General features: G+C 42.4%; 6 protein-coding genes across 13 annotated transcripts; 2 read left to right on the forward strand and 4 right to left on the reverse strand.

Moving 5' to 3' along the window:
• Positions 1–1,794: 1,794 nt before the first annotated feature.
• LOC149301697 (sodium/potassium-transporting ATPase subunit beta-1-interacting protein 1) lies at positions 1,795–69,770 on the reverse strand. 5 transcript variants are annotated; one of them, XM_089483847.1, is made up of 7 exons: positions 69,555–69,770; positions 32,655–32,792; positions 25,740–25,820; positions 17,555–17,752; positions 14,223–14,283; positions 9,166–9,247; positions 1,795–6,527 (listed from the first exon to the last, which is right to left on the reverse strand). In XM_089483847.1, exons 1-7 carry the CDS (start codon positions 69,606–69,608, stop codon positions 6,470–6,472), a joined length of 672 nt encoding a protein of 223 aa, XP_089339973.1. In that variant the 5' UTR covers positions 69,609–69,770; the 3' UTR covers positions 1,795–6,469. The 5 variants fall into 5 exon arrangements, 4 of the variants coding, with proteins under 4 accessions (XP_089339973.1, XP_089339976.1, XP_089339974.1 ...); XM_089483849.1 differs by having other exon boundaries at positions 6,463–6,551; XM_089483850.1 differs by lacking the exon at positions 32,655–32,792.
• A 22,900-nt stretch (positions 69,771–92,670) lies between these two features.
• On the reverse strand, positions 92,671–113,665 carry LOC149301698 (U5 small nuclear ribonucleoprotein 40 kDa protein-like). Its single transcript, XM_089482766.1, has 10 exons — positions 113,389–113,665; positions 110,576–110,705; positions 108,942–109,035; positions 108,026–108,191; positions 105,739–105,861; positions 102,258–102,378; positions 98,176–98,258; positions 97,480–97,541; positions 94,868–94,971; positions 92,671–93,086 (listed from the first exon to the last, which is right to left on the reverse strand). The coding sequence occupies exons 1-10, from the start codon at positions 113,545–113,547 to the stop codon at positions 93,037–93,039; spliced, it is 1,092 nt and encodes a 363-aa protein (XP_089338892.1). The 5' UTR covers positions 113,548–113,665; the 3' UTR covers positions 92,671–93,036.
• Positions 113,666–113,910: 245 nt separating this feature from the next.
• On the forward strand, positions 113,911–135,333 carry LOC149301699 (zinc finger CCHC domain-containing protein 17-like). Of its 3 annotated transcripts, none has more exons than XM_089482770.1 (8): positions 113,911–113,992; positions 122,869–123,004; positions 123,728–123,785; positions 125,861–125,961; positions 127,832–127,923; positions 129,072–129,172; positions 131,128–131,261; positions 133,615–135,333. In XM_089482770.1, the coding sequence occupies exons 2-8, from the start codon at positions 122,957–122,959 to the stop codon at positions 133,798–133,800; spliced, it is 720 nt and encodes a 239-aa protein (XP_089338896.1). In that variant the 5' UTR covers positions 113,911–113,992; positions 122,869–122,956; the 3' UTR covers positions 133,801–135,333. The 3 variants fall into 3 exon arrangements, with proteins under 3 accessions (XP_089338896.1, XP_089338894.1, XP_089338895.1); XM_089482768.1 differs by lacking the exon at positions 113,911–113,992 and adding an exon at positions 113,999–114,119; XM_089482769.1 differs by lacking the exon at positions 113,911–113,992 and adding an exon at positions 114,131–114,251.
• Positions 135,334–137,912: 2,579 nt separating this feature from the next.
• LOC149301700 (fatty acid-binding protein, heart-like) lies at positions 137,913–155,134 on the reverse strand. The gene is made up of 4 exons (XM_089482861.1): positions 155,010–155,134; positions 147,266–147,438; positions 141,399–141,500; positions 137,913–138,191 (listed from the first exon to the last, which is right to left on the reverse strand). Exons 1-4 carry the CDS (start codon positions 155,080–155,082, stop codon positions 138,138–138,140), a joined length of 402 nt encoding a protein of 133 aa, XP_089338987.1. The 5' UTR covers positions 155,083–155,134; the 3' UTR covers positions 137,913–138,137.
• Positions 155,135–174,166: 19,032 nt separating this feature from the next.
• On the reverse strand, positions 174,167–189,593 carry LOC149301701 (cAMP-dependent protein kinase inhibitor beta-like). Of its 2 annotated transcripts, none has more exons than XM_089483485.1 (3): positions 189,381–189,593; positions 179,349–179,500; positions 174,167–175,344 (listed from the first exon to the last, which is right to left on the reverse strand). In XM_089483485.1, exons 2-3 carry the CDS (start codon positions 179,491–179,493, stop codon positions 175,262–175,264), a joined length of 228 nt encoding a protein of 75 aa, XP_089339611.1. In that variant the 5' UTR covers positions 179,494–179,500; positions 189,381–189,593; the 3' UTR covers positions 174,167–175,261. The 2 variants fall into 2 exon arrangements, with proteins under 2 accessions (XP_089339611.1, XP_089339610.1); XM_089483484.1 differs by having other exon boundaries at positions 179,349–179,554.
• Positions 189,594–212,732: 23,139 nt separating this feature from the next.
• On the forward strand, positions 212,733–247,191 carry SERINC2 (serine incorporator 2). Its single transcript, XM_089483303.1, has 10 exons — positions 212,733–212,789; positions 229,357–229,518; positions 232,670–232,857; positions 236,331–236,410; positions 236,991–237,128; positions 238,504–238,673; positions 239,344–239,434; positions 242,877–243,027; positions 244,789–245,001; positions 246,214–247,191. Exons 1-10 carry the CDS (start codon positions 212,751–212,753, stop codon positions 246,350–246,352), a joined length of 1,371 nt encoding a protein of 456 aa, XP_089339429.1. The 5' UTR covers positions 212,733–212,750; the 3' UTR covers positions 246,353–247,191.
• Positions 247,192–288,358: the final 41,167 nt, after the last annotated feature.

Raw genomic sequence — 288,358 nt, forward strand, 5'->3', positions numbered from 1 at the left:
AATTCTGGAGGTTACAGTTCAGTTTCCCTACTCCAAGCTCTTTTTCTCAGCTACTTCAGTCTTCAAAAGCAGATTGAATTCTGTGGGCATTCTCTAAATAGCAAAGTAAGTTTTTAAAAAAATGCTGCCAAAACCCCCCAACAATAACTGAAGCAACCTAGAGTTAATGCGAAGGAGCTTAATACATTTAAATCATAATGTACTTTCAAGTGGAAATAAAATGTGAGATGGGGAGTGATTGTAAAACAATTTTTTTCTGACTTGAATTGGCTTGAAAAAATGATATTAAGACTGCAACATTTAATTGCCAAATTATTTGGTTAAAAATCTTTGCACAAATAGATGTCCTTGATTGATTTGGCCATGGATTTTAAAGGGGTAAAAAATTACACAAAGACTTACAAAAACAGCAGAATGAAGGGGGCACATCAAAAGAGGTGTTCTGCTCTTTCCCACTTAGCTGGGCAAGTCTAAGGGGTTGAATGTATGGGCAGGAAAGCACAGGCCTGGTTGTGCCATGGATCCAGTACTACTGTGTTCCCCTTATCTCTACCCAACAATGCTGCTAGTGAGGAGAACCCTGTTGCCAAGTCTGATGTGGAAATGGGGTGCCTGGCTGCACCCACCTGGCCAGGTGCCCCATTTCTGCATCAGAAGTATGAAGAAGGCCTACTCACTAGTGGCATCGACTGACAGAAGTAAGGGATGTGCGGGGCTGCCTGATCTAACTGGATTTGCTGCAGAGTTTCCACAAAACTCTGCAGCAAATGGGGATCAATTTGACTTGTGTTAAGGCCCTTTTGTCAAAGGATCAGGATGGATCCATCAGATCCACATCCGGTCTGCCAAGATCCAGCCCAAACCCATGGCTTTTTGGCCTGCGTCATGCAAGCAGGATGATGCAAAGCCAGGGGGAACAATGGGCTTTTTGGTCTATGTGGACAGCTCCTTAGATGATACGTATTGCAAAGTACAAAATCCTTGAAAAACAGCAATCCTTTTCATGGATTCCTCACATGAAGGGATCCTGATATGAGTTCTGAGAAGCAGAGCACACTCTTGGCCAGATTTTGGAGAAGATATTCTTTGGACTATAACTCCCAGAACCCCCAAGCACCATGGCTGCATTTTTTTGAAGTTGTAGACCAAAAAATAACTTCTCAAACTCTTCTTCCACTGGCTAGACACCCAGCAACAGATACACTCCTGGCTTCTCCTTGAGATTTCCAGATGACTGAGTGCCTTTCTAGAAAGAAAGCCTGAAGTACAAACAGCTGCTCTCTCACAAGTTTCTACACAAGTAGGACAACCAATTGTGCACATTTCCCAGTCCCATGGAAGTCTGTATGTGAGTAGGGCCAGCCTCTCCACACATCTGGGGATGGGGGCATAGACCAGAGTTATACCAAGACACTTTGATGGATGAGGCAAAGAATAAGATCGCACCCACTCACACTCCATATGGAACTGAACCGGTCACTTAATCTTCCTTCAACACCAATGATGGGATAGAATCTTTCAGTGCACTAAAAGGCAGCAGACACAGGCCTAGTACACACTGCCAGGAAGCAACATCCTGGCGCTGATAGTAGGGCTCGGGAGTGTGCCCCAACCATGTGCTCCCAAGTCCTACTACGTGCAGGCGGCGCCATTACTGTGCGGCACCGCCCATATGGGGGCCATGTCTATGACGTGTGGGCATCTGAGCACCCACACATCTTTTAGAGCAAGCAGCCCTTACAATGCCACAAAAAAGAAGCCATTCTAGGTGAATTCTTTTTTGCCGCGCAGCTATGCTGCAGAGTTTGGCTGCTGCGACAATGCTGCACAGCAAAGAAGGCCAGCGTTTCCCTGCCGGTCTGTACCGGGCCTTACTTAAGGTTTGTGGGGGAGGTCAAATGGTACACTGCTTTCTCTTGTAACATCTTGCTGCTTCCTCACAGCATCTGCTGCCTGTAGCAACCACTTTACTCTCCCTAATGGTAGTACTTTTCCTGCACTTTTCCTTTACAGATAATCCTGGTAGTATGGACATGTATGTATCAGACCAGAAATGTGGTTTCTCCCTGTTCCCAGTAGATTATCCCTTCACAAAAGTAACATAAGGTTTAAAAAAAATGTTTTGTGCTTCTGAACCATTTTTACTCTAATGCAAAATGAATAAATACATGTTTGTTGACTAGAAACTGGTAGACTTAATCATCTGGGGTTGCAAACCCCAGAGAATACTTACCAGAGAATAACGTCTCCTGAAATCAGTAGGACTTATTTCTGTGCAAACCAATATAAGATTGTGTTATAAATTCTTTAATCCTCATGCATCAGGAGGAGACATTTCAGTCCCCCAGAGTTGTACCTTGTTGCAGAATCCACAGAACAAGACTTTCAGTGCAGGCGTTCTGTGGCATTCTATTACCTGAACTTCAGTAAATAAAACTCCCCATATTTCTGCTTTTTATATATAGTTCTAAAAAACAAAAATGTTTCAACAAACCTACAGAATTCACTTCGGAGTATGGGAAATTAAAAATGCACATTTCAAATGGGTCATACATTAGTGATTATGACATTATGGACTTTCAGATATTGCTGGGCTACAGTTCCCACTATCCCCCATCACTGACTCTGTTGACTGTAGATGATTGGAACTGCAGTCACACAACAACTAGTGGGTTCCTTGCTCATGTGGTAGACAATTGATTCAATGCTATTTAATATTTGATACAAAATGTAGGCCTGTGACTCTAACACTGTCACCTTTTTTTCTTTCTCCCGTAAGACATTTTGCCTGATGAAGAAGCCAGTGGAGCTTCAGAAGCTTGTATGATGTGTTTTGTATAGTTTGGTTGGCCAATAAAGGTATCCTCCTCTGTGGATTTTACATTTTGTTTTATTTTGGTGTATGGCCAACACAGCTACCCTGCATGCTATTTAAGGTTTCACTGGAAGATGAACTTCCACAGGTTCAATACCATAATATATGGAATATCAAGGCTAAAACCCCAGCATATTCAAAATATTAAGGAAGCTGATTTTCTAAACATGTCCAGATAGCATTTTCTCTCCACAGAAAAACTATTGCTTAGAAAGTCAGAAGAAGCAATACAAGATCTGCAAGGATAAGTCATCTGAGATACAGAGACATAGCTTGAGAAAGCTGGGTTTCCATGATGGTCAGTGGAGAGTAAGGGTAAGTAATCTTTTCCAGCCTGAGGGCCAAATTCAGTTTCAGAGACGTTTTCGGAGTCACATTTCAGTGGTGGGTTGTGCCAAAGGCAAAAACATTGGTAACAAAAATGCCAGCTTATTTTGCCTGAAGTAACATGTTGAGAGAGGTATTTCAACCTTTCATAATGAGTTGCAGGGGGCATGTAAAATATAAGAAACCTTGAAATGTTAGCAGCCATTTGGGGAAGCCAGAGGGCCTAACTGGAATCCCAAGGGGGAACAATGCTGTAGACCAAGATGAAATATACAAATCCCAGGACCGCTTCTAGGTTTTGACGACAAGCTAAGTATCTTGCACATTGTCTGATCACAGGCTCCACAGATTCCTTCAATTGGAAGAGGGAAAATTTAACAGAAACAAACTTTTCTAGCTTATACTCTCTTTAACTGTGGCTGGGTAGATTTTAACTGGTTACAAATAAAACATGATCAAGCAGGATGGAGTTGTTGTAGGCAGTTGGATAACTTCTAGTTCTGGGCTGAGGTTCAAATGCTAGGAAGTTGGAAGGATAATTTTGGATATTTGCAGCAAGATTTGATTGTCTTCAATGCTGCCTGATTGGACATTAATGTCATATATTGCTGGGGAAATTTTAAACTCAATTGCAACTTTAAAAACTGATCAGCTGGAACCCTGTTAGCATCATATGTGCACTTTACACATGTGTATGCCATTTTTTAAAATAAGGTGCATGAATCTATTCTCTTGCCTCTTGTGCCCTGTCCAAAACCATCACCCACAGCCTTGTAGGGCTACTGCTACAAGGAAAGAGGGAGGGATGGAGGCAGTGGGGCTCTGCGAATGGCCTCTGCAAGAGGGGAGCAGAGAAACACAAATATTTTCATTACCCTGACTCTGTTTCTCTCTCACACACACATTAATCAAAGCCATTAGAACTGCCTAGTCACCTCGCCTGCTCCTCAACAATACTCCCCTCCACCAGGATTTAATGGCCAGAGCAGTAGCCCCATGGCTCTTGGCCAATACTATGGATAGGGTGGACAGGCACAGACCTACATGCACAAAGTGCTTATGATCTGCACCTGCTCTTCTTGCAGTGGTGGTGGTGATTCTTCTTCCATCATCATCATCATCATCATCATCATCATCATCATCATCATCATCATGTTGGTGGTGATGATACAATGAACGAACATCAGATATGTACATACAGAAATTTAAAACACAAAAGGTAGGTAGACCATCAGAAAGGCAGGGACAGAGTTTGGAAAAATTACTTTTTTGACTACACTTCCTAAAATCCCCAGATGACTGAATCAGTAGTGGATTCACATGCCTGTATAGCTCTCAGTCTTTTGCATAGCGAAGTTGGAAGGGAGTTTGGCTCACTTTGCGAGTATGTGTCCATGTGTGAGAGGGATTTAACTACCTGTGGCGGCAGTACTATGTTTGCATGCAGTCTTTCAAGAACATGGGAGTGTGGAAGACTAACTGAGACTGCTGACCTCATAGCAAGAAATTTCTACAAATACAGTGGTCCCTTAGTATCTACTAGGGTTTGTTTCCAGGCCCCCCCATGAATATCAAACTATGTGGATGCTCAAGTTCTATTATATATAGCAGCATATTAAAATGTTGTCCTTTATATAAAATGGCAAAATTAAGGATTGCTTTTTGGATTTTTGGGGCAGGGGGATGGAATATTTTTAAGTCATGAATGGTTTAATCTGTGGATGCAGGATCAGTGGATATGGAGAGCCAACTATGTGGATATGTTTGCTGATGTCACTGATCCTAAAGCGCTGTGCCCAGGAGACAGAACTCTCATTGCTAGTCTCTTCTTGAGGATATATTGCTATTAAGAAAATAAGCTTGATGAGATACGCAGTTGCCCTCCTAAGGCTTCTATCCTCCAAACATGTTGTGTACAACTGCCATAATCCCCAGTCAACATAGCCAATTGCCATGCTAGCTAGTGATGAGTCAAGTGGCAATCCAACATAGTTGGACAGTTCCATGTGGAGTAAAGTTGTACTTTGCTAAGTGTAGAATCAAGTTTGTCTTTAGTTTGGAATAGCATGAATTGTCTCATGACAAGTTGATAAAACTGCAATATATCCCCAAGAAGAGACTAGCAATGAGATGATCTATTATAGTAAGGGAGCCCCAAATTGAAAATTCTCCAGTCCAAACAATTTTGTAGCAGCCTAAAATGGGAAGTTAGAAAGAGTGACATTCTGAAGCTATGGGGAGATACCCATTTACAAAAGGAAATTCAAGGGGAATGCAGCACTTAGTAAACTGATATTCAGACCCTTTTAAAGAGACATTTTTCACAGTATTGAAAATACTTTTCATCATTGTACAAGAAGCATCAAGTCACATTATCAGCCTGCAATTAGGCTTTTTTTGAGATGAAAAAAGATGCATTGAAATCCATACACTTCTCAGAATAATACACAAATGTTCAATTCTTTCTTGTTTAACAAACTTTTTTTCTGTTCATTTTCAACTGATATTTAAAACAAGGTCATAGTACATTTCTTTTCCTGCTGAAGCCTGCATATTGGCAGTGAGTGGGGACACCTCTTTGCTCTCTTTCTGATTTTGACACGCTCTCCTTCTCTCCTTCCCTCCCTGACCAGTGAACCACAAAGGAAGGAATGTGTTACTGGTCATTTTCAGGGAGATTTCAAAATCAGATACAAGGCTGTATATGGCAGATCCCTGATATAAATCACCAAACAAACTGGAAAAGATTGAGTGGAAAGCAAAGGAAGAAGAAACAGGTTTTTAAGACGAAACCGAATCTCCCTTTTGCCAGTATCACACACTTTTTATTGCAGGGTATTGCAATGTATGGGTTGCTACATTGCAATGTCATTTGCTCAGAAACAAATGAGACAGTAGGCAGTGATCTGGAACAAGCGAGGACAAAAACAGAAATTGGTCTTCCTCAGAAAGTGCTTCTCTTTGTCTCTCTGAAACAGTATTTGCCCCAGCTTGAGGTTCATTATAATGGCAGCACTACAAACACTGGCCAGCAGGTGGAGTGTTGCATTTCATTTGGTTCCTCAGTCTTGGAACAGCAACAGTTTGATCTCTTTGTGCATGTAGAAAAAACACCCTTGGCACTGCATGAAAACTCTTTGTGGCCATCCAAAGGAAGGGATTAAAAGCAGGGAGAAGAGAAGAAGATGGAGTCATGTGTTGTCTGTAGGCCACACCAAATATCCAGCAAAGGTGTCTTGCCGTTTTTATTTTTTGCCTTTTCATGGCTTATAAAATTCGGCATCGCTGACTTGCAGTTTTGCGAATTCCCCCAAGGTCATGTTCACTGTAAGGAAACAGTTATCCAGAGCTAAAAAACAAACAGACAAAACACCCCAGAAGCATAAGATTTAGTCAAATGTTGATAGCAAAGCACAAGGCATTTCAGAGATGCTGGCCAAGATCTTGCATCCAATATGTAGCTATGATGCCATTTCTAGGGTCTGTCTCCTGATCTGACACCCCCAAACCTACTTTAAAATCCAGGCAGCTGTGGAGGAGTGAAGTTCTGCACTGCTAGCAAGCAGGGAGCTGAAGAATGATGCACCCCACCCCTTCATGCCAATAAGCGGCTTAGCAATGAGGAGTTGAGACAAGATCTCGCCGGGAGTATCTACTCACTAGTGGGAGGGTGCTAGGTGCATCATCCTTCACAGTCCTGCTCTCTAGCTATCTTGATCCTGCTGCAGAACTCCGCCCCTCAGGACAGTCGCCTTGATTTGAACTCGGGTTTGTGGTGCATTTGTGGTCATGGTAATGGTGAAACAGCCATAAATATGAAACAAAACAGTTATGTGGTTATAAGCCTAACTTATTACATTATATTGTGACATTTCCCTGGATGCCAAGATGACAAAACTGAGGCTGTTGTATTTTGGCCACATCATGAGCAGGCATGACTCACTCAGAAAGATATTGATGCTTGGAAAGGTGGAGGGCAGTAGAAAGAGAGACAGACCACATGCCAAATGGATTGACTCAATCAGGGAGGTCATGGGCCAGAACCTACAGGAACTGGGCAAAGCAGTGGAAGACAAGTCGTTTTGGAGAGGGCTCATCCACAGGGTCACTCTGAGCCAGGGCTGACTTGAGGGCAGTTAACAAGAATAACAAAGGACACTGTAACTGCCTAACAGGATACCAGCCAATGTTTGTGGAATGTATTTGATTCAGAATGAATGAAAAACTAAACCAAATATATCCCTACTTGGTTATTGTTCCAATTTTAATTGTTCTAAAACAAATAAAGCAGTGAGATTATTCTATTTTCACTTTATTTATTAGTTACATTTATATTCCACCTTTCCTCCAAAGAGCTCAAGGCAGTTATCCCTAGCTATCGTCTCCTGAAAGGCAGAACAAGTTGAACAAGAGTAGCTGGTTCAGTGTCAACCAGTGAGTTTCATGGTGCAGTGGGGACTAGAACTTTGGATCTCCAAAGTCCTAATCCAACACTCTAATGACTAGAATTCAAAGACAAAGTTACATTAGTCTGGAATATCAATATGCAAAGGAATCTTGTAGCACTTTTGAAACCAACTGAGCAAAAAAAATTGTAGCACAAGTTTTCCTACTTCCTCGGATGCATGTGTTGCCCAGGGAGAATCTTCATAACCAGACTGTATGAATAGCCATAGAAATGCAAGACTTGTGGGTATGGTGATGAAGTGACAAATTCAATTTTAACTATGGCTGTTGAGGGTCAAATGCAGGAGGAAAGATGTAGCCTAAGATTGATTGGGTTGATGAACCTATGAATGGTGGAGGGAGTTTTGGAGTGTGGTGTAAACAGGCTGGAAATAAGAAAGAATATATGATAAATTGGCCAAGAGCATCCTTAAGAGGATGGGGTATTAATCAGTGTTATGAGGAATGACTTAGGGAGCTGGGGATGTTTAGCCTGGAGAAGAGAAGGTTAAGAGGTGATATGATAGCACTGTTTAAATATTTGAAGGGATGCGATATTGAGGTGGGAGCAAGCTTCTTTTCTGTTGCTCCAGAGAACAGGACCTGGAACAATGGATGCAAGCTACAGGAAAAGAGATTCCACCTCAACATTAGGAAGAACTTCCTGAGAGTAAGGGCTGTTCAACAGAGGAACAAACTCCTTCCTCGGAGTGTAGTGGAGTCTCCTTCCTTAGAGGTCTTTAAACAGAGGCTGGATGGCCATCTGGTGGGGATGCTTTGATTGAGAGTTCCTGCATAGCAGGGGGTTGGACTGGTTTGCTCTTGTGGTCTCTTCCAACTCTACGATTCTACGATTCTATAACATATGCAGTGTGGATTTTGTGGACATATTCCAGTTCAGCTGCTGAACTAGAATATATTCACAAACTCCAATCCATCAGCAGTAGGTTGAACAGAGACATGATATACAGTACTGGCCCCATTCTGTCACCAGCCCATCCACTGCTGGCTCTCCACCCATGTGAAAGAAGGACCCTTCACCTGATCCAGTGTTGGCAGCACTTATGTCCTCATCTGCTGGTGATGGTGAAGCAGGTGGGAGAGAGAAAACATCAAACCCAAAAGCGAAATTTGGACAAGATGAAATGGCAAATCATTCTCTAAGAGCCTCTCTTCACTGGGCAGCATCTTTTTTGATCTAATTTAGGCTAGATTATACATTTTATCCTGATATCTCAATATGTGTATGGATCATAAGAGCATGCTTTTCTGTCCTTCAATCCAGTGTGTCCTTCTCGTTTGTCCAAATCACTGGGCACCTATGCTTTGGTGGAATAGTCAAGGGAAGTATTGTGTGCCTATGTTCAGGTTGCACAACCATCATCTCACGTAAAACAAACCAACAAACAAACACAGAAAAAGTATGCATGTGTCCTGCTCAAATCTTCACCTATACAGGGACAGGTAAACAAAGGCAAGATAGGTAAACATTATTTCATCGTATAAGAAATACTCACGTATACAAAGGCTGTAGCTGCAAGTGTGATATCTTTTGCGGTGCCTGGTAACCATAGGAATCAAATCCTCCAATGAAATCAACTGTGGAGTGGAAAGAAAAGAGGTGAGAACTTAGGGGAACATACAAATGTGCAGGTCTAGAGGTTTCTTACCCCTGACATAGGCTGCATCTGCACTAAAAAAAATAATCCAGGTTAATACCACTTCAACTACCATGGCTCATTGCTATGGAATTCTTTGAAACTGTAGTTTTGTGAGACATTTAGCCTTCTCTGGGGCCACAACAAACTACAATTCCCATCCACAGCATTAAGCTATGACAACTAACGACGTGTCAACCTGGATTATTTCTGCACTGAAGATGCAACCAGAGACAAGATTTCATAGTATAATATACCTTATATAAGCCCTACATCCCATCTGGGATAAAGCTATGCTAGCAATTTTGTGTTTAGTGGTCCTCCTATGGCCAGAAACATACAGAGCAAGGAGGAATTCAGCAGGGGAACATTTCCAAACATGCAGATATATCAAGGCATCAATAAATAAGGAACCCAACTTAGTTCAGTGTAAACATGCAGAGGACTGCGCTGTTGCAAACAACAACACCCCATTCCCCCAAATAAACACTGGGAAATTAATACTGACTCAGCTGGGGAGGGGGGGATTTAATACACAGAAGCCATTCAGGATCCTCTTATCAATAAGAATGTGTATAATTAAAGACTAACCATATAGAAGATAATCATGGCAGCAGTGCTACTCAAAATGGTGGTCCCTGGACTAACCCTGGTCTCTGTGTCCTTGACTGCCTACCCATGGCAGGTTTCCAGGAGACACAAAAGTAACTGTAGTCAATGGGCATCAATATGGTGCCAGTCTCTGGTACAGTGAGGGGGGAACTGCCAATCCCCCACACTATAGCCTGAGAAGCATTTTGCTCCAATATATAGAATACCAACCAAAATGTACAATCAGTCTGATATGCAATCCCCAGTATATGAGGTGTTCAAATGTGCCTTTAACATCACTTTGCCACAACTGAGATCCAGTCTCATCTGTTTATCTGAGAGTCTTAATAGATTTGGAAACTATACAAATGTAAAAAAATAAATAAAACCCACAGCTCCTCCTTTATACTATTAGTAAAGACAAACACATCTGGAGGATCCAGTTTTGCTTCAATTCCAAGCTCAGGGAGTTGAGATATGATGAGGAATCTAATGTTCCACATTGTGTTTTTTCTTGTATATGTAATGTTTGTTAATAAAGCTCATTTGTATCAGATAACACAGTTTAGAAACCATCAGGAGCAAAGAACACCATGCTAGAAGATTCCCAAACACATAAATACCTTATTAAAACAGATAAGCAGCAACCATCCTGTTTCACACAATGGTTTTAATTTTCCACAACATTTATAGCAGAACCTATAGATTGGCAGAGGATTTCTTTGGACAAATGTATTCAGATTCACTATGCAAATATTTATTTAATTTTCTTCATCACTAACCACCATGTAAGCCATCTTTAAATTCCTGGGGAAAATAAAAGTAATAACTTCTGCAGCTGAGCATGACTATTTTTGTTTTTTTAAAATCTGTCTTTGCCTGAGCTTGGAAACTTTATTATACAGGACTATAACTTCCATAGTTTCCCAGGAAGTATGGCCCCTTGCCATGCTGGTTGGAGGAATGTGCCAGTTGCAGTCCAAAAAGGTTCTTTTTCCAAGCTCTGCTGTAAACATCCTTGGTAGCCAGCCACAGGAGCTAAGATGAGGTTGATAAATATAAATAATATATTGCTGTTCCAACTGTACCACCCCAAAGCAGGAAGGTTTATAGGCTATCTTGGTTCATTTTAGGTTTGTTAGCTGCTTTTGAGTTGATCTCAACTCATGACAACCCTGTGAATGAGACATCTACAAGCCCCTTTATCCTCTATCTTCCTGCTCAGGTCCCTGCAGGCTCAGGCCCATGGTTTCCCTGACCAAGTCTATCTATCTGGCATGTGGCCTTCCTCTCTTTCTACTGCCCTCCACCTTCCCCAGCATCATGGCCTTTTCTAATAAGCCTTGATTTCTCATGATGTGACCAAAGTATAACACCCTCAATTTAGTCATCTTGGCTGCCAGGGAGAGTTCTGGCTTGATCTGTTCAAGGACCCATTTGCTTGTCTTTTTAGCTGCCCATGGTATCCTCAGCACTCTTCTCCAGCACCACATCTCAACTGAATTAATTTTCTTCTTATCTGCTTTCCTTGCTGTCCAACTCTCACAGCCGTACAGGGTAATAGGGAATGCAATGGTCTGAACGGTTCTAACTTTAGTCTTCAGCTATAATCTTTACACTTGAGGATTTTGTCTAATTCTTTCATAGCTGCCCTTCCCATTCCTAATCTTCTTCTGATTCCTTGAAATCTCTGTTTTGATCAATGTTTAATCCAAGGTATGGGAAATCTTTAATTAATTTGATTTCTTCATTATCTAGGTTGAATTTATGTAAATCCTCTGTGGTCACTATTTTTGTTTTAAGTTTAACATAAAGCCTGCCTTTGCACCATCTTCTTTGACTTTCTTTAGTGACTGTTCCAAGTCATTGTTCTGTCATGTTTTCTGCTAGTAGTATGGTGTTGTCAGCATATCTTAGGTTGTTGATATTCCTTCCTCTTATTTTCACTCCTTCTTCTGTGTTCAAGCCTGCTCTTCATATGATATTTTTGCATACATGCTGAACATATAGGGTGAAAGATTGTGGCCTTGCCCGACACCTTTGCCAATCGAGAACCATTCTGTTTCTCTGTATTCTGTTCTTACAGTAGCGTCTTGTCCTGAGTACAGATTCCTCATCAGGACTATCAGATGCAGTGGCACTCCCATTTCCTTAAGAACATTCAATAGCTTTGTGTGATCTATGCAATCAAAGGTCTTGTTATAGTCTATAAAATCACATGCTAATTTTCTTCAGGATTTCTTTGGCTCATTCTGTTATCCATCATATGTTTGCAATGTGGTCTCTAGTGCCTCTTCCTTTTCTGAACCTCACTTGGACATCTAGCAATTCTCTCTCCATATATGATTAGAGTCTATGCTGCAGAATTTTGAGCATAATTTTGCTTGCATGGGAAATGAATGCTATGGTCAGATGGTTCTTCATTCCATGTGTAATTCATTTTTCCCATTTTTTTATTTAGCTCTTCTGTGTATTGCTTTCATTGTCTTTTTATTTCATCTTGATCATTTAGTATGTCCCTTTTCTGATCGTAGATCATCCCCATCCTTTGTTTGAATTTCTCTTTGAGTTCATGGATCTTGTGAAAGAGATCTCTCATTCTTCCTTTTTGTTGTTGTTTTCTATTTCTCTGCATAATTTATTGTAGTAATTCTTTAACCTTGTTCATTAGTCACTGAACAGTTGTGTTCAAGGTTCTGGTTCTGTTCCTATCTCCCTTTTCTTTTACTTCTTGTCCCTCCTTTACTGCTTGAAGAACTTCTTCTGTAATTCATTGTTTCTTCTCTTTCTTTTTGTCCATAGGCAGTGTATTTCTGGATTTGTCCATAGCTCTTCTGTTCCTGGTTGATTATGCTTAATAAAGCAAGTCTGTTTCTCATGTTGTCTGTACAGTCTGTTGAGATGTTGTTCAGGTCTATTTTGACATGACTATTTTTTCTTTCTTCTTCTACTTTCTTCTAATCTTTGATATGTTTAGCTCATGATCTGTGTCACATTCAGCATCTGGTCTAGTTTTGGCCACGAGAAAGGAATTCCTCCATCTTCTGCTTTCAAATATGTAGTTTGATTTTTGTATTGCCCATATGTACAGTCTCCTCCTTGGCTGTATGAAGAATGTATAGATTGCTGGCCTCACAAAATTCTATCAGTTGCTCTTCTGCTTCACTTCTTAGAATCACAGAGTTGGAAGAGACCACAATGGCTATCCAGTCCAATCCCATTCTGCCATGCAGGAACTCCCAATCAAAGCATCCCCATCGACAGATGGCCATCCAGCCTCTGTTTAAAGGCCTCCAAGGAGGGAGACTTCACCATTCTCTGAGGAAGTGTTTCTAGTCCAAATCATCCTACAGTTTTTGAGTCTTCTTTGCTTCCTACTTTAGCATTCCAGTCACCTATTATTATCAAGCAATCCTGTATCAGTGTGCTGTCAATTTCTTCTTGGATTGCATCATAGAACCTCTCAATTTCTTCTTCTGCATCTGTGATTGCCTGTGCATATACTTGAATGATAGCAATCTTTATTAGTTTCCCCTGAAGTCTTATTGACATGATTCGATCTGATCTTGTATTTTATTCTTTGACTGCTTTTGCTACATCTCTCCTGATTATGAAAGCCACCCAACATTTCATCATTTCTTTTCATTTGCTGAGTGGACACACTGTGTAGTAATCAAAATGACCCATTCCTGTCAATTTTAGCTCACTTATCCCAATTTTGCTATGTTTACACATTCGATTACCTTTTTTTTACTATGCCTAGTTCATGCTTCTCACATTCCATGTTCCTACAATAGCTGTAGTGTTGCTTCTGTTCTTTACTTTGTTGGTGTGTCTGCTGATGGGATTCCTGCCATTTTGTGTTCCTCTGTGTCTTCGTTTAGTTCTCTCTCTGTGATTATCCCTTGTGCTTCTTTTTTTGCTTTCTGTTTGTGTCCCGGTCCTCCCGTTTGTTCTATTCTCATCTGATGGTGTTCATGGTGAGAGGTTTCTACAAGGAGGTTCACCACTGCCTTCCTCTGTGCAGTACTAACACATTAGGTACCTCCAGATCATTTCAGATACAACCCCATCAGCCCTGACTAATATGGACAATGTTCAGAAGTGGGGACTGAATGGGGGCTGTAAGCCAAATATGTATGGAGAAATCGATTTAGTAAGATCTATTTTAAAAATATAACTGCACATACTCCTTCTACTTTATATGACCCTATGAAAACCTAGCAGAGTCTAATTCACATAAATCAAAACTCAGTATCCAATAATTTCTGTCCCTTTGCCAACAGTGCTACTTGTTCAGTGTGATTGAAAGCCACAGTACTTACAGCTGTCTTCTTCTTCCATGAACACCTTGCTGACATAGCAGGCATAAACAAATCCGAAGAGCTTCAAAACATAAATAAATTTTAAAAGAGGGGAAGAAAAGCCAATTAATTGAAAGCATGGAAATGGAACAGCTTTGATGAATATCAGAAATTGTCATGAGGACACTGAACAGCTTAGTCAGATGAAGAAAATATCATGCAAAGCATCTTGGTCCATTTAGGGGAAAAATCATCCAGGATAAACGGAAGGATGATAACTTTATTGGGTCTGGCTTAAAAGCCACAAAGAAATGAGTAGGTTTTTTCAGTTCATCAAAACTCATAATGAGCTGGATGCTAAAAACAAACAACAAAGGGAAGCAGACAAAGAAAAGAATGCTGAGAAACATTTTGTAGCTCAGACCTTAATCCTTTATTGCTTACATGGGAATTAGATCCACTGAATTCAGTGGGACTTACCTCTCCAGTAGATATACAAGGGGCTTTCTTGTCAGTCTTACCCTATGGCATCTCTTATGTATGATCAATCAAATATATTTATGTATTACATTCCTGCCCACTAAGAGCTTCTCAGCATGGTATAATATTTATTTATTAATTATATTTCTTATTTATTTATTTAATGTTTAGAAGCATTTTTACTAAAAAAAAATTGCCATGATAGCAAGAGAAGCGAATAAAATTAAACTAAAGCATTCTTTACAAATAGGTTGGTATCAGCCTTACAAACCAAACATCTGATGAAATAATACCACTCTCTGTGAAAATTAAAGAGTGACGGCACTAATTTGCCTTCCTTGCAGGGAAGTTCCACAATGAAGGTGATGCTACAGAAAGGTCCCTGTTAGTAAATCACCAACTTAAGAATTTCTTGGGGCTGGGACATTGAACAGACTTCAAAGTACAGGCAGGTTGACAAGGTAAGTCCCTTCCTCTTTTGGGCTTCTTTTTCTTTAACATCCAGCAAGACAGGAATTTTGCTGAACTTGAAAGGTTGCCCATTTCTTTATGTCTTCTGAACTGGTCCTAATAAAGGCATTATCCTGCTATTCTCCTTTCTTTGGGGATGAACAAAATGTCCTTCTGTGTCCAGGCCTATTCTGGGGGTCTATTAAAGAATCAAAATGATATTACTTATGTAAACCAAATTTATCATACAAACCATGTAACACCACCACCTTTTAACACAAATTATTCTGAAAACCAGGACAGGTATGGGGCAAAGATGCTGTGCAGACCATTGGCCTGAATCCAATGTGGGCCCTAACTAGAGCATGTTCCCTATTTACTAATCCCATTGGATTTAAGCCACTAGAACCTATCCAGTCCCATATCGCCTGAGACTGGGCATTCTTTGCAGACTTCCAGTCTCATGAATAAAACAATATTCATGCAAAAACAAGTACATCCTATTTCTTTTAAAACATAAACATTTGAATTTTCAAAATTAACAAATGCTGTTTTATTTTAATTTGGAAGAACTGTCTTGGACTTACTCATGATGATGATTTGATTGGAAAAGCTTCCTATACAGCAGCCTTCCCCAAACCCTCAAAATAACTACAGCTCCCAGGCAGTGGTCATGCTGGCTGGGGAGGTTCTGAGAGTATGCAGATTTCAATTTGGGACACATCATAACTATAGGAGTTGATTATTGCTGCCAGAAGACATAGTGATAGTTGCCAATTTGTATGGCTTTAAACGTTTATAATAGGATTTTATAATATTATACAAAATCATGGTTAAGGCTATGAGCCACTACTGGTCATGATGGATATATATTGCCCAGAGTATAAGAAACTGTATGACTCTCAGTATCAGTTACTGAGAAACATAAAGTAGGAAAGGGTGAGTGCTTTTACCTTCGTTCTGTTTAGTTTGTTGGCTTCCATAAACAAATGGTTGGCTATCTGGAGGTCTAAAAGTTAGACTAGATATGCTTTTGGTCTATTCTAGCATGGCTCTTGTTATGTTCTTATGTCCTCAAAAGCCTAAATCCAATCATAGAATCATAGAATTGGAAGAAACCACAAGGGCCATTCAGTCTAACCCCTTGCCATGCACTGAATTGGTTTCTTGTTTGTTTCTTCAAAATCAATTATTTTGCATTCATGATATTCAGATTTAGTCTCTTAGGCCTGCTCTTTTCTAGAGCTTGTTTGTAAATTCCCCCCATCATTTTGTGCCTCTTCCTTCTCAGTGACTTTCTTTCTTTCTTTTCCTAATGTGGTATTTTTTAAAAATGGAGGATTAAGGGTGATGCAATGTGTTCCATCGATGGCAAATAGCACACACAGGATTGACAATAGTGGAGCACTGCAAATGTAGTTGGTCAGCTTGTATTGCCACAACATATATATCATCCATCTATCTATCTAAGAACCTGGAAACTTTATTTTGGACTACAGCTCCCATAAACCCCTGGTAGTACCACTGGATTGTGAAATTACAGCTCCCAGAACTTCCACTGGCTATTCTTCCTGAGGATTCTGGAAGTTGTAATCTGAAAAGTAACTTTTGTAATCTCTGATCTCTCTCTCTCTCTCACTTTCTCTTTCTGGTGTAATGATCTTAGCAGAGGTTATAATATTTGCTGCCCCTTTCCTGGTTTTCCTGTGCCTGCTGAATTGAGCTGCAGTCCTCACAGTGGCTGATGAGAAGGGAAGAGATGGGTTTTGCCAGCAATATTATATTGTTGTGCGTTGTCCTTGTTGTAACACAAGGTATTTTGAGATGGCCTAATTTTGAATATGAACCTGCCCTAACATACTCACTGCAAAGAGTGTACCGAGATGATAATATGCAGTGACAAGTAGTGGTAAATGTAAGTTCAGTTTCCTGTACAATTTTTTTTAGTTGCAAAAGGAAAAAACAAACCCTCACAATATTTTAAAATACTCCTTTATATAAGAGCTTGGCAAACTTACTTTTGGCCATTTAAACCCAAATTTAGTGCCTGTAGGCCTGTTGAAATTGAAATGACTTAAGTGGTGACTAACAGGCCCCATTTATTTCAATGTATTTGCTCCAACTGGGATGAAAATTTAATTAATATTTGGACTGCCATTCCCAGAATCCTCCAGGCAACATGTGGAACCTGGGGGGGGGAGGGGTTAGACCCCAAAATGTAATTTTTCAAAACTACTTCATATATAAACCCAGTTCTCTTTACATCAAGGTAATCAAAAGCAAACCCATGTTGTAAAATTGGATGTTCATGGGTAGGAATTTTGCTACAAGAGTGGGCAGAATCACCTTCAGTATCTCAGCTGTTTTTTAAAGGATCAGTGTGGAGGAAGATTCAGCTGGAGACGGCTGCTGGTACCACCTACCGCAAGGAATATCTGCATTGCACTGCTCACCACCTCAATATACTGATAATCCAGCAAGCACCCAGTGACAGTGATGACATGATGGTCTTCAAGAGCCAGATGGGAGTTGATCACCGGAGTCACCAGGCAACCAGGACCATTCTCCATCCACCATGAACGATGCAGTGATGTGTTAAAAGTCATGATGAAGTCCCGGTCCTAGAGGAAATGGGACACAGCAAAGCAAACTCAGACTCGGATACTTGAATTTCTGCACAGAAAGTGTGGAGAACCTCTTGTAGTTTGATCTATCTGCACTTCTGGGGGGAAATGGAAGTTCCCCAACCCTGCTTATGCCTCCCTCTTGTGCAGGTGGGATATTATTTTGGCAGCACATGGATCAGAAAAAAGTATTCACTATTAGTGTACACCAGGTTTTCTCAATCTGGGTTCCTGAGAACCCTAGAGTTTTGTGAGGGGCTGTGAGTGGGAAAAAAGCCAGAACATTTGTTCAACTGTAGATATAATAATGATAATGCATGAGTTTCCTGAGACCTGAAAATTATTTCAACATTTCCTCCAGGCTAAAAAGGATATGGCTTCCACTTTAGAACAGGGGAGAGAATCATGAAGTTTTCTAGATTATGTTTGACTTAAATGCTCAATGAAAGAATGAAAAGAGACAAAAGTCCCATGTATTGTGTGATGGTCCAAAAACTTTTGTTTCTTAAAAACCCCAATACATTTCAACCTTATCACCAATTCACTTTCTTCAAAGCCTATACAGTTCTCAGAAATTTCCAGAGTTGCAATCTGTATTTTCTACTGAAGTACAGTGGGACCTTGTTATTCACAGGGCTCCATTCTGGACACACACCACTCCGGTGGATACCAAAAACCGCGGGACCTCAAGTCCCACTGTCCCCAATTGCAATGCGTGCACACAGCCACAGTGCCATGAGAGAAAGTCCCTGTTGTTCCTAATGGTGGTGCGTGCATGCAGCCACACCATTAGAAACAATGGGACTTTAGGTAAGCCCCTGTTGCCCCAAAACAACAGAGGCTTATCTGAAGTCCCATTGTCTTTAGTGGTGGTGCAGCCATGTGTATACGCCACCACTGATGACAATGGGGGCTTGCTGCCCTCAAATGCTTAAATCTGCAGATAGCAAGCCTGCAGATAACAAGGGCCCACCATACAGACTGCAACACCAGAAACCATCACACAGCACAAGGGACTTTGTCTCCTTTAGTTTTTCCATGGTGAATTTGTGTTTTCTAGTTTTTTGTTCTGTTCCTATCCGTTATACTGGACTTCAGCTCTCAGCATAGCCAATGGTGGAAAGTGATGGAAGTTGTAGCCATCCTTGCTTTAGAATAAGATGTATTATCAAAATTTACACTTTCTGCACATATTGTTCATATCCATCCAATAAAGTTAGTGCCAAAGTCCCTCTTCTCCAAAATATTTGTCATAAACAACCAATTTATATTGTCATATACAGTGGACCCTTGTTATACGCTGGGGTTTGGTTCCCAGATCCCCCGTGTATAACAAAATCTGTGTATGCTCAAGTCCCATTAAATATAATGACATAGCAAAATGGTGTCCTTTATAAAAAATGGAAAATCAAGGTAAATTTATACTTTTTTGGAACATTTTCAAACCGTGTATGCTTGAATCCGTGTATAAAAAATCTGTGTATAAGAAGGGCCGACTGTACTTACTCTATGTCCAAAACAAATCAAAGCTGTTTGTTTCTCATTGTTTATCTAAACATTTTAAGATAAGATACAGACCTTATATTGTCTCTCAACTACCTCTGATTTATGTTCATTTATGTAATCTTGTAGTATAACCTTCAGTCTCTCTATCAAATTTGATATTAAAAATATAATAATTATTTAACACAAAGATGAGCCTACAATTTTTGAGATCTAAAAAAATCACAGTCTTCCTTTGGTATGAAAGATATATCCGCATTTCTCCAAGATTCTGGAATTTTCCCAGAACTTAATATAGAATTCATTGCTGTAGAGGCAAACATATCTTATCTCCTAAACATTTATTATACAAAGACAGAAAACTGTCTGGTGTCAGGGTATTTTTCATTTTGCCTTTTTGTTAAATAGCCTCTATTCCCAGATTCTGCATCCAGAGATTTAACTGTCCACCGCTTGAAAATGTTTTTTTAAAAATAACCCAGAAGCAAACCTTGATTTTTGCCCTTTTGTATAAGGGTCACTACTTTACTATGACTTTGTATATAATGGGACAAGCATCCATAGATTTTAATATCCAAACCCCAGCAGATAGTAAGAGCCCAATTTACTTTCCAAGAGACACCAAAGTTTTAATGATCACAGCCTCTTCCTAGCCATCTTTTTAGGAGGATGGGGTTCTTCTTTTTCAAGGCTCCACATCAATGTCAGCTTCTTTATCCTCTTCTCCTGAAGATTCTGCATTGTGATCAGACCTTTTCTCTTCTTGTTTTTCTTATTTTTGGACTGTAATTTCTTGTCAAGATTGAATCTTGGACAAAGGTATATTTGTTTCTTGCCAACTATCTGGAATCTTCCCAGTTTGTAACATTGAATGTGTAGTTTGTTGGACTGGTATCAAGAGTTCTTCTTCAAAACACTTGTAGTACTGTCTAATAAATAACAATCCATCTAGCCCTGGCGTCTTCCCTAAGGTTGTCTTAACTGCCTCACAGATTTCACTCACTGTAGCAGTGCCTTTGTAGATTTTCTCTGTTCTTATGTTATTTTAAGCAGCTATTCTTTCTTCTTGTGCTCATCCAATTTTTTTTCTTGAGACTTCTTGCTATTTATACAAAGAAGAATAAAAACTATACAATGTTTTCTGTATTCTCTGGTTGTCTGTGAGCATAGTATCACCCTCTCATATCTTTAAAAATTCTTGAAAAATATCTGTCGTTATGAAAATCATAGAATCATAGAGTTGGAAGAGACTGCAAGGGCCATCCAGAGAAGTAAGTATAATCCTTCATATCTTCATTTCATATCTCCAACAGTCCATTAATTCCATTAAATCAAAACACACCTTTGGCAATTTACTTTGGATACTTTAAATCTTTTTATCCAAAGTACAGTCTCCTTCATGGGAGACCACCCCATTCCTCTCACCCAGCAGGAACAAGTTGTTATATAATAGATCCAACCATTTATTCCTATGTTCTGTGGACAAAACCGTTCTGTCTTCACATGAAGCATAAACCCCAACCACCAGTGTTTTAACCCCTTGTAAATTAATCTGTACCCCCCACATGCAGACCTTTCTCATCTGCCAGTACTAGTTGTGAGCCAAGAACTGAACTGTATACAAAACTATCCCTTCTTTTCTTCTTCTGATGTGCAGTCATCAAGTCTTGTCCTAATTTCTTATGTCACAAATGCTTAATGTTCTTTTTTTCTAATATCCGCCACTAGTAAACAAATTATATCCAAGTTTAGTTTTCTTAAATAGTGAATAAAAATCCAGTTCTATGAAGCATTAGGTCTATTTATCTTCCAGGAGATCCCTGGCTGGTTCTGATCAGATAAGACTCCAGTGGCCTCAGCTAATGTCATCAGATCCTCTTCACAACCCAGTTTGTGTTGCTGATTTGATCCCTGGTCATCTTTAATGAAGGAGTCTCCTCCCTTGCTCCTTTCCTTGACTCTGCTCTTAGTCGTCTCCTCTTCTTTCTTTTAATCTTCTTGTTCTGTGTCCAGATCTTTTCCATATCTTCTCTTTCCTTGGCCATATCCAATGAGTTGATTTTAAATCGTTGATCTTTGTAAATAAAACCCTTACTCTTCAGTTTATCCACTAAAAACAAAAAGTTATAATCCTTTCTCTTTCGCAAAATTCTCAGTGGAATTCCTTTAAAGACTGTTGTCTCTTTTCCATACACCTTCAATCTTCTCTTGTAGTCTTCCTAAGGAAGTGGACAATCAGATTTCTTGTCACTGTCAGTTTTGAATGTATTTGATAAATTCTCCAGAGGATCTTAAGGCCCAGGCATTTCATACAGCTGGAGATATGGTCTAACAAACAGCCTGGACCTGAGTCATATAGGGTTTTATAGGGCTTTGCCATTTTTGAATAGCACCAATGCTTCACTGAATTTTACTTTCAAATTCTCTTGGGGATCTTCTGGATTTGATCTAAATCCCAGACACTGTTCTTCATCTCCATCAGAGCCAAATTATCCTGTTGTTGTTCTTTCTCTTTATCCATCAGCTTTTAATTCCAGTTTTTCAATTTTATCACTTATAATCTTGTGTTAATTTTCCAAACTGATTCCTTGATCTCCTTCACTTCTCTTATTTCTTGGTGTGGCTCTTTTTCAGCTTTTCTCTTGTTTCTCAAATTATTTCATATCCTTCCATATTTGATTAAATTCATCAATCATTTTATCACTTGCTGTAGTAGTTACTTTATCAGCTGAAGTATCTACTGATGATCTTCTCATTTCAGTGGCTTTCTTTGCTTCTGTAGCTCTTGTTCTAGTGGTCATTTTTCTAACCAAAATCTTTTTATGTCCTATGGTTCATCTTTCCAGTGAGTGGCAGCATTTCCCAAAAATAATGTTAGCCATTATTATAGTTATGGCCATTAGGTGGTAACACTCAACCAGTTCAAGAACACATTCATCTTTGTTTCTTCAACAGTTACCGGTAGTTCTGGCTTATTTAATTTGCTCATGTTTTAAATAGAAATAAAAATAGCAATAGCATTTACATTTCTATACCGCTTAATAGTGAACTCAGCACTCTCTAAGCAGTTTACAATCTATAAACCAACTGCCCCCAACAAGCTGGTATTCATTTTACCAACCTACAAAAGGATGGAAGGCTAGGTCAGCCTTGGAGCTCTGGGTTTGAACTTGCAACAGTACTGGTATTTAATCACTCTGCACTACCAGGCTCCACCATTTCTCATAGTAAGTAAATTCTTTTTCATTTGTTTACATGAGTACAGTGGGCCCTTGTTATACGCTGGGGTTTGGTTCCAAGATCCCCCGTGGATAACAAAATCCGTGGATGCTCAAGTCCCATTAAATACAATGGCATAGCAAAATGGTGTCACTTATATAAAATGGCAAAATAAAGGTTTGTTATTTGGAATTTACACTTTTTCTGAATATTTTCAAGCCGTGGATGCTTGAATCCGTGGATATAAAAGTTCAAGAGATTATAAATAAAGGTTAATAATAATAATAATAATAATAATAATAATAAGTCAACATGGTTTTAAGAGTCCATTTAATAGCAGCTTGACTTTGGTAGCTGAGCATGCTGCTTCCTTAACGCACCCCACTCCATCCGTGGCAATTGCCGCTGAAAATTTACCCACTGAAAGAAGAGCTGAATTTGGGGTTATGATTGATCTCATGATTCTTCCCCAATCCAGAGGAATTTGCCACTGCTGGGGTGTTCCCCCGACCCATGTTCATTATCCGAAGCAGTCCCCCCACCAGCAATCCCAGTCTACTCTTTCCATTGTCAATCTTAATCCTGGTGCCAAGTGACAAAAATGAAAATGTATTTTGTTATCCTTCATTAATTAATCATTCATCCTTAGTCTGTGAAGTCCTTGTGTGACATAGAAACAGATATCATTCTCCATCCATATTATTAGGAGGAGAATATACAAACAATGGACTGTGGCCATTTGCATATAACCTCTTTCCCTCCAGAATATCATGACCTTTCTGTGGCAACTCATTCTCTCTCTGCCAGATTACCACTTTAGTTACAGCTGCTACCATTTCTGTTATTAGTCCCCACAATCACCACCAATTTACACCTGTCTATGGTGCTGCCTAGGAAGCACACAGCAGTGTTGTCACTCATGAGATGGAGAAGTAGTACATCTTTATGTGGTCGAAGGCCTTCACAGTCGGCATCCATAGTTTTTTGTGGATTTTTTGGGCTATGTGGCCGTGTTCTGGAAATGTTTATTCCTGATGTTTTACCTGTATCTATGGCTGGCATCTTCAGAGAATGGTGGCATGGAAGTGTGTGGGGTATACATACTGTGATGGTCAATATACCTTCACTTTGGGTAGTTGTTTGTCTTCACTCCTATGGGTTTTTCAGGATCTGCCAGCTCTTCCGATGTCTGAGCTAGAGTAACCATTAACCTTTACAGCCCAGTCTAGGTGTTTCAACTCATTTTCATTTTTACCATACATCAAAGGAGTCACAGACAGAATAAGCAAACTTGCAGGGAGATGTAACCTCTCTATTGAGGATCACTAATTAAATAGACACAAAGTCTTCTTGCATATCCCTCCCACCCTGAGGCCTGGCTATTCGGCAACAGGTCAACACAGACTAACATGTAAATCACTTCCTCTCAGCCAAGGGTCACACAGTATATATACCCTACACACCTCTGTGCCACCATTCTCTGAAGATGCCAGCCACAGAGGCAGGTGAAACATCAGGAATAAACTTTTTCAGAACACATCCAATAGCCTCACAACTCCCACAAAAAACCTAAGTACATCTTTAGCTCACAAGTTCACTGGATGAAGATGCAGGAAATCAGAGACCAGCAGAAACTGTAGCAGCTGCTCTTGGCTCAGCAGGTGATAAAATACCACATAGGTACTAGATGCAATTGTGTCTTGCTGTAATAGGTGGCAACTCTTCTTAAGAATGCAATGAAACTGTGAGTGTGAATTCCCCTCTTTGGATGAGGAAATTTATAGGGCACACTGTTGAATAGTATCATGAAATATTACTGACAAGTGGTTTATATAAAGTGCAAGCAGCCCTGATAGGAAATAAAGTGAGATTGGAAAGTGCTTGGTTACTAGTGTGTATGTATGTAAGAATTTTGTTAGGTGTTTGTGATGTGATTCCCTTAAAGCTTTTTTGGATCCTCCATCTTTTGCTAATTGTTCTCCAGACTCGCTATGTGACATGGAACAATGTTACCAAGTTACCTCCAGTTTACATAGAGGCCTCTCCTTGCTCTAAAACAACTATTTGGGGGAAGGTGTGTGAGGAAGAACATGGCAAAATTGCTCCATGGCCACAGAGAGAGGGCAAAGGCAGGAAATAAAAAGTGGATTGGGGACACAAGACAGGGGAATGTTAACAGGAAAAATTGATAAATAATAGGGCTATAATATTCAACAGATTAATTGGTTAGAATGGAGGAGAGGGAGAGCAAGAGCTAAGGTGCAGATGGCAGATTCTTAATATATATATTATCAATACAAGAACTAATTTAAAAGCTGCAGGTGACAAACACCATCTTTAAAGTACCATTAAACATTTAACTGGATGGCAGTTCCTGAATAAAGCCAAGATACAGCTAAGGGCTTGACAGATGGCCCCAAAGGGGTGGCCTCCAGTCACCCCTTTCCTAGCTGGATTGGGGCTGCAGCAACCTCACGCTGCGGCCTTTCAAGGGTGCCACAGCCGCAGTGGTGTGGCTATATGGCGCTCATTCAGTGCTGCATCATCTGGACGCAGTGCTGGAGGCCAACCATGACACAGCGCACAGTCTGAAGCAGCGCGCAGCATCAGGGCAGAGTCAGGCATGTGTCAGGAGGATGCTATGCCCCAACTCTACACTCAGGCTGGCCTTTCAGGCCAGTCTGTAAAGAGCCTAACTTTTCTTTTCTTTTCATCACACCAGTACACCTTCCAGATCCAGCCATCCTTTTTTCAGAACTGAGCAATTCACAAAACAAAAACTGAAAGTCAACAATATGATATATTTCTCCCTTCTTGGTTTATGGGCATTATATTTCAAATAGTGATTTCACCATTCCTGCGAAGGTGTGCATATCTCATTAAAGTGAAGGGAAGGGAAAATTCACTTTTAGGTTTGCGGAAAAGCACAAGATTTGAAAAGATACAGGAACAGAAACCCCTATATATTACAGGACATTATTTCATACCACCTATGTATCACCCTCTCTATCAGTCTGTTGTTAATTTTATTTGGTAACATGAACACAGGAATGGAGTGGGAGGAACAGAACAAGAGGGGAAAATGCAAAATGTTTCCAAAATGCTGTAACATCTTTATGAGACACAGTCACCTCCTGAACTGTCATCTCTATTTAACGTGACTGATCACAGCAGAAAGATGATGGATGGAAAGCCTTGGATTGTCAGGTGGATCACTGGTCTGAGAAGGGCATGCACTCAAAATGATTATGGAGGTAATTACCTGTGAAAGGTGTCCTACTTCCAGGTAAAAACAGATGATGAATGAATTCCATCCAACCCAAAGCATGAGCCACACTGCATACTGGAGAGGAAGAGAGCAAGAGAGAAAAAGGAAAGGATGAGAGTTAAAAATGTATCACAAAGAAGCCAGTTAAAGCCAGGAGAGTTCCGATTCTCAGAAACTTGCTGTCCCTCCCTCCACACACATATCATTATGTGTTTAAAAAGAAAACCCATCAACAAAAACACCCCTTTCACCACTTATCCAGCTAGTAAAATCTGTGGTCTGCACATGGAAGGACAGAGGTGGCAACAGGATTGAGACTGCCAATTGTCATTATTGTGTACCTTCAAATCATTTTTGGTGCATGGGGACCCTAAGGCAAACCTATCACCGGTTTTTCTTGGCAAGAATTGTTCAAAGCGGGTTTGCCAGTCCCTTGAGGGCAGGGAAATATCTAATTAACAAATTGTAAGCCTTGGCTGAAGAGCAGGATATAAATAAATAAGTATTATTATTATTATTATTATTATTATTATTATTATTATTATTATTCTGAGTGTGTGACTTGTCCAAGATCACCCAGTGAGTTTCTGTAGTCAGCAGAATTCATTTATTTAAACCATTTCCAAAGGGATGACTGTGCTAGTTTGTTGCAGGGAGAAAAAGAAAGCAATCTGTAATGTATTTTGTTGTTGTTAACTGCCATGATGTTGACTTCAAAGTCTGATAGCCTCCTGAATGAGAGACCTCATGTCACCTGAACATCAACAATCCTGCTCAAGTCTTGCAGACTCAGAGCCATGGCTTCCTTGATTGAGTTCAGGGGCATCACTTGGGGGAGCGTGAGGAGGCTGCACCAGGTGGTACTCCAAGGTGTCCCCAAACACCTGTCTTTCGATGAAGAGATGGCATGAATGGGGCAAGGCTCAGTGGTTGGGGAAAGGAGGGGTTTTTTAAAGGTTTTTTTAAAATTAATTTTTTTTAAAAAGCCATTTTTCATTTATAAAATTATTCTTTAAAAAATTTCTTTAAAAACATCATACCAGATTTTAAGTTCAATCACAGGAAACTATGTACATGTAAATACATTTATGCTGTGTGTATGATATTATAATTTAAAGGCATAATTTTACTTTTGCTAGTTGTTTATGTCACAATGATTGCCATTACATTACAGTGATATACAGCAGTTACAATTTACTAAGGATTCTGTGTGGTGTGTTATGGGAGGAGATCAATGGGAAGGGTGACACCATGAGTTAATGCACTGGGTGATGTTGTGTCTATCAGTCTGAAATGTGGTTTCCTCTTTTCCGAGTCTTCTATCTTAGCAAGCATTATTGTGTTTTCTAGGTAGTCATGTCATCTCGTGATATGACCAAAATGTGACAGTTTCAGTTTAGTCATCTTGGCTTCTAGGAAGGTTCTATTTGTTCATATTTTACTTTTGCTTCTCATCTATCCGTAACGGCTTGAAGAGTTTAATCTGTTATCCATTGATAACAGAATGTTATCCATTCTCTTTCTTTTTGGCTGCAAATAGTGCCTTTGTATTGGCTCCCTGGCAATATCCCTGGCTTTAATCCTGCGTTCTTCTCAGGCTATACAAATAGTACAAATCTATTTTTCACATTATCTTTAAATACTATGGGGATATTCTTCAGGTTGTAATTCAGTATGATAGTTGATTTTGTGTTCTTCTTCAGCTTTACTGCAATGTCTGATGTTCATGGTTTGTGCCACAATCTGCTCTCGGTCTTGTTTTTGCAGAGAATGGAGCTTCTCCATCTTAAGGTTCCATTTATGTAGTTGATTTCTATATTAGTCATCCTGTGATATCTGTGTATACAGTTGCTTCTTGGGTTGCTTGTAGGATGTGTTTATGGTGAACTGTTGGCCTTGCAAATTTCAGTCAGTTTGTCTCCTGATTCATTTCTTGGTCCTAATTTTCCTACAATCTTTGGTTCTGCTCTGTTTTTTCTACTTTTGCTTTCTAGCAATCCATGATTCAGGAGCTAGCATGGTGTTGTGGTTTGAGTGTTGGACTATGACTCTGGAGACCAGGGTTTGATTCCTGTTTGGTCATAAAACCCACTGGGTGACTTTGGGCAAGTCAGCACTCTCTCAGCCTCAGAGGAAAGCAACGGTGAACCTCTTCTGAACAATTCTTGCCAAGAAAACCCCATAATAGGTCTGTCTTAGGGTTTCCATATGTTGGAAACAATTTGAAGGCACACAACAACAACAACCACAACAACAGCAACAACATACGATTAACAAGAAATCCTGTTTTGGTATGTAATTAAATTCCTCCTGGACTCCAGCACATATATGTTCAATTTCCTTTTCTTCTTCTGACTCTGCAATTGGATTGTAAACGTGGCTTAAGGTTATACTGAAGGAGTTCTCCTGAAGTGTTATCAACATGATTCTGTCAGATTTTGTGGTATATCTTTTGATATAATGCTTTTGTTACATCTCTCCTCACCATAAATGCCACCCCATTTTTTCTTAGATTTCCATTTTCTGATAATTATCTGACTCAAAATGTGCCATTCCTGTCCACTCCAGCTCATTCACCTCAAGTATTGCAATGCTTATATATCTATATTTCTAGCTTCCCTTGATTTATGCTTCTCACATTCCATTTTCCTATAGTATGTGTTGTGCAACTCCGGACTTTCCTTTTGCCTCTGAGCATACAGCTGAATCTCCTTTCAGCTTGAGTCCAGTTGTGACATTAGCCACAGTGCTACTCATAGTTGTCCTCTGCTGTACCACAGTAGCTTGTTAAGTACTATCTAGTCTGGGAATCCTATCTTCTGACACTTTCTCTTCTTTGATGGTCCCTTTTTTCCATACTGATAGGCATTCAGACAGCTGAACTTATTTTACAGGGATTTACACACACATGCATATAGAGAATGCTGGAGAGAGTGAGGTGAATGAGGTGAAGTGGCCACGAAATACCAAGAGTTTGTGTAAATTTTTAAAAAGACATTTGAGTTAATATACACTATATGGGTAGGATCTAGATTAAATTAGTTTTATACAAGTCCTGTATATGGGGAAATCTATCTTAACGAGAATATGTGCAAATCTACAGCGCTATATAAATAAATGATGTTGATGATGATGATGATAATAATAATAGGTTTTATTTATATACCGCCCAATCACTGGGAATCCGAGAGGTTTGATGATGATGAAAGGGATCTAGGACTCCTAGCAGACCACAAATTGAACATGATTCAACAGTGTGATGTGGCAGCTAAAATGACCAATGCTATTATAGGCTGCATCAATAGAAATATAGTGCCCAGATCAAGGGGAGTAATATGACACTGTATTCAGCTTTGGTCAGGCCTCACCTGGAACATTGTGTCTAGTTCTGGGCATCATAATTCAAAAAGGACATTGGGAAACTGGAGCGTGTCCAGAGGAGGGCAACTAAAATGGTGAAAGGTCTGGAAACCTTGCCCTATGAGGAACGACTCAGGGAGCTGGGGATGTTTAGCCTGGAGAAGAGAAGGTTAAGAGGTGATATGATGGCCCTGTTTAAATATTTGAAAGGATGTCATATTGAGGAGGGAGCAAGCTTGTTTTCTGCTGCTCCAGAGAACAGGACCCGGAACAATGGATGCAAGCTACAGGAAAAGAGATTCCAGCTCAACATTAATCATAGAATCATAGAGTTGGAAGAGACCACAAGGGCCATCCATTCCAACCACATTGTGCCATGCAGGAGATTTAAATCAAAGCATCCCCAACAGATGGCCATCCAGCCTCTGTCTGAAGACTTCCAAGGAAGGAGACTCCACTACAATCTCCAAGGAAGGAGTTTGTTCCACTGCCAAACAGCCCTCACTGTCAGGAAGTTCCTCCTAATGTTTAGGTTGAATCTCTTTTCCTGGAGCTTGCATCCATTGAGCTTATGTAGATGACCTTGTTTTGACAATAACCGACCCGATTGAGAGTAATGAGAGATTAAAACATTAAAAAAAAAATTGGGAAAGTAGCAGGGTACCAGTTTAATAAAGAAAAAACAACCATGTTGACTATGAATCTGGCCAAACAGGAAGTAGAAATTTTGAAAGAAAAAACAGGATTTCAAGTTGAAAAATCAGTTAAATATTTGGGCGTTACTATCTCAACAAAAAATAAAGACCTTTTTAGTAATAACTATGAAAAAAACTGAAAGCATATCAAAAAAGATTTGTATAGATGGAAAAGTTTAAATACATATTTCATGGATGGGTAAGATAGCTACAATAAAGATATTGGTTTTACCAAAGATAATATTTTTCCCCAAAAAATCTCGCCATTATCACCAATGATCAACCTTTTAGAAATTGGGGATAAGATTTATCAAAATTCATATGGAATAATAAAAAACCCAGAATTAAAATGAAAGTCCTATAAGATTCAGTGAAGAGAGGAAGTGTAGCATTGCCCAGTTTAAAGTGGCATTATTACACATACTGGTTAACTGGTTGGATAAGGTTGGATAAAAAAAGAACATTAAATTTGGAAAGAGCAGATTTAAAATTTGGACTACATGGATACCTGTTTTATGAAAAAGTCAAACTTGATGGTAACTTTAATAATCACTTTATTAGAAAATCCCTTATAAGAGTTTGGATAAAATACAAAACAAAATGGTGTTCAAACACCCCACTTTGGGTTTCTATGAATGAAGCTATGTTCACAAGAGAAGTACTAAGAGCAGATGGTTGAGTGACATATGCAGCCATAACAAAATTATATCAAGGTAAGAGAATAATGAAATCACAAGAGGAATTATTAAAGGAAGGATACTCTTGCAATTGATTTGCCTATAGACAATTAAAAGAGAGATTTGGTATGGATAACAAAATTAATGGAATTGGACCAGCAGAATTAGGATTGGAAAATACTATGTAAGATCCCAGGAAACAAATATCAAACTTATATAAATTATTAATAAAATTTGAGTTAGAAGAGGAGACAGTTAAAGAGTTTATGGTAAAGTGGGCTAAAGATTTAAATGGACTTATTCATAGAATCATAGAATCGTAGAGTTGGAAGAGACCACTAGGGCCATCCAGTCCAACCCCCTGCCATGCAAGAAATCCAAATCAAAGCATCCCTGACAGATGGCCATCCAGCCTCTGTTTAAAGACCTCCAAGGAAGGAGACTCTATCACCTTCTGAGGAAGTGCATTCCACTGTCGAACAGCCCTTACTGTCAGGAAGTTCCTCCTAATGTTGAGGTGGAATCTGTTTTCCTGTAGCTTGCATCCATTGTTCCGGGTCCTGTTCTCTGGAGCAGCAGAAAACAAGCTTGCTCCCTCCTCAATATGACATCCTTTCAAATATTTAAACAGGGCTATCATATCACAGCTTAACCTTCTTTTCTCCAGGCTAAACATCCCCAGCTCCCTAAGTCGTTCCTCATATTCAATTGGAGATTTTGGGGAAAAAGAATAAACGTAACATTAAATGTGGATTTGAAAGAAAATCTATACAAATCCCTATACAGGTGATATTTAACACCTTGTAAGTTATCGAAAATGTTTAAGAATAACAAAAACACATGTTGGAAATGTCAAAAAGAAGTTGAGACTTATCTGCATTGTTGGTGGAATTGTCAAAAAGCTAAAAACATTTGGGAAAATATTCATAATGAGATGGGAAAAAAACATTCAAATTTATGGAACAAATGGGCCCCAAGATGTATCTCTTGAATATAACTGATAATTTAAAAATGGAAAACACAAAAGAGAAATTATTATTTCACACAATTGTGGCGGTGAGGATTATATTGGCGAAACACTGGAAGACAGAAGAAATCCCCACATCGGAGGAGTGGAGATGGAAAGTAATGGACCTGTGTGAAATGGATAAGCTACTTCTTTACTGAAAAAAGCTCAGTAAATGATTTCTATAAAGAATGGGATTTATGGAAAGAATGTATTCAAACAGAGAAAAAAGGAGAAATACACATTGCTTTACATGAGGAATAAAAGAAAGATAAAAAACAATCTTTTGAACAGCACTAATTGCAGAACTGTTGGTCTAAAATGACGACACAAACATTTATAATTAATTGTTTGAATCATATGCTCTTCCTTTCTGATATAAATAAGAGTTAGAGGATTTCAATTAATATTTTGGGGGAGAGCTTAGTTATCTTTGGAAGTATAAAGTTGTTATAGATATTGTATTGACATAACTCAGTTAATAATTCTCTTCACAGAATAATGCTGATTTATTATTTTGTCGTTTTTGTTCTAACAAATAAAAATGCAAAAATAAAATTTAAATTTTTTTACATTGACAGACCCATTGACTCCATGTAATATCATTGTAATCAATGGGTCAGTGTAATTCAGTTAGACTATGAATACAAGTCTGTCTATAGATTTGCCAACGGAAGATGTTACTTTGTGCACCTAAGTATTTCTTGTGAGAGAGCAATTGAACAGGGACCATCAATCAATCAGCCACTTTTGTTATATCCCACCTGTTTCCCAAGTCTACAAGTCTATGCAAGATTTTAAAAAACCCACATACCTAAAATCCCATGTAGCCAAATACATACAAATATTAAGACTGAAATAGTATTAAACTGTCTATACTGTTATAGCGCTTGTGTAATATTTCTGCTTTCTTTACTATTGGCATGTTTGCCTGAGGATTCTGTAAGCTGCAATCCAACTTGGATTGGTAGTTCCAACTGGTAGTACCAACCAGAGTACAGCTGTCGAATCAGCTGCTCAACTGTTAATTTCCAGGCTCTGCTTTTAAAAAACAAACCAACGAGTCAGTTCCCAATGATAAAACACAGCCCATGGTTTTCTGTTCCAGAAGAAACACATAAAGCACAGAGTATCTAGGGTATGGGGATGTCTCTGTCATCTTGGTACCTACCAGTATGAGGTATTTGGATCTGTACTGAATGGTGCCAAAGATGCCCAGGATAACAGCCATAATATGTAAAAAATTAGCCAGGATAGGAGCCCACTGATAAGCTAGAAAGTCAAAGATTTGCCTCTCCAGGGCTGCTATCTGAAAGAAAACAGAAATGGGACAGAGCAGAGAATTACTCATGCAGCAGCATCTCACAGAACATATATAAGAGGGGGGGTAAAGAAAGAAATAGCAAAGTATACCACAAAATTAATGAGAAATCCCACAGACTATTAGTTACAACAGACAAGATGTTGATATGATTCATTGGCCAGTATTAAATAAATTAATCATGGTGCAAGAGGATTAATTAGAAATCTTCATAAGCCAAAGATGAAGATGGAGAGGAGATATGAATAGAAGAAGCTAACCAAGTCTAAAGATATAAAAGGATGAAGGCAACACTCAAAATTTTGAGTGGAAGGCAAAAAGAACTAGCTTCATGTGATGCCCAAGCGATTGGTTTTACAGTGGGGGAACTGCAGCCCTCCAGATCTTATTCCACAGTAAGACCTACAAATCCTCAGACTTGGCTATACTTGAGAGTTAGGGCTGCTGGGACTTGCAGTCAAACAGTGTCTGGAGGTTGCAGTCCACAATATCTATTTTGTTCCCACTTTTTAAGAGGGCGACAGGGAGATTATGGCGGGATACAAACCGCCGCTTTGTGGCGGTCTGCCGCCGCCGCCGCCGGTTAGTCCGCGGGGGAGCCGGAGCCTCCACACGGCGCGGCTCCCGTGCAGACTGAAAAAGAAGCTCCAAAATGGAGCTTCTTTTAGAGTCGCGTTTGTGCCGTAGCGAGGCGCCAGGGGCGCACTTGCTACGTCACAAAGGACGCGACACGTCTGGACGCTATGCGTCCAGTACATAAAGATGGCGGCGCCCATGTGGAAGGAGCGCCACCATCTTGTACGTATAGGATACGTACTAGGGTTAGGGGGGTGCGGAAGCACCGCCCCTTCCTAACCCTAGTACGTATCCTATACGTACTATATGGCGGTTTGTATCCCGCCTATGATTTGGCCAACTCCAGGAGGGATATGACTGGAGAATTTTGAAGTTCATTAAGGGCCTACCTACCATTGTCAGGTTTAAATGGGAAAGGGAGTGTAAGTTAACATCAAACATCCACTACAATAATATGACCCAAATCTCACACATAAAACAGCAGAATCAAGAGAGATAACATTAATGCAACTACCTTCAAAATACACATTAAAATTTAATCTAAAATATTTTATTTTTTTAAAAAATGTCTGTACAAATTATTTTTTTAAAAAAACTCTGGGGCCAAAAAGGACACAATGTTGTACCTGACACACTCCCTTAGGAGGGCATTCTGAAGGCGGGTGCCTCTGAAGGAAAGTCACTCGCTATTGTTGACAATAGTTGCATTTCTCTTATGGAGGGAAAATGGATAATCTGAACACATGGGCAGGTTCATACAAGATTCTTTTTTCAGGAGCTTGCTAATATCATCACTGCACATTCACTGCCTTTGTCCTCTGTGGCCAATACATCAGAGCCTGGACATTTACATTTTAAGAATTCGTGGTTATACAGTCGGCCCTTCTTATACACGGATTTTTTATACACAGATTCAAGCATACACGGTTTGAAAATGTTCCAAAAATTATCAATTTACCTTGATTTCCCATTTTTTATAAGGGACACCATTTTGCTATGTCATTATATTTAATGGGACTTGAGCATACACAGATTTTGTTATACACGGGGGATCTTGGAACCAAACCCCAGTGTATAACAAGGGTCCACTGTATACCTCATTCTGGTCTTAAATACTAACTCATTTAGTATTAAATACTAACTCCATCCACCATCATCCAGAGAGGGAGAAAGGCAAGCCAACCAGCCTGGAGGGAGTGAAATGGCAGGCCCAACACCATTGGGTCTATCCTTAAGAAACAGAGCCCTCTCTCCAGTCCATCTGCCTTGGTCCAGGCCTCAGAGGGAGAGAAGAACTGATGGACCTGGTCCCCTTCTTCCCCACCACCACTCCCTTCTCCTTTTGTGTCGTGTCTTCTTAGACTGTAAGCCTGAGGGCAGGGAACCGTCTAATTAAAAGATTGTATGTACAGTGCTGTGTAAATTTACAGCGCTATATAAATAAAGCTTAATAATAATAATAATAATAATAATAATAATAACTCATTACTATTACAATTCATATTTTAAAATAATTTTCTTTTAAATTCTTTTTTTAAAATAATTCATTAGATTACTGCTTCTATTGCTCTATGTTTTTCAGTTACTTCTTGTTGTTGTGTGCCTTCAAGTCATTTCTATATCACCGGGTTTCCCCAGCAAGTTTATTCAGAGGAGGTTTACCATTGTCATCGTCTGAGTCTGAGAGAGTATGACTTGCCCAAAGTTACCCAGTGGGTTTCCATGGCCAACTGGGGATTTGAACCCTGGTTTCCAGAGTCACAGTCCCAATATTCAAATCACTACACCAGGCTACTATTGGTTTCTTTTCTTTTCTGAAAATAAAATCTAAAAATATCAGAGATTGGAACCAATGGGTTGACATGATCTATGCTTATGGTAGTTTAAAAGAGAGAAAGAGTTGAAACCAAAATGCAAAGTATGTTTCCCCATAATAAAATTCAATGTGATTTTGACAGTATTGTATTTTCCCAGGAAAAATATGCATTTTCATTTGCTACACTGTTCTACCCCTTCACCCCAAGCCCTGTTATCTTTGCTGGAGCTTTTCACTGCGTGGTGAATTGTGGTAGCAGCAAATGGTCTAAGCATGAGGGGTAGCAAGGAACAGGATGGAGGAAGAGAGAAGTAGGAAAAGGACACCTGTGATGTGCCATCTCATTGCGCAAGATGCATGTAGGAAAGGAAATGGAGGAAAGCAAGAGTGGACACACACACAGAAAAAACGAGAGTGGAGAAAGAAGGACACAAAGAAAGAAGGGCACAGAAGAGAGAAAAGTCAAAGCAGAATGGCTGGATGGAAAGACATACAGAAAAGCAAGAGAGAGGGAATTTAAGGAGGAAGAGTGAAGAGACATGAGAAAGAGGCCAGAGGATATTGGAAAGGAATGATGTTAAGTTAATAGGGAAAGTACATAACCGAAAGCTATCTTTGATTGGAGGGAGGGGAAGGGTTTTTAAATGTAGTTTGTGTTAGTAATTGTATGTATAATTGTAGTATATATGTGACTGTTAGTTTGATATGGTTTTTGTTTATTTATGTTTTGTTATGTTTGTTTTTAACCAATAAACTTTAAATTTAAATTTAAAAAATTTAAAAAAAGAAAGAGGCCAGAGGATATTGGAAAGGAATGATGATAAATAATAATAATCTTTTATTTATATCCCACCTACCCCGATTAGGACCGATAAATGATAAATGAGTATATGCCTGGTACTGTATATAATAAATAAAGGTATATTACCCCCTCTGGGAGAAAGGCAGCATATAAATAAATAAAATATGTCAACAGAACAATTAATGAAGGCAAAGGACAACTCAAAAGTGGTAAGAGAAAGAAAGAGACCAGCAAAGGAGAAAAAGGTGAGAAAAAGGAGTTTATGGGTTTAAAGATGGCTTGATTCCTTCCCATAAGTGTTTCTGACTTATGCTGACCTTAAAGTGAACCTATCATAGGGTTTTCTTGGCACAATTTATTCAAAGGCGTTTGCCTCTGCCATTACCTTCCTCTGAGGCTTAGGAAGTATAACTTACCCACGGTCACCCATTGGGTTTTGATGACTGAGTGGGGATTTGAGTCCTGGTCTCCAAAGTCATTTCCTGTGTTCAAACTGCTATACCACACTGTAATACTGTGTATTCATTATGGTAAAGGGTAGGTTTCATGTGGATTACCATGTTGTACAATGAGAAGACTACAACATTCTCTGCCCAACTGTGTTCCCAACAAAAAATATGCTCCATGCTGCAATTACCATTAGGAAACCAATGCTTGGCACCAATGAGAGCAAAGCATTTCACTTCACTACCTGACATATGGTAGTTCCAATGGAAACTTGCAAGACTCTCTCTGCACAGGCCAAATACATCAGATGACACATGGCCCAAAGGCCAGTTCTGGTGTGAGCAGACTGGATGATGGCTGTTCCACTCAGCACCGGAAATGGGCTTTACCCCTTTTATTCTGGGTTTTGTAAAGTTCCTGTTTGCCCCTGGTTTTCATAGAATATCCAGAGCCCTTCATTCTGAAGTTGTCTTGGCTGTTTAAAACACTTCCCCCTGAGCTGCTCAGCAGGTCTGCTGCTGCTGCCAGTCATTCACTCTGAGATCTGAACAAGGCTCTTGGCCATGTTTTAAACAGGATTTAGAACAGGATACAGGGTTGAGACTGCCATGGTTGCCTTAGGCAACGATCTCCGTCTGGGCACTGATGGGGGAAATGTGGCCCTGTTGGTGCTCTTGGACCTCTCAGTGTCCTTTGATACCATTGACCATGGTATCCTTCTGGAACGCCTGAGGGAACTGGGAATCAGGGGCACTGCTCTGCAATGGTTCCGGTCCTATCTCTCAGGCAAGTTCCAGATGGTGATGCTGGGAGACAGTTTCTCTTCTAAAAGAGAGTTAAAATCTGGTGTCCCCAGGGTGCCATCCTGCCTCCCATGCTTTTCAACATTTAAATTAAGCCGCTGGGTGAGATCATCCGGAGACATGGAGTGGGGTGTTATCAGTATGCTGATGACACCCAGATATGTTTCTCCATGTCTCCGACTGCTGCAGTGATTAAGGATGGCATCTTTCCTCTGAATGACTGTCTTAGGATGATAAGGGAAAACAGACTCAAGCTGAATCCAGATAAGACGGAGGTACTTGCTATAGGGACCCCTAATCTGGAAATGGAGATATGTGTGAGATGGGGTCACACTTCCCCTGAAGGACTGTGTTCACAGCTTGGGGTGCTCCTGGACTCGTCTCTCCAGTTGAGAGCTCAGATAGATGCAACAGTCAGGAGTGCCTGTAATCAGCTTTGGCTGATACGCCAACTGTGACACTTCCTGGAGCCGGGTGACCTAGAGACAGCCGTACATGCGCTGGTAACCTCTCGACTTGACTTTTGCAATGTGCTCTACATGGGGCTACCCTTGTGCCAACTTTGGAAACTTCAATTGGTCCAAAATATGGCAGCCAGATTGGCTGCAATATACCTAGAGCCTCAAATCTACCTTTAATTTTAATTTTAATTTTAATTATAATGTTGTTCAATCTCTATTTTATTGCTCTTTGACTATTATTTTATGATTGGGGGAGGGTTGGGACATGGGATTGTTTCTAATTGTGAATTTTTATTCTTATATTTTATTGTTATATTTTGTGTTGTAATCTGCCTTGATTCCCTCAGGAAAATATGGAATATAAATAATAATAATAATAATAATAATAATAATAATAATAATTATTATTATTATGTGACCATCACTGGACCATCACCTCATTCTGACCTCAGAGCAAAGTGACCTGCAGCAGCAGTGGATGTGCCAGGTAGTTCTGCAAAGCCCAGCTTCAGAATGGATGGCTTTGCAATAGAGGAGAACCAGGGCAGCTCCAGGGAGAGGATAATCTGGGCTGCCTCACTCCAGTTCAGATAGGGTCCTAATATGATATGTTCAAAAAATATCAGATATAGTTGCTAACCAAGTAAAGTAATAGTTGTTGTTGTTGTTGTTGTTGTGTGCCTTCAAGTCATTTCCATCTTATGGTAACCCTAAGGTGAAGCTATCACAGGATTTTCCTGGCAAGATTAGTTCAGAGGATGCATACCATTGCCTTTCCCTGAGAGCATGTGAATTGCCCAAGTGGGTTTCATGGCTGAGCTGGGAACTGAACACTGGAATCCAGATCATGGTCCAACAATCAAACCACTAAACCACACTGGACAACGTTAACCTATTTTCAAATTAATATCTAGCTGGCTAAGATGTTGGCAAGCTTTTCTAAGTCAAAGTAAACAGTCTGTTTGAAACAGAATCCTATCTGCATGAGAAGCCTATGGTCACCATATGAGCTTTATGGCTTAAAATGGGGCGGGATTTCAGATGGGATACAAATACAACCAGTCAATCGGAGAGCAAGTCAAGCTTGCACTCTCCTGAGAAGCCAGAATGACTAAACTGAGTCTTATAATTTGGGCATCCTGTGTGATAATATGACTCATTGGAAAAGATGATAATGACTTGTAAAATGGGAGGCAGTAGGAAAAGAGAAATACCCAACTTAGAGGCTGTGCAGACTGCCCCTAATGGGCCTGTAGCCTCCTCCAGCTGTGCTGGATCGGGGCCACGACAACTGCATGCCACAGGCCCGATCTGGTCCTTCCAGAGCGCAAAAAGGAGCCACAAAAAGCGGCTCCTTTTTGGGCCCTCGAAGGAGTGTGATAGGTGCGGTACCGTGGATTTAAGGTGCTCCTTTGGTACTGTGTTATGTAAACGCAGCGCCAGAGGAACGCCATGATGCCGCACATCATGTGGAGCGGCATGCAGTGTCACACTGTCATGGGGGCGGAGTTGGGGTGTGTGTCATATGGATGCCATGCCCCAATTCCGCCCCCAGGCCAGCCTTAATGTCCAGTCTGCACAGCCTCTTAGCAAAGAAACTCAATCAAGGAACCCACAGTCCTAAGCACGTAAGACCTGAGCAAGGATGTTGATGACATGGTGTCTTGGAGATCTTTTATTCATAGGGTAGCCATAAGTGGACTTGACAGCAAACCAACAAAAACAAATTCAATAAATCAAATAATAATAAATATGGTGCAAACTGCATCCAGCACCAGCCAAAGACATGGTGCCTGAAGCAGGACAGTAAATTGCACCCAATCCAGCTGCACAGTACCCAAAGCCAACCACATTATTTTTGTACATGAGCCAGAAAAAACCACAAGGACATCTACTCAACCATGGCAGTAAGAGTACAGTTAGTTAACAATGGAAATAATCATAAATTTGCTGTCTTGACATTCTGAATATGCTGCCTGAGGCAGACCATTTACTCCAGATAGTAGAAGAGATTAGGGGTCTGACCTATTCTATGACATTTTCATATGGAATAAACATAGCCTTTTGTTTTTTGGCCTGCAGAAAAGAAACACCCCAAAGAGGAACAAAAACAGAAACTAATGATAATTTATCAATAGAGCTACAAACTCTTCAGAAATGCTTAGCAACTGAAGTGAATATTGGCGACACCTACTCTTGTTTTCAAATAAAGAAAAGAAATGATATAGTCCTTGTACATAATAGCAAATGGACCTGGTTTTCTGGTTCCAGAGGCCATTGTGATGGGACAGAGCAGCAAAGAGAAATATAACAAAATATGAGGCACTGTGTAAATTAAAAGAAATCTAAACAAAGCAGGATGTAAAAATGCATAGAAATGCAGCAAACAGCAAGGGATTAAATGAGACATGCAATAGTTTTAACAGCAGAAATCAATGCCTGAGGGCAAGAAACAAGAACTGCTGAAGACAATGTTATCAATGTATAAAAAGAAAAATGATATGAAACGGTGAATCAGAGTGCTGGCATCTTTGGTGCTCATGATCAAACTAAATATTGGCCTGATACAGGTGGCGCGGAAGCGCCGTCCTTGGGCCAAAACTAAGGTTGGGGAGTGCGCAGCAACCACACGCTCCCCAGCCCTAGTCCGAATAGACGGTGCCATTTTGAAGGTGCGCCATCCATACACCATGCTCGACGATGGTGCCACGCACATGCTGCCTCTACATGGACCACGCATCCATGACACCACCGCAATGCTGCAGGCGCTTGGGGGGCCCTTTCAGCATCGTGGGAAGAAGCTCCTCCTCTTCCCCACCTCCGTATGCCCTGAAAAATGGTTTCGCTTGCCATCTCTGGCATGTGTGCCATAGGTTTGCCACCACGGCCCTAGAAATCTATCTCTTTAAGAAAGCATCTGGAAGCATATTAAAATGACTGGATTTTTGTGGGTGTTTATTTTGTGTATATTCTTTGGTATTGTTGATATGTGTTTTAACCTGTTTCTCATAAAAACAGCTACTAAAAACCACCCTGCTTCTATTTTATTTTGTAATGGAATACATTAAAAGTTGATACCACATAAAGAGAGAGCCACTGTGTTGAAGTGGTTTGAGCACTACACTTGGAAAGATCAGGGTTCAACTCTCGCTTGACCATGGCCTCAGCCTCAGAGGAAGCAAACTGCAAACCTCCTCTGAACAAATATTGCCAAGAAAACCCCATGACAGGTTCATCTTGGGTCTCCATAAGTCTGAAACAACAGCCATATAAAGAAGGGAAAACAGGATATAACTTTTAATTACCAGTAATAACAGAAATAGAAATTGTTTTGGGGGGGGGGATTCACAATCCAACCTAAAGAGCAACTCCTTCAAATTTGGTGCTCTCCAGACTTGTCATTTCACATCATCATCAGGGACCATATTCATTGAGGTCATGGGGATGGTAACCCAACCCATCTGAATGGGGCATGGTTGCAGAAGTTCTCAGAATGGCAACAATACCCCTTTGTGGGGGCAGAGATAAGTCAGCCTGTTTCTAAACCAAGAAGCACCAGTGCTAGAGGTTGTAAGACACCAGTGCTCTGGGGATCAGAAGAATCTTCTGGTATAAGGTGTCTTGCCTGTATACTTGTTATTACAGCAGCAAATCACTCTTGATGGGAAGTCACAAGCTGATTGCTTAATTTGTTGTAAATGATGATCTCTGTATTTCCTGATTCTCACTTTCTTTAGTAACTGTATTTAAGCTGCTAATAATTAGGCATCATTTAAATCTGAGGTGAAGATTTTCAAGCATGAATACTAATGCATTCTTCTAGAAGATTTTTCTTTTTTGAATCTGGATTATTCTCTATGGCAGCATCAAGTTGTGTCGCACGCTTGGTTTACCTGGCCCGATATAATCTATTTTTGTGATAGGTAAATTATACAGTGCATGCGCAGTTTTATTCTGAAAACAGAACACCACCAGCACTCCACTGTCTGAGATGGGATGGGATGGGGGGGAGTCTACATTGCAGAGGACACCTAATGAAGTCTATATGCAATGCCTTTTCCTTTTCCTTTATTTATGGCAATCATGAGCAATCTAGTGCCCACTATACATGTTTATTACAGCTCCCATAATCCCTGACATTGACCAATGCTGCGGCTGACAGTTGTTTTTCATTCCAAGAGCCTTTGGGAGAGTTCCTTGTACAACTTGAAACCATCTTAGCACCAGAGAGAAGTTCTTCAGGGGAGGGGATATCCCTTCAACTGCAGTGTGGGTACCTGAACAGGCACTAGATGATGATGTCCTGGGTACCAATTACTACAGAATCAGAGTTGGAACAGGTGCAAGTGTCATCTAATCCAACACCCTGCTATGCAAGAATACACAACTAAAGTGTGCCTAAAATACAGCTATCAACCTTTGTTTAAAGACCTCCAAAATAGGAAGATTCACCACCACCCAAAGAAGTCTATTTCACTGTGAAACAGCTTTTACAATAGAGGAGTTTTTCTTAATGTTTAGGTGGCATCTCTTTTCTTGTAACTTGAATCCATTGTAGACCCGTGCCCCTAAAGTCACCACATTTTTCTTCATCTTCTGTATGATTTCTATTTTCTTTGCCTGATGAAGAAGCCAGTGGAGCTTCAAAATGTTACATTATGTCTTTTGTGCATTTTGGTTGTTCCAATAAAGGTATCACTGTTTTGCGGATTTTGGATGTTAATTGTATTTTGCTGTATAACCCTGAATATGTTTTGAATCCATTGGAGCAGAAGAAAAAAACTTGTTCCATCTTCTACATTACATCTCTCCAATTATTTAAATATGGCTACCTCTTACCACCTCTCAGTCCTCTCTTCTCCAAGCTAAACATATCCCGCTCCCTAAGCTGTTCCTCGGAGGACTTGATTTCCAGACATTTTATCACCTTGGCAGGCTGCCCTCCTCTGAACACATTCCAGCTTGGCAGTATTCTTCCCGAATTGTAGAGCCCAGGTACTGGTAAGTTACCACAACAGAATACAGTGGCACTAATACCTCCCTTGATGGGGATGCTATAATCCTTTTGATGCAGCCCATTGGATTTTTGGCTGCTGCATCACACTGTTGACTCCTGTTTAGTATGTGGTCTACTAAGACTCCTAGATTCTTTTCAAATATATTTGTACATTTCTGTTTTTGTACATATAATCGTGCCTTTTATTTGTAAATTTCATATTTCCTGCCTAAATGTTGTACCTTACAATGCATTTCTTCCTCTTTGAAATTTGTTTTGTTAGATTTGGCCCAGCCCCCTAAAGTCCTACAGTCATTTTGAATTCTGATCCTGCCCTCTGGAGTATTAGCTACTATTACTAATTAGAGGCCACATGCAAATTCTGTAAGTATGGCCTTTATTTCATCTTTTAAGTCATTTATAAAGACATTAAACAACATCAGGCCCAGGGCAGAAATTCTAGTCACTAGCTACTTCTCGCCAGGATGAACCATTGATGGACACTTTGGGTTCAGTCTACCAACCGGTTACAAATCCATCTAACAGCACTGTGTAGCCTGTGTGTTACCAGCAAGACTGTCATGGGGAACTGACACCAAGATGTAACCCAACTATAGCATTCTCCCGATCTACCAACCTTGTAATTCTATTTAAAAATTTATGACAACATTCCTTTCTAAGTGCTCACAGATTAGCCGTTTAATGATCTGTTCTAGATCCTTTTGTACAATTATATATACACAAGCACATATGACACACTGGCCTACAAAGAAGACACTTGAGTTGTCTAATGGGGTCCTACTGCCACCTTTGGTGGCCCTACCCTAAAATGTATAGCTTCTGGACAGAAGTATTTTAGAATGTACAGAATCATGAGAATAGAAAACAATTAAGATGTCACACAAGTTTGGTCTTCTAGCTAACATACAAGCACCAATAAACACGTGTTGCATAAAACTTTGATCAATTTGTAGCACAATTGGAAAACACACTAAATTAGAAAACTCCTGGATCACTTTCACTGTCTACATGGCAGTTAACAATTTATAGTCAGAAAAATTCACCTCCCAAGTGAAAAAAAATACTTAAACATCACCAAGTTTTTATTCAATTTTCTCTTTCAAATAACAACAGTCAATTCTTTAACCTTTTCAATCCCCAAGTTAAGGTCTGGAAGGATTTACAGTATAGTTAAATATTTACATTACACTGATTTGATCTCAAGATGTTGGTTCTTTAATTACTTTTTAACTACAGTACATCTCAGAAGTCCTCAACTGTAAATGAAATTAAAAATAAATAAAAGGGAAGAAAATCAACTAACTTGAAATGTTGGGCTGGGGAAGAGTTCCATGGATAATGTGGACTGCCAAAAAGAGAAACAAATGGGTCTGGGACAAATTAGGCCTGAACTATCCTTAGAAGACAAGATGATTAAAGTGAAATTGTTGTACTTTGGCTGTATCATGAGAACACAAGACTCACTAGGAAAGACAATAATGCTTGGTAATGCGGAGGGCAATAAGAAGAGAGGAAGACAGCAATCTAGATGGATAGTATTCAATCAGGGAAGGCATGGCAATGTGTCTGCAAGACATGTGTAACGCAGTTGATGAAAGGGTGACTTAGAATCATATAATCATAGAGGTGGAAGCGACCTCAAGGGCCAACCAGTCCAACCCCATTCTGCCATGCAGGAAGACACAATCAAAGCACCCCCATTGACAGATGGCCATCCAGCCTCTGTTTAAAAACTTCCAAAGAAGGAGACTCCACCATTCTCTGAGGGACTTGGAAGTCTCTCATTCATAGATTGAAGCCAACCCACCATGGGTTCAAGTCAACTCAATAGCAGTTAACAAAAAAAAGTATCTAAAGACAGAGGCCACAGTATACAGTGGACCCTTGTTATACGCTGGGGTTTGGTTCCAAGATCCCCCATCCGTGTATAACAAAATCTGGGTATGCTTACGTCCCATTAAATATAATGACATAGCAAAATGATGCCCCTTATAAAAATGGAAAATCAAGGTTTGATATTTGAAATTTATACTTTTTTTGAACATTTTCAAACCATGTATGCTTGAATCCATGTATAAAAAATCCATGTATAAGAAGGGCCAACTGTATATCATGTATGAGTAACTTGTGTTCGTCTGAATGTTGTTGGACTGAAATGTCCCCATCTGTCACCATCAGCTTTGCTGGTTACAGTCAGAATCTTGAGCAAGACATATTCCCACCTTTTGGCCTGCTCACTCCACACAGGTGGTTTTCAGCCCACATGCCTATTATTTGTTCAGCTCTTTAAATGAAATATATTTAATTTGTGTTAGTTTAAATTATTCAGGTAGGACTTGGAACAGAGAAATTCTCATGACTAAGCTCTGCCTTCAACTGAGATATTGTTGCTCTAGGAAACAAAAACCATGGCATCAGTAGTGAAACTCTCTGAGTCAGCAAAGCACTCGGTACGTACCTCTTGCCCATACGAAAATGTTTGTGCGGCTCTTCTCATTTGAGATCAGCTTTTCCATGGCTCATTGGGCTGTGTCTCAAGCATGCATTAGTTAATGGAACATGTTTATCCCAGTTTACAAGTACTGAAAGCTTCTCTTGAAGGCTAGGGGAAAGGGGGAAGCTATTACTCCTATGCTGGGTATTCGTGCTATTTATTTACTCCCTGACTTCCTTACATACGGTACTAGATTTGCTTTCCTCCTGGAAAATGGGACTCAAGTGGATAACAATATTAAAATCAAATAAATCAAAGGTAATAAGAACATAAAAGATTAATTAAAACATAACACTGATTTTAAAAATATCAATAAAAGAAGAAGGCAAAACAGCAATATCATGCATCCCTTTCAATTAAAAGCCCCTCCTGCAGAAAGTCAACTTGATTGCCAAGGGCAATTTTGAATTATTTATTCATCTATTCACGCATATCTGCTTCTGAAATATAAAAAACACATTAAAATGCAGCTAATATCACAATGAAAGCAGTTTAAATAATTAAATAAGGGCCGAAACAGACAGGCAGTAAGCACCAGCTTCCTGGTGGCATGGGGGGCGTGGGGTTCAGATGGCACACGTCCCCATGCCACCGGGAAGCCACATGGTTGACCACACATGCCCCGGCATCACAGCGTTCCAGCGGCGCAGCATTTACATGCACCACAGGAACGCCAAAAAGCCACAGCAAGTGTGCAAAAGACACTGCAAGAAGGAGCAGCAATTTGCCACTTCTTTTTTGCAGCAGCAAAACATCAGAGTGGATCTGCAGCATGCAATTGCCACAGCACCCACCCGGTTCTTTCAGGAGTGGCATCATGCAGCCCCTTTGATTTAGATATAGAATAGAAAGTCTGCTTTTTTTCAGGGCTGGGGAGTAGTGGTGACTTTAGAGTTACTCCTGGTCCTACTCTGGAGTAAGATATTTTTCTTAATGTTACTTCTACTCCTATAAAAACCTCTCATTCATTTACTCCTTACTCCTACCCCTACTCCCCAGCCCTGAGGAAAAGCTCCAGTTGCTTTGCAAGGCTGCCGTGTGCGCGCGCGCGCACGCGCGCACATGTGTGTTAGAGGCTGTGCAGACCGGCAATTTGGGCCAGGTTGGGGGCAGAGCCGGGGCGGAGCATCTGCACAATGGTGCAGATCCCACGTGCCACACCGCACGGTACGCAGCATCACGGTGCTCCTCTGGTGTTCATCCGCATAGTTCCCAGAAATGGCGTCCAATGGCGCCCTCTGGAACCCAATGGGAATGTGATGGGAACGCTCGGTGGCGGCGTTCCCTGTGCAGTAAACTAGTGTTCTGGGCCCCATCGGGTTCCCATCACGCTCCGTGCGTGGCCCCGTTCGTGCACATTAGAACGCATCGGGGGACGTTTTATCCCCAGTGCGGTAAACTTCATAGGCTTGCAGGAGAAGGTCTGCCAGAGGACACTATATTTATACCATGCACAGTATAAATACAGTGGGCCCTTGGTATCCACTGGGGTTTGGTTCCAGGACTCCCATGCATACCAAAATCCGTGGATGCACAAGTCCCATTAAATATAATTACATAGTAAAACGGTGTCCCTTACCGAAAATGGCAAAATCAAGGTTTGCTTTTTGTAACTGATCTATTTTTTTAAATATTTTCAAGCTGTGGATGTTGAATCCACTAATAAAAAATCTGTAGATATGGAAGGCTGACTGTGTTGACATATTTCTCTCTTCCCTGACCTCTGTTTTCTGACCCCATTAGATCACAGCAACTAATCCTTATAATGGAAAAAAACACTGGAACAAGTCAACCTGAAGGCTTCCAAATCAAGAAAGAAATGCCCTGCACTTGGAAAGTGAATGTGCCAGGAAGGCTAGACTTTTCTCCTGGATACCAATTTTCTATATGCAACAGAAATGTGTTATTGTACACTGTCACATATTATGTTATTGTTGCTATAAATTCCAAATATTACTCATTTTATTTTACTTTCATTTTATTGGAAGCTGCTTTGGGTAGCTTGTATCAAGTACTAACTGTGTAAATAAATAGTTGTCTCAATGAATAGGCAGAAATCACATCTTCCATTCTGTGTTCTTCCTGGACAGATAACCATCAGAAGTGGCCTAATCACAACATCACCCAAATATGGCACCAGACTTCCTGGCATCTCCTGGTTCCAGCACGCACTGTGTCAAAATTACTGTCCTACAGCCAAAGCTATCCTATCCGCCAACCATTACTTTCCCCTTACCCAGCAAAGAAATCCCCCAGCCTTCTTCTTCAAATGTGGTTTGTCAGCTCCAAACATGATTTCCATGGCAACAATGCAAATGTAGAAGCATTCCATAATCATTTGGGAGAGGGGTTGAGCAGCATAAACAGAGGCTGCCGTAGATTACATGCCTATTACGAACAGTTGCGGCTCCTGAGCACTGGTAATTATACTTAATTGTGCATTTAATTGTGTAATTGAAAACTCAAATTTAGAATTCAGGCTGCCTATCTTCCCCATCCCCCTTACATCCACAATCTATAGGGAAAAGCAACTTCAAACCAACCTCTTCACCTACAGCCCCACTGTCTTGCAGTGGACACCACAGGTTTTTGGAAACACTGCAAATGAGAGGCTCCCTTCAGCCAGCCTAGCAACTCAGCAGTCCTGAGAAATAAAAGTGTTTGTAATCCTTTCAGCTGCTGAAATCAGAACGCAGTTTACACTTTCATGAATTGCTAGGTGACAGGTGGAATAGTTATCCAAATGTCATGTGCTGCATGTGCGTCAGGAAATCAGGGCCACCAAAATGGTGAAGGGTCTGGAAGCCATGCTTTATGAGAAAAAACTTAGGGAGCTGGGTATGTTTAGCCTACGGAAGAGACAGTAAAGAGATGATATGATAGCCCTGTGTCATATTGAGGATCCAGCAAGCTTGTTTTCTGCTGCTCCAGAGACTAGGACATGGAAGAATGGATGCAAGGCACAGGAAAAGAGATTCCACCTCAACATTAGGAGGAAGTTCCTGACCCTGGAACACACTCTCTTGAAGAATGGTGGAGTCTCCTTTGGAGGTCTTTTAAACAGAGGCTGGATGGCCATCTGTCAGGTATGCTTTGATTGTGATTTCCTGCATGGCAGGGGTTGGACTGGATGGCCCTTGGGGTCTCTTCCAATTCTATGATTCTATGAAATCAGGAATAGTCAAGTAAGCATGGTGAGCAGTGTAAGAACATCTAGAAGGAACTTTGAACAAAGGTGAATGTCGCATGGAAAGATATGAAGGAGAAGTTGGGAACATATTGCTGTCCAAATGTTATACACTACAATGTTATAGTTGGTCATCACTGGTGGGGCTGATGGCAGCTGTAAGTCGAAATAATTGGTGTGCTTAAGGCACCACACTCCTGACATAAAGGGTAGTCCTCTGGGGAAACTGTGGCCCTCTAAATGTTTTAGTAGTTACTGACATAGCCTGTGATTATTGGCAAAGCAAGCTGGAGTTGCTGGAATTTGGGAATCTTATAGCTTTACAAGGTACATGCTCACCGTCCCACCATCTTCTATTGCAGCGGTGGACAGCAAATAGGTCAAAGACAATACATACTCCCCATCCATCCAAGATGAATAATCATTGTTCCTGGAAGCTTATGAGAATGTCACTTGTCCTCTAAAGCAAGGCACAGGGCCTTGCTTAATTGGGCCGGGGGAGAACGCAGTTTCTAGGATTAAATTTTTTGTAATTTCTGGGTTTGAAAATAAAAATAATATACCAGGTTTGGAGGAGATGAGTCCTGGTGGGTCCCCAGGCCAACTAAAGTTATTCCATTTCAGTGTGGAATGGTCTCAGGCAGAGGGTTTCCAGAACTAACAAGGACAGAAGACCTTGCACATCTATTCTGTCTTTTTCTCCTTAACAGGTTTTTTTCTGGAAAGAAAAATGATGGATGAAGAAACAGCAAAGCATGGGAGGATTAAAGGCTAAGAACAATCTCATGAGATTCTACGAATAAGGCAAAATGATTCCATTGATAATAAGTCTCACTTGGAAGCACTCATAGCCTAGGTGCTGCAACTGAATACATATTCTTCCCACTTGCCCCTGACAACCCTCTTCCTCTGTTGTCTTCATTGTGTCACATGTCTGACTATAAAAACTTTAGGGAAGAGTCTTGCACTTTGTACCTGCACATTCTAAAGTACTATGAATATTTAAGCTGGTGGTAATAGTAACTACACAGTTACTACACAGTATTCTACTCAGTGTTCTACTCACAATGTTCTACTCAGGGAATGAGAATATACGAAGGAACGGGGTGGCACTAATACTAAGGAGAGATGTGAAGGGGATATCAACAACAACAACTAGTAAAAATTGTAGGAAATGCAATACTATCACTGCTGCTCTATCTAAGACATATTTAACTCTTCAGTTAAATATGTCTAAGAGAAAGTAGCAGTGACAGAGTTAATGAAAACTTCAGTGCTATAAAATTTCCTCATGTCTTATCTACCTATCCTAACCTTTCCAAACTGATATTCTTAGAGATCACTCTGGCTCTTCTATCTACCTCCTTTTGCTCTTTCACTGCTCCAAAAGTAAAACTAACTTACTGTTCTAGCTTAGCTCAGCCTAGCATCCCTGGAGAGCTTTCCTATGTGTAATGAAGGGACAAAGCACACCAGCAAAAAAAGCTGGCTTCGAGGTAGCATGGGGGCTACTATCCCCAAGCTGGCATCATGCTGCCCCACTGACCACACAGCAAGGGGTGCCACAACATTTCTGTGGCGTGGTGTTTACATGCACTACAGAAATGCAGAAAAACTGCCACTTTTTTCTGCCCCAAAAGGAGCGGCATTTTGCCACTTCTTTTTGGGATAGAAAAACACCAGATTGGAGTGTGGCATGCAGTTGCTGTGGCCCCGATCCAGCACTCAAAGGGGCGACATTCAGGCACCCCTTTACAGCTGTTTTGGCCTGAAGTTCTATAACAAAAGTTTAGTTTATCTCCTATGGCCCGTGGTGTCAATGATACATTCAATCAACAGGAGCTAGTGATTTGACAAACCCATGATTTTCTTCTCGTTCATTGAGAACTTGATGAGAATTTTTAAAGAAAATATTCGTTTCCCAAGTCCCGCTTTCAAAAGGTGATTTTGTCTCTCTCTTTCAGCAGCTAGAGAAATATTTTTCAGATTTCCCGAATGACAATAAAAGACAAGTCGAACATTTACGCTAATTACTTTGCATTTCAAACTCAATTACCATGTCAAGAGGAAGTTTGGCAGATGTTTAAAGAACATTCTTCTGCTTAAAAAACCTGAAGGCAGACACACAAAAGGGAAAAAAACCCAGTCTCAACAAATAAACTTTGATTGAAGCCCCAACAAGAAATGGTAGAGTTGGGGGGATCCTCAAGGACCATCCAGTCCAACCCCCTTCTGCTATGAAATAATACATAGGAATACATGGGATCCTAGAAGACACGTAGTCTGACCCCTGTTCAACATCAGGATGGCACTGGAAGATGGGACAAACCGAGGGTTTTCTTGGCATAAAGAGGAGTTTTGCCATGGGCTGCCCCTGAAGCTCAGACAGTGTGACCCCCACAGATGAGAAGTGGAGGGGTGCGGTGCCAAATGCCAATGCTCTTCTGCCAAGCAGGAATTCTCAAGAAGGGGTGGAGTGGGGTGCAATGGCAGGAATCCTGCCATGGATAAAACCTAGCATTCAAAGGGATTCCCAGGGGTCATCTAATCCCCCTTCTACCATGAAGGAATACCTAGGAGTTGCAGTTGAAGCTGAGAGCATGTGACTCGCCCAAGGTCACCCAGTGAATTTCTATGGTGAAGTGGGAGGCTTCATGTTAAACAGTCCAAGACAAAACTGAAAGTGAAAGGGAGAAGTACTCTGGAAGCTCAGGACACTACAGCTGCGGCAGACGAAAAAGAACTGGGGCCTAGACACACTATGTAGGGAGGCTGAGAGAGGTAGGGCTACTGCCAAAAAGCATCAATCATACTGTTTTGGGAGTTCCTATCAGTACTGCACAGCGCACTACATACCACATGTGTGAGACTACAAAGAAGAATGGAGATTGCAAAGCTGTGAGACCGGGAAGAGGGAATTTATAAAATAAAGAGTGAGGGTTTCCTTTATTGTTGTTGTTGTTATCATTGTTATTATACTGCACACATGCACTCTCTATAAAAAGAAAAGTATTGTTCTATATTTATGCAAGCAACTTCCATGATTTAATGGTATCTGCCCTACTGTACTATTTTAGTCTCTCTCCCAGTTTTATCAGGACTTACTATATTTTCAGCCCCCAAAATGCTTTGTGACCTATAGACCTGCAAAGACTTGTACCAAGAATATTATATATTCCCTGCCATTTTAGAGATATTAAATAAAAGCTTTTTGGAACCATTAAGTATGCAATCCACATCCCACTGAAATATACAATAAGCCACCATTCTCTTTTACTTATCCAATATGACAATTATTTAAAAAATGATTCAAAATAACACTGCATTAAAAATGTAATCTTTATCCCTTGCTGAGATTCTCCCCACCATCAAACCATGCTTAGCATTAATGGACTGCACTTACAGAAACAGACAAAGGGAGTGTCATAGGTTTTCCTCTGTCCTAAGCCCCTGGGCAACGAAGAGAGGGCTAGCCTCATAGTATCTCCTTGCCCCACATGCTCCCCAGGGCCGCCTTCTCCCCCCTTTTCAGTGGAAGGCAAGCATATGAGTAACCTACAGTAAAAGCACTTTCCCTTTCCCTCCCACTAGAGAAGAAAGGAACCTTTGTGCGCTGAGTAACCAAAATCACCCTGACACTTAACACAGAATTTATGATAATTTTATTTTATCTAAACAAGATTAAGTCAGGTTTCTGGGTATCATATCATGGAGCATCCTTAGAAAGTAGAAAAGTTACAGAAACAGTTACAATTCCAAAGACACCTTGGAACCCAAAGCTAGCCTGGAAAACATGCACCCCTTAAAGAAAAACTTCCCTTGCACTTAACAGAAAAGTACACCTTCTGTTCTCAGGTTTTTCTGTGGCCAAGGAAGCAAGGTGCTGACCTGTTTGAGATCAGCCTTTACCAGCTTCCTCCTGCCTATGAGGAGCATCCTCAACAGGAGAGCTTGAAAGAACAGACCAAGAGCACCCTGTGAACAAATTCAGTAAAACCTATACTCCTGACCTCGGAAGGTTCCAGATGTTTTAGCACCTTTCTGCCCACACGAAGTTTGATTGGCAAAGGATATTTCCTCTGATCCTATGCCATCCTAAGTGGTAAATTAACCCCTTGTAGCTTGTTGCCTCTGGATGTAATTCATAGCCACTAGATAATGTATGAGTGCATTATCACAGCAGGGAAGGGTGATTAAATGTACAGAGTTGGACAAATTAGTGGAAAAGGGTTAGCACTTTACATTATTTGTTAAACTATACAAATCTAATTCAGTTGCATTTACAATGAAAGGGGCACTTTTAAACAATTAAGGAAATTTTGAATTGCCATTTAATTTTTTGTTACATTTTTATTCTAAAATTTTTAAGATAATAAAAGTGAAAAACCCATCCGTATCTTATTCTTCCTTTCTATCTCTGCTGTTTGAGTTTAGAAATGAAGTATGGAAATCCCATTTCTCCTTCACCCCACTTGAGATATGAAGACCTGAGTGGAAATTGAAAAATTTGGGGACAAAGATTTTTCCCCTCTATTATCCCCCCCAAGCTTTTTTCTGAAAAATTGGGGGGGGGGGAAGATTATGAATATTCTCTTTAAGAATGATGAATCAACTATTTAAGGATTTTAAGATCATATTAGGCTTGTTATTTTCTGTGGTTGAAAATTGGATTACATTGGAAAAAGAAAGGTTGTCACAAATCAATTTGAGATTTGGCTGGCACACATTTCTCTAGCAAGACAAAGTGAAAGTAGATACTGAGTTCAATCATCCTAGAGTTGGAAGAGACCACAAGGGCCATCCAGTCCAGGCCCATTCTGCCATGGGTCAACTGCTGGCGCTCATCAATAAACAACAAAAGGGCACCTGCAGATAGAAGATTTTTAAATCCTAAAGCAGCGTGCACAAATCCACTGAATCCTGGAATTAGTGGATGCTAAAGTTTCTAAACAAAGATTAAATATTTGTGGAGATAATGGGTATCCCTGCCTTGTTTCTCACTTCAGTGGGGAAGATGAACCTGCTCCTTCTCTAGCGCTGCATATATATTTTTATCCATTTCAGAAACATTTTAAGAAACCCAAAATTAACCAGTTCAATGGCCAGCGTAAATATTTTTAAATGTGACAACTGTTACACACTTTTATGTCAGCAATGGAAAACCTCTGACCCTCCAAATATTTTGGACTGAAATTCCCAAAGTCCCCTATTACTGGGTGGCAGGTAAAAACATTTGGAGGGACAAAGGTTGCCTACCAAGTGTTTTTGTCATAAACACTCACAGCCACTGTTAAACTGTAACATGCTGATTTTAGCATCCCTGAAAAGGATAATTACAAATTTGATTTTAGATTTGACAGGTCTTAAATCCATTCCAGCTTCAAGTTTCACTTCAATTGTATTAATCCATTCTACTCCTAAATGTGGAAATTTGCATGTGGGATTATTTTTCACCACACATTGTTGCTTAGGTATTCATCTGCCAAGCTGGCATTTCTTGAGGCAAATAACAGAAAAGAAGCTAGCTGCAAACTATGCATTTCCAAAGAGGCTCTGGTGAAAATGTATTTCATTTTTCATCCAGATTTTTCAGACTAGTTCCTATGCCAAGCACAGGAGCCTCATCATCTTTGGGAATCGGCAAACCCACACTCAGTCCACAAGCCACCACTGCTATATGGTTTCCCATATTATTCTCTCAACATCCACAGAAGAAGCCTAAACTGAGAAATATTAACTGTTTAAGGTTCACAGAGAGCTTCACGACGGAGTGTAGATGTGACCGTATTTACATTTTTAATGGTTAATTTTATTGTGTCATGACAAGTGCTAAGCGACATGTTTCTGTAATTAGCTCAAATACCAAGTCTGTTGATTAAAGCATAATTCTAATTTTAAAATGTCAAACAAGAACAAAAATGTTGTTCTAATAAACCTAAAACTTTACAAGTACTTGAACATTATTTAATAACAAGTGAGAGTTGCATCCAAATATGATAGTTTAAAGAGATTCACTTCAGGACTTGAGGCGACAACACCCTTCTCCAGGGTACTCCATTTCATTCCTAGTAACCACTGCCCCAAGTCAGCCAGTATTTCTCTTCCTATGGCCTGTTACAGACAGCCAAAATAAAGCTGCTTCGAGTCACAGTGGAGGTATGGTGTTTCAATGATGCATGCGTCCTAAGAGTCCAGAAGTTGCACCAAAGCCACGCTCCAGACTGGAGCATGGCTTTGGTGTGGCTTCTGGACTCTTAGGACGCATGCATCATTGAAACACCATACCTCCATTGTGACTCGAAGCAGCTTTATTTTGGCTGTCTGTAACAGGCCTATATGAGTCAATCAGTGTTCTGTATCCATTGAGTATGCCTAGTCCTCACTGGGCTGTTAGCTTTAAGAGCAAGTTAAACATTTTTCATGTTCAACAAAACTTCAACACTGTCCTCTTGTATGCGAGTGGTGCTGTTTGGGAAACACACAGACCATCAGCATTCAGAGAACTGATACTGCTCAGAGTAGATATGGACTGAGATCACACATCCAGGCATGCAGAGTATAATGCTCGGCACATGCACCTCCACACCTAGCCACATCTGAAACATACACAGCTGTCAAGCTCTGGCTGCCTCTGTTGCAACAATTTTCTGGTTAACTGCATGCCTGTAACAGTGAAATTTTATTGGTGCAGGTCCATTGAGTCTTCAGGAATGGCCTCATTCCTCTTGCCTAGCAGGTCGTCTTCCCCAGACAGTAAATGGCTGCTTGCTTGAGCCCCCAGGACTGACAGCTACTGGGGAATATTTTTTGAGATGCCGAGAAGGAGTTGGTGAACAGCTCCTTTCACAATATCCAAAAAGAAATGTACAGTGCATGCACACAACCCCAAATTATATGCATGTACATTCCAGCTGGTATGATATCCAACTGAATCATTTTTAACTAGTCAATTAGCCAACTCTAGCATCATCCTCCAGAATGATGCCAATATCATGGTTTGAATCCACATATCAGTGCCTACAGTCAGCATATAGCTAGCATTTAAAGTATAGGCCCATTTCTTTAGAGAAGAAACATCACTCAATAAAAACCAAATACTGAAATGTATTAAAGTTCCCATAACCAGTTTACCCCTAGCCACAACAGTAGCCCAAAGAAGAACTGTAATAATAATAATAATAATAATAATAATAGGATTTATTTATATGCTGCCCAATCACTGGGAATCCAGGCGGCTTACAACAGAGGGGATAATAGACGGTTCCCTGCCCTCAGGCTTACAATCTAAAAGACAGGACACAAAAGGAGAAGGGAATGGTGAGGGGAGGAGGGGATCAGGTCCAGCATTCTTGTCTCCCTCTAATGCCTGGACTAAGGCAGATGGACCTGAGGGAGGGCTCTTCTTCTTCAGGCTAGCCTTGATGGAGCCGGGCCTGCCTGAAGAACTGTAGCTTCTAGACAAGCATCAATAGGAGCCCAATGTAATGTATGTTTACAATAATCTAGCCTCAGTAATCTAGCCTCAGTCACATATCAACTTAACTGCTAGAAGCCACAGAGACAGAATAAACTTTTAGTCTTAATCAAAATTTGCCAACAAATATGGAAAGCAAAACAATGGCCCACAGATTGGAAACTATCAATATACATTCCTATCTCCAAATAGAGAGACACAAAAGAGTGCAGCAACTAGAGGACCATTGCATCAACTTTGCATGCAAGCAAAGTCATGATTTAAAATTCTGCAGCAGACTCTTACCTTATGGTGCAAGAAATTCCAGATATGCAAGTTGGGTCCAGGAGAGGAAGAGGCACTAGGGATCACACAGCAAACATACAATGGCTAATGGAATGCACTAGGGAATTCCAGAAAAAAATCAGCATATGCTAATAAACTATAGCAAAGCCTTTGACTGCATAGATCACGAAAAACTATGGAGTGATCTTAAAGAAATGGCTGTACTGTTACGTTTAAATATTCTGATTTGTAACCTGATGCTCAGGACAGGAAGCTACTGTCAGAGCACAATACAGAGAGATAGGATGGTTCTCAATCAGAAAGGAGAATCAGACAAGGTTATATTCCACTGCCCTATCTATTCGTAAAATCTATACGTAAAATATCATACGCAGAGCAGGTTTAGACATGGAAGAAGGAGGAGGAAGGAGCAGTAACAATCTAAGATATGAAGATGATAAAATTTGATTAGCAGAAAGTTTCAAAGACTGAAAACGAATACTAAAACAAGTCAGAGAAGAATGTGCCAATGTTGAACATTAAGAATACAAAAATAATGATCACAGAGTAATTAATGAAATTTGATGTAGACAACAAGGAAATTGAATTAGTTAAAAAAAATTTCCATATCTTGGCTCAAACATTGATCAGAATGGGGAATGCAGTCAAGAAATCAGAAGAAGAAGAATAGGATTGGGAAGGGCTGTTATGGAAGAACTAGACAAGATTTTAATGTGCAAAGATATCAAGCTGAATACCAAGGTTAAGATTGGCCAACCATCGTATTTCCTATCTCCACATATGGATGTGAGAGCTGGACAGCGAAGAAAACGGACAGAAATAAAATGAATTCATTTGAGATGTGGTGCTGCTGGAGAAGAGTGGAAGATAATAGAAAGAGAGGAAGACCACACACCAAATGGATAGACAGAATCGAGGAAAACACGGCCCTGAACCTGCAGGACTTGAGCGGAGCTCTTGAGGACCCAGGAGCTTGGAGGTACAGTATCTCATTCATGGGGTCACTATGAGTCAAAGTTGACTCAAAGATAGCTAACAACAAAACAGACTCAATGGGCCCAAACAGATAGGCCAAAATAAAGCTGCTTAGGGTCACTGGAGGTATGCTATTTAAATCATACATTTATTATTATTATTATTATTATTATTATTATTATTATTATTATCCTTTATTTATAAAGCGCTGTAAATTTACACAGCGCTGTACATACAATACATGCATCCTAAGGCCAGAAGCCATGCCAAAGCCATGCTCTAGTCCTAAGGCCTCTTAAGATAATAATAATAATAATAATAATAATAATAATAATAATAATAATAATAATTGTATTCTGCTTTTTCACAAGGAATCAAAGCAGATTCCAACAGTATAAATAAAACATCAAACAGTTTTTAAAAAACTCAAACCCCAACCCTCCCCCCCCCAGTGATAAAAACTGTAATTAACCTATAAAAAAATATTAAACATCAAAAACCATATGTCATTTAAACAGCATACCTCCAAAGTGACCAAAAGCAGCTTTATTTTGGCCTGTCTGTTCAGGCCCAATATTACAAAAAGAAGGATGACAGCTGCAAAGCCCTACCAAAACAAAAAGGCTCACATCCTTTTCAAAGGAAAGACCTGGGCAACTGTTACAACCTGGGCTTCTTAGGCTATGGATCCATAGAGTAGGAGGCATTGACAACATGAGATCTCAATGAGCCTGAAGGGCACCTATCACTGTGTATTGGGTAATGTTTCAAGGGTCTCACAGTGGAGTGCTGAGTGGACTGTCAACTACATCAACTATTTCAGAATGCATTTTATATTTAAATCATGTAAAAACAGTGACAACAAAACACACTGGGTATAAATATCCCCACAAAATCAACGATAAGAAAAGCAATATCAGCTGTGTTGTGCAAGAGAAGGAACCAGACCTTGAAGATGGAATGAATCATTTGGTGAGTCTGAGAAAAGAGCACAAAACAAAAATCAAGAGGCAGATCTAATTAATCAAGTCTGGCTAGTTCACTGGAAAGAGTGTGTTAAACTGCAAAACAGGCAGTTATGAAGGTTTTGTTTGTGCATCTTCAAATTTTCTACTTACATGACAATCCCAAGGTGAACCTATCATGGGTTTTCTTGGCTATATTTGTTTAGAAGGGGTTTGCCTTTGCCTTCCTCTGAGACTGAGGGGGAATACAGACGGGCGACTCCCTGGCACCCATTTTTGCTCTTCATCAGTGCCAACCCCACAGCAAGGCACCGATGCGTACCCCAAAAAGAAGCTGCCTAGAACGGCTTCTTTTTAGGAGCACCATAATGGCGCTCACATGCATTGATTCTGTCACTTCAGGTGAGCGTCATTTGGGTGCACAGACACCCACACGTCGTCACATGCCCCATGGCCATCTGTATCGGGCCTGAGAGAGTGGGATTTGTCCAAGATCACCCAGTGGGTTTCCATGGCTGAGTGGGGATTCAAACCCTGCTCTCCAGAGTCCTAGTCAAATGCTCAAACCACTAAACAATGCTGCTTCTGAGGAATTACAACTCACCCAGTCATGTAGTACTTGGAGATAATAGTCTTTAGAATATGAAGAGCAGGTGTAAAAAGGATTGCGGTGATTAAATTTGCTACTGCAGCCTATCCACTAGTTTCTGGCTAAATGCAGCTAAATGCAGCTCCAGGTTTTGAAGCATTGTACAACTGAACTTGCTCCCAGCTACTGGAAAGGGCCAGGTCTACCAGTAGGAAACCACATCAGCTGGCACATGCTGAGAGCTGGAAACAAACTGCTCAAGAGGAAAACTGTGTGCCACATGGCCTGCCATGTACTCCCAAAGCTACTCTGGAGCATTCGTGTGCACTATCCCATGGCTAGTATTGAAAAAATATTCAAAGGCCTGTCTGGCCAGCTCAGCATTGATACTTTGGGCTACTTCAGTGAATCAGCACTCCCCGTTCTTGTAGTTCCAGTAAGCACAAACAAACAAAAATGAAAAGTGTGAAGGCTTTTTATAGCACAAGTAATAATGTATTAAAATTCAACTCCTTCTGGAACATGGTGGCAATGCCTTGACTGCCAAATATTTCAGCAAACTTCAGCCAGTACATTCAGGGGTGCTGCACCAGAAGAAAGACTGAAGTGAGTTTTACTTTTCAAACTCTTCAAATGCTCCCCTGTGCAAAGCATATCAAACCATCAAAACACCTACAATAAAAAACAGATCCGTATTGTCTATTCTAGTCCCAACCTACTGCATTCCAGATACAGACTGTAATGTCCATAAGTCCCCATTATCTATGATGAGGACACATGAGAATGCAAAATATCTGTTCGACATCTGGTTGGGGAAAGCTGGTCTACTCCAGGTAGCATTGGCTATACCATGGAGGTCTGTCTGGCCACCTGCTGTTTTTAAATTAAGCTGCCAGAGAGGAAATCTCAAACTTTCATCTTCTGTATCTGTCATTGGCTATGAACCTGTCATAGCATAACAACCACAGTCAATTGTAGGCCTCTTAGGGGAGGATATTCAAAAACTATGGTGCCACACACTGAAAACATAAATAATGCATGTATACACAACTAGATGGAAGATCTTTGAATTGGTTAGATTCAACAATAATCTTTGTAAGGAGAAATAACACACTAAAATTAGGAATCACTCACAACCACACATTTATTATTGTTGTTGTTGTTGTTTATATAGCACAAACTTGACAGTTCTCTGCCTTCAGGCTTACTATCTGAAAGTCACACAAGGAAAACTATGGGATGGCAGCGGGAAGGCAGTAAGGCCAAGCATTTGAAAGAAAGAGGGGGTAGAAGCTGGAATGGTTGCTGAAACCACTTGAGTAGTAGACACTTGAGAGTAGGCTGTATAGGCTATACTGTATTTCAGGGGAAAGAACTGGCAAAACTACCCCTGCCAATTCCTTGCTTTAAAAACCCACATGAAATTCATCAGAACCCTGGTTCCCCAGAGATTGTCCACCAAAAGCCTTTACATCCATGTCCTAGTTAATAGCCAGAGGCCTGTACTTTTAGACTGAATTGAGCAGCAATGGTTCCAGGGCAAATGAAATGTTATCTATCCACCCTTAAGCTTTGGAGCCCTGCTACTTTCCTTAGAAATTAAGCCCTGTTCTCGGAACATATGCAGAATCCCTTTCCCACATTACAGTGTATAAAGAAAGAGATGGAGCTAAGAGGTTTTTTAGTAAGTGGTAATGTGCAAAAATTCTAAGACTATGCCTCTTATATTCTACCATTTGTATTTAATTTAATTAAAAATGCTTTGCTGGACACTGTGTGCTTTCTTTTTCCTTCTGAACACAGTTGTGAGGAAACTAGAAACTTTCCCTTCCAATTTCAACTAATTGTGATGGCTAGACCCAGAGTTCTGAGTTCCGAGGGGAAGGGAGACAATATTAAGGAAGGCGAAAGGGATGGCGAAAATAGTCAAACTGACATAGAGGAAACAAGGCAAACAGTGCAAGGACCCAGCAGTGGGAGGCAAAAAAACTTGCACAGGCAGCAAGTAAAAGGGAACCATGGTCTGCGATGTCTCTACACTAATGCACAGAGCATGGGAAATAAGCAAGATGAACTCGAACTCCTAGTACAACAAAGCAAATATGATATAATAGGCATCACTGAAACCTGGTGGGATGAGTCTCATGATTGGAATGTGGAAATAGAGGGGTATAACCTTATTAAGAGAAATAGGCCAAACAGGAAAGGAGGAGGAATAGCACTATATGTCAGAGATATTTACACCAGTGAAGAGATCCTGGACATCAATCATGGAAGCCAGGTGGAGAGCATCTGAATAAGAATCAAAGGGGAGGGAAACAACAAGGATGTTATGGTGGGAGTCTACTACAGACCCCCAAGTCAGACTGAGGAATTGGATGATATCTTTCTAGAACAGATGTCCACACAGTCAGAAAAGAGAGATGTAGTAGTGATGGGCGACTTCAACTATCCTGATATTTGCTGGAAGTCAAACTCAGCAAAATCCTCAAGGTCTAGCAAATTCCTCACTTGCCTCAAAGACAATTTCATGGTCCAAAAGGTGGAAGAGGCAACAAGGGGGTCAGCTATTTTAGATCTGATCCTAACCAACAAGGATGACTTAATGGGGTGCAAGTGGTGGGATCCTTAGGTGGAAGCGACCATGTTCTCCTGGAGTTTGTTATACAATGGAGAGGAGAAGCCAGGCAGAGTCAGACACGCATTCTAGACTTTAGGAGAGCGGATTTCAGTAAACTTAGAGAAGTATTGAGGGCGATTCCATGGTCAGAAATACTAAAAGATAAAGGAGTTCAGGACGGATGGGACTTTCTCAAAAGGGAGATACTGAAGGCACAATTTCAAACAGTTCCAGTGAGAAAGAAAAACGGGAGGTGTCTCAAGAAACCAGGATGGATGACTAAGGAACTTTCAACCGAACTAAGTTTGAAACGGAACATGTATAAGAAATGGAAAAAGGGGGAAATCATGAAAAAGGAATTCAAAGAAATAGCAGGCATGTGTAGGGGTAAAGTCAGAAAAGCTAAAGCGCAGAATGAACTCAGGCTTGCTAGAGAGGTTAAGAACAATAAAAAGGGTTTTTTTGGATATGTCCGCAGCAAGAGGAAGAAGAAGGAAACGGTAGGGCCACTGCGTGGAGAAGATGGCAAAATGCTAACAGGAGATAGAGAAAAGGCAGAATTACTCAACACCTTCTTTGCCTCAGTCTTCTCAGAAAAGGCAAAGGGTGCTCAACCTGAGGATAATGGAGCAGAGGACAGAATAGGGGAATTTCAGCACAGAATAAGTAAAGAGATAGTAGAGGAACACCTTGTTAATCTAAATGAATTTAAGTCTCCGGGACCAGATGAACTCCATCCAAGGGTATTAAAAGAACTGGCAAAAGTAATATCAGAGCCATTGGCAATCATATTTGAAAACTCCTGGAGAACAGGAGAGATCCCAGCAGACTGGAGAAGGGCAAACGTTGTCCCCATCTTCAAAAAGGGGAAAAAAGAGGATCCCAACAATTATCGTCCAGTTAGTCTGACATCAGTTCTAGGAAAGATTCTGGAGCAGATCATTAAACAGAGAGTCTGTGAACATCTAGAAGGCAATGCCATAATCACAAAAAGTCAACATGGGTTTCAGAGAAACAAGTCATGCCAGACAAATCTAATCTCTTTCTTTGACAAAATTACCAGCTTGGTAGATGAAGGGAATGCTGTGGATATAGTATATCTTGATTTCAGTAAGGCCTTTGACAAGGTTTCCCATGACATTCTTGCAAACAAGCTTGTAAAATGTGGGCTAGACAAAGGAACTGTTAAATGGATCTGTAATTGGTTGACCGGCCGAACCCAAAGGGTGCTCAACAATGGCTCCTTTTCATCCTGGAGAGAAGTGACCAGTGGGGTCCCACAGGGCTCTGTCCTGGGCCCAGTGCTGTTCAACATCTTTATCAATGACCTGGATGACAGAATTGGGAGCATACTTATCAAATTTGCAGATGACACCAAATTAGGGGGAATAGCTAATACCCCAGAGGACAGGATCAAGATTCAAAATGACCTGAATAGACTAGAAAGCTGGGCCAAAGCTAACAAAATGAAATTCAACACAGAGAAATGTAAGGTATTGCACTTAGGGCGGAAAAATAAAATGCACAGATATAGGATGGGTGACACCTGGCTGAATGAAACTACGTGTGAAAGGGATCTAGGAGTCCAAGTAGACCACAAGTTGAACATGAGTGAACAGTGTGATGCGGCAGCTAAAAAGGCCAATGCTATTTTAGGCTGCATCAATAGAAGTATAGTGTCTAGATCAAGAGAAGTAATAGTGCCACTGTATTCTGCTTTGGTCAGGCCCCACCTAGAATATTGTGTCCAGTTCTGGGCGCCACAATTCAAAAAGGACATTGAGAAACTGGAGCGTGTCCAAAGGAGGGCGACAAAAATGGTGAAGGGTCTGGAGACCATGCCCTATGAGGAACAATGGATGCAAGCTACAGGAAAAGAGATTCCACCTGAACATTAGGAGGAACTTCCTGACAGTAAGGGCTGTTCGAGAGTGGAATGCACTTCCTCGGAAGGTGATAGAGTCTCCTTCCTTGGAGGTCTTTAAACAGAGGCTGGATGGCCATCTGTCAGGGATGCTTTGATCTGGATTTCCTGCATGGCAGGGGGTTGGACTGGATGGCCCTAGTGGTCTCTTCCAACTCTACGATTCTATGATTCTATGATTCAGAGAAGTAGTGGCCAGCACTGTGTAAAGGTAAAGGTAGTCCCTTGACATGAATGTCTAGTTGTAACCGACTGAAGGAGGTGGTGCTCATCTCTGTTACTAAGCCAAAGAGTCAGCGTTGTCCGAGGACGGCTCTGGTGGTCATGTGGTCATCATGATTGCACTGAACACTGTTACCTTCCCACCAAAGTGGTACCTATTTATCTACTTGTATTTGCATGCTTTTGAACTGCTAGGTTGGCAGAAGCTGGGACTAATGACAGGAGCTCATCCCATCATGCAGCACTTGGTCTCGAATTGCCAACCTTCCAATCTTCTGCTTGTCAGAATTGGTGTCTTAGGCCTGGTACATACCTGCTTGAAGGTCCAGAGTGGCAGCAGCATTTTTTTCTCTGCAGGGAAGCCACAGCCGCCAAACTGCGCAGCTTCCCTGTGGAGGAAAAAGAACCTGCAAAAAGCGGGTTCTTTTTCTGCCACGCCAGTTACATCCGAGCACACCAATCGTGCACTTGTGACGTAACTGGTGCGATGCGACATGCAGACGTTATGTGTCTTGTTATGTCATAATGGCGGTGCCCGTTTACACAGGGCGCCGTCATTATGCCGCTGCCAGTACGTGTTAGGGTTAGGGATCATGCGGTTGCTGCGTGGTCTTGTAACCTTAGCACGGTGCGAGCACAGTGCTTTTGCGCTGTCTGTACAGCGCCTATACCACTAAGCCACCGCATCCCTTCAGCATTGTGTAGTTTTTAAAAAACAATTTTTAAAAAGCCAACTTTCTTTCAAAACAGTCTAAAACAATCCCAAAAGATAGCCTTACAACTGTGGTGCTATTGCAGAGAAAGCCCTGTCATTAGTGTAACAAACCAACCTAAAACCATGGTTAGTGCTCCTGACTTGTGTCATTAACCCACATCACCTGAATTCCCATGATCAGGCTTATCAGTAGCCATGGTTAGTGGAAAACAGATGCAGAATTTGTCCATTGTCCTTTGCAAGCCACACTGGAGAAAAAAGGTCTGAGAGTGCCGATACTGCTAAAGGATGGCTAAGTGGAAATATCTGTGCAAAGATCATGTGGTAAACCAGGGTTTACTGAACGTGGACAAAACTTCTGATGTTGAGGGCTGTAGAGACAATAAAAATAAAGAAGTTCCTATAGCATGTAGGCACATTAGAGGAGAAAGAATGGGATAAGCCATGATTTGTAATGTTGTGTTTGTTTTAGGGTTTTGAACTACCAGAATGTCCCAGTTTTTTCCCCCAAGCTCTGATAAATATGTCATTAATACTACAAATCTTATAATTAACAATACAAATATTGGAAGCAAACTATTCTAAATTAATTTGATCAGTAATCAAAACAAGGCTGGAGTTACAAGGCAAGCTGCTTTTGATCAGGAAAGATATTTGTATCAATATAGGGCGTGGTACAAACTGGCCCCAAAGGGTGGCCTGACGGTGCCTATTTTCCCGCTTGAGGGAAGCCTCAGCCACCAAATGGCATGGCTTCTTACCGGTGGAAAAGGAACCCGCAAAAAACGGGTTCTTTTTTGTTGCCGCGATGGCAGTGTAACAAGTGCGCCACTGGCGCACTCGTTACGTAAGTGCTGTGCGGTGCGGTGCTGACGCTGCCCGGCACTGACATAACAATGGTTGCATCCGTGTATACAGGGCACCACCATTATTACGCCCTCGTCACGTGTGAGGGTTGCGGGGTGTGTGGGCGCTCCACCCCCCGGGCAACCCTCACACGTGACGAAGACGTCACAAAGCCAGGTATGTACTGGACCTATGTCCGAACAGACAAGCCAAAATAAAGCTGCTTTGGGCAACTTTGGAGGCATGCTGTTTAAATGATGCATGCATCCTAAGAGGACTGGAGTGCAGCTTTGACGCAGCTTCTGGCCTCTTAAGATGTGTATGTCATTTGAACAGCATGCCTCCAAAGTTGCCCAAAGCAGCTTTATTTTGGCCTGTCTGTTCAGAGCCATAGACTGATGCAAAAGAAAGCCTAAAGTGACCCGAAGCAGCTTTGTTTTGGCATGTCTGTACAGGCCCTAAGTTTCCAAAGAGACACTTTATCAGAGCAGACATTTCTTAGTAGATTTTTGATAGTGGTTTGTTTTTGTTTTTAACAGTCCCTTACTAGTTTTCTGTACAGAGCACCTACATTATCTGACTGTCATTGATATTCAAATGTGCTATTCAAAATCACAGTCTCCCAACTGGCAGGTGTGTTTTAACCCTTAGCAATGGGAAGATGAGTTTCCCAAGTCATCCTCACTCACCACTTCTGAGCACACTGAGCTTTGTTTTGCCTAAATTAAAGTTCATATAAGCATGTTTATAAAAATGCCTTAGGCAAGGAAAACTTTTGAGGAGTCCACAGTAGCACCTGCAAGCATTTGGATTGCAGTCTGAAAAGGGAATAAGCCACTGTTATTATTGCTCATTATGTATGTAGTGCCATTGGTATGAACAACTGCTCTACAAAAACCACAGGTGCCCCTACTGCTTGAAGTTTACAGTCTCAAATTCAATTTCTATTATACACACTCTGCCTTATTTACATATTCCTATCAGAATATCCCAGGGGTTCCCAGCCAAATTTAGATTAGCATTTTATGCCCTGAGTTAAAAGCTTATTGTTTAAAGTTCAGTTTGGTCACCCGCAGTATTGTATGTAGTTCAGTTTGTGGTTCAGAAATTAGAAGTTAGAAATCTAGAACATAACAAGTCGAGTTTAAAAATGTTAAAGAGGAACAAACTAAAAAAAAATTAAGTATAAAGGTTAAAAAAACAAAATGGTAAGTAATATATTATTATGAATAGAAGTCACATTTGGTGGGGAGGGAGCTAAAGGAATAAATAAAAGAGAAATCCCAAAGAATTAAAGAAGAATGGTTATTGAAATATGAAGAGAAGTAACAGAGAACACAAAGCGGCAAGAATATATTTTCAGTCTAGATAGACTATAATAAAAATGTATAATATTATGTTATGTGTCAACTGTATTTCAATAGGGTCTTTGACTGAGAATGAATCCTTGTGCAATACTGTTTTGTTTGTTTTTAATGACTTTTTCTAATTAATATTATATTGAAAAAAAATTAGAAGTTAGATTTCTTTGTCTTCAAATGTGATATTGCTTTCGTAGGAGGTTCAAACATGAAACAATGTCTTAGAGATGTGGTGTCAATGCACTGTCCATGCCAGAATCTCTAGAGAGCCAGTGTGGTGTAGTGGTTTGAAAGTTGGACTCTGGAGTCCAAGATTCGAATCCTGACTTGGCCATGAAACCCACTGGGTAACCTTTGGTCACACACTCTCAGCCTCACAGGATAGCAATGGCAAACCCCTTCTGAAGAAGCTTGCCAAGAAACCCTTTGATAGGTTCGGTCTATGGTTGCCATAAGTTGGCAACGACTTCAAGGCACACAACAACAACAACCATCAGAATCTCTGCTTCTCTGCTTGAAACACTTCCGCAGCACATACATACACCTAACAATGTACTTCCAAAAGCTTCCCAAGAGAAGCCTTCTTTGTCAGAAACTCATTCTTCCTCTCCAGTTTCTGAAACACTTCATATGTCACTCTTGACCCAAGGGGATCTTCAGCCAGAAGAAGCAGTAAGAGACCAAGAGAAGGGAAAGTGTGGGTGCTTAAAGGGGAGAGGCTATAGTTGTTGCTGTGTGCTGTCAAGCCGTTTCCAGCTTATGGCAACCTAAGGCTCCTTGGGGCTACAGTAAGCTGACTGAAAACCGCAAGGAGTTACACAGACTAACATTATCACACAGGGGATGAGACATCATTGTCCCATCCCTGTCCCATGCTTATCCCATGCTTTTTGCGCGATCGTGGGAAGGACTTTCACACAAAATCGCTCTTACCAGGACATTGTCCCATCCAGAAAGCACAAATGAACTTGATCATGCAAATGGCCGTCTCACTCAATTGTGCTGATCCCAGGAATGTCCCTTGAATGAAGTGGAGTTGTCCCCTCATTTCCTCTAAGTTTGTATTACCAGTAGATCCCCGTAATACAATTCCACTTCATTCACAGGACATCCATGGGAGAGGCGCAGTGTCATGAGAAAGCAATCGCTCTTTTGGATGGGACAATGTGTGACAAAGATAACAAAGGTTCCAGAGCAGCTGGGGCTTTTCTTTGTACCTGCAAAAATTATAATCGGCTGAACCTGGGTCTCTTTTGTCACTGATCCAGAACCTAAAACGCTTGGGTTTTCCCTTCTCCACCATTGTCAACTTCAGTCACCATATCATAGAATCATAGAGCTGGAAGAGACCACAAGGGCCATCCAATCCAACCCCATTCTGCCATGCAGGAACTCTCAGTCATAGCATACCCAACACATGGCCATCCAGCCTCAGTTTAAAGATCTCCAAAGTAGGAGATTCAACTACGCTCCCCTGTCGAATAGCTCTTGCTGTCAAGAAGTTCCTCCTAATGTTTAGGTAGAATCTATTTTCCTGTAGCTTGCATCTATTGTTCTAAGTTCTAGTCTCTGGAGCGGCTGAAAACCAGCTTGCTACATTTTCAATGTGACACCAAATACTGAAAGAGGGTTATCATATCACACCTTGACTGTCTCTTTTCCAGGCTAACCAATTTTCCAGGCTAAACCATCACTTTTCCAGGCTAAACACCAACTTGGCGAGGAAGAAGTCAAGTCCCCTCTGGGGCAGAAGATGATGGAGAAGGGGAAACCCAAGAGTTTGGGTCTTTCTCCCAGTCCTCCTCTCCAAAGCGCTTTCAAGTTAGAGCCAGGATGTGAGTATGTGGCTGCATCCACATTGGAGAAATAACCCAGTTTGACCCCACTTGAAAGGCCATGGTTTCATGTGATGGCATTTGGAGGCACTCTGAACCCAGGTTGCCTTTGAGAGCCCTGCAGTCCAAATAGGTCAGCGGGAGAGAAGCCTGGTGTAGTGGTCTGAGCCTTGGATGGTGACCCTGGAGGCCATGGTTTGAATCCCTGTTCTGCCATGGAAACCCATTGGGTGACCTTAGGCAAGGTGCAGCCTCTCAGCCTCAGCAAAAGCCCAATGGAACAAACCTTGCCAGCCACCTCTTACTGCCGGACTCTTCAGCCAGTCTGACAGTAAGAGCTATTCCACAGGGACGCAGCTAGGATTTTAGGAAGGGGGGGGGGGGTCAGGGACGTAACCAAGGGGGGGGGATCTTGGGGTCCGGACCCCCCCCCTTCCATTAGAAAAATGAATGGTGTGTGCTGCTGCGCCGCCGGACGCAAGCCCCATTATAATGGTGGCCCTCAGTCTGGACCCCCCCCTTCCTAAAATCCTGGCTACGTCCCTGGGGGGGTCCAGACTAAGTGCCATCATTATAATGGGGCTTGAGTGCGGTGGCGCAGCAGCACACACCAGTCATTTTTCTAATGGAAGGGGGGGTCCGAACCCCAAGAACCCCCCCCCCTTGGCTACGTCCCTGTATTCCAGGGTAGAGTACACTCCCCAGAGAGTGGTGGAGTCTCCTTCTTTGGAGGTTTAGAGGCTGGATGGCCATCTGTCAATGGAGATGCTTTGATGGAGGAGGGTTCCTGCATGGCAGAAGGGGGTTGGACTGGATGGCTTTGGGGTGTCTTCTCTCTGTATATGACTATATGGGCTTTATTGCATGGTGCCACAACAAATGGCAAGGCCCAGAATTCCCTTATATGGTGCCCTGGCTATTCAACTTCATCCACACTGGAGACATAACCCGGTTTGGCACCCCTTTCGCTCTCCTGGGGCTCAAGGCTATGGAAATCTGGGAGTTGGAGTGTGTTGTGGGGGTCCAGAGCCCACAGCACACTCCAGCTCCCAGAATTCCATAGCCTTGAGCCCCAGGAGAGTGAAAGGGGTGCCAAACCGGGTTCTGTCTCCAGTGTGGATGCGGCCTCAGGGCGTGTGGGGTTGCAAAGAGGGCCATCACACACACACACACAGAAGCAGGGAGGGTGGAGGCCTGAGAAGAAGGCGAGGAAGACCCAGGGGAGGGAAAGCGAAGGAGGAGGAGGAGGAGGAGTGGCAGGGGAGCAGGCGTCCTCCTTTCCCCGGACGCGCCTCTGTGGGGAAAGGGAGAGAGGGGAGGCGGAGGGGCTGCTTACCAGCTGGAGGCAGGCGAATCCGACCAGGGTGCAGCGCCCGTTGCATCTGCCCATGGTGCCCTCGGGGCCCCTCCTGGCTTCTGCCTGGCCCTCTCTTGCCGCCGCCCGGAAAGGAGCAGGAGGAGGACCTCACTGGCGGGGCGCGGCAGGGATGGAGCCGGCCATCGGAACTAGACTCCAGGCTCCTCTCCTCCTCCTCCTCCTCCTCCTCTCCCGCTTTTCCCTTTCCTTCCTTTCTTTCTCTCCTCCAGTCCCTCCCTCCCTCCTTCCTTTTGTCTCCCTCTGGCCTCCGCAGGCAGCTCTGGAAAGCCTTGCCTGGCGGCCAAAAGCTGAGAGGCCCCTTCCCCAGAGGGACCCCCCCCCCCGGCTCCAGGGCAAAGGAAAGGAGGGAGGAGCGGAGGGGGCTGCCTCTCCTCCTCAGGGCCTCCTTCCTTCTCCCTCCGAAGAGGAGGGTCGCCCCTCAGTCAGGCCCTGGAGAAGGAGGAGTGGCCGAGGAGGGCAGCCCTGGCCCTGGCTCCAGAAAGAGAGAGGGAGGGAGGGAGGAAGGAGGGAAGGAAGGAAGGAGGGAGGGAGGGAGGAGGGAGGGAAGGAAGGAAGGAAGGAAGGAAGGAAGGAAGGAAGGAGAGAGGGAGGGAGGGAGGGAGGAGGGAAGGAGGGAGGGAGGGAGGGAGGAAGGAGGGAAGGAAGGAAGGAGGGAGGGAGGAAGGAAGGAAGGAAGGAAGGAAGGAGGGAGGGAGGAAGGAGGGAAGGAAGGAAGGAGGGAGGGAAGGAAGGAGGGAGGGAGGGAGGAAGGAAGGAAGGAAAGAAGGAAGGAAGGAGGGAGGGAAGGAAGGAAGGAGGGAGGGAGGAAGGAAGGAGGGAAGGAAGGAGGGAGGGAGGGAGGGAGGGAGGAAGGAAGGAGGGAGGGAGGAAGGAAGGAAGGAAAGAAGGAAGGAAGGAGGGAGGGAGGAAGGAGGGAAGGAAGGAAGGAGGGAGGGAGGGAAGGAAGGAAGGAAGGAAGGAAGGAAGGAAGGAAGGAGGGAGGGAGGGAAGGAAGGAGGGAGGGAGGGTGGGAAGGAAGGATGGAAGGAAGGACGGAGGGAAGGAAGGAAGGAAAGAAGGAAGGAAGGAAGGAAGGAGGGAGGGAAGGAAGGAAGGAGGGAGGGAAGGAAGGAAGGAGGGAGGGAAGGAGGGAGGGAAGGAAGGAGGGAAGGAAGGAAGGAGGGAGGGTGGGAAGGAAGGAGGGAGGGAAGGAAGGAAGGAGGGAGGGAAGGAAGGAGGGAGGGCAGGAAGGAGGGAGGGAAGGAAGGAAGGAGGGAAGGAAGGAGGGAGGGAGGGAGGGAAGGAAGGAAGGAGGGAAGGAAGGAGGGAGGGAAGGAGGGAGGGAGGGAAGGAAGGAAGGAGGGAAGGAGGGGAGCCGAAAGAGGAGTGACCCCCCCACTTCTCCTCAGAGACCTCCATTTGGGCAGAAAAGGCCCTCTTCCCTTGGAAGTGCCTCCAGGGAGAGGGGGAACAGGCAGCACACAGGACTGGGCCCCACTTCCTTGTTTTTAATTTCAAATTTCAATTTAAAAAAATTCAAATTTGAAATTTATGAAATTCTGGAAACCTTTTGGAAATTTCCCTCCACAGCCGGACATTGTCCCCGAACCTTCCCTGCCGTGTTTGTGTCACTGCATTTAGGCTGTGCGTCGTGTGACATTGAAGGTATCCTTTGAACTCTGCTAGTTGTTTGACGTCATGTCGGCGTGACGTTGCGGTAGACAGGAATTGCCACTTACGAGTAACGATACCACAGTAATAATAATATTTCTGTTTCTCCCACCTCTCCCTACAGATTGAGGAAGGCTACAGGAAAAGGTATAAAGATGCCTATCATAAACCACAATTGCACACTCGCCAATCCCCACCAACACCAAAGCAATCACAATGAAATACAAATTGCGTGGTTAAAATGAGTGTAATAATAGTCGTAAAAGAATTAAAAAGCAGGCAGACGGAGAAGAGGAACTATAAGCGGTTTAACAAAATGAAAACTATACCTTCCAAATACAATAGCATACGCATAATCTAAATGTATACACATAGACACAGTGAAGCTTTAGTTAAAAATGTGATGTCGGGTGTCACCCGGTGTGGTCCGCACCTCCAGCGCTTCCTCAGGGATGCCACTGCTCCATCTCCGCCTCACTTCCCTCCTTTGGTCCAGAATATGGAGCCCTTTCCGGACACAATGGCTGCCTCCACACTGGAGAAATAATGCGGTTCAAACCACTTTAATTATCCTGGCTCCATGCTATGGAATTCTGGGAATGGTAGTTGGTTGAGGCACCAGAGCGGAGCAAGGGAGAGCCTTCTCAGTGGCTACTCCTACTCACTGGAATCCACTTCCACAGCAGGCTAGTCTGGCCCCCCTCCCTGCAGCAACAGTTTTATTCAGGCAGGCCCACCACTATTCCTTATGGCCATCCACTCAGGTGTTTATCACACGGAGGTTTTTGCAGCTCAGATCCGGGGTGACTCCTGGTTCAGCTATGCGAATACACGTTATAACGTGAATGTTTTATCACACCTGGATGCCCTTCCGTTGCCCTTCCGAATCAAGGGAGAACCGAATCCAAGGCAAGTCACGTGATGCGGATTCATGCAAAGTGGAGTGAGTGCAGATTGTGTTACCACACCGGTGCATACCATATGGATTCAACAATTCGAATCGGGACCCTTGCACATGCTCACTGGGGGTCTCAACACATTGTGCCCTTGTACGTTTCTGGGGTGAAAAGGGGCACAAGTTCTTGTTCCCTGTTTTGCAAAATTGCGTGATTGTGTGAATATTTGCCTTGTGAATATTTCTGTGTCTTCTTCATCTCCCTTTTTTATTTTCCCATCCATTTCAGCAATTTCAACACACACATAGATAGATAGACATACATATCTGTATATTCACATACACACGTGTATGTGTTAATTGTTTTAATGTTTGAAATTGTATGTTTTATTTTTGTATTTTATTGTTACTGTTGGGCTGTAATCCCGCCTCGATCCACCTGGGAGAGGCAGGAATTATTATTATTATTATTATTATTATTATTATTATATTCCCAAAAAATGAGTTGCCCTGAAAGTTGCCCTGAAAGTGAAAGGACCACCGGAAGAAAATGGGGGGAAATTGCAGCACTGCATCATGGGAAATTTGCAACCCGGGGGGTTTGCAGTAGTGTCCCAGAGCAGAAGCAAAGTTGCATTCCACACCAGACCAATTTGGAGTGAAATCGAAGTGAGATTGGAAGCGAATTCTGTGAATTCACTTTTTCCAAATTCATCAAAATGAGGAGTCGCTTTGGATTCACTGCGAAAGCGCCACAGAAGGAGCTCCCATAGAAAGGAATCGTGTCTGATAACACATTCACCTTTTTGCGTGAATTCGCATTGTTGGATCTGAGCTGCAAAAAGCTGCAAAAACCTCCATGTGATAAACACTTCAGTTTATAGGTTTTGCTTCTGGACATCTGAAGTGCTTCTGCTGCTCTTTTCCTATTAAATATTTCTACAGGCCTTCTCCTTGTGAGCCCTCATTTGAATTTGGGATGGGGACACTTAATAGGAAAATTATTTGGGTATCTCTTAACAGAATAAAGGTAGGCAGATGTAAAATTTGACTTAGGTTTATCCATGAAAGTGCACTGAAAGAATGGATACTTGTGCCATAATATAGCCATTATGACCATTTTTATTACACAGGGAGCAAAGAATATTACATTTTTAAAATACGACACTGTAAATAGATGAAGACAAGTCACAAATGAAAAGAAACAAGTCTTTACCTCCACATGTGATGCTCTTGTTTAAATAGAAAGTGCATCCTGTAAATAGTGACCCCTTCATCCACTAAAATTTAGGAAAATAGATTGTATGAAATCAATCCAGGAGGAACATTGCTGAAGGGATGAGAGATGGTCAATTTGTTGCTAAATAAGAGTATACTGACTAACTATTCAAGATACAATTCTCCTTTATTCTTTAGTCAGTTCCTTAATATTATGTAATGAAATGACATTTAAAAAAAGAAGAGCCTTTTGGGGAACTAGAGTCTCCAAAGTATAGTCCAAATCTCATCCGATGTCTAAGCAATACTTTCTATTATTTTTATTGCAGCTGTTAAGAAATGGTAAGAAGCCATTTTCAAAGTTGAAAATGATAAAATTTATTTGGATTGTTACCACAAGTACATCTACTGGAGTAAAGGATTAATATAAATTGAAGAAGTAGTTGGAAATAAACATTTTGGCCACTGCACTTTTGAATAAATTGAAGGCATGTTGACGCATTGCATTAAAAAGATAGCAATGTAGCCTAACCTCTCCTCCAAAACACCTTTTGTAGAGCCACTGTCTCCTTGAGAGCTTGTTGAGGAAAGTATCTCCCACTGTAACTAAAGATTTAGCACCAAATGTGATTCCATATTTAGCCTTAAATTGCAATACATCTGAGAGTCTTCTCAGAATTAAAGATTTCTATGTAAAACATGGCTTATAGATCAAGAATGGGGGCATGTACTGTGTCATCAGGGAGAAAGGCTGTGTTTCCTTCTTACATATTGCTCTGGGAAAACTATTTCAAGGGAAACATAAACATGGTTTGTTTTTTACCTTCAGTTTCTATTCATGCAACAAGGTAGTTTCTTTATCTTATTGCTTCTTTATATATATATTATATATCTATCTCTGAATTTTCTTTGTGATTTTACTCACTTGTAACAAAAGGTCAGACTATATAAACATAATGAGAGGAAATGTGAACGATCAAACATCGGACAAGAGATTCAGTATAAATTGCACTGTGGAGCGGAGGAGAGAACAACTGAAAATTAATGGATGTGTGCAGTTAGGCTTGCCATATCCCGCCTGGGGGCGGGACTTTCACGGTTTGGGGTGGGTCCACACGGTCCCGCCCCGGTTTGGCCCCGCCCCCGGGACACCCCCCTCCCAGCGAGGGCCTGGAGGCTGGGGCTTGGGAGAAGCTCTCCACAGGCCCCTTTGGAGGCCTTGGAAGAGGCTCCGCAATCGCGGAGCAGTCCTCCAAGGCCTCTGGGGCTTGGGAGAAGCTCTCCCCAGGCCCCTTTGGAGGCCCTGGAAGCAGCTCCGTGATCGCGGAGCAGTCCTCCAAGGCCTCTGGGGCCTGGGAGAAGCTCTCCCCAGGCCCCTTTGGAGGCCCTGGAAGAGGCTCCGCGATCGCGGAGCAGTCCTCCAAGGCCTCTGGGGCTTGGGAGAAGCTCTCCCCAGGCCCCTTTGGAGGCCCTGGAAGCGGCTCCGCGGTCGGAGCTCTGGCTGTGGGGTCCTCCAAGGCCTCTGCGAGGCCGAGGAGGAGGCTGCTTGCCACCGTGGCGATGGTCGTGATGACAGGCGGCCCCCATGCTCCTTCCCGGCCTGGGAGCAGCCCGAGGCTTCCTCCCAAGCCGGGAAGGAGAAGGAGGACAAGGTTCAAAAATGTAGGACCTTTTTTTTTTAATTTCCTGGCCAGGAAATTAAAAAAAAAAAGGTCCTACATTTTTGGACCTTGTCCTACATTTGTCCCGGTTTGGAGGTCCTCAGCTATGGCAACCCTATGTGCAGTACTATATGTAAATGTTTAAAACTGCTTTCAATTTAAGAGTTTGTTTAGTTATCATAGGGCCCAAATAGACAGGCCAAAATAAAGCTGCTTTGGGTCACTTTGGATGTATGCTGTTTAAATGATGCATGCGTCCTAAGAGTCCAAAAGCTGCACCAAAGCTATGCTCCAGTCCTTTGGCGCAGCTTCTGGCCTCTTAAGACGCGCGTGTCATTTAAACAGCATACCTCCATAGTGACCTGAAGCAGCTTTATTTTGGCCTGTCTGTTCAGGCCCACAGTTCATTCACCACTGTTTTAATATTTCTATAAAGACATGGGAGTCCCACTTTATTGGATAGTTCAGATGAGAACTCTGTACTCAGGACAAGAGGCCACTGTTAGAACAGAATATGGAGGAACAAAATGGTTCCCAAATGGCAAAGAGGTCAGACAAGGCAGCATTTTATCACCCAACTATATAACTATCCCACAGAAAACATCATATGAAGAGCAAGGCTAGACTTGGAGAAGGAGTAAACATAGGAGGAAGGAACATCAACACTCTATTACTAACAAAAAAAGACTTGGAACAATGACTAAGGAAGTTCAAGGAAGAAAGTGCAAAGGCAGGCTTGCTACTGAACAAACATAATGACCCTGGAGGATAAACATGAATTCAACCTAGACAAAAAGGAAATCGAAATAGTTAAAAATTTCTCGTACTTTGGATCAAACATTGATCAGAATGGACACTGCAGCTAAGAAATAAGAAGACTAGGAATGGGAAGGGCAGTGATGAAAGAACTAGGCAAGATCTTAAAGGAGCAAAGATGTACAGCTGAGCACTAAAGTTAGAATCATTCAAGCCATGGAATTCCCCATCACTATGTACGAATGTGAGAGCTGGACAGTGAAAAAAGTGGATACAGTATAAAGTTGATAATCATTGGAGAAGTGGAGCTGGGTCAGAGTGCTGAGGATACTGTGAACAGCCAAAATGACAAATAAATGTAACCTTGAACAGATCAAGCCTGAAATGCAGATCAAGCGCTAGAAGCGAAGATTATAAAACTGAAGTTGTACTTTGGGCACATTATGAGAAGGCAGAACTCATTGGAAAAGACAATAAAGCTAGGAAAGGTGGAGGGTAGTAGGGAGGAAGACCACCTGCAAGATGGCTAGACTCAATTATGGAGGTCACAAGTATGAATCTATGGAATTTATCACATGGGAGGAATTTCTCTTAATTTCGAATGAAAAGAAAGTGGGGCCAGAACGCATTTACATGAATTCACTAGTTCAGGGAATTTTTGTGAATTCGAATTGCGTTCAAAGTGACTTCCCATTGCCCGAAAATAGCTTCCCATTGCCCGAAATTGCATGTGGTCACCTCTCACACAATAACGTGAAACCCCATGATTGCGTTCAGACTGACTTCCCATTGCCCGAAATTGTGTGTGGTACTCTATCATGCAATAACTTTAAACCCCATAATTGCATTCAGATTGCCATTGGATAATATGTACTTCCAATTTCCTTTGTCTGATAACGTCCTATAAGACCTAAGGAGAGGAATGAGTGGAAGAGAGGGGTTTTTTGAGATGTCTTATCAACAAGGTCACCATGCATGGAGGTTGGCTCTAGGGCAGTTAGCAACAACAACAAATGGACCTGAACTCAGTTTGGGGGAACAGAAGGGATAGTAAAACAAATATCTAATTCAACAACATTTTGATAATTCTGGAACATCTCAAAAGGTATAGTTTTTGTGCAAGCATTGCAACTTTCCAGCTACTTTCAAATGGCATTTTCATGTGCTACAATGGTAAGGTGTTCCAATTTTTTCCACACATGCACACACATTTCATAAATCTCCATATCCATTTTATCTGCAAGGTTATTTTTTTCATTCTCCTGTGAAATATTTAGGTTTACTAGTACTTGAAAACTGTTCTGCCTGAACTTCCTTTCTTCCACATCCCAACACCCAATGCCACATGGTCTCATGCCACATATAAAGTGCTAGCTGCCTACTATCTTCCTCACATCTCCCTTCCCAGCTTCCTTTTGACTCACAACACAAATTTAGTGCCATGTACTGCTGGGCTTGAGGGGTAGGTTTTTGAAGACACATTTGGTCATTGATGATCTGAAACATGAATTCCCAAATTTAGGAGATTTTAAGTCCATTTTATGTTCTTGTAAATGCTGAACAGGGCGCCAGCCTATGTTTTTAGTTACTTTTGAGAAATAGGTAAGTTACTTTGCAAGCTCTGATTCTACCTAACAGAAACAGAATAAAAGTTAAGTATCATAAAATATTGAAAAACCAAGTCTGTTGTCATTGAAAAAAATGGAAAGATGTGTATCTGAAAAAATTGCCACTCTTTTTTTGGAAAAATGACTAATTATGGCGCTCCATCTCCAAGGCTGTGTGTATCGTGTCCTCTGTGTGTATCCCTCTGCTGCTCTATTTGCTCGGCCTGCACTAGATTTTTTTTAAGGAGAAAATATTTACAATAGTCAAACATTTTTAAATATTTTAAAAATTACCAGGTGGAATGACTGATTTATTAGGAAACAGCACACTTTTGCTTCTTTGTTAGCTACCTTTTGGGCTAACACTTTCTTGAATCCCATAGAATATTGTGTCCAGTTCTGGGCACCACAATTCAAAAAGGACATTGAGCAACTGGAGCCATGTGTCCAAAGGAGGGCGACTAAAATGGTGAAAGGTCAGGAAACCGTGCCCTATGAGGAACGCCTTAGGGAGCTGGGTATGTTTAGCCTGGAGAAAAGAAGGTTAAGAGGTGATATGATAGCCCTGTTTAAATATTTGAAGGGATGTCATATTGAGGAGGGGGCAAGCTTGTTTTCTGCTGCTCCAGAGACTAGGACCTGGAGCAATGGATGCAAGCTGCAGGAAAAGAGATTCCACCTCAACAGTAGGAGGAATTTCCTGACAGTAAGGGCTGTTCGACAGTGGAACACACTTCCTAGGAGTGTAGTGGAGTCTCCCTCCTTGGAGGTCTTCAAATGGAGGCTGGATGGCCATCTGTAGGGGATGCTTTGATCTGGATTTCCTGCACGGCAGGGGGTTAGACTGGATGGCCCTTGCGGTCTCTTCCAACTCTATGATTCTATGATTCTATGCATGCTGGACTTAGGTATATAACTATGTAAGTGACCTCTGATGCTGGAAAAGGAGAAATATACCAACTTGAGGATTCTCAATTTTACCTATACTGTGCATTCCTACAACTGCATGTCCTAAAATGCCTCAAATAGCAAGCAACAAAGGGCCCTTTACTATCTCAAAGATTACTGAAGTAGAGGAAGTATGAGCCCAAGACCACATTGGGCCACAGGCCTTTCTTGTGGTCTCCAAACCCCTTCACCTTCTCCACCCCCACTCTCATCCCCAAATATTTAAAAAATATTGAAGGGTAGTGATGCCCTCCAGTGCCATAGTACACTACCTAGAATGCCTGAACCCTTTAAAGCAAACCCTCCCTGAACCCACAAACCTACCTCAAAAAATTCAAATTGGTTCTAAATTTGAGCCTGAAGTAGACTCCTAGCTACCTTCAGATTCATGCTTAACAGTCCTGTGGTCCTCTGCAAAAATTGGCCCTGCTGCCATTTCCATTCCAAACCTTGGACTCAACGTTGTAGGATGGAGACTAGCATGTATGTCAAATAGAAATAAAATAGAAAGTGGTAGTAATAGTAGTGGCAATACTAAGAAGTTAAGTCTTATGTTTGTATAAAATTATGATCATAAAACTCTGGCCCATGGAGGAATGCCTCATGCCAGCCAAAGACTGGGGCATCTCCATTTTCCCCTCTCTATCCCCCCCAATATGCATGCCCCTTATCTTTCACTTTAGGAAGGTCAATGTGTGGTATATTCTTTTTGGGTTTTTTGGGCTATGTGGCCATGTTCTAGCAGAGTTTCTGTCTGATGGTTTGCCAGCATCTATGGCTGGCATCTTCAGAGAATGTGTGGTATGTTGTGTGGTGAAACCCTCTCCAGATATCTCTAATCAGAAACAGCCGTGAAAAACTTCCCTCATTTTCCTTCTTTCTGGCAGAAATTGCCTTCTGGATGAAACATCACAGACCCAGATATCAACTGTAGGGTCATTAGCAATAACAGGAATAATTAAATAACTGCAAACTGATTCATAGATACACACTTCGTTATTTCTTACACACATGTTGGTATATACAAGCCACCAGCTATGCATTCATTCATTTGGTTTTGAGCCTACTCCTCTAGCAAAATCTGGCTCAAACCAGCTTACAGTATAAGTTAAAACAAAACGGCTAACAACAATGTGTAATACGGAAGTTTTTAAAGCCTTGAATCCTCAATCAAATAAAACTTTGACTCATTAATGTAAAACATTGATGTAAGAAGGTCCTGGCCTGTTATAGACTGCCAAAATAAAGCTGCTTCGGGTCTCTTTGGAGGTATGCTATTTAAATGATGCATGGGTCCTAAGAGTCCGGAGGTTGCACCAAAGCCACACTCCATTCCTAAGCACTGGAGTGCAGCTTTGGTGCAGCTTCTGGATTCTTAAGATGCATGCATCATTTAAACAGCATACCTCCAAAGAGACCCGAAGCAGCTTTATTTTGGCAATCTGTAACAGGCCATAGAGTCTCTAACTCACGCCCTTTTTTTCTGCACCTTTAAAGGCATGAGAGATTGAGATTGATTTCTCCTTTATCAATGAATTTCCCAGGCAGGTCATGCACTGGGGAATTCTGAGAAAAGTGGCTAAGTTCTTCTTTTCCACTGTTAAAATGTGTAAGACCATGCTATCTGCACTTGTGTAACGATTAGCTCTGCCTAATGGCTTTTAACATCCTGACTGTTTTTATAGATGCTGATTAATATTTTATATCTCATACTATGCATCATTTTGGTTCATGTGTTAATAACAAATGTGGTATTAAATTACACACACACGCATATCTGTATACATCAAGAACTCATACAAGTATTTATCTTTGTTATTATCATGCTGCTTTTAAACAATATATTTATAAAATGTATTACATGTTTTAAATGATATGTTTTATAGAGCTGTTTTAATATGTTTATATACTTAATGTGTTGCCTAACAACAACAACAACAATAGAATATTTATTTATAGCCCGCCCAGTCACAAGGAACCTGGGCAGGTTACAACAATAAAAATACATAGAAAATACAATACAGTTAAAAATTAGTCCCTTCCCAACCCCCCATCCCAATACTAATGATCTGTAGACTGTAATAAAAGGTTGTTGTTGATTAATAATTCATACAACACGTGTTACATAAGCAGCACCTCCATCTCCCATCCTTTTATCCCAGCCAAGGTAAAAGCTGAAGCCCTGTTTAAATAGGATGTTCTCTGCCTGCCAGTGAAAACAGTAGTGAGGGGAACAAGTGAACTTTAATAATAATAACAACAACAAAAACAACAACAACAATAATAACAATAATAAATTAATTAATTTATATCCTGCCTCTCTGTCAGAGACAACCGGGGTGGCTAACAAAATTAAAACTTTATACAAAATCCTTCTCTCAAGGAGATCAGTAACACATGAGCAACCACTGAGAAGGTTGTCTCTCCTATGCCCTCAGGAGATGATCCTGGGAAAGCGGTGGTGAAAGAGTTAAAATGGCTTAGACGCTGCAGTACTTTGGAGAGTTCACTCTAACAGCCTTATAGCACCCTCGGTATTTGGATCCACATTTAGTCTTGAAACAGACAGTCAAAAAGCACTGGCTTCAGGTTGCATGGGGGGGGGGGGTGGCATTTAGATACCTTTGGAGCAAGCTCCAAAGTAGCCAGAAGCTACGCCAAGCCTGCACCAACCCAGAAAAGCCGGGACAACTAAATCCGCTATGCTGGTGGCCAGATTTGGGAATACAGCAGCGGCCTACTCTGGAAGCAGGCCTGTGCAGTCGTCGCATTCCTGGCGTAATCCTTTTGGCCTGTCTGTTTCAGGCCTAAGTCTTCACTGAAAACCAGTCTGGAAAGTTAAACTCATGAGTAACATTGATTTCAATAAGACCTCAGTGTAACTAAGGCCTGGTACATACTAGTACTATGTACCGGCCTGGGGCCGAAATTAGGGCCTAGGAGAGTGGAGCGTCCGCATGCTCCTGAGCCCTCCCACACTGTTCAGGCGCCATCTTGGTGTGTACGCATTCAGACGGCACACACGCCAATGATGTGCCTTGTGTGCTGCGTCCAAACGGCATGGTGCACGAGGGGTGTCATCATGGCACCCATTCTGTAGTGCAAAAAGAAGCCTCTTTTTGGGGCTTCTTTTTCACTATGTGCAGGCCACGCCATGTGGTTGCCGTGGCCTGCTTCCGTGGCCCCTTTCTGTCTGTCTGTCGAGCCCCTAAGTCTGGATCTAAGCCACTGGCAATGTATTGTGTTTTATTTTCTATACTGCCATTCGCTGTCTTACGGATCCTGATAGATGGAGAAGTATGCAAATGTTTTCAACATACAAATAAAGGCTATTCATTGTTCATTTGTACAGTGCAGAGAGTAGAATGAGTGCAATTGTCTATGCACTGGGTTTGGTTTCAATGGGTGTGTATGTTTGCATGTGTGAGTAGCTTTGCATTTTTCATAAACTGCCAACCTGATTTCACGGGGGCTTAGAAGCATTCTCTCCCAAGAGTGTCCCCCAAGCATCCTGAAGCTTGGGATATGTTAATGTTTGTTTTGTATTTGCCCATTAGTCAATTTGGGGGCAATGACATCTGCACAGCTCTCCATCTGTCAAATGTTTTTAGTGTCAAGGTATCTGCTGTGTATCCCCCCACTTCCATCTCTTTCCCTAACACCAAGAATGGAGTACCTTTTCTGTTTGACATGGACTCAGTTTTGTGAACTGTTAGACAATAAAACCTGGCCTGATCAGCTTGTCTGCTCTGCATCTCCTTTGGGACTGATGTTGATAGACTGTCTGCAGTTTCTTCCTGGCTCTTCTGAGTATTCAGAGTGGAATTGTAGATACAATTGGCTGACAGAAACATTTGTGTCACAGGTTCTTTTTCTTCTTGTTCAAGAGACCATTTGGCCAGTTTAGAAGAAGCCAGATGTAGAGAACTTGGATACATTTAGAAGCTGGAATATATGTGTGTGAGAAGGGAATTCTCATCTGTCTAAAGTTTTAATCCTTCTTCATCCAGCCTCAGTGCTAGCAATTTTTAATGTGTTTTTGAATTTGTCATGGATCACTGAGGCACCATCAACAAGTCATCAGTATGAACTACACATAATGTTAAATGTGAGATCAATTTCAACCTGCCTGGATCCCCCCCTTTTAAAACAAATATTACCTATAAGGGATCTTAGATCATAGATGTGTTACTGTGCGGACTGCAACTTCCAGAATCTTTTAGTCATCCTAGCCAATGAATATCCTGGCTGGGAATTCCTGGCTGTGTAGTCCAAAATAGTGAAGGGGCTGTGCAAGAAGGAAGGCTAACCCCACACCACATGTATTGTGGTCTCAATGCTGACCTGCCCCCTTCCTATGCTTGTTATTTAGTAGCAACAAAATCCTAAAAGCATAATAAATTCAGTTCCATGTACAATATAATGTGTAGTTTAACCCAAAGGTGGGTGTTTCCCAACCACTGCTAAGAGCATTGTGGATGCAAGCTGGGCTATACTCCTTTCTGGGGATGTGTTTCTTCAGTTAAAATTGTAGAAAAGAGTATTAATTTAGAAAGAACCCCTAAAAAACCCATTTCCTCTTTGGAATAAAGCTGAGCTGGAAAGGGGTAGTAGAGTTGAGTGTCATCTGCATATTGATGGCACCGCACCCAAAACTATGGATGACCTCTCCCAGCGGTTTTATGTATATGTTGACTAGCATAGGGAGAAAACAGAACCCTGAGGAACCCCACAGGCCAATGGCTAGGGAGTTTAGCAGGAGTCCCCTAGCACAACCTTCTGGGTTTGCCCCTCCAGGAAGGAATGGAGCCACTGTAAAACAGTACCTCCAAGCCCTATTCCATAGAGGCGATCCAGAAGGATACTATAGTAAATGATATCGAAGGCAGCTGAGAGGTCCAGCAGAACTAACAGGGACACACTCTCCCTGCCCAGTTCCTGCATTGGTCATCCATCAAGGTGTTCAAGGCTGTCTCTGGAGATCATCACAGTGCCCTTTTCTGTCCTTCCCTCCTGACCTAGGTGTGGGATGAAAACCTTTAACCTTTAAGTTTGGAAGTCACCACTCGTTCTAATACTTTGCCCCAAAATGGTAGGTTGGACACTGGCCAATAATAATTATTATAGTGGGATTCAATGAAGCTTTTTTCAGCCAAGATCTCACAACTGCCTCTTTTGGGCACGTTGGGACTCTATCTTGTTGTCAGGAGGCACTGACTACCACCTTCACCCTCTCAGCCAGTACCCCTCTGGCCTGTTTAATAAGCCACGAAGGACAATGGTCTTGTTTGTGAAATGCTCACCTTTTTTACTCAACTTACCATCTTGAAGAATTCTTTTTCTATTTTATGAGTTCATCATAGCTTACTTTGCCATGGGACTGTGTTTGCCACTGCATGTGTGGATGTCATAGGAAGGACTTTGTCACTATGGAGTTAGAAAGATGCTAATCTGGCCACTATGTTGAGGTGCCCTGATATTGTTGGACTGTAACTCCTATTATCCTCAATCTGTTTCTATTCTGAGCTTCTGAGTTGAAGCTCAGTCCCCTCTGGGAAAGGCTGCCTTCCAGTTCCTTTATGTTTCGCATAAACAAATAATTGTGTCTAATCGTTTCTTCACTTACAAGGCCTTTTGGCTTGTGGGAGATACTACTGATTCAGCTGAACGGAACAAGGACCAAAGTGCAGCAGAAACTGTTTGGTCTTAGTTTTCCTGATGGATGGATAGATCCAGGGAACATCTTCCCTGGCAGCAGTTCATAGTAATGATTAAACACTGTCAGGTCAGAGCGACAACAGGCTTCTGCAGCTCCTTGCAGGATAGCTGGATTGAAGGAGTGAGCTGGGATGCTCCCTTTTTTTAATGGACAGAAATTCTTGTGCTGCTATATGACAACAAGCAGGAAGCTTAGGTCTGCAGTCTTTATCTCTTTGCCTCATTTGGGACATTTATTATTACCATACCTCCGTGTCAGGAAAAACCTGCAATTGCTGCACTGTTGAATTAGTTGGTGGGGAAGCTGGAAACGTTCCTTGGGACTACAACTATCAAAATGGCCAAAGAATGGTAGATTTTCCAAGTCTCTCCTTGCCACTGAACATGAACAAAGGCTTATAGAATGTGATGTTTAACAATGGAAGTGAAGATGGAAAAGGACCATAAGAAACAGTACCTCCAAGCCCTGACAGTAAGGGCTGTTCGACAGTGGAATGCACTCCCTCGGAGGGTGATAGAGTCTCCTTCCTTGGAAGTCTTTAAACGGAGGCTGGATGGCCATCTGTCAGGGATGCTTTAATGGATTTCCTGCATGGCAGGGGGTTGGACTGGATGGCCCTAGTGGTCTCTTCCAACTCTATGATTCTATGATTCTATGATTCTATGATTCTAAACCAAGTTGCAAAGTATTTCTGCTGAAGGAAAGCACTAGAGGAGCAACAACACGTTCATGCTCACTCTTTTATTTCTTCCTTTATTCTGTATTCCAAAAGTTCATAGACATAAGCCCTAATTGAGCCCCAGTGATGGCTCTAAAGCAGGTTGTGGAAAGCACATCACAACCCTATATGCAGAACCACATAGAAGCCAAACTACAGTGACATTTGACAGAGAGGAGGAGCTTTTATTAGAAGGCGCTTTCCTGATTTGTAGTCCTGGATTTCTTTTTCTGACCTGTTTTTCTTATTTTCTTTATAACATAAAACACACTCTTACAAGCCAGAAGAAATGATCTCACAGCATTTCAGCTCATTGTTTAAACATTATGCTTATTTAAACTTGATGTTTAAAGAAGCAGATGCTATGTGTATGTCTGTGTATACCTGTGTGTGTGTGTGTGTGTGTGTGTATCAGCTTCCGTACATGTATGTACATTGATACCTCCTGGTTATTTATTTCGTAACCTTTTATTTGGCATCTCTTATTTATTTGGTAACTTTGGCTTCTTTTGAACAAACACACAGAGCAATATATATCTGTGTCTATATCTATATCTATCAATATGCATGCCACCTGCTTATTTATTCGGTAACCCTAAATTTGGTGTGCATGTGTGTGTGTGTGTGTGTGTACACTCCCCCAAGATAATTATTTTCTTCAACCATAAGGAGAATTTGTGACACAAAAACACCATCTATGGCAGTAATTCACATGCTGTAGCAAGAGAATACTAGCAGTCTAAGGGAGACCTGAGAATGTGCCATGAACAATAAATCCTGAATGGTTCCCATGAGGCAAAAACTCCTCTCCATGGAGGAGGTTACACAGTTTATTTCATGGACACACAACCTTTGCCCATAACTTGTCTTCCCTCTATACAAAAGACAGATTGCTCCAAAAGGATGTGTTTTCATATACTGGTTGCCAGTATCTCTCTGAGCATAAGCCTACAACCAATAAGTTGGCTTCTGATTACTCTGTTTGTAGAACTGCCTTCTCCAATATTTAGGCACGCCAAGATATGTTGCAGCTTGAAGAAGAGAAGCATGTGAAGCCCCTAAATGCATCCCAGCCCAAGTGCATAGAACCTCAGACCAGTCAAATTATTTTGGGAGCTGAGGAAGAAAATTCTGAATAGTTAAAAGAGTTCCCATACCTAGGATCAAATATTGATCAGAATGGTGACTGCAGTCAAGAAATCAGAAAATGACTAGGAATGGGAAGGGCTGCCATAAAAGAACTAGACAAGATCATAACATGTAAAGGTAAGGAATGATGGTGGCACAGTGGTTAAATGCCAGTATTGCAGCCACAAGGTTATAAGTTTGATCCCAGGCAGGAGTCAGCCTTCCATCCTTTCATAGGTCAGTAAAATGAGTACACAGCTTGTGGAGGCAATTGGCTCCAGTAGCGAGGCAGAGAAACACATATCTTCCTTTTCACCCATGCATTTTATACCAGACTAGGAACAATCTGAAGCAGCTACTTCTATCTTGGCCAAAACAAATAGAGGACATAGAATCATAGAGTTGGAAAGGGCTCTAAATGGGCCACTGAGTCCAACCACCTGCTCAATGAAGAAACTCCAGTTAGAGAATCCTCAACAGGTAGCTATTTGGGGTCTTTTTAAAGCTGTCCAGACAGAGACCCAGCCATCTATGTAATTGGCTCTATTGCTGAACTGCTTCTACTGTCAAGATGTTCCTTCTTGAGATAGAGCACACTGAAGTGGTCACATGCACATCTCCATGTGGCTCTGGATCAACTGCCTGCATGTAAATAATAAATCTGTCATCTGTAACTCCATCCACTTTGGCTCTGGTTTCATCCACTTAGGTAAGGCAGACTAAGATAGGATTTGACTGGAGTAATGTGGACAAAGATAGGGAACTATTTTCCTACCCCTTATTTAGATGCACAGCATGTGCACAGTTGGCAGAATGGAACCACTTCTACAGAAGTCTAATCACTACAACGTGGAGGTAAAGGATTAACTTTTAAGAACATTCCTCTAGCAAATTACGTTCACACATTAGCCAAGGATTACCAAAAAGCACACATGGTTCAAAATCATCCTTCAAAATTGGCTGCTGTGGAACAGATTGGGGATTTCCAGCAGCATCGGTGGCATTCTCCCATATGATAACATACGTTTTCCACCATTCCATTCTGTTCCATTCCCGTTCCCCAAGTGCCATGTGATAAACCTCTGAATTTCTGCCCTTGGACTGATAAAGGTTCCCCATCCTTGGAAAGATACATAGTGAGGCGTCAGACAGAGTGCCTCAGAGAGAAAGGTGCTGAGGGGTGGTAGCAAGGTTCTGGGATAACAGAGCTGTGTGTGCCATGAAATCTGCTCTTGGGTATGTTAGAGAATGCTGTTCTATTGCCAGTGATGCAGTATAATTCAACTGCCAGGTTTTGTACATGGAGTGAGAGTGGGCACCATCTTGTTGTTCACCTCAGCAAGCAAGATGTCTTGGCCCAGCCCTGAATCCATGCTTTTTTGGAACCACACCTGGGGCTCAGTTACTCAGAGGCAGGTTCATTAGAGAAAGTGAAAAAGGCATGGCATGAGCAGGCCACTAAAGGGCATCATTTTTGTGAAGTAGTTAGCGGATAACAACAGGCTGCCTCTTCAAGAAGCATATGCTATATTCAACTCTGACTGTTTATGTACTTCCCAAGGCAGATTTAATTTATAGTGGAAAATCTCTTAAGCAAATGCCTCCTTTCAAAGAATAAAGCTGTTTAAGAAAACAATTTTCTCTGCCTCAGGATTATGCATTGAACACTTGCTGCTGTAATGCCCTGGAGATTCCCTGGCCTGACAGCCAAGACGTATCTCTGCTCCCAGGCTGCCTCTTCTCTTATTGTTCCTTTGCTCCCAGCCGGAAGAAGAGGCAGCTGCATTTCAAACAGGGGAGAGGATGCTCATTCTTTGGAAGAACTACTGGTCTCAGGAGGGTTTGATCAAATAGACATGCTGTTAAGAAATCCTTCAAGAATTGAAATGATAAGCCGTGACAGATCCCTTTAACCAGGTTGGTCCAAAAACTCCAGTCTCTAAGAATCCTGCCATTCTCTCTTCCCTTGTTTCCTCAATTCTTCTCCTTTCTGGATTGGTCTTCTGGGCATCCAAGTAACCTAGATTTGGACAAGTTTGTATGTTAGCTTTGTGTTCTTTATGGTAAGCCTAACCACCCTTGCTTCAGAATGAAAGAACACAGTCTGAGTCAGAGTTAACAAAATAACAAGTGGATTAATGTGATTTTTTGTAACCTGATGTGTAGCCTATACTCAGGACAAGAATACTGAATATGGAGAAACAGAATGGTTTCCAACTGGAAAAGGTGTCAGGCAAGACTGCATACTATTTATTCAACTTACATGTAGAAAATCTTGTACACAGTACAGGCCTGGACTTAGAGGCAGGAGGAGTGAAGCTCAGGGGAAGAAACATTAATAATCTTAGATATGCAGATAACACAATACTACTAGCAGATACCAACAAAGACCTGGAGCAACTATTGAAGAGGGTCAGGGAGAAAAGTGCCAAGGCAGATTTAATGTTGAACATTACGAAAACAAAAATATTGACCATGGAAGAACTACAAGAATTCCTCCAAGATAACAAGAAAACCGAAATAGTGAGAGTGACACATACCTAGGTTCAAAACATAGATCAGAATGGAGATTGCAGTCAGGAAATTAAAAGAAGACTAGGACTGGGAAGGACAGCTTGGACAAAATCCTAAAGTGCAAAGATATAATTCCTGAACACTAAAGTGAGGATTGTCCAAGCCATCGTATTCCTCATGCTGCACAAATGTGAAAGCTAGACAATGAATAAAGCTGAAAGAAAGAAAACCAACTCATTTGAAATGTGGTGCTGGAGAAGAGTGCTGAAGATACCATGAACAGCCAAGAAGACAAACAAATGGGTTTTAGAACAGATCAAGCCTGAACTCTCCCTGGAATCCTGGATGACTAAATTGAGGCTGTTGTACTTTGGCCACATCATGAGAAGGCATGAATCATTAGAAAATATAAGAATGCCAGGAAAGGTAGAAGGCAGTAGAAGGAGAGGGGGTCCACAGATGGTTGGACTCAGTCAGAGGGACCACGGGCCTGATCCTGCAGAACCTGAGCAGAGAGGATGAGGACAGGGAGTCTTGGAGAGGTCTCATCCATGAGGTTGCCCTGAGTCACGGTTGACTTGAAGGCAATTACCAGCAACACTTAACCTGTTAACCTGTGAAATAATAAATGCTTTATCAAGTTCCAGTACTTAGTCCCAACCATATAATGATATTCAACCTGAACGAACTCAGACCTTGTCCTTCAATCGATTCAGGCATCCATAACACACTCGATCCCCACTGACTTGCCCAAGTCTCTTATTCAACTTTCAACTGTTAACCCTGCCTCAGTTCCCTCAAACACACACTCTTACTTTTATTTTTTCAGTTCCTCTCCACAGTCTCTCTGACCCGAGGTTGGCTGCCTTGGAGCCAAGTCTGGCTAGCGTCTCCTTCACATAAGCTAAATTGTCTATTCCTGCTTTTATCTACTCTTCTTTCTACAGGAGCACCATCACTAGAGCACTTCATGACATAGACATGCTCTGGAAAGAAATGCAAAAGTGAAAAAAGGCCTCACATATTGGAAACTGAAATTTGCCACTGACTGGCAAATGTCCAATAGTTTATCATTAGAGCACATGCAATGAATGCATAAGATCCCAGATTCAATCTCTGGCAGAGATCTCTAGGTAAGAATGGGAAAGTTCCCTGACTAGAAGAACGGAGATCAAACGGAGATCAACTTGTCTCCTATTCTCCACTTTTAGGTCCTTGAAAGCATTTCCCTTCATGAGTGAGGGGATACCAGCACAGAACAACAGCCATAATAGTTGCACTTTTAAGAAAAGAGTAGACCCTTCTGGGATGGCAGTGGCAGTGTGGGTCACTGGAGGTGCATTTCTACTAGCCACTGGACTGCTGGCCCTTAAGCTATGCTGCTACTCTAGCTGGCATCTTCCAGCAGGGCTTGAAAACCATCCATGGAAAGCAAGGCAGTCAGAGATGAAAATACAGGAAAAGATGCGTTAATAATCGTTATTTATTTTAAAAATAACAAAGCATCACTACTTTTCAGACTCACAGAGGTGGAAAAGACCACACAGGCCACGCAGTCCAACCCCCCTGCCATGCAGGAACTCAAAAGCAAAGCACTTATAACATTGTGAGTTATTTTATACTTGTGAGCTGTGACCTCATTAGAGTGAAGAAAGAAAGATACCATTGTCAAGGGTTGCTGCTTCATGCTCTACTGTGGACATTGAAGCAGTGGCAAGGTGGATTGGAGAAGTGTGTGTAATGTTCCTTCAGCTACCAGCTTGTACCATAAAAGGACTGTAGTTCCCTATGCTCCACTGTTCCTCTCAAGGAAAAAATACAACAATAATTACAGATAGCCCCTAGGACAAAAAAGGGTCATCTCTCAAGTAAATAAGGATATCTGGTGTTTTTGCACTAGCCCGCCTTTAAACTCAGCACAACATGGTTTACAGCAGTGCCAATACACTCCAAGTATCATCTTTCTAGAGAGGTTCCTTATGCTGAAGCGGCCGCTCCTGCTGAGCAGTTAATTATTGCAGAGTCCCCGTCTGGGTGATTTAATTAATAAGATACACACTGTTCACATTTTATTGTTTGGTTCTTATGTTTATATATGAGGTAATTACTTGTAAAGGAAGCTGCTTTGCAAGGGCACCCTTGGAAATTAAGGCTCGTCTCAAGGGCTTCTTCCCAGTGGCAAGGCTAATAAAGCCTGAATGTGGCTGCAAGCACAGCTTGTATTTTACAGGAGAACATTATTTCTCCCTCTCAGTGTGCTTGAAAGGACAGTGAGGCTGAAGATTCCCAAGGATAAAAAATAGGCAGTGTGTGTGTGTATATATACATACATACATACATACATACATACATAAGCAGCCCTTCCATCTATGTAGCACAGGAGAGGGGTAATGTTTTCTTACACTGAGGGTTACATTCTAGTTACGAACAGTGATGGGGGTTACAAATCAGTGATGGGCCAGATCATTCCCTAGGTTTCTTTCCACCAGCCTTCTTCCCCTCCACCCACTTCTTTTCTCTCCTCCTTTCAACATTATTCCTCTCTCCCCCATTCCTCCCATCTCATTTGCACCATTCTCTCCTTCCCTTTCTGACACATTCTTTCTCCTCCCTCGCCTTGCTTTTTCCCAATGGGCTGTCAGGCACATATACTGTCCCAATTTGATTAATCCTCTATCATCCCACTTTTTCAGCAGCTTTTCAAGTATCCCAGTTTGTCCTCCCACTTCCTTGCTTCAAACTGAGTTCAAAATGCACAAGCAATCTGCATGAAGGCCTCAAACAGATGGCCCAAAATGGCCACAGTCGGGATGCTCCAGGGGCAAGGCATGCACATGCTGCACATTCTTGGATCACTTGGAGCTTGTGCCAGGGCTGCAGAAACCAGCTGTGAAAAGAGCGATTTCTTACAGTTCCTTTTTGTGGCCTGTCGAGAACCATGGCAGCAGGTTCCCTTGAGACTGTGGCATCTGGCTACTGTGGTCCTGCGATAGCTCTGGGGTGATCAGGGCGGGAGCAGCTTCTGGCCACTCCTACTGCCCCGTTTGCTTGAGCTCTAAGTTAACTCAGCAAGGGGTATGTTTGAAGAGGACAAAATCCTGCCCTTCCCAGGTGGGTCAATCAAAAGCAAACTGCTGCAGCCTATCCTAGTTTGTGTGTTCTTCCCCAGTAACAGCTTTTGCCATCTTGAATAAACTCTGATGCTGCTTGGGCACATGTGCCCCAGTTTTCGTCTTTCAAATGTTGGAGGGTAAGCATGGGACACAGGGAACTGAGAGAATTTACAAACAGCAGCTCCCACTAACGACACTACTTTTCTAGAGTGGTGGGACTGCATGCTCCTGTGAGGCAACAGGTTATGCTGCTGGCAGGGTTTCCCATGTCAGACAGGCTTTTGCTGAGGAACCAGACTAAATGTGCCAAACAGCTACTAGGCAGCAGCAGTAGTGGAGGTTGACACTCGCAGAGGATCACTCAGAGACAATGGCACGGGACAGACCATCCAAAAAGAACAGTCTCCCAGTGCCCAGCTTTGGTCCATGGGGAAGCTGCAGCCTCCAGACTGCGGGACTTCCTCGCGGACCAAAAAGAACCCACAAAAAGTGGGTTCTTCTTGCGGCGCCATTATGCTGCTGCAGTGCGCCAATTGTGCACTCGCAGCATCACAATGGCGCCACGACGTGCAGACGTTAGGTGTCTGTCACATAATGATGGTAGTGCCATCTGTACAGGGCGCCGCCATTTTGATGCCCTCGTCACGTGCGAGGGGCGAGAGGCATCTAGAAGCGCTGCCCCTCACACGTGATGAGGGTGCCCTACTGCGCCGGGCCAATGGCAGCAGCACTATAGAGAATGCTTGTTAGTACTGTGGAAGAGGCATTTTGAACATCGTTTACCACAAAAAACCTATGATGAGACAATCCAATTGTGAAACAAGACAGCATCATAAGATGAGGCTCCCAGGTCAGATGGCACTCAATAAACTTCTAGAGTACCTCAGAGAATGATTAGCACTGTGGCTAATGATGCAACTGGGCTTCCTTATAGAATCATAGAGTTGGAAGAGACCACAAGGGCTGTCCAGTCCAACCCCTTGCCATCAGGAACTCTCAGTCAAAGCATACCTCTTAGTTTTCACTATATTTTTCTCACCTTTATGTAACCTCACCCTTCATCTTCTATACTGATTCAGTTATACAATAGCCAAAAAACAAACAAACAAACAAACAAAAAACACATGCAGCAATAAATTCTGTTTGGACAAGGTATTTTATTTCTTTTAGTATAAAAGTGACAAAACAACTTCATGGAAAGCATACGATATTAAACAGCTTTTCCCCATTTTATAACTGTCAAAATATTTTAAATGAATCAATCTCCAATTTTTCAAATAAAACTAGAAACCTGTATATCCATCTCAAACCCTAAATGATTCTAGACTGCCAGTCCTTTTAATCTTCTGTATACATGGTCAAAAATTCAAGGAGGGTTTTTCTGAAACACAGATGTTTAATATTCATTCTTCATACAGAGATGGTGATGCCACAGTCCCACCTTCCATTTCTATGTACAGAGCAATTCAAATAGGTCAGACGCAATCTAGTTCTGGTCATCTTCTGCTCATTCTCACTGGATTTCCCCCATATAAAGCCTTTTGTCACTAGATGCAGAAAGTACTGATGGGAATAAAAGAAAATATTTTTGTAAGAAAAACTGAAGGATCTGTTTGATTCCTTCTGATCATGTTTCAAAAAAAATATATGTCATAATGCAACTGACTCTTACCAGCATGTCTCAGTTAACAGTTATCATTTCAACCAAAGTTCCTTACTGTTTCTCATAATAATGCCAATTACAGTATTTTAAATTATGTTACTAGCCAAGTATGTTACATCTGCAATGTAAAAATAATGCTGTTTGACGCCAATTTAGCTGTAGCTCCATCCTACGGAATCCTGAGATTTATAGTTTCAAAAGGTCATTATCCTTCTCTGCTGAAGAGTCCTGGTGCCTCACAAAATTATGAATTCCAGGACTCTGTAGGATGCAGCCATGGCAGTTAAAGTGGTGTAGAACTGCATTATTTTTACAGTGCAGATGCACCCTACATTTCTGTAGTTGGGTTAACATTATAGTAGAAACATAATTGCTGATACTGGACACTGGTTATTGGAGGATGCAGTCTTTAGTAAAGAATATTTTTAATCAAGGAAATAAAACCAACAAGGCAGTTCCTTCAATTCACAGAAGGTTGTTTCAAATCAATTTGAATCAATTTAAAAGCAGACAGTTCAGACTCTAAGAAGTCAATTGAGAATTTCCAAAGCAGGCTGCTGGCCGGAACGGATTTAATCCACTCTCAAAAGGTCCAGTTCTTGCCACCTTAGCATGGCCTTGAAGTGGCTTCCAACTGCTTTGGAGGCATGTGTCATCTAAACACCATGCCCCCAAAGTGGCCAGAAGCCGCTTTATTTGGCCCGTGTTTTTTGGACCTGAGACCCAGCCCTATAGACGGACACAGTACAGATCTGGCAAGTGTAAATTATTTGCATTACTTGTATTATTGAAATACACACATTCTCTTACAACAATTCAACTTTACAAAGTAGTTAAAAGTTTTCTAGAGAGGACAGTTAAAGCATACATAGGCCCGTTACACACGGGCACCCTAGGACGGACTCAGTTCGTGCTAGGGTTAGAAAGAGGCATCTCTTCCAGATGCCCCTAACCCTACTACGGACTGAGTCCGTAACAAATGGCATCCACACGTCGTGCCCTGGAAGTGACACCGTGAGTGCGCGACTAGCGCCTCGTGGTGTCTCTTCCAGAGCCTAGGAAGGAGCGCAATTTTCGCGCTCCTTCTTTGCACCGTCCGGGAACTGCGCCGTTTGGCTGCTGCGGTTCCCGGATGCTGCAGACCGCCGCTTCCCAGCGGTCTGTAACGGGCCTTGCAGTCCATTAATGCTGCTCTTCAGTAAGTTGTGTACTATTACTGCCAATACAACATTTTGCAACCAAAAGGAGCACATCTAAGAAGAGGAGTGTCTTTTAGAACTTGTTAAAAGATTCTATTAGAATATGGGTAGGCAAACATCCCAAGGCTAGAGCTTCCTCATACCTTCCTTTAAAATATATATGTATGTGTGTGTATATCTATATCTATGTCTATATATATGGGCTGAACCCACCCACTACCCACATGGTGCATAATCTTGTCAATTTTTGGCCTCTGGTCTATTGTAGGGTCACAAATAGCCTTTTTAAAAAGGAGGAAGTGAGAAGTCACTAATGGTTTGGAAAAAAGCCTCCTCCCAGCCTAACAAGTCAGAAAGGACAAAATCCCAGCCCTTGTACCTGGGGCCTGTACCCCTGGTTTAGAGTGACTTCAGAGCAGTCAAGATTCTATACTTAAAAAGCACTTTTGTGCTTCCTGACAACTGAAATATGAAGCACTTACCAACTGGTTCTTCTGGATGAAAAGCGACTTCGTTTATTGAACCAGCATGGCCTGGAAGCTTGTATAGGATTCTTCTGGAAGTGGTATCCCACACATAAACAAACCTGCATAGTTTAACAAGGGAAAAAAAAAGGGGGGGGGGAGGCATCCCCACAGTAAATATACATTTCCATCCTCTTATAAGCATACACAAAACCACTGATGATGTAGAACATTTTTATTTCCATTCGGAGAGTGTAGAAGGCATAGTTTAGTACCATACAATCCAAGAGAAAGAGGCAAATTTACACCACCCTTTAAGCACAATGACCAGTCTTACAAGATCATTTATGTTTTTTAGTATCTGTGGGGAGTCCTGGAACCAAACCCTGTGGATACCAAGGGCCCACTGTAATTATAACAGTTTTAGAGAGCTCAGTAATTTCTGCCATTGTTTATTCCTGGTTTTAGAGACAGCAAACTTACTTCAGCTCTGGCACTAAATATTTTTTTTTTGCATCAGCTTGTATTTTTTCCTGTAGCAGCTGGGCAACAATATAGGTATACTTCAGTTAACAAAGTAGATGTGTTCCTGGGGATTACTTCTTTAACAGATAATTTTATATCAGAGGCAGAAATCACATAGAAAGAATAGGCATTAGTGATTCCCAACACGTTTCAACAAAGGTAACTACATGCCTATGTGAAATGAAAACCAGCTCATAGGTAAACTGCAAACTATGTGTTGTTACTTACTTGCATAAGTAAACAAAATATTTTTAACATATTGATGACTTGAAAGCTTCTTACAAAATTCAACTAGAGACTTAAAAAAAATCACCAGCCTCCACTCTTCTTATGATTCACATTTTTGTAGCCAAACCTATGGAGGCATGCCTTTTTAAAGACATGTTGGGGATATTTGATGAGGTAGGCTAATCTGCTCTCCCCTTCTCTCTGTTTTGAGGTTCACACAGCTCAGTAAGGGATTCTGGAATTATTCAGTTTACCTTGTCTGTTGCAGGCAGGCACACAAGGCAACAACAGGGTCAGCTACAATAGAATCCTATTCTTTCCCAGATAAAGCTTTAATGTAGATACATTATTGCAACTCGATAAAAGCCTGTTTCACTAGCTCTCCTTCAATGCCAATGCTGCCAAAATCTGCCAGCTAAAGAGAGGCCCTAACCCCCAAGAATATCAAAGACTGTAGTAGCTGAATACAGTATACTAACTGGGAAAAGACAACCAGATAGTTAAGCAGTTGGTTAGGCCAGTGTTTCTCAAACAGTGGGCCAAGACCTTGAAGGAGGGCCCAAGAGTTGCTCAAGGAGGCACAAGACTTGGAGGCTCTGAGCCCTCCTCCTCCTCTTCGCAAACTTTGTTTTGTGTAAAATTTACACATGTGTTGAGTTAAATATTGAATGTACTTAAATAAAATTGTTCTAATTTGAACAATGGTATTTCCTTGTAATATGTTAAAATATAAATAGAGATGAATGTGAAAATGAAAATATGCACACTAAGTAAACAAAATATTTTAACTGATATATTACATTGAATGTGACCATCCACATGTAGATGTAAAGTGGGGTTCCAAGGGTAAAAACTTAGTGTACCACAGGGCTAGGCTGAGCTGAGCAAAGTACCCTAGTGTTAGTAGATGTTATTACATCCACAAAAGGACCAAAAGATAGAAACTGTGTAGATGTTAAGACTACAACAAAGATTAGTCCAAACATGATTCTTCCTTGTCACTTTGCAAAGGTAGATTTCTAAGGCGCATTACATACCTCCGGATTGTGGCGGTCTCCCGCCGCTTGCAGCGTCCGGGAGCCGCAGCGACCAAACCGCGCGGCTCCCAGACGCTCCGAGGAAGGAGCGTGAAAATCGCGCTCCTTCCTGGGCCCCGGAAAAGACGTCGCAAGACGCTAGTCGCACACTTGCGGCGTCACTTCCGGGGCACGACGTGCAGACGCACAGCGTCCGCTACGTCAAAATGGTGGCGACAGTGTGGAACGGCCGCCGCCATTTGTTACGGACTCTGTCTGTAATAGGAGTAGGGGTATCTAGAAGAGACGCCCCTTTTTCAAACTGGGACGTCCTGAGGACGTCCGAAATGGCGGTCTGTAACCCGCCTAAGTCAATTCTTTCCACCCTTTTCTTTTATTTCCTTTCTTACTGGCATTTTATTTCTTCTCTTACTGTCAGTCACCCTAACCAATGGAAATGATTCTGCAATTAATCTCTCTCTCTCCCAGTGATGTATTAGTCTCAGAAAAAGAATAATCCTTTTCCTAACTAAGAGCAATCCTTTTCTTAACTAGAATGCACTTCCAGCTTCCAAACAAGGAATATACAAATACTACTTCATTTCCATCCAAACAATTGGAGATAGCAGTAATTGCATCCAGTAACCTTCTGGGGTGCTATTGTAGATTTCTTCACTCAACTGAATTATCACTTACTTTCTGACAAGTTTTTAGCTGGTTACAAATGTCTTTCTGACATCTTTTTAGCCGGTTATAAATCAGCTTTTTGTTGCTAGATGTGATTAGTTAAAGGATTTAAAGTGAAGACAAAAAAAAAACAAACAAAAAAAACAACACAAACAACTTGAAATAGATTTCTACCTGTCTGCAGATCCTGCAGCGATTTTACTTCCATCTGGTGACCAGGAGCATCGTAGAAGATTCTAAAGAACAAGAAAAGAACATGCCAAATTCCAAGCACATTTTCATTGCTCTATTATTTGAAGTAAAAACCCACCTAGGCTTTAGATATTAACAAAACTGCAGTAAGAAAAGTTTAGTCTGCAGTTATGTAGTTTGTTTTATTACTTTTTACCTTAAGTGAAACAGATTGTGAAAGTTGATGGCCTGTTACAGACTGCCAAAATAAAGCTGCTTCGGGTCTCTTTGGAGGTATGCTATTTAAATGATGCATGGGTCCTAAGAGTCTGGAGGTCGTGCCAAAGCCACACTCCATTCCTAAGCACTGGAGTGCAGCTTTGGTGCAGCTTCCGGATTCTTAGGACCCATGCATCATTTAAACAGCATACCTCCAAAGAGACCTGAAGCAGCTTTGTTTTGGCAGTCTGTAACAGGCCAAAGATACTTAATTTACAGACAATTATTGCTGTACTCAGGTGAAAGGGGGGGATCTTGTGGCAGGAGCTCTAACTGGAATTTTACCCTACAGATTAATCTTAGTCACAACCCTTGTTAAAAGATTTGAGGTAATTTGAGATTTTAAAAGCCACTTACTTATGAGTTAACTTTCAGCTGCCAGCCATAAACCAGTAACATTTATGGTAGCCATGCACTCACCTTCTCAAAATTATGCACATTCCCTTGGAGTATTTTCACACATCTCTCTTTAGGGGCAAAGGGCCGAACATCCCATATGCGAACTAGAACAAAGGCCACATGAACAGTTAAAAGAGGAAAAAAAACCACTGTATGAATATTAGCACACAACACAGATTTCATTACCAGTCAGTGGCTAGAGTGTAAAGATAAAACAAGAAATGGTGACAACTCTCTTCAGTTCAGAAACAGAAGGTACAGTCAAACACTGGTAGCAGTGAAGCCTCCAAAAGATTCAATCAACTGGTATAGTTCAGTCGATCAAGGAACAAAGCCCTATGCAGACTTAACTATTTGAGGTTTTTTTTTTTTGGGGGGGGAGTTAAAGTTTCAAAATAACAGTATGAGGACTGGGGAGACACCTGAGGGCTAGATATAATGGGTTGAAGGAACTGTGTTGTGAAAGGACTAGTCTGAAAGGGCAGCAGAATTAGACAACTGAAGCAAGAAGTGGCTAACCAAACAGAACTGGGGGGGGGGGGGGGGCAGATCAGTATTCAAGTTAAAGGTGACAGAAGGAAAAATGAGCCTTACAGAAGGTGGCTGGGAGACCAAGATGGCTAAAAAAAGTCATTACTGAATTTATATCCTGCTAGGAATGCAGCCAGTTGTGGCTTCTACTATCATTTCAGCATTATGGCCCGGGGACAGCAAGAGACAAAACCCAGTATGTCTAAGTGCAGACACTAGATTTAGGTAGAATAAATACCAACAACTACCAAAAGTTAGTATGCTTGCTTACATGTTGTTTCTGTTCAAATCTAGGAATAAACGTATTTTGGTTCAGAATATTCATATCTATCCAGATGTTAAAAAATAAAATAAAATTTTAGCAATAAAACCTGAAAAAAGTTATTTCTGGAAGTAATAAAACACAGAGCTAGTGTGATGTAGCCATTTGAACGTTGGACTACAAAGCTGGAGACCAGGATTTGATTCCTGCTTGGCCATGAAACCCACTGGGTAACCTTGGGCAAGTCAACGCTCTCTCAGCCTTAGAGGACAGCAATGGCAAACCTCCTCTGAACAAATCTTGCCAAGAGAACCCTATGATAGGTTTGCCTTATAGTTGCCATAGGCTGGAATGACTTGAAGGCACATAACAACAACAAAATAAAGCATTAATGTAATAAAATTTATTCGGTCTTTGACCAGTATAAAACAAAACCACACAAAAACAGCGTATCAGTACAACAGTAACAGGTTAAAATATAAACTGATAATAGACTATACCTATACAATATCCAAACAGATCTTTCTAAAATAAAACATTAAGATTCATAGTGGTCCAAAATACACTGCAGAAAGAATTCAGTTTGAAACTTCGCTCTGTGCTAGAGAAACACACAACAGGAGGGTTCACAACAAACATAGATAGAAAAGCAGGGAGAAACTGACAATGCAATCAACTGTATTATAACAATGTCCCAAAGGAATGAAACCACAACTCTACCATATATGTAATGTTCATATAAAGGTCATATATTTATATGTAAATACCCACATTGCAGTAATACAATAAGACACAAAATACACACTATGAAGTGCTATAGAGAACTATTGATCCCAAACTATGTCCACTGTGCTTCCTCTGGTCCTAACAACCTCTATTCCAGTAAAATGATTTCCACAAGCCAAAGACAGAAAAATGTTCCAACAAAATTATTTCTACAAGTGGTAAATAGGTAGCAGATGAAAGTAGAATGTGCTTTCTCAGATCTTCACTACTATTTTTGTTCCTGAAATATTATTTCCAAAAGTTCATAGGCAATAGTCAACACATTAATGGTTGCAGCAATACAACAAACTTCCCAGAAGGCATCTGGCTCCATCCTGGCTCTGAGGGGAAGAGGAGGTAGGCCAATGCCATCAGTCCTATCCTTAAGAAACAGAGCCCTCTCTCCAGTCCATCTGCCTTGGTCCAGGCCTCAGAGGGAGAGAAGAACTGATGGACCTGGTCCCCTTCTTCCCCACCACCATTCCCTTCTCCTTTTGTGTCGTGTCTTCTTAGACTGTAAGCCTGAGGGCAGGGAACCGTCTAATTAAAAGATTGTATGTACAGTGCTGTGTAAATTTACAGCGCTATATAAATAAAGCTTAATAATAATAATAATAATAATAATAATAATAATAATAATATCAACAACAACAACCAGGTTGTGGAAACTGTAGGTAGTTGACTATTGTTTATGAACCTTTGGAAATAATACTGCAGTATGGGTACTTGAATATAAATATATTAAAATTGTATATATGGTAGAGTTGTGCTTTCATTATTTTGGGACATTGTTGTAATATAGTTCATTACACTGTCAGTTTTTCCCTGCTGTTCCTTCTGTGCTAGGGAATCCTGGGAATTGTAGTTTATTGTAGCACCAGAGCTCTCTGACAGACAAGGCTAAATGTCTCACAAAGCTACAGTTCCCAGAATTCTTTAGCACTGGGCCAAGACATTTAAAGCAATCTCAAACTGGATTATTTTTTACAGTATGCTTTGGACCTAAGATGACCTGGGGAAAAAGTCTAAATTATAGTATATCAAATGAGTTATATGCAAAGATTTCCTTCATCTGAGGAAATGCCATTAAAAACAGTTTGTTCACTACAAAATTACACAAAATTACTAGTGACTTATATGATAGAAAACACTTTTTCTAGCACGTATGGGAAACTCCTGAACATACTATGGATTTTCTGTCCAGGTTTTAAACTGAATAGTTAAGTAAAATAACAGGACAAACAGTAATTGCAAAAGAAGCTTCATTAATTTTAAATTATTTACTGAGGAAAATGAAGAACACATGTGTAATAAAGAATGATCTTTATGGGGGCCGCAGGAGATGAGACTGCAAGAAATTGGACAGATGCACAAAGACTTTAATTTCATAGTTATCTTAACACAGTATGGTCAGCTGCAGCTTCAAAAAACTGACCAGCAATTTTTGTCTTTTCAAGATCTGAATGGTAAAGAGCAGGGGTAGGCAACCTTTCTGAGCCGGGGGCCGGGTTGCTGTCCCTCAGACGACTGGGGGGCCGAAGCCGGGGGTTGGAGTTTCCACCCTCCGGGGGCGGGGTCGCGTGCCGGGGGTGGAGCTTCCACCCTCCAGGGGCAGAGCCACATGCCGGAGGCGGAGCTTCCACCCTCCGGGGGAAAGGCCTCCTCCTCTTTGCCGGCCCCTGACAGGGCCCCAGGCCCTGTCAGAGGCCGGGAAAGAGCAGGTGGGGGCCGCCAGCGCTGGAGGCCTCCCCCTCTTTGCTGGCCCCTGACGAGGCCCCAGGCCCCGTCAGAGGCCGGCAAAAAGGCCGGCGGGGGCTGCCAGCGCTGGAGGCCTCCCCCTCTTTGGAGGGCCCCAGCGACGGCAACTGGCCTCCCAGAGGCCCGCTGCCGCCACCGGGGCCCTCTTGGAGGGTGCCACCAACGGCAACTGGCCTCCCAGAGGCCCCCTGCCGCTGCCCTCTTGGAGGGCACCAGCAAAGACAACCAGCCTCCCAGAGGCCCGCTGCCGCCACCGGAGCCCTCTTGGAGGGCCCCAGCGAAGGCAACGGGCCTCCTAGAAGCCCGCTGCCGCCACCGGAGCCCTGTTCAAGGGCTCCGGCAGCCGCAGCAGGCCTCTCAGAGGCCGCTGCCAGTGGCGGCGAAGTCTCGCACGACCTTTCTTGTGGTCGCGCGAGACTTCGTCTCCCTCCACGGGGGAGGTTGCATGAGATTTCGCCGCCATTTTGAAAAACAAAATGGCAGCGGCGGCGGCAGGGGAAGGCAGAAAGGCCTCCGCGGGCCACATCCGGCCCGCGGGCCGGAGGTTGCCAACCCCTGGTAAAGAGGAAACTTTTTGGTATTGCAGATATTAATATATTGTAGCAACAAAGTAACTGAGACAGACATTGCATGGATGGATGTATAGACCCACAAATATATATTTAACAGTGAATTGATCTGATAATGTATTACTGTATTTGATATATTGTTATAATTATATTGTTAATGTTGGAAGAAGGAAATAATAACATTTAAAAGAAAAAGAAATATAGGAATAAGAAAACACCTGTATTGTCCATTGCATTGGAAAGCAAGTAAGAGCCCTCTGAACTGAGGCTGAGCCCTGTGACAGAATCCGCATGCCCTCGCATTGTATAGGTCAACTTGTTTTGACGAAGGTCCCATACCTTTAAACAGAGGTAAAAACACACTTGGTAAGACACACATTTATAGAGATTTATAACCTAAGACATATACAGGATCAGTGAAGCTTTTGTAAGAAGTTTAGACCAGTGTTATTTACACTATCTGATGTGGGGGACTGGCAGGGTTCCCCCTTTTCCATGTGCCAGGGACTGACACCAAATTTGCGTCCACTTACTATACTGTTTCTGTGTTCCCTAGAAACTTTCTACAGAACAGCATTGGTTCACAGACCATCTCTGAGAAATTGGCCTAAACTAAGAACTTCCACAGATTCAGAGTTGGAAGAGACCACAAGGGCCATCCAGTCTAACCCCCAGTAGCTGAGCTCCTCTATCTCCTGAAAGCAAGGGTGGGCAACCAATGGAGTTTAGGGGGCTGCATTAGTTTCCCCATGAGACCTTAGAGGGCTCCACCCTTCACAAAACTCTTCCTCCACATAAAAATATTTTCCTCCAAAATGCTTTCTTGGAGGTGGAAATGTTTTTGGCGTGTTTTAGGCCCTCTGGGCAAGTTTAACCTGGAAAAAAGGGCCTTTTTGTTTTGTTTAAAAAAAGCTCTCCTGGGCCCAAGAGGATCTGGTGAAAGCAAGAATGACAAAATGTCCCAACACCCAATAGAAATTTAGGGGTAAAATTTGAGGATTAAAAAAAAATCCACCCCCCCCTCCGTTTTTTGACATCTGGCAGCCACAAAAACGGCCTATAGGGCCACCTGCAGCACATGGGCTATAATTTGCTCAGTTGAGACAGTTTGCTCTTATTTCACTTGTCATCACTGAGCATTCAACAGTTTTATTCCGGATTCCACCCACACAGGCATAGTTTCCACAGCCAAACCAGGATCTTGTGGAAACCTTTAGGTTTCCAGTAGACTTTATGTAATTAGATACCAGAAATATTGTGCCTGCAAACCACTATCACATGCCCAGGATTATTTATTTATTTATTTATTTATTTATTGGGACATAGTTCTGACAGTACTGCACAGAAGTGGTGGGAAGAGATTACTGTTACCAAGACCTATTGCCTATGCTAGGTCTCAGAAAAAACTGAAGTCCCAGAGTCCCAAAATGAAGATCCCAAACAAGCTTTACTTGTGCCTCTTATTCTCATTTGTACTTGTACTTGAAATGTCTGTCCCCACAAATCCAATTTTTCCCCATCCCTTGTTCCTGGAAAGAAGAGAGTTGGCATTTACCACTTGTTCTAGAATACACACACACACACTTTGCTAGGCAGAACCAAGAAGCCATGACCATAGCCATTCCCCATTTTGTTCTCTCTTTTTGGGGTCAGCCTTGAGGCCACCAATAGCATTACCTTTCTGTGGCTGTGGGACTGTGTGCTCCTGTGAGACAAGAGACTACAATAATAGCAGCAGTGTTTCTGACAGGGTCTCACATGTTGGACAGGCTTCTGCTGATGAGCAAAATGTGACAAAAGCTACAGAACAGCAGCAGTAGCATGGGTGACACTGGTGGAGGATCTCTCAGAGACAACAAACAATAGCACCGTAGCTAACCCTTGTTAGTACTGCACAGGAGGAGGCATGGCAACCCCCTTTTAATTCCAGATCAGATGGCTTTCTATGGGCTACTGAGTTACAGCAGAGGACAAGTGTAAATAGAACTGTGGCTAATGATTCAACTGGACTCAATCTGAAAGATGTTCAATTGTTGATGTGCTCAGAGGTGGAAGTAAAGTTTGAAACTGCACAACACATAGGGACATGAGATAAGCCGAATCAAGGAAAGCTACATACAGTAAAACAAAAACTGCAATGAAATATTCATTGTAATATATAAACATGGCAACACATGGGCTGAACGAGTTGAAATGGATAGGAACAGAACCTTTTTAAGTCAGATAATTACAGAAAATTTTATTCATGAAATGCAAACCTAAGAAGAAATGGGGTAACATTAATAGTTAAAGGATATAAAGATTGTAGGAAAATTTGGTCTAGGATCAAGACATTAATTAATTAATTAATTATGAAGTGGGAGACCAACTGATGGGATTTTGCAATGCCAACTGTTTCTTCACTGCAAACACATTATTTAAGCAACTCAAGAAGTAACTATATACATGGACTGTATACATGCTGGCCAAAACACAAATCTAATAAACTACATAATTGGAAGCAGAACATGGAGAAGGTCCATTTTCTCTGCAAAATCAGAAAAGTAGACTGTGGCCTGAAACATATGGGCAACCGGGGGCATCTTCCAGCTGTTCCGAGGGCATAGCATTTAGATGACACACGGCCCCAGAGCACCTGGAAGCCACCCCAGGGTTGCACCAAGGGCTCCTAAAGCAACCCAAAACCTGCCCAAAAGGAGTGGATTTTTTCCACTTCTTTCCACGGTCCATTTGGGACAGTGATAAGAGGCACCTTCAGGGCCGTAGCATGTGTTTGCTATGGGCCTAGGGCGATTGGGCCAGGAGAGACTTCTTCCTGCCCATCTGTTTCACCCCTGTGGCACAAGCCATGAACAAAAATTAGATTAAACCCAAAAAAGGAAATTAAACAAACATATGCCAAAATACAACCTGAAGAACATCCTTGCAGAATTTAAAGACAATAATAATAATAATAGGTTTTATTTATATACCGCCCAATCACTGGGAATCCGAGCGGTTTGTAAAAATAATGTAAAAAACAAATTTGTACTATTAAGCCTAATGACTGGGAGCCAGAACAATACACATGCAAATCACTCCTGCCTTTCCAGATCACACAATATATATACCCAAGTCCTTACCAGGCAAGCATCTCTGAAAATGCCAGCCACAGATGCTGGTGAAATGTCAGGAGGAAACTCTTCTAGAACATGACCACATAGCCCAAAAAACCCACAAAAAACTATAGATGCCGGCCATAAAAGCCTTCGACTCCACATGCTGGAGAAGAATTCTGCAGATACTGTTGTCTGCTAAAAAGAAAAATGGATGGGTCCAAAAGCAAATGAGATCTGAATTCTCACTACACACCAAGATGACTCAACTGAGACTTTCATAATTTGGCCATACCATGAGAAGATATGACTCACTAAAAAGACAATGCTGCTTAGTAAGGTAGAAGGCAGTAGGAGAAGACTGCACTACAGATGGATAGACTCAATCAAGGAAGATACCCCTGAGTCTACAAAACCTGAACAGTGCTGTTGATGACAGGGTGACTTGTAAGTGTCTCATCCATAGGATCACCATAAATCGAAGTCAGCAGTTCGAAGCAGTTAAAAACAAACAACTATGCAATCTGAAAAGAGAGGAGAGGCAATTTGCAGGTTTTAAAGGATGCAAACTTTATGTGATTACTGAAACAACAAATCAGCTTACCTTGATATCATTGTCTATGCCTCCAGATATGATCTGATCACTTGTATCATTGAATGTCACTGCTAATACTTGATAGGTATTCTGAAATGTCTGAACAGCAGCCTTTTTTCTGATATCCCATAACTGGAAAGTGTCAAGAGAAGAGAGTTTTCAGGTTAGTTTTTACATCCTGTAAATATAACTCCAAAGAACTGTTGTAGAGTCATAGCAAGATGTTATTATCAATATTGTAGCCTCTTTCACATACTAACCATGAAAAAGGGATACAAGGAAGGAAAAACTGACTTGTAAAATTCAAATGGCTGGAAGTGAACTCAAAACAGCACAATGATACAATTGCTTTTTTCTGTTATTAGTACCTGAGGAAAGACCACTATTTGGTCAACCATCACAATAGCAAACATGCTGAGGCTTTTGTTTTTTTAATATATGCAATCTTTCTGACAGAGCTAAATTTTACAGTGATGTTTGTGCTGCTTGGTCAATGGTGTTACATTTTAGTCTTTTGTCTCCCTGGGTGTGTACATTTATCATTACTGTTCTAAAGGAAAGGGACAAGAAACAATGTCATTGGCCCTGCCTCTGATATTAACAAAGCTTCTTCACTCCTGCTACATAATGCCCACAAATTGAATGTGGATATCTGAGAAGCAGCATCCAGTACTTGAAGACATTCACAGAAGTTGGAATTCTGTGAAAATTTTGTAGGATTTTGTCTACATGCAATAAATGTTAAGTGAAGGGAGGAGGAGGGAGTGTTGGGTTGGACTGGATGGCTCTTGTGGTATCTTCCAACTGTAGTATTCTATGACCCTTTAAGATAAAATCAGCTGCACAGCCTCAGTGGCCTTTTCTGTGAGGAGTCTCTCTTTATGTGCTGAAAAAATGAAAATGATTTTTATTAATCCTAACCATGGTTTTGAAAAGATGCAAACAAGTCATCTTGTAGTTTTTTCTTCTTAAGGCTTCAGTGCTAGTAGTTTATAGTTCAGAACTTACAAAATAAAAATGTAAAGAATGTTGGAGGCAAACCAAACTAAAATGTAAATCTTTATATATCATTCTAGTTCTAAAGCCTGAAGCAACAGCTATATAGAGCTAGTGGCTACTAGCTCCCCTCCCAAGCATGTCAGTGACATAGAAGAATCCCTGGCTCCTTAGATCGTGTGCTTGGGGGAGCACATGGCTGAACATAGACAAAAGCCCCAGATGAGCCTTCATAAATACACAAAGAGTCAAGGATGATCTCCCCAAACACAGCTCACCTTCTGCTTTCACCTCAGATATATTTTATAATATTACTCTTATTATTAAGCTATTACAGTCCGCTTTTGCTTTATGTGGGGGATCCATTCCAGAACCCCCTGTATAAAGCAAGAAGCGCGTATGCTCAAGCCCCATCGGATAGAATGGGTCTTGGGCTCACCACGTGTGTGCACCGTGGGTGCGTGTGCCATTGTTTTTATTGCCGGGTGGCTTCAGCGTAAGCTGAAAGCCGCCTATAGTGAGCCTGTGTATGGCACGGGCTCACTGTATATTCCTCCTCTTCTCTCAATGGAGAGTATGAATGAAAACAAGGACAAAATAGGAATGACTGAGGAGGGCCACAAGACTATCCTCGCTGCAAAACTATGGATTTACCACTAGATCCCTGGACAGGGAGGGGATAAAGGGTACACTCCACCACATCCTCCTCCATTGCCACTCTCCTTCTCTGAAATGTATTTTGACTAAGAACTGGCAAACCTTGTGTTTATGTGTTTACTTGTGAGGGGCAGGTAGGCTTTCCTGAAGACAACTCAGTCATAAATGCTGTCAGCTATGCAAGCAGATAGCAAAACCTAGAAAAACACTACAAGTTTATCATCAAAAAACTAAATTAAATACCTATATCCAAAAAAATATACACTATAAATGAACTCTGCACTGTTATGGGGCCATACAAAGAAAAAAGTCAGTATCTGATTATGCAAAATGCATCATCAGTCTTGAACATTATTTTGCAAGAGATTTATTTGAATTAGTACAAACACCCCCAATGGACTGAGTCCCAAATATTTTAGTGAAAACACGTACACACGCACATACACACACAAAGACATTTGTTCCCAACCTGGGGAACCTTTTTGCCTCCTAAAGGGTCCTGTGGGGAGGTTAATAATATTCTTTTTAAAAAGGTTTTTAAAAATGAGAATGGAGAGGGGGAGGTAAGGCTCTCCAAACTGCAGTGATGGGCATGTGCAGCACTTGGACCCTGATACTTGCCCATCCTGATACCAACACTAACCTTTACTGTTCCATCATCACTGCCTGTACAAACCAACTGAGGTCCACGTCTTGCTGGGTAACAGGAGTTCACAAATGATGTGTGTCCTTTGAGTCTCTTCACTCTCTCTCCTGTTTCACTATCCCATACTGCTACCGTTTTATCCGTGGAGGCAGAGAACAGCATGCTAGAACAATAGACAATATTTATGAAACTTAGAAACAGAAAAACATTAGCTAGTTGAATAAAAGTCAGTTACTACAAAAGAACATTAACAATGATAGATACTAGCCATCAGAACTTTGGTCAAACCTAAAATGATGGAAAAGAAGACATAGTCTTGTTACCAGACTGAGGCGCCAATGCTTGGAGTTGCAGTCCAACAAGATATGAAAGGCCCTGAGACTTTGACTCCAATATGCAGCCCACTGAAAGTTTGCTTGCCTCCCAAAAGCAGGGGCAGGGACATGTCATCCAAGACCCTTTTTTTAAACACATGACTTGAAATAAACCCCTTTGCAAGTCCCTAGCTAATGTGTGAATAATTCTTAGGGGTAGTATTCTTTTTCTCACAAAAACACTCGAAATACTACTAAAATTGTTGTACTACTACTGGGATTTACTCAAAGATTTGTCTGGAAGAACACTGAAAAAGTAACAGTAAGCCACAGAAAGAATCATGCAGACACATTATGATCATAACCATACTTCCATATTCAGTTTTGTTCCTTACACATATAATCTTCCCAAAAAGGACAAGCTTTCAAAATGCATATTTTGACACATCAAACAGAATGGCAGGACACCAAGTCAAATAAGTGACAATAACAAAAACGTCAGCTCTGAGCTCTCAGCGACCACAGTACAGCCACTGCTGTTAGATAGAATACACAAAAGTCTTTTAAACAATGTAGTATTTATTTATAAAACTACCAACCTGCCATCAGTATTGTAATGTAGCTCCATAACTGCTCCACTATGCCCTTTCAGTGTGGCATAATTATCACAGTCACCATATACATTCCATAATACTGGAATCAAAGGAAGACAGGAGTAAATACTGGGGACACCATTGCATTTTCACTGACCATGTCCTTTCTAGAACCACTCAAATACACTTACTTGACCTCTCTCTACATCTCATTGTAACAGTGGGGGAAAAACATGACACATACACACAAAACTGTCAGGGAACAACACATAAAGGACACAAAATCACAAGTGGGGAAACCTATTCTAATTGCAATTGACTACAAACAAACCACTTAGATAAAACCTCACAGCAATATTCCACACAACATTATCTAGCCAACTACTTCAGTTCTTAAGCACCAATAACTTGAGGTTTTCCATAAGATTAACCCAGAGCTACCTTCTTAACCAGTTTATTTTACTCCCATCAGAAAAACAAGTAGTTCTTTTAATGTGTGGTCACAAATTTCTTAATTATATTTTTTATTTAAGTGGTTACTCTCGTTAGTCATTCACCCCACTGTGAACAGACAATAAACAAACCTATTTCTTCACGGTGTGCCAAAACTCACACTGAAGGACCTTGAGAGGACACTCCACTAGGCATTTGTAGTTTCTCCAGTACAATTCCATGGTCAGTGTTTAACAGATGTTGACCATGGAACTACACTGGAGGACCTAGCGATTCTAGAAAGGTGTTCTTTCAGGTTAAAAAAGTGGTTTTTTATTTGCTTTACCCCCCACTTTCATGGGGTCCTGTGCCTCTAACACCAGTCAATGTGGAGGGACCACTGTTTGTCCTTTCACCCTCAACCTTTAAAGCCCTAAATGGCTTGGGTCCAAGCTATCTCAGAGACCGCCTCTTCCCATACAATCCTCCCTGCGCTCTCCGGTCCTCTGGGAGGAACTTGTTGCAGCCTCAAAAATCGAGGCTTGTGGCAACCTCCCAGAGGGCATTTTCTGCTGTCGCCCCCAGGCTCTGGAACGACCTGCCGGACGAGATCCGTCAATTAACATCTTTGGACAGCTTCGAAAAGGCTGTCAAGACGGATCTCTTCAGGCAGGCCTTCCCAGACTGAAATATCCCAGCCTCAGGATCACCCCCCTCCTCAGTAATGTCTCCAAAGCCCCCTTTTTCTTTCTTTAGAACTGAAGTTGCAGTGGTTTATCGGTTGGTTTTATTTTGTTTAATTTATTGTTGGTTTAACTAGTTATTGTGGTTTTAAAATTAGATATGCAGTTTAATAACTTTTTAAGGGGGGAGGGAAATATATTGTCTTTATGCTGTATGTTATTTTAATGTTGTAAACCGCCCAGATTGGTTCGCCACAGGGCGGTATATAAATAAAATTTATTATTATTATATTATTATTATTATTAACCAGTATCTCCTTCTTGAGGTAACAATTATTTGGACATATATAAGCCCCATTAAAAATTAAGCTTAATTCTTCAAAAGGATGGTTTTAGTCATGTGTAAATGTATAAATACTTAATTAAAACTAACGTAACCGACTGGCTATAATTTCTTTAACCAGACGTTAATTCCAATTTCAAGAGGAACAGTATGTTTTTTATAAGTCAATAATGCAGACCTACATATCAACCTGTCAAATCCAGCTGATGCTAATGTAGCTCCATTAGGATGAAACTTGCAACAGTAAACTTCTCCTTCATGCCCTGAAAGCAGCATTATTGGTGCCTGGAGGGAAGAACATCTTGGAGGGCCCTAAAATATAAAAAGTATAACACACCCAAGATATGTCAAGAGTGAAAGTTTCTATATAGAGAAAAAACAGAAATGTCTTTGATTAAACAAGACCCCCCTCAATATGGGAAAACCCCGAGTGACAAAAAAACACATGTTTTGACCAGAGATGACACCTCTCTAGGAAGCTCTAGGTCCTCCAGCGAAACTCTACGGTCAACAACTGCCAGACATTGACCACAGAGTTGCGCTGGAGGAGCGTCAAAGGCCTAGCAGAGCGTCCTCTCTAGGAATACTCTCTAGGCCTTCCAGGGCAACCTTTCGTTAAAGTTGACCATAGAGTTGCGCCGGAGGAGCGTCAAAGGCCTAGCAGAGTGTCCTCTCTAGGAATACTCTCTAGGCCTTCCAGGGCAACCTTTAGTTAAAGTTGACCATAGAGTTGCACTGGAGGAGCTACAAAGGCCTAGCAGAGTGTCCTCTCTAGGAATACTCTCTAGGCCTTTCTGGGCAACCTTTAGTTAAAGCTGACCATAGAGTTGCGCTGGAGGAGCGACAAAGGCCTAGCAGAGCGTCCTCTCTAGGAATACTCTCTAGGCCTTTCTGGGCAACCTTTAGTTAAAGCTGACCATAGAGTTGCGCTGGAGGAGCGTCAAAGGCCTAGCAGAGCGTCCTCTCTAGGAATACTCTCTAGGCCTTTCTGGGCAACCTTTAGTTAAAGCTGACCATAGAGTTGCGCTGGAGGAGCGACAAAGGCCTAGCAGAGCGTCCTCTCTAGGAATACTCTCTAGGCCTTTCTGGACAACCTTTAGTTAAAGCTGACCATAGAGTTGCGCTGGAGGAGCGTCAAAGGCCTAGCAGAGCGTCCTCTCTAGGAATACTCTCTAGGCCTTTCATGGAAACTTTTAGTTAAAGCTGACCATAGAGTTGCGCTGGAGGAGCGTCAAAGGCCTAGCAGAGCGTCCTCTCTAGGAATACTCTCTAGGCCTTTCAGGGCAACCTTTAGTTAAAGCTGACCATAGAGTTGCGCTGGAGGAGCGTCAAAGGCCTAGCAGAGCGTCCTCTCTAGGAATACTCTCTAGGCCTTTCAGGGCAACCTTTAGTTAAAGCTGACCATAGAGTTGCGCTGGAGGAGCGTCAAAGGCCTAGCAGAGCGTCCTCTCTAGGAATACTCTCTAGGCCTTTCATGGAAACTTTTAGTTAAAGCTGACCATAGAGTTGCGCTGGAGGAGCGTCAAAGGCCTAGTAGAGTGTCCTCTCTAGGAATACTCTCTAGGCCTTCCAGGGCAACCTTTAGTTAAAGCTGACCATAGAGTTGCGCTGGAGGAGCGTCAAAGGCCTAGCAGAGTGTCCTCTCTAGGAATACTCTCTAGGCCTTTCTGGGCAACCTTTAGTTAAAGTTGACCATAGAGTTGCGCTGGAGGAGCGACAAAGGCCTAGCAGAGCGTCCTCTCTAGGCCTTTCTGGGCAACCTTTAGTTAAAGCTGACCATAGAGTTGCGCTGGAGGAGCGTCAAAGGCCTAGCAGAGTGTCCTCTCTAGGAATACTCTCTAGGCCTTCCAGGGCAACCTTTAGTTAAAGCTGACCATAGAGTTGCGCTGGAGGAGCGTCAAAGGCCTAGCAGAGCGTCCTCTCTAGGAATACTCTCTAGGCCTTTCAGGGCAACCTTTAGTTAAAGCTGACCATAGAGTTGCGCTGGAGGAGCGTCAAAGGCCTAGCAGAGCGTCCTCTCTAGGAATACTCTCTAGGCCTTCCAGGGCAACCTTTAGTTAAAGCTGACCATAGAGTTGCGCTGGAGGAGCGTCAAAGGCCTAGCAGAGTGTCCTCTCTAGGAATACTCTCTAGGCCTTCCAGGGCAACCTTTAGTTAAAGCTGACCATAGAGTTGCGCTGGAGGAGCGTCAAAGGCCTAGCAGAGTGTCCTCTCTAGGAATACTCTCTAGGCCTTCCAGGGCAACCTTTAGTTAAAGCTGACCATAGAGTTGCGCTGGAGGAGCGTCAAAGGCCTAGCAGAGTGTCCTCTCTAGGAATACTCTCTAGGCCTTCCAGGGCAACCTTTAGTTAAAGCTGACCATAGAGTTGCGCTGGAGGAGCGTCAAAGGCCTAGCAGAGTGTCCTCTCTAGGAATACTCTCTAGGCCTTCCAGGGCAACCTTTAGTTAAAGCTGACCATAGAGTTGTGCTGGAGGAGCAACAAAGGCCTAGCAGAGTGTCCTCTCTAGGAATACTCTCTAGGCCTTCCAGGGCAACCTTTAGTTAAAGCTGACCATAGAGTTGTGCTGGAGGAGCAACAAAGGCCTAGCAGAGTGTCCTCTCTAGGAATACTCTCTAGGCCTTTCTGGGCAACCTTTAAAGTTGACCATAGAGTTGCGCTGGAGGACCTACAGATTCCTAGAGAGAACTTACTGATCAAACCCGTGAATAATCAAAGCTGCAAATATGGAGGGAGGAGTGCATTTCCTTCTGCAGCAAAAACAAACATGTGTGTGTGTGTGTGTGTGTATGTATATATATATGGGAATTATGGTATCACTAAGGGTTCTGTAAGGCAGTGGCCCCCGAACTGTGCCCTTGAAGGGAGTTTTGACTCCATCTCCCAGAATGCCAGGCCGTTGGCCACCGCGGCTGAGGCTTCTGGGAAATGAAGTCCGAAATCTCTTAAAGACCACAGAGGAAGCCAAAGGGCTGCCACTGTCTGGGGACACTCACCGCTTGCAGCAAGGCGCCCGGAGGAGCAGGAGGCGGCGGCGGGCCAGCGCCAGGCCCGGGCCCCAAGAGGACCTCGTGGCGGGGCTTCTTGGCCCCGGCGGCGGCGGCGGCCACTAAGGCCATGTCTGCGGGGGCCTTCCGTTTCTGAGGGTCTATCATCCCTCCTCCGCTCGATCTCTCTCGCTCTAGGCCTCAGAAGGTCACACCGGAAGAACTAGGCTCTCTTCGTTTTGATTGGCTGAGCCTTGCAAAATAAGCCCCTCCCCCTCTCGACTGCGATTGGTCAGCCTCGACTACAGAAAGGAGCCCGCGACTGTACGTCACGCTTTTTGATATCTGATTGGCTGAGCCTTAGAAAAATAAGCCCCTCCCCTTCTAGACTACGATTGGTCAACCTCGGCCCTAGAAAGGAGCCGGCGAAGCTACGTCACGGCCTTTGAATATCGAGCGCTCCGATTGGTCCAGGCCTGCTCCGACCCCCTGTGTGTGCTGTTGCCTGGTTGGCTCAGAACAGCGGGCCTCGAACTGTGCCCTGTTGGACTTCAGCTCCCAGAAGCCTCAGCCACGGGAGGGGCCTGGACTTCCGGGAGTGCGCGCGAGGGAGGTGAGGGGTCTTGGCTGCTGGAGTCTTCACAGGGAAGCGACGCGGCGGCAACAGGCTTCGCAGGAAGCAGAAGTGTTAACTGTTGGTGCCTGAAGGGTTTACTGCCTTCTGCATATTGGCTCAGAAGGTACTGTTCAAACGCTCGGGACAAGGAACCCACCTTTTAGACCGGTTCCGTCTGTTTTCATCATCATCATCATCATCATCATCACATGCCTCCCTCCATATTTCCGGCTTTCATTACTCACGGATTTGATCAGTGTGTTCTCTCTAAGAATCTGTAGGTCCTCCAGCGCAACTCTATGGTCAGCTTTAACTAAAGGTTGCCCTGAAAGGCCTAGAGAGTATTCCTAGAGAGGACGCTCTGCTAGGCCTTTGACGCTCCTCCAGCGCAACTCTATGGTCAGCTTTAACTAAAGGTTGCCCTGAAAGGCCTAGAGAGTATTCCTAGAGAGGACACTCTGCTAGGCCTTTGACGCTCCTCCAGCGCAACTCTATGGTCAGCTTTAACTAAAGGTTGCCCAGAAAGGCCTAGAGAGTATTCCTAGAGAGGACACTCTGCTAGGCCTTTGACGCTCCTCCAGCGCAACTCTATGGTCAGCTTTAACTAAAGGTTGCCCAGAAAGGCCTAGAGAGTATTCCTAGAGAGGACACTCTGCTAGGCCTTTGACGCTCCTCCAGCGCAACTCTATGGTCAGCTTTAACTAAAGGTTGCCCAGAAAGGCCTAGAGAGTATTCCTAGAGAGGACACTCTGCAAGGCCTTTGACGCTCCTCCAGCGCAACTCTATGGTCAGCTTTAACTAAAGGTTGCCCAGAAAGGCCTAGAGAGTATTCCTAGAGAGGACACTCTGCTAGGCCTTTGACGCTCCTCCAGCGCAACTCTATGGTCAGCTTTAACTAAAGGTTGCCCTGGAAGGCCTAGAGAGTATTCCTAGACAGGACGCTCTGCTAGGCCTTTGACGCTCCTCCAGCGCAACTCTATGGTCAGCTTTAACTAAAGGTTGCCCAGAAAGGCCTAGAGAGTATTCCTAGAGAGGACGCTCTGCTAGGCCTTTGACGCTCCTCCAGCGCAACTCTATGGTCAGCTTTAACTAAAGGTTGCCCTGGAAGGCCTAGAGAGTATTCCTAGAGAGGACGCTCTGCTAGGCCTTTGACGCTCCTCCAGCGCAACTCTATGGTCAGCTTTAACGAAAGGTTGCCCTGGAAGGCCTAGAGAGTATTCCTAGAGAGGACGCTCTGCTAGGCCTTTGTTGCTCCTCCAGCACAACTCTATGGTCAGCTTTAACTAAACGTTGCCATGAAAGGCCTAGAGAGTATTCCTAGAGAGGACACTCTGCTAGGCCTTTGACGCTCCTCCGGCGCAACTCTATGGTCAGCTTTAACTAAAGGTTGCCCTGGAAGGCCTAGAGAGTATTCCTAGAGAGGACGCTCTGCTAGGCCTTTGACGCTCCTCCAGCGCAACTCTATGGTCAGCTTTAACGAAAGGTTGCCCTGGAAGGCCTAGAGAGTATTCCTAGAGAGGACGCTCTGCTAGGCCTTTGTTGCTCCTCCAGCACAACTCTATGGTCAGCTTTAACTAAACGTTGCCATGAAAGGCCTAGAGAGTATTCCTAGAGAGGACACTCTGCTAGGCCTTTGACGCTCCTCCGGCGCAACTCTATGGTCAGCTTTAACTAAAGGTTGCCCAGAAAGGCCTAGAGAGTATTCCTAGAGAGGACACTCTGCTAGGCCTTTGTCGCTCCTCCAGTGCAACTCTATGGTCAGCTTTAACTAAAGGTTGCCCAGAAAGGCCTAGAGAGTATTCCTAGAGAGGACACTCTGCTAGGCCTTTGACGCTCCTCCGGCGCAACTCTATGGTCAGCTTTAACTAAAGGTTGCCCAGAAAGGCCTAGAGAGTATTCCTAGAGAGGACGCTCTGCTAGGCCTTTGTTGCTCCTCCAGCACAACTCTATGGTCAGCTTTAACTAAAGGTTGCCCTGAAAGGCCTAGAGAGTATTCCTAGAGAGGACACTCTGCTAGGCCTTTGACGCTCCTCCGGCGCAACTCTATGGTCAGCTTTAACTAAAGGTTGCCCAGAAAGGCCTAGAGAGTATTCCTAGAGAGGACACTCTGCTAGGCCTTTGACGCTCCTCCGGCGCAACTCTATGGTCAGCTTTAACTAAAGGTTGCCCAGAAAGGCCTAGAGAGTATTCCTAGAGAGGACGCTCTGCTAGGCCTTTGTTGCTCCTCCAGCACAACTCTATGGTCAGCTTTAACTAAAGGTTGCCCTGAAAGGCCTAGAGAGTATTCCTAGAGAGGACACTCTGCTAGGCCTTTGACGCTCCTCCAGTGCAACTCTATGGTCAGCTTTAACTAAAGGTTGCCCAGAAAGGCCTAGAGAGTATTCCTAGAGAGGACACTCTGCTAGGCCTTTGACGCTCCTCCGGCGCAACTCTATGGTCAGCTTTAACTAAAGGTTGCCCAGAAAGGCCTAGAGAGTATTCCTAGAGAGGACACTCTGCTAGGCCTTTGTCGCTCCTCCAGTGCAACTCTATGGTCAGCTTTAACTAAAGGTTGCCCTGAAAGGCCTAGAGAGTATTCCTAGAGAGGACACTCTGCTAGGCCTTTGACCCTCCTCCAGCGCAACTCTATGGTCAGCTTTAACTAAAGGTTGCCCTGAAAGGCCTAGAGAGTATTCCTAGAGAGGACACTCTGCTAGGCCTTTGACGCTCCTCCAGCGCAACTCTATGGTCAGCTTTAACTAAAGGTTGCCCTGAAAGGCCTAGAGAGTATTCCTAGAGAGGACACTCTGCTAGGCCTTTGACCCTCCTCCAGCGCAACTCTATGGTCAGCTTTAACTAAAGGTTGCCCTGAAAGGCCTAGAGAGTATTCCTAGAGAGGACACTCTGCTAGGCCTTTGACGCTCCTCCGGCGCAACTCTATGGTCAGCTTTAACTAAAGGTTGCCCAGAAAGGCCTAGAGAGTATTCCTAGAGAGGACACTCTGCTAGGCCTTTGACGCTCCTCCAGCGCAACTCTATGGTCAGCTTTAACTAAAAGTTTCCATGAAAGGCCTAGAGAGTATTCCTAGAGAGGACACTCTGCTAGGCCTTTGTAGCTACTCCAGCGCAACTCTATGGTCAACTTTAACTAAAGGTTGCCCTGGAAGGCCTAGAGAATATTCCTAGAGAGGACACTCTGCTAGGCCTTTGACGCTCCTCCAGCGCAACTCTATGGTCAACTTTAACTAAAGGTTGCCCTGAAAGGCCTAGAGAGTATTCCTAGAGAGGACACTCTGCTAGGCCTTTGTAGCTACTCCAGCGCAACTCTATGGTCAACTTTAACTAAAGGTTGCCCTGGAAGGCCTAGAGAATATTCCTAGAGAGGACACTCTGCTAGGCCTTTGACGCTCTTCCAGCGCAACTCTATGGTCAGTGTCTGGCAAACATTGACCATAGAGTTGCCCTGGAGGACCTAGAGCTTCCTAGACAGGCGTCCTCTCCGGTTAAAATACGGTGCTTTTGCCATTCAGGGTCTCCCATGTTCTTGTGCCCCGGACCCTGGCGAATGGCGAATGCAGAGGGAGTGGTGCGTATTTACTTGTATTGCACTCTCTACGCAATATTGAAAAACAACAACAATACAGTTAAAACCTAGAAAAGTGATACGCTAAAATAGAATTAGATTGTTGCAATGCTAAAATAGATTACTTATTAAAAGAATAATACAAATACAGTTATATATATAAAAATATATATATAACGCTTAAAATGATGCAACAGCCACCAATCTGGTCCTTCAAGAGCGTTCTGTTTTAAGAATAAAGTGTCTTACTTAATTCTGCCAAGATAAAAAACGTAAGGCTGTGAGCAAGTAACAGCTGTGTTTAGGCCATTGCAGCCCAAGACACGCTGCAGAAATGATAAGTCCAGATTGCGATGGCCTCAGCTGCCCTGGATTAGTGCCAGGAGTCTGGAGTTCTGTGAGGCGTTTTAGCCTTCTCTACTGAAGAGCTCCGGTGCCACAGGAAACTACAGTTCCCAGGATTCCTAGCACTGAGCCAGGACAGTTAAGAGTGCTCTCAAACTGGATTAATTCTGCAGTGTGTTTTAAAGCTGTATTGTTTTTAAATTGTGTTGTTTCAAATCTGCTGTTCGCCACCTTGAGTCCCTATACTGGGAGAAACGTGGGATATAAGAAAATAATAATAATAATAATAATAATAATAATAGTGTTTTATACCTTCAAGGACAGGCGCATGCTTGCGTTCTGCTGGGTTTTGCTCTTTCTTTGGCTCATAACCTGTTAGGTTGCTATCCAGTTTATGGCTGCTCCGAAGTGGGTCTTCTTGTTGTAGCTGCTGCCGCAAATCAGTCCCCTCAGTAACTCCTCACAGAAGAAGACAACTAAGGCCTGTTACAGACTGCCAAAATAAAGCTGCTTCGGGTCTCTTTGGAGGTATCATTATTATTATTATTATTATTAACCTTTATTTATAAAGCGCTGTAAATTTACACAGCGCTGTACATACAATCTTTTTAATTGGACGGTTCCCTGCCCTCAGGCTTACAATCTAAAAAGACACAACACAAAAGGAGAAGGGAGTGGTGGAGGGGAAGGGGCCTTTCTAGTAGGATAATACATATAAAATACATATGCTGTTTAAATGATGCATGCACCCTAAGAATCCGGAAGCTGCACCAAAGCTGCCCTCCAGTGCTTAGGAATGGAGTGTGGCTTTGGCGCGACCTCCGGACTCTTAGGACCCATGCATCATTTAAATAGCATACCTCCAAAGAGACCCGAAGCAGCTTTATTTGGACAGTCTGTAACAGGCCTAAGAATGGGGAGGACAGCTATGGAAGAACTAGATAAGAGCCTAAAGAGTAAAAATATACAACTGAGCACAAAAAATTAGAATCATGCAAGCCATTGTATTCCCCATCACTGTATGGATGCAAGAGCTGAACAATTAATGAAGCAGCCGAGAAGGAAAGCCATTCCTGTGAGATCTGGTGCTGGAGGAGAGTGCTAAGGATCCTGTGGGCAGCCAAAAAGGCAAATGGATGGCTCCTAGAATAGATCCAGCCTGAAATCTCCCTGGAGGCCAAGATGTTTCAATTAAGGTTGTTGTACTTTGAACGCATCACAAGAAGGCATGAATCATAGGAAAATACAAAAATGCTAGTGAAGATTGAGGGAACCAGGAGAGAAAGGCCATACGATTGACGGACGGACTATTAATGAGGTCACACTTATGAATCTTTAAGAACTAAGAAGAGTAGTGGAAGATAGGGAGCCTCCGTAATACAGTCTATCCATCTAGCATGTGGTCTACCTCTCTTTCTGCTTCCCTCCTTTCCTAGCGTTACTGTCATTTCTAGTGAGTCCTGCCTTCTCATGATGTGGCCAAAGTACAACAGCCTCAGTTTGGTCACCTTGATTCCAGGGAGAGTTCAGGCTTAATCTGGTCAAGGACCCATTTTCTTGTCTTTTTGGCTGTCCATGATATCCTCAGCACTCTTCTTCAGCACCACATCTCAAATGAATTCATTTTCTTGCTGTTAGCATTCGCTATTGTCCAGCTCTCACATCCATACATAGTGAATGGGAATACTATGGCTTGGATGATTCTGTCCTTAGTGCTCAGTTGTATATCTTTACTCTTTAGGATCTTTTCTAGTTCTTTCGTAGCTGCCCTTCCCATTCATAGTCTTTTTCTGATTTCTTGACTACAGTCCCTGTTCTGATATGTGTTTGACCCAAGGTATGAGAACTCTTTTACTGTTTTGATTTTCTCATTGTCCAGATTGAATCAGGGACGTAGCCAGGATTTTGGGAAGGGGGGGGCTCCAGACTAAGTGCCACCATTATAATGGGGCTTGGGTGCGGCGGCGCGGCAGCACACACCATTCATTTTATCTAACGGAAGGGGGGGTCTGGACCCCAAGAACCCCCCCCCCTTGGCTATGTCCCTGATTGAATGTTTGTAGATCCTCCATGGTCATTATTTATGTTTTCAGTTCAGTAAGCCTGCCTTTACACATCCCAAAACAGATGGGCAAGAAAGAGCTGCTTCCGATTGCTCTGGCAGCTGGGTCTGGAGGAAAAAACAGCCAGAAAAAGAGGGGGGAAAGTCCACTCTTTTCCAGCATCCTATTTGGGACTGGACCATACAGTCACCACGGTCCCATGCCAACTAGGGGCAACCCGGGCTGGAGCGGCCTTTAGTCAGTTCAGGCTTCCAGTCTGCTTGATCCCTTTCTTGATCTTCCTTAGTAGTTGTTCCAGGTCTATGATGTCTTCTGCTAGTAGTTTACAAGATTGACAGAACAGTTTATAGATTGTTATTTTGACAGTTCCCTGCCCTCAGATTTACAATCTAAAAAGACATGCCACAAAAGGAGAAAGGAATGGCAGTGGGTAAGAGGATCAAGTCCAGCAGATACTGCCAGTTTTTCTCTCCCTCTGAGGCCAGGGCTGTGGCAGTTGGATGGAGAGAGGGCCTTTCAAATTTACTAGGCACTGAGAGCACTGCCTGTATCTATTTTCATGAAGGCTCTGTGGATGACTAGTTTCTGGGTATGGGAATTGGAGAAGCCACCTGACATGATTGGGCTTGCATTCCTCTGGAAGGGAAGGTGTGTGGCTTGGAAATGCTTAAGCCAAAGCAGTGTGCCTTGAGTGAGGCTACCCTTGAAGATGATACGGAAGCCACAGCTAGTGTAGCACATGGCAGCTGAGACTGCTGATTGGACATTCATGGATGGTTGACCAAAAATAATGTACCTTTACTAGATGTTCCCAGTAATTATGACTAACTCATGGTTTGACCAGTGCAGGAAAGATGTGTTAACATTTATATAGGGAGGGGGGACCAGGATGAAGTATAACCTCATTGTAAATATTTATTTATTTATTTATTTAGGTATTTATACCCCGCCCTTCAGCCCTAATGGCTCTCAGAGCGGCTTACAATTATTTTTAATCAGACAGTTCCCTGCCCTCAGGCTTACAATCTAAAAGACACGAAACAAAAGGGGAAGGGGATGATGGAGGGAAAGGGGATGAGGTCCAGTGGTTCTTCTCTCCCTCTGAGGCCTGGGCCAAGGCAGATGTACTGGAGGGAGGGCTAATATATATATGTAAATAGAGGAGGATTTGCTCAACCTGACTTGAAACTAGTGCAAGACAAGCTGTGGATATTATTGGATAACCCTAAATTATTGATGCTGGAAGGTCAGGATCTGCACTTTGGTTGGCATGGCTTCCTATGGTATAATAATGCATCAGTTCAGAAAGCATTCAATAAATATCTGATTAGTAAAGTGCTATATAAAGTTTGGAGTAAATATAAACAATGGTTATATACTAAAACACTCCATTAGCTATCGTTATCTGAAGCGCTTTTACTTAAAGCACTACAAAGGCAGGGAGAGTGGGTAACTTCTAGAGATCTGCTTAACCTAACAGGAGAGTTATACCAACTGAAAAGTAGGCAAGAGTTATTGAAGGAAGTGTTTAATATCCAATGGTGCCCTTATCTACAAACTTTAGAAAGATGTAAGACAGAAAAAGATAGAGGATTTGATTTGGGAAAAAGTAAATTTGAAAAACAACTGTTTAAGGGGTGAAATAATCTGATTGGTAACCTATACAAAATATTGTTGTAATTTAATTTAGAGGATGACATAATCAAAGATTATATGGAGAAATGGCCGAAAGGTATAGGCTATAATACAGATTTGTAGAATTGGCAGAAATTATGAAAAAATAGCAACATTGTTGTGACCTAAAAGGACATTTTTGGAAATGATACACAGATGGCATTTCTCCCCTGGTGAACCTGCAACGATCTCTAAGGATACAAATAATTTATGTTGGAAATCTAGTGAGGAGATTGGAACCTTCTACCATTTGTAGTTGAGAAGTAAGAAAGTGAAGAAATTCAGGTTGATGACAAGAGCTTAATTGCAAATAATATTACAGAAGAAAATTAATGTGTCCAGAATTCTTCTTACTAGGTTTATTTAATGTTGAAGCAAATGCAGAGGAAGAAGTTGGTAGGCTTTGTTGGTGTATGATAACTGAAGCCAGAACTGTTGGAAAACAGTTAACATACCAACAGAAGATGAATGGATAGGGAAGATAGTTGATATTGTAGAATTAGATACATAGACTTGTATACTTGAGGGGAACCCCAATTTGTAAAAGATTGGAGAAGGTTTCAGGAGTATTTAAAACAGCGATTTGGTGATTTAACCACTTCTGGATTTGTAGATTAAACAAATTTGTTTTTTTATTAATGGGTGGTAAGTGTGTATGGCATCCAATCAATTAAAAGATCGAAGGAAGGCGAAAAGTAGTTAAAGTTAATTATAACTCAGTTCTTTTTTATGTTTGTTAAGAAAGGTATACAAAATTATGATTTAAACTGAACTTTTGGCATTTGGTAACCATTTAGTTATTTTGTTGTTCTGTTATTTGTATGTGAAATGTGTATTGTTCATTATGTGCTATATGATCTGTTTGAAAAATTAATTTATTTCTAAAAGACTGCTGATTGGAACATTTTATAGCAGATGTGGCCTCAAGGTGCCCTTAGTTAAATCAAGACAACCCACTTGGGGGGCAGGTGAACCCCCCCCCCATGACCCCTAGAGAACCTAGCTAGGCCTATTTGATTTTTTAAAAGAACATTTGGGACACATGCTGAGAGAGGGTTAAGCCCTCAAAGTTCCCCAATCTCCCCCCCAAATCTTGGCATTCGCTCATCCCTAGTGTATTCTCAGTGATTAGAAAGATGCTGCTAAAACATTCTTTAGGATGCTGCCTAAATTGTCTGGGTACTAGTCATTGTATGTTTCAGTGATGAACACTGTCTGTTTTTGTCTCAGTGAAAAATTGTTTACTGATAAGGAATAACATCAAATGCACAGAAGAAAACGTGACCAGAAGATTTATGGGAAATCTCTGTAAGCTACAATGGCAATGGAAGTACTTCCAGAACTATATGATGTATTCCAGGGAGAGGTATGTACTAAAACTTTATTTTTTAGAGTGAAGGAGGGGAAAACATTTTGGAAAACAGCTTTAAAAGGCGTAGTCTTAACACTGTAATTTCTAGTAATCTAACAGTGCAGTTCTTTAATATATGTTCAGAGGTAAATGCCGTTGAGTCGAGTTTCCATATGAAGTTCAATCATGTGCTTACCTCTTCAGAAGTAAGATCTGCCACATTGGTTTGGGTGTAAACTCAGGTAAGCATGTATAGAATTGTAGGCTGAGGAATAGTGAAACAGTAAATCATTTTGGAGATGGTGAAGGAATACACTTGTAGTGGTGCATGTTCTGGTTCTGGTGCATGCTCAGGTTATTCATATGTATCTATATTGTATTGGGGTTTATTGCACCTAGTGCACTATATTTACATTTTATATATAGGTGTGTGGCACTGCTTTATTACTATGTTACTAGTATTTTGAAACGGCCCTCGGGCTATTCAATAAACTGTACTGTGAATACACTTGTATGCAGACAGTTATATATCAGTCCCTGGTATCTCCAAATAAAAAGGTCAAGTAACAGATGGTGGGAAAGACTTCTGCTTGAGACCCTGGCATATGGCCAGTCTAAGCGGATAACACTGGAGCGGTATATGAGCTTTCTTTATTATTACTGTTTATTAATAATTAATACATTAATAATACTGTTAATCTCACTTACTTTGCCACTAATTATATTATTTTTTTGCAGGTTGCTTCTGTTACAGATTATGGAGCATTCATAAAAATTCCAGGAACAAGGAAGCAAGGTTTGTGTCTCTGTGGTATTAGTTATATGACAAATACAGCAACATTCAAAATCCACAAAACAGTGACATCTGTATTGGGCCATCCAAAAATGCACAAAATGCATCATGCAAGCTTTCAAAACGCCACTGGTTGCTTTATCAGCAAAGCTGTTAAAAGTCATAACAGGAGAAGAAAATGACAATGTTAATGTCACCAGCCTACATTTTGGAAAGATGTTGTTTTTGTTGTTGTCAGTTAAGATTGTCTTGAGGGATATCAATGCAGGCAGAGGCCACTTTCCTCTTTGGCAATATAGGCACAGGGAGACGTAAATTTAAACTCTGTTAGCAATAGTAAAAGTAACTTCACTTGAGATGGCTGTTTCTGTCCTATGTGACACTACATGGCCTTTCTTAGGCAGAGAACATTAAATTGCTCAAGAAGGCTCTGGACTGTTGCATCTGGAAACATGTTTAGGTGCTGTCTTGGTAAATTTCAACAAATGCAATAAATTCAATAAAAAAAGTTTTACCCTTGTTGGAAGTCCCCGTTCCTTGGCTCTCTCTTCTTTTGGTTTACCTTGCTGCAGCTAAAATGCAGTATCCTCACATCCAGAAAACATATTCGGGTGAGCTGTGTTGGCCATACTGCAAAATACAACATTTAAAATCCAAGATGCACAAAATACATCATGCTAGCTTTCAAAGGATACAGATTGCCCAAAAAGGGCGGTCTGCCCACGCCTTGTTTTGCTGTGCGAGGGAGCCACAGCAGACAAACTGCATGGCTCCCTCGCGCAGCGAAAAGAACCCGCAAAAAGCGGGTCCTTCTTGCGGTGCCATAAGTACGTCGCAGTGTGCCAATGGCGCACTCGTGACATCCTTATGATGCTGGAATGTGCGGACGCTAAGCATCCGTCACATCAAAATGGCGGTGCCTGTATGTACAGGGCACTGCCATTTTGACGCCCTGTCACATGCTAGGGGTGAGGCCAATATGGGCGGTGTGCCCTCGGCCAACCCTTAGTATGTGACGGGGGTGCCGCAAAGGCCCATCTGGAGAGGGCCATAGTTCTGCAGGTGTCTTCATCAGGCAGAGGTGTTCAAAAGCATACAGGAGGAAAAGAAAAAATGTTGACTTAGAGTTACGAGGCCTACATTTTGTAACTATGTTGTTTTTGATGTTAGCAGTTAAGATGGTCCAGAGTGATCTCAGTGGAGACATAGTTCACTCACTCTTTGGCCATGTGGCACTTGTAATGCCCAGATTTTATAACTCTTGGCCTCCCAGTGCTCACCCAGCCAAAAGGGAGTGGCCTTTACCTGCATTGATATCCCTATAGAAAATCTTAACTGACAGCAACAAAAACAGGATCTTGGCAAAATGTAGGTCATTTTTGACTTATGGTGATCATAAAGTGGAACATATCTCAGGAGTTTCTTCAGAAGGGGTTTGCAATTGCCATCCTCTGAGGCTGAGACTTCCTGAGGTCACCTGGTGTGTTTTCATGGCCAAGCGGAGATTTGAATTGAGTCCTAGTCCAATGCTCAAACCACTACACCACACTTGCTATCCCTGGATTAATTATATATTGTGGTTCATGGTGGTTCAGTGTGGTTCAATGTGCATTTTTGCCAGCATGGTAAATAACTAGGAAAATTAGAAGAAATCAGAATTGATGTTTCTTTTTAGAGCCTGAACCTTTAGTGTTATTTTATTTTAGTGTAATTTATTACACTAGAGGTCTGTATATAGTTTTATTTTTATTGTTTGATGGTTTAGGATTTTTAACTGTTTTAATATGTACTGTTTTTAAACACTGTTATCTTTTAAATTGCATTTTACTCGAGTTATGTGTATTAATACTCTACTAGTTTAATTCTATTTTAATATCCATTTTTTATGTTTTTAAATGATTTTTAAAAATTTTTAAGTTGCTTTGTTTCCCAAATTTGGGGGGGGGGGGGAAGCGGAATATTAATATTATTAATAATATTAAAAATAACAACAACAACAGTATTAATTTGTGTGTGTGTGCTTGTGTGCCTTGAATCTTATCTAGAAAAACAATATTTTCTGTCATATTTCTTCTCAGGCCTTGTACACAAAAGTCAAATGTCAAATTGCCGAGTGGATGTGCCCTCAGAACTGGTGGATGTTGGTGAAAAAGTGTGGGTGAAATTGATAGGAAAGGAGGTGAGTTGCTGCTCCTTTTAGTGAGAGGTCTATTATATAGAAAGGATTTCACAAAACAAAGTACAAGAATATTTTTATTAAGCTGAAGTTGTATACCTTGGACATGAATCCATGGATTTTATGGAGTGAAAAGCAGTCAGGTTGAATCCTTATAGTCTCCTTCAGCTCTTCTGATTTTATTGGATTGTAAATCTGTATAAGACACAGGTCTCTGAACAGCACTTCTTCGTATCAAAATAGTCATAGGACTTCTAAAATGAGTAGTTCACAATGACATTTTAAATTGGCTATCATAAATTAATTTTCTCCTTCTGTGGTGTGGGGCTAGTCACAGTTCATACCCAATGCCCATATGAAGGGCAAACAGCCAATAAAATAAATTTATATTCATGATGTAGTAACTTCCTTTGTGGACTACACATAGTGGGAATAACTTGTGTTCAGCTAGTACATTCTCCCCACATCAGGATGTGAGACAGACTAAAAGCAGTCTGAATGTAGAGAAACGTAACAGGTCTCCAGTAATTGGACTGCATGTTTGTAATGGGACTAATGTATAGTTTGATTGCATAAGTGGAAATCCCTTCATTTGGAATCCACACACACACACACACACACACACACACACACATATATATAGTATAGGCAGCAAGTGTATCCTAATTATAAGATTTGCCTTCTGGATTTTTTCTGAACTCTTTGCAGAAGTGAAGTCAGCAGTCAAGTTTGTTGTTACTGCTATGGGAGAATGGTATCAGCAGGCGTGGGGAAAACTCGGGGTTTGTGGAAGTACAAAAAGTGTTTAGAAAGGAATCTGTAATTGTAAAAAAGATTTTTTTTGCTGGGAGCGTTCTGCAGTAACATTTAATTGTATTGCAATTCGCCCAATAAAGAGGGAATAATAAATTTAGAGGCACACATTCAAATCTGATCAAGGGGCTTTAAATTGAATTACTTGTGGAAGTATTTATTTTCAATGGGGCTTGAGCATAGATGCTATTTGCCTTACGCAGGGTGTGTGTGTCTGGAACGGATCCTCTGTGTAGGCAAGGACACACTGTAGTACCTTATATTTTTCCCTATTGAAATTCATTTTGTAAGTATTGGCCCAGCTTTCTAATGTGTTATGGTAATTTTGAATTCTGATCTTGTCCTCTGGGCTCCACCTCCTAATTTGATATCATCTACCCAGCCATAGAAACCCACTGGGTTACCTTGGGCCAGTTACACACACTCAGCCTCAGATATAGGCAATGGCAAACCCCTATGAAGAAACTTGCTAAGAAAACCCCATGGTAGGGTCTCCATAAGTCGTAAAGGAACTGAAGACACACAGCAGCAGCAGCAACAACAAATTTGATAGGCATGCTCTCTGTTGCATCATCTATTGTCTAAGTACCTCATACATTCACAATTCTGTTTTGGCCTTTTTCTACCAACACATGTATTCCCTCTGAATGAAAATCTCTTAAAGTTGCCCTTCAGCTCTGATCATGTATAGTAAACCATTAGGATAGTACAGTGTTATTGTACTCAAGGTTCTTTACTATAGAATCTTAGACATAATACAGATTAATCCACCTGAGATATCCGGGCAAATACTGGCAGAGAGTCTTCTATTTGTAAATCTCATGCAAGATGTCTATGCTTAGATCTTATATATCAGCAATTTTGAAGAAATTGAATTCAGTATTTTCACAGATCAAGTATTAAAAGTGAAAAAAAGAAATGGAAGAGTCACTGCTAGCTAGGAAATCATTTCCATTCTGCCCTTCAGCATCTTGACTTGGACATCAGTATCATACTGTTGGGTTGTACCCTGGGTCCTGAGAACGGCACAAATCTAAAAGCATCTTTCCTTGTTTTTCAGGAGAAAGACAACAAACTAAAACTGTCTCTTTCCATGAAGGCTGTTAATCAAGGAACTGGAAAGGACCTTGACCCCAACAATGTTGCTCTTGAGTAAGTGAAATAAGTTTAACTCAAAAAAATAGTAAGGAAGAATGAGCTTCTGAATGCCATTTGTTCTCCCCCCCCCTTCTAAATATTTCTCTGAATAGCAGTAAGATGCATGTGGATGTTCATAATGCTGTTCTCATTGTGGGGTGTAGGGATCCTAAGCCTTTAGTCCTTCAAGTTTAGGTTGAAGACTTTGATGATATACAGTTTGAGATTAATATTTGTATGATGCTCTTGTTTTCTGTCCTGGTAAAGAATGTACTAATGAATGATGAGACTTGGTAGTGTTTTAAAAACGTTTCCAAGTCTGAAAAAAATAAATTATTTTTTCGTTAATCTACTGAGTGAATTAATGAACCATTTCAGAAAATTGTTAATCCTAGAATAGTAAACTACTAGAACAAGAATGTAAAAGGCAACCAGCTATATTGTAAGCCACTCTGATAGCCTTGGCTGAAGAGCGGGGTATAAATAAATTATTATTATTATTATTATTATTATTGGTAGAGAATAACAGATGGCCTGCAACAAAAACATTGCTGTATAAAGGTCTGCTGTTCAGTGTGCCAGCCAGCCATGCAGTCTTCTAGAATACAGCATTCCATTCCCGTTTTCCCTCTCGTATTCTGTCATAAACCTGAATGGGCAGGTTAATATTCCATGCATAACATTTTCAATCCTCGTTATGCTGTTCTAGAATATTCACTTTCTGATTGATTGATTGATTGACTGATTGATTGATTGATTGATTTCTGCAAGCCTTGGGGATCCCCAAGCCTGTTCCTACCTTTGTGGTATAGAGGTATTTGTGTACTTAAGCTTTCACATCTAGAGAATGAATTTACTGTTGTATATAGGATATTCTGGTTATGTAAAGAAAAGTAGTCTTGTAGTCATTTTTAGATAATAGCTAAGTGTTAATATTCATCTTTCCTCCAAATCAAGAAGAAAACAGATGGAATTCCAGAGAGCATTGCAGGATAAAATGCAACATTAATAAATAAAAATTATGGCTGTAGGAGGCCACTTTTAGTACCTGAATTAAAGGTTCTTTGAATTTGGCATTGGCTCCAGTGGAACTGGAGTTCCCCCCTCCATTACAATATAGCGGGTGTTGCTTCTGATTGAAAACTTTTGCTATCTCCACATAGTCAAGATGCACGAAAGAAACGTTCATTCAAAGACTATACCAGCCAGAAGATCACTCTAGAAGCTGTCCTGAACACAGTTTGTAAGAAGTGTGGTTGCCCAGGTATGTTCAGATCAAATTACTTTCTAAAAATATATATTACCATCAGAGCATAGGACAGGTGGCATAACAAAATATATAAAATCAGATTTGAAATACTAAAATTTCAGCTTGACTTTTTATTGTATATTTGTCGATTGTTATTAGTTTAGAACTATAAAGTTGGAAAGTAACAGGCACATTAGAGCCATTGTATAGTGGTTTGAGCGTTGGACTATAACTGGATATCAGGGTTTGATTCCCCACTTAGCTATAGAAACTCACTGGGTGACTTTGGGTGAATTACATACTCTTAGTCCCTGAAAACCCCATGATAGGTTTGCCATGGGATAGCCATAAATCGGAAATTATTTATCATAGAGCTGGAAGAAACCATAAGGGCTGTCCAGTCCACTTCCGTATCATGTAAGAACACACAACCAAAGCACTCCCAACAGATGGCCATCCAGCCTAGTTAAAAACCTTCAAAGAAGGAGACTCCATCACACTCTGTGTGTTCTACTGTTGAACAGCTCTTACTGTCAGGAAGTTTTTCCTAATGTTTAGATTTTCCTAATGTTAGGCATTCCTAATGCTAAGGGGAACCAGCAGCCTTTAGGACTATGGTGAGGCTGAGGGTTGTATGAAACCACTCTTTTCAGGGTCTCTTAAAACCATCATGTAACCTTGCTGATCACTTTGTGTGGTGGTGCCTCCCCTGCCATGCATGCCTCCGTGGGCTCCCTTCCTTAGCTGTGTTTTCCACTAGTAGTGGTGGCAGCAATTTGGAAACACTTACAAGGCTTGTGTACAGGGCATCACTTCAATGGCTCGGAGGAACACTGTTTTGGAACAGGCAGAATGACTAGAGAGAGGAACTTGAGCACATGGTGGCAGTGAAGTAGCCGTGGCAAAACATTTTCAAATGGGGCCCTGCTTAACCTTTGTGACCTTTGCCAGGACTTGGCTGGCAGGTTCAAGCTGTGCTGCTGCTCCTGCTTTCTTTTGTTGGACAGGACAAAGGAAGAAGTAGCAGGAAAAACAAAGTTTGAATATTGGGGGAACAACTTCAGGCTGTCTGGGGAAGGAGGGGGAAAGAGAGTCCGGAGTTGATTCTTGGAAAGAGTCCGCCTCAGAGTGGCTCCTGTAGTTAAAATCTTTCCCTTCACTGTCCACACTAGTCTCCAGTCCAAAGCATATAGCCTCTGTAAACCCTGTACTCATACACCAGCTACACTTCTCTCTGCCTTGGTGAAAGACTGAAAATTCTTCCTCACCAGGCAGAAAAGTGGCTGCACCCCTCACAGCCTTGACAACAAAGGATTAAGAGTCCTTCCTCACCAGGGAGAAACGTTTCCCTTTACACCCAGTCACCTTGGGAGCAGCAACCAAGCAGCTGGCTGAGCAGTGATTGAAAAGCCTCTTACCCGTGCCAGCTTCCAGGTCACTGCTCAAACAGCTGCTCATTCACTGTTCTCTTTGTACTTGGTCACCCTGGGAATAGCACTTAAACAATCAGCCAACTGGTCTTCCTTTTGCTGTAAACCAGTGCAGGTGTGTGTGTGTGTGAGAGAGAGAGAGAGAGGAATAGGTCTGGGTTGCTGCTGCTGCTGCTGCTGCTGTAGTTACACATGAGAGGTGGAGACGGAAGAGATGGAGGTGATGGCAGGCTGGGCATGGCTGAGGTAGATGCCACTGGCCAGCTGGTTACTGTGCGCAAAGTTTTGGCAGCTCCCATGGGTCCAGCAGGCACTTCGCTCTGAATCTCTCTTTGTTCTGTCTCCCACTTCATATTCCCCTGAGGTATTTATAACCGTCCTTGGAAGGTCTGGAAACTTTTCCAGGCTGGCCATCTCATTGGGCAGTTGTCTCTTATGACCTGGGACTCCTTGTGATGCCCCCCCCCCAAATAAATGTAACACAACACCCAACACATCATTAAGATTGTCTTACTTTAAAATATGTATTTCACATTGAAGGTCATTTTGCAAAAGATTGCTTCATGCAGCCAGGAGGGACCAAGTACACCCTTATACCAGAGGAAGAAGAAATCCTTCCAGAAAACAAAAGAAAGGCTCATATATCTGAGGATTCTGTAAAGAAGAAGAAAAGGGTAAAACTAACATAAGCTTATTAAAAAGATAGATGAGAACTGTGAGTTGACAGCACTGGACATCGGGACAGTGAACAGTTTTGTTGCCTCATACATGGAAAATAAGCTTAATAATATGAATGGTATGGCTGCTTGTTAGTCTAATGTCAGACTGAGCACATTTTTACAATTTATCAGTGCTATAAGAAAGTTGCAGGTTTGTATAGCTTTCCAGACCTCCAGAGTAAGTTTCTTCATTGCTATATAAGAATTCTCTAGGACAAAGCTAAAGAGATTATTTACCATTTTTGTATATATTTGCTTGGGTCTCTTGGTGGAACCAGACATTATCTTTCCAGTTTCATTTCCAAGCAGAACTCAGCCTTCATTTTAAGCCAGTGGCCTCAGCAGTCATTACTGTTAGAAGCTTACATTGGTTTAATCTGTAAAAATTGTATTTCTTTGCTTGCTTGTTTTATTTCCTGCCTTTCTTCCAGTGGGGGACCCATATTGTATTTTGAAGGGTTGCCTTGTCATAAACATCTGCTCCAATATACAAAAAAAATTAACAAAGAAAAACATTAGAAACTGCTGTGGGTGTGTGTATAGTGTGTACAATATATACAGTGTACATATACACACATTCACTATACATAGTACTAAGAAATTATATACAGTATTCTGTTGGAATGCGGTTTTAGCAAAACTATGCTTTGGCTTAACAATTCAGTGAACTTTGTTTAACTGTTTCATAACTACATGGGATAGTACTGGAAAAAAATGTTACTTCTGTCCCTATATTCTTTTGTAGTATGCATAGAACTATGGGTTCATAGGCTTTGAAGAGTTATACTCTTATGCTCTGAAATAATGGCTGTATTGGAACAGAATATTCAACCATAGTTTAACATGACAAAGACAAATCTACTTTCCCCTCATCCCTGGGCTTGCACATGTGTCTCTTCAACTTTACAACATGTACAAGGATGGGAGGAGAACCTTACATTTCTGTTCTTGAGTAATTGCAGTTTACACTGTTATCTGAACCTCAACAAAATGTGGTTAAGCATGACTATAGTTGTAGTAGAAATAGGCCACATTTTAACCATATTTTCTGAAGCTGCCTTGTTTTCTTCAACTAGTTAAGGTTAACCATGGTGTAGTATGTGGGTACCATGCAAAGCTTTAAGTCTAGAATGGAAGCTTCCTCTATTCTGAGGAATAGAATTGCGTGTGAGTTTGGGGAGAACTACACTCATTCTTTTAATGACTATGGCCTGTTACAGACTGCCAAAATAAAGCTGCTTCAGGTTTCTTTGGAGGTATGCTATTTAAATGATGCATGGGTCCTAAGAGTCCGGAGGTCGCACCAAAGCCACACTCCATTCCTAAGCACCGGAGTGCAGCTTTTGGTGCAGCTTCCGGATTCCTAGGATGCATGCATCATTTAAATAGCATACCTCCAAAGAGACCCGAAGCAGCTTTATTTTGGCAGTCTGTAACAGACCACTGTAAGCTTTAACAGTGTTAGGTCTAAATACAGTAAAGCATTCTTCATTCAAATCATTCTCAAATGGTACTTCTCTTCCAACTTTTTGTGGAAATTTCCAAGAAAGGGAATCCACGTCATCTTTCAGCAATACAGACAACATGAAATCAATATTTATAATATCTGAGGAATAGTTCATATATTTCCTATAGATTGTATGTTTACAAAAGTGTTGTAAAATATTATTGTTCTGCTCTAAAACTTATAATAAACAAATGCAACAAATGTCTGTTTTCATCTGTGTGTAGTAAACTACATTCAGGAACCTGAAATTGCCCCAGGATATTTCTTTGAGTTTTGCATATCTTTAAAATGAGTACGACTTTCAAAATTCTTCTTAATGAAGAAACGAGTTAAGTCTTAATTGAGTGCCAGATAAGATTTATTCTTGGAATATAAAATACCCTGCACTTTTGGTCTTTGGGATATATGTTATACATGCAAATTGATACTGTTTTGGAATGTTAAAAGACAGAACAAGGGCATGTAATTGATTTCTGTTTAAGTTAGCCTAATAAACCACTTATGTAGCAGAGCCTTAGTTTACTGTCTTTAGAACCAGAAAAAACAGAGTAGCCATTCAACCCAAAAATCCTGTCCAGAGGGCAATGTGTAGTGAAAAGAAAGTCTACTGTGTAGGCTAAAGGGTAGATATTATGACATAGAAGCACCTGGACTATATTTCATCATGCCCTGGTTTATGTTGCAAACACTTTACATCTTTTTGCTGTTGAGTGTGTAAGGAAAAAAGTGTTGCTGCTGCAAAATGCAGTACAATAAATGAGTATTATAATTAGAAATAATTTCCTAATACTTTCTTCATAGGGAAAAAAGGAAAAGAAGGAAAAAAAGAAACACAAGAACAAAGCCCCTTCTGAACTGGATGTTTCTGACAGTGATGATTTAGACACCAGTAGCCAGCCAGCCAGAAAGAAAAGAAAAGGGACTGAAAAAGCCAGTACTTCGCAGAAGAAAAAGAAGAAGCATCATAAAAAGAAGCACAAGGAATGAGAAGCACCTAATGGTTCTGTTAACACAGCAAGGGCTTTTCTCTGGCCTCCCATAATCAGCTGACAAAAAGAACAGCCGAGACAGACAGAATTGTGTTAAGACAAAAGGTCTTTCCTTCTTTGAAAAGAGGCATTGTTTCCTGTGAATTTTAATAAAGACTTCTACATTTTCCCCCCACAAAGAAGGAAATTCAGTGCCAGCTGCAGTTGGATGTTTCTTGCCCAGATGTGGCGCTCATTTCATGTGAAACTCATGCCTTTCTGCACTATTGTTTCTTTGTGGTAAGATGCCAGGATTGCAGCATCTTTTGGAACAACCTTGAGTGATTGGTTAGAATTGTACATGGCATCAGCAACCCGGCTTCCTTAGGCAAGTTGACAGCTGGATGTTGATTAAACATCTGCAAGTCTTTCTCTGCACACTAAAAAGAAGAATGGACACACATTCCTGAGCTAACAGGTTGATTGGTGAAGAACAGATTGCCGTATCTCTCATACTGAAGGAGAAAAAAATAATCAGCCAATAGCACTTCTGCTTTTATAATCTGAAAATTGAGGCAAGAGTTAACTATGAAATAACCCTTTTTCTTCCTCATGATTTGTTCCATTTGCTGGCCAGCCTTTTGACTGTATTGCTCTTGCTGCCTCGGCTTCAAGTATTCTTCAGTTAAGGGATGGGAACAGCCTGTCCAGGGACTGCATGCAAGCCTGGTTCTCCCACTGTTGTGGCTCCTCAATCCACAGTTTTTTAGAATGATTTTTACCCAAAAATTGCACCAAAGAAGCATACCTGCAGCAAAAAAAACAAAACAAAAACCCACTTCTGAAAACCTGTGAGAAACATCCCCAAAAACAGCTTCTTTTTCAACCCCCGAGATGTCTAGAGTCATATTGCAGCCAAATTCCCCCATACCACTTTTAGCTGTATCCCAATAGGATGACAATGGGAAGACACAGCATTACTTCCAGTCACCATTTTGGCTAAGAAATTGCCAATGGAGAATGTTGTGCCAGACACTGAGAAAATTGGCCCTTGACTCCCATGCAGTTGTCCATCTTTGCTTTACATTACAGCTGTTTACAACTTTGCCCTCATTCTCAAACTGTAATCTCTACATGACTGTTTTATTTATTACTTATACCCTGCATACAGTAATAAATTCAAAATTTATGGTAGAAAAATATTGAAGTAGTATTTAGCTCCCTGCTATTTTCAGTGAATTTGCTGTGGAAATAAGTGCTATATCTGTGCTGACTGAAATATCTGAAGATAGGTTCTTCTATGTTCTCTCAGCATGAGGTTTTTGATGAAGCAAATGATTCAGATGTTTTCTGCTTAAGTATGATTGGGAAGACAGCTAGCATGGTGTAGTGCGTTGAGTGTTGGATTAGAACAGTGGTCCTCAAACTTTTTACCCTTGTGAGCCCCTTTAGATCTACATGCGGATGTGGCACCCCCCCCCAAGATGTAATATATGAATAAAAACCATTTTTGTTTAATGTGTATTTTTGTTTGTACATTTGTGTATATTCACATTTTATAAGGTAATAACATCATCGAATTATAACAGTTTTATTTAAATAAATTAAATACTTAACATGTATGTAGACTTTACATACTGTCTAGCCACACTTTCATACGCCAGTGCTCAGATATCTACACACTCGGTCATGCTTTCTTTCACTCACGCACATACTCAGTTTATTCTCTCACATGCAGTCACACAAAAACATGTGTATGTGAGTATGTAAAAAAGAGATGATGAGTGTAACTGTGTGTGAGTGAGAGACTGTGTATGGGAGACTGTAGAACAGGAAAAGTTTGGGAAGAGGAGGGGGAGGAAAGAATCAGGGCCTCCAAGTCTCATGTCCCCCCCCTTGAGCAACTCTTGTGCCTCACTGGGTCCTGCCCCATTGTTTGATAACCACTGGACTACAACTGTAGGAGTTAAAGGTTTGAATCTCCACTCAGTTCTGGAAACCTACTGAGTGATCTTGAGCAAGCCCCACTCGGCCTTAGAGAAAGGCAGTGGCAAACCCTACTGAGTAAACCTTGCCAAGAAGACAACTCTGTGATAGGGCTGTGATAAGTCAGAGGTGACTTGAAAGCACATAATAACCAGAATTCTCAGTCAGCATGGTATGGTGGTTTGGTCTGACTGAGAACATGGTTTGAATCTAAATTTAATCTTAGTGAACGGAGAAGATGCAGTATGGGTTTTTTTCTGTGGGTGCTACAGAAAGGACAGGTATCCCAGCTGCCAAGGTAACATACAAACTCATTCTCAGTTGTACAGGAAACTCAAGTTCACTCAAATTAATTATGACTGGTTAGATCTGTTTTTCAGCATTCCCATGGGATAGAGATCTCTTGGTAGCAAAGAACATACTTATTGGACAGAGAATTAGCATAATAGAAGCAATAAAATGCCGGAGTTTCTATGAGTTTATATTTTTATACTGTAGCAGTTACATGCTGCATATCATCAGGTAAACACAATGTTCCTAAATGTTCAATTTGATACGGACAGCTGTTGAAATCCACTCAGTGATGTTGGACAAATCATACTTATACACGAAAGTAACGGTGAACATCCTCTGAACGAATCTTGCCAAGGAAACCCTATTATCAGGTTGGTATATGTTGAAGTTAACTTAGAGGCATATAAAAATAACAAGGTTGGGATTATTTACAGTTGCAATCTGACTAATGTCTCTGCCTAAACATTACTGGACAATTGATCCAACTAATTCTCTACATCCATAATGTAGACCAGGAGGGTGCAGATCTTGCCCCAGGGATTGTAGAATAGACTTGGAAGAGACCTTAAGGGCTATCCACTCCAACCTCTTGCTATACACAAAGCACCGCCGGTCCTGACAGATGGCCATCCGGGCTGTTTAAAAACCTAAGAAGGAGACGCTGCTTTTGACCTTTTCCTAAGTAGCCAAGGTATTAAAATTGGCTATAATTCTGTTGGACAGTGGCAGAGCATGCCCCTCTACCAGCTTACTTCCAGCTGCATCTGGGTTGCATTCGAAAGGAGGAACCATCACTCTTGCGGACTTCCACATAATCTGCCTTTCCCTCCACCAACTGGCCATGGAGATGTGGTGAGCTGGACAAGGAGGGACAGGATGCCTCCTCCTGCAATGGCCAATAGCATGAGATGTTACATAGTTGTATGTCATCAGCAGAATTCAGCCCATGGTGAATTTCCAATTAGTTTTAGTGATGGAAAGACCAGCAGTTCCGCCCAGTGGTTTAATCCTAAGGAATTCCATTCTTCTCACTGATGCCAGGGATTTAACCAGCCATTCTTTCAAGTTGCTTTATATAAAAAGTAAAAAAAGTAAAGCTACAGAATTACAATTGTTAACTATCACTGATGTCACTAAAACAATTACAGTTCTGGGGCAATAAGAATACTTGTCTGGCTAAAGATAATATAGGCATTAAGCAAATGCACACACACACCCCAAATGTGAAATTCTACTGCTGCCACAGAGAGTTTCATATGGCTGACTGCAACTTGTCTTACCTCTTGACAGGGGTACCCACATAACAGCTTCCAAAAATCACCTCAGTGCAAAGAGATGCAAGCAAGTCATCCTTGCAATTATTCCTCCCAATCTTCCCTGTACCGGTTCTGACCATGAGGCTGTCTTTAAGGACTGTTCAAAGTTAGGGAGATGTCTTTTATTGAATCACTGGCACAGGATTGTCCACCCTGACTTACATGACTGTGGCAAGATCTCAGGGAATAAGTTTGGGACATCTTATATGAGAGCATGTGTTGTACCACTTGGCTGTGGCTGTTACATATTCAGATGTTATAATTCCTTGGGAGGAAGCCCAGGAATGGAGCAGCCAGCAAGGCGCACATGCACCCCTCGTGCCCCAAAGTGAGAGCCCAACCGATGCCACCCCTCTTCTGGATGTCATCTGGTGCATTTTGCACTCCACCCACCACTCCCAGTGACACCACTGCTGCAACATAGTAAGCATATGTAAAGTTAGGCAATGTGATATGGAATCATGCCCCTCAGCTATTGGTCATCATCCCAATTAAGTTGTCAGTGACAAGCACATCAAAACTCAACCAGACAACACCATGTTATCAACTGCTTCAGTTTATTATCGTCCACATTGTTTTTTCCACTTATTAATATTTTAAAAAGCAAAAAACAAAACTCAAATACAAGAATAAGAAGCAGCTGGAAAGACTGTGATAGTGAATGGTTTCAAAAAGGTGCAATAACTATACAAAAACACTGGAAAAAATCGTACAGGCAATTTGGCAATGAGTTTGTCATTCGATGACCAGTAGTAGAAACCTATTCTGCTTTTTGATAGGTACGAGTGGAGATCACGTTACCCATTGTCAGAGTCTGAAAGGCAAGAATACAGGTTTATACATATAAAGGTGGCATATAAATTTTTAACATCTGTACTAACTACAAGGTTTAACTCAGTGGTTCTCAGACTTCTCACCTTTGTGACCCCTTTTACATCTACACGTGGACATTCCCCACCGAGACTGAAATAGTATATGAATAAAAATATTTTGTTTGTTTATTGTGTGTATTTTCATTTACACATTAATGTATATTCATATACATTAGGAAATAGCCGTCCTCCTCTCAACCAGCCCACCTCACCCACAACCCTCCACTCAGGCAGAGGCTCCAAGCATCCTCCTTGCCTTCCTCTTCATCTCCAAGACAGAAAAAGTTGGGGAAGCAGAGGAGGAGTGGGGAGGGTGGCAGATCAGAGCCTCCAAGTCTCAAGCCTTCCTTGAGCAACACTCGTGCGTCCCCTAGAGCTCCCGCCCCACAGTTTGAGAACCACTGATTTAAATGACTGTGGCCCCATACAGACAGGCAACATAAAGCTGCTTCGGGTCACTTTGGAGGTATGCTGTTTAAACGATGCATGCATTCTAAGAGTCCGGAAGCCACACCAAAGCCATGATCCAGTCCTAAGAACTGGAGCGCAGCTTTGGCACAGCTTCCAGACTCTTAGGATACATGCATCATTTAAACAGCATACCTCCAAAGTGAGCCGAAGCAGCTTTATTTTGGCAGTATGTATGGGACCTGTATCTTCAGACATTTACCAATCTAGTCCTCCCTCCATTCTCGTGGTTTTGAAACTCGCGTCCCTCGCTTATGCGTGAGGGACAAACGGAATGGTAAACAACAGGTTGTGTGCCCAAGGCGCATGCCCACACGCCTATATTCAAGCCAGTGGGGCTTGAATATAAGTGAAACTCCATTTCATGATGAGGGGGTCTGAAATGGATCCCCCCACGAAAAAGGAGGGGCGACTGTAGAAGAAAAATCTTATCAAAGAAAAAGTACATGCCTTAAAAGAAAACAAGGCTGTAAACCTGTTCATATCTTCCAGATGCATGTTCCCCCAAAAAGCAGTAGGATATTTTTGTCCCATGTGGAATGTATGCATACAGTTCAAAGTATGAAGATGGAATTGCATGTGTGGGGCAAAGCCTTTGATTGTATAAATCATGAAAAAAGACATTTGATAGTCCTGATGTGTAGCCTGTACTCAGGAGAAGAGGCTTTCATTGGGACAGAATATAGGAAAATGAAATGGCTTCCAACTGGAAAGGGGATCAGCCAAGGATGTATTTTATTACCTTGTCTAACTTGTACACGGAACATATCATATGTAAAGCAGCATTAGACTCGGAGGAAGAGGCATGAAAACTGGAGGGACAATTTAAGATATGCAGATGATACCATACTAGCACAGAAAATAGTAAATAATTGAATGACTGTTGAAGAAATTCAAGGAAGAAAGTGCTAAGGCAGATTTATAGCTGAATATCAAGAAAACAAAAATAATTATCACAGATGACTTACATAACTTTAAAGTAAACTATAATGGCATCGAAATAATGCAATATTTTCTATACCTTGGCTGATTCTTTAGTCAGAAGGGAGACAGCAGTCAAGAAATCAAAAGACTAGGACTTAAAAAAAAATAGCTACAAAAGAACTAGACAAGATCCTGAAGTGTAAAGATATATAACTGAATACTAAAGTAAGGACTGTCCACTCCACTGTATTTCCAATTTCTATGTATGATTGTGAGAGCTGGACAGTGAAGAAAGCTGACGGGGGGGAAATCAACTCATTTGAAATGTGGTGCTGGAGAAGAATGTGACAGTTGCTGTGGAGTGATAAAAGAACAAATAAATGAGTCCTAGAGCAAATCAAGTCTGACCTTTCCCTGGAAGCCAAGATGACTAAACTTAGTGTTCTACTTTGGATATTTCATGAGAAGATCTCATTACAGATGGATGGACCCAATCACAGAAGCCATGTCTCCGAATTTTCAAGACCTTGGGAAGGCTGTTGATGATAAGGTGACTTGGAAGTTGCTCATTCATAGGTTTGCCATAAGTTGAAGTCATCCTGATGACAATTAACAACTTTAAAATATTAGACCTGGTTCTGGCCTCTGGGGATGTAGAGATCAGGCCTGTCCCCTTCTCTCTATGACAGCCCTTCAGGTATTTAAAGAATGCAATCATGTCACTCCTCAGTCTTGTCTTCACCAATTGAGCATGCTCAGTGTCTTCAATCTTTCCTCATCTGTTTAATTCTGCAAACCTCTTATCATCCTCTTGCTGTCCTCCTCTGAACCTGTTCCAACTTATCTATATCATTTCTTGAAATGTGGTGCACATAACTGAAAGCATTTCTCCAGATGAGGTCTGACCAATGCAGAATATAGCTGATCTATTACTTCCCTAGACTTGGAAACAATGCTTTTACTAATGCAGATTACAACACCTTCTTTGCTGCAGCATCATTCACCTTTTGCTGCAGCATCATATTTCTGGCTCATGTTCAATTTATGTTCAACAATAATCCCAAGTGTTGAGTGTGGTATTCAGTTGTCCACCACTGCCATTCAGCTCAAAGACTGTGTAGCACAATTGATGTGTAACTCTGCTTGAAGAGATTTATATTATGCACTGGCCAGGTAAGGTCTAGGCTAAAGTACTCATCTTTCACAACAGGGATATCTTAGAAGATCATTTGCACTCACCTAGGAGGGAATGGTTATAAGATGGTGCCAGCCACCGCCAACAGCACTTTAATTGCACAGCAGTTTAAGACAGTAAAAGTCTGCTGGCTGATCAATGGAGTGGGGACAGACCTTCAGACGATTCTTTTTCCTTAGAATGTCTCCTATTTCTGATGATCGGGTTTAAATTATATTGTTTACATATCTAACATCATGCCCTCTATGTAAAAAGGGAAGTATCTGCAGACGAAAATCTCTGAGGTTTGAAGAAATACAGTTAGCCCTCTGTATCCAAAGATTCTGCATCCAAAAATCCTACCACCTAGAGTTTGAAAATATTGCCCTCTCCCCAAAAAACAAACAAACCTTGATTTTGCCATTTTATATAAAGGCCATAGTTTTACTACACCATGGTATATAATGGGACTTGAGCATCCACAGATTTTGGTATCCATTTTTCTCCTCTTTTTTAAAAAACAAAACCTTGCCCATATAGACCGCAGGTTGCAGTAAGTGTACATATATTTTAACCATCTTACCAAAATTAGTTTTCCATCCTTCAGTTCTCGAACTAGCGAGGTCTCCTTTCCTTCCCATTTCTGCACGTGAACAAGTTTGCCTTCATCTAGTGTCACAATGGACTGGAGAAAAAAACAAAACAAGCTAATTCAATTGCCCCAGGACTTGCAGATTTATACTAGCTATGGGAAACCTTTGGTCTACCAGTTGTCTTAGTTTGCCACTCCTAGAGTAATTTGCCACATTCCAAAACATTTGGAGGGATAAAGGTATCTCTGGTTTATACAAAAAGAGGAATTGCTTGGGACTAACAAAAGAGAAGAGTCTGCAGTTAATAGTCTTCCCATCCATCAATATTTAACTAATGAAATTGGTACGTAAATTCCTCCTCTTTTTCAGGATACTAGCAGGCGATCTATACTTGCTAATGGGATCTGAATAAGTGGATATTTAATTTCAAGTCTGAGCTAGGGCCAATTGGACATGGCATTCACTGTGCCATTTGGCACATTTTTGAAAACTGTTCCCTAAATAGCAGTTGCAGGGGCTTGAGAACATAGGACATAAAGAGGAAGATTAACCCATGCAGTAATTAAAATTTGGAGGTAGAGGTGATCATCATATTCCCCAAAGCAACATGCCTAAGAGTATCCAAAAATATAGTCAGTTGGAGTGTGTAATGATTAACATCAAGACATATAAAACTAATTTATTACTATACACTGACAGCCATAGAGTAGTGAGCTGGCAATGGATGGTGGCCACAGATGATGCCATTACACCTACTAATGAAAAAGTATTGGCACTTTGACCCAATGCTCCACAGCTACAAAAGTTCTCCTGGTAACTGTCACTATATTTCACTCCACAAAGTTGATAAGAGACAAAAAAAAGCTACCATTTGGCACCAAGAGGAACTTACCATCTTTCTAATACAGCTGTCTCCCTCTGCTGGCTTTTAAATCAATGGGAAATTAACAATTGTTGCCTGAATGAATTGTGCAAAGAATGTGGCTTGTCTTCAATAGTGCTTAATAATGTGGATGGAAATGATGCTGGTTTATTTGTCTGTTCCTTCATTTGTTAGTTGTATTTATATTCCACTTTTCATCCATGACCTCAAGGTGACATACAGAGCACTTCTCCCTCTCCGTTGTCCTTGTGACAATCCTGCAGTATAAGTCTGGCTAAGAGACTGACTGGCACAATGCCACCTAGTCTGCAGAACTAATCCAATTTGACTGCCATGGCTCGATGCTATGGAAATCTGGACTTTGGATGTACTATAGTATATGGATGTACTATTTTAACTGTTGTAAGCCGCTTTGATTGTTTTAACAAAAAGCGAGGTATAAATAAAAGTTTTGTTTGTTTGTTTGTTTGTTTTGTAGTTTTTGGAGACAGTGAGCCTTCTCTGTTGGAGAGCTCAGGTGCCACAACAAACTACAGTTCCCAGAGTCTCATAGCACTGAGCCATGGCAGTTAAAGCGGTGTCAAATTCGATTACTTCTTCAGTGTGGCTGTAGCCCTAGTGAGGCTCAATGTGAACTAAGTGGCTCAATGTGAACTACAATCTGGATCTTCAAAGTCTCTGTTCAGCCCTCTTGACTGCTGTTCCTCTCTGGCCTGTTCCTGGCCTGGAATGCTCCTCCTTTCAATCTCTGGCCCTCTTTCAGGTCAGACATGTGTTACATTTGCTGCTTGTCCTCTGGATGTCTGCCAGCCAAAGTGATTTACTTTGGAGGTCAAGTGTGCAGCTTGTTAGTAATTTACACATAGTTACTTTGGGTGAGGGAGTCAATAAGATATTTCCATTGCCCTCATCATGCCTTTGACAGGACTGTTCCACCACTTTAATAAATATAGTTTTAACTCATTCATCATTCAGATATTACCAGGGATAAATTCCTCATAAGCAAGTGATTACTGTAGTTTTCTTTCTTTCTTTTTGGAGAGTAAGAGAGTTTTACAATTTAACTGTCAAAATTTCATTGCTCGTTTCCTTTTAGATTAGCATGCCAGAACCAAATTAAAAGCAAAACATGAGTTACACCTTTCAACCTAAGTTTAAAATTAAACGGATTAACTCCTGCAATTGTTTGTGTTTTTAAAAGGTTTTCTGGCACCATCACCAATTCACCTTGCAAGATGAAACAATAATAGACTATTGTAAACTAATAATACAATCATTATCATGAAGTGTAATTTATTGCACACTATAATCTGGAACTAGAAAGAAAGAAAAAAGCAGTAATACAACTTTCTCGGTCTGTGTCCATGTGTGTGCCTTCAAGTCACCTGTCATGGATTTCTTTAAGAGCCCATAAAGATCAAAGACATGGCGGAGGAACCGGTTTGTTCAAGGGCTGATAACAACAGAGGTTATTTTTATGAGCAGGAATCCAGTACTCCTAAATTAGCATTTTTATCAGTGCAAGCCTTCGCATGTGTACTCAAGAATAAATTCCACTGGATAAAGCAGGAGCAGGCAATAGAAGCAATACAATTATTTTGTCCTGCTCTGCTCTAAACAAGGATAAAGTCTCTAGATGTTGTCACTGGCCATGCTGATTAGGAGTTTCTGAGAGCTGGGATCAGAATAGCTTTATCTATATCCTACTTTATAGAAAAGCCACAGATAATATATGGCCCTTTGTTCAGATGCAGAAGCTTTTTGCAGGTAGATTTACTAGATCTCAGGGCCTGGCCCTTCTTCACTGATCTTTGAGGCAAAGGGGAGGAATCTCAGGGTGAGAGTTTTGCCGAGAAAATTACATGTATCTGTGGTTTTGGCCCTTTGCTTTTCAGCAGGTACCATAGACTTTTTACTGCCTAGAACCAAGCCTGGAAAATTATTTGATTGGACTACAATTATTAAAAGCAGTATTTGTGAATGTGTTAAAAACAGAGCTGGGGAAAATGCGATGTTTTTTTTCCTGTTCAATTCACAGCTTGGAAAACTTATTTTCCAAACAGATAAGTTTGTTTTCATATCCTAGATGTGACACTTATTATTTGAATTAAAGGCTCTGAGCAATTTTAACTAATCGTGCTTAATGACATCACCAAGAGCCATCCCTGACTCTCCAAAGTTGGCTCTAAAATCTGTGGGTCCAGGATGCTGCTGGGCTGGCAACCTAGTTTACAGGTTCTGCAAACAAAATCTCTTGAAAGAATCTGCATATTAAAATGGCCTGGGTGGATGGATGGTTCAATGTAATCTAGCAGAGGTGAGGATGCAAATCATACCCTTGAGGCCACTGACACAACAGGGAGAGTGTTTACCTGGAAAATCCAGGTTCTAAACAGTGGCATCCCTAGAGGAGTGTGGACGACACCAGATGACACCACTGCGCCACGAACATCTGTATTTTGACAGAAATGGACTGTGGCATTTGCCTGTATCTCTTTAAAATGCTGGAAAGATGGTGTGAGTAGGGTGAGGGTCAGTGGAAGGAGAAATGAGAGGCCCTAGTATTTTTTTTAAAAAAAATCAAATGTTAAAATTTAATTTTTAATTTTTTTAAAAAATAATTTTTTGAAAATTTTGTTTAAAAACATCACATTTTGCCAAATTTTCACTTTAACTGCATTAAACGATATATACGTAAACACATTTATTCTGCGCATATGATACTGTAATTGAAAGGTATAATTTTAAAGTTGCTAGTTGTTTATGTCACAGTTATCACCATCAGGAGTGTCACGGGTGTGTGTGTGTGTGTATGCAAGCCCCATAGGGTGATGACCCAGAAGGGAGGGTTGTCAGGGATTTGAAGGGTTAAAACACAGCACACAGGGAAATGATTGATGTGTGTGTGTTTGGCCATGAGCATTCAGCAGAGTGGTAAGGCTGATCAGCACAGCTGAAGCTCACTGTCTCAAGGACTCTTCAGTGTCCAAGTGCACGTAGCCATGGATGATGAAACATGTGTCTGGATTGCACAGGAGACACATGACATGGTTACACACCTGAACTCACTGGGTTTGGGAGACCACATGGTCTGGAGATTATATAAACCCAGGGGTTGCAAGGGATTGCTTGTGGGTTTGAAGTAGGAGTTGGATTGGTATGGTTTAGAGTTTTAGAGATCTAGTTTTGTATAATAGCACTGTGAATAAAGAGCATTTTGGGAGACTTAGTTTCTCTGGTGGTTTATCAGAAGAAGCTATAGCATCGGTTTGCTGTGTGTCCCCGGAGGTTCCTGCATTGCTTCAGTTCCTGGAAGACATCCAGTTGCTGTCATCCCAACTTGGACTTTGGAGCCACGCTTCTGCTTCTGGAAATTTGCCAGCTCTGCTCCAAGGGTCTGATTTAACCCCAGGACTCGTTTGAGTTGCTGACAGTGGTTGTTGGACCCCAGCAGTTGCACTGACAAGGGTGACACCCCAAAAGAGGGGGGTGACACCAGGTCAGATGCTTTGGCCTGCGCTGGCGCTCCTAGGCCCCACCTGGGCACTCTTCTGCCATGCCCAGGTGCTCCTAAGCCCTGCCAGGGTGCTCTTGGTGCCACATTGGTGCTGCTTCAACCAGTGTAGATGCTCTTAGGCTCTGCCCGGCTGCTCTGAGGGCTGTGTTAGCTCTCCCCAGTCCTACCCAGGTGCTGCTTGGGGCCCCAGAAACCCCACCAGAAGTCTAGGGCCAGATGCCCTGCCAGCAATCTGGGGTCAGAAGCCCCGCCCCCCACATTGGGTGTCACCTGGAGCAGGAATGCCACTGATTACCATTTCATTCAGTGATTTATGTGAATTAAGACTGATAAGCGAATTAGTACAAAAAACATTACTGAGGATTCTCTATGGGTATGGTATGGGAGCAGGTCAACAAGGCGGTGGCACCACAAGCCACTGCACCACATGACACCAACCCTAGTGATGCCACTGGTTCCAAATATCCTAAAGGCAGCAGATCCTGTCTGATTTTGGAAACTACGTCAGGTGGATGCGAGACCACCAATGAATACTTGGTGCTGTAGGCTATATTTCAGAGAAAGGAACTGGCATAATCACTTTTGAGTATTCCTTGTCTAACAATACCCTTATAGGGTCATCATAACTCAACAGACAACTTGAAGGTACATGCGCACACACTGTCCACACTGAGTCATGTAACCCACTGAGCCATGAATATTCCATCAGCCTGAACCACTGATAGGACTGTTGTTAGAAAGACAAAGAAGAAAAGAGTCATACATACAGTCTTGAATTCACTGGAAGACAGGAAGAGAACAGCTAATTAACAGCCCTGTTCTATATTATTCTAGGTCCCTTGTCTTCTAAGATAAGGCAGGGAGATGGAGAGGGCCTTCTTAGTTGTGGCACCCCACCTGCAGAAATCTTTCCCACTGAGATCTACCAAATACCTATTCTACTGTGACTTTGGCATTAAAGACTAAAAACCTGATGTTACTGAGAAGCCATGCTTAAATCTGTTGAGTTGTGTTATGATTTTTAGTCTAACTTTAGTTTGTTTGGCATTTTTAATAGATTGTGAGCAATGCTGAGAGCACTTATGAACTTAAATTGCGGGCAAGCAAATTCAATGCATAAAACTTGAGGAGTTTCTATTCCCTATAAATAATCTAGCAGTGTATAACATGCACTGGGTACAGTGGATAACATGGGTACAGTGCATAACATGATAGTAAACTATATACTTTGCATGCAGAAAGTTCTAGGTTCAGTCCTCAGAATATACAGCTTTAAAACAAAACAGAGAGCAGATGATATGGGAAATCTCTGCCGGAGAAAGCTGCTGCTGGTTGGCCTACACAATAAAGGGCTAAATGGGGAAACAGCTTGGCCTGTATAAAGCATGTCTTCATGTCCAGCACATTGGTAGCATCTGACAGACTCTAGCATGGCAGTCAATGCCTTCAACTCTTACCTTGACATGTCTGTCATCTGCTGTTGTTTCATCAAATTCTTCTCCCAATTTAAAGTTAATCTCTGTGCTCTTGAAGGTACTCTGAGTCTTGATGGTGACCTTTTCCCCATCTACTTCAATAATGGTGGTAGGTTTGGTCATGTTCGCAATCTGTCTTGTGGCAAAACCCACACCTGCCAGAGAAGAAATAAAAACATAACTCATTAAGTCATAAGCAGCCTAAAAACTTGGAGCAATAAAGAGGAATATTTTACTGCTGCAGTTAATTATTGGGGGATCTGCTTCAATACTCTGATAACCAGATCAAAAATCCTCCTCCTAACATACTTCTCTGCTGATTTTGAGATCTAGAAACACTCATGCTTGATCTGCCAGAAATGAAGCTGCACAAACTTGCCAAGCAATCCAACATTCCTCCTCCTCCACCATCACTTCTCGTAATGTGCCTTTGCTTTTATTCCAGTCTCAAATAGTAACTCTGGAAGTATGCCTGGGTGTTTGGGAGGTATGGTCTACATACTTTCTTTGACCCAATATACTACAGCAGAAGCAGGCTACTTAGTGCTCTCCAGATATTACGGACTACAACTCCCATCTGCTCCAACCAGGATAATCTGGGATTATGGTTACCGTAAACCAAAACAACTGGCTCACACTAGGCCACCTATATTGTAATGAAGTGAAAGTTTAGCCCTATTCAGACATGATGAACGGAGATTAAAATAAACACCCACGGAGCAGGGATGCTAGTTCTGCCTCCCCCGGTTACTACCTCCACTGAATTTCTTGCCCAGACAGTAACTTTCTGAAGAAGATATCTTCTGTATGGCTCTCTACAGGATCTGGAATGCTGTTTCCCCCCCTCTTAGATATATGGAGAGCCTCCACTTCTAGACGAAGTGGTCTTTTTGGCTTTTCATTTGATTGCATTCCTTGGCATCATCTCTTTTCCCCCTACGTATGGCTAGTCTTGACAGTAAAATACACAATAATTGACATTGTGCACTTCCCCATTAAGCATCAAGACCAAAAGGCCTCAGTGACAGTAGGCCCCGTGGAAGGAATAGAAGGACTTGCTTTCAGTTTGGGGCATGCAACATCCATCAGAACTGATTTTAGTGACAATATTATATCAGTTTAAATCAGATGTCCAGAACATAGATGTCTAGTAAATACTGCTAGAAGATATCACTGTATACTTTCTCCTTTTCAGATCCAATCATCATTGCCCATATATTTTTGGACGCTGCGAGGTGTCATATAACAGTCTGTGGGATGATACATGAATTGGGAACCACTGAATACTTTTCATTGATGTCCATGATGGGGTCACAGTCTGACTTACGGTATGTTGTAATAGTAGCACTGTCACGATGAGGGCAGGGAATGGAAATAACGTGGCCCTCCAAATATTGTTGCACTAAATGACCTGCTGGAGGAGATCGGTCTTATTACCACTTTAGATGCTTTTAAGAAAGCTCTTAAGATGGATCTCTTCCAGCAGGCCATCCCATCTGACCCTGTATAAAATAATCCCATGCATTCCAATGTTCCAACTCATTGACCGCGATTAGGAGAAAATTTATTTTTAATTTGTTATTGTATTATGGGAGAGTTAACGTTTTTATTGGAATTACCATTGTAGACTATTTGTATTGTGTTTTTATTGTTTATTGTATTTTATCCACTTGTAATCCCGCCTCGATCTGTAGGGAGAGATGGGAAATATAAATTTATTATTATTATTATTATTATTATTATTATTATTATTATATCTTCCAACAGCCCTAGCCATTATCTGGAGAGCTGCTGAACTCTCACCTCCCTGATATCCAGGGGCCATGGGATTGGCAACCCTTGGCCTTTCAAATATTGGACCACAGCTTGTGGTGGGAAGTTACAATTCAATATCTCCTGGAAGGGCACTTGTTTCCCAACCATGGTGTGAAAAGATGATTCAAAATGATTTTTCCAATGTGTGCTTGAGCTATATGTAGGCTCCACTAGGTCTGAGAAGGCTATAGGCTACTGGGGTAGAGGGACCTTTAGTCTGATTCAGCAAGGATCTTGGGATGTGCTTGCAAAGCTACTTGGTTAAACTGTCCACCCCAATAAGAGAAATCAGGAATAGAAAAAAAGAAGACCCCTACCCATTACTTTGTTGACCTCCTTTTCAGAGTCTGTCCCTGTCAGTTTGTTTTCAAACATGCTATGAAGATCTGTCATTTCAGACAGCCCTGAACAGGGATGGGCATGTGGGAAGGTCTGGAATTACGGATCATTTTCTGTAGATTTAAGGTGTGTTATTACTAGTCTGATCAGCGGTTGAGTTCACCTATCTGGACTTGTTTGGACCGAGTTCTAATACATTTGTTGTTGGGAAAACAAAACTTATTACTAGTAACCAGTTACTAGTTAATAATTGTTATATGTTAATAATCACCTCCACATTCTGTTATAAATTACGGTACTACTGACACTGCAGTTTAACAGTTATGCTTGTCTTGGGAGGTTTTGTGGGGTGGGTTTGCCTAGCACGGTGATTTTGAAATATTTAAATGTTTAAAAAGCTGGGTTAGACTAAAGGTGGGGTTTGGGAGAGCAGGAGCTCAGGCCTCTGGAATTAGTTCTGAAGAAAGTGGCCTTCTTCTGCCATTCAATGGAGAGGACTCCTAATGACCCTCAAGTGTTTACATATGATAAAGTGCAAACAACAGCCTGCCAAGCAGGATTTGGGGGCCTGGGTTTTGTCTTGAACAGAAGGTGTGGCAGGTAGAGAAGCAGGCCTCATTCACGCCACTTGGATTCCTTCGGAGTGGACTTACCCACATTTTGTTGCTTTTGTTTAATTGAAGTTTTGTCTATTGGCCAAAATATCACATGAGAAGCACTTGCTCCATTGGTTCTCCACAGCTGTGCTTGGGAAAACACTGTGCACTCAAGAACCCAACATAAGATCAAACCCTACAGCCAGCAGCAATCCATCTGTTTCTCTCAGCCAACAGCCATGCAGCAGGGACGTAGCCAAGGGCGGGGGTTCTTGGGGTCCGGACCCCCCCTTCCGTTAGAAAAATGAATGGTGCGTGCTGCTGCGCTGCCGCACCCAAGCCCCAATATAATGGTGGCACTTAGTCTGGAAACCCCCCCTTCCTAAAATCCTGGCTACGTCCCTGCATGCAGTGCAGTGATTCAAATATCAGATTAGGATTCCAATTTCCCCTGTCATAAACGACTACAGGGTGACTCTTGACCAGTTCCTCAACTGTATCTACCTCACCAGGTGGATGTGAAGATAAAGTGTATGTGTATAAGGATATCAATCTGAGATCACAGGAGGAAAGACAGGTCAAGAGATAATATAATAAGTATTAGAAGTGTACTGTACTTTCAGAATGGGATGGATGATAGATGGATCTGCTTTCCACTTCCCAAAGATGCGAACTACCAGCTGTTTAGGGACTGGGTATATGAACTTTGCATTACTTACTTGGGCCAGTTTTGCTTTTAAAATGGGATGCTCATTTCCATTTTAAACATCTGAGGAAGCTCAGACTATGAGGATACAAAGGATTTTGAGGACAGGCCACAGTTTCCTCAAACATGGAAGTGCTTGTCAGGTCTCAGGTTCAGTTCCCAGTATCACCAGCTACACAGATTTCTAGGAGCAGGTGATGGGAAAGACTGCTCTTGAGACTCATTCCAGTCAAAAGGACTGGGCAAGGGAGGCAAAGTCTCCTACAAAAGTATTACTCAAAGTTGTAGGTCCCAGGTCTGGGGCTGGTCCCTGAGTCATTGGCTGCCAGTCCCTGGTAAGTTTTTAGAAAAGAAAATTGCACCCAATGGGCCCCAATTTAGTGTTGGTTCCTGGTGCACTGGAAGGGAAAATATTGCCAGTCCTGCACACCAACTTGCCTGAGAAGGATAGAAAGAATATTTGGAAATATTCAAAAATTGGTTGGGAAAAAAAACCCAAACGTTTTTTGAGTGTTGAGAAACCCCGATGAGAAGCATCCTGGACAAAAATCTCTGCAGTTCAAGACTTTTCTGTGCAAAATTTGGATGTGGTTGTTTTGCAGCTCTTTCTGTGCAGAACATACTATTTCTACACAGAAAATAAAGCAAATGGTGACACTGTGCCAAGTTCAAATATGGCTGATTTGGGTAGAAAACAGCCTTTCCTGCACTGTTTTCTGCACAATAATCTTTGTACACAGAGACAATGTATCTCAGAGAAAAGAACTTGTAATACCTCTGCTGAATACTGTATTACTTGCCTAAGAAAATCCTATGAAATTCATAGGGTGGCCATAAATCCACAGGCTACTTGGAAGCAGCGAATACACATTCATAAAATATGACTACTACAACTGCTGGAAAAAGCTGGTCCTTCGGTTCTCCTTTGCAAGAGACAGAAAGAGCTGGAGCTGGCTTGTTCCGGCCTAGGATTACCAGATAGTCTCCGTTTTGTCAGGACACACCCTACATTTCATTCTTCTGTCCAGGAGGAATTCCAGAATGTCCTGCATATTGAGCATGACTAAGAAGCCCATTGAGTAACACCACTTTCTTGTTCTCCTTGGAGAAATGTGTCTACTTGTTAGCCTTGTCCTAGTTGCAAACACAGGGATAGGATGGATCTTTCTCAAGTTCTTTTTTCCCTAGGAGCAGCAGCAGACCAGACTCCAGAGCTGGAGTTGTCTCTCTGAGGAACAATAAAATACCATATAGGTAATATAGCTGTAACCATTGAACTAAATCTATATTTCCGTGGCTGCATCCTATTTGACCCCATTTGACCTAATCCCGTCTGACCCCACTTGTGCTGCCATGGCTCAGTGCTATGGAATTCTGGGAAGTGTGGCTTTGTGAGACCTTTTGCCTTCTCGGTCTGTCGGGGATGCTTAGATTTAGATTTCCTGCATGGCAGGGGGGTTGGACTGGATGGCCCTTGCGATCTCTTCCAACTCTATGATTCTAACTACCATCCTCTGAATTCCATAGCTTTGAGCCATGGCTGGTGTCAAACTGGATTATTTGAGCAGTGCAGATGCAGCCTGTTTTTACCTTCATATTTGGTAATGTCTGTTTATTTTTGAGCAGCCTACATCTCGCAATGCCTTGTCCTCCTTTGCTTTGGTTCTGGGGAGATCTGGTCACCCTGTTCTGCCCAGGACACATCCCAGGATAGCCATGCCCAGCCTGGGAAGGGGAAGAGCACTTGCTGGGGGTCAGCCATCACAGCCATCTCCTGTTACTGAAGGGAAAGGGGTGCTCCCTGCCTCCTTGGGCTCCCTGGCCCCTTCCCAGGTTGGCTCTAGACCCCAAAAGAAGAAGGTCTGGGCACCACCAACTGCAGCAGGATGGCCAGGATGGTCCTTGATGCACATCTTTGGAAGAAGGGAGTCCGACTGGGTTGGTGGTTGCATCTGCACTGGAAAAATAATCTGGTTTGATACCATTTGAACTGCCATGGCTCCGAGACTATGCATGAATGGGAGCTAGGAGTTCTAGCAGACTACAAGTTGAACATGAGTCAACAGTACGATACGGCAGCTAAAAAGGCCAATACAATTTCAGGCTGCATGAATAGATGTATATTGTCTAGATCAAGGGAAGTAATAGTGCCACTCTATTCTGCTCTGGTCAGGCCCACCTGGAATATTGTGTCCAGTTCTGGGAACCACAATTCAAAAAAGACATTGAGAAACTGGAGCCATGTGTCCAAAGGAGGGCAACTAAAATGGTGAAGGGTCTGGAAACCATGTCCTATGAGGAAAGACTCAGGGAGTTGGGGATGTTTAGCCTGGAGAAGAGAAGGTTAAGAGGTGATATGATAGCCCTGTTTAAGTATTTGAAGGGATGTCATATTGAGGAGAGAGCAAGCTTGTTTTCTGCTCCTCCAGAGAACAAGACCCGGTACAATGGATGCAAACTACAGGAAAAGGGATTCCAGCTCAACATTAGGAGGAACTTCCGGAGAGTAAGGGCTGTTCGACAGAGGAACACACTCCTCCCTTGGACTAACTTAGCCTATGGTGGAGTCTCCTTCCCTGGAGGTCTTTAAACAGAGGCTGGATGGCCATTTGTCAGGGATGAGAGTTCCTGCATGGCACAATGGGGTTGGACTGGGTAGCCCTTGGGGTTCTCTTCCAACTCTACAATTCTATCATTCTATGATTCAGGCAATGGAATTCTGGGAATCGTTGTGCCACCACAGAAACACCTCTGAAGAAGTTGGCTCCCAAAGCTCCAGCTACCAATGTCCCTCTTTTTCATCTCCAAGGGTGTTGCCAGATCTCTTGCCAGACTGAGGTCCAAGGGACCCTGCTGCACGAATCCAGTTAGAGAGGGCTGCAACTGCCCTGGCTCAATGCTCGGGGATTCTGGGAACTATCCTTTCGGGGAGACATGGAGCCTTCTCTGTTTGGAACCTGATTCCTGAGACTAAACCGACTCGATGGCTTCGTTTGGACAGAGCCAAAGCTTGCAATGCGATGCAGTGGGCTGCATCCGCCCTGGAGAAATAATGCCGTTTGACACCATGGCTACAAATGACAGAATGCCATCTCCTGGAGCCATGACAGTTCAAGCGGGATCAAACCACCTTATTTCTCCAGTGCAGATGCATCCTATCAAGGAGCCCTCCCAGGCTGCAATCTGAAGAGCAAAGGCAGCCTTTTCCCCACTCCTGCTTTGGCTAGGGTTCCTGAAAAGAAAATGAAATAAATAAATAAATAAATAAATAAGACCCCCCCCCCCAAGATCCCTTTGGCCAGGAGGTGCCCTTGCCCGGATCCCGATGCCAAGGGACCAAATGCCAGCCTCCGCCCAGCTCTGTGCCCTTCAGCCACGAGGCTTGGCATTGCTCCGAGAGAGAGGGGGAGAGAGAGAGAGAGGAAGGAAGGAAGGAAGGAAGGAAGGAAGGAAGGAAGGCTGGGTGTGATGCACTGGGTGGGGTCGGGGAGACCTTGGTAGGTGGGACTACAACTCCCATTCTGCCAAAGAGAGGATCGGGGTCGGGGATGATGGGAGTCACGGTCTGAAAAAGCAGGGATCCAGGGCTTTGCTTCCAGGGGAGGCTGGAGGCTGCTGCAAGGTCCTTTTGCAGAGAGAGGGCCCAGCCATTGCAAGGCAGAGACAAAGCTATGAGGCAGAGGCTGCAAAGCCAAGCCTCAGGGAGGGTTGACAGATTGCAGACAACTGCAGATCGGGGGCTGAGATTGCAGATCAGATCCCGAGGGCAGAGGCATCCCCTGCAGATCGGAGCCCTGGGGAGAGTTTAGGGACTGCAGCGGACCCACTGGAGGCAAGCAGGGCGGCTGAGGCTGTCTCTAGAGCTTGCAGATCAGGGATAATAAGGGATTGCAGACTGTAAGACCTACAGAGCTTGCAAATCGGACCTCTGGGGACGGAGACTGCAGAGAGCCCTGGCGGATGGGAGGATCTACAACTGCATCCACACTGGAGGAATAACCCGGTTTGGCATCGGTTTAACTTGTCTGGCTCAAGGCTATGGGATTCTGGGAGCTGGAGTATGTTCTGGGGCCCCACGACATACTCCACCTCCCAGAATCCCATAGCCTTGAGCCAGACAACAAGTTAAACCGATGCCAAACCGGGTTATTCCTCCAGTGTGCATGCAACTAAGGATTGCAGACCAGACCCCCCCCCCCTTTCCCACTTTGGCTAAGCAGAGCCTGCTCTCCCTGGAATCATAAGGCAGGCATCCCTGCCTGGCTCTCACCGATGGCCTTCATGTATTCATCGAAGGCGTTGCTCTCGATCAGGTTCCAGGTGCCGGAGAAGGCTTGGACCATGGCGCCACGAGGAAGGCAGGCAACGCTGGAGGGAAGCTTCCTGGGTCTCTTCTGCTGCTGCTGCTGCTGCTGCTGCTGCTGCTGCTGCTGCTGCTGCTGCTGCTGCTGCTGCTGCTGCTGGTGGAGGATCCTCTTCTTCTTCTTGCAGGCGGGGCCGGCTTTAAATAGCAGCTGCAACGAAGACGTCACAGGATGGAAAAGCACGAGCCACAGCCAGGCTCCCCTCTCTCGCTCTGTCTCTCGCAGGTGCAGCTGTCCAGCAGAGAAGGCTGCTGCTGCTGCTGCTGCTGCTGCCCAGGGCCCTCCCTCCTTCCTTCCCTCCCTCCTCTGACCCACTCTTCCAGAGCAAGCTCAGCAGTGGCTCCTCTTCAGACTGGCAGATAGAATCAGGGCCCTGATCCAGGCCAACCCCCTTCTGCCATGCAGGAACTCTCCATCAAAGCATCCCCATTGACAGATGGCCATCCAGCCTCTGCTTCAAGACCTCCAAGGAAGGAGACTCCACTACACTCCGAGGAAGGAGTGTGTTCCACTGTTGAACAGCCCTTACTCTCAGGAAGTCCCTCCTAATGTTGAGCTGGGATCTCTTTTCCTGCACCTTGCATCCATTGTTCTGGGTCCTATTCTCTGGAGCAGCAGAAAACAAGCTTGCTCCCTCCTCAAGGTGACATCCCTTCAAGTATTTAAACAGGGCTAGGATTAATGGCCCATCTGGATTTCAGGAGGGCCTTGGCAAGGTCCCCCAGGAGCAGTCTTGCCAATTTCCAGGGAATTCCCTGGTTTGGGGGGGGGGGGTAATAAAAAGCCTTTCCAGGTAATTTCTGGGTATATAAAATGTATGGGGAATTTCTGAAGATTTAAACCTTCCCGTTGGATAATGAAAAGTCTTCCTGTTTATGGGGAATTATTTCACTTCCCGCCCCCCAAAATGGCCAAAAATCCCTTTAAGGTCTGATCTGTTTCAAAGAAAGTGAATTGTATAAAACTTTAATAACAGATGTTTTTGCATGATGTGAAAGTTTTGATACCATTGTTTTATAACTGTAAGAGTCTGTATAATTTTAACCATTCTTTTTTGTTTCCTTTGGTAAAATTATGTTAAAATTCAAAAAAAAAAAAAAGGGGGGGGGTTCCTTATAGAGTCAGCCAGCTTTAGCCATTCGGAATTGGTGGTTACTAAAAAATACTCAAAAAACACAAAAACTTGGAAAACCCCATCGTTTTTATAGTGGTAATGTGACTTGAGAAAGGCAATGTTAGACCATCCCACCATTTACATCTTCCAACATTTGGGTTTGGACCCTCGCTGCTGTGGCACCTGAGTTATGGGACATCCTTCCCTCCAGGCCCAATTGGTACCAAAGTTGCTCCTTTTTAGGCACTAATTTTGAAAAAAGGCAAAGGTTTCCCCTTTTACAAAGTTGTCACGTCGTGTCCAACTGTATGGGATGGTGCTAATCTCCATTACTAAGCCAAAGAACCAGCATTGTCAAAGATAATTCTGTGATCACGTGGCCAGCAGGACTGCAAAGAACACTGGTACCTTCCCACCAAAGTGGTACCTATTTATCTACTTGCACTTTTACATGCTTTCAAACTGCAAGGTTGGCAGAAGCTGGGACTAGTGACAGGAGCTCACTCTGGAGTTTAGCACAGGAATTTCTATTAATTTCAAACGAAAAGAAACTGGGGCCGGAATGCATTCACGTGAATTCTCTAGTTCAGCGAATTTACGTGAATTCGAATTGCATTCAAACTGACTTCCCATTGCCCAAAAATAGCTTGCCATTGCCCTAATTTGTGTGTGATCACGTCTCATGCAATAACGTGAAACCCCATGATTGCATTCGGACTGACTTCCCATTGCCCAAAATTGCATGTGGTAGTCTATCGCACAATAATGTTAAACCTCATGATTGCGTTCGGACTGACTTCCCATTGCCCAAAATTGCATGTGGTAGTCTATTGCACAATAATGTTAAACCCCATGATTGTGTTCGGACTGACTTCCCATTGCCCAAAATTGCGTGTGGTGGTCTGTCACACGATAACGTGAAACCCCATGATTGCATTCAGACTGACTTCCCATTGCCCAAAATTGCATGTGGTAGTCTATCACACAATGACGTGAAACCCATGATTGCATTCAGACTGACTTCCTATTGCCCAAAATTGCATGTGGTAGTCTATCGCACAATAATGTTAAACCCCATGATTGTGTTCGGACTGACTTCCCATTGCCCAAAATTGCGTGTGGTGGTCTGTCACACGATAACGTGAAACCCCATGATTGCATTCGGACTGACTTCCCATTGCCCGAAATTGCATGTGGTAGTCTATCACACAATAACGTGAAACCCCATGATTGCATTCGGATTGACTTCCCGTTGCACCAAAATTGTATGTGGTGGTCTGTCACGCGATAATGTGAAACCCCATGATTGCATTTGGATTGCCATTGGATTATACTTCCAATTTCCCTTGTCTGATAAACTCCAGAAGAAGGAGGAGTGAAGATAGGAGGAAGGAATGTCAACTGTTTAAGATATGTGAATGATACCACATCACTAGTGGATAACATCACAGACTGGGAACAATTACTCAAGAAGATCAAATATGAAGGTGCAAAGACAGGTTTAATGCTGAATATAAACAAAGCAAAACAAAATGACCATGGAAGAAACTCATAAATTCAATTCTAGACAATGAAGAAATTGAAGTAATTAAATAATTCATGTACCTAGGATCAAAAATCAATCAGAATGGGGACTGCAAACAAGAAATAAGAAGATTAGGTATCTGAAGGGCAGCTATGAATGAAGATCTTAAAGAGTGAAGACACACAATTGAGCACTAAAGTCAGAATTGTCCAAGCCATTGTGGAGCTGAACAATGAAGAAAACAGATAGGAAAAGAATCAACTCATTTCAGATGTGGTGAAAAAGAGTGCTGAGGATACCATGGACAGCCAAAAAGACAAACAAATTTGGGTACTGGAACAGATCAAACCAGAAATCCCTCTGGAAGTCAAGGTGATGAAACTGAGGCTGTTGTATTTTGGCCACATCATGAAAAGGCATGATTCGCTCAAAAAGACATGAGTTCTTGGAACGGTGGAGGGCAGAAGAATGAGAGGTAAGCCACACACCAGATGGATGGACTCAGTTGGGGAGATCATGGGCAGGAGTCTGCAGGAACCAAGCAGAGCAGTGGGTGGTAGAGGGTCTTGGAGATGCCTCATCCATGGATCGCCATGGGCCAGGGCTGGCTCAAGGGCAGTTAACAACAACATGTGTGTTTAAAACCTGTTTGCCTGATGAAGAAACCAGTGGAGCGTTGAAAGCTTGCAATATGTGTTTTGTGCTTTTTGGTTGCCCCAATATCACTGTTTTGTGGATTTTGGATATTATTGTACTTTGCTACATTGCCAACACAAATAAGTAATACAATAAGGTATAAGTAGCTAATTAAATGAGGCAGCATGGTGTAGTGGTTTGAGCCTTGGAACTCCATGACTCAGGGCCAGGGCTCAAATCCCCTCTCAACCATGTAAAGCCACTTGGTGACTTTAAGCAAGCCACATTCTCTCAGTCTCAGAAGAAGGCAAAGGCCAACCTCCTCTGAACAAATCTTGCCAAGAAACCCTGTGGGTTACTATAAATTGGAAACTACTTGTAAGCACACAATGTAAAAACAGCAAGCTAGTTACTGTGCTGTAATAGTTAAGAGCGACCCAGGTTTAAATCTGATTTTAACCAGAAAGATCACTACAGGCAAGGCACTATTTCTCAATTTAACCTACTTTTCAGGGTTGTTGTGAGACAAAAATCAGGAAAGGGAGCATGCTATATGCTGCTTTGAACACTTTGGAGGAAAGGTAGGATAAAACTGTGTCTAACAAACATAACAAAGAACCCCTCATTTGTTGTTACATATGTTTTTTTCCCTTTTTCTTCTTTTAAAGTTACTACTTTTTATCCCTTTCACTTTTTGGGTGAAGACCTATGGAGACACGGTTATATATGGTTCTTCCCCCACTGTGTAGTCACAAAAAAACCAATGAAAAAGGAAAGGCTGGCATAAATTCTATTGGTAGCCCTGGCTAGAGTAGTCAGTTGAATCAGTTGGAATTACCTATGTGTTGACTTACCATTCAGCAATTGATTCAATAAGTTTACTCTATTTGGAACTAACAGCAGGATTCCAGCCGTTATATACAGTGCACCCACCCCAACCATGGGCTTGCCATCTGCGGATGTGAGCATCCACAGACAGCATGACCTATTGACTTTAGTGGCCATGTGTGCATGCGATCTTGGGAGAGCAGCTGTGTGTGCAATGAATTTCACTGAATTCCATGAGGTTTATTCCCAGGTAAGTGTATACAGAGTTGGAGTCTGGATGAGTTTCATAGCTGAGGATGTGTGGTTTGACCTCTACGAACTACACTGGAGTATTTTGGGTGGTGTATGTTTGTTTTATGTTTTTTTTTTAAAAAAAAAAACCTTTTGCATGTCATTGCCTCTTTGTATCGTTGTTTACATTCCCTTTCCACCCCAAATCCATGAGTAAATATATATCGGTCAACTGAGGATAACATTCCATGCAAGGCTATGCCACAATAAATCTGTCAACCTTGTTTGAAGGTAATGCAAAACCAGTGCTTAAATCTGGGATGAATGTTGGGGAGAGGAGAGAGAGGGGAAAGCCACAACCTTTACATCGTGATACTTTGTTCCATGTATATTGTGCTCATTTCTCCAGAATTGACCAGGGCCAATTAAGAGTCAAATGAATTCATGTGGGATTAAATATCCTAAAGCAGTGGTTCTGAAATGGTGGGGCAAGATCCCAAGGAGGGGGGAGACATAGCCTGTTACAGACAGCCAAAATAAAGCTGCTTCGAGTCACAGTGGAGGTATGGTGTTTCAATGATGCATGCGTCCTAAGAGTCCAGAAGCCACACCAAAGCCACGCTCCAGTCTGGAGCGTGGCTTTGGTGCGACTTCTGGACTCTTAGGATGCATGCATCATTGAAACACCATACCTCCACTGTGACTCGAAGCAGCTTTATTTTGGCTGTCTGTAACAGGCCCTTGCAGGCCTTTATCTGTCCTCCTCTTCCTCTTCTCAAGCTTTTTATGTGCAAAATTTACCTGTGCATTGAATCAAACATTGAATTTACTTAAATAAAGCTGTACTAATTTATTTTCTTAGAAAATGTGAAAATATGAATATGCATGAATGTGTGAATGAAAATATGCACATTAAATAAGCAGAATATTTTTATTTATATACTACATCAAGTGGGGGGGGGATGTTGCGAAGTCTACATGTAGATGTAAAGGGGGGTCCCAAGGGTAAGGCTTTGGAGTACCATTGACCTAAAGGCACCAGAGCCTGTCTGATCTTGGAAGCTAAGCAGGGTCAGCACTGTTTAGTACTTGGATGGGAGACCAACAACAAATACCAGGAAGGAACTGACAAAACCACCTCTGAGTATTCCTTGCCTATGAAAACCCTGTGAAATTCATGGAGTCACCATAAGTCAATAGGCAACTTGAAGGTGCACATACACACACATATGAATTCATATGAACAAAATGCTTTCATTTTGTTACAGTAAAAGCATATAGGAAGGAAGGGATCCTGCAGCTCCATCCCACTGACTGCACTCATCATAATTTTGGATGGGCAGACTGCAAGTTTTTGTGTTTTTACTGGAGCCTCAAAATCCATCCACCAGAATTTAGCACCAAAATCAGACTAATCTGAGTCAAGAACTGAACAGACTCCCCATTTAATCTGACCTTTCCTAATTTCAGTGTGTATATTTAATATTCTTTCTAAGACATTCTGACCCCCTAAACTATTTCAGGTTTAAAGGTCTCCATAGCATTACCAAAGAATGCGTTTCATTCTAACAATTATGGAAAACGCAAACTTCAGTTTAAAACATTATTGTACTCTATTTAGGCCAGGGCCATCATAATGTAAAGCCTTGCCGTTGACTTGATTTGTGTGTAAATCTGATGCTGCTACAGTTAAAGCAATTGGGAGTCAGAATTTCTTGCTGATCTATCACTGATCACACAGAGATCTACCAGCAGAACCAGATGTATTTTCTCCTCCAAGCACCTGATTTGTTCTATCTAGTTCCTGCAATGCCTTTGGGCTGTTTACTAAGGCACAGTTCCTAGGGCATATCATGCTTAATAAGGTCATTGTGCACTGCTGACCTCTGAGGGCTGATTTCCCAGTGCTGGCTCCTGGCCCATGGCTGGACGGAGTAGCCCACTGACCTCAGGCCATATCTTCTGATTCCCACAGAAGGCAAATTCTCTACTTGTTCCAAAGGAACATGGCCCCAGAAAGAATTTAACTCCCCCCAGTTTGGGCCTGCAGTAACTTGATTCAGAACTAAGATCTGGATTTTGGACAAATGGTTATTCTTGGATCTGATTAGGGGAAAGCTGTGGATATAGTATATCCTGAATTCAGTAAGGCCTTTGACAAGGTTCCCCATGACATTCTTGCAAACAAGCTAACAGGGACGTAGCCAGAATTTTAGGAAGGGGGGGGGGGTCCAGACTAAGTGCCACCATTATAATGAGGCTTGGGTGCGGCGGCGCAGCAGCACACACCATTCATTTTTCTAATGGAAGGGGGGGTCCGGACCCCAAGAACTCCCCCCCCCCTTGGCTACGTCCCTGAAGCTAATGAAATGTGGGTTAGAAAACATAACTGTTACATGGATTTGTAATTGGTTGACCAGCTGAACCCAAAGGATGGTCAGCCATGGCTCCTTTTGTGTCCTGATTCTGTGACTTGGACACTGAAATCTAAGCAGTATGAAACCAAGGTTGCTTGGGAACATAGCCTGTCCAACCTGTGTTTAATAGAGTTGATTTAGTCAAAGTCATAGTTGCTCGTATTTACAACAGTCTGTCTCCTTTTTAAATTTCCAAGATCCTATGTGGAACCAGAGGTTATGCACAGGGGATTCTAGCAATAGGATCATGCCCCCTGTACGACAGGGCAGCTCAGAAGAGGGACCTATTGACCTAGATCCAAAACACACTGCAGAAATAATCCAGTTTGAGACTGCTTCACTTGCCCTGGCTCAGTACCAGGGAATCCTGAGAAGTGTAGTTTAGTGTGGCACTAGAGCTCTCTGACAGATAAGGCTAAATATCTCACATAACTACGACTCCCAGAATTCCCTAGCTTTGAGCCAGGGCAGTTAAAGCAGTCTCAAACTGGATTATTTCTGCAGTGTGTTTTGGACCCTAGTCTCTGCAGCATAACAGTGCTACTAGGATTCCCAGATCTCAGGGCCTGCCCTCAATTTTGAAAGTGAGGAGGAATCTCAGGATAAGAGCAGTGTCTTGAACATTACATACATACATATCTGTGTTCTTGGCTCCTTGTAGCAATAGGTTGCTTTGGAGCAGATACTGTAGAATATTAAAAGCCTGGAAAATTTTCCTTGGTTGGGCTCTTAAGGGCTCTTAAAAGTGTTTGTGAAGGTGCTAAAGATACAACATCCAGCAGAAAGACAAAAGTCCACAGAGACTGTCAGGAGGCTGCAGGGAGGAAGAAGCTGCTGTTTCTGTTGCTGCCTTGGACCTCTGCTTCCTAAGTGGCCTTCTCTCCATAGAGGACTGAGGCCCTGACTTAACTGGCTTGCACTGGACACAAAGGGCAAAGGCTTGTCCTTTTGCCTGATAGATACAAGGGCTTGTTGCCTACCTAAACCAATCCTGCTTTTATTACCCTCCTATTTGTTTTTTCTACTGTTTTTAGAATAAACTGTCCTGTTAGCCTAATATAGGAAGGATGTGTTTTCCAGAGGAAGGAGGGGATGCACAGGTTCATGGAGCAGCCATTGGAATCATTCAAAGCAGAGGGAGATATGGAGGGAGGAGACAAAGGAGTTTATCACATGGGAGGAATGTCTCTTAATTTTGAATGAAAAGAAAGTGGGGCCAGAACGCATTCACGTGAATTCGCTACTTCAGCGAATTTATGTGAATGCAAATTGCGTTCGAACCGGCTTCCCATTGCCCGAAAATAGCATGTCATTGCCCGAATATGCATGTAGTGGTCTGTCACACAATAACATGAAACCCCAGGATTGCGTTCGGATTGCCATTGGATTATACTTCCAATTTCCCTTATCTGATAAACTCCAAAATGTCAGGGAAGAAGAGAGCACAAGAAGGTCCTGGATGAATAATCTGAGCTGGCCTGTATTACAGAGACCTGGTTGGATAAGGTTGGTGGGGTATGGGGTCAATCTCTGTCCACTTTGCCCACCAGACTTCTCTGTGCAGCAGCAAGTGAGACCTAAGGGGCGGGGAGGTGGAGTTGCAGTGCTCTATCGTGATTCCATCCCCCTGAAACAGTTATTGGTTTCCAGTGTGTTTATTTAAAGGTGGGATACCTGGAACAGAATAGGGATTCTGTTGGTGTACCTACTGCCCACCCTGTTGCTCAATAGTCTCCCATCCTGAGCTAGCTGATGTGGTTTCGGGTCTGGTGTTGGAATCCCCATGCCTATTAGTGTTGGAAGACCTCAACTTCCATGCTGAGATTGCCCTTTCAGGAGTGGATTAAGACATTATACCCTCCATGACAACCAGGGGTCTGTCCCAAATGATATCTGCCCCTATTCATGCTGCTGGGCACACTCTGGACCTCACTTTCTGCCATGGGTGGGTGATCATGATCTTAGTGTGGAGGAACTTGCCACAATTGCATTGTCATGGACAGATCATCAGATGGTCAGGTTTCAACTCACTGGGACTTGGAACCTCTGCCGGGGTCAGGGACCGATTAGAATGATCCGCTCCAGGAGGTTGATGGATCCAGATAGTTTCCTGAGGACTCTTGGGGAGTTTTCTGGTACCTCGGCAGGCAATTCTGTTGAGGCTCTGGCCAATCTTTGGAACAGAGAAATGGTCAGGGCAGTGGACACAATCATTGCTGAGGAAGGGAAGAAGGTGCAAATAACACAACAGACAACCAATTGGCATGAAAGGCCACAACTTTATTGAAAAGAGCAATGAAGAGCAAAGAGAGTTGGCCTGAAAGCATGAGGTCTGGATCTGACACCCATCAACCTGTGTTGGTCGATGATCTGAAATGCCGGGTCACGGCCAGGCTTCAGTTTGACAGAGGGGTAACCGGCTTAAAGTGCACTCGCCACTTGGGGAGCCAGTTATGTGCATATGTGCTTCTTCGCCCCATATCACTGGGGAACGCTGAATCGATGCTGCCCCCGCAATGGCAACATCGCTGACCCTCAGCATCCCTGGGTTCCAGCGGGACTCCCGATCCAGTGCTGTTTCCCAGGCTGTTCTGATCTATCTGCCATGTTTGCAACTCCTGAAGGGAACCAGGCACCATTCATTGAAGGGAGTGGCTTCCAGGGTTTCACTGTAGTGTACTGACAGACAGTGTCCTGACCATCATCCTTGCCAGCTCCTGGCAGATAGCATAATTTGCAAAATATCATTTGGATCACCTTTAAAAAGTAGGAGATATAAGCAACAGATACTACCATCTCTCAATACATTTGCCTTGTTTGCAAAAGCCTCTAGATAGTGAAATACCTTTAAACATCTTGGGCTGATTCTGCTCACCTAAACTAGCCAATGGATTAGACACTTTATTGATAATGTCTTCTGCCATCTGGCCGCTGCTGTTGAATTGAACCTAATGAGGTCCCCATAAGTAGGTGCTGGTTGTAGTTCCTTGGCTCACATCAGTGACATGAGGAGCCTAACAGGGTTCTGAGAGCAACTGAGCCAGTGGGACCTGATGATGGGTCTGTAGAGCAGTGTGGCAGGGCATACACAGGACACCTCATGTTCAATCTATGGCTTTGTTAGTTTAAATTATCTTTAATTTGCTAGGAAAAGATGGGCAATACTGAGCTAGAAAAAACAACAGTCTGTCTCAGAACCCAGAAAAGTTACTGGTCTAAAACACACTGCAGAAATAATCCAGTTTGAGACCGCTTTAACTGCCCTGCCTCAGTGCTAGGAAAGCCTTGGAATTGTAGTTTATTGTGGCACTAGAGCACTCTGACAGAGAAGGCTTAACAAAACTGCAGTTCCCAGAAGTCCCTAGCAAACTAGATTATTTCTGCAGTGTGTTTTGGACCACTGGTACCATCTTAACCATCTTAACTGAACTTTTTTGGGACACATTCCCTCCCTTATTTTCTTTTTCTTTTTGTATTTATACAAACTTTGAGGTTCCCCTGTTCTGAATGGATGGTGCCATTTTAGCTACATAAAAATTATGATCACTATTAATATATGCTTGCCTTCTACAACTGTGTACATTCCAAATGTTTTTGAAATTGTATCATCTATTTCCAGTGTGGAGAAATAGTGGAATGATCCACATTTGGAGGGCACTCGACTGGGGAGGGCTTGTAAATGGAATACTGTCAGTACTGGAGTTCGACAGGTTTGACTACCATTATATTTCAGAATGAACTTTGATTTGCAAATGCAAGTAAATTGGAATGATGATTTCTGCCTGCTCTGAAAATAGTTACTTTTTAACTGGCTTGCTCACTTGAACAAGGTGATTACACAATACAGCCTCTTGAGCAGCAATTTAAGTAATCCCTAAGGAGGTAATGTGGTGGGAGGGCAAGCAAAGGACCTTTGGACTACAGCCTCTTCTTGTCCAAGACATTTCACTGCTTAGCACACATATAGGCCTCTGGAGGATGCATGAGGTCTATGGATGAACATAATTTAGAATCCACCCAACACCAAAGGTTGAAAACATTACTTTTTTTTTTAAACTAAGGTTTAGACAATCCCACAGCCAATATGTAATTTCTGCTATAAACACTGCAGAGAGTGGCAGGGAAGGCAGATATCGACCCTTGAGTCAATATGGTGCACCTGGCTGCATCTGGTTTAGTAAAAACCAGGATTTCACTTAAAAAAAAGGAGATCCTCCAAGATCATAGATTCATGGAGTTGGAAGAGACCATAAAAGTCATCCAGTTCTATCCTGTGCCATGTTGGAATACACAATCAAAGCACTCCTGACAGATGGGCATTCAGCCTCTGCTTTAAAAACTCCAAAGAAAGAGACTCCACTCCACTCTGAGGCAGTGTGTTGCATAAGGACATTCCATCAGGAAGTTCTTCTTAGTGTTTAGGCGGAATTGCTTTTCCCGTGGTTTGAATCTATCCTATTCCCTGGAGCAGCAGAAAACAAGCTTGCTCCAGCCTCAATATGACATCCCTTCAAATATTTAAACATGGCTATCATGTCACCTCTTAACCTTCTCTTCTCCAGGCCAAACATATCCAGATCCCTAAGCCTCTCATAGGGCATAGTTCCCAGACCTTTGAACAGTTTGGTCGCTCTCCTCTGGACATGTCCCAGCTTGTCACTATCACTCTTGAACTGCGGTGCCCAGAACTGGACACAATATTCCAGGTGAGGTCTGACCTAACCACAAATTATGCAGTCGAGAGTGGTACTATTACTTCCCTCTATCTAGATACTATCTAGATACTACAATCCTATTGATGCAGTCTAGGATCATATGAGCTTTTAACGCTGCTACATCACACTGTTGACTCGTGTTCAACTTGTGATCTACTAAGATCTCTCGATCCCTTTCACATGTATTGTTGTCAAGCCAGGTCTCCCCCATCCTATATCTGAGCCTTTCATTTTTTCTGCCTAAGTGTAGTACCTTGCATTTCTCCCTGTTGACATTCATTTTGGTAATTTTGGCCTGACTCTCTAATCTGTTGAAATCATTTTGAATTCTGATCCTTTCTTTGGAATCTGAGTCCCTCGGAGTTCCTACCATGCTGACTAGTCACATATGCTGTACATGCTTTTCTATGTATTACTGGATGATGGGATGTGTGATACCATTGGTATTGCTGGGTGGAAGAAATGTTTATCTTCTTGGAATGAACAAATGTGAAGAGGAGGTAATATGTATCAGGAGCAATCAAGATCAGTCCCATGGGAATCCCTGGTATGGAGAGAGACAGAATGGCCTGTAAATAGGCATGTTTTGCTGTGGGAATGAATGGGCTTTGAGCACGTGAAAGGGTTTGAATTGCTCTGAGCTTTTAATATACTCTGTAACCAAAACTGCTTTAACCCTGACAACATTGTCATTGCTGTGAACACATTAATTTTCTTAATAAAGTTTTCATTTTTCACACTGAGGCTTGGATTTCTGAATAAGGTCAGTCAGCAAGCCTGAATCAATGCAGGAATACTTTCACAAAAGTCTTTTCTCACCAGTGAATTGGAGGTGATAGAATGCCTGATATGGGATGACCTGGAAGCCACCATATCCATTGAGTTGGGGACTGGGGAGTCGGGCCAATATGTAGTTCCTTGAAGAGAGTTATCAAGACATGACCTGGAGTGACTGGAACCTTGGGGCCTTTTTTTACTCTTTTTGGCAAACTGTCCCCTCATCAGCTGAGGCTTCCATCTCACCTCACCATTATTGGAGGACGTCTCCTCCTGCCCACCCTCCTCCTCCAGGATTTTCATTGCCAACTTCCCAGGTAGCAATAGCTGGCTCAGGATCTTTTCTCTCTTGTTGCCACCACCTCACTGGCATAGTTATGATGCTGTAGTGCACCAACAAGATTCCAGACTAGATGCTTATGGGTTCCATCTCCTGTCTTCCCTAGTTGTTGGCCATATTGTCAGAGACTGATGGGAGCTGGAGTACAAGATGGGCTATAAATTCTCTGTCTGTCATCTGGAGACAGTATGATAGAGTACTGCCTTGATGTCACCCCCCAAAATGAAAGGCATAATTAATTATGCAACGAGGAACTAAAGCTATAGTATCTACATTTTGAGGGTCAGACAGCTATGTTCAGCACTTCAGATCCCCACATCATGCTGTGCCACCACAGCTGCCATTTTCTGCTTCCAGAAGTGATATTTCAGTCACCTGGTCAGGAACATAGATTTTGTTTTTGCTATTTCAGCATATCTCTCAACAGCATTTAAATGCAACCTGTATCCTCTCCCATTAGGTAGTTCCCTCCTGATAGTGACTTATTGTTATTATGGCCTTCAGGTTCAATCTATGGAAACCCTATCATAGGGTTTTCTTGGCAAGATTAGTACAAATGAGGTTTGTCACTGCCTTCCTTTATGTCTGAGAGAGTATAACTTGCCCATGGTCAGCCAGAGGGTTTCTATGACTGAGTGGAAATTTGAACTTTGGTGTCCCAGAATCCTGGTCCACACTCTGATCACAATTGCATGGCCTTTTACAGAGGCCAATTTATGCATGGGTGGTTCATTTATTTGGTTGTACCAGAAGTCTGAATTCTCTACTGATCTCTGGCAATGATCAGACTCCCTCCTAAATTTGTCTTTTGCCTGGTACAGGCCCCCAACAAGATCATACTGGCTGTTGGTACATGGGAGGAGCTCAGCAGAGAAGTGTCCAGTTATGTTCTTATAGGCGAATGTCATCCTGTGGGACCTCTGGCAGACCATGGCACATCCTAGAAGATGCCTTGTTGCTACAGCATGTAAAAGATGCATTTGGGGTGTGTGACAGGAAAAGCGGTGTAGGCGCGTTACATACGCACCGAAAGTACGTGCTGAGCACATACTAGGGTTAGAAAGTGGTGTCCTTTCCGGATGCCCCTAACCTTAGTATGCGCTCGGCGTGTACAAAATGGTGGCGCCTGTTCTACACGGGCAGCGCCATCTTGATGTCGTGGACACCTAGGATCTGCACATCACGCGGCGATAATGATGCTGCAAATGCGCCATTTTGCAGCTTCTTTTTGCTGCGCGGAGGAGCCGCATGGTTTGGCCGCTGAGGCTCCTCCACGCAGCAAATGAAGGCGCTTTTCAGACCGCCCTGTTGTTTCACTTGATTCAGAATCTTGGCCCACATCTTTTTGGCTGAAAAAACATATTAGGGATGGATTGGAGAGGGTAGTGGGTCTGAGATCTATGAGCCTCCCTGTGGGTTGCATGCTTCTCAGCAGTAGCAAAATTACTTCACCACCAACCCCCAACCCCCACAATTCTCTCCCCAAAAAAGGGCATACTGCTCAAATGGAGAAATCTTGAAATAAGTAGAAAAGGAAGACCACTGGGTTGCATTCAGTATTAAACACAAATTACTTGCTATGTAGATTCATATATTCCCAATGGACAATTTCAGAGTTCTATTAAAAAAATTAAAAAATAAAGAAGCCCTGCAAGTCTGAAGTCAGTTAACTTCCCATTCTCTTCTAGTCACTTAGTTTCTTATCCTTGAAAAGTGTTTGACAGAGAGTGCCACCTTTTGGTGCTGCCATGTCATATTGTCATTGGAAAATCAACTGTACCTGTTCACCTGAACCAAAACCTAGGACAGTTGGTGGGAGATTCTGGGACATTATTATGTTTGAGGAGATGGACAAGATGTCACCTCTCTCCCACTCCACATGGGTGCATTGTAATTCCATACTGACGATGGGATAGCACCATCATCCATAAATGGGTAGTTGTGGGAAATGGCATCACTGGGGAGTGTGGGGAGTGCAGACTGCACTAAGTAACATCCTAAGGGGGATTGTACACCTGGTGGGGCTGCTGGGAGAATGAGAAAGGGTGTCATATCCCTTTCTCACTTGCCCAGCAGCTGTGCAAGACCCCAAATGGCCCTCTGGAGGTTACAGCACCACCTCACTAGGGTGCCTTTTGTTTGTGTTTTGGTGCAGCTGATCCACAGAGCAGCCACTCTGGGTCCCAAGCAGTCAGTAAAGGCCACAGCTCCAGGAGGTGTCTTTTGTTTGGGGCCCAGACTCGAAATGGCCATCCAGAGCCTGCAGCACCGGTGCCTCAAGCAATGGTCTTGCTGGGCAGTGGGCTGGGCAAGGAAGCAGACAAGCAAGGCATGGAACCCATATTGATTCGCCATTGGAGATCTGAATCCCTGTTGTGCCCAAGTGAAAGCCGGGGATTTGAGCTTTTTATTGTTCTTTTACACCCAGGGTTTTCCCTTGGTTCTTTTCCTGAGTCTTGGCAGGATTGTTCCAATTACCAGAGCAGCTGTTTATATAAGGGCCTTAGTGAGCAGTATAAGATCATAGTTGCTTCTGAGTTGAGCGCAGACACATTGTGTTTATTAGATTATATTATATTTTAAATAATTGCAGGCCACTGAGGAAGACAGTTGTCGAAACGCGTCTGGCCTCTAGTGTTTTATATCATTTTATGTTTTGATTTATTTTACATTTATATAATCCTTAGTGGGGTATTGTTACCCTTTTAGACACTTTTGTTCCAGGGTCTGAATTTTCTGACCTTGAGTTTGGACATTTTATTTGTTCTTTATTACTGCTCATTTTTCAGTGGGGTATTTATACCCTTTTAGAAATTTTACTGGCTTTTCTATTTGAGGGTGTAATTTATCCCTTATTTCTTCACAGTTGTGCGTTTTGGTAATTGGAGGTGGGTTACATTTTATTTGGATATATTTTACATACATAAATATTTTCTTTGGTAGAACCCTTCCGTTTGGTTTTGTGTTCTTACATCTTGGTTTTTTTGTCGTTTGAGACTTTTGTTGGTTTACCAACCACAGGGATGCCACTGGTTGTGGGGTTTAGGAAAGAAAAATACGGCTAACACAGCCCCTTCAAGTGAAGTACTGGCCAGAAGGATCACTTGGCTAAGGATATTTTCACACTACAAAATTAAGGCGTGTTACAGACCGTCCCTTTGGGGCGGCCTGTAGGCGCGCCTTTCCCCGGTGTATTGGGGCCTCAGTGGCTAGAATGGCAGCCGCTGAGGCCCTGATCCACCGCTTTCCAGGCCACGGGGAAGCGGCAAAAGGCCGCTTCCCCACAGCCTGGAAAGGGGTGTCCCCAAGGACACCCCAACAGCAGCAGGGACTCCCAGAAAGGGGCCACTCGGCCCCTTTCTGATTTGCGTCGCTGGTGCAGCCTTCACACAGCTGCACCAGCAACGCAAACCAGGAAGCAGCTCCGTTTCGGAGCTCCTTCCTGCTCCGCGGAAAGGGCGCATTAAGCGCCCTCGTGCGGAGCAATGGCGTCACGTCCACGCTGCCTCGTTTGGAGGAGGTGCGTTCATGACGCCATCATGGCGGCGGCTGTGTGGAACGGCCACCGCCATTTTGTGCGTGCAGAGCGCATGCTAGGGTTAGGGGGGTGCAGAAGCACCGCCCCTTCCTAACCCTAGTACGCGGTCCGCGTGTACTTTAATGGTGGTCTGTAACCCGCCTCAGTAAGAGACGTCCCTTGCACCACTCAGAGCCTTTCATCACTATACAGTTATAGCATGATGATTCTACTTTAACTGTCATGGTAACATCCTATGGAAACCTGTGCTTTGGTAAGTCACAAGAACTCTCTGGCTGAGAATTCTAACAATTCCGTAGTATGTTGCCATGGCTGTTAAAGTGGAATCAGAACACAGTAACTGTGTAGTGTGAAAAACCTTTCAATGGAAAGCCCATAACTACTGCTGTTGCTGCCCTTTCCATGTATCTGTTGCTTAAGCCATTCCCTCACTCTGCTAAATGGTTAGCTGCTCTGAGAGCATTTCTTAGCGGTATAAATACAGTACAATAAATGAGGAGGAGGAGGAGGAGGAAATGAAGAACTAGCTGCTGCTGCTGCCGCTGCTGCTTCCAGCCTGGGACAAGCAACCCATTACTCCACATATCCTACCCCTGCTTTAAAGCTGTCTACACCTTGGGAAGAACATGATTTAAATGGGGGGAAACAATGAGAAGGAAAGGGATTACCTCCTTTCCTCCCACATTTACTGCTCTTGATAAATCGGGTAGGTCCTGAGGCCAAATCCTACTCTTCAGTGATCTCAGTTTTGCTTCTGGGGATTCCTCAGATGTCATGTGAAACTACTGTTTAGTGGTTTCCTGTTTTTGTATGGGTTTGTTGTTGTTATGTGCCTTTAAGTTGTTTCTGACATATGATGACCAGTGTGGTGTAGTGGTTTGAACATTGCACTATAACTCTGGAGATCAGGGTTTGAATCCGAGCTTGGCCATGTAAACCTGCCACACTCTCTCAGCCTCAGAGGATGGCAATGGCAAACCCCCTCTGATGAAACTTGCCAAGAAAAACCCTTATGTCACAAATGTCTTTAAGGCACACAACAGTAACAACAACAACAACAACAGGGGACCTATCAGGGTTTTCTTGGCAGGACTGTTTCAGAGGATGCTACAATGGCCTTCCTGTAAGGCGCAGATAGGGTGAGGAATTATTATTTATGTGTGAGAAATTATTACTTAATTACTAATAAGGAAGAACTAGAAGAGGCTGCAGCAGCTTATGTTTGCCTAAATCTAGCAGGAAGGTTGAGATTCCAAACTCTCATGTTTTCTTCCCCCTGTTGAATTAACTGAGTGAGAAATACTTGTGCATTTTGAACTCAGTTTGCACCAATTAAGTAAGCCTTGGACAAAGGAGGAAAGTAGAAGTAGGAGAAGAAACCAGGAAATTTTAAAAGCAGCTGAAAGGTGGGATGACAGATAATTTTAATCAGGAGTGTCCCTGCCAAATCCATACCAAGTTGGAGGGTATGGATAACATGTACCTTATCCCCCAGAAACCCCACACTTAAAACACAACATCCAGGAAAATGTGGTGGAGGGAATTGTTATCAAATTTGTGGATGATACAGAACAAAGGGAACTAACACATTGGAAGATAGGAACAGAATTCAAAAAGACTGTGAAAACTAGAAAACTGAGCTAAAATTAATAAAACGACACTCTACAGAGACAAATGCAAAATTCTACATTTAGGCTGCAAAACCCCAATGCACAGGTATAGGATGGGCATGGCCGATACTTGGCTTAGCAATACTACATGTGAAAAAGACCTTGGGGTATTTACTGTTGCTCATAAATTGAACATGAGTCAGCAGTGTGATGCTGCAGCAAAGGAGGCAAATGCTATCTTAGCCTGCATTAATACAACTATATTTTCCAAGTCAATAGAAGTAATACTCCTGCTAGATTCTGTGCTAGTCAGATCTTATCTGGAATACTGTGTTCAGTTCTGGGTGCCTCATTTTAAAGATATTGACAAGTTGGACTGGGTTCAGAGAAGGGCAATGGGGAGGTTAAGAAGTATGGAGAACAGAAAACATATGAGGAAAACGTGAAGGAACTGGGCATGTTCAGCTTGATAAAGAGAAGGTGATATAATTCCATTCTTTAAATTCCTCAAGGGCTGCCACTGAGAGAAGATTGCAGGTTTGTTCTCTGCTGCCTCAGAGGTAGAGCTAGATCTAATGGTTTTAGGTTACATCAGGATAGAAGGGTAGATGAAGAGGGAGTTCCACTGATTTTAGTGGTTCTCTTGCAAGTATGACTAAGGCCTGTTACAGACTGCCAAAATAAAGCTGCTTCGGGTCTCTTTGGAGGTATGCTATTTAAATGATGCATGCATCCTAAGAATCCGGAAGCTGCACCAAAGCTGCACTCCAGTGCTTAAGAATGGAGTGTGGCTTTGGCACGACCTCCAGACTCTTAGGACCCATGCATCATTTAAATAGCATACCTCCAAAGAGACTCAAAGCAGCTTTATTTTGGCAGTCTGTAACAGGCCTAAGTCTGGATCCAACCCAATGTTTATAAAAGATGTGTAAGAAAGTCTCTTAAATTACTGGATGGTTGAGAGTAGGGGGGAAATAGATGAAGGTGCTAGAAGCCAGCTTCAGCTTTACTGTCTTTGTTTGCATTTCCATTCCCTTACATTCAAGCCATTTGATGCAAGGATAAATGCCAGTCTGGTAGTTACAAGTATTACTCATCTTCAGAGTTGGCAGACATGACACAAATAAGATAGTACAGACATTGTGCCTTTGATTGTGTGTGTTTGTGTTTTTGTCTACCTTTTTGACTGCTGGAGATTTTTCTGAACTTCCCTGCCACAATTTTAATAGCTTATTAGATGCAACTCATACCTTTTAATAATTATTTCACACAAGTGCTCCTGTTATGGAGAAAAAAGTATGTCTGTGGCAACAACAACAAAAAGATGCCCTCTAAAAATAGTAGCAAAGGGAGCTCTCACAAAAGGTAATGTGGCCGGATCCTTTTGTCGCCATCAAATAATTTGAACATCACAGCCATAAAGACTCCCCCACATCCACCAGAAGCTGAAACCTTAGTTCCAACCTCAATGTATCAATGTGGAAAATTCCAAAATCTGTGTAGCCTTTATGCTACAGTGAATGAAATAATCTACAAGATGTAAAGAAATCCTTTATGCTTTGTATTTATCTTCTTGAATACCAAGTCATGAAGACATAGCAAGTATCTTTGATAATAACTGACACACTGATTTTTCTTTTGCGGAGATGAGGGTCATTTTATTCCACAGTAAGTTTCCAAAATATGCAGGGTAATAACTTCAGAAAGATTGACTTTCTTGCCATGGATTAACAGGATGACGGACAAACAGAACCATTGATCCATACATGCAACTTTGTCTTTAAAAGTTTTATGATGAAAAAGACAACTCAATTTTGGTTGGCGTAATAAAGAAACTCCAAACAAAGAAGTCATTCACTCAAACATCACAGCAAAGAATGTACTCTATTAAGAAAACACAAACAGCACTCCATGGATCCTTTAATAATCTTTGTGATCATCTTGCTGATAGTGCACAATTTAGGGAAGAGTCACAACTCAGTGGTGTAATACATGACTTGCATGTAAAGATCCCATGTTCAGTATTCAACATCTTTGAGAAATGGCTCTGTGTGAAATCCTTGAATCAAGGTAGACAATACTGAGCTAGATGGACCAACAGTTTGACCCAGGATAATGCCGCTTCTTGTACTCCGTACCCCAACAACACTGTTCTGTAGCAGAGTTGAGGAAACATAGAAACCCTGGAAACAAATCTCACAATTCCTTCTTTCACTTCCTCTGGTCCCCTACCAAAGAAGAAATGGTTTCTTAGGACTCTATCCTTGAAGTCATAAAACACACGGCTATATTTGTTTCTTAGTCATTCCTTCATCCCAAGGGTTGCAAGAAAGTCTTGTCAGATAATCCCAGAAAATGCCAAGCAAACTTCTTCTATTAGGAAATCTTTTGTTTTCCTGTTAGCTTTGCATATCTGCATGAAAAAGGTTAAGAGGTATCTTTAAGCTCTGGACTTTGAGTTGCTTGTGGGGGTACCTCTGTGGATGGTGACTGCATTTCTTGAGATCTGTCTATAGGGATGAGAGAGACATATAAATAAAAGACACAGTATCAGTAAATGGACGTTTATTAGTAACTGTGGCCGGGAACAGACGGGCCTTTCCAACGCCCTTGTCACGTGTGAGGATCGCCTGGAGGGTGGAGCGCCCACACACCCTGCAACTCTCGCACGTGATGAGGGTGTAACAATGGCAGTGCTCTATATACATGGGCACCACCATTGTTACGTAAGCACCACGCGGCATGCACACGGCATCGTGCAGCGCTTACATAACGAGTGCACCAGTGGTGCATATGTTACGCCGTCACAGGAAGCCATGCGGTTTGGCGGCTGCAGTTTCCCTCCGGTGGAAAAAAGGCCACTGCTAGCCCAGACCATTTTACAGGTATGTCCTGGGCCAATAGCTCCCATCAGCCCTAGCCAGCATAGCTAATGATGAGAAATTTTGGGAGTTCCAAACAATATCTGGAGTACCAAAGTTACCTACCATGGCCTAGTTTGTTGTTGCTAATTGCCTTTGATTGATCCCGACTCATGGCGGCCCTATGGGTGAGATATCTCCAAGACTCCCTCTCTTCCATTACTCTGCTTAGGTCCTACAAATTCAGGCCCATGGCCTCCCTAATTGAATCTATCCATCGTCCTCTCTTTCTACTACCTTCTAACTTTCCTAGTATTATTGTGTTTTCTAATGAGTCGTGCCTTCCTTACAAAGGTACTGCATCATCAATTTGATCATCTTGTCTTGCAGGGAGAGTTTAGGCCTGATCTATTCCCATTTGTTTGTAATAATAATAATAATAATAATAATAATAAGTTTATTTGTATTTTCCCACTTCTCCCAATGAATCGAAGCGGGATTACAACCAAAAATCTCCATACAGGCAATCATGTGTAAAATACATATCATAAAAATATCACAAGTATAAAAATTTCAATTACAGTAATCGCAGGGCAGCGGGCAGTTATGCTGTTATGACCAGAAGCAGGGTTTCCTAAAGTTCTTTCTAGAAGGTCAGGTGGGTATGCCCGCCGGAAGAGATCCATCTTTAGTGCCTTCTTTTTGGCTGTCTATGGTATCCTATTTACTAGTATCACATCTCTAATGAGATTTCTTCTTATTCGCTTTCTCCACTGTCAAGCTCTCACATTGGTACATGGTGATGGGGAATACAATGGCTTCAATGAGTCTAACTTTATTGGTCAGTTTTATATCTATACTCATTAGGTTCTTGTCTAGTTCTTTCATAGCTATCTTTCCTATTCCTAGCCGTCGACTGATTTCTTGACTGCAGTTTCTTTCCTGATTAATGTTTGATCCAAGATTAAGTATTTTGATTTCTTCATTGTCTAGGTTGAATTTATGTAGATCATCTGTGGTCATTATATTTGTTTCCTTTATGTTCAGCAGTAAGCCTGCCTTTGCACTTTCTTTTTTGACCATCCTTAGTAATTGTTCCAAGTTTGTAATGTTTTTCACTACAGTTGACCCTCCTTATCCATGGATTTTTTTTATCCATGGATTCAAGCATCCACGGCTTGAAACTATTCCAAAAAAGTATAAATTGCAAATAGTAAACCTTGATTTTCCATTTTATATAAAGGTCACCATTTTGTTGTGCCATTATATTTAATGGGACTTGAGCATCCATGGATTTTGTTATCCACGGGGAGAAGGGGGGTCCTGGAACCAAACCCCAGTGGATAACAAGGGCCCACTGTAGTACTATAGTGTCATCTGCATATCATAGATTGCTGATGCTCCTTCCTCCTGTCTTCACTCCTCCAAGTCTAAACCTGCTCTTTGTATGATATTTTCTGTGTACAGGTTGAACAAGTAGAGTGACAGCCTTGACTGACCCCTTTGCCAACTGGGAACTATTCTGTTTCTCCATATTCTATTCTGACAATAGCCTCTTGCCCCAAGTACACATTTCTCATCAGGACTATCACATGTCATTCCCATGTCATTAAGAGCTATCCATAGATTTTTGTGATCTATACAATCAAAGGCTTTGCTATAGTCTATAAAGCAAGCACATGCCCCTGGTATGATGACTGTTTTTGTTTTATTCTACCTCTTTACTCTAATTTTTGATATAAATAGTTCATGATCTGTACCACAGTCAGCACTTGGTCCAGTTTTGGCTGCAAGAATAGAGCTTCTCCATCTTTTGCTACCAAATATATCTAATTTTTGTATTGACTGTCTGGTGATGTCCATGTATATAGTCTCCTCTCTAGTTTTATGAAAAAAGTATTTGCAATGAATTGGCCTCACAAAGGTCTATCAGAAGCTCTTCTGCTTCATTCCTTATACCTAGTCCAAATCTTCCTACTGTTTTTTTTACTCTTCTTTGCTGCTTACTTTAGCTTTCCAGTCACCTAAGATTAGCTTGAAATCCTGTGTTGTCAATTTCTTCCTGGATTCCTTCATAGAATTTCACAATTTCTTCTTCCTCTGCCTCTGTGGTTGGCACATATACTTGTATTATGGTAATATTTATAGGTTTTCCCTGAAGCCTTATTGATAAGATTCAGTCCAACTTTGCACTGTATCATTTGTGACATCTCCTCTTAGTATAAAAGCCACCCCTTTTCTCCATGCCTTTTCCTTTCCTGACTAGAATACTGTGTAGTTATCTGAGTGAAAGTGACCCATTCCTATCCATTTTAGCTTGCTCACCATTAGTATTTGTATGATTATGCATTCCATTTCCTTTTTTATCTTTTCACCTGTTTCATGTTTCTCACATTCCATGTACATTGCTGCTTCTGACAATATTTACATTGTTGTACATGTCTCCTACTTGTCTTCCCATCTTTTTCGTTCTTCTGTACCCTTGATCATATCTCTGTTGTGATTTCCCGCTGTTACTCCTTTCTACCACTCAGTTTGTTTTCTAGTCTTGCCTTTTGTAAAAAGCAGGAAAAAAGGAATCTATCCACAAAAGCTCATGCTAAAATAGAATTAGTCTCAAACGCCTGTAGGTCCATTCCTCTCCTCTCCTTTTCTTTTTCATTCATCCTCAAATGTGAGTATGGTGGGGTACAGACCGCCCAAAAAGGGTGGTCTGCCTGCGCCTTGTTTTGCTTCACAAGAAAGCCACAGTGGAGAAACTGCGCAACTCCCTCATGGAGCAAAAAGAACCCACAAAAATCGGTGCCATAATGACGCCAGAATTGGAGGGACGTTATCTAAGCTCATAGTGTAGGGTTCCCACGTGACTGGATTGGCTAAATGAAATCCAGAGTTTAGGCATCCTAACTGATACTTGTTAGGACCAGGTTTGTATTATAAGATTTTACTTTTTTAAAAGTAAGTCTCTTGCCCTTCTGGAAGTGGTGATGGACTGCAGAAAGGGACCTTCTAGTTTTGGGGGGAAATAGTTCTATTTTGCCATCCCAGCACTCCCTGTAAAAGTTGCCATTTGGACATTGTTACAGCTGAGAAATCTGGTCTGTGGAAAGAGCAAAGGTTGTCTTTACAGTTTGTTTGTTTGTTTGTTTGTTTGTTTGGGGCTGTTTTTTTACAGAGCTATAAGCCTATCGGCACACAATGCAAAGACATGGCAATCATTACCGGGTTTCCAGAAAAATCTCAGATCTATTTTATTTTTCCCCAGGCTTCTTGAGAGCTGAACTGGATGCTCTTACACTGGAAAGAGATAGCTGCACAGACAGATAAAAGCTGAGGCTTAAAATAGATTGTAGGTTCAATAAAATATAATTTTCATGATCTGTGCTTCCTTTCTGGCCATTGTTATTATATTTATTCATTTCATTTGATGATTATTACTGAATAATTTTGTTGTAGAGAGCAACAAAAATTGGTTAAAAAATGATTTACATCCAGTGTCAAATATACTAGGTAGGCCACTGCTGTGTAGTGTTTGAATGTACCATGCCCCATTAAAACTACCCCTCTCCAAATCAATTGAAGAAAGTAAAGAGTTAATTGGCTATGGACACCGCCAGAAACAGAAAAGTTAAGAGAATATGGCTAGTCTCTACCTGAGTTGAGAGACATTTCTGCCAATTTCAGTGGCAAATCCGTAGGCCCAACGCCAGCAGGCGAGCCAAGGATGTCAGGCAAGGCGTTTCTTCGGCCAGTGCGCCCAGATGATGCAAAATCCAACACTGGCTCTACTTCAGTCATTCTTCCCCTGAAATGACATAGGAAATGACCCCAGGTTAGGCAAGGGTTTTTCCTGAGATAACTACAAGAGAAAAAGAAGAAGAAAAAAAATGTAAGTGCATTAATTCTCTTGCCCCATTTATCAAATCTAGGTAGATATGAAAGGCACAATTTTACAGTTTCCTATCTTAGGACATCAACCTTTGTTAATCAACATTTTTTGTCTTAAATTGGCCTGAAAAGCCATCTCCAAAGAAGAACATAGAAAGCTGACATGTCAGGTTAGCAGTGATGTATTCAAGTCTATTAGTCGAAGTAACAGGTCAAGTCTCAAGCCTCTACCTTCAAGCCTCAAGTTGAGTCTCAAACTTGGGAGCCAATTTTTAACAGAAAAAAGGAGGCAGGTTTTTGTTTCTGCAGGAACAGCAAGCAATTAGGCAATAGGCTTGAGGCAGAGGTTCAGGACTTCTTGGTGGCCTGTCCCTGCCACATAACAAAGGAGCATTTTAAAGCATTTCAAGAGTTTTAGAAGGATCCTTCTACCCATTGCCTGACACATTTCTGAGAAATGAGCCCCACAGTTTGGTGGCAGGTTTTTTCTGCTGCTTGAAGTGAATGGCACCAGCAAATCAGTCACTAAAAATATATAAGTCTTGAGTCAGTGTGTCATTTTTGTTAAGTCAAGTCCAAGTGAAGTCATTGAAGTGACTTGAGTCTGATTTAAGTCTGAGTCAATTGACTCAAGTCTACATCACTGAAGGTTAGATTATTTGCCCTGTGAACCCAGAGTATTCTATTAAAGAACTTGGCAAAGTTACTTTTTGGACTACAGTTCCCAGGATCACCCAACCAGCATAGCTATGCTGCCTGAAGAATTCTGGAGGGTCTCATCCCAAAAGTAACTTTTGTAAGCTTCAAACTGTATTTGGAATGCTGGAATCTGTTCCTTCTTTTATTTAAAATGCTGGGGATTGAATTGGGGACCTTCTATGTGCATAGCATGTGCTGAGCTACAATCCCTCAGATTCTGGAAAAGATGGATTCTCTCTATCTCCTGGTCCACTGTTGTCTACTCTAGCTGACAATGGCATCTCAAGAAATAGCTAGGAAGGACTTCTGCCTGAGTCTCTAGACATCAGGTAGCAGCCAGTCTAGCTTATGTGTAGGGAACCTGTGGCTCTCCGGTTGTTCTGGTACTAGAGCATCTACCATCTACAACAACTGTCATGCTATTTCTGAGGAGAGAGCAGAAGCTGAGCTGTGTTTGGCAGGGTTCATCCTTGACTCTGCTTTTTTAAAGGCTTGTTGGGGGTCGGGGGGGGGGGTTGCTTTTGACAATGTGATCTCCCTGGTTGACTTGCTTAGAATCAGAGCTAGTAGTCAGTAGCTGGAAAGTGCAGAGGTGCATGCCTTGCAGTGTGTACAGTCATCTCAGTAAGAGCTGGAGCTCTGCTAATAGCCAAGGCCAACAGGCACAACATGTGGGTCTTCAGTGGAAGAATTTTGGGGAGGAGGCCTGCCAAGTTCTGTTTCAGTATCTGCCTAAGATTTCTGAATAGGGAATGTGAGGGAGTTTCTGCAGTCACCTGCAACAGCTGTAGTATGTTTGTGTTCTTGCCACTACTAAACTAAATAGATCAATGGGTTGACCTGGTATAAGGCAACTCCATGACAACTCCTTTTAGAAGGGGATGATATCCTTTCTGTTGTGTACGCTAATTTCATCTGAGATCACTGGGATAGTCAATCTAAGACAAATGTTTGACGAAAGAAGCCCTACCAGTTGCAGCCTTCCACTACTTCAGTCAAAGAATACTGTATCCTCTTCAGCTCTCTTTTTCTAGACAGTCTTACAGATCCCTCATTAAACCCTCTTTCCTGCATGTACTTTTCCATTTGTCTTTAGATATGATATCATGCTGCTGCTGCTAATATAGGGCCTGTACAGACAGGCCAAAATAAAGCTACTTCGGGTCACTTTGGAGGTATGCTGTTTAAATGATGCATATGTCCTCAAAGGCTAGAAGCTGCACCAAAGCCATGCTCATGTCCTAAGGACTGGAGTGCAGCTTTGATGCAGCTTCTGGCCTCTTAAGATGCATTTGTTATTTAAATAGCATACCTCAAAAGTGACCCGAAGCAGCTTTATTTTGGCCTGTCTATACAGGCCCATAGTCTGCATGTGTGTGCTGATGAAAGCTCAGGGTAGTCACTTACACAAAACCCAGAAAAGAAGTTAAAAGAAGATACACACAAATCCAAAATATAGTGGACCCTGGTTTTATGCATGAGATCCATCGCCCTCCCTTCATGTTTTCAATGGAGGTGCACTCCCGCACACCATTGATAGAACCAGGATTCGCTGTCCGGGTGACCTTGAATGTGCGTATGGTGAGCCTGCATATGGTATGGCCATGCTGTATGAAACCAGAGGCTGGACAATGTTAAGTAGTCCTCCAGTGAGTGAGATGCCCACTCCAAATCATTGGTTCTATTAACAAGTTTATCTTAATGGCCAACCAAAATCTATCCTGTAATTTAATCCTTTTGGATTTTGTCCTGGCCTCCAAGTTAGCCCTGCATTAGTCTTTGCCCTTTTCCTTGTGATATTTCAGGTATTTGAATAATGTTCTAAGGTTCCCTGATAATTCCTCTTTCCCAGTTCATTCAACATTGCCTTATTTGACTTGTGTATTGTATATCCTTGATCATTTACTCTGAAGCTATATCAATTTGTCTGCATCAGTGATAGTGTCTTAGTCATTCTGTCATGTCAAGTTTGGCCAGCTCAGCTATACTGCAGCCATAGTGGGAGCCTGAGAGTATGGGGAGGTGTTAGCAGCTTCAGGGGCTTGTTGTGTGAGAACCAAGGCCATGGAGCTGCCTGGTACTGTGTGGGAAAGGATGTTGAAAGTGGGGAGGAAGAGAGTCCAAAGGGGCTACACTTAGCTTGTTAGATAGCAATGAATTGCACCTGTGCTGATCTTGACTATCAATAAACCTTTTCTGGTTTCATCCATGAAGTGGATTCATTGAGTTAGACAGAGGTGGGGCATTATAGATTGCCAGATCTAAATTAAGTGTAGGGCTGCTCTGAGTGATGGGATGTCAGGCTGAGTGGAGCCTTCAGTCCATTGTGTCTGTGGGAGATCAGTCCTGGAGAGCTGGAGGCAGCCCTACAGAGCCTGTGTAGAAATGAAAAGCTCAAAGGCTGCAGCCAAAAGATCCTTGGCCCAGCTGTTAGCCCAACAGAAGCCAGCAGTGAAAACACTAGAGGAGCGAGAGGAAGAAACCTCTGATGACAATGGGAAACAACACAGAGACTTCAGCTGACAAGAGACCTGACAGCTGAAAGAAGAGGAGAGTCAACCTGACACCGGTTGCTTTTGGTGTGATTGAGCTATGCACATACACTGGTCATGGCTTAAAAGCTGCTTTCAATGGGGACTCCAAGAAGCTGTCCTGTTTTCCCGGCCCAAGTCAAAGGTTTCAGTCAAAGGAGTGGGAGCACACCTTCCAATCAGAGGTTGCTAAACTGTGGTATGTGTTGGCACAGCTAGAAGGAGAGGAGGGGAGTGGTTGGTTGACCTGTATGAATATGGGGGCAGCAGGGCTCAGCCATCTAGATAGTGGTCCTCTCCCAAAGAAGTGGTAGACCCCTTTTGTGTATCCATTGTTTAACTTTAGACTTAGTCAATAGATAGCCATTAAGACCTTTGTTCCACAGGTAGCCATAGCCTGCAGATATGTTTCACAGTATAAATAAGACCCAGATTCCAGCCCTCCTTTGGGCTTGTGAGCTAAAAAGTTCCAAACCTGAAACTCTGTCGAGCTACTGCTCCAGACTTGAGCTCTCTTGGGCACTGCGCCCTGCTGAAATCACTTGAGCAAGCCAAAGCCCACTGTCTCTTTTGGGCCTCTTGTTAGCTTAGCCCGCTGGAACTTAGCTCCTAGCCACCGCGGTCACCGCTTGCTTTCCATTCCCCGCGGCTGTGTCCACCTTCCAACATCCCTCACATCCGTCACTTGGAGAAGACTCCTAAGGTAATTATTTCAACGGTGCCTCTATCCTTTCTCCTTTACCCCCAAACTCTTCCCCTCCCTTGCTGTAGCATTGAATGTGTGTGTGCGTGTGTGATCCCTCTTGTTGTGTGGCTTTAATAAATGTTTATATTTTAATTGCAACTCATTGGCATTGGAGTCTCTGTTTCTTGGGGTTGGACTAGATGACCTCTGGTATACATATAGGGACACGATCCGCTGCGTGCATTGTTAGGACACGCCTCTCGTAAACTTGAGCTAATTAAATTCCCCTAATTCGATCCTTCCTAACAGTGGGAAAAATATTGAGGGTGGATTCAAGGAAGTTATAGAAGCCTCCATATATGTATGTACCTAGTTTTAACGGCTTTTATATCTTTTAAATCTGGAGTTAATTTATTATTGTTGTTTAATATGTTTGAGCTTATATAATTATTCTATTTTTTAAAACTTTGTAACTTGTTTGAATGTTTTTTGTAAGGTGTCCTTAGATCTTTGATATAGGGCAGGGTATAGTAGGTAGAAGAAGGAGGGGGAGAAGGGATACGATGGAGGAAGGGAAATAGAAGGGAAAAGGGTAGAAGAAAAAGAAGGACAGGGCGGGATAGCCAAGTTATTTTGAAGTAGAGCGAACGGAATTAGTAAGAGTAGAAGAAAGAAGATCCTAAGGTTATATTCTTTTACAGTAAAAAGATGTAAGTATTTTGATTATATGTGTAATGAATGATTTCATAGAGTTCGATTGTGATATTGTCATTTCCATTGTGTTTTTCTTTTCTTTTTTTCTTTTGTCTTTTATGTGATTTACTGGAGAGTTCAATAAAAATTATATGTATTAAAAAAAAGATATAGGGTAAATATTTTTGGGAGCCAGAGTGGTGTAATTCTTTGAGCCTTGGGCTATGATTCCCAGCTAAGCCATGGAAATCCACTGGGTAAGATGACCAAGTCACACTCTCTCAGCCTCATAGGTTGGCAATGGCAAACCCCCTCTGAGCAAAATTTGCCAAGAAAACTCCACCTTAGGGTTGCCATAAGTGGAAATGAGGTGAAGGCACACATTAATAACAAAATATTTTCATCATCATCATCATGATCATCATGCTAGAACAACAGCCGCCCCGATTGTTCTCAGAGGGGCGGGATACAAATAATAATAATAATAATTATTATTATTATTAAGGATCATGTAGTCCAATCGCATCTGGAGGTCCACAGGTTCTCCACCTCTGGGCTACATGTTTCACAGTGAGTGGATGACATATAACCATTAATAGGACCTTCATGGGCCAAAACACACTGAAGAAATAATCCTGTTTGAGACCACTGTAACTACCCTGTCTCACATGTTAGGAAATTCTGGGAACTGTAGTTTTGTGAGGCATTTAGCATACTCTGTCAGAGAGCTCTGGTGCCACAATAAACTACAGTTCCTAGGGTACCCTAGCAGTCAGCCAGGGCAGTTAAAGCAGTCTCCATCTGGATTATTTCTGCTGGGTGTTTTGGCCCCATGTTACCTATTGTCAATTCAGAAACAAGGCCAAGTGGAGAAAGTTCACACATCTGGCTGCAAGAGTCACCAGATACTGACTCAGCAAAACAAAATCTCAACAAACTCAAGCAGATTCAACCCACAGAACAGATAATGAGCCCATTCAATGAACCCATACAGACCATACATAATTCTCTGGTATCTATTCCTGAGAAATCCTTTCCCATATTTTGCATGTTTCAAGAGATCCTTCAGAGTTTAGTCCCTAAAACATACTTGAACTGACTGGTTCAGAAAATAGTGAGCTCTTTTTTGTTAGAAATTTTTAGGCAGATAGCCACTGATCAGGATGTTATAGCAGTTGTGGCAGTGGGTCAAACTAAATAACATTTGAGATCATCCCCAACTCCCTAATTCTATGTGTTGTGAGTGGTAGCTCTTCCAAAATAAATACAACCAGGTCCACTGTGGTGTCAAGCATTGCAATAAACATTCTTATGGACTCAGTGATAATCCTCTTCTGCTATTCAGTGTGACTACAACCCATAACTAGAATAGATTTTAAAATCTTCAAAAGAAGTGAAAATCCTTATTACATTACAGCCATGATGTCACATATGTGTACCTTTGTCATTTGAAAAAGTAACTATTTACTTTCAGGCTCTGCTCCTCCTGTATGAAGTGGGCCATAATTCAGAACTATTTTCAAAGGTCTTGTTAAACGTTCCATCACTACAAGGTATTAAATCAATGTGGGAACAGGATATAGCAAAGAAGAAAAATGCTATATTAGCCTGCCTCAACAGAAGCACAGTTTCCAAGTTGAGGGAATAATTGTCCCACTATATTCTGTGTTGGTCAAACTGCATCTGGGATACTGCATTCAGTTCTGGATGCCTCATTTTAAAAAGGATGTAGACTGGAGCAGGTTCAGAGAAGGGCAACAAGAATGAGAGGTATGGAGAACAAAACATACCAGGAAAGGTTGAAGGATCTGGACATGTTCAGCTTGGGGCAGAAAAGACTGATGGGTGACATGATTGCACTCTTTAAACACTTCAAGTTGTCACAGTTGGGAGGGCATCAAATCTCTTTTCTGCTGCCCCAGCAGATATATATCAGGTCAATGCGGCAGCTAACAAGGGCAAGGCCAATGCGATTTTAGGCTGCATTAATGGAAGTATAGTGCCTAGATCAAGGGAAGTAATAGTGCCAGACTATTCTGCTCTAGTCAGGCCCCACCTGGAATACTGTGTCCAGTTCTGGGCACCACAATTTAAAAAGGACATTGAGAAACTGGAGCCATGTGTCCAAAGGAGGGCAAGTAAAATGGTGAAGGGTCTGGAAACGACTTAGGGAACTAGGGATGTTTAGCCTGGAGAAGAGAAGGTTAAGAGGTGATATGATAGCTCTGTCTAAATATTTGAAGGGATGTCATATTGAGGAGGGAGCAAGCTTGTTTTCTGCTGCTCCAGAGATTAGGACCTGGAGCAATGGATGCAGGAAAAGCAGCAGGAAAAGAGATTCCACCTCAACATTAGGAGGAACTTCCTGACAGTAAAGGGCTGTTCAACAGTGAAACAGCTGCCTTCCTCGGAGTGTAGTGGAGTCTCCCTCTTTGGAGGTCTTTAAACAGAGACTGGATGGCCATCTGTCAATGGGGATGCTTTGATTCAGATTTCCTGCATGGCAGAATGGGGTTGGACTGGATGGCCCTTGCAGTCTCTTCCAACTCTATGATTCTATGAGAGTCGATTGCAAATGAATATTAAAATAACTTCATGATAGTAAGAGCAGTTAAGCAATGAAACCAAGTGTCTCTAGAGAGATGACATCTTTGGATGCTTTCAAAAAGAGGCTGGCCAGGTACCTGCTGGGGATGCTTTAGCTGGAGATCCTGCACTGAGTGAGAAGGAGGGAATTGGAATTGATGGCCCACAAACCCCCTTCTAACTTTATCAATTTATGACCTTCTTTGTGAAACTTGCTTCCAAAGCAAGCCTAGCCATCTTTGCCTAGCTTTAGATAGCCCATAAACACTATTCTATGTAAACTAGTTTTCTTGTTTAAAAATGTATTTTAGAAGCTTTATTCTGCTTCTTGAACTTTATAAAGGTGGCTTTAAGGAGGAATGGAATCCTTTGGTAGTTTGTTTGAATCAGAAATGGGTAGATAATTATACAAAATATCTTGAAGAGTAAGAATCTATGTTTAGCACAACAGCTAGTAAACTCAAGAAGCAATAGCATTAATTAGTGTTAATTAGTAAAGAGTCAGTCAAAAGCCAGCAGCAACAGAAAGTCAAGAAACATTAACTAGAATGAATGAAGGGTAGGAAGAAGGAATTTTACAATCTGTAAATTTGTATATAGTAATATAAATATAAATAAAATAAAATGGCTTACTCTGCTGAATTTGATTGTTTTCTTGAAAAATTGTATATTGATGACAGCCCCTTTGGTGCAGAAGGATATTGACAACTATTTCAATAAATAATAATTTAAACATACTTAAAATATTGAAGAGTATAACTTCAATCCTTTTATTTTTTTTTTGGGGGGGGGTGTTAAAGAAACTTGAGAAATGATGTGTCAAGTACACTGAGCTTCAGAGTGGAATATGTGGACTAGGATGTACATTTCATGGCTCTAGGCATTCTCTTTTTGATCGGTCCAAGAACTTTTCAGCAGTCTGTTGTATGTTTTTTAAAAATAATCTCCTTGCATGAGCAAAATTATGCCAGGAAAGAAAAGCAGTAATTAATTAAGATAGCAGCATGTTTAATTCTCTCTCTCTCTCTGTTAAATGAGGATAAGAATTCTCATGACATACAATTCAGGGATGCTGAGAATGTGATCAGGTGAGTTCAGAAAGGAAGAATCTGGGCAATGAAAGGTGGGGTATAAGTAAGAACTCAAGCAAATAAACAGATAAGAGCGGGTGAGGAAATAGTCTGGACAGAAGTAGGGCACTGGTGGGTGGGTTTGTGAAATATGAGATTCTGGTATAATCCAGGAAATTGATGTGGGTGCCAAGTCATGTGTATGTGCATGATTCTGGGCAACTAGATTTTGTTGGAATACAACAAAATCCAAAACCCACAAAGGAGCAGTTCTTGTACTGGCCAACCATAATGCAGAAAATACATCTTGCACACTTTCAAAGCTTTCAGTGGCTTCTTCATCTGGAAATTATGTTTAAAATCACACCAATGAAAAGTCATGGTGTTAGAGTTACAGGCCTACATTTTATCTCAGATGTTGTCAGTCAGGATGATCCAGAGGAGTTTGCTGCTTGGCCAACACAGCTACTTCTCAATATGTTTCCTGGATTTGAGTGCGATGCCAAATAATGTGTGTGTTTGCATCTTTGTGTTTGTGTGTGGGTGTGTGTGGGGGGGGGGAGGGAGAGAGAAAGAGAAGAGGAAGGAATTAAAATGAGAACATACTGTCAACCGATGCAGTTGCCTAATTATATAAACTCTGAATAAAATGACATGAATTTGTATCAAAATGTTGCTGCCAGGGACGTAGCCAGGGGTGGGGGGTTCTGGGGGTCCAGACCCCCCCCTTCCATTAGAAAAATGAATGGTGTGTGCTGCTGCGCCGCCGCACTCAAGCCCCATTATAATGGTGGCACTTAGTCTGGACCCCCCCCCCTTCCTAAAATCCTAGCTATGTCCCTGTTGCTGCTACTCAATCTTTGCACTGAGAACCTTCAGACATCCTCCCCGCTCACCAGTGTCCAAGCTCAGTGCTATCAAAGCACCCAGGAGGACATTTTCCCCTGTACCAAATGTGTACATCAGTGACGGTCTACCAGACAACACAAGTCCAGACTTGCACTTGATATGACCATCCACAATTAGGAGATCACCTAGGAGATTCATCATACTAATGAACTATACAAAAGAAACACACACTCTTGCTCTATTGCACATTTTAATCATCACCTCAATGGGCATTTAAATGATTTTAACAGAGGCATTTTTAATACACACGTAAGCTCTGGAAATGCACACATGGCCACGCAGAAGGAAAGAGCAAGCCATCAAAATGCTGCTTTTTGGAAAGTTTGATTTCCTTGCATTGCACGCCCTGATTTCTAACGAAGCCAAACCCATCTCCATCCTCTCTGTTGCTTTTACCTCTTGTCTAATCTTCCAAGAACATGGACTGGCTATCTCGATGGATACTGAATACGCTGATTTCTGTGTGAGTAAAGAATACATTGAACTGATAGGAGCACCCAGAAGATACGCATCAGACACCTGTAACATTTCCCTCCAACTCCCCCCCCCCCCATCTCTCTTGCTCTCTTCTTTCTGTACGAAGAAGCCATAGCAAGGGCAGGAAGAGCAACCTGACACACTTACCAAATACACTGTGGAGAAATGGAGGGGCTGATTTCAATGGAGGAGACCTCAAATCAGTGTGGGATGACTGAAAAAGCAAGGGCTGCTTAGGGAAACGTGTCTTCTTCACTGTGCCTAGGCAGCCTCCATGGTCCCCTGAAGCATCTCTCTCCTTGGCTGAACCTATTTCATGATGCTCTGGGTATCAGCAGACTGTTAGCTGCCTGCCTGATATCCCTGCCGAATCTACCATCTGCTTTGAAAGGGGAAACCTTTATACAGAGCATCTTTCTCTCTTGCTAACTGGACCTACAATGCAGCCATTTCTTTCCTCTTGCACTTCATTTAGAAAAGCAGGTTTCTGCCCTTCACACAAACCCTGACTAAATGCTCCCTTCTCTCCTTTCTTCCTGATTCCTTCTCCCTGCTGTTCCTTCTAACTGGCATCATACTTGGTGCCTGCCATCCTACACATGCCTGTTCTAAGCAGCCAGGGTTGTGGATTAGGTTTCCTGGCATTATTTTTAGGGGGGGAACAATGGCAGTAGCTCCCCTTAGGCTCTGTGTGGTTTGCTCCTTTCTTTTTTCTCCTCATCCCATCCTGCTTTGCTGATCCATCACTCAGCAACTGGTTATTTTAGTAGGTGGTTCACCTCATTTTTCATTTTTCGTATTTTCTCAGAGAATCCTGACAAAGACGACAGCAGGGTTGCCTCTTCCAAACTGCTCTGGAGTGAATCAAAGCACTATGCACATATTCTGCCTCTCTCTTTAACACTGTGTTTGTGACTCACTAATCATCAATCACTGTTTTCAAAACTGTTAACTAAAAGGGCATTTTCATTTGTGAGCAGATTCTTGTAAAGTGCTCATTATAAAGTGCTTATGAAAAAATGAAACTCACTGTAAGTCCCCTCATTTGTAAACTAAGGTTTGCATCCCCCAAACTCTGGAGGCTTGTGCCTGAAATTATCCCAATGCTGTCTCTTAGATGGATTTGGGTTATGGTGAATAAATGTGGTAGAAAAATTCTATCCAAAGTACTGTCTATTTGGACTATTAAAAACATTTAAAAACAAAGTACATGTTTTCTTTCAAGACTATTTTATTCATTGCACTAATATATGCAAATTTAAGCAATATGCAGAATAGAATTCATCTGATTAATAGATTAACAATCTTTTGATTTTTTCTTCAAGATTATTTTAGCTATAGATTGATAGTTAATTAAATAATAGATTAAGGCCTGTTACAGACTGCCAAAATAAAGCTGCTTCGGATCTCTTTGGAGGTATGCTGTTTAAATGATGCATGCATCCTAAGAATCCGGAAGCTGCACCAAAGCTGCACTCCAGTGCTTAGGAATGGAGTGTGGCTTTGGCACGACCTCCGGACTCTTAGGACCCATGCATCATTTAAATAGCATACCTCCAAAGAGGCCCGAAGCAGCTTTATTTTGGCAGTCTGTAACAGGCCTAAGTCTCATTTGAGTATTAGTACTCATTTGATTTTTGTCCAAGAGATTTCAGTTAAATGAAAACATATCAAGATCTTATCAATCAATACATTGAAACACATTTGACTAATCAGTCTCCTAAATATCATTTGTCTCCGCATTGGTTCATCCTGTCAAGCTCAAGGATGTTAACCAAAAAACAGGTGTGAGGGATTAGGGGTCCCCCACCCGCTGTCAACAATACTATAAAATCCCATGAACAAACTGCAAATAGCTTTCACACTGGAGCAATTAGGCAAGAACGTTTACTAGGGACTGAAATGGAAATGAAAACATAGTGTTTTATTGAAAATGCCTATTTCCTGATTCCTGCCACTTTCTGTTTGGATTCCACGCAGTTTGCACACAACGTCGTCTGAAAACCATTTGCGCAATTGTGCCTAATAAGTTGGATAACCCTGGGTTCTACCCCATCTAAACTTCCAATTTCCCCTGTGTGATAAAGTCCTATAAATATTTGTAGTCTCTTCAGGGAACTGTCTCGGAGGACCCACACCACAGCGTGTATGTTTCCTGAGCTACACAGAAACCTTCTTCAACAGACCATTTTGGTTGGATTACAACACGTAAGAAACTGAGCTGGAAAACTGATCCCAGCTTCTCCTCACTGTATCTTCCGGACCGCCTTAGGGAGCTGGGGATGTTTAGCCTGGAGAAAAGAAGGGTAAGAGGTGATATAATAGCCCTGTTTAAATATTTGAAGGGATGGCATATTGAGGAGGGAGCAAGCTTCTTTTCTGCTGCTCCAGAGACTAGGAACCAATGGAGCAATGGATGCAAGCGCCAGGAAAAGAGATTCCACCTCAACATTAGGAGGACCTTCCTGAGAGTAAGGGCTATTTGACAGTGGAAGACACTCCTTCCTCGGAGTGTAGTGCAGTCTCCTTCCTCTGTGGTCTTTAAACAGAGGCTGGATGGCCATCTGTCATCGGGGATGCTTTGACTGAGAGTTCCTGCATGGCAGAATAATAATAATAATAATAATAACAACAACAACAACTTTATTACAGCCATTTGGCCAGCACAGCATGGCAGAATGGGGTTGGACTGGATGGCCCTTGTGGTCTCTTCCAACTCTATGATTCACTGATTCTATGACTAGTGGACAAAAACACAGAGGTGTTGCCCTAAACCTTAACAGAGTCTGGCAGAACAGAGAAGTCTAGGGAAAAAATGCATTAAAGTATAGCTCAATTTTATTAAGAACAGAATAAAAGAATGGGTTATATGTAAAAGAGGTGGGTTAAAACTATTGCCAAACTATTAGGCAGACAGGGATCCTTGGGTCTGTGTGCAGAACCTGGATGTAAAATAAAATAATACTCAAACCCGTCAGTAAAAATGCTGATATACTCCAATAAGTACTAGGCTAAGAGACTATAAATCCCAACCAATAGACAAAGTGAAGGGAAATGTTTGACATACAAAATGAAGTTAAGGTAAAGTATTTAACAATTCCATAGATACAAATGAGAGGGATAACTGTCCAAGCCTATTACAAATGAGAAATAGGTTAAAATGACCAAACACATTTCGACACTAAGTTTTCTTCAGTGGTCAAAGGATGCTGTTGTAACAGCATAGGAGGAATAACAATGTGTGTAGGCACATCCAGTAAAGGTAAGTAATTAGTTGTCCAATATAAACTGTAACCTGGATGTACCACAGCAGAATAAGTCTCCATAGACTCATCCAAAGGATGACACAAAAATGGCTTCTGAGTGAGTAAGGCTAATGTAGAAGCAACAACCCCCTCTTTTACACATAACCCATTCTTTTATTCTGTTCTTAATAAAACTGAGCTATACTTTGATGCATTTTTCCCTAGACTTCTATGACTAGTGGAATCACAGGTAACCAGAAGGGTCAGAAGATACAAAGGTTTAATAAAGGTTTTGTTGGAACTTAAGTCTGTAAGGAAAGATATATAAAGCTATAGGGAAACAATTGCAAAGACCAGCTAAAGAAACTGTTCCATTGTGTACACCACCCACTAAAAGAGATACTGTGTTCAGCCTGACTTGCAAATTAATTTATTACTATGTTTCTATAAGCAGCTGTCTGAACCGATTTCAGAAACATATATTAAAAACGCTACCAACATTGAAAAAAACCTTTTAGGCTTGGGACACATTAGATAGTGGGTGTGTGGCTGTCAAAGGATAGTTGGTGCCAAGCTGGAGAACAATTTGAAGCCCAGGGTGCTGGCTTCTAAAGAGAGTTATAGTGCATGAGGCACTTAAGAGACTCCAGGGTTTGAGTCTTGCATTGAAGAATCAGTGGGATACTGGGCATTGCCTTCACATAATTGGTGGGATCAAAAGACCCACTGGGCTGCCATCCAAGATAGTAGTTGGGTGGGTGAGTCACCCATGACAAATTGGTGGCAGCGATGTCACACAGAGGAGAAAAGGAAAAGGTTTTAAGAGATTTTGGCAGTGCCACATTGTCACCATGACAGCGAGAATTAAAAAAAAAATGTTTAGTGAACTGCAACAAATGATTGTCACATCCTGACCTAGGAGTAGGATTCTGGCAGTAGGACACAAGTGCTTTATTCCCTATGCCAGTGATGGCGAACCTTTTCAAGGTCGCGTGCCGGGGGCGGGGCTTCTACCCTCAGGATGGGGGCTGGGTGCCGGAGCGGGGCTTCTGCGCTCCAGGGGGCAGGGCTTCCGCCCCCTTTTCAGAGGGAGGGAGCCTCTGGCTCCTCCCCTGGCGGCCCCTGAGGGTCCCTCCTGGGGCCGTCAGAAGCTGGCAAAAGGGCCCATTCCATGGAGCCCTTTCTCGGTGAGCGAAGGCAAGCCGGGAGGAGGAGGAGGCTGGGCACGCGTCCCAGCCCCCTCCTCCTCGGCCATTTGCTCACCGAGAAAGGGCTCCATGGAATGGGCCCTTTTGCCAGCTTCTGCTGGCCCCAGGAGGGACCCTCAGGGGCTGGCAAAGGCCGGAGGACAGCGGAGCCCTTTCCTGGCGAGCGAAGGCAAGCCGGGAGGGAAGAGGGCTGGGAGGAGGAGACAGACGTGCACGCGCCTCTGTCTCCTCCTCCCAGGCGCCATTTTCTGGCTTCCCGCTGTCTCAGAGAGATAGCAGGAGGCCCGAAAATGGTAGGGAGGAGGCGGAAGGGGCACGTACCTGTTCCGCCTTTTCCCTCGCCCCCCGTGCCTGGCGAAATCACACTGCGTGCCACCCGTGGCACGCGTGCAATGCATTCACCATCACGGCCCTATACCATCAGGCAAGTACTCATACAGAATGTGTTATTAGGCTTATTTTTTTCCTCCTCAATATATTATGATCAAATACAATATTGATAGATTGCTTTATAACCCATCCAGACCACATGGTGTGAGGAGTCACTAAAGGCCTATTCCTCCAGAGGTTTCTGCTTGAAAACATGACACCCCTCCCAACACACACACACAATCCTAAACCATGCCATCTGCCTTAGAGCTTTTGAATCCTCAGTTGCTGCTTTCAGACTTCAACTGTTTTGAGCACCTAGAAATAATTATTCACAATTAGTAATCCATTTTCCATGATAAGTGTATGGCTATCTCAATTAACAAAGGAGATATGCTCCTAGAAATTAATTCTTTAAATCAATATTTGGCATCAGAGATAGAAACAACATGGAAAGAATAGGGATAGGTCTCTACACCACAAAAAAATGGGGTTTCATGTTATTGCATGAGAGGTGATCACACACAAGTTCGGGCAATGGCAAGCTATTTTCGAGGAATAGGAAGTAGGTTCGAATGCAATTTGCATTCACGTAAATTCACTGAACTAGAGATTTCACGTGAATGCGTTCTGGCCCCACTTTCCTTTCATTCGAAATTAAGAGCAATTCCTCCCATGTGATAAACTCCAGAGAAGCCTTATTCAGGCATTACCTTGTTTGAATCAACATATGAATGGAAATGGGGTAGGCTATGCATGGTTGTTTTCCTCACCAGTGGACAGTATACCAAGGGAGAAGAAAGGACACCATCCTCAGAGAAGCCAGAGTCCCTGCTGCTGTTGCTGCCTCTTCTTGCTGTTGTCTTGTTCTCTGGTGCAGAGTTGCTTGTTATATCTATGCCTTTCAGCACTGGGCCCCCAGAGGGACTGCGCCAGGCGGGGTCACTGCCAAAAGGAGGAAAACCAAAGGGGAAGAAGGGTCACCACTTTGAGAGATCCACTTTGTGGGTAGAGCCAGGGCTAGTTTCCCTATTGGGATGGCTGGAGAGGTTCCTTTTTCAGTCTTTAACAATGTGGTTGCTGGAAGATGGCATGTTGCATATGGAGGCCAGGGCCAGGCAAGCATGCCAGGGAGCGGCCATAAGCACAGCAATGCACAGGGTGACCAGATGTCATATCCACAGAGGAGGACAAGACACCACAAAATGTAAGACATTCAAGAAACTGTAGGACGTTACCAAATAAAAGCTAAAAGCACTAATATAAATAGAGATTCATTTCATATAGTTTATTTATTTACAGCTATAGTACATATACTGCATTTTATTATGTACTCAACTGTATTTTTCTAATGAACTTATCTTTCTTAATATGCCTTCTTGGATTGCATTGTACTTATTGAACCCTGAGCAAAACAAATTCTTAAAATTGTACAGTGCTACCTCGGGTTACGAAATTAATTCGTTCCGTGGCGCCGTTCGTAACCCGATACATTTCACAACCCGAAAAGGCGCTGGAAAGCCGCTAGCCGCGCTTCTGATTTAAATTTCGCGCCGAAATTAATTTCGTAACCCGAAAAATCTTTCGTAACCCGGAACAGTTTTTTTAAATCTAATTTTTTCGTAACCTGGAAATTTCGTAACACGGTCAATTCGTATCCCGGGGTACCACTGTACTTTACTAGCAACAAACCTTTGACTAAATCTATTTGCTCTCTCATCCCTCTTGCCTCTTCCTCAACCCAAAGCACACACTTTCCCTCCAGCTTCCCCTTGGTGCCACTGATTTGCTTCAACAACACAGATCTCCCTTTCCTTTCTGCATCTCTGTCCTAAAAGAGACACAAAACTACTGCATGGTCAGCAACAAGTGCAGAGAATACAACCTGTACTGGGTGACACTGCGGGATGTGTGTGTCACCCAGTGGGGATCCAGGGTGGGACTACTAGGTGAGTGAGACTACTGGGGGTGGGTGGGACCTCCGGGCGGGCCTTCCCAAGCTGGGGAAATGGCCATGCGGGCCAGAGAAGCACCTGTGCAGGTGGGTAGAAATGGCTGTGTGGGCCATGGAAATTGCCACCCACTGGCCACCTGGGCCAGAAACCTCCCCCCAAGTATGGAGCGGCACCCATGCATGCCCAAGGAGTGCCTGCAGGGGGCACGACTGGGTGTCACCTCCCTCTTCTGGGCTGTCACCCCCGCAGCCCCCCTAGTGATGCCACTGGTGTCACCTAGTGTGCTGGTTGGAAGGAGTTGCCTTCTGGTGCCTCTTCTGGCCAGACAGTAAAGAGAGTCTCCTTCCTCTCCCACATGGTCATCAGATTCCTCAGACTCAGAACAGCTGCAAAGTGGCAGGGGCAGGCCACCCTGGGCTGCTTATGGGTTTGGTGGCTCTGCTGGCCATGCAATAGAGAGAGTGGCCTTCCTCTTTTGCTCACCCAGCAGCTCCCCCGGACCAGAAAAGGCTGTTGAAGAGAGATGGGTGGTATTAAAGATAGTCAAGTATGCTAAGGACACCACTGATTTCCTTTCTTTTTGGCTACACATAGCATCTTTCTGTATTCATCCTGGACTATGTCCCTGGCTTCTGTCCATCGTTCATCTGGTTCCTGGTCAACTAGGCTTAATAGTGCATATCTATTTTTCCCAGTACACCTCACACTATTTTTCACTCCCTCCACACTTAAAAGCTTTGACTTTTGTGAATTTGATTATTCACAGATTTTATTAATATGTTCTCTCTAGGAATCTATAGGTCCTCCAGCGTGACTCTATGGTCAACTTTAACCAAAAGTCGCACTGAAGGACCCAGAGATTCCCAGAGAGAACACTCCACAAGGCATTTGTAGCTACTCCAGCGCAATTCTGTGGTCAATGTCTGGCAAATGTTGATCGCAGAGTTGCACTGGTGGACCTAGAGATTTGAAGGTGTTCTCTCAGGTGAAAACATACTGTGTTTGTTATTTGCAATTTCCCCACATTCACGGGGGTCCTGTGCCCCTAACCCCAGCAAATGTGGAGGGATGGGTGTATATTTAAATTCTGCTGGGATGTTCTTCAGGTCATATTTCAGAATTATGGTTTTTATGTGCTTTGAATCATTTTAAACTAATGTTTTATTTAGAACCAGTGTGGCACAGTGTGGTTTGACTGCTGGACTATGACTCTGGAGACCAGGGTTTTGTTCCCAGCCATGAAATCCACTGGGTGACTTTGGGCAATTCACTCCCAGTCTCAGGGAAAAGCAATGGCAAACTTCCTCTGAACAAATCTTACCAAGAAAACCCCATGATGGGTTCACCTTAGGAAAGTTGGAAATGCTTTGAAGGTACACAACAACAACAACAACAACAACAACAACAACAATGTTTTATGGAAGAAGGAAGCATTTAGTGCATTTTAAATTTTTGGCCTGTTACAGACAGCCAAAATAAAGCTGCTTCGAGTCACAGTGGAGGTATGGCGTTTCAATGATACATGCATCCTAAGAGTCCAGAAGTCGCACCAAAGCCATGCTCCAGCCCTAAGGATTGGAGTGTGGCTTTGGTGTGGCTTCTGGACTCTTAGGACGCATGCATCATTGAAACACCATACCTCCACTGTGACTCGAAGCAGCTTTATTTTGGCTGTCTGTAACAGGCCATTGTTTTCCAAATTGTTTTAAACTGCACTGTTATAATGTATGGCATGTGCTGCTTTGGGTGCCATATAGGAGAAAAGTGGGATATAAAATAAACAATTCTGAAGAAAATTCAGACTTCAGTCTATATAAGCAAGGACACTGAAAAATGAAGGAGAAGCTCCATATGAACAGGAATTTCTCTTCTTCAGACAGGTTTCTTTTCCTTTGAGGAGACTGATGATGAAGGCCTAGGACTTGGAGCTGTTCTTTTCACATGTTGATTCAAATCAAGAAAGTAACACTTGTACAGGGCTTGACAAATATATGAAACTGAGAAATTACCTGCATAATAAAAACAGGCCACTTAAAAAGCAACTCAGTATTTGTGTCATTTTAAAAAACAGTGGATGAGTCAATTCACCTGCATTGTGTAATCTAGAAGTTCATCTGTTGTAGCTGTTTTCAGCTGTCACCTTGTTAATAGTTTATCAGTCTCCTGCTTTGATAGAGAATTGTCTTCTTCCCCTTTTTGTTTCTTTTTAAAAATATTTTATATATTAATCCACAGTGGCTTTATGCAGGGCTCATCCAGACCAAATGTGTCTTTCTAGTGGGGGTTTCCTGGGTTTGTTCTCAGAGATCCAAAAAATGTTTTGCTGTTCATAGTCTTCCCTCCTATTTCCCACTTTTGCCCAACTCTTTTTGTGTCTTTGCAAACCTATTTTGTTTAATTTTTACTCAAAGCTTTATGCAAAGCAATATATGCCATAAGGCGCTCTGTTTTATATTGTGATATTCTAGCATTTTAGTAAAAAGGTGAAAGGAGATAAAATAATTATTCGTACATTTTATTAAAAGTAGGCCAAATATCTGAATATAAGTCCATGTATAAGTTGTGTCAAAATTTCAGTTTCAGCAGCTGCAAATGTTGTTAAATTTTCTATCCATAGAATCACAGGTGAGGAAAAGTTATCCTTCCAGTGCAGATTTAAGTCTTTTAGCAGTTAAGAGGGCATGAAAGATGCATTTCTGTTGGCTATGTGCTAAGTTCCAAGATATTGCTTGGTGCACAGTTTAAAACATCTCTAAACCTCAGAGAACTTTCTATTACCCATTTTATTTGTGTACTTACTTCTACCCAAAATGATGCATCTATGAGGTATTTCCAAAACATGTGGGTTAGAGAAGCATTGGCTGTATTAAAAGGACATTGTGGTGACCAATGTACTCAAAATAACAGCTTCTTTGGAGATTTATAGCCATACTTATTACAGATATTAAAACAGCAGACAATTGGTCAATACTGGGCATTCCAGTTCCCTATACCAGCCTCTACTGGTATTTCTAATATTAAAGGAGCCTCAGAAGCACTAAGAGCTGCAGGACCAGATCTAGATTGTAGTAAATGTTGTAAACATAAGCTCTGGCATTTGACTGCTGAAGGTACATTAAACTGATCCTGCAAAGCTGGAAACGGCAAACTCATCATCAGCACCTAATAATTAATTTTAGAGTAAAAATCTAATTCTCTCCATGTTTTCTGAAAGAGTTTTAAAATATTTAAATCAGGATTTCCCCTTAAAGTCAGGTTAGCATGGGCATTGGGCACATGGGCCAAATGGTAATTGTTGTGACAATGTTTGCCATACTGTTGTAACTGCAGAAATTGCAGTCAAAAGTCTTGTCTGTTTTAATAAATCTAGAATCTAATGCCATCCATTGAGATAAAAGTGCTAAAAAAGAGGATTCCAAAACTGAACATGATTAATTATCTGGTTTAGGTGAAGACTAAAAATTAGTGCAAGATAACAAACATGCCAATTGACGTGGCAAGATCCAGAAAACCAAACCCACCTTTACTTCGAAGTTGCACCATTTTCATCAATATTCTAAGAGGAGAAGAGCCCCTTATTTCCTAAGCAATGTATCACATTTTTGAAAATACTTGCACGATATAAGTAAAGGAATTCCATGTATAACATAAACAATTTTAGGTATAACTTTTGGAAACCAGCTCTTTGAAAAACCAGTACAGTGGTGCCTCGGGATACGAAATGATCGCGTTACGAAATTTCCGGGATACGAAAAAGTTGGATTGGAAAAAACTGTTCCGGGTTACGAAATATTTTTCGGGTTACGAAATTCATTTCGGCGCGAAATTCAAATGCAAAGTGCAGCTATAGGCTTTCCAGTGCTAACGGAAAGCCTTTTCGGGTTACGAAATTTTCGGGTTACGAAAGGAATGGCGGAACGAATTAATTTCGTAACCCGAGGCACCACTGTACATGCAATTCTAATACTTGTGTTCACAAAGACAGCTCATAACAGTTAATTTGTGGGCATCAGCTGTTAACATGGGCTGGTATGTTAGCTGTGGGTTTAATTTCTGTGCCCTTCTTATCATCCCCTTCGGTTTCTCATTGGACTTCCAGTTTGGAATATTCACATTCTATTCATCTTGGCCTCCAGGGAGATTTCAGGCTTGATCTGTTCAAGGACCATTTATTATTATTATTATTATTATTATTATTATTATTATTATTTGTTGAAGAATGGTGATTTTTAAAAAAATAATGGTAATATGTATAAATTTATTTTTTTTGAATAATGTTAATAAGCATGAATTCACTTCCTTTAAAATGTAGACATCGGCCCATTCTACATTTAGCCTCCTGCCTCATTCTGCTGTGTGAGGTTCTAGGCAGCAGTGACAGAGACTATCAGTGTAAGCGGAGCAACAGAAGAGATCAGACCTCCTTTTCAGAGTTGCCCTTGCAATGACCAAGTTAACAGCAAGAGGAAGGTTATTCCTTTCCTTCCACACAATACAATCCCGCAGTTATCCGGGGCCTCATCCTTTCTTGCAGTAAAGAGGGGAGATGCCACTTTGGAGTTTATCACATGGGAAGAATTTCTCTTAATTTCGAATGAAAAGAAAGTGAGGCCAGAATGCATTCATGTGAATTCGCTAGTTCAGCGAATTTACATGAATTCGAATTGCATTCGAACTGACTTCCTATTGCCCGAAAATAGCTTGCCATTGCCTGAAACTGCATGTGATCACCTCTCACGCAATAATGTGAAACCCCATGATTGAGTTCAGATTGCCATTGGATTATACTTCCAGTTTCCCTTGTCTGATAAACTCCTTTGTAGGCAAGTCCAGTCCGCACTGTCATCAGAGTCTGCTTTCCCTTTGCCTTCCCTCTGTGCCCCCTCCACCCGCAGCATCCAGCTCAGTCCAAGGGATTTACTTAAAGCTCTTGGTTATTTTTCATTCCTGACTGCTGTTACACTGACATCCTCCTTAGATGCTCTGTTGGCTTCAGGCAATTCACTAACCCCTTTCACAGGAATCTAAATATAGTCCTGGCAGCTAAGCAGAATTCACTCTGCAGCAGCCCAGCGATTTAGGAACCGTGAGGATCAGCCCTGGAACAATCTCCTTTTTGTGATCCTAGTAGCAGCTGGTGGGGGGGGAGGGGGCTACGGAGGAGACAGAAGAACCACCACATTTAGGTTAGACAGGGATCCACTGGGTTGATTGCCTCCCTTTTTGCTTCTGTTCATTTCATAGCCCTCCTCTTTTTCTTGTCTTTCATCCTGACATCCTTTCTTTTGCATTGTCTAGTATAGCCAATGATCATCATGATGATAATGACAAGGTGGCCCTATGGTGGAATAAAAAGCATTACCATAACCTGCACTATTAAACTAATTTAAAAACAGTTAGGCCTGTTACAGACTGCCAAAATAAAGCTGCTTCGGGTCTCTTTGGAGGTATGCTGTTTAAACGATGCATGCATCCTAAGAATCCGGAAGCTGCACCAAAGCTGCACTCCAGTGCTTAGGAATGAAGTGTGGCTTTGGCACGACCTCCGGACTCTTAGGACCCAAGCATCATTTAAATAGCATGCCTCCAAAGAGACCCGAAGCAGCTTTATTTTGGCAGTCTGTAACAGGCCTTAGAGTCATAAGAACCCAATTAGTTACTGTTAAGAGTTATAATTTTAAACAACTTAATTATTTTCTGATCAGCATCTCAGAAACGACTAAAATGTTTACCTTTTAATTATTTTTAAAAATCTAAATGAAACAAGCTCCTCTTTTGTGGTATAAAATATTCTCCTTTTGTCCATAACATCCTTGTCTCAACACTCAGCCCAGCTCCCCAAAAAGTGATCATGATCACACAGTCGTGACACTCGGGTTGGCCTTACCTGGTTCAGTAACTCACCTGGATTTAGAATTCTGTCTGTCTAGATGATTATTAAATTTTAAACAATGAGCTTTAAATGTAGATTGTTTAAATACATATGTGTCCTGTTTGGTCTTTTAAACTGATGTATGTTTTAACTGAAATTGAGTTTTAACTGATGCATACTTGTTGGTTTGTTGTTCCACACCTCAATCCATGGGGAGAGGTGGGTAAGAAATAATAATAATAATAATAATAATAATAATGTCACCCCTATTGATCTCCTCCCATACCATACCACACCATACAGAATCTTTAGTAATGTTTGTTGTACTAATGCTACTTGTAAATCTTAATTGCATTGTATCAATGAATGCAATGGCCACAGTTGTGACATAAATAACTGGAAAAATTAAAACCACACCTTTAAATTACAATATCATATGCATAGCCTAAATGTTTTTACATGTACATAGTAGTGGAATGACAACTTAGGTGCGTTACAGACAGGCCCTTGTCGCGCCATGATTACGCGCGCGGGGCTGCGCTTCCTGATGTGCCTTGCCCCTCGCGTGTAACGAGTGCATCAAAATGGCGGCACCCTATACAGATGGGCACCGCCATTTTGATGTCGCGGATGCGCAGCGTCCTGACGTCACGCCGCGGAAAATATGTCGCGAGTGCGCGCGTTGGCACTTGCGGCGTCTCTTCCAGGTTGCCGGAAGGAGCGCGATTATCGCACTCCTTTTTTTGCAGAGCAGAGGAGTCGCGCGGTTTGGCTGCTGCGACTCCTCCGCGCTGCAACCAGCAGCGGCCCGAGACCGCCCCTTTTGGGCGGTCTGTAATGGGCCATAGTCTCCAGACTATGACTCTGGAGACTAGGGTTCGAATCTCTGCTCAGCTACAGAAACCTGCTGGGTGATCATAATAATAATAATAATATTTATTTCTTTTTCCCACCTCTCCCCATGGATTGAGGCAGGAGCACAACAGATAAAATCAGCATTACAATACATAGATTTTTGCAAACTCACAAATTCCTCCACTATATTAATTACCATTCAATTATAGTCACACTCTCCCAGCCTCAGGGAATGGCAATGGCAAACCCCCTCTGAAGGAATCTTGCCAAGAAAACCCTGTGATAGAGGTCACCTAAGTCGGAAATTACTCGAAGGCATACAACGACCAACAACAAGTTTCATGTGGTTAAAGTGAAAATTTGGTCAGATAGGGTTTTTTTAAAAGAGAACTTTAAAAGATTGAGAAAAATATTTTTTAAAAAAATCTTAAAATTTTAATTTTAATTAAAAAAAAAAACAAAACTGGTCCCTGTCTTTCTCCCGACTGAGCCTCCCCCCACTCATAGCATCTCTTCAGTGTTTAAAGGGACATAGGTGCACACTACAGCCTATTTATGTTAAAAGGTGGGTTTCAGGAGAGCAGTGCTGTCACCCGCTTAGGTCCACATCCTCTGCAGCCCTTTAGTGATGCCTGTGGGTGACACAGGGCAGTGTAAACATTGGCTAGACCTTTACGCATGGAAAATACTATAAAGAAAGGAGAGCTCCATTAGATCCCAGACATGGAAGAGGGAGTGAGAGAGACATTTATGTCTGCTAACAATACACTGCAGCTTGATCAGTGGCTACTAGCCATGATGGCTATGCATTTCCTCTAGTATCCCAATACCAGGTGTTGGGAAAATCGGTGGAATGATGCCATTACATGCCTGTGAGCTTCCCATATTGAATGGTTGGCTGTTGTGCGAATATTGTACTGGGCTAAATAGGCTTTTGTCTGATCCATCTTCTTCTATATTCCCCACCATGACACTCTCTATCCTTGACATTTTTTCTTGCTTCTCCTCGTCCTCCACACCTTTCAACCAGGGAATTTGCTCCTACACTTGTGGACCTTGAAAAGAGGGGTATGATGTACATTCTCTCCCATGTCCTAAGATCCCAAGAAGAATCTCTGCTCCATATAGCATAGAAACAGTGAGAAAAAAGGAACTATGTTATTTCCATTGCTGTGCTCATGTTAGAGAACACTCTCCCAAAGAAGACCCATCTGGTTATTTCCCAGTTGTCATTCTGCCAGCAGGTCAGATTTTCTCATCTTTGAAAGCATTTTGTTGGCTGCTAAATGAAAATTGTGTCAGAGATTATTCTACAATTGTTATGTACTGCTTCTGCAGCTGTTACTAGTGATTTTTAAAACTGCATTTTAGGACACAGTCCTGAAGATCCACCAGCAAAAGGGCTATAGCAGGGGAGGGAACCAGTTTTGGGTGAGGGGGTGCAGCAGATGCTTGGCCTGTAGCCCTCTGTGGCCCAGATGACCCCAGTGAAGCTTTGCAACTTTGCACATTTGCTGGGGACATGTTTTCCAAGGAAGGGAGAGCAAACCCAGGAGGTAAAATGTGCTACTCGGGACCAGTGATCAGGGATAGTAGATATTCTCTTTAGACCAGCTTGGAGGAGGGAACAAGACGTTACAAAGGATGGATGGGGCTTACCTGTGGTTTTCCAGATGGGAAACATCTACAGGCTTGTTTGCACCTGTGGGTAGGAAGTTCTCCCCCTTGTGCTATAGGATCCAGTAGACTACTATAGGATGCAACAGAATGGAGGAATACAGAATCACCTTTTAGAATGTACTAGAACTAGTGTAGCACGATGAAGGTGAGAGCCAGCAAAGTGTAGTGGTTTAAGCGCCGGATTACAACTCTGGAGGAAGGGATGTCATATTGAGGAGGGAACTAGCTTGTTTTCTGCTGCTCCAGAGACTAGGACCCGGAGCAATTGATGCAAGCTCCAGGAAAAGAGATTCCACCTCAACATTAGGAGGAACTTCCTGACAGTAAGGGCTGTTTGACAGTGGGACACATTCCCTCGGAGTGTAGTGGAATCTCCCTTCTTAGAGGTCTTTAAACAGAGGCTGGATGGCCATCTGTTGGGGATGCATTACTTGAGAGTTCCCGCATGGGAGTGGGTTGGACTGGATGGCCCTTGCGGTCTCTTCCAACTCCAGGGTTTGAATCCTGGCCCAGTTGTGGAAATCTACTGATTGACCTTAAGAAAGTCACACACTCTCAGCTTCAGAGGGAGGCAAAGGCAACCCACCTCTGCACAAAACTTGCCAAGAAAACCCTGTGATAGGATTACATTAGGATTGCCTTAAATCAAAAATGCCCTTATATGGTTGCATCAATCTAAGATGGTGGAAGTCATTTGTATGTAGTGGGTTTTGATTGTATGATTGTAGAAACAAAGTAGTAAGATCAAATTTAGGAAAGATAGCGGGGGGAAATGTATGAGTGTTAATACAGAAGGACCTGGATTTAATTTGACAACCTACTTTATAGATGGTAGTGCGTAAAATGGTAATTATGAGATTAGGAGATTTATGTGCATGAAAAAAGATGTAAATACATTTAATGAGCAGCATTGAAGATGAAGAAGAGCAACAAATTGGACCAATATATTCTATGGATTCCGATATTTGCTGTTTCATATCATTATAACTATCCCTGTATGAATGACTTGTCTTATTTTGTATTTTAAATCAATAAAGTTATTTTAAAAATGTCCTGAAGAGACATAACACGCACATGTACACATGCACACAGAGAACATTTTGCCAAATTGTATACCCCTTCAATTGCCTTTGGAAAATGGTCTTTGTCCAGAGCAGCAAAAAAGAGGATGGGTGCTCATTTACTATCATACCTGCCCTGCAAGCATTGCACTGATCACCAGTTTGTGCATGGCATATTTCAAAGTTTTGAACTGCCTGGGCCCAGTCCTAACTCAGAAACTGCCTCTGCTCACACTAATCATCTACACAGTAAAACCTCACAGAGATTTACATCTTTATATTTTAGCTAAAGGGTAAGTACAGTATTATTTATGGCAATAAGGGTGTTCTTGGTGGCTGCACCTAAACTGTGGACCTGATAGACTGGGTTGGTGTCCTCTTTCACAGCATTGTGCCACATCACAAAGACCTTCATTCAGAGAATGGCATATTTTATTGATTTTTGTTGTTAGATTCATAGAGTTGGAAGAGACCCAAGGGCCATCCATAAAGCTCTCATCAAGTCTAGAATGAATGTCTGACTATGGGGTGAAGAAGACAGTTTGCCAGGAGCAGCCAGAGGCAGCACCAGCTACAATTGCACTGGGACCACAGCGAACACATGGCCTGCTGCCACAGTCCCAAGCATTGGGGCTCCTTGCACTCCAGCCCTTCCCAGCTTTGGGGCCTGTCTGCCAGTGGTGGCCATGAGTTCTGGTGAGGCACTTCCTCCTCTGCCTCTGGGTGATGTCCAGGAGGGAGGAAAGGGGACCCCCCCTCCCTGGCATGGTGGCCCCCAACAAGGGCCTGGTCTCAGCGTTGTCCCCCTGACCACCCCACAGCCTTCCGGGGGAATAGAGCTGACCAGTGTGAGCCTGGTGGGGCCCTGCTTCTCCTCCTGGCAGTGGACCTGGGGTACTGCACCCAAACTGGGATCCCTGCAGCCCCTTTCCTCTCTGCGGGCAGTGAGTGAGCATTCTTTGGGGAGGAAGAGCCACAGCCCAGGGCTCTGGGCCCCAAGAGAGACCCCAGCTGCCTCTGTGGCGGAGAGGCCAAGGAGGGTCATTCCCCATTGCCCATGGAGGACCCCATGATCCTGTCTGGGCCTGAGCCCCCACCCTCCCTGGAGCTGCCAAGGAAGGCCAAGGACCAGGGCAGCAGGAGCCCCAAGGGAGTCTCCGCTTGGCTGTCTCAGACATTTGTCTGGGAAAGAGGCCATGTCCTACATTTCAACCTTCTGCCCAGGGAAAATGTCAAAAATCTCCTCCAGTTTGAGCACAACTGAGAATCATGAATTTATATTAATATTTTTGGATGTTAGTTGGTCATGTCCTCCATTTTTCTTGAGTGTCCTACATTCTGTCCCAGTTTTGTGGAAGAGAATTACGACAACCCTAGGGGTGGAGCAGCCGGGAAGGGTGCACACATGCTTCTCCTTCTCTCTCCCTGCCCAGTTTCTTCCCCAGGGAAAATCCTACTGTGTTTGGGAACTGAGCTCCTCTTTAGGGATATCCCCTGTGTTTTCCTTTTCCAGAACACTCTGCCCCACTGTGTCCTTATGCTCCGTAATGTGAGATATATAGGACGCAAATTGCTGGACCTTCTCTTCCAACAGGGCCACTAACTTGCACTTGTTGCAGTTGGTATTAATGGCAACAGCAAGTACATTTCTATACCGTTTATCAGTGCACTTAAACACTCCCTAAGCGGTTTATAATGTGTAAGCTAAAGCTAATTGCCCCCAATAAGCAGAATACTAATTTTAGCGGCCTCCTCGGAAGGATGCAAGGCTGAGTCAACCCTGGAGCCCTGCTTGGGATTGAACTCACAACATTGTGGCTGTGAGAGGCTGCAGTACTGGCATTTAACCACTGCACCACTAGGGCCCCTTAGGTATGCAATGAAACACAACTCTGGGCCTCCTCCACTAATCTCCCTGCTAAATGCTTGTTGGCTTTGCCTATTAGCCAAGCTAGTTACTGTCAGTGGTGTCCCCAGCTGGGGTGTCACCTGGTGGGTGGGGCCAAAAGGCAGCCTGCCCCCCATACCTTCTGAATCCAGGCTTGGAAGGCAGCCTCCCCCCCCCCCCCCCATGCCTTCTAAAAGGGGAACAGGACCCAGCCAGGTGTCACCCCACCTTCTGGGTTGCTGTGTCTGTTTTTATTCTGTTGATGAAGAGCTGGGAAAGACTCCATGACTACCTTCCATCAATGAGATCATTTGACAGACAGGGATGGTCAGTAGAAGAGAGGCACAGATCCTCAATCCCTGCCAAACCATACATTAAGACAGCCATTTGCAATGCTAGTCTCACACCTATTTCTTCCAAATTGTGGAATGGCCTGCCGGAGGAGATCCAACATGTTAGAAACCTTGATGGCTTTAAAAAGGCTGTCAAGATGGATCTTTTCTGACAGGCCCTCCCTGAACAACTGACTCAGTCGCCCCCATGGATATGGACTGCCCCCATGATGTCCTGTTCTTGTTGTGATTGTCTTAATGATTTTAACTGTATTGTACTATAGCCATTATTATGTTGTAATTATTATGTCGATTTGGTTTAAGGAGGGAGGGGACAGTGTATTATATGGTTTTTACTGATGTAAGCCGCCTTGACCTTGTTGAAGAGGCAGGATAGAAATAAAGTGTATTGTTATTGTTATTATTCTCCAGAAAGAACAAATTTCTCTTGAGATCTCCATTCCCAAGCTGCTAAACCCTTTTCTGGAATTCTAGGTTTACGTTGGCAGATCTGCTGGGTACAACTACAGCCAATATTTGTACCAGCCGGGATCCATGGCTGTGTTTACTAATCTGCACTAAAAATAACATAACATTCAAAATAAAAGGGAGGGTCCCCAATAGTTGGACTTGGAAAGTTTTCTAAAATGGTTATTTAATACAGTGTTTTAATGTTTCTCTTGTATTGCCTCGCCTGGAAGAAAAAGAGCCCTCCTTCCGACCACCATCTTGAGGGGCAGAGAGAGAGAGCAGATGAGCTGGACTTTCCCCCTTCCCTTACTGTCATTCCCTTCTCCTTTTGACCATCCATTAAGAACCCAAGCTCTTCCTCCATTCCATCTGCTTTGGGCCAGGCCTCGGAGGTAGAGAAGAACTGCTGGACCTGATCCCCTTCCCCACCACCATTCCCTTCTCCTTTTGTGTCATGTCTTTTTAGATTGTAAGCCTGCAGGCAGGGAACCGTCTAACTAAAAGGTTGTATGTACAGCGCTGTGTAAATTTACAGCGCTTTATATATAAAGGTTAATAATAATAATAATAATAATAATAATAATCTCAGGTAGCTGGCAGGGGCTCGGTAGAGTGATAAATTGAAAAAGGCCCGGTCCAGACGGGCCTATAGTGTGCCCTCATCACATGCTAGGGGTTGGCCAAGGGCGCTGCGCCCACACATGCCTCAACCCTCACACATGACGAGGGCGTCAAAATGGCACTGCCCTGTACAGATGGGCGCCGCCATTTTGACGTGATGGTCAACTAGTGTCCGCATGTCACAGCGCCATAATGACGCCGCAAGTGCACCATTGGCACACTGTGGCATCATTATGGTGCCGCAAAAAGAACCTGCTTTTCGTGGGTTCTTTTTGCACCGCGAGAGAGCTGCATGGTTTGTCTGCTGCGGTTTCCTCGCGGAGCAAACCAGGGCGCCGGCAGACCACCCTTTTTGGGTGCTGTGTACCAGGCCAAAGTCAATAAAAATCTACCTTGCCTGACAACAGAAGTAACACCTGAGACAAATTGTAGCCCTGTGACTCTAACAGTGTCACTTTTCTTCCCCTGTATGATTTTTAACATCTTTGCCTGACAAAGAGGCCAGTGAAGCTTTGAAAGCTTGCATGACATATTTTCTGTCTTTTAGTGGCCCCTATTAAGGTATAATTGTTTTGTGGATCTTCTTGTACTTTGTAAAAGAAAAATACTGTAATAAGCAGTGCGGTGTAGTAGTGTGAGTCTTGAACTATAACTCTGGGGACCAGGTTTTGAATTCCAGTTCAGCCATGTAATCTCAGAAGATGGCCATGCCAAACTCCCTCTGAAGAAACTGGCCATGAAAACCCTATGATTGGTTCACCTTCGGGTCGCCATAAGTTGGAAAGAACTTGAAGGCGCTTAACAACAAGAAGAGGCTGCCTCTGCTGTTTCCATATGTGGCCCCCAGCCAAAAAGGAAAGAAGGATTCTTCCTCATTTAGAAATATCAATTATAATGCATGTGCAGAAAGCAAAAGTATTTCTAAATGATGAAGTATCCTTCTTTCCTTTTTGGCTGGTGGTGGCCACATATGTATGGTTGTAGTCTATGCTGCAGAAAATTGATTTTATATCAGTTATATCAATTTTCTTCTGCACAGACTCCAACCATACATGGAGAGAGAAATCCCAGGAGTACAAGCGGGGTTCAGAAAAGGAAGAGGCACTAAGGACCATATTGCTAACATATGTAATTAATGAAGTGGACCAAGGAATCCCAGAATAAAATTAACATGTGCTTTATAGATTATAGCAAAGCATGAAAAGCCATGGATGGCATTTAAAGATATGGGGGCGGCAACACGTCTGATAGTCCTGATGAGGAATCTGTGCTTAGGACAAAAGGCTATTGTCAGGGAAACAGAATGGTTCCCAATTGGCAAAAGAGTCAGACAAGGCTGCATCTTATCATCTGTTTAACTTGTATGCAAAGAAGAAGTCTAGGTTTAGATGCAGAGGAAGGAGGAGTGAAATTAGAAGGAAGGAACATTTAAGATATGTGGATGACACCTTACTAATACAGTAGCAGAAAACGTCCTAGATTTGGAGCACTTACTAAACAAGGTAAAAGAAGAAAGTGCAAAGCCAGGTTTAATGCTAAAAATAAATAATACCCATAAAGAATAACGACCACAGAGGAATTACATAAATTCAGCCTAGACAGGAAGAAATTGAAAGAGTAAAGAGTTCCTGTACCCAGGATCAAAAATCAATCAGAATGGAGATTGCATTCAAGAAACAAGGTGACTGGGGAGGGCAGCTATGAGAGAACTAGCCAAGATGATTAGGCTGAAGCTGTCGTATTTCGGCCCCATCATGAGAAAAGGCAATGATGTTAAGGGAGGCGGAGGCAGGAGAAAGAGAGGAAGGCCCCAGGCTTAGAGATGGGAGGCCTGGGGGAAAGCCATAACAATTCAGGAAAATAAACTGGTTTTCCCAGGGTTTTTTTTCCTGAAGGATTTTTGGGGTTTTTTTTTTTGGAAGGGGGTTTCTGAAAAATTGTAAAAATTGAAAAAAGGAAGCAAATCAATTATGGAATGTTTTATTTTATCATGATGGATAAAATCTTGAAGACAAGGAGTTAATATATTTTCCAAATCATTTCTAAAAACGATGCACAGTATCAGATTATTCTAATTTCTGTGGACTGAAAGAGGAGGTCAAGCAAGTCCTGGGTTACACACTGAGCTCTCCTCCCATGCAAGAGCAAGGTGCATTTCTTCCTTTGGGGGCATTGGAAAAATCTGGTCTACAATACGGTTTTTTTCAATTTTACTAAAAATTTCCTCCCCCCCAAACCCCCCCCCCCTTTTTTTCAAGGCTTCAAAATTTCCAGAAATGTTACATCTCTCCCCAGTCCAGAAGAATTGTTCAGAGAGGGGTTGCTTTGCCAGACTCTGCAGCTGACTTCTCCAAGGCCACCCAGTAGGTTTCCTATGCCCAAGCAGGGATTCGAACCCTTGCCTCCAGAACCATAGTTTGACACCCCAGTGGCTGCACTAAGAGGGTGCGGACCGCATCAGGTGGCACCCTAAAGAGGGGTGACACCACTGCCTCTCAAACGCCTACCATTTGGGCAGAAACAGGCTGCGGCATTCACCTGCTTCCCTTTAAAATGCTTTAAGAGATGGTTGGAGGTGTGGGTGAAGCTCAATGGGAGGAGAAAAGGGAGGCCCCCCCCCAATTTTTAAAAATTACTTTTAATTTTTTTAAATTAAAAATTTTAAATTTTTAAAATTAAAAATTTTCAAATTAAAAATTTTCAAATTAAAAAAAATTAAAAATTCAATTTTTAAAATTAAAATTTTAAAATTTAAAATTTCAAATTTTCAAATTAAAAATTTCAAAATTTCAATTTTTAAAAATTAAAATTTCAAAATTAAAATTTCAATTTTTAAAATTAAAATGTCAAAAATTTATTTTGAAAATCTTTTAAAATTATTCTTTTAAATTTTCCATCTTCTCCCCTTCAAAATGCTTTAAGAGATGGTTGGAGGTGTGGGTGAAGCTCAATGGGAGGAGAAAAGGGAGCCTCCCCCCCAATTTTTAAAAATTACTTTTAATTTTTTAAAATTAAAATTTTCAAATTTTTAAAATTAAAAATTTTCAAATTAAAAATTTTCAAATTAAAAAAATTAAAAATTCAATTTTTAAAATTAAAAATTAAAAATTAAAAATTTCAAATTTTCAAATTAAAAATTTCAAAATTTCAATTTTTAAAAATTAAAATTTCAAAATTAAAATTTCAATTTTTAAAATTAAAATGTCAAAAATTTATTTTGAAAAATCTTTTAAAATTATTCTTTTAAATTTTCCATCTTCTCCCCTTCAAAATGCTTTAAGAGATGGTGGGCGTGGGGATGAAGCTCGGTGGGAGGAGGAAGGAGAGACCCTATAAATTTTTAAAATTAAAATTTCAAATTTAAAAATTTTAATTTGTTTTTTAAAAATTGCTCTTTTAAAAATATCCCCTTTTATCCAGATCTTCCCTATGTGCATATAAATACATTTAGGTTGTGCTTATGATCTCATAATTTGAAAGTATGATTTTAATTTTGGAGTGGTCCCCAAGCTGTGCTGTTTAAGGGATTTTGGACTTCAACTCCCAGAATCCCGGGCTATTGGCCAACATGCCTGAGGCTTCTGGGAACCGAAGTCCAAAGAAAACCCTCTTAAAGAGCACTGTTTGAAGGGGCTGGAACCCAAGGGCGGCAAGACCTCGCCCTGGGATTGGTTGTTGTTCATCACGTGGCCGGGAGGCCTCTAAAGCGGCGGGTGGGGTGGAGGGGACATACCTTAGCGAATCAGGTGCGTTGGTAGGTCAGTGAGCGGAGAAAGGGGCGTGGCGGGGCTCGGCTCGGCTCCCGAGTCTCCACGGAAAGAGCCGGAGAGCGGGAGGAGGCGGAAATTGCCGAGGGAAGCCGAGCGGCTTCGACAGGTGGCTCCGAGAGGAGAAGCGAGTGGAAACTTTGTATTCTTGGCCAACTCCGCCGGAAGGAAGGAAGGAAGGAGAGAGAGAGCCATGGGCGCCTGCCTCGGGGTCTGCTCTGTCCTCAGCTGCGTGAGTGACTCTCCGGCTCAGATTGCCCTGAAAGGTCTCTTGGGGAGGAAGAGGAGGAGGAGGAGGAGGAGGAGGAGGAAGGACCCCTTCCTCAACGGAGGTCTTTCAGCAGAGGCTGCTGGAGGAGGAGAAGGAGGAGGGCCCTCTGTCACTAGGGACGCTTGGACGGAGAGTTCCTGCATGGCAGGAGGGGCTGGGCCCCTTTTGGGGGTCTCCCCCAACTCTGGCACCAGGGTTCTAGGGAGAGGCTCTTCGCTGCCTCTTTCCTTTCCCAGGTCCAGGGTTCTCATCATCGAGTTGGAAGAGACCCCAAGGGACCCCCAGCCCAGGGCCCTTCTTCTGCCATGCAGGAACTCTCCCTCAAAGCCTCCCCATTGACAGGGGGCCACCCAGCCTCTGTTTAAAGACCTCCAGGAAGGAGACTCCATTCCCCATTAAGGAAGTGGCTTCCACTGCTCTCAGGAAGGGCCTCCTAAGGCTGAGCTGGAATCTCTTTCCATGCAGCTTAATAATAATAATAATAATAATAATAATAATAATAATAATACATTATGTACCTATAGCCCGCCCAATCACAAGGAATCCAGGCGGGTTGCAGCAATAAAAGTACGTACAGAATACAAATACCAGTTCAGTTATCCATTGTTCCGGCTCCTAGTCTTGGTTGTTCAAAGATATAGCTGTGTTAGTCTCTGAAATCACTACGGTTGGCCCTCCTGATCCACGGACTTTTTTTTAATCCCATGGCTTGAAATAATAATAATAATAATAATAATAATAATAGGATAAATCCCACATAACAAACCTTGACCTTCCATTTCATATAAGGAACACCCATTTTTGTGTGTCAGTGTATTTAATGGGACTTGAGCCTCCGCGGATTTTGTGATCCGCGGGGGGAGTTCCTGGAACCGAAGCCCAGCGGATAACAAGGGCCCTCTGCATCTGGAGCGATCCTGCAGCACTTCTGGGACTCAATGAACGCATCTGAGGAAGTGGACTGAAGTCCAGGAAAGCTCATGCTGCCAACTTCTTTCTTTCCGTTGGTCTCAAAGGTGCTGCGCAATCTCTCTTTAGACTGATTTTGTCGTCGTGTGCCTTCAAGTCATTTCTGATTTATGTCACAGGGCTTCCTTGGGAAGATGTATGTTGTGCATTTGAGTGAGCCCCCTAAAAGTATTGTTTTGTGGATTTGGGGTGTTGTTGTCCTTGTTTCACCTTTCCTTTGGGGACTGACCCATTCAAGGGAGGGTTTGGGCTGAAGCAGAGAGCAATTTCTTCGAAAGGCGCATCCTTTTCTGTTGAGGAATCCGAGAAACCTTCTTCTCAGTAGGCCTGCCTAGTAAAATCGGGCGTTTTGTCAAATGAAACATTAAGATGTAAGTCTTGCCTTGTTTCCCTGCTTTACCATTCTTTCTTAGGCTGCATCCACATTGCAGAAATGATCCTTTTTGACACTGCTTTGACTGCCCTGGCTCCATGCTATGGGATTCTGGGAATTGTAGTTTGTTGTGGCTCCAGAGCAGAGCAGAGCTCTGGATTATTTGTCACCCTTAATGTATTTTCTGCCTCTTTCCAACTTTTAAGAGTTTAATGGGAAGCTTGCCCTTATTCGCAAAGAGCACAAAGCTGGGCCAAAGCTAACAAAATGAAATTCAACACAGAGAAATGTAAGGTATTGCACTTAGGGCGGAAAAATAAAATGCACAGATATAGGATGGGTGACACCTGGCTGAATGAAACTACGTGTGAAAGGGATCTAGGAGTCCAAGTAGACCACAAGTTGAACATGAGTCAACAGTGTGATGCGGCAGCTAAAAAGGCCAATGCTATTTTAGGCTGCATCAATAGAAGTATAGTGTCTAGATCAAGAGAAGTAATAGTGCCACTGTATTCTGCTTTGGTCAGGCCCTACCTAGAATATTGTGTCCAGTTCTGGGCGCCACAATTCAGAAAGGACATTGAGAAACTGGAGCGTGTCCAAAGGAGGGCGACAAAAATGGTGAAGGGTCTGGAAACCATGCCCTATGAGGAACGACTTAGGGAGCTGGGGATGTTTAGCCTGGAGAAGAGAAGGTTAAGAGGTGATATGATAGCCCTGTTTAAATATTTGAAAGGATGTCATATTGAGGAGGGAGCAAGCTTGTTTTCTGCTGCTCCAGAGAACAGGACCCGGAACAATGGATGCAAGCTACAGGAAAAGAGATTCCACCTGAACATTAGGAGGAACTTCCTGACAGTAAGGGCTGTTCGACAGTGGAATGCACTCCCTCGGAGGGTGATAGAGTCTCCTTCCTTGGAGGTCTTTAAACAGAGGCTGGATGGCCATCTGTCAGGGATGCTTTGATCTGGATTTCCTGCATGGCAGGGGGTTGGACTGGATGGCCCTAGTGGTCTCTTCCAACTCTACGATTCTATGATTCTATGATTTGTTGTTGTTCAAAGGTGTAGCTATGTGAGTCTGTGCCATCAGGCTGTAGGGAGATCTTGTAGCACCTTTGAGACTAAATGCAAGAAAGAAGTTGGCAGCATGTGCTTTCATGGACTTAAGCCCACTTCCAAATGTATCTCAGGATAGAAGTAGACGCAAGTCTACAAAGCTCATGCTTTCTTCTTTCTCTCAGTTAGTCTCAAAGGTGCTACTAGGTCTCTCTATGTACCGATCTTGTTGTCGTGTGCCTTCAAGTCATTTCTGGCTTATGAGGCTTTCATGGGAAGATTTGTTCCGAGGATGTTTGCCATTGCCTTCCCCTGAGGCTGAGCGCATGGGACTTGCCCAGGGTCCCCCAGTGGGTTTCGTGGCTGAGCTGGGAATCAAACCCCGGTCTCCAGAGCCATGGTCCAGCACTTAAACCATAATGCTATGCGGGCTGTCAAAGGAGAATTTGGGTAGGCACATCCTGTCAGATCTTGAATGCTAAACAGGGTCAGCCCTGGTTAGTACTTGGATGGGAGACTGTCAATGATCGGCTCTACTTCAGAGGAAAGCAATCTTAAAACCTTTCCAGGTCACACAATATATATATACCTAAGTCCTTTCCAGGCAAACATTCTCTGAAGATGCCAGCCACAGATGCTGGCGAAACATCAGGAAGAAACTCTTCTAGAACATGGCCACAGAGACCAAAAAACCCACAAAAAACTATGGATGCCGGCCATGAAAGCCTTCACAAGCTTAAAACCCTTTGAATATTCCTTGCCAAAGAAAACCCTGTGAAATTCATGGGATTACCATAGGAAATTCGTGGAATTGCCAACATGTATATTGTGCATTTTGATTGGCTCAAAACAGGTATCACTTTGGTTGTGCGTTTATTTTCATGAGATCACCCATAAGGCATCCTGAAGGCACATGCGCATGCGCACGCACACACAATTTGCATGGCATACTGTCATCCGCCCAATTTAAGTTCTCCTTGTTTTGAAAACATGATTTGTTGTCGTGGGGAAAGGCTTGTTTCTCATCCCAGGCATCTTCACTTTCTTATTGGTTCCTGACGTAAAATGCAGGTTTGCCTTGTTCTTTTCAGCTGCTGGCTGTATAATCCTTGCGCAGCTCACATAAAAGTGTGGTGACCTCATGGGACAGTCACAAATCAGGAATTGGACTCTGTACCATACACTGAGCTTTGGGCCAACACGCATGTGTCTAGTGGTTCTCAGCTTTTAGTACTCTAGGTATTGTATATTTCACGGAGGTCCCAGCCAGCTCCAGTGACTGAGACAACAATTGAGTACCACTATTCTACATCATGGCTTTGATGCAGGCCAAAGGTTTCAGTATATACAGGGTACTGTCTACAATGCTTCATGAAAGCAACTACAGTAGAGCAAATATAAATAGAGAAGGAGGAGGAACTAGATCTCTGCCCCCTTAGCCAATAAAGGATGTAGAATTTATAGGCCCGGAACAGACGGACCTTTGCGGCATCCTCTTCACATGCGAGGGTTGCCTGGTGGGCAGAGCGCACACATATCCGGCAACCCTCGCACATCATGGATGCGCCGCAGCTGTGCTGAGCCGCATAGACAGGGCATGTAACGGTGACGGCGCAGCTGCGCCACTTCCAAACGGTGTGCTGCAGCTGTGACATCACTGCGCCGTCTCTGGCGCTTTGCAGCGCCACAGCGGCGCTGCAAAAAGGAGCTGCTTCTGGGCACTCCTTTTTTGCTCCGCAGCAGCGCTGCACAATTTGGTTGCTGTGGCGCTCCTGCGGAGGAAAAAGAGGCACCAGGGTGGTGCCTCTGTTTGGCGCTCTGTACCGCGCCATAGTTGAATTTATACAGTTGGCCCTCCATATCCATGGATCTTTTTAAATATACAGATCCAAGCATAGACAGTTTGGAAAATATTTTAAAAAGATATAAATCCCCAAAAGCAAACCTTGATTTTGGCATTTTGTATAAGTGACACCATTTTACAATGTCATTGTATTTAATGGGATTTGAGCATCCACCCATTTTGATATCCCCAGGGGGTCCTGGAACCAAACCCCAGTGGAGACCAAGGCCCCATGGTATACTGCTGGGGTTTTGTTCCAAGAGCCTCCATGGATGTTCAAGTCTCATTAAATACAATGGTGTAGTAAAATGCTGCTCCTTAGATAAAAGGGAAAAAATCAAGGTTTGCTTTTTGAAATTTAGACTATTTTTAAAACATTTTCAAGCTGTTTATGCTTGAATTCATGGATAAAGCATCTGTGAATACATAGGGCCGACTATACTTCTGGATCATCTCAGATCCAGGACCTTGTTTAACTAAGTAACTGAACACTCACTTCCTAATATCAGACTGATGATATTGCTATGTTGTTACTCACATTATGTCAAATTAGTACTCAGTCCAAGCCAATCAGCTGAATACTGATGGTGTAGAACAGGGGTGGGCTACATGTGGCCCTCCATTTGCTGAACTACCACTCACAGCATTCCTTACTACAACTCACATCGTGGTCTATGGTAGGTTAAATTTAGTTGTAGTCAAGCAAGATCTGAAGGATCACACTTTGCCCATTTTTGATTTAGAACAAGGGTTGGAAACCTGTGACTCTCAAGGTGATACTGGACTACAACTCACAATAGGCCCAGTTAATACGGCCAGTGATAATAGACATTATCCATAGGGCAACATTCAACAACCCTTGCTATATTATTATTATTATTATTATTATTATTATTTACATTAATTTATATTCTGCCTTTCCCCCAGTACAGGGACTAATAATAATAATTTTTGTTTTATTTATATACCGCTATTCCAAAGATCATAGCGGTGAACAGCAAGTAAGCTAATTAGCAAGTAAGCTAATTAGCCCGCAACAGTCTGGGTACTCATTTTAGCGACCTCGGAAGGATGCAAGCCTGAGTCGAGCTTGGGCCCTTTTGCTGGTCTTGAACTCGCAACCTTGTGGTTTCGAGTGAATGGCTGCAGTACAGGCATTTAACCACTGCGCCACCAGGGCTCCCTAAAGGCAACCTACAAATTATTAAAGCCAGAGGAAGGACTTTGACAGTTAGTCTCACCCAGCCATTTAGCAGAGTGAGGCAGCTGCCTCCGGTGTCAGTTTTGGGGGCACTAATGAAAGAGCATTTGTTATTTATATGCTAGAAAGGAGGGCACACACCTACAGAATTTTCCATGCTAAGCAACTACATAATGTGGCCAAATTTGGGCATAATTTAGGTGGGTGGGCACCTCTAGTAGCAAGATATTTTGGGCTGACATTGCAGCACGGCATTCTTTATTAATTAAAATATTTATATGCCATCCTTTAGCTGACATTCTCAGGGCAGTGTACAATAAAAACAATCTAATGCATTATAAATAAAATAAATTTTAAAAGGTTTAACTCTGTTAAACATTTAACAAATTAAAAGACAGATTAAAAAGGTTAAAACGTTTTAAAATGAATTAATACCAAGTATATGGGAGAGTTTTTGTAAAATCAGTTAGGCCATCCAGATTTTAATAAAGAACTATGTTTTTACTTGGTGCTTAAAAAACATCAATGTTGGCACCATTTGGGCTTCCAATGTAAGATTATTCATTCAGGTGCCACAGCAGAGAAGGTCCAAACTCCAGTATTGCAAGCCTTTAAACAGTGGAATGGTCTAACATTGTCTTTCTCAAATGACTATAAAAATGATGGATTCCCCCAAGATTTCATACTTATTTTATGTATGCTCCCCTGAGTTCTCAGAGAGAACACTTAAAACTTGGCAGAAGACATTAGAAGCTTTTTTGTTTGTAATCATAAACTTCAAATGGCTAAAGCTAGCTGACTGTATATGGAAACGCTTGACATCTTTCATTTTGGTATCATGGATCTGTAACTGAATTGAAAAGTAATTTTGTGTACCACCGTTCCAGGGAAGAATCACAGATACAGTTACAATAGAAATCAATAAAAATTACTTTTAGTAAAGTTATTGAGAGCCAGTGTAGTGGTTTGAGTGTCGATCTATTGGCCATGAAGCCCATGAGATGACCGTGGGCAATAAGTCACACTCTCTCAGCCTCAGGGGAAGGCAATGGCAAACCTCCTCTGGACAGATTTTGCCAAGAAAACCCCATGTTAGGTTTGCCTTAGGTTTGCCATAAGTCAGGAATGACTTGAAGGCACACAACAATGAAAACAACAACTATTGAACATCATGGGAGACAAATGGAATCCTGTGGCATGTCACAGCTTAGTGGCTGCTACAGGGATGAACACTAATTATTTTCTTTTTAGTTGCTTTTCTCTATTAATTGTTATGTATTTTACTTTGTTAATTTTATTGTGGATATAATTACTGGCCTGTTACAGACTGCCAAAATAAAGCTGCTTCGGGTCTCTTTGGAAGTATGCTGTTTAAACGATGCATGCATCCTAAGAGTCCAGAGGTCGCACCAAAGCCACGCTCCAGTCCTAAGGACTAGAGTGCAGCTTTGGTGCAGCTTCCGGATTCTTAGGACCCACGCATCATTTAAACAGCATACCTCCAAAGAGACCCGAAGCAGCTTTATTTTGGCAGTCTGTAACAGGCCACTATGTATTTTTGTTGCTATAACTGCTATGTGTTTTTTGTTATTTACTGCTATTGTTAATCGCTATTTTATTTTATTGTTATTGTTTAACACATTGCCATGTTACATTTGTTTCTAAATTCATGTTTATTGTTATTGCCTTGTATTATCCCCTCTATTGTAAGCCGCCCGGATTCCCAGTGATTGGGTGGCATATAAATAAATCCTATTGTTATTATTAATCCCCCAATGCTATTTTGTGGAGCCAGTCCCACAAATGGGAGTGGAATCACTATAAAATAGTGCCTCCTACTCCCATCCGCTGGAGCTGGCTCAGGAAGATACTGTGATCAATGGAATCAAAAGCCACTGAGAGACCCAGAAAGATAAACAGGGTAGCACTTCCCACATCTTTTGCCCAGAGTCAGTCTTCAGTCAGAGACTCTAGGACCATTTCAGAGCTGTTTTCTGGTGGGTCCAGATAATAGTTTCCTTCAAGAACAACTGCAACTACTTCATGCTGCATCAATTTCCAGTTGTATTCACTCTGTGGCCTGTGCCACTTGCACTGTAGCTGTTGCCCGGTCTGGTTCAGTGCCCTTTAGTCTTCTGTAAATCAAGGCGAATTGTGTGCATCACAGCACTGGATTCGGTATGTAGGAGTTCATATTGATGGTCATTTCCCTCTCGCCATTCCATGGTGAGACCAAGGCCTTGACAACCCCAAAGAGCATTCAGAAATCTTTCAGATATCATAAACCCCTTGGGGTAGATCATCTTAATGGTAGGGTCTGCTACAACCAAACCAAACTTCACGAGGAAGTGGTCTGACCATGACAGTGAGGTTATTAAAATCCCACCCCCCATCATTCTTAATATGTCCAACAGCAAAGACTAGGTCCAAGGTATATCCTGCCATATGTATTGGGCTAATGATGTATTGTGACAGCCCCATGGTTGTCATGGTACGCCATGAAGTGAGAACAGCTTCAGCATGGATGTTGATGTCCCTCAGAACCACTGTCCTAGGATGCTCCAGCATTCATCTGAGACCATCTCAGCAAGCTCAGGCAGGGAGAGTGTTGGCGGCAGGGTGGCTGGCAGACCAGAAAAATCCCTGTCCTGTCTCTTTCATCCAGACCTACGTTCAAGCCTTCAAAGTAGGTACAGAGGTGGATGGGTTTCCTCATGAGGTAGTTGGAATTCTTACAGGTGATAGCAACTCTTCCCACCCCACTCTCGGTTGGTGCTGTACCAAGTACTCAGGTGGATAAAACTGGATCATGGAATCATAGAATCTTAGAGTTGGAAGAGACCACAAAGGCCATCCACTCCCTGCCATGCAGGAACTCTCAATCAAACCATCCCCGATTGTTTGATTGTACTTGTTTCTAGTAAATTTCAATTGTTTCAGCTTCCATTTCCAGTCGGTTATACATATTATTTATGTAAGTTTCAAATTATTTGGTTTCCCACAGTTTAGGTACTTATTCTTCTTCATGTTTCTGTCTCAAGCTATTATTGAGCTGACTCATGATCAAGTCCATTGTGGGCAATTCCATTAATGTCACAATCCACTCTTCAATGTATTTCTGTTAAATGTGGCTTGTATGCACTCTCCTCTCTACAGTGTTGCTGCTGCTTTTTATTTCACCAACACCTTGGAAGACAAAACTGGGGGTGGAAATGGAAGGGAGAAATGATGTGCAATAAATATTATGACAGGGTTGGTTGTGTGTGTCTGCACAGTTAGACTGCAATCCAGGGAGGAGGAATAATTGAATTTAGTGGGACTTTCTTCTGCCTGTGTTCTCATATACAAGATGGGGCTAATGGCATCAGTATATTGGAAGCGTTAACAACTGAAAGGTAAATGTTCAGAAGCATCCAGAAAAGACTAGGGCTGTAATTCTTCTCTAAGTTGCTTCTCAAAGGAAGCAATTAATAATTTTAGCAATTTTCTTCCCACTGCAAGAAAACAATGTGGTTTTCAGCACATATTCACAAACAGCATTTTCTGTTCAGACAAAAATATTGTGTAGAATAAGTTCTGAACTATCAAGATTTTCATCAGTCCGGGATTCATCTCATTGGGATTTCTCAACACTCAAAAACACGTTTTTGACCATTTTTAGACTATTTCTTAATATTCTTTCCATCCCTAGAAGAAGCTAAAAATGGCCTCATTTTGAAGAATGTTAATTGTTGCCAGGAGCATGAACTTGTTAAAATCTAAACGTGTATGAAGTACTTTGTTCATATTAGTGAAAATAATTTGCTTTGTAAGTTTATGGAGTTCTTTGTCTCCAGTGAGAGTAGACTGAGTAAATGAATTGCATTTACATACCAGTTGTCTTACTATTGAGCAACTGATTCATTGGATCTGCTCTAATTGGGACTAAAGTCTGTAGACATGTACACTGGTGCTAGGAGTAGGAGGGTCATAGTACTGAAAGGGGGAGAACTGTTTCCAGGCTGGTACAACTACTAATATAGAAAAACAGCAAAGTGTCCAGTGACATTTTTAAGATCAACACATTTTAATGGGCAACCCACTGGGTGATCTTGGTCAAATCACATGCTCTCAGGAGAAGGCAATGGTGAACCTCCTCTTAAGAAATCTTGCCAACAAAACAGCACGATAGATTCCCCTTAGGGTTACCATAAGTCAGAAATGACTTGAAGGCACACAATAACAGCAAAACCTCAGTAGACTGCAGGTTGCATCTGATGGTGTGGGCTATACTCTTCAAAAGCTTTAACTCAATAAAACTAGTGAAACGATACCACAAAGTAGTTTGGAATTATGGAAGAACTGGTAAGGTTTCTGTAATGAAATGTGTCATGAGCCTGAAACTACAGAATAAATAAGGGTGTGTTTGTTGTATCACGAAGTCACTCACATGGATTTTGGCACTGTACCTACAAAAAATAATAATAATCAAACACTGCTGGACCTATGCACAGGTTGAGTAAAAAAAAAGTTTAGAGGCCCAGAGTATGTGTAACCTCTAAATGTAAAATACAAAGAAACATTTTAGAATAAACTTGAGGAAGCCCCACTTTGGAGTTCAGGGTGGATTAGGCAGTTATGGAGGGTGTGGAGGCCAATATTCTGCCTGTGAGCTGAGGAACACCTGGGGGAAGGGCGAGGGGGTGTGTGTCCGGTGAGAGCGGCGCATATTAACCGGCTTGCCAGCTCCCTCCTCATCCACGCCCCCCAAGAAAGTCCCCTGGACTGTGCTGTTTGCTGGGCTGTACCTCTGCTGCCTTGGCTGTTGTGTCCTGCGCAACTCTGCAGTTTGGAGGACTCCCTGCCGGACCATCTACAGCACTGCCACTGCACAGTTGCGCAGTGGCACACTTGTGCAGTAGGGGACGCCAGAGCCACCCCCCACAACACCAGGGACTGCGCCCAGAGAGCGCCAAGACTCTGTTTTTGCCGCTCCCCTTCTGAAGGGGAGGAGGAGGAGCCGGTGGGAGTACTCAGGGGTTTTTTTTGTTTTGTTTTTTAGTGTGTTTGTAATTGTATTTTTTAACTGTTTATACTGTACTATGGCTTCGGTCATAATTTGATTGTTGTTAGCCGCTTTGATCTCTAGGAAAAGCAGGATACAAATAAATTGTTTATTATTATTATTATTATTATTATTATTATTATTATTATTATTACTATTGCTCCAGTGTGCCCCAGCGTAAGTGGAAATGAAACTGGGATTCTGTTTTCTGTTTTTGGTGGCTTAGGGAATTGATTGCATTTTCTGTATATACTCATGTATAAGTCTAGAAATTTTAGTCACAAATTGACCCCAAAACCTGGGGCCTGTTACAGACAGCCAAAATAAAGCTGCTTCGAGTCACAGTGGAGGTATGGTGTTTCAATGATGCATGCGTCCTTAAGAGTCCAGAAGCCACACCAAAACCACGCTCCAGTCCTTAGAGCTGGAGTGTGGCTTTGGTGCGACTTCTGGACTCTTAGGACGCATGCATCATTGAAACACCATACCTCCACTGTGACTCGAAGCAGCTTTATTTTGGCTGTCTGTAACAGGCCTGAGTCAACTTATCCCCTGGTCAAAATAGGTACTGTAAGTTCTGTATTTTTTAAAAAGGAACCATCTTCTGGTGAAAGGCAAACATGTAATCTGTCCTAGAATCACTCTATTCTTTCATCCATCCATCCTTTATTTTGAGCACAAATAGTTATGCCTGCTAGAAGGCATTCTGGATGGCCCTTGTGGTCTCTTCCAACTTTATGATTTGATGTTTTCTTTTGCATCATCCTTTAGAGCCTTTGTTACATGCCACTAGATTTTATCCCCTGCTTATCCATGGGTCATATTGAAATCCACAATTTTCACTCCAAAACTTGCCCTTGACATATACATGAAGCCAACTTACAGTCGAGTACATATGGTATTTAATTTATATCCTGGCTTTCTCCCAGTATGGAATTCAAGGTGGTTTGCAATCGTTTAAAAACTCAAAACAACTAAAACACAATTAATACAAAAGTTAAAAAAACAGTTAAATCAGACTTTTGTTTAAAAAACAAAATTTAGAAGCAGCTTTAGAAACACATTTAAGACATAATAGAATGAAACACAGCACCCCCGCTAAGAAAACTGCATCTGCGGATGAGGTGGGGTTTCAGTTCTGTGCCACTCCTGAAACCCCATAGAGCCTCTTGATGCGCTAATCCAGCCCTGGCACAAACGGTTAATGCAAGAGGCTGTTGAGAAAAACGTGACATAGAGACAGATGCTCATGCTTCATTATTAAGGAAGGACATTATGAATGATCCATGAAAAGCGGACTCTGTCAGATGGAAAAACTTTCTTCATTGTTGCAGCATCTTGGGTAATAGTGACTTGGTTTCATGTTGGGTAATAGTGAATAGAACTGAAAGAATGCTAGAAGTGGAAAAACACTTTGACAACAAAACAAGCCTAGAGGAATATACATTCATACAAATGCAATCCTTTTCTAATATGTATTTTAAACAGGCATGACCCAACTTTTCTCAAGGAGCCAATTTGTCTTAAGTTGTTAAAAATCTTACTCTTTTAAATAAAGGTTTTGACAATAACCATAACAGTAAATCAGCATCAAGAGGAGAGATTAAAAAGCAAAAATACAGTATTCTATTTTGTCCCCCAAATATTCTAAACATTTCAGAGATATAATGTTAAATATCTATACGAAGCCACTGAATGAGGTCATAAGGAACTAGGGAATGTTTGCATCATCAGTATGTGCATGACATTGAGCACTACTTCTTGTCATTGGAGACGGCTGAGGTTAAGTGAGTGCTAGACCAGCATTAGGATCCTGTTGTGAGCTGGATGACAGCCAGTAAACTGAAGCTGAACCCTGGTAACAAGAAGGCTCTTTGAACTTCTGGTTCTTAAGTCAGGAAATTGAATACGATTCCTGCTGGGGATGGGGCTGTGCTTGCCCTGAAGAAATTGAATCATAGAACTGTGTCCAACTCCTTGCCCAGTGCAGGATCTCCACTTAAAGCGTCCCAGGCAGGTCCAGCCTCTTTTTGAAGACACCCAAAGAAGCAGATCCACCACCTCTCTAGTCAAATGGCATCATTGCTTACTGTCAAGAAATTCCTCCTAATGTTCAATCTGCCCTCCTGTACCTTAAAACTATGCAACGTGGGCCAGCAGGGAACAGGTTTGAATCCTCTCAACTGTGACAACCCTTGGGGTAATTAAAGAGTGCAGTTATGTCACCCCTCACTCTTTGAGCATTGGATTCAGGGTCTGAACCCAGCTTGGCCATATAAACCCACTGGGTGACCTTGGGCAAGTCACGGTCTCTCAGCCTCAAGGGAAGGCAATGGCAAATCCCCTCTGAAGAAACATTCTAAGAAAACCCCATGATAGGTTTGTCGTAGAGTCACCATAAGTTGGAAACAACTTGAAGGCACACAACAACAGTCTTCCCCCATCAGGCTGTCCACCTCTTTTAACCTTTCCTCATATGTGTTGTTCTCAATGCCTATTATCCTCCTATTGACTTTCTCTGAATCCACTCCAATGTGTCTATATTATTTTTAAGATGAGGAGCCCAGAACTGAACACAGTATGCCAACTGAGCCTGACCAGCACAGAATATAGTGGGATTGTTACTGTACTTCCCTTGACTTGGAAACAAGTTGCTAATAATACAGACTAAAAGAGCATTCGCCTTCTTTGCTGTAGCATCACACGGCTGAGTCATGTTCAGTCTAGATCAGCAATAATCCCAAGGTCCTTTCCACATATAATACTGCTGCATCAGGTATTCCCCTCTCCTATAAGTGCATTTGATTTTTGTGGTTTAAATGTAGAATTTTTGATTTGTCGTGACTGAATTTCATTTTATTATTTTCCTGTCCACTTTTCTAGTGTATCTGATGGCGTTTCCATCTATTCCATATTTAATCAGTTTGCTAATCAAAATATTATGGCAGACCTTATCAAATGCTTGGCTGAAATCCAGATAAATAACATCCTCAGCATTCCCACCATCTGCTAAACTAAAGACTTGATCAATACACACACACGATTAGTTAACCAGGATTGGTCTTGACAAACCCATGCTGGAAATGTGGAAGTTAGTAAGCAAACCAAAGAATCTGATACAAGAGTAAATTCTGAATCCCTAAGAAAAAATGGGAAATACAAATGTGTTGGCTGTGTATAACATGCAGGCACATCTTATTAAACGTATGGAAATTTTGATCTAGTCATTTCCTGTGCCTCTACATTTTGCATATTTAATATTGAGGCTTTTTTTTGCCATTGAGTTCAGGAAGTAAAATGAGAGAAGGAGGAGGGATAATGAGCCTTGTCATTCAGTGGGGCTTTGACTGAACAGCTTCCCCATCCCTCTCTTGCTTTGCCATGGCACTAACTGGGTTGAAGTCTACCAGAGTCAGCTTACCCCTCTTGACTCTTTGCTAGGCTTCACCTGGTCAGTGCCATGGAAGGAAGCAAGACAAGGAGGAGGAATAGCAAGCATAGGTCTGTTACAGACAGCCAAAATAAAGCTGCTTCGAGTCACAGTGGAGGTATGGTGTTTCAATTATGCATGCGTCCTAAAAGTCCAGAAGTTGCACCAAAGCCATGCTCCAGCCCTAAGGACTGGAGTGTGGCTTTGGTGTGGCTTCTGGACTCTTAGGACGCATGCATCATTGAAACACCATACCTCCACTGTGACTCGAAGCAGCTTTATTTTGGCTGTCTGTAACAGGCCATAGTCACTCAGTCGCTCCTAGGCCAAACACTTCTGCCCTCTGGGTTTGAGCAAAGAGCATGGCTCTGTGGTTGTTGCCATCATCAGCTTCCTGGCAAGGTCAGCGCAACTCTGCAGTAGCACTGGCCATGCTGTTTCTCCTCATTTAGTGGGAAAACATGAGGGCTCCAACACAGCAATTCAATGAGTCTGCCTCCTGCTACCAAAATAGTGAAAGATCTGGAAACCCTGTCCTATGAGGAGTGATTTAGGGAGCTTGGTATATTTAGCCTGGAGAACAGAAGGTTAAGATAGCCCTTTTTAAATATTTGAAGGGATAGAGCAAGATTGTTTTCTTCTCCTCTAGAAACTAGGACACGCAGCAATGGATGCAATCTACAGGAAAAGAGATTCCACCTCAACATTGGGAAGATCCTCCTGACACTAAGAGCTGTTCAACTGTGGAACACACTCCCTTCTTTGGAGGTTTTAAAATGAGGCTGGATGGCTATCTGTCTGGGGTGCTTTCGTTGTGTGTTCCTGAATGGCAGGGGGTTGGTCTGGGAAGGCTTTTTAAAAAGTGTTCGTACCACCACTTAGTTTAAATAGGATGGAAAATTTTCTTCTCTGAGAGATGCATTAATAATACATTGCAGCTGAAATCTAATTGTACTGGATTTTTTCATTGCAAATGTTTTGAAGTCACTGTTTGACCTGACTTGCTTACAGAGTAGTCCTCTTGTCTTCAAGTGGTTTCTGACTTATGGACACCCCAAAGTGAACCTATCACAGGGTTTTCTTGGCAAGATTTATTCAGGGAGGAAGTGAATGTGACTTGCTTAAGGTTGCCCAGTGGGTTTTCATGGCTAAGTAGGGATTCAGACCCTGTTCTCCACAGTCCTAGACTAACACTCAAACCATTATACCATGTTGACTCAGTAATCCCATGCACTAGCATTGTATGGGTGGATAGATGCAGTCAAGGAAGCCAAAGCCCTGAGTTTGCAAGAACTGAGCAGGACTGCTTATGACTCTGGCCCTTCAAGCGATTTAATTCTTAGAATCACCGTAAGCTGAAGTTGATTCGGTAGAATCATAGAATCATAGAGTTGGAAAAGACCACAAGGGGCATCCAGTCCAACCCCGTTCTGCCATGCAGGAACTCTCAATCAAAGCATACCTGACAGATGGCCATCCAGCCTCTATTTAAAAACCTCTAAGGAAGGAGACTCCACTACACTCCGAGGGAGTTTGTTCCACTGTCGAACAGCCCTTACTGTCAGGAAGTTCCTCCTAATGTTGAGCTGGAATCTCTTTTCCTGCAGTTTGCATCCATTGCTCAATTGTCTCTTATTCTTTGGAGCAGCAGAAAACAAGCTTGCTCCCTCCTCAATATGCCATCCCTTCAAGTATTTAAACAGGGCTATCATATCACCTCTTAACCTTCTCTTCTCCAGACTAAACATCCCCCGCTCCCGAAGGCGTTCCTCATAGGACATGGTTTCAAGTAGTAAGTAACAAATACCCCCCCCCCCATTCCCAGCCTTTGGCTGGGTTGTCTAGAACTGGTAGAGATTGTAGTTCAAAACATTTGGAAGGCACCAAGTTGAGGTAGGCTGGTCTTCATGAGTGTGTGCCCACATCATGCCTCTCTCCTTATGTGTGAAAAGCCATGGGCACTACTGTGAATCAGGGCTGGAATAAGAACCAAGCTTTTTTTAAATTAAAATTTATTAATACGTTCTCAAACAAAATATGACAAAAAACAGTACACCAAAAGGACAATAAATAAAGACAATAACCCTTTTAGGTAAGGCCCTGAAAGTTATAGATAAAAGGTGTATTCAGGGATCCTGAAAGACATCTTTCCATAAAAATTTAGTTAAAATTGGGGGATGTCTAGAGACTAAATCTCGCTGGATGTATTCAATAAATGGGTGCCAAATCTTATGGAAGGTCAATCCAGAGTGTAAGCCTCTCGCTCGGTTTTTCTCCATTAACCACAAGCCCCAGAGTCTAGTCCACCACCCTGAAATATTCAACTTTCCAGTTTTCCAGTTCTTGGCTGTCTCAAGCCTGGCAACAGCCAGAAGCAAACTAATACGCTTTATTTTCATTCATAAAAATAGAGAAGAGGAGCAGGAGTGGGGGTCATTGTATACTTTGTTTGGTGATCTTGGAGATCAGTTGTAATATTTCTGTCCAATACTCATGCACTAAGGGATAATCCAGCCACATATGTACAAAGAAGCAAGCATTTGTAAATTATAGCCAGTTCTGTGAAATTTTCCTTGTAACAGACGCTGATCATTGTTTTTTCCTTGCTAGGTGTCGTGTCTTTGTGGTTCAGCACCATGTCTCTTGTGTGGTTGCTGCCCTTCTACAAAGAATTCCACCATAACACGCTTGAGCTTCACCTTGTTCCTCTTCCTTGGTACATTAGTATCTATTATCATGATCATTCCTGGAGTAGAGGCAGAACTCTACAAGGTAAGCAGGACGTCACATGCTTTGTACTTTCTCCAAGCACTAACCTTCCAGTGGCACTATTACTTGTTTTAGTTTTCTTTGGCTGAGAGAAGGTTCTGCTGTAATGTATATACAGTACCGGTTTCTTTTATAGCACTGGGGTTCTTTTTTTAATCTGGAGGTAAGTTGCCATTCCTGCAAAGCAGCAGATCCACCAGCTGCATCAGATCTCCTCAAAGAATCACTTTATCCCAGTGATGGGGAAGCTCCAGTGATATGAAGCTGTTTGAAGCCCAAGAAAATGTTGCAAAGATGACCTGCTGGAATTCAATCCTTGAGATTTTATCCCAAACTACAGTTCTGCTCCTGATAGAAAAAATATTCCCCTCCCCATTATACCTTCTAGTGTACTCAGCTACTCAGTGTCTACCCATTCACTGTTTGTCACTGTCAGTACAGCCTGCCAGGAGCCACACTAGGAACCAAGTAATGCAAATGAATTGCATGACAAACTGGGTGACATAGAATCATAGTGTTGGAAGGGGCTTCATGGGCCTTTGACTCCGATTGTCTGCTCAGTGCACAATGTCCTTCTAAAGCATCCCCAGGAAGTAGTTGCTCAGCTTCTTTTTGAAAACATCCAGAGAAGGAGACCCTAACATGTCTCTAGGCATTTGGTTCCATTAGTGAACAACTCTTCCTGGCAAGAAGTTCCTTCTAACATTCAGTTGAAATCTATTCTCCAGTACCTTAAAACCATTAAACCTGGTTCTACAATATGGGCTAGTGGAGAGCAGACTTGTCTCTTCCTCTCTGTGACAGCCCTTAAGGTATTTAAAGAGTGCAATCATATCACCCCTCAGTCCTATCTTCCCTAAGCTGAACATGCTCAATTCCTTCAATCTCAGCTCTTATGTTTTGTTCTCCATACCTCTTATCATACTTGTTGCCCCTCACTGAACCTGCTCCAGCTTGTCTATATCCTTCTTAAAATGAGGTTCCCAGAATTGAACACAGTATTCTAGATGAGGAACTTTTATTTCCCTTGACTTGGGAACTTCTATTATTGTAGGCTAAAATACCATTCACCTTCTGTGCTAGTGCATGTTCAACTGAGGATCAACAATAATCCTAAGGTCAGTTTCACATGTAGTACTGCTGAGCCATGTATTCCCACAGCCTTTGATTTTTGTGGCCTAAATGTAGAATTTTGCATTTGTCTCTCTTAATTTCTACCCAGTTTTCTAGTTTATCAATGTCCTTTTAATTCTGTCCTGTATTCCAATATGTTAGCCACTCCTCCTAGTTTTGTGTCATCTGCAAAGTTGAAAAGGTTTCCCTCTACCCCATCATCTAAGTCACTGATAAAAATGTTGAAGAGTAATGGCCCTAGGACAGAATCCCGAGGCACTCCACTGAAGACCAGTTTAAAGTGCAGCCCTTGATGAAAGCTATGAACACAGTTTTCCAAGCAGTTATGGACCCATCTGGCAGTGTTCCCATCCATTCCACATTTAACCATTTTGCCAATCAAAATAGTGGGACTCTTATAAAATGCTTTGCTGAAATTTAGGTAAACAATATTGCAGCATTCCCACAATCTACTAAATTAGTGACTTGAATGAAAAAAATATATATATAAGTTTAGTTTTGCAGGATTTGTTCTATTTTTAAAAAATCATTTTTATTAAAATTATTATTATTTTATCAGAATAGAACAGACAAAATCATATGAACTAAATACAGTTCAGCATTATAAGAGCACACAAAAACAACAGCAGCAACAAAACCCCATCATGCCACAATACAGCTTAGTATGAATTAAACTAATAGAAGAAGTGTTGTAATGTTTTCCAGGAAGTGAGGTAGGATTTTGAGAAATGCTATTTAACTGCAGAAGAGATAGTTAGAAGGCATTCTTTGCTAGATTATGTAGTAATTTGGCAGGATTTGTTCTTAACCAACCATGCTGGATCCTACTGATCATTGCATTGTCATCATGGTACTTGCAAATAATCTGTTCTAATATTTTTCCTGGTATTGATGTCCATTTAACTGGTTTTTAGTTTCCTGGATCTTCTTTTTTGGCATTTTTTTATATTAAGTTTATTGCTTAAAAACAAACATAACAAACATAACAAAACATAAATAAACATAGACCGTATCCTACTATCCATCACATATCTATTACAACTATGCATACAGTTACTACAACATACTACATTTAAAAACCCTTCCCCTCCCTCAAATCAAAGACAGCTGTCTATTATGTACTTTCCCTATTGACTTGACCTTTACTTTGTACTTGATCAAAAAAAAAAAAAAAAGAAAAGAAAAGAAGGAGAAACATATATATATATATATATATATATATATCTTCTTTCGCACACTTCTCATCATCTAGTATTATTATTTCCTTTGTGTAGAATCTGTCCCATCTTTGTGACTAAACGTTAACTTCTAAGTTTATATCAGTGAGCACCTTGTATATATCTAGAACTCACGTTACATTTTACTTTCTACTCAAATCCCCTTATACAGATCTATTTTGGTGCTTTCTTTATTTGTTCTTCACAGTGATTTATAATAGGTGCCCAGATACCCTCCCATCTCAATTCATCTCCACCTTGCAATGTATTTGTGAGTTTATCAGATTGAAACATATCAAATATTTTCATGTACCAGTCTTTTAACAATAAGGCGTCTTTGCTTTTCCATTTTTTTTGCAATTACCATTCTTGCGGCTGTAATCATGTAGAAAATAATTTTACCATAGTCCTTTTCTAATTTTGAGTCATTCACCATCCCCAACAGGAAAAATTTAGGCTCGAATTTTATTTTTGTATTCAGAAGCACCTCCAATTCCTTATGAATTTGGTGCCAGAAACTGTTTATTTTTTTACATTCCCACCACATTTTTGGCATTTTTTGACAGAGAGACATTGTTTACTGTTCTCCAGTCCTCTGTCACTTCATCCATGACAAGATAGGAACCTTGATTCTATGTGTATGTAGTTCTCCTCATTTTTCAGGGCATTCTGGACATACTATGTATTTTCTAAGCAGTTTTATGATAGTTTATGGGAAAGTGTTCATGTTGTTTTCAATTTACATTATGAGCAATATCCAAAACCTGTTGGGCTGTTTTAATGCTTGTCTTTTCTTTTACCAGCTTCCAGGATTCTGTGAAGGCAGCAACACATTTCTAGGCACCCACGCCAAAGTCAACTGCAAGTCCTTCCTTGGTCACAAATCAGTCTATCGAATGTGCTTTGCAACAGCTGCTTTCTTCTTCCTGTTTGCTTTAATAATGATCTGTGTGAGAAGCAGCAAGGACCCCAGAGCCTCAATACAGAATGGGTGAGGTTGCCAGTATTGGTCACAGGTCTTAGTAGTTTGGATTTGGGAGATGTCCCAAAGAGCAAAAGCATGTTAGAAGATTGGTGATTAAGGTGGCAATGCTGCACATGTGTACTTCGGAACAAAACCCATTGAAATATGTGGATGTTCAGGTATATGGCTACAATATAGATTTTGCCTATATGTATGCAGATGAAGAAGGCTGCAGTTTGAATTTTTCCATAGTACTATAGAAGTTGAGAGCCAGCATGGTGTAGTGGTTTGAGTGTTGGACTACAAGTCTGGAAACAAGTGTCCTATTCTCCACTCAGCCATGCAAGACCACTGAGTGAGTCACATAATCTAACCCCAGAAAATCCTTTGATAAACCTTAGGGTTGCCATAAGTAGAAGATGCACAACAACAAACTAAAAGAGTTGGGTTTTGCATTGGCTCAAAGGCCCAACATGTTTCCTTTCCCAACATGTTAAGCAGAACTGGATCGGATCCTTGGGTATGTGAACTAAAGATTGAAAGAACATTAAAATAACCTTGAAAATGGTAGAAAAAAATGTTTTTCAAGATTTGAGAAACCTTGATGAGAAGAAACCTAGACTGACAAGAATATTCATAGTTCGGACTGAGTCTGTTGTGCGCAGAAAACAGCATTTCCTGCAAGAAGAATAAGAAATACATAAATATTAATTCTTCTGCAGAAAAACACACTGCAATTAGGATATGTTCTGTGTAAAATTTGCACATGGTTGATTTGCATAGAAAAGAAATTTTTCTGGCCAGAAAATATATTTATGTTAAAATATTATTTTCCACATAGAAAATGCTGTTTTCTGCACAAAACAAGATGTGCAAATTTATCACAGAATAAAACCCCACTTACTGCTTATTTTCTGTTCTAGAATGAATATTTCTGAGTTAAAATATTATTTCTGGTTGGAGTGGCATCTTGCCAAGTGTTCCTTGGCCAGCTGTGGAAATGCCAGCTGTGGAAAAAGCTGGTCCAGAAACAACAGGACCAATCAAAATTACTGTCCAGTATGGTGGACTTGGAGGGAGCTGAGAAGAGTCCCTAAATTCATCGCAGGTGTTAAACTGTGGGGTGTAACTGTGGGATAACACAGAGGGGACAAAGGCAGAAACCTGCTGTCAGAGTCACCTCTTATAGTTTTTTGTGGGTTTTTCGAGCTATGTGGCAATATTCTAGAAGAGTTTCTTCCTGACGTTTCACCAGCATCTATGGCTGGCATCTTCAGAGATGCTGGCGAAATGTCAGGAAGAAACTCTGCTAGAACATGGCCACATAGCCCAAAAAAACTCACAAAAAACTATGGATGCCGGCCATGAAAGCCTTCGACTTCTCACCTCTTATAGCTTCCTCTACCATGTTAAAGTGAAAGTTAGGCCTGCTTAGCCATGTTGGAAGCATGACTGTGAGAGAAGAGAGGTGTGAGAGGAAGGGAAGCAGCTGCAGAGGATTGTTGTATGTGAACGTCATGGAGCTCTTAACCCTCCATAGGAATGGAATGTGAAAGGGAGGAGGGTGACTCTGTAGAAGGTATAGAAGTGAAACTTAGCATGTTACATCAGATCTAACAAAGGTTATGCTGTTGTGCTGATCTTTGCAATAATCTTTCTTGGTTCATCCATGAAGTGTGCTCATTGAGTAAGATAGACGCAGGGCAGTACACACACTGCAGCTAGTCAGCAACTGTTGGCACAAAACCCGCATCTGACTTTTTAAAAAAAGAACATCAATGAAAGTAATTCATTTAAAGTGAGTCCTAAAGCAGGAAGCTGCAATAAAGATCTTGCAACAACACCTTCTGTGGAAGAATAAGAAGGTTCATTCACTTCATTGGATTCTCTACAAATAACTGAAAGGTTCAATATGGATAAAAATCTATATGGTTTAGAAAAAGCAGAATTAGAATGTGAAAATCAATTCTGTTCTAATGGTGATAACTTGATTGCTACAATGTATAAAATCTTACTTGAAAGTGAGATGGAAGAAGAAGGAGTTAAAGAAGGTGTGCGAATATAGGGTCTCAGTTTGTTATCGAGTTTGGTTTTATATAAATTTTGGGTGCCATGCGATCTGAATCTATGACCCCTGACTGACCCCATCGCTAGCCGCCATTACTCTAAAAGCGAGCTGACCATGTAGCCAGCAACTCCTTGCTAGGCATGGTCAAGGAAAAGGTAGAATTTAAACCTTTCAGCAAGCAGTTTTGGGAGTTGCCCTACTAGTTTCGCAAGCTACCCAAAGAAGAGAGGACAATAGAGGTAGCCTCCTTCTCAATAAGCGAGTGATTAACTTAACAGCTCTGCCATCGAGATATTTGTTCCCTCCTGAAAAGTGCCAGACCTCTTCTTTGTGTATCCATTGTGTAAGTTTCAGCTTAAACTTAGGCGGGTTACAGACCTCCGAAAAGCGGTGGTCATCGCCACTGCCATGCTACATTTTGGCAGTCTGTATCCCGCCTAGGAGTCCAAGTAGACCACAAATCGAACGTGAGTCAGCAGCTAACAAGGCCAATGCGATTTTAGGCTGCATCAGTAGGCCCCACGTGGAATATTGTGGCCAGTTCTGGGCACCACAATTTTAAAAGAATGTTGAAAAACTGGAGCGTGTCCAAAGGAGGGCGACTAAAATGGTGAAGGGCCTGGAAACCATGAAGCCCTATGAGGAATGACTTAGGGAGCTGGGGATGTTTAGCCTGGAGAAAAGAAGGTTAAGAGGTGATATGATAGCCCTGTTTAAATATTTGAAGGGATGTCATATTGAGGAGGAAGTAAGCTTGTTTTCTGCTGCTCCAGAGACTAGGACACAATGGAGCAATGGATGCAAGCTCCAGGAAAAGAGATTCCAGCTCAAAATTAGGAGGAACGTCCTGACAGTAAGGGCTGTTCGACAGAGGAACACACTCCTTCCTCGGAGTGTAGTGGAGGCTCCTTCCTTAGAGGGTAAGAGATTGGATGGCCATCTGTCAAGGATGCTTTGAATGAGAGTTCCTGCATGGCAGAATGGGGTTGGTCTGGATGGACCTTGTGGTCTCTTCCAACTCTGTAATTTTATGATTCTGTGATTCTATTGTGACCCTAAGATCCTATCACAGGATTTTCTTAATTTGTCCAGAGTGGGGTTGCCTTTGTCTTCCTCGGAGCCTGAGAGTGTGTGATCCATATCTCCCAGTAGGTTTTTATGGCTGAGCAGGGATTTCAGCCATAGTGTTGTCCAATGCTCGAAGCACTACACTATGCTGGCTCTCACAATTGTATACAATATTTTCCCAGTTGTAAATCTCTTTTCTGTTAGGGAAGCATAACTGCACTTTCTGTGAAGGAGTGACATGTCATCCATGCTCTTAGCTGTCTCCTTTTTGTCTTAATCCTGGAGCAAAAGAAGCTCTGTATACTAGAGGATGCCTGAGACTCCTCTTTAAAAATAGTATTCTTTCTCTTGTTGTCAATTTCAGATTTTGGTTCTTCAAGTTCCTGATACTGATTGGAATAACAGTGGGTGCCTTCTATATTCCTGATGGACCATTCACACGTGGTACGTGAAAACCTGTATTTGTATGTTAGAAATATAGTGGGTCTGCAATGTAAAATTGTGTTTGGGTGCACATCTGCTGCTTTACATAAAGCAGGGAGGGAGAGCCTGAAAGCCTTCTATTCAATGAAAACCATGGGAAAAGATGGTGCCCACAGCTGACTTTAGGTTTATTGAGGGGAGATACATTGATGCTTTCCTACATGGAGAAATAGCAGTGGTGTAAACTACCGGCCACTGTGACACTTGAAGTCACAGAACAAGAATAAGCCTGGAATTCATTTTGTTCACCTGCAGTATTGTATGTGAGTCAATACAATTGAAATTAGACTTCATCATCTTCAAATGTGGTATTATTTTTGTGAGGGGTGCAAACATTAATCAAACATTTCCTAGGGATATGGGTCATAGATAAGGTTGGGGACCACTGTTCTAGATGATGATTTGATAGGATCCACTACCATGGAAGAAGTTCTATATTTTAAAATAAATATGGCTATCTAATGTTTAAAAAACATGTGCCTACAGACACAGTTTTTGGAAATAACCTGCCATCATTCTCCATTTCTTTTCTCCTACTAAGTTTGGTTCTACTTTGGTGTTGTTGGCTCTTTCCTCTTCATCCTCATCCAGCTTATCCTGTTGATTGACTTTGCGCACTCCTGGAGTCAAATTTGGCTGCGCAATGCAGATGAGGGCAGTAGCAAGTCCTGGTATGCAGGTCTGTATGGATCATCAGTTCATACGTGACTTAAACGTGCTGCAAGTATCTGTGTGATTGGTAAACTCAATGGTTTCATTTAAGTGCTAGACAAAACTAGTTCTGTTTAAGGATTTGCTAATGTAATTTGGAGGATTTGGATTTTCTATACTGTTTGAATAGGCTAGTTTTAAAAGTACAGAATCTGGCAACTTACTAAGTGTGGGCATCAGCTTTAAAGTAGTTTTACGTTAGTTTTAACAGTTTACTTATGTGCTGTGTGTCTATTTACTTCTTCCTTAGCCACCCTGAACTCATTCATTTATATTCAAGGTATGATATATAACATGTAGAGTAGAATGCATCTAAAGCTGATATGTCAGAGAGAAGAAAACAAAAAGAAAAAAAGAGCACCTGCCAAAGCCAGAAACTTCCATAAGTTGTTTTTTTTTGGGGGGGGGGGAGAGCACACTCCATTGAGGGTGGATCAACGAGAGTACAAAGCCAAAAACTACTGAAATCCAAAGACCTTGCTAGTTGCACATGGGGATTGCTCTTTTTTGGACATTCTCCTTCTCCTTCCATACTTATGCCCAAATGAAAGTGAACATAATTATACCACTGCAGTTAGCCTGTTTTGGCTCTTGATCCACCTCAGATGTTCCCTCTTAGCTGTTTCTGGTGGAAAAATATTTGTAAAGCAATGCCAGCAGGGGAGATTTATGTGCCAGTAACAGGGAAGTTTGGGAGAGAATGAGCACCCTGCTCAGTGGACAGAAGAGAAGATTTGGTATATTTGAAGGACCCACAATATGACAATTTCCTAGGTTTAATCATTTACACAAACAACTCTTCTTTAATGTGCTTCACTGTAGTTATACCTTATATAGACATTTTCACACATTAGCTAGATGATAGTTATTAACATCTGTGCTTGTGTAGCCAGGTGTAAACAATAGCACTACACCTTCTTGGGCTGCAAAGCAAAGCTTGGCTCTGTGGGCAGCTTCCTAGGCTTAAAACAGCTTGTGTCTCATCTGTAAGCAGAGTGGATGGCAGTGAAAGTATGTGGGCTGGATCCTTACAGACATCTTTTCCAAAGCATCCCTGTTGGCTTTTGGCCCTGGGTGGGTTCCAGCAAGCTCTAGCAAGGAATCTGCCACTTTGTCCCTTCAAATAAAGGGCTAAACCAAATAAGTAAAACTTCTCTTGTTCCGCATTGGACAACAGTGCTCTTTATTTTTTTTACCCTTGCATCCCCCCAGTGTTTCCCAATATTACTTTTCGCCCCGATTCCTTGGATTGGTTTTCTATCTTACTTTTTTTTAAAAAAATGAAAAAACACTTATGAGACTTTGGCCTCTTGAGCTAAACAATGCTCATCTCTCTTTCCCAGGGCTCTTTTTCTTCACCTTCCTTTTCTATGCAGTCTCCATTGCTGCGGTGGTGCTCTTGTATGTATATTACACAAAACCAGATGGCTGTACACAAGGCAAGGCACTCATCAGCCTTAATCTCATCTTCTGTGTGGTTGTATCTGTGGTGTCCATTTTGCCCAAGGTCCAGGTAAGATGATGTGTTACTCACCTTTTTAACTTCTTAGAGAGGAACAGATCTTGAGAAAGTTACTTTTCTTGATACAGCTCCCATATTCCCACAGCAGTATGGCCACCAGCCATCTTTTCTCTAAGGAGCTGTAGTCCACAATGGCCATTATCTGCCCTGGGTTTAGAATAACTTGCTCAAGCTCTTAGGAACATTTAAAGCAGAGGTTGGGAATGTGTAGCCCTTCAGATGTTGCTGGACTTAAACTCCCAACAGCTCTAGTCAGCCTTATGATGGGAGTTGCAGACTGGTAACATCTGGAGGCTTGTGTATTTCCTATTCCTGACTTAGAGTTCTTTTCTTTCTTTTTGACTATGCCAGCTATGAGAAGGACTTGTGGAAGAGGCACCGCTTATCCTGGGGCCTTCAACAGATCAACTATGGGACGTCTTAACTGGCTATGCTTGCAGTTTACTTCTGCTTGTCATACTCTTCAGAGTATGCAGGTAGCTTTTTTAGACTTAAAAAGGTCATGGGAAAGTCTCCCATAAAGCTGCCTTCACTCTCTGAAACTGAAAAATGAAGAAAGTGTCAAATTGTGTTTGCATTAGAACAGTGACGATTTCCATATCTTTATCCCTCCTTCAGTCCTTTAACAGGAACAACTCTTCCTTCTCCTCCTCCTTTTCAGGATGCTCAGCCACACTCTGGTCTCTTGCAAGCTTCCATCATCACCCTCTACACCATGTATGTCACCTGGTCAGCCTTGGCAAATGTACCAGGTAAGTAGCATTTCTTTTCCTCTTTCAGTACAGTATTGTATTTGCTTATTGTAGAATAAAGCCTTGTAAGATCTTTGTAAACTACTGTATTTTCTGGTGTATAAGACTACTTTTTAACCTAGGAAAATCTTCTCAAAAGTCGGGGGTCGTCTTATACACCGGGTGTCATATTATAGGGCAGGTGCTAAAACTTCCAAGCTGGACTGGAGAATCTGCGGTCGCCGCATATGGTGGGGGGAGCTCAAAAACGGCCGTAGCCGCATCCCCACTGTATGTGACGATCGTATGAAAGCAGCTACCGCTCTGATAGTCTTGGAGACAGGAAGCACTGGGCAGGCAGGGAGAGCTGACCAATCCAAGCAGGCTTTGTATACAGCAAGGTTTCCTGCTAAGGACCTGCATGTCATAAGCATTTGAATTTAAATTATCATATTGAAATCAACTCTGATGTTTTTTAAATTGTTATTTGGTGTGCGTTGGAAGAGGGGTAGTCTGATATAGTGATTACATCCCAAACTCTATATTTTAACTGGAAAAGTTGGGGGGTCGTTTTATATGCCCAGTCGTCTTATACGCCGGAAAATACGGTATGTTAATTTATCTTACTGCCTGTGACAAAAGCCATTCAACACATTCAACAGGCAGATGACACACACATTGTTCTGTCCTGCAGTATCATCTAGCTACTTCTTAATACCTGCTGCCTGAAGCAGCTGTTTTATACTGCCCAATGGTAAGGCCAGACATTATTGTTTGCGATGCATGCTCACATATGGGTATTTACCTCCATTTGTAATATGTATCCTGCAATCAGATTGCTCTGTCTTTGGGTTTGTGAACAGCATATTGCTTTAAAGAGAGTTTATTGTGAGGAGCTAGACAGACTCTAGTATATTTTGGGGGAGTGGGAAATGAAACCTGCTGTAATGTGAATCTGGTTCTCTATGCATGTATTTTTACAGAACAATTACAGAGAATTTACAATTGTCTGACAATTTACAGACAATTTCCTGTGTGTTGCAGTGATGTTTCTTCCCTTCCCCACTGACCTTTCCCCCCACCCTTTTCCCCAATTCCCCCCTAAGTCTTATTATGTCATTTTTAAACATATACCCTCCTATTTAATTCAGATTGATGATGTGATTCACCCCTGAGGATTTAAGCAGTGCTTTGTGTATGTTGTGTCTACTGAATTTGTCTTTACACTTCCATTGTTAAGTAAAAGGTCACCCTGTAGACTTGAGAGAATGAATTGCAAGGATAGAAAATTATTTTGAATTAACTAAGATCTGTAATGAATTTATTCCAGTTATGGTCTCTGCAAACTTTACCACACAAGGTTAAAAAGCATAATTTTTACAGGATAAAAGTATATGATGCCATGTCTGTTCTGCTGCTGCCTTGCATTCTGTTTGTTACTGTAATGCACCTTTTTATTGATGGGCAAAATCCACAAGACACAAGGCTGGTGTGATAATGCCCTGCATCTGTTCAGAGAAAGGTACATAAATATCTGCAGGCATTAGATTCACTCCTCTCAGCCTGAATTCACATATAAGTAAAAGTGTGCATATATTTTAAAAAACTGCTCACTGATGTTTTAGTCCAGGGATGGAGTAGCTCAGGCCTTGCGTCTGTCTCTTCCTATTTCCATTCTTGTCTCAGTCTGATCCTCTGAGCTTTCCAAGAACGTCGCAGTCTCTTCACTGTGATACCCACACTTAGCAGGCTGCCAGCTTCTGTACTTAAAAAAATAATCTAAAGTATTAGCTACTGGCAGTAAAAGCTTTAGGCTAAAAAATATGCTGGTACTTTTGGTTTCATCCTCTTGCCTTTGGCCTTGTCCATAAGTGTAAAAAAACCCTGGAAATTTCCCTAAAATTGAATTTGGCTCTCAGGCTAAAAGAGGTTCCCAACTCTTGCTGTAGTCCGAGGATGGAAATCATACTGCCCTCTAAACGCTGTTGAATTAGTGGGAAATTGTGGGTTTAAAATGCATTCATAAAAACATGTAAAAACACATACATGAGGAAATGTGAGTATCAAAATATGTGCATGTTTCCTTTTGGGAAGTGGAGGCAGGCATCTGAAAAATCCTTGGAACTGAATATGGGATTTGATGGGATGACAATGCTGGTAAGATTCTGAGAAACACAACAATAATGAAACTTTCAGATCTTCTTATCTTTGTGTTAGAGAAGGGATGGGAGGAAAGGTAGCTCTACAATTATTTCACTTCTAGTTCTCAACAATCTCAGCTAGGATGACCAATGGCCAGAGATAATGGGAGTTGTTGCCCAAACACATCTGTACTACAGGTTCCCAGCTTGTTGTAGAAATTTCCCCCAGAAAGGATTTGTGAGTTATTTTAACAGGGAGAAAGCATCTGAGTGTTTTTCATCCTGTGTGTCCATATTGATGTCCCCACCCCACCCCTCATCTTGGTGTGAATTGAGCAGCTAACATAAATGTAAAGGGTGAAGGTTTCCCCTTTGACAGGATTTTCTAGTCATGTCTGACTGTAGTGCAGCTCTTCATTACTAAGCCGAGGGAGCCAGCATTGTCAAAGATGACTCCATGGTCATGTGGCCAGCATGATTAAAGGCCGAGGGCTATGGAACACTGGTACCTTCCCACCAAAGTGGTATCTGTTTATTTACTTGGACTTTTACATTCTTTCACACTGCTAGGTTGGCAGAAGCTGGGACTAGTGACAGGAGCTCACACTGTCACTCAGCACTTGGGTCTCGAACTGCTGAACTTGTGGTCACCATACTTAGTGTCATAGAATCATAGAGTTGGAAGAGATCACAAGGGCCATCCAATCTAACCCCATTCTGCCATGCAGGAACTCTCAATCAAAGCATCCCCGACAGATGGCCATCCAGCCTCTGTTTAAAGACCTCCAAGGAAGGAGACTCCACTACACTCCGAGAGAGTTTCTTCCACTGTCAAACAGCCCTTACTCTCAGGAAGTTATTCCTAATGTTGAGGTGGAATCTCTTTTCATGTAGCTTGCATCCATTGTTCTGGGTCCTGTTCTCTGGAGCAGCAAAAAACTTTCTCCTCCTCCTCCTCCTCCTCCTCCTCCTCCTCCTCCTCCTCCTCCTCCTTCTTTTTCCTTATATATCGCCTTTCTCCCAATATAGGGATTCAAGGCAGCAAACACAATAAAACAATACAATTTAAAATGAATAACTATAAAATTTTAAAAACAATTAAACCATCTTAAAAGTTAAAACAGTTAAGAGTTAAAAGCAATTGTTACAATATAAACCTTAAAATTTAAATAGCACAACATTCCCATACCTTGTCAATTTGCAACAGCCTACCAACACACGGACGTCTGAACCACTAAGCTGCCACATCTCATAAGTATTTTTGAGTCTCTCATCATGGCTGTTAGGAGTAAATTGCTTGCTGTCTGTCTGTTTTTCTGTAGACAAATACTGCAACCCAACTCTTCTGGTACGAACAGAGGGAAACAACAGTGGCTCATATGTCTCACTTGCCAGTGGACAGCCAACGCAATGGTGGGATGCTCCAAGCATTGTAGGATTAGTCATATTCATCCTGTGCACATTCTTCATAAGGTGAGATAACTTGTATTCATCTGGAAATTAAGAATCACAAAGTGATGTCAAGCCTGGCAACTGTACATGTCATGGAATACATTATTTCAATGGTGATGTGCTCTGAGAAAGAAAAGATGACTTTTTCTGCGGCATTATCACCATCATCTTTTCTTGGGTGCATTTGCAGATACTAAAATTCTGCCAAGGGGCCCCTGACAATATAGGGGGTTGTTCAGATGTCATTCTGTTGTTCATGAGGGAAGGAATGGCTCCTACCGAGTCAATATCACATTTAAAATAGTGGTGTGGACTATGTAATGCTCCAGGTATTATTAAACTTCAATTCCCATCAACCCTAGCCAGGTTGGCCACATGATGAGAGTACATTGAAATTGTTTTAATTCTGGCTTCCAGTCTCCCTCTGGTGGTAAAGAGAAGTCCATTGTTCCCAATATTAAATGACACCAAGGAGCTGCATTTTTTTAAAAAGGTGAAACTGTCTCCTTGTAGCATGCTTTCTTAAAGTGGAATATCAACTGCCTTTAATAGACTTTGCCTTAATTAATGTAACTTTGTTTATTATGGTTTGCATCCAGCAGTGGTTGTTCTTGAGAAAAAAGCTCATTTGCTTTCCCAGAGTGGGGTACACAGTTTCCACTCATCCATCCTACCCAGTTCCCCATGTTTCCTTAAAGGTTTCTCCTATAGAATGGGGCAGGGGCTCCTATGGGACAGATGGCTCAATAGGTTGTGGGATAATTCCTGAAGTTTCAGTGTCTTGGACTGTATGAACAGAAGCACTTTCCACCAGCACAAAGCCACCCCTGGTTACAAGTCACTATTTTTCTTGGATCACTCTTGAAGCATAGACCTCTCTCAAAAAGCTTCCAGAGGTTCAACCACAAGGAGAGTCCAAATATGTTGACAGCTGCATATCAGCAAACCAGTTAGTGTAAACAAACTATATCAACAAACCAATTTTAGCAGGTTCATAGAATCATAGAGTTGGAAGAGACTGCAAGGGCCATCCACTCCAACTGCCTGCCATGCAGGAACTCTCAATCAAAGCATCCCCATTGACAGATGGCCATCCAGCCTCTGTTTAAAGACCTCCAAGGAAGGAGACTCCACTACACGCCAAGAGAGTTTGTTCCACTGTCAAACAGCCCTTACTGTCAGGAAGGTTGCAGTTTGACTGTACCTGAGTTCACACTCTACCCATCCCTGGTCTAGACAAAAGTTTGGCAGCCTCATCCTCTAAACAGCAGTCATAGGAGAGTCTCCTGTGTGATATCTGCACATCTGCTTCAGTTCACACCTAAAGAGCAGTAAGTGAATATGTGTCTGTTCTTTTGTTTATGTGAAAAACAGCACACAGAGAGAAGACCAGAAGCTTTCACCATTTTCTATGTGGCCTGTTGCTTCTACTACTCCATTTCTGCCCAGCTTTCTTACTGTATTGTTGGCTGGGCTGGGAGAAAGTTGTTCAAGGCCACAATCCTATTCCATTCTCCTCTGAATCAGCCTTAGTGATGTTGAGCTTACTTCTGAGTAGACATGCTTTGCATTGTACTGTACAGAGATAGAATGCAATAATGGTAAGGTAGGAGAAGGAGTCATGCACTAGTGTCCATCAATGTAGCATTTTCAAAAAGTGGAGATTACTGGATCCCAAGATGATGACTATGAATGGAAGCTGGTGTGAAGACATGTGTGGGGAGGCAACAGCAGTTTGTCATCATGGGATAAGATTGTTGTTCTTTTTTCCTTTCTCTTCAGCGTCCGTTCTTCTGACCATGCCCAGGTGAACAAGATGATGCTGACAGAGGAGAGCCCAGCCATGCTGGGGAGTGGTAACCCTGGTCCTGAAGATGGGGTGCATCGTGCTTATGACAATGAGGAGGATGGAGTATCTTACAACTACACCTTCTTCCACCTCTGCCTCCTCTTGGCCTCCCTTTACATCATGATGACACTCACCAACTGGTACACGTAGGTTGCAGCTGTTACTACTATAGATTCTCTGCCATAGTTATCCATGCTCTGTACATGAAATATACTAGTTAGACTGTTGGACTGGGAGTTGGAGATACAGAGTCTACTCACCATTTAACAATGGAAGTCACTGGGTGACTTCAGGCCAGTCATAAACCCCAAAGGACAGATTAGCTGAGATTCTGGAGCTGTTCCATGAAATCAGACCGCTTTTCCATCCATTTGTGGGCTATTCTGGGACTGGTGGCATTGAATGAATGAATGAATGAATGACTGCAATATAGAGCATAATAGAAAATCTTTAATGTGTGAACCCACTTGCATCCCTGCAGTGAACTTAGTTATTCTAGTAACAACCCAATTATTCCTATCAGAAACATTGGGAGGCTCAAGAAGGTACTTGGAAAAAAAAAAGAAGAAATAGTAACGTGAAGTCGAAGGCTTTCATGGCCGGCATCCATAGTTTTTTGTGGGTTTTTCGGGCTATGTGGCCATGTTCTAGCAGAGTTTCTTTGTGTTGTCTAGTTTTGGCCCAGCGTTCTAATCTATTGAGGTCATAGGCAATAAAGCCTTATTTTTGAAGAGACATAAGTTCAAATCTCTACATAGCTGTGATGTTCATTGACTCTCCCTGGGCCAGCAATCTCTCTTTCCCCATAAAAGGACTGTTCTGTAAGTACAGTCAGCCCTTCTTATACAGAGATTTTTTTATACACGGATTCAAGCATCCATGGTTTGAAAATGTTAAAAAGTATAAATTTCAAATATCAAACCTTGATTTTCCATTTTTATAAGGGACACCATTTTGCTATGTCATTATATTTAATGGGACTTGAGCATCTGCGGATGTTGTTATCCAGGAGGATCTTGGAACCAAACCCCAGCATATAACAAGGGTCCACTGTACAGTTGTGAGAATTGGTGGACAGAACTGTGTGTACCATCCTTATAAATGTCTTCATTTAACAGGAGGCAATGTGGTGGGCCAAAGATTGCAGAGTAGATGTTGGAGGATAGCATTCTTGAATCCACATTAAATTACAGTTGTTTTTCATCTGGGTGAAGGGCAACTAGATTTAAGCTTGAGTTTGAGAGCATACTCTGGTCCTGTTGGCAAACATCCCATGAACTGGTCACCTACTGTGTGAAAAGTAGGTGAACCCAATAGGGTTCTTGCCTTAATTTTCTGTTTTCTTTCTTTCCCCTCAGACCCGATGAATCTTACCAGAACCTGACCAGCCCTTGGACTGCAGTCTGGGTGAAGATCTCTTCCAGCTGGGCTGGGCTTCTTCTATATATGTGGACACTTATTGCCCCTCTCGTGCTTCCAGATCGTGACTTCAGTTGAAAGATCTCCATAACACAATGGCCACTTAGACTGCGCAAACAGATGTATCTACAGAAAATAAAGATGGTAGCTCTTGGTTCCTTTACTTGAACTTGAGTTGTAAACTGTGGCTCCTATGGATTCCAAAGTGCGTCAACTCTACTACTTTCTGTGTCCCCCTCCCTCTCCCTATTGTTTTTAGAAAGATCTATAACTCGTTTGCCTTTGTTTTCTGTGGGTTTTTCGGGCTATGTGGCCATGTTCTAGAAGAGTTTCTTCCTGACGTTTCGCCAGCATCTGTAGCTGGCATCTTCAGAGAATGCTTGCCTGGAAAAAGTGGGTCTATATATATTGTGTGTAGACCCACCTTTTCCAGGCAAGCATTCTCTGAAGATGCCAGCCACAGATGCTGGCGAAATGTCAGGAAGAAACTCTGCTAGAACATGGCCACATAGCCCAAAAAACCCACAGAAAACTATGGACACTGGCCATGAAAGCCTTTGTCTTTTGCCTTTCCTTACTTTTTATTCCTAAGGAAAATGTCAAAGTGAATGATTAAACATGATACATAGGACAATATAGTGAGGAAGAAAGGAAAATGCGGGTTTAGTTTCAGCTGTTACTGACCTCTAAGCATATAGTGATGTATCTATGGAGCCAAAAATATTTTTGACTGCCATTTTTTTCTGAATAATATTTAAGATAGGAATAATTTTAAAAACCTGCTGCTTCAAAGACCCTTTGACCAGTTTGCCTTGTTACAGAAGCCTTTAAAAGAAATCACAGTTCATTTTGATATGAAACTTTGTGTAACTGGAAATAAATAAATGCTGAATAAAAATAAAAATTTAAAAATGTTTAAATAAATGGGTGTATTTTCGTGTATTTCAGAACTGGGACTCCAGACTTGAAATCTGCTCTCCACAATTCCTATGGCTGTGACATTTATTAGATTTGGGGAAGCTTTCTCAATAGAAGTTGATCTTTATGTATAAAGAGAGATTTGTTAAGAGTTTGGATCTTGTTTACACACTTCTTGAGGTTTTTACTGGGAATGTGGTGGGAAATGGCCATTGTGTATTTTGGAGTCTGAGACTAGAACAGGATAGTGTGTCCATCCATTTTCTTTACAGATGCCAACAGACATTACAGTTACATCTTAATTGCAGCACTGGCAACAAGAAAGCCCACCACCCAGAAGAAGCGAAGGCAGAACGAGAACCAGGAGGGAAGAAAGAGAAGAGTGCATCTGCGCCCCCTGCCCAGCAGAAGCCAAACCGGAAAGAGAGAACCAGGAGGGAAGGGAAGCAAGAGTCCATCTCTGGCCCCCAGCTCAAAGCCAAGCGTGCGACAGATCCCAGAGGAACAACAGAGAGAGGCCGAGAGTCAACTGGGGAACTAAAGGGGAGAGGACATGAGGGGATCAGGAAACAAAGGAGGCATGAGGAAATGGGTAGGGACTTGAACAAATAACTAACAATGGAAGGAGTGGCATAGAGAGGCAAACAGCTTCTGGGCAGCAGAAGTAGTGGTGACACTTGTTGGCACTGCACACAGGAAGGTGTAGGTGGCCTCCTTGTGTAACCCCCTCACCTAGAAAACCCTTTGATGAGACATCCCAAGTGAGACACAGGCAGGTTTGGAGCACTAACACACACAGAGAAAGGCAAATCACATTTGCAAGAGTAGTCAAGATGGTGAGACAAGTAGTAAACATGCTCAGAAAGACAAATGCTACCCAAAGAAGCACCACACATAAAATAGGGCCATGGAATGTGAGAAGCAAGAGCCAAGTGTGCTAGACATAGTAAAAATGGAAATGAAACACATGAACATAGCAGTACTGGGGGTGAGTGAGTTAAAACAGACAGGAATGGGCCACTTTGAATCAGACAACTGCACAGTGTTCTACTCAGGGAATGAAAAGACACGAAGAAATGGGGTGGCCTTCATACTAAGAAAAAATGTAAAAGCAATGAAAGTGTTCAATGTATATGCACAGCCACAGAGGCAGAACAGGAAGAAATGAAAAGATTCTGTGAAGGAGTACAGGAAGAAATTGACAACACACCAACACAGGACGTAAAGCTGATCATCGGAGACTGGAATGACAAAATTAGAAGCAAAGAAGAATAAAAAAACAGCAGGCAGATTGGGATTAGGCAAAAGAAAAGAAGCAGGTGAGCATCTGATAGATTTTTGTGAAGCCAAACACATTTTTCATATAACCAGAAAGAAGGCTATACACATGAACATCACCAGATGGCCAACACAAAAACCAAATAGATTGTATTATTGAAAGTAAAAGATGGTGAATCTCCATAGTGGCGTCTGAGAGTAAACCAGGCGCTGACTGTGGAACTGGTCCTGAATGACCCATATCAAAAATAATAAAACTGAAGAAGAAACATAAACCAATAATTATAGCCAAATATAATCTGAACAACATATCAACAGAATTTAGGATGTCGTTATATTAGCTTTGCTCCCAGCATAGACCTGGGATGTAAGTTTCTTAAGTTGGATCTTACTGCATTTACCCATTTCCGGGCAGTATGCAGCCCGTATGCAATCTGGGCTTGTCCCGCATCTTTTGAAAAATGGGGAAATCCCATTCTTGAAAAGCTGTGAGAGAAGCCTGGGTTGTATATGGGCTGCATTCTGCCCGGCGATGGATGAATGCAATAAGAAAAGCCAAACAGAGGCAGCTGAATGGTTTCCACAGTAGCAATACTATAGCTTTCTTTACCACACCTGGACAGAGCAAGGTAATTTAGGAATATAGGAAATACAGCATTCCAGCACAATTCTAATGTCCCCAGAGCTCTCCTGTTCCATAAGTCAGCAGCATCACTCTATCTAATGGCAGGGCCAACCCTTACTACAGACTAGGCTTTTGTGAAGAACCGTACAAAAAGGTAACACCAGTATTAAACCAGGCTGGACTTTAGCTGTGTTTACTAATTTTTTGTTGTCTGCCATGACCAAAAAAGACAACCTAGCATAAATCCATACAGATAAGACTTGACCATGAAGCCCACTGGATGACCTTGGATCTGTCGCATGTTCTCAACTTCAAGGGAAGGCAGTGGAAAACCTCCTCTGAATAAATGTTTTATATATATATATATATATAAAAACCAAGCCTTTGGGTCATCATAAGTTGAAAAGGACATGAAGGTACATAAGAACAACATCTTTAGATTTCAGCTATCCAACATTAGAGGGCAGTACAAGTCTTTGTATCCATGTTTTACTTAAATTGCTCTAAAAATGCTGGGCAATGGAATTTCGCATAGATCAACTTAGAAGAGATCGTAGATTCATGGAGTTGGAAGAGATCACAAGAGCCACCCAGTTCAACCCTGTGTCATGCAGGAATACACAATCAAAGCACTCTCAACAGACGGCCATTCAGATTCTGTTTAAAAACCTCCAAAGAAATGGAGTCATGCCTTGTCTCTATTTAAGAACCCTATCGCATGGGGTTAAAACCCCGGCTTATCATGTTAAGTTAGACCTGCGTAGCCATGCTATAACCACGTTGGAAGCATGAGTGTGTGAAAAGGGGGGGGGGGGGACAGCTGCAGAGAATTGTTGTCTATGAACCAAGATCTTATAGATGGTGGTATTTTGTGGGAAAGAATGTGAAAAGATGGAGAAGAATCCAAGGGGGTTATAGAAGTGACATAGGAGTTTATCACATAGGAGGAATTTCTCTTAATTTTGAATGAATAGAAAGTGGGGCCAGAACGCAATTACGTGAATTCGCTAGTTCAGCGAATTTATGTGAATTCGAATTGCATTCGAACTCACTTCCCATTGCCCGAAAATAGCTTGCCATTGTGTGTGTGGTCACCTCTCATGCAATAACATGAAACGCCATGATTGCGTACAGACTGACTTCCCATTGCCCGAAATTGCGTGTGGTAGTCTATCACACAATAATGTTAAACCCCATGATTGCGTTCAGACTGACTTCTCATTGCCCGAAATTGCATGTGGTAGTCTATCACACAATAATGTTAAACCCCATGATTGCGTTCAGATTGCCATTGGATTATACTTCCAATTTTCCTTGTCTGATAACGTCCTTAGGGGCAAAACAGATAGCCTGTTTTCACTGTCTTAGGAGCGGCATGAGAGTCTGGTGTTTAGATGCTGCACGTTCTGACACTGACACCAAGCTGTCATCATGCCACCTGCCCCACCACACAGTAGCCAGCTTTGTGGTGCTCTGGCTGCATAGCATTTATATGTCGCATGCCGCTTTTCACACATGCATGCTTTGAACATGGTTAATCATTGGCTAAGGAGGCCTAACTTAACATGGTAAGGAGCTATGAGGGACACCTCTGACACGGAGACTCCACAACATTTTGACGCAGCATATTCCATTGTCAAACAGCTCTTACTGTCAGGAAGTTCTCCTAATGGAATCTTCTCTCTTGTTGCTTGAAACTGTTGCTCTTTTACAAACTAAACATACCCAGCTCACTAAGCCACTCCTCATAGGACATGGTTTCCAGACCATTTGCCATTTTAGTTGCCTTCCTTTGAAAATGTTCCAGCTTGTCAATATCCTTCTTGAATTGTTGTGCCCAGAACTGGATATAATATTCCAGGTGAGGTCTCACCAAAGCAGAATAAAAAGCTGCTATTACTTCCCTTAGTGTAGGCACTATATTCCTATTGATGCAGCCTAGGATCATATTGGCTTTTGTAGCTGCTGCATCACTGTTGAAGCAATTTAGACTCAAAAATGTATCTTCTTGGAATGGCTAGAAATGAAAGTTTAGAAATGAAACATAGAAAAAAAATTATTTTATATGACAACAACTGCAGTTTTTTGGGGGGGTTTTCAGACTATGTGGCCATGTTTTAGAATAGTTTGTTCCTGATGTTTTGCCAGCATCTGTGACTGGCATCTTCAGAGAATGCTGGCATGGAAGTGATTGGGATTTATATATACTGTGCGACCCTAGGTTGGGAGGAATGATTTCCATATTAATCTGTATATTGTTCTGTTGTTGAATGTCAAGGCCTCAGGGTGGGAGGAAATGCAAAGACGATTTCTATCTGTTTACTTAGAGATCCATTGTTTCCTGGGAAAGCCCCTGACCCTGGGCGGTTTTCATTTGCATTTTCTGAGTCTTGGTTTTAGTGTTTTTCAGGACTGGTAGCCAAACTTTGCAAACTTGAAGGGTTTCTTCTTTCCTGTTGAAGATGTCCAGGTGTTTGTGGATTTCAATGGCTTCCGTGTGCATTCTGACCTGATAGTTGTTGGCATGGTCCAGAATTTCAATGTTTTCAAACAGCATTTTATGCCCAGGATGGTTTATAACGTGTTCTGCTACTGCTGATTTTTCTGGCTGACCCAATCTGCAGTGTCCCTCATGTTCCTTGATTTGTGTTTGAACGCTGCATTTGGTGGTCCCTATGTAGACTTGTTTGCAGCTGCATTGTATGCAGTAAACTCCTGCAGCTGTGAGAGGGTCCTTGTCCTTCGCTGAGCGCAGCATTTGCTGGATTTTCTTGGTTGGTTTGTAGACCATTTGAAGATTGTGTTTCCTCATCAGTCTCCCTATTCTGTCAGTGACTCCTTTGATGTATGGTAAAAATACCTTCCCTTTGGGTGGTTCTTTGTCTTCACTCCATGTTTTTCCTGGGTCTGGCAGCCCTCTTGATGTCTGAGTTGGAGTAACCATAGCCTGTAGAGCCCAGTCCAGGTGCTTCAGTTCATCTTCCAGAAACTTTGCCTGGTCTACCAAAGTTTTGATTGTGCTTCTTTTTTGTCCTAGGTGATGGTTGGAGTTCTTATGCAGGTATGTGTCTCTGTGTGTAGGTTTCCTGTATACTGTGTGGCCCAAATGTTGGTTCGGTTTGCAGAGGACCAGGACATCCAAGAATGTCAATGTTCGTTCCTTTTCTTTTTCCATTGTGAATTGGATGTTAGGATGGATGTTGTTCAGATGGTTCAGAAACACAGTAAGACTGTGGGCAGGGCCAGTGGCCCAGGCTTGCGAAGGCCTCCTTTGGGGTCCATGAGTCACCGTAGTCCTGAAATAAACTACCTGTGAATCCAAGGGGAATGCTCAAAAAGGGAAACAAAACTTTAACAAACCAAACCAAACTGGAACCACGTCCAACAAACAGTTAGGCAAATGACTTCAACACCCAGTTGCTAGTTACTTCACTGGCTTAACCTTATCCGTCACACACAGGTCTGTGTCCCGTTATTGTCTGCCTCCTTCCTGAGCCTTTGCCCATGGGGGTCTAAAGGCTCTTTCGGCGTGTCCTATCTCGGACTGCTCTCTATCTAAGGTCCGGTGTTCTCACCTAAGATACGTTTCCTTGCTTTCCCACCAGGTTTCCTCCGGTCCACACAACCGCGATGTAGCACACCCTGGGTGTGGGTTGTAAGGCTCTCCCTGGGGTACTCCTTCCCAGTGGGGACTGGCTGGATGGGCTACGTGGTGGGAACCTACCCGCAAATTTCCAAAGGAGGATGAGAGGAGTAAGGGAGTTGCGGCCTGTCCAGGGAACTGGGAGTCCTCTCCAATCCCTCTTCCGCCTTGCTCTCCATGACCCCTTCTTCCGCGTTGTCTCCTCCCCCCAGACGCTTCTTCCTTGCTCCTTCAAGGGCTCCCTAGCCCCTCCCCCATCTACCTGGGTGGGCTGCCGCTTCCCAACCCGCTTCTACCTGTGCTGGCTCTTCTCCTCCATCCTTCTCATCTTCCCCGGGGTCCTCCCACATGTCTCCCTCTTCTCTCGTCCGCTCAGCCTGAACCGCCTTCTCCACTTCTCTACAAAGATCTTCTTCTCTATGGCTCCAAATGGTGGAAGTGTCATCCACATATCGGAACTCTGTTGTGGGTTTTTTTGGTGCTGTTTCAAAGGCTTGCTTTTCAAAGTGTTCCATGTAAAAGTTTGCTATCACAGGGCTCAGAGGGCTTCCCATGGCTACCCCATCTCTCTGTTCATAGAATCCATTGCCCCACTGGAAGTAGCTTGTTGGGAGGCAATGTCTGAACACAGCTGCACAAATTCTCTATGCTTATAGGTGGAAAAGAGATGATTGCCTAAATACCGAAAAAGGTAGTTAAAACTATACAATTATATGGAAAATGATTAATTGACTTGTATGATTAAGAGAAAATGATGGGAGACTTGCAGAACATATAGGGAACTATTAATAATATTTTTTGCAGAAAGAATAGGAGAAAATGCTATCATTGGTTTGACATAATAATAATAATAATAATAATAATAATAATAATAATTTTTTTATTTGTATACCGCTTTTCCATCTGATCAAAGCGGTTCACAATACCATACAGTACAATACAAAACAGTAGAATATTCAAGCAATACAATATATTAACAGTTACATCAGCAATATTACACAGTTCAATAAAAGTCTCATAGCAAATCAATTTAAAAACAATCGGTTGTGGTTGGCTATCTGGATCTTAATTAGGGTATTCTATCTCTAAAGAGAATCAGGGGGGTATGCTATCTGAAAAAGATGTGTTTTCAAAGCCTTCTTGAAGGCTTCCAGTGTGGAACACAGCCGGATCTTTTCAGGGAGAGCATTCCAATGAGCAAGAGCTGTCGCCGTGTAGGCTCTCTGATAAGTTTTTATTAATTTTACTCTGGGGTATTCAAGTAAATATGTCCCAGATGTTCTGAGGGTGGGGGGGGGGATTATGTAGGGAGAGGCGCTCCCTCAAGTAACTCGGGCCCAAGCCATGTAGGACTTTAAAGGTAACGACCAACACTTTGTATTGCGCCCGGAAGCTAATAGGCAGCCAGTGGAGAGATTTTAATATAGGTGTTATATGGTCTGATCTTCGGGTACCTGTGACCAATCTGGCTGCAGCATTCTGAACTAACGGAAGCTTCCAAACCTGGTACAAAGGTAGCCCCATGTAGAGCGCATTACAGAAATCCAAACGAGAGGTTACCAGTGCATGTACTACAGTTTCAAGGTCCTTTCGATCCAGACAGGGATGCAGTTGGCATGAACTACTGAGGAGAATAATTCAGATATTGTTTGGTTAATACATAATGTAAAAGTATGAAAGTAAATGTTTATAAGAAGAAATAGTGAATTGTTTGCTTTGACAAAAACAAAGAGCCTAGGAAATCAGCATTGTATTTGCCTATGTATTTGTTTATGTTTTTATGTGTTTATGCCTATGTGTGGATGTAAGAATTTATATTGTGGTGTGTACAATTTTAATGATTTTTTTAAAAAATCACATTTAGACTATTTTATGTATAGATAGTTGCCTAACAACCTTTTTAGCACTTTCCTCACCAATTTCACATGTGACTTCAGGCCTTGAGAGTAAATCAAAATGTCATCTAAATAAAACAGCACCTTCATAAAAAAAAAATCATGCAGTACAGTGCACCCTTTTTTACGCGGGAGATCCGTTCTGCATAAAAAAAAGCACATGCTCAAGTCCCACTGAAAATAATGGGGCTCGTGCATGGTGCAGCTGCGCGGTGGCGCATGCATGCCATAGGCAAGTGCCCCATTAGTCTTAATGGGACACGCCGACCCACGCGCTCCTGTGGGCTCCCGCAGGCTCCCTCACAGCTTTCAGCATATGCTGAAAGCTGCATATGGTGCATCTGTGTATGACGCGGGCGCACTGTACTTCATTAATCAGATGCATGAACATTCCTGGCACTCCCACAAGCCCAAATAGTATTAAAAAGTAGTTAGACAGCCCATTAAAAGCAGTTTTGAATCCATTCCCTTTCCTTATTCTTACACAGGAGCAAGCCTCCCACAAGTCCAACTTGGTGAACACTTTTCTTGTAGCCAGCTGGGCCAAGAGGCTGTTCATGAGGGGAACAGGATACTCCTGGGTAAGTATTACATAGTTATTTTAGGTTTTTTTTAATCTCAAAGAAAATGATTTACAAGTGTTTGTATTTCAATAATCAAACATTCAAAAATGAGGAAAGGAGAATGAATTTACACTTTATATGGTATACCACACTTATGATGCTGGATGTTTTTGTTGAGAATGGTGTCCAAGTATTTTTCCCCTCAGGCATATTTCTGAAATTGCAAGTTCTTTGGATACCTTGAAAGCTGGACAGTGAAGAAAACTGACAGGCTAGACAAGGTAACTGTTACATGTATTTGTAACTGGTTGACTGGCTGAACCCAAAGGATGCTCAACAATGGCTCCTTTTCATCCTGGAGAGAAGTGACCAGTGGGGTCCCACAGAGCTCTGTCCTGGGCCCAGTGCTATTCAACATCTTTATTAATGACTTGGATGACAGTATTGAGGGAATAGTTATCAAATTTGCAGATGACACCAAATTAGGAGGAGTAGCTAATACTCCAGAGGACAGGATCAAAATTCAAAATGACCTGAATAGACGAGAAAGCTGGGCCAAAGCTAACAAAATGAAATTCAACAGGGAGAAATGAAAGGTACTGCACTTAGGGCGGAAATATGAAATCCACAGATATAGGATGGGGGACACTTGGCTGAATGAAACTACATGTGAAAGGGATCTGGGAGTCCAAGTAGACCACAAGTTGAACATGAGTCAACAGTGCGATGTGGCAGCTAAAAAGGCCAATGCAATTTTAGGCTGCATCAATAGAAGTATAGTGTCTAGATCATGGGAAATCATAGTGCCACTGCATTCTGCTTTGGTCAGGCCCCAAATGGAATACTGTGTCCAGTTCTAGGCACCACAATTCAAAAAGGCAATGATACAAAAGAAGAACACATTACAGATTGATTGACTCAATAAAGGAAGCCATAGCCCTGAGTTTGCAAGACAAGGGTCTTTTCATACTATAACACACGTATGCCTGTGTATTCCTGCATGGCAGGGAGTTGGACATGATGGCTCCTGAGGTCTCTTCCAACTCTATGATTCTGTGATTCTCCTTAGACTGCCATGGTTCCATCCTATGGAACTGTGGGATTTACAGTTTGGTGAGGCACAAGAACTGTCTGGCAGGAATGCTAAATGCCCTTCACGAAACTGTCTGCAGGATTCTATAGTATATAGACATAGCTGTTAAAGTGGAATCATAATGATAGTATGAAAGACTCCCTAAACAGGGCTGCATATGACCAAAGTTCTTGAAGATTCCTCAGTAACAGGGTCACCATATGTTACTTAACCCTGAGATTTTTTTCACTGTAATAATTGAGCTTTTATACTTTCATTTTACTATGCATCGTACACAGTACATATTCATTTTGTTACCACCACTCTTGACATTTCCCTTTCTTTTCCTTTCATTTGATTTACAATGAGATGTAGCTCACCATAATGGGGTGAGTAATTACATACCTCAAACACAATACTCTTCCATTAATTGTACTGATTTCATTATATTTATATTCTGATTTTCTTCCAAGGAATGCATGTCAGTATATCCTCACATCTTTACTTACTTACTTACAGAGGGGCTTGACAGTCTACCCTGAAAGGGCGGCGTGACACTGCCCCTTTCCTAGCCAGATTGGGGCCACGTCAACCGCACACCATAGCCCAGATCCGGCCTTTCCAAGGTGTCATAGACACACTGCCACAGCTTGGCAGCTCTCCTTTGACACTGTGTCATATGGATGCAGTGCCAGAGGAGCACCATGATGCTGTGTGCTGTGTGGAGTGTTGCACAGCATCATGGTGCCCTGGGGGCGGAACCAGGGCATGCTTCATCTGGATGCCACACCCTGATTCTGCCCCTAGGCCGGCCTTAATGGCCAGTCTGAAGAGGGCCTTATTTACTTACTGTATTTAGATCCCGCTCTTCAGCCAGAAAGGCTCTCAAAGTGGCTTACAGATAGTTAATTAGACATTTCCCTGCCCTCAGGCTTACAATCTAAAAAGACATGACACAAAAGCAGAAGGGAATGTCAGTGGGGAAGGGAATAAGTCCTCCCTCTGAGGTCTGGACCATAGTGTCTCCTCACATCTTGTGCATTGACCAGTATGCCACATTACTTTCCCCATAAGAACAAAGGAGGAACCATGCTGGATCAAAAATCTACTGAGTCTAGCATTTTGTTCATACAGCATTTTACTGACCAGTCAGTTAGGCATCAATACCAGAAAAGTTTTAGAACAGATAATTAAGCAGTCAGACTGTGCACACGTAGAAAGAAACGTGATTACTAAAAGCGAGCATGAGTTTGTTAAGGTAATCTTTGGCACATCAAAGGAGTGCTGTATAGGCAGTATATCTTGATTTCATTAAGGCTTTTTGACAAAGGTCCAGTTGGGGGTGGCGTCGCTGTGTAGCATCTACAAGGTGCACAACTTGGCTCCACCCCCAGGGCGGTGTGACGCTGTGTGCTGCACTGCAGGGTGCATGGCATCACAGTGCTCCTCTGGTGCTGTGTCTGCACGACACAGCACCAAAGGAGTACCGTAAAGCCACAGCACCGCTGCTATTACAACCTTTCCGGGGCACAAAAAGGGGGTTAGTTAATACTCCAGGGACAGGATGAGAATTCAAAATTGCCTTGAGCGACTGGAGAGCTGGGTGAAAACTGAATTTCAAAAAGGATAAATGTACGGCTCTACATGTAGACAGGACAAATGAAATGAGCAAATACATTTGTGCACCTGGCTTGAAAGCAGCACATGTGAAAAAGATCTAGGGACTCCAGTAGACTACATGCTAAGTAAGAGTCAAGAGTATGATGCAGCAGCCAGAAAAGCCAATGCGGTCCTTGGCTGCAAGTCAAGCCTAATGGGGAATGACTAGGGAGCTGGGTATGTTTTGCTTAGAGAAGAGAAGACTGAGAGGTAACATAACAGTTAATAGTTGTCTTTTAAAATATGAAAGGATGTCATGCAGAAGATGAACCAAGCTTGCTTCCTGCTGCTCCAGAGACTGGAGTACAAACCAAAGGATTCAAATGACAAGAAAAGAGATTCCACATAAACATGAGGAAGAACTTTTCTTCTATTGAAAGAACTGTTCAACAGTGGAACGAATTGACTTGAGGGTTGTGGTGAGGACTCTGTCTTTGGAGGCCATTAAACAGAGGTTGGATGGACATCTTTCAGGAGTGCTTTAGTTGTGCATTCCTGCATGGCAGAGAGTTGGGTTAGATCAGTGGTTCTCAACCTTCCTAATGCCCCAACCCTTTAATATAGTTCCTCATATTGTGGTGACCCCTATCCATAAAATTGTGGCGTCTTGGTTCCCAAGGCCATCAGAAATATATGTTTTCCAATTATCTTAGGCGACCCCTGTGAAAGGGTCATTCGACCCCCAAAGGGGTTGCAACCCACAAGCTGAGAACTGCTGGGTTAGATGGTCCTTGTGGTCCCAAGATTCTAACAACCCTTCCTTATCTATTGTAAATCCTCCAGAGATCTAGCCAGAGAAATGCCAATTCACCTATTCTCTACCTGCATCCTAAGACACACCAACCCACTTTGTCTACCTCAGATCAGGACTGGAGGAGACCTATTTTCATTTTGACTCCTTGCTCAAGGCAGAGGGTGAATCCAAATTCTCCTCACGTTGGCAGTGATGGTGATGATGAAAGGAACCTGGCACCTCTCCTTGTCTTTCTTTCTGCATCCCTACCCGCTTTTCACCTTGTATAGCCTTGCCCAGCCCTCTCTTTTCTTTGTTGAAGTCGCTCCCGCTTCACAGTGACCAGAGGATAGTCGGCAGAGAGAGAGAGAGAGAGAGAAGGAGGAGGAGGCATGGCTGCCTTGGGTGCCAAGATTTTGCTGACTTGGAGGTGTTGACATTTCCGGCTGCCAGAGCCCAGCCAATTGGAGATGCTAGGCAGCTGGCCAGAGCAGCGAGACACCAATTATGATCTTTTTTTTTCTGCTGAAGAAAGAGCAGGGAGGGCACAGGAGGGTGAAAAAGAGAACCATGGAATCATAGAGTTGGAAGAGACACCAAGGGCCATCCAGTCAACCCCATTCTGCCATGCAGGAACTCACAATCAATGCAGCCCTGACAGGCGGCCATCCAGCCTCTGTTCAAACACCTCCAAAGTAGGAGACTCCACCACTCTCAGAGGGAGTATGTTCCACTGTTGATAGCTCTTATTGGCAGGATATTTTTTGCTAATGTTGAGGTGGAATCTCATTTCTTATAGTCTGAATCCATTGCTCTGCAGCTGCAGCAAACGACTCTTCCATCCTCAATATCACATGCCTTCAAATATTTCAACAGGGCTATCGTATCACTTCTTAACCTTCCCTTCTCCAGGCTAAACATCCCCAGCTCCCTAAGTCTCTCCTCATTAGGCATGGTTTCCAGACACTTGGTCATTTTTGTCGTTCTCCTCTGGAAACGCTCCAGCTTCTCAACATCCTGTTTGAATTGCGGTGCCCAGAACTGGACACAATATTCCAGGTGAGGCTTGACCAGAGCAGAATAGAGTGGCACTATTATGAGAATGAGAGCCTCTCTGCCCTCCTTGTTTGGCAGAGATAAGAAGAACCAGGCGAGAGAGAGAAGGAAAAGGCTAGCACTTCTCTCTTGGTAACAAGTTTCAGGGCCTTGGTCTATCTTAGAAGCTGAGCTTCTTGTTCTTCATCATTGTGGAAAGTGCCAGAGACCGGGTATTTCTGCACATGCGCAGAAGCCCTCTCCTCTAGCCTTCTCAGCTTACTGGTTAACAATGGTTTTGAAGCCGATGGGGAGGAAAGTGTATGTCCAAGGCTACGGAAACAGTTTGAGACTGCTTTAACTGCCATGGCTTAATGCTATGGATGACTGGGAACAAAGGTCAAATGTCTCACAAAACTACAATTGCCAGAATTTCATAGCATTAAGCCGTGGCAGTTAGTGTCAAATGGGATGATTTCTGCAGTAGAGATGCCATCTGACTCACCTGGAGCAGGCAGTGCTGCCTGCCTGCGTTCATAAGCTCAGGTAAGTCTGCAAAAGGATCTTGCAGCATCTTTAACTGAAAGGGAGGAATTGGTAGCCTGAGCTTTCATAGGAGTTTATCACACGGGAGGCTAAGTGCCCAAATCTCATGCAGAAACTGGATTTAAATTCTGGGAATATCCTGCAAAATTGGGATTGTTTTCAGACACATCAGGGGGCATTGAGTATTAATCTGACATTAACCCCAAATCCCCAAAGTAAAAAGCAGTCAATTTTGTCCGCTTTCTAGGCAGGTTAATGTCAGATTAATGCTCAATGTCCCCGATGTGTCTGAAAACGATCCCACTTTTGCGGGTTAATTTGGGATTAATGCTCAATGCGTCTGAAAATGAACCTGCTTTTGTGGGATTTGTCCACTTTCTGTGTGGGTTAATTTCGGATTATTGTTCAATGCGTCTGAAAACGAACTTGCTTTTGTGGCTTTATATCCCATTTCTGCACAGGATTTGGCTGATTCCCTCCCGCGTGATAAACTCCATAGAACTGAGCCTACTTCCTCAGATGCATTCGGTGGAGTGGAAAGCCCAGGGCAATGGTTTTCCATTCCACCAAATGCATCTGAGGAAGTAGGCTCAAGTCTATGAAAGCTCAGGCTCTTTTTCAGTGAGGGGTCAATGGGACGTTGTGGTTTTGCAAATCATCTTGCTTGTGCATTCTGGGTTTGTTATTCACACTAAGGAATCGCATGGAGTTGAGGATGCAGATGCATTTGGAACCTCTTTTTTTGGTATGCAGAGCCCTGGTGCCACAACCAACTCCAATTCCCAGGATTCTGCCACACAGAGCCAGGGCATTTCAAGTGGCGTCAAACTGCATTAAGGCCCTGATCCAGTGAAAAAGAATCATGTCTGGAGTCTTCTTTGGAGGCTGGATGGCCAACTGTCCATGGGGATGCTTTGACTGAGGGCTCCTGCATGGCCGAATAAAGGGCTTGGACTGGATCAGGGCCCTTCTTGGGGTCTCTGCCAACTCTACAGTTCTACCATTCTATGACTCTTTGAAAGGAGGTGCCATAATTTCCCCCCATTCAGTGGAACCAAGAGGCGTTTCATCTCCAGTGGATCCATCAATGGGAGCTGGCTTCCAAGGTAGCAGAAGGGTCCTTTTGTTGTTGTTGTTGTTGTTGCAAACCTCAGGCTGCAAAAGGCCTGCTGCGTCCAAGAGCCAGGTCTCCTCCTTTCGCCCCCACCCAAGGGGCCTGTTTTCTGGCATGGCATTGCCTGGGCATGGGACTGGCACTCCCCCCATTCCACCATCATCCCTCCCTTCTTCCCCATCATCATCATCATCATCATCATCATCACCACCATCATCATCATCACCACCACCACCATCATCACCATCATCATCACCATCATCATCATCATCACCACCACCATCATCATCACCATCATCATCACCACCACCACCATCATCATCATCATCATCATCACCACCACCACCATCATCATCACCACCACCATCATCATCACCACCATCATCATCATCACCACCACCATCATCATCATCATCACCACCATCATCATCATCATCACCATCATCACCACCACCACCATCATCATCACCACCACCATCATCATCATCACCACCATCATCATCATCACCACCACCACCACCATCATCATCATCATCATCACCACCACCATCATCATCACCATCATCATCACCACCACCACCATCATCATCATCATCACCACCACCACCATCATCATCACCACCATCATCATCATCATCACCATCATCATCATCACCACCATCATCATCATCATCACCATCATCATCATCACCACCACCATCATCATCATCATCACCACCATCATCATCACCACCACCACCACCATCATCATCATCATCACCATCATCATCATCATCACCACCACCACCATCATCATCACCACCATCATCATCATCATCATCACCACCATCATCATCATCACCATCATCATCATCACCACCACCATCATCATCATCATCATCATCACCACCATCATCATCACCACCACCACCACCACCATCATCATCATCACCATCATCATCATCATCATCACCACCACCACCATCACCACCACCATCATCATCATCATCACCATCATCATCATCATCACCACCATCATCATCATCATCATCATCACCACCATCATCATCACCACCACCACCACCATCATCATCATCATCACCATCATCATCATCATCATCACCACCACCATCATCATCAGCACCACCACCACCATCATCATCATCACCACCACCACCACCACCACCATCATCATCATCATCATCATCCTGCCTCTTGCTGCATCCACGCTGGAGCAATCATCACCCGGTTTGGCACGGCTTTCACTCTATCTGGCTGAAGGCTATGGAATCCTGGGAGGTGGAGTCTGGTGTGGGATCCAGAGCCTTGAGCCAGAAAAGAGTGAAAGCGGTGCCAGACCGGGTTCTAGCTGCAGTGGGGAGGCAGCCTTTGAGTTGCAGAGCCTCCGCTGCTCTTGCTGCTGCTGCTGCTTCCTCCTGGCAGCCCAGAGGCGCCTTCCTCCTTCCTCCTCCTCCTCCTCCTCCTTCTGCCTGGACTCTTTTGATGCCGAACGAGGCTCAGCCGAGGAGGATTGGTTCCGGCTGGAGCATGCTCACAAGCGCCCGGGTCGCCCATGAATGATTCCGGCTGGGCGAGGAGGATGCCCGCCTGGCTCTGGATGCCAGCCCCTGCCCTCCTCCTCCTCCTCTCCAGGCCGGCGGCGGTGGCTGCCTTTGGGCTCCAGCAGGCGATGGCCCCCCAGGGCTAGCCCTTCCTCGCCCCCTCCTCCTCCTCCTCCTCTTGCCGGCCTTTCTCTCTCCCAGGCCCCCCTCCTCTGAACAGGTGTCCCTCCCTGGAAGAAGAGGGAGCATCGGCAGCCTTCCCCGGGGCTCAAAGGGGCATCCGACCCCAAGGCTCCCCTCCAGAAGATCGCCCAGGAAGGGAGGGAAGGAGGCCAGCCAGGCTCTGCAGACAGACCTCGCAAGGTAAGGCATCGCTCCCCAGCTGCCTGGCCTTCCCCCGGGACCCCTTTGCCCACCCCTGCCCCAGATGCTGGGGGCAGACAGGCGCAGGGCAGGGGCAAGGGCTGGTTGGGGGCCTCCAAGTCCTTTCCAGCTTAAGGCCAACCTCTTCTAGCCTGGCTCTTCAGAGGGGTGTGTGTGTGTGTGTGTTTGGTGTGGCTCTGCTCCTCCTCTTGAGGCTGAGAGAGTGTGACTTGGTCAAGGTCACCCAGTGGGGGGGGGCAATGGCCCAGTTTGGGATTGGAGCCCTGGCCTCCAGAGTCCAAGCCCGAGGCTCACACCAGGCCTGTTTCCATCTTCTGGGCCCTTCCAGGGGGGCTGGCATTGCCAGTCTGAAGAGATAGACAGAGAGATAGAGAAATAGAGAGATAGAGATAGATAGATAGATAGATAGATAGATAGAGAGAGAGAGAGAGAGAGAGAGAGAGAGAGAGAGAGAGGGTGGTTCTCCAGGGCTGGCTCTCAGCCAGGGATGGGCTCCTGGGTAAGTCCAGCTGGGTGCCAGCCTGGCATCTCACAGAACCTTGGTCCCCATCTCAGCTTTGTGGGGGGACCTCCAGGCCCCTTTTCCAAGGCGATGGGGGTCGTGAGGTTGGTGATGGCGGGTGGGTTAACAGGCCCAGCCAGACAGTCTGGTGTCAATGGGGAGTTGCAAGGGGCTAAGTAGGAGGAGGACTGAGCCAGAGGAGGCCCCCAAATGGAAGAAGCACCATTTTGGGGGGTGGAGGAGAAGGGTGACAAGTGAGGCCAGTCCTGTTGAGAAAGGCAATGTCCCTGGAGATGCCACAAACCCATCCTCTGCTCAAAGGGGAGCCTGTGGAGGAGCAAGAGGCTTGTGGGCTTGGAACTGGCCTTCCTGCTGCAGTGATCTTCTGGAGCCTGGAAAGGTCCCTGAATTCATTACCTCTCTTTGGGCTAACCAGAATCCTGTTTTTGGAGGGGGCCAGTAGATCAGGAAGATCAGACCTCTGTGGTGTGTTTCTGTGTCAGGACCTAGGGGCCAATGGGGCCCATTGCCTGCGGCTTGGAGGGTGGCGGAATCAAACTTTCCTCTCTTGCATTAAGGGCAAATGCAAGGAAACGGCACAGAGAGATTTTCCTTTAGCTTTCATCTCCCCCCCCCCAAAAAAAAGGCCTCAGGGGTGAAGGTGGGGTTCTGCAGAAGGCGGTTGAGCCAGACCTGGCCTGAGTTCATGGCTAGCTTGTGACTGATGCTGGACACATCAGGTGTCTAGTAAAAGAGGTCCAGCCAAGCCCAGGCATCTGAAGAGCTGCCTTCCCACCCGGCTAGTATGACTGTGTATGTATGATCTGCCATGTCATCTCTTGGAGGATGTGCTGTCAAGGCAGCATTCTGCTCAGCATCCTTTGGAGGCCAGTTTCCAGGACCTTGTCCTTCAGACAGGTGACCTGAAGCCCTGCAGAACAAAACAGACACCTCAGGCGCTGCCGGCTTGCTGATCCCATTCGTGGGCAAGCTCTTTCTGCTGGGTTGCAAGGGAACTGCAAAGCTGCGATTGCAGCAGTGACTGCAGAGGGCTGTTCTCTGTGTGACGCTCAACAACATCAACATCAACAACAAAAAGTCTTAAGGGTGCTGGACTGCACAATCTGGTGCCGGAAATTGGCCCAATTATTGCATAACAATAGTCAGGCAGATGCTATGTAGGCAAAGGCTGCCTTTCCTTGAATTAATAAGGACTCAGTATTGGGGGGGGATATTTCCCCCCTCTCTGATCAGTTAACCATTTCCTGCCAGGCTTCGGTAGTCTTTGAACTATAAAACAAATGATAAAATGAATGTCCCTAGAAGTACTTTAAAAAAAATACCGTGCTCATTGCCTCCTTAATCTGTCTCTTATAAATCATGCGTTGTTCTTGCTCAGGTGTTTATTCTGCTCTTGGTAAACAAGGGGACTGCTATTAAACCTGCCAGCCACAATTTCAACGGTCGGAACTAGAAGACAAAACCAGACTATAGAAAGAGTGCTGGCTTTCACTTAACCGTTACGATGATGAGAATGAGAACTGTGTTTGTTAGACCAAGTCCCAGTGAGCCTGAGATTAAGATTGCACCGTAGTTAGTTTTAGCTATGGTTTGTTGAAAGAATCCAACTTTAAACTTTAGTTTATAAAAACAGTTTTTGATGAATAAATTATATTGTCACCATTTAATGTTTGGATAGCATGCTAAGTGTTTTTTTTTTAAAATCTAACAGAGAGGTGGAGGGTTCAGATCTCCGCATGCCTACATCAGAGGAAAAGAGAGGGAAGGGTAGCTTGCATGTCTGAGATTTAGTATTATGTGTGAATTCGCTAAATGATTCTAGAAGTCCCCAAATGCTGTAAACTACATTTGCCTCTTCATCTGGGCTGGCAGTAGTGGTGGTCATATATGGTATCACATGTGGTGTTTAACAACACCGGCTGCATGAGTATGCCTTGCATGTTTTAATTAACTGCAGTGTTAATTTTGTAGGCATCCTCCTTGCACCACACAAAGAAGTGGATTCAAGATGAAACTCTGGGCCCACACAGACAGGCCAAAATAAATCTGCTTTGGGTCACTTTGGAGGTATGCTATTTAAATGACACATGCATCTTAAGAGGCCAGAAGCTGTGCCAAAGCTGCACTCCAGTCCTTAGGACTGGACTGTGGCTTTAGCACACTTCTGATCTCTTAGGACGCATGCATAATTTAAACAGCATACCTCCAAAGTGACCCGAAGCAGCTTTATTTTGGCCTGTCTGTATAGGCTCATTGTTACTAAAAGTACCAACCTGCTTTTGCACTTAATCTATTGATTCCATACCCTGCCTTACTTGAGTGTGATTTCCTCCTGGACTGTTGCTGGCCTCTTGTTGCTTGTGGGATGTTGTTTTTTTTACTTCCCAGCTGGAAAGGAACAACCCCAGTGCTGTGAAATAGTCACAGTCACAGCCAGTAAATGTGTAATTGTAACAGACAGTTATAACACAATAACTGGGTACAGCAAATAACACTAGCTGGCCACCTATTCCTTGACTGCAAAGTCTGACTTCCGAATGCTATAATTTTAGAATTTCTAGAGAGTCTCCAAAAGCATATATTTACTTTCTCCATGGATAAAGAGAAATTGATTCTCTCATTCATTATTCTGAGCTGCAGTCTCAGGGATCCTGTGTCCCTAGGCCAATAGGTTGATTCTCCTCCTCCTCTTTCTGAGCTCCAGAGCACACCAGGAGCAACGCATGGCCTTGTTTGCTCTTCAGCACCTGCAGATGAGCCTTACATCCTCCCACTTCCTTTTCTTCTTCCCCACCTGATTTCAGAAGCAGGGTTGGCAGGATGTTACTGTTGCCATGGTGATATGGTTGCACTTGTTTCCTGCTGCTGATCTTCCTGATGCCCATTGTTGTCATGGGGATTGAAGACATGATTTCTTTTCTGCCATTGGTGCAGCATTTGGGATGATCAGCCACTGTGTGGGATGTGTAGGCAAGGTCTATGTTCCCCTTAACAAATTTGAACTGGGTCAACATTTGCAGTTGGTTTCACACAGCTTAGTTATTTTCAGAGATCAACTCTATCATGGTCTCGTTCATAGAATCATGGAGTTGGAAGAGATTACAAGGGCCATCCAGTCCAATCCCCTGCAATGCAAGAACTCTCAGTCAAAGCATCCCCAACAGATGGCCATCCAGCCTCTGTTTTAAGACCTCCAAAGAAGGAGACTCCACTACACTCCGAAGAAGGAGTGTGTTCCACTGTTGAACAGCCCTTACTCTCAGGATGTTCCTCCTAATGTTGAGGTGGAATCTCTTTTCCTGGAGCTTGCATCCATTGCTCTGGGTTCTAGTCTCTAGAGAAGCAGAAAACAAGCTTGCTCCCTCCTCAATATGACATCCCTTCAGGTATTTAAACAGGGCTATCATATCACCTCCTAACCTTCTATTCTCCAGACTAAACACCAACAGTTCACATGACTGTTACAAAATAACGCTGAATAAACAACACTAAACTATACCCACAGCTCTATATGGTGGTGTAGGGATTAGAGAGTTAGACTAGGACCTTGGAGCAGACCGATGCAACTGCAGATTCCTATTCAGTAGTCAAAGGTGCTGGATAATCTTGCATCAGATGTTGATGTTCTACTACACCCATCATAGTGGATTGCTGACCATGTTGGGAAGGGTTAATGAGGACTGGAGTTCACTAATCTCTGAAGGACACACATTGTCTTCAGCCCTGCGGTGCACCTTCTGTTAGGAGAATCAATGGGTAGCCTAATTGGTGAAAGGTGTAGATGACAAGGCCCAGGTAACAAACCATTCCATGTAACTGAACAGCAGGGATTTGGTATAGCTGCTGAATATCTGTGCATTGATGTATTGTTGCTTTAATGAAGTTCTTTGTTCTCTTAAGACATGCCAAACAATAGAAATCGTGCTATTGACCTCAGTTGGAGGTGGTCCTGGCCGCAGCTGCTCCTGGTAGGATCACAGTGACCTTGACTGGTACTCTTTGGTGTTTCCAGAAGTATTAGGACAAAGAATAAGGACTGTGCAGTCCTGCTTTGTTAGGCTCCTACAGGCTTCCATGAACTGAATTAGTGAAATAATCATCACCTTCAGCCAAAAGTCCTGTTAGGTTAGCAAAAATATGTATCTGTTACACCACAAAATATGTGTCTTAAGTAGCATAGTGAATTGCAACCTATCTGATTTGAGGGGAGGAGGGTTTAAAGGTTTCCCCCCCCAATGTGCCAGGGACTGGTAACAATCAAATGGTGCCATTTGGAAGGATGACAAAGGAAGGCTGGAGAAACACAGATTTTTGATCTTAGGCTGTGGCAAATGTCTGCAGTAAACCATGTAAATAGGCTTGGTGGACCATCATTTTAACTAGCAGTGAACTAGAAAATGCCAGTGCTGAACGTTAACAGCTGCTAACCTAAAGAGACTGCACAGTATCAAATTACTTATGCTGAGTTTATCCATAGAGTGGAAACATTGCTCTGGAGGTTTACAATGAAATAGTGATAGGAAAAGGTGTTGGTTTCCTCAACATTGGCTATGCTACTTCAGACTGATGGAATTGCAGGCCAACAACATTTGAAAGGCCACACATCCTCTACTTCTGGAATAACAGTTCACCTGTGCTTTTGTTATTGTTATTGTTGTGTGCCTTCAAGTCATTTCTGATTTATGGTGTCCCAAGGAGAAGCTATTACAGGATTTTCTGAGTTTGAGAGGATGTTACTTATCCATTCTCACAATGGGTTTCTATGGCCAAATGGAAAGTTGAACCCTGGTTTCCAGACTCGTAGTCCAGTTCTCAAACTATTACACCACACTGGCTCTTTCAACTGTGCTACTGACTATATTCTTTATTGCCTTTAGTTCTCATCTTCTAGTAGTCCTGGAATGTGAGGAAGGTCCACCAATGTGCATATATCCTGCAATATTATTCATACATTATTAATAGGGATTGGGTGAGAATTCACAAAAGGAGTGTTGAAATATTCAAGGATTTTTTCTTTTTAAACAGAATTCTTTGCAAACCCAGACACCAGGCCTAGGGTTGGCACTTGATACTACTGGGCAGGTGCTGGGTCTGAGTGACCTAGTAGGGCCTCCGCTTTTGCCTATCTTGACATCCTCAATAGCACTTAGTACCAATCAGTGTTAGTTGGGTCTGTCTGTTCAAACTCCTTGGAGCGGTATTGTACTGGAACATTAAGAGAAATTAAAATAGCTGGCAGATCTAGCTGCCCTGTGCTGACTGTTGCACTGGAATGATGAGCATCTAGAGGAGATACCCACTGGATACAGAAGCCAGGTCAGTGTTACCATTAGGCAGAGTGAGGCAGCTACTTCAAACAGCAAATTCTAGATGCCATGAAAGGGCAGCAGAGTGTAAATGGTGAAGTCGAAGGCTTTCATGGCCGGCATCCTTAGTTTTTTTTTTGTGGGTTTTTTGGGCTCTGTGGCCATGTTCTAGAAGAGTTTATTCCTGATGTTTCACCAGCATCTGTGGCTGGCATCTTCAGAGAATGTTGGCATAGAAGAGAGCTGGATCTATATATACTGTGTGACCCTGGGACTGGAGGAAATTCCATGTTAATCTGTGTACTGTTGATGGCAGTTGATCCTCCCACCCCAAGGCCCTAGTTTCGGCGCCAGGACACCACTTTTGGGTGGTGTGTTTCACAGCAATGTTAAAGTAATGGATAACTTCACTCCTTTTTGTATATCAGTATTTTCATAGAATTATAGAGCTGGAAGAGATCACAAGGGCCATCGAGACAAACCCTCTGCCATACAGAAATACACAATCAAAGCACTCCTAGCAGATGTCCAACCAACCACTGATTAAAAACAGAGAAGGAGACTGCACAACTCTCTGAAGCAGCATTTTCTGCAGTTGCTAGTCAGAACATTCTTTCTAATTTTAGGTGGCATCTCTTTTCTGTAACTTGAATCCTTTGCTCTGTGCCCCAGTCTCTGGAGCAGCAGAAAACAAGCTTGTTACATCCTCAATATGACATCCCTTCAAATATTTAAACAAGGCTATCATGTCACCCCTTGACCTTCTTTTCTCTAGCCTAAACATACCCAGACCTAAGTTGCTCCTCATAGGGCATGGTTTCCAGACCTTTCACCATTTTGGTCACCCTCCTCTGGACACACTCCAGCTTGTCAACGTCCCTCTTGAATTGTGTGCCTGGAACTGGAATCAATATTCCAGGTGAGGTCTGACCAAACTGAATAGAGTGGTGTTATTATAGACACTAGACTGCTGATGATGCAGTCTAGAATCATATTGGCTTTTTTATAGCTGCCATAATACACTGTTGTCCCACATTCAACTTCTGGGCTAACACTCCCTGATCCCTTTCACAGATACTGTTGTCAATCCAGGTGTCACTCATCCTATATATGAGCCTTTCATTTTTTTCTGCCTAAGTGTAGTACCTCACGTTTTTCCCTGATGACATTGATTTGTTAGATTTGACCCAGCTCACTAATCTGTTAAAATCATTTTGAATTCTGATCCTGTCCTTTGGGGTATAAGCTACCCCTCCCAATTTGCTGTCATCTTCAAATCTGGTTAGCATGCCTTCTATTCCATCATCCAAGTAATTGATAAAGATGTTGAATAGTGTTGGGTCCAGGACAAAACACTGGGCCACCCCACTAGCCACTTCTCTCCAGGGTGAAGAGCAGCCATTCAAGAAGAAGCTTTGTGTTCGGTCTGTCAACAAACTACACATCCAGTTATTTAACAGGTTGTGTATTATTGTTTAAGTGTATTCCATATCATAGGGATCAGGGAATGTAGCTTGTAGCATTCTGATTTTTTAAAAAGTAACCAAAACCTAGTTACATTTTAATAATGAGAAAGGTTAGAGTAACACAAATAATAATTTTAACTATGAAGTGCAATCTCTGCCCTTAGGGCCTACAACCATCACAGGTTTTGGATGAGGATTGGGAGACAGCCTTTTTGATATCTGCTCCCAGTCTGTGGAACTCCCTCTGATAGGAAGTTCAGTTGCCCCTCTGCTCCTTTCAGCAAACAGACAAAGGTCCCAAACAGACTGGCAGTAAGTGGCGTGGGGGCATGGCATTTAAATGATGCATGCCCTGATGCCACTCCCAAGCTGGCGTCACACCGCTTGCCTGCCCAGATGGCGGGCAGTGTTGCAGTGCTCTGGTGGCACAGCGTTATATGCTGCATGATGTAGGCATGTTGGAAAGCTGCAGCAGCAGTTGAAAGGGTGCCTTCTTGCCGGCTCAAAAAGGAGTGGCATTTTGCCACCCCTTTCTGAACCAGTAAATACAGTGCACCTTTGTTTTACGTGGGGGATCCGTTCCAGACCCTCCCACCCACATAAAACAAAAAATGCATATGCTTGACCCTATTGAAAGTAATGGGGCTCGTGCTCATGCTCAGCATATGCTGAAAGCAGCGTATAATGCGCCTGCGTATGACATGGGCACACTGTAGCTGAATCAGGGCCATGGCGTGCGGTTGCTGTGGCCCCAATCCAGTGCTTAAGGGCTGTCTGTTTTGTCAAAAAGACTTTCTTTTATCTCTGGAAGCCTTTGGTTTTTTAATGCCTTTGTCATAAGGGTCTTTTAATGGGGTATGTATTTTTTTTACTTACTATGTGTTAAATATATTTTAAGCTGTTCTAATATCCTGCTATTAAGAGATTTAAATTTTTTAAAACCTTTCTGTAATAAAAATTTAACTGTGCTTTGTTTTAATTCCTTGTTAAGCTGCCTTGGTTCCTGTGTTAAATACCTGGGCCTGAAAAATACAGGCCTGAAATGCACAGGACAAATGATGTGGATTCTGGCCGTGTTCAGATGATGCATGCCCTGAACATGGCCGGACGCCAAGCCGAGTACCTGTCTTCTGGAAAGAACTCGGCTAAGAAGGAGTGGATAGGAGGATCCACTCCTTCTGGCAGCCTGGTTCAGGACTGTGGTGGTGGTCTGGATGAGGACCGGGTGCATATGCTTGCCGCGATCCCGTCCCCAATGCCACCAGCGTGGCCTCACGCTAGTCTATTTGACCCATCTGTTTTGGGTCTTAGATTGAATTGTGTTTGTTTCTCAGCTTCAGTTCCTACTTTTTGTCATCCACCCCTCCCCAGAAAAGAAGTCTCCTGCTGAATTTAAAGTAGCCGGTCTAGTCTACCATCCTGTGTTTCATATTTCCACAATGAAATGCTGTGGTGAACTTCATAAGCACAACATGAGGGAAACAGTTCCCACTTGCTGCTGTTCTGCAGAGATTGGTAATTCCAGGCGTGATGCCTGTGAATCCAGAAATGGCATAGAACTGGATGAATTTAAATTACTAATAGCCTTATTCTCCATTAATTTGTATGATGACCTTGGGAGAGTTGCACATTTTCCATGCATTATGACAGGGTTGCCTTAGATTTGCCATAAGTCAGAAGTAACTTGAAGGCACACAACAACAACAACAACAACCTTTTACTAGCATCAAAGTTTGTGATTGTCACCTGGACTTGTGGCAGTAAACTCCATAGCTTAGCTGTACTGTGTTTTTTCACTTTTTGGGGACAGGGACATTTGGGGCTGACTTGTTTAAGGGAGTTTCAAGAGTTCAAATCTTAGCGTATTCCCCAGGATCTCAAGAAGTTAAGTCTCAGAGTGGAAAATGGATGTCTCTTGATTTTCATACTGGTTATTAGTGTTCTATGGTCATGTATTATCTTACATTGGATCTGTCCTTTTCATCCCTCACCAGGGATGATCCCAGCATTAGAAGACTTTAATCTGTCATCAAAAGGCAGCAAACTGTTAGCTCTGTAATTTGTTGTTACTGTATTCTTAATGCTAGTGTGTCTTAAGTGTCTTAAGTGTCTGTCATAAGGTAGTATGAATAATAATAATAATAATAATATAGATTTATTTGTATCCCGCCCAATCACGGGGAATCCGGGCGGCTAACATTAAAAAAAGATACAATACTAAAAATTACAATTAGATACAAATTATTCCCTTCCCAATCCCCTGACCAATACAAAACAACAAAAAAATAAACAATATAAATAAGGTAGCAATCAAACAAAAACATAAACATTACAATCAAATAGAGTTCATAAATAACCCTTTTCCCAGTCCCTCAATGCAAATTGAAATCATAACAATATTATACCAATTAAATGCAAAACATAACATAATACCCGGGAAAAACTTTGATTAGGATGAATTTGGGGGTGGAAGTATCATTTGCTGCTTTTCCGGAAATAACATTTTTGCACCTAGTCTATCCATAATTTAAAAGAAATTTGGAGAAATAGCTGTGTTAGTCTGGAATATCAGTATAAAAAAAAATCCTATAGCACCTGTGGTCGTGGGGTTCCGGGTTGACAAGACATTGTGTTGCCAGAACCTCTGCAAGGTCTCCTATGGGAATTCCAGTGCTATCTGTCATGATCACTGGTTTGGGATTTAAATCTAGTGAAAATTGTTTCCTGGGTACTGAAAGGTCAGAGGAGTCAGTCCAATTCCCCTTCCTAATAGCAGGCAACCATCCCTTGCTGCCAAGGCCATCCACCCTCCTGGAGGACCAAACATCGCATAGACAACTTTCTTAAAGTACTGCCATCAATATAGTGATAACTGGTATAAGTGCTTGTCATGATTTATAAAGTCCTATGCAGCTTAGGTCCAGACTATTTGAGAGATTGCATCTCCTCATACAAACCTGCTAGAGCCCTGAGATCTTTAGGAAAAGGCTTTAGAATCATAGCCTGTTACAGACTGCCAAAATAAAGCTGCTTTGGGTCTCTTTGGAGGTATGCTATTTAAATGACGCATGGGTCCTAAGAGTCCGGAGGTCGCGCCAAAGCCACACTCCATTCCTAAGCACTGGAGTGCAGCTTCCGGATTCTTAGGACCCATGCATCATCTAAACAGCATACCTCCAAAGAGACCCGAAGCAGCTTTATTTTGGCAGTCTGTAACAGGCCATAGAATCATAGAGTCAGGAGACACCCCAAGAAGGGCCCTGATCCAGTCCAACCCCATTCTGCCATGCAGGAAATCTCAATCAAAGCATCCCCAACAGATGGCCATCCAGCCTCTGTTTAAAGACCTCCAAGGAAGGAGACTCCACTACACTCCGAGGAAGGAGTGTGTTCCACTGTCGAACAGCCCTTACTGTCAGGAAGTTCCTCCTAATGTTGAGCTGGAATCTCTTTTGCTGGAGCTTGCATCCATTGCTCCGGGTCCTGTTCAGTGGAGCAGCAGAAAACAAGCTTGCTCCCTCCTCAACATGACACCCCTTCAAATATTTAAACAGGGCTATCATATCACCTCTTAACCTTTCCCTCACTCTTGCCACCATTCCATGCTCGCTTGGTGAGGACATGTGAGAGAGCATTCTCGGTGGCTGCTCCCATCTTATGGAACTCCCTTCTGTGGGAGGCTAGGCTGGCCCTTTCCCTGCTGGCCTTTCAATGGCCAGTAAAGACATTTTTATGCTGGCAGGATTTTTTTAAATATCACAACACAGTGGATTTTATATGCGGTATGTGTTTTAGTTATGTTTTAATTTTTTTTAACTTTTGTATGTTTTTAATGTTCATTTTATACTGTTTTACCTGGATTATTTAAAGTTTTTAAAGTGTAAAGTTTTTAAAGTGTTTTTATCTTGTGAGCTGTCTTGAGTCCCTTTCTGGGAGCAAGGCGGCATAAAAAATGAAATAAAAACGAATAACTGAGACGAGTGTCTGTTTGCCCATATCTATGTCGCTTACACCTCTGCAACATTAAAAAGTGAGCAAACAGTCTGGGGTGGAGAGACCACACTGAACCTTGCTAAAGAGGCTTGGAAATTCAGTCAATTTAAAGAACCTCTTAAAGACAAAAAGAAGGACTTTGACAGTGAAACACACTCCTTTGAATTGTGGCAGAGTCTCTTCCTTTGGAGGTGTTTAAACAGGGGCTGGATGGCCATCTGTTGAGGGGTGCTTTGATTTTGTGTTCCTGCATGGCAAAATGAGGTTGGATTGCATGGCCCTTGAAGTCTGTTCCAATTCTATGATTCTATGTCTATTATTTGAGTTTTAACAACAACAGCTTGGAAGGAGTTAAGAAAGAAAGGAATGTTATTTTCTTAGTGCTTAGATGAAACATTCTCATGGTTCCCATGCTGAAAACTGAAAGAAAAAGGAAGCAGTTCTGGAGGAAAGGCTACTTTAAAGAAGGGTGATGGGAAAGATTTGAAGTGCAGTGATGCACTATGGTAAAGAGGAGTAATTACAGTCTGAAAGAGAAATAATGGATTGAAAAGGCTCTGACAGCTGTTAAAATGTCTTCAGAAACAAGGGAGATTATTTGGGGGGGGGGCAGGAGTAAAAGGCATGCTCCTAGCATAATTGTGCGATTGCGCTGAGGATTTTGAGACGATGTTGCACTCATACAGAACGTATTCCATGAAGATCCAGGAATGCTCCAGCAACAAACAATTCATGAGGAAGTCCAGGGAATGGTTTAGTTGCAGGAGCTGGATCTTCATGGGATAAGTCCTGGATGAGTGCAGTGTGTCTGAAGATCCCATCTTTCCCCCCCATCTGATAATCTCCAAGGTCATCCTCAAGCACCCCAGTATCCTCAAAATACAAGAAGAACTTTAGTAGATTCACAGACTAAACCTACTGAAGGATATTTACAGATTTTGGAAGAGATTCAGTTGATGAGAGAGCAGATGACAGGAGAAATGTCAAAAATCAAAGAAGAGATGTTTCAAATGGGCACAAATTTAAGAAGGGAATTCAAGAAACAATTAAAATAAAATGTATGTGCAAGTTCAACCGGTGAACTGAAAGATATCAGAAATTCCTTAGCTTAGATTTCTACAGAAAGTTTAACAAGTGAATCAGAACATTTTGAATTTAGAAGACAAAACTGGTAAATTGAAAGAAGCATCAGTGGCCTTGATTTCAAATAGAAATAGAGATAGAGATTTGGACTCAACGGCTTTGACTGAATTGAGAATAAGAGTAAAAGCAGTGGAGTTCCAGCAAACCAGGGTTCAAATCCCCACTTAGCCACAAGTCACAATCCCTCAGTTTCAGTGGAAGGCAAGGCAAGCCCTCTCTGAATGAATCTTGCCTAGAAAACCCTGTGATAAGTTTACTTTAAGTTGGAAATCATTTAAGTTGGAAATGTAAGTTGGAAATAACTTCAAGGCACCCAACAACTGCACCAACAAGAAGCATTACTACATAGCTTCCAGAGTCTCAGCAACTTGCTTGAGATCTCTGTTTACATCTGTCTTCCAGTACCAGTTAATTTCTTCACCTGATATTCTGAACTAACACCAAACTACTGGGAAATGTCCTCTTCCTTCTGGGCCCCCCTCAGCTGCCCAATGCAGATTCAGAGTACTGCCTCTGCCCACTATTGCCATTTGAGCCAGCCAGTCCCCCCAGTGTGGTGAAGGTCCATCAGATCACACTTTCTGAAAGGCCTTCTTAAACATGGAGCACATGTTGGAGGCAATCTGTGCATCTTGAATTAGAAAGACAAATACACTCTTGGGCTTTAATTCAATGTAGGATTGGTTCTTGGCAAGAAAAGTATCATATCACGTGGGAGGAAGGAACTTCAGCAGTGTGAGATAGAGATAGGTCTGGTTTGGGCATGATAGTTGGTGTGAGAATTGTGGGCATTGGAGAGATGTCCCTATAAGCTGCCAATGAAGTCTTTTAAACAATAAGGTGGTAGGTCTGGTTCTGTTACTTAGCAGCGTGAAGCGGTCACTTATGACAGTGGATGGTGGGGGTATGGGTTGACAATGGTTCTCTTTCTTGTTATTCCTACACCTCCAAGCTCCTCTCTAGAAGAGAGCAAGATGCAATGGGTTGGCCTTATCTCTCTTTGCTTGGGACGAGTGGAGTACTGGTAGTCGGTGACAGCTCTTGGAAAGGAGAGCCTGGTGGAGCTAGCAGAATTGATGGAATGACCTTGTTCCCTATCTCTTTCTTTATGATGGACTGGTTTTAATGTCATTTACATTCGCTTTGGGCAAATGCACACAATGTTTTAAAATTGATGCTACAATTGAGGCATGTCCTGAGAAACAAACTTTTACAGAGAACACCAGAGAACATTCCTGAAGTACCTCATTAGGTTGGAATGTAACTTGCTAACAGAAAAGCAAAGCATGTCATGACATAGCTGCATACAAGTACTAGCTCTAAATTTATATGTCTTGAGTATTTATGTAAGTTCTAAGTTTGAATTTCTGTCTTGATTTGCTTGAGGCCAGCTTGAAACTTGATGTCTGCTATGGCTGAAAACAGAAGCTGGTAATGTAAGATCTGATGATAAGAACTGATTGCTGAAGAGGCGAGACAAGAATGGGTACAAATACAATTGATAAAGAAATCCTAACATCGGCGTGTTACAGACCTGTAGGCGCTCCTTTCCCCGCTGGATCTGGGCCTCAGCTGCCAGAACGGCAGCCTCCGAGGCCCCGATCCACCGCTTTCCGGGCCGCGGGGAAAGGCCGCTTCCCCGCAGCCTGGAAAAGGGTGTCCTTGGGGCTTCATGCCCCAAGGACACCCAACGGTGGCGGGGAGGAGGAGAAAGGAGCCGCTCGGTCCCTTTCTCCCTTGCGCCACAGATGCAGCCGTCTAAAGGCTGTGCCAGCAATGCAAATTGCGGAAGGAGCTCCATTTCGGAGCTCCTTCTAGCGTCGTGGAAAGGGCGCTCTATGCGCCCTTGCACGATGCAAAGACGTCACATCTGCGCCGCCCCGTTTGGAGGCGGCGCGTTCGTGACATCATAATGGCGGCCCCCGTGTGGAACGGGCGCCACCATTTTGTATGTCCTGGGGACGTATTAGGGTTAGGTGCGTGCGTAAGGCACACGCTTTCCCTAACCCTAGTATGTCTCCAGGACGTACTTTACGCCCGTCTGTATTGGGCCAACATCTGCAAAATCATGTCAAGGAACAAACCTGTTTGACATCTGAATGACAACTAAACCAGATCTTCAGTGCAAGGAACATGCGTTCAACATGACCTTAACTCAAATGAAACATAGGAACTTACCTTATATTGGTCAGGCTATTTAGTTATCTAGCCTAGTACTGTCTACTGTGACTGGCTGGAGCTCTCTAGGTCATCAGACAGAGATCTATTTTGTGACCTATGTGGTCAGGTTTTTATTTTTAAACTGTAGCTGTCATGTCTTAATCTTGGGATCTATGCATGGAAAGCATGGCCCATGGTCTCTTCCCTATGTCTTCCATAAGACCTATAGAAAAGGCTGTGCTAACTTTAATGATCACTGAAAGGTTAACTGTGTATTTCTTAAAATCAGGCTTTTTCTCCTGTTTTTCAAGCAGTGTAGTGAAGTTAATGTATTGCCTCTCACTTTTTCAGAGCTTTACCACTGAAGTGATGGCTGTGAATGTAGGCCAAGGTCAGATTAGCACTTCTGAGCATTTCCCACTCCAGACCACAGGCAACTGCTTGCAAGGGTTCCTTTGATCTGAAGGAAAAACCATTTGAATGTAAGAGAAACCTGGCTGGTTCATGCCATAGAACCAATTTAGTCTTACATTCTTTTCCCATAGTTGCTACCAGAAGCTTCTTGTAAACCAGAAGCAGGATACAAAGAGGTTATTATTGAGAGTCATACTGTCTTTTGATCCTAGAAGTAACATATAACCATCATCGTGACCGGTAACCACTGGCAGTCGATTAGCCATCAATTTATCCAACTTCTTCTTAAAGCCATATGATTTGGTGACTATGGGCTACACCATTTGATCCCAATGGCAGAGCTTACCTATCCCCCCCCCCCCCAAAAAAAAAAAAAAAAAAAAAGGAAACTTGACTTCCAAAGGACAACTGAAAAACGATCCTGATGGTTGGTAAAATTGCTGCATGGTTCTTATATGATTTGCAAAAGGATGTTGACAAGTTTGAGTGTGTCCAGAGGAGGGTGACCAAAATGGTGAAAGGTCTGGAAATCATGCAGTCCATTCCACTATCACCCTTCTTACAACAAAACAAAACAAAACAAAACAAACAAACAAAAACCCTTCTTCCTCATATTAAGGTGTAATATATTTTCTTGGAATTTGAATCTATTTGTGCAGCAACAGCCGTGCTCCATCTTCTACATGCCATTTAAATAAATTCCAGATATTTGAAGATATCTCTCATGTCATCACATTTCAGTCCCCTTCTGCAAGTTAAACTTATTTATCTCCCTAAGCTTTTAGAAGTAGAAGTACAGTTTATTGAATAGCCCGAGGGCCGTTTCAAAATACTAGTAATGTAGTATTAAAGCAGTGCCACACACCTATAGATAAAATGTAAATATAGTCCACTAGGTGCAATAAACCCCAATACAATATAGATACATATGAATAACCTGAGCATGCACCAGAACCAGAACATGCACCACTTGTATACAGCTTATACATATCTAAAACGTATACAATATATGCTAAAAGATGTACTAATAAACATCTTTATTTATCTCCCTAAGCCATTCCATGCAAGGTTTGATTTCCAGACCACTCTGGATATGTTCTAGTTTGTCATTCTTCTTCTTGAACTGTGGTGCCTGGAAGATTAATTTGCTGTTACTACACAGGATATAGTTGACTATCTGTATCCACAGATTCACAACTTGATTTTTTAAAAAAGCAAACCTTGATGTTGCCATTTTATATATGCCATTTTGTATATATTACACCATTTTACTATGCCATTATATATAATGGGACTTGAGCATTCATGGATTTTGGTATCCACAGTGGGTCCTGGAATGAAACCTCAGTGGAAAGCAAGGGCCCACTATATGTCCTGCTGTGCTGAATATGAATGAATGAATTTATTATTACGGCACATGGCCAGCACCAAAATATAGCAAAATTACAAAGCATGTAACATCAGGTGTACTGCCGTAGCACAAATACACACACACACACACTTTACTCCAACGGAGATGTATATCCTTTATATATCCAAGTAGGAGGGGAGAATGCCCACAGTCCCATCCCCGATAGCATCACAAAATTCACACATTATTATAAGACATTGGCATAGTCTGCTGTCGACGCCTAAAGCCCTCCATGGGCTGACCCCTCCTTATCTATCAGACCTTCTTTCTCCTCACCTTCCCACTCCATTGTTCCCTCTGTTCTGGTAGTCAAGGTCAGCTGTCCCAGCCCAGGATTTCCTCTGCCCCATCTCGGATTCGCCCCCTTTCACTTGCTGCCCCTCACTCCTGGAACCTTCTTTCCCTGCGAGACACAAGGGCCCTTATCACTTCCTTAACCGGCTTCAAAATGGAGTTGAAGACCATCCTGTTCAGAGAAGCATTCCCAGGCATTGCGTGATTGTCGCTTGCTATTTGATGTTCCTTTGTTGCCTGTTTTATTGAACCATTTCCTGTATTGCTATGTATTTTATATGTATTATCCTATTATTTCTTAGATTGTACGCCATAGGCAGGTTTACTCTTTTATATTTATTGTTTTTATGTACAGCGCTGCGCAAATCTACAGCGCTATATAAATAAAGAATAATAATAATAATAATAATAATAGTCAAGTATTATAAAATGCTATATCTTAAAGCCTCTTTAATATTAGCCGGGGATTGTAATGCAAGAACTGGACCAAATGATGCAGATTTATATTTGCATTTCCATCTTATCCAACCAGTTGTAGATCTAGGCCTAGACTTACCAACTAGACAATCTAAAGACAAGAGTTGTAATTGGGCTGGCTTAGATCTCACCCAGCTGGTAAATAACTTAAATTTAGTTATTGCTAATGGCTGTGCTGAATAGCTTTCTAGTAGCCATATTATTGCTGCCATTTTTGGAGAGTCGTTGGGAGGGGATGGACCATGTTTTTGTGTTTTAAATCACGAATAAGCCCTGAAGCTGTTTAAGCTGCTTAAGCCAACCTTAAACCCATAGATCAGTTAAACAGCTTGTACCAATGTAAAGGCTTAGAGTTTTATAAGCACCTTAAACAGATCTAAAGCTTTATTATAAGGCTGTGACCAAGCAGTAGCATGGTGTTTACCTTCTCAGTGACACTAGCAAGACTTAGCTAACCAAGCTGGCAAATTACAGAGCTGAGATTCAGCTAATTACAGAGCTCTTTCCCTTTCCTCACCTTCTATATTTTAAAGATTGGGTGTTCTATCAGCCCAGATGAAATAAATACAAATAGGTTTATATATCCTTAACTCTGTCTCCTGATGACGTTGTCTTGCAAGAGTAGTTAAATATTGCATTCAGTTGCAAACTCTCTTGGATCACATGTGGTGATTTTAGGAAAGCAGTAACTGTGCAAGTGGACTGATGTCTCTTTTGGTTTGAACACATATAATAATCACCAAGGTAGTTCTCATGGGAAAGCAGAAGCTGAAGTGGAGGAGAGGGGAGACCTGTGAAGACTCACGTCCTACTGTATTATTTTATTTCCCTCAGTGTTTACCTGTTTGCCAAGAGGCCAGTTTGCTGGGAGAGAAATAGATTGAAGTAAGATTCAAAATATGGATTTAGAGATAAATTCCATTGAATCCAGTGATTTACTTGAGAGAAGACATACATAGGATTATGTTGCCAGATACTCCTCTAGGTATTTGGCTCCATTGCCAAACTGACCCAGTTCAATTTCATGATGCTAAAAATGTCACCCCTCCCAGTGTGCCCCCAATGACACCACTACTATTACCTTGTGGGTGGTGGGCTATCACTTGGTAGTTGTCTTTGAGCAGAAGCTGGGCAGCTTAGGCTTGTTTCTTGCATTCCATTGTTGAACACCTCTTATAGTAAAGAGGTTCTTCCTACTTGTAATTTGAATCCACTGGTTTGTTTTTGAGTCTCTGCAGCAGCAGAAAACAAGCCTGCTCCATCTTCTCCATCTTCTACATGACATCAGATATCTAAAGACAGCTGTCATGTCACCTCTCAGTCTTCCCTTCTCCAAGATAAACATAGCTACCTTCCTCATTCTTGATGCTTGTTTTCCTGATCTTTGACAATCCTAGTAGTCGTTTTGTGGACATGTGCCAGCTTGTTGACATCTTTCTTGAACTGTGGTGTCTAGAACCGGACACAAGTATCCCAGGTGAGGTCTGAGCAAAAGCAGAACAGAGTGGTATTACTACTACCCTTAATCTGAACACAGTACTCTTGTTGATGCAACCCAGAATTGCATTGGCTTTTTTGACTGCTGCAGCACACTGTTGACTCATATATGTACCTTGTATACTGAGACTCCCTAGATCATTTTCATGTGTACTCATTTCAAGCCAGGTGTCTCCCAAACTGTATTTGTGCATTTCATTTTTCCTGCCTAGATGTAGTAACTTACTTTTATTCCTCTTGAAATAATTGTTATAGTCTTCCCCCAGATCTCCAGGCTATAAAGGCAATTTTGAATTCTATTCCTGTCCTGTGGGTTATTAGAAATCTCCCACCCATCCAATTTGATGTCATCTGCAAATTTGATAAGCATTCCTCTTATTCCATAATCTGAAGAGATTATCACACTCATTTAATCCCTGTTGTTTTCCCAACAGGATACAGGCTCATTTAACTCCACAGACAGGTTTCATCACATTCTTCCATGGCTGAGCGAATGCAGCCTATATATATATATATATATATAGAGAGAGAGAGAGAGAGAGAGAGAGTCTATATGCAATCCGGGGTTATCCCGTGGCTTTACAAGGACAGGATTTAAGTGTGTGTTTTAATCTCCTAAATTCTTTGTAAAGATGTTAAACAACACTGATACTGGCTCCTAATAATCACATAATTTCATTCTAAGTATACACTGTCTGACTATTTAGTAATCTGTACTAGAACCTTTCCTGGGATAGACATTAAGGTGACTGATCGGTAGTTGGCCAGGTTTTGTTTTTTGCTTTTTTACCCTTTGCAAATATGGAGACACAATTTGCCCTCCTCCAGTCTGGTCAGATCTCTTCTGTCCTCCCAAGAGTTCTCTGACCTGTAAATCCCAGATTGTATGCCCAGGGAGGCTGAAATGCTCTGCAGCTCATTTTTCAGTATTGGCATTTTTAATATCCTGTTAGTATCCATTCATCTTGTGTAGACGCTATCCTGTTTGTCCGATGTAAAATGAAGAGGGCCATTGGTGACATAGTGTCAGGATCATAGGTCATGCCATGCTTGTTGGTCAGATATTATGTATAGACTTTGTATTACTGGATGATAGGTTGTATTGGTAAAGTAATGGCTATTGTATTGTAATAGTGGCTGCCCCTAGACTCTGGAACTCCCTTCCCAGAGAGGCCATGATGGCCTCTCCTTGTTGTCCTTCTGTCAGTGGGCTATGGTCCAAAACACAATGTAGAAATAAACCACTTTGAAACCGCTACAACTGCCCGGGCTTAATGCAAAGGAATTTTGGGAACTGTAATTTTGGGAGACATTTAGCCTTCTCTGTCAGAGAGCTCTGGGGCCACAATAAACTACAATCCCCAGGATTCCATAGCACTGGACCAGTACAATTAAAGTTGTCTCAAACTGCCTTATTTCTGCAGTGTTAAAAAGACATTTTTATTCAGACAGGCTTTGAAGACTTTATGACAAAGGCTAGGGGTATTGTGCTGTTTTTAAATGTTTTAAGTGCTTTCAAATTTTTAAAACTATATTTTATTCTTTTAACAAGTGATCTGTTTTAATATTGTAATGATTTAATTCTATTTTAATGCTCTGTTTTGTATGTTTTTAATTGTACTGTTCTTTTAAATTTAAATTTTAAACCATACTTGTGTCCCAATTTTTGGGGAAAAGCAGGATGAATAATAATAATAATAATAATAATAATAATGGTGATGCTAGGTGGAATGAGTATTATCTTTTAAGGCTGACCAATGAGCAGATGTGAGTGAAGAAAAATGCGCTTTGCACTGTCAAAGCTGAGTTGATAAGAATGCTTGGTACAAAGAAGGAAAGGAGGGGCAATCCTGGGAACAGAATTGTTTTGTTTCAAATACTTGCAAGCATGCAAAACCATTAGAATTGAATTGTGCTTTACTATATCCCTTGATCTAGACACTATACTTCTATTTAGGGTACATCAATAGAAGTATAGTGTCTAGATCAAGAGAAGTAATAGTGCCACTATATTCTGCTTTAGTCAGGCCCCACCTGGAATATTGTGTCTAGTTCTGGGCACCACAATTCAAAAAGGATGTTGAGAAACTGGAGCATGTCCAAAGGAAGGCGACTAAAATGGTGAAGGGTCTGGAAACCTTGCCCTATGAGGAAAGACTCAGGGAGTTGGGGATGTTTAGCCTGGAGAAGAGAAGGTTAAGAGGTGATATGATAGCCCTGTATAAATACTTGAAGGGATGTCATATTGAGGAGGGAGCAAGCTTGTTTTCTGCTGCTCCAGAAACTAGGACCCGGAACAATGGATGCAAGCTCCAGGAAAAGAGATTCCAGCTCAACATTAGGAGGAACTTCCTGACAGTAAGGGCTGTTTGACAGTGGAACAAACTCCTTCCTCGGAGTCTAGTGGAGTCTCCATCCTCTGAGGTCTTTAAACAAAGGCTGGGTGGCCATCTGGCAGGGATGCTTTGATTTAGATTTCCTGCATGGCAGAATGGGGTTGGACTGGATGGCCCTTGTGGTCTCTTCCAGCTCTATGATTCTATATTCTGTAATGAAAATGCTTTAATCTTGTCAATATGGTTATGCTGTGAATGACTAGTTTTCTCTACCTATTGAAGCTATATTTCTGAACTGAAGTTTGCCAGTATATGCCAGGATGGTGTATATCACTTTGGAATAAGAACAAGTGAATACACATTTGATATTGTGGGTGATGTTACTGGCCCCTGTAGTATTGCTTTGGAGTATATGTGGGGGATAGACTTGGCATCTGGGTTTGTGGCAAGATCTTGTCTCTGTATTAACTACCATCCATGGCATCTTGTCGTATGTGAGTAGTTTAATATATTGGGACTGTCTGTAGGCCAGTAAAAGCCTGCCTTTCAGAGTTTGGAGAAGCCTGCATTATACTCTAGAATTGGTTGTAACTGTTTGATGATGGTTTTGAGTAGTCTCAGCTGAGGCTGTAGGTGTCATCTAGGGCTATTGTATCATTTTCTGTTTTTTGGTCTGTCTTGTAGTAGACTGTGCTAGTCTTGCCTTGCTGGTTTTTATTTTCACTTCCTTACCTGGGTATAGTAGTTTGAGAAACGCCTGGTTTGAGTCTCTGTCTTCCAGGTCTTAGCAAACATCACAGTCTGGAGTCATGGTACAATTTGTTTTCATTTCTCGCTTGTAAGTGTTTGACATCCATACCCCAGAGGTTTCTGTAGTACACTTTGGATTGAATATTGTATTATTTTCTTGAGTAATCTTCATATGGGGGAGGTGATTGGAGGTGGTAGTGGAAGTGAAGAAATCTGAATGGCTTGCATCCCTGTAGGAGCTGTACTCTGCAATTGATTCAAGCCAGGCTTCCGTTGCATCATATACACATGGGAGGGGGTGGGAATCTGGAGTCTAGCGTACTTTTATCTACCGTTTCTGTGCTTTTGATTTTATTGTTTTCTCTTTTTTATATGCTGTTACCCGCCTTGATCCAACACAGGGAGAGGCGGGTTATAAATAAATAAATACTATTATTATTATTATTATTATTATTATTATTATTATTATTATTAATCAGAGTGAAGATACAGACCCCTGGCTCATAGCAAATAAATGTACCTTTTATTTCGTTGTCCAATCATCTACATGCGGGTGTAGATTAACTCTGCTAGCAGTGTAAGCATGCTGTAGCTGAGTCAATTGTAACTTTAGCATGGTGAAAGAACAGCACCCTCATTTTGAAAATATTGCTTATAAGAGTGGTAGGGGCTTTCAGATGTATGAGGCAGTGGCGCCACTAGGGGTGTGTGGGGAGTACATGCCACACCAGGTGGCACTCTATGGGAGGGGTGACACCACTGCTCCTCAAACATCTGCAGTTTGGCAGAACCGGGCTGCAACATTTGCCTGTCTCTCTTTAAAATGCTGAAGAAGCGGTGTAAGTGGGATGAGGCTCAGTGGGAGTAGAGAGACAAGCCCCCAGTTCTTTCCCCATTTTACCAAATTTTAACTTTAACCACATGACACTATGTATATGTAAATACATTTAGACTGCGAAAATGATATTGCAGTGTAAAGGTGTAGTTTTAATTTTGCTAGTTGTTTATGTCACAACTATTACCATTACACTCAGTCATATGTTGGAATTAGGATTTATGAGTAACATTAGTACAAAAAGGATTCTGTATGGTGTGGTATGGGAGGGAGGGTCAATGTGGGGTTATTACACCATGGATTACCACGTCGAGTGACACCAACCCTAGTGACACCACCGATATGAGAGGTTTTTCCCCCCCATAGAATTTGAAACAATGGTTATATCTGGAAATTGCCTTTTGGCAATTCTGTTGCTGTTGGGAAGGGGCTTTTAACTGTTGGATGTTGTACTTTTTCTACTGATGTCTTTTCCAGTTGCTTTTAATCCAGCACTGTTTACCATAATAGTTTATTTAATTGTGTTTCAATATTATAACTTTTTATCTTTTTATTTTTATTTAGTTTTTAAATCTTGTGAGTTCGAGTTTTTAGAGAAAGAAAGGATAAAAATAAAGAAACAAATGAAATGATAAATAAATAACTGTCATAAGCCCGGTCCAGACGGGCATGATAGGGAACCCTCGTCAACATGTGAGGGGTGGCGCTTCTAGACGCCCCTCGCACATGATGAGGGCATCAAAATGGCGGCTCCCTGTACAGATGGGCGCTGCCATCATTACGTGATGGATGCCTAGCGTCCGCACGACGCAGCACCATTATGACATCGCAAGTGTGCCATTGGCGCACTGCAGCGTCATAATGGCGTCACAAGAAGATGCCGCGTTTTGTGGGTTCTTTTTGCTCCGCGGCGAAGTCCCACAGTCTGGAGGCTGCGGCTTCCCAGTGGACCAAAGCTGGGCGCCAGGAAACGGTCCTTTTTGGACGGTCTGTCCCCCACCTTAGGCACCAAACTGAGGCAACCATTTGTATCCCACAATTGTCCAGATTCAGCATCGTTCTGGGGTATTATGGGGCAACAGCATCCACAAAAAATGGGTGCAACTTTTGAGAACTACATCTGCTAATAAGGCAACAAGATTGGGAGGTCTGTTGCCTTTTCTGAAAGAATCTTCATGACTGAAGTTGGAAGCAGGACACTGGACTAGATGAACACTTGGTCTGATCTGCTGTGCCTTTTAAATACTTTAAAATATTTTTAAAAGCACACAAACCCCTCTAAGGCAAGCCTATGATATGTACATTGCTTTTGGGTTGAAGGTATGAATGCTCCTTGTTTCTTTCACTGTTGTTGTTTGTTTTTTTTAAATTGAGTGAATTGTTAATTTTAATTGGTTTATGGTTCTGTTCTCATTGAGACAAAATTTTAATTTGAAAGTCTCTTTCAAATTGGTCATCTATCAACATGCAGATTTGGAAAGTAAATTGTGTTTGTCCTTGTAGGCTGTCGAGGAGTTGTGAACTACAAAAGTCTGCAGAAACATTTGAAGCAGGGTTTTTGGGAGGTGGTGTGTCTCATGGAGTTTTGTGCCCTCCCCTCCCATATGCTGATCTTCAGTACTTCATATGATGCTTGCACATCACTGAAAAAGGTTGACTCTTTTTGTTAAGCCTGGTGTGTTGTCATCATGGTTAGCCTGTTGCCAGGGTAGCAACTGCTGCACAATAACTGGGCAGCGGATGGGAACATACATCAGCATTCAAGAACTAACTTTGATCTCTGGACTATCTTCCAGGAAGGATTTAGAGGAGCTGTGGACTCCTGGTAGCAGAACAGTGTGCCCCACATGCTCACCTAAATCCTTCCTGGCTGGCTAGTGCCCTGTCCTTGGCATCCTTAGTTTAACAAAGTCATGCCATTGAGCTCTGCCTTTCCCGCAAAAGGAACAGTGTGAGTAACTGTAGTGAGCAGCTAAAAGGGGCAAGGCAATTGGCAGCAGATGCTTCTAATGTCAAAAGCTTCACAACAGGATTTGCCAAGCCATGCCTTCAACTCCCCCAGCTGTGTGCAGCTGTAGCCGAGCTTTCCACAACAAGCATTTTTCAATTGGAAACTAATTTGGCGGAGATCCTTTTCTCTGCTCTGAATTTTAAGTTGTCTAGCGGCTGTTGAATGAATGCTGGAAGGACCGTCATTTTGGTCTTGAGCTTTGTGGAACACTGCTGCCCTTTTTTCAGCTGAAGTGTTTTCATCTGTCCCTCGCTGCAAAACGACATTGTACAGCATAGCCAATATTCTGTTTTCATATTTTAATTACATTGAATTTAATTACGCCTTTCTCCTAGAACAAAATAACACTCTGAAAACTGATTGATTCAAATAAGTTTATTTTATTTTGTTTTTCAAAGGTTGAAAATAATTCAGTGGGGTGCCTTTGATGGAAGACAATCCCAGAGCTTTTGGGGAAAAAAT

Source organism: Sceloporus occidentalis, unplaced genomic scaffold (assembly GCF_023333645.1).
Source record: "Sceloporus occidentalis isolate IW3139 unplaced genomic scaffold, rSceOcc1.0.p SCAF_20, whole genome shotgun sequence".
NCBI lineage: Eukaryota > Metazoa > Chordata > Lepidosauria > Squamata > Phrynosomatidae > Sceloporus > Sceloporus occidentalis.

Excerpts from the sequence above, each read along its gene's own strand:
- LOC149301698 (XM_089482766.1), bottom strand. The coding sequence starts at position 113,547 with ATGATAGACCCTCAGAAACGGAAGGCCCCCGCAGACATGGCCTTAGTG. Across the intron at positions 94,972-97,479 it reads GCTGCAGGATCTGCAGACAG|GTTTGTTTATGTGTGGGATA; the intron begins GTAGAAATCTAT and ends TAAACTATGCAG. Across the intron at positions 93,087-94,867 it reads TCATCCAGAAGAACCAGTTG|TACTTTCTGCATCTAGTGAC; the intron begins GTAAGTGCTTCA and ends TATTCCCATCAG.
- LOC149301699 (XM_089482770.1), top strand. The coding sequence starts at position 122,957 with ATGGCAATGGAAGTACTTCCAGAACTATATGATGTATTCCAGGGAGAG. Across the intron at positions 123,005-123,727 it reads ATGATGTATTCCAGGGAGAG|GTTGCTTCTGTTACAGATTA; the intron begins GTATGTACTAAA and ends ATTTTTTTGCAG. Across the intron at positions 123,786-125,860 it reads TCCAGGAACAAGGAAGCAAG|GCCTTGTACACAAAAGTCAA; the intron begins GTTTGTGTCTCT and ends ATTTCTTCTCAG.
- LOC149301697 (XM_089483847.1), bottom strand. The coding sequence starts at position 69,608 with ATGGGCAGATGCAACGGGCGCTGCACCCTGGTCGGATTCGCCTGCCTC. Across the intron at positions 32,793-69,554 it reads GATTCGCCTGCCTCCAGCTG|ATAGCAGCCCTGGAGAGGCA; the intron begins GTAAGCAGCCCC and ends GTTTTCTTTCAG. Across the intron at positions 14,284-17,554 it reads CAATGCAGATATTCCTTGCG|CTCTTCGGATTTGTTTATGC; the intron begins GTAGGTGGTACC and ends TATGTTTTGAAG.
- LOC149301701 (XM_089483485.1), bottom strand. The coding sequence starts at position 179,493 with ATGACTGAAGTAGAGCCAGTGTTGGATTTTGCATCATCTGGGCGCACT. Across the intron at positions 175,345-179,348 it reads AGAAATGTCTCTCAACTCAG|ACAGATCTCAAGAAATGCAG; the intron begins GTAGAGACTAGC and ends TCATCCCTATAG.
- LOC149301700 (XM_089482861.1), bottom strand. The coding sequence starts at position 155,082 with ATGGTCCAAGCCTTCTCCGGCACCTGGAACCTGATCGAGAGCAACGCC. Across the intron at positions 141,501-147,265 it reads CAGATGACAGACATGTCAAG|TCCATTGTGACACTAGATGA; the intron begins GTAAGAGTTGAA and ends TTTTTTCTCCAG. Across the intron at positions 138,192-141,398 it reads AGGATGGAAAACTAATTTTG|ACTCTGACAATGGGTAACGT; the intron begins GTAAGATGGTTA and ends CTTGCCTTTCAG.
- SERINC2 (XM_089483303.1), top strand. The coding sequence starts at position 212,751 with ATGGGCGCCTGCCTCGGGGTCTGCTCTGTCCTCAGCTGC. Across the intron at positions 232,858-236,330 it reads AGAGCCTCAATACAGAATGG|ATTTTGGTTCTTCAAGTTCC; the intron begins GTGAGGTTGCCA and ends TGTCAATTTCAG. Across the intron at positions 238,674-239,343 it reads CCATTTTGCCCAAGGTCCAG|GATGCTCAGCCACACTCTGG; the intron begins GTAAGATGATGT and ends CCTCCTTTTCAG.